A 258,325-nucleotide genomic window follows, 5' to 3' on the forward strand; every position below is an offset into this window, starting at 1 on the left:
GTTTTCGGAAAAACTGAGGTTACAGCTTTTGATTCAGTCTAAACCATAAATGTAAGGCCCTTAGTTTGGTTTAGGTTTCTTTTGCAAGATAAAATAACCTTGGGGTTCACTTAGCAAGTTACACCTCAGGTCCCTGACTATAACGTGGAAGTTACATGTATGCTTTGTAAAAATAAAAGGTGAATCCTATGACTCTTAGAGGGAAGAAATGATTCTAGGCAAGGAATCAACTCCTCATTATACATTACACCTCCTGCTGGTAACAGTTACCAACCAAAATCCACCAAAGAAATATAAGAGTATTTCTGGGTTATTTTATTCCTGCAAAATAGTATCTATTCCAGCACTTATGATCACTGTTTTGGTGAAAAATCTTGGGGGAAAATAGCTGACATTTTGAATAGGAAATGGCCAAAATAAAACTGGGTGGAGACAAGGTTTATCTTTGATTAAGTTCCATTTAGGGGTGCTTTCTGAAATAAAGAAAAGTGAATTCAGGATGTCACAGGTCTTGCATAGGTAAGCTACTTGGAGGTCAGGGGCTACGTGGTAGCCAGGGTTTATTAGTGAAATAGTGCAGAGCAGATAAACTTGTTGGAAGAATCACTGAATACAGTTTCAAAAAGGCTTTAACAAAGAAAATGTAATGTTGCGCTTGTTAAGACAAAGCTTCAGGACACTAGGAAGGACAGGAAGGGTGAGAGGGAGACTCTAAGGGGTAGAATGCAGCTTAATGAGTATTATTTTCCCATACCCATTAAAGGGGAAAAAACCCCACCATAACAGAATAAAACCACAGTCACAATAAGCTAATTGCTTTGAAAACAGGCATTTGCTTCTTAACGTCCTTAACTTAAAAAATTTGTATGTAAGGGATAGCAAATATTTGACTTACGGCATGACGTTCACTGAAAAAAAAAAGCAAAAATAACGGAAGGGCTTTTAGTAAGGCTCCATTATTAAAATTACATTACGTTCAACAGCAATGTAGTGAGTAGTATGTGACTTCTTCCCCTTTCTTTCCACCTGGCTTCTAGAAAGTGTATCAACATCACCCGCCACAGGATGAGCAGAGGCCTCACAGTGTCACAGAACAGGGGCTGTTGTAGGAAGCAAAGTACCAGAGGTTTGGGATCCACTGTGACCCCAGGCGAGTCACTGCCCTCGCTGGGTTTCATTTGTCTCTCTTCTTAAGCTAAAGATCTGATGTTCAACCTTCTCAAAACTGCTTTAGATGAAGGTCTACGGCATCTGAAAATGACTGGTGATCTTTAACTTCTCTTTTTGGAGGAAGCAATTAGCTTAATAATTAACGTGAAAAATGAACTTTTGAAAAAATTTCAAATTTATATAAAACCCTCATCTCTTAATATGAAATCATAAAATGCTTACATACTGCAATAGCTACTTCTGGCAGTAGTATACTGGGCCATACAATTACTCATCAGCTCTTTGGGGAGTTGACTAATCACTATAAAGAGCATTTCTTGAAAAAAGCAGAATCCGGCCGAGTCTCCCTACACTGCAGTGGTTTGTTTCTCTCTCTACCCAACGAGCCATGGTTGGCCAACTCAGAGCTGTCTTTGCTGATCCCCATCTATCTACCATCTTATTTTCCTGCTCTAGTACCATGGATGGTTGTTAAATCATTTTCATTCCATGACTTATTTTACCTTATGCTAGTGCCCTGAAGAGTATGCAGAATCTATGAAGCAGTACTCTTTGAGAAAAACCTAAAATTATCTTTTAATTACTTTAAATCATCTTAATGATTACTTGAGGATAAACATTCTCACTCTTATCCATAAAGTATCTCATCCCTTTTTCTTTCACTTCATGCACTGATTTTGACTTTAATTCAGCATCTTGTTAGAGATTCTTCAGATTTTTTAGATAGCAAGTTCTGGGCATATATTTGATATGAAGCAAATTTTATGAGTAACAGCAGTTTTCATTTAAAAATGCATATAGGGCTTCCCTGGTGGCACAGTGGTTGAGAGTCCGCCTGCTGATGCAGGAGACACGGGTTCGTGCCCCGGTTCGGGAAGATCCCACATGCCGCAGAGCGGCTGGGCCCGTGAGCCATGGCCGCTGAGCCTGAGCGTCCGGAGCCTGTGCTCCGCAACGGGAGAGGCCACAAGAGTTAGAGGCCCGCGTACCGCTAAAAAAAAAAAAAAAAAAAAAAGCATATAAATGTGCATTTGTTGTCAGCTGTAACTTAAATAATGATAAATCCTCTGCAAATATGAAGTGTTAATAGATTAAGGAATGCTTTTCTGTGTTTTTCTTAACTGCATTTTGATCCAAATTTACAAATGCAAAAACTAAGACTCAGAAAGAATAAATGACTTCTTCAAGGTCACACAGCTGAAACATAAAGGGCAGAACTTGGACAAACACCGAGGTCTTCTGCTCCCTTTCATGCTATAACATGCCCCTATGATTACGAACATTTAATTATTAACTTTTGAAATGTTTTTCGAATTTTGAAAATATAAAAAAACTTTTTTTTTACTTCTACCTCTACAGTTGTATAGTGTATCTCTGTTAAAACTAATAAAGTTTTGTTTTATGAATGGGCCCTCTTGCTTAAGTTTGCTTAGAAGTGAAAATAATACTGCTTATTTCCTGGAGAAGATACCTTCAAGAGCAAACAATACAGCTTCAACTTTATATGCCCCCCACAGTACTAAGTAGTGCTGGGCACATAGTAGATGTCTGATAAATACCTGCTGATCTCATATGAATAAATACAGTAGAGTTCATTAAAAAGGCAATAACTAGGATTATTAAAAAATAGAGCAAAAAAAATAAAGCAGTATTCAGTGCTAAGTAGTGATAAAGATGGGCTTCTTTTCTGAGTTTATAAGATGGTTTCGGTCAGAATTTTCAATTCTGTATGCTTTAAAAATTAACTGATACTTATGAAGTTCAAAGTATTTCTAGGTATTGAACTATTATAAACTGCCAGCTTTGTACAGTTTACACCGTTAATCAATACTGGAGAGCATAATATTATGTGACGTTATGAATTACAGTACAGGGGATCCCAGGTTAACAGAAGTCACTTATTTGAATCAATACAGGAAAATGATTACCTACTACTACACTTAAAATTGCATATGTTAAATCGTAAGTGTTTGACATAATTTGTATTTGCTTATAACTAACTAAATGCCACCACTGGTGTCTTCCTAGGTTGCAGGGTCTATACAACACATAATAAATGAGACTGAGGGAAAGGCTGTCTATTGCAGTCGAGTCCAGATGCTGTTACTTCAAAGTTCTGTCATTTCTACAAGATAAAGGGATGCATCACAGCCAGTGATTTTACAAGAGGTTTGACAAGGAAGTCACTGGATCAGTGGCTGGATTTTTACCAATACACAAAAAGATTACATGTATTCTGTTTTAGTGGTTATTTCATGTTACTGAAAGTTTTTTGAACTTAGCCAGTTAATGGGCTAACACTGCCAAAAATGAATCCACAGTTCCTTCACTTAAAAGTTCAACATACTGGCTACTTAAAATTAGTATTTACCAGCCTAAGTACACAGGGCAGATACTGGCTACAATTTTAATTCATAAAAATAAATTATTTATTTTCATTTTTATAGCTAAGAAAAAAAAGGTAATTAAAAATACTTAGAGCTGTGAAAAATGTAAAGGCAACAAAAGAACCCAAATCATAATGTAGCTGGAAAAAGAAATTATAATTCTCAATGCTTAAACTAACACCAAAACATGTGTATTTTAACCCTAAAATGGTGTCTACAGAAAACCAAAACATCACAGTAATATATTGTGTGGGGAAGGTGGGAGAAACAGGCAGACCCACATTTTTGACGTCTTGAGCTCTGATAACCAACAAATGACTGACTGTACCTATCTCTACCTAGTTTGGGCATAGCGTACAGAGTTTAAGTAGGCCTATTATAGACATTTAGTACTCCCATAAAAATTCTTCTCCCTGACACCCAGATAAGACCCAGACAGTGGTCCAGTCACTTGGACCAAAAAGGCTCATTTGTAAGATATTTCATATATATTCCATGAAATATTGGAACGGAGGCAGAGTAAGAAATATTTCTCTTTGAAAATACACATTTGAATGTGACCATGAAAGATAATGGTATAGACTTTTTTTTCTTAGCTCTTCAAGTGATACTTAATACAGAAGGGAAAGTCCTGCTACCTTGCTGAGTTAAAAAAAAAAAAAAAAAGACAAACCCATAATATGGCCGTATTTCTTCTCCATAAAAATAAATTTTATCCAATTTGCCTATATTTTCTTTGTAGGAACTTGTAAAATGCTCTATTGTCAGAACTGGGACTATCTCCACCGCCCCTCCCCCCCCCCCTCCCCCCGCAGAAATCACTTGTTTTTATGTCATGGGAGGAGGAAAAGGAAAATAAATATAAGCTATTGCAAGCAACTGAAAACTGGCACTTAGTAAAAGTTGTGCACAAAGGAGAGAAATGATTCCTTAAAGCTCAACCAGATACTTAACCTCACTATGCACTGGTTAAGTTAGGATAGATGGAAGAAACTGCAAAAAGCACCCATTTTACTCCAAATCCGTATCTTAAATAATGCTTTAGAAGGTTAAGAAATAAAAAACTAAACACACACACACACACACACACACACACACACACACACACACACACACCCCCAAATCATCTACTCCAACATGCTTGCTTCTATACAACTTAATATAGTATAGTCTTATTATATTACGGCTTATTATGCAGATTTGAATATTCTAAGTCAAACCATATTTCATATTTTCCAACAAATTAGGTATACAGAATAAAAGCGTCATAAAATATAACCTCTGTGGCAGGTGTTGGTCCTGCCCTCCAATACCAGTAGTATGAAGAAGGCCCTCTGTAGTTACAAATGTATTTGAAAAACTACAAACATGACAATTTAACCAAACTTATAATACTTTTCCCACAAGTAGGAAAAAGATATTAAAGCTGTACTCTTTGGGACCCAGATATCATCAGCAAAAAATGAAAATGCAAGAAGCCTATTTTTCTATTTAGAAGAAAACTGCAATGTCAAATGAAATGAGACATGTGGGGTCTTCTATGTAGTTCTTACACATTGGCTATGAAAGTATTTCCCTGCAAAGAGAAGAGTCTTGTGTCGTTATGAAATGATGGGGAGTGCAGAGGGAAGGTGGGATATAGGTAATCGACCTGGATAACAGTATGCACCTTGGATGTTAGCAAAAGCGAAGCTAATAGCTTATAAAAAACACATGAATTATATAAAATAAAATGATTTTCATATACATCTTAATTTAAAATAATTAATGCATCAAATCCCTGTTTAAGACTTTAACCTGAATAGCAAATTTAAGAGTCCAGACTAGTTACTGTTACCGTGGCTCTTCCCCACATGTAACACACACACTATCAAAAATAATTTAAAAACCTTCACATTCTTAAATCTAAATTAGTGAGATATTTCTCCAGAAATCTTCCAAATAAATAGCTTTAAAAAAGAAAGAATTTAAAAGCTGTTAACTTTAAAAAAAAATCTGTTAAATAAATTATTGATAATTCTTTACCCTACCACAGAAAACAAATCAAAACACTACCAACAACAAAATGAAATTCAAGCCCTGACAAGAGACCCTTTCCAGTTCAAGGTCTCTTTTTAAGGTTCTACCCTCCTTCTTCCTCTCCCCACCAGGTCCAAAATGGTTATTGCTGAGTGGGTGTGGCACAGTGAAAATGCAGCATCAGGTTCATTTTGTTCTTCAGGCAGTGTTCCCTACGGTACATGCAAACTGCTTCAGCGGGGGCGTGCGGAAGCTCCAGGCTCCCGTACCCCGAGACCGGTCTCCGAAAGGAAGAGTGACCACAACCGCAGCTCCGTCACACAAAGAAACGTGCGTGGCCATTTCTGTTCAATTTAAGGATCTTCCCAAGACGTTGTTTGGCTGTTGCCATTCCTTTTTTTGGACGTTTACCTGTAACATACAGAACACCAACAACAGCATAAATAACAATGAAAATTATAGGTGACAGCACCGGGAAGATTTAAACGAGGGCGACATGGTAGGCAAAGGCTTTTCGGTGTTTTGAATGAGCAGGGTCACACTTCTGGAATTCCACTGCTTAAAACTCTTCCACCTCATCATGTGAGAGGGAAGGGCCAACCTCCTTCACTAAGACTTGGGAGACCTCCCACGCTCTGATCCCTGCCTATCTCTTCAGCACGAGCTCTTACCCCATCCTGCCTCAAACTGTGCTTCAGCAATGAAACTGAGGGCAGTTTCATACATAACCCCGTGCCGTTTCTCCCTGTTGTCCTGTGGGTCACACTGTCTCCTCTGCCTTCGGTGCTGTCTACCCTGTCCCTTCCCCCACCTCAGCATGGCTAACCCACTGTCAGCCTCTCCAGGATCTACCTCCCCCTCCAGGAAGCCCCTCCTGCTCCTCAGGGTTGACTGAGGTATCCTGCTTCTCTGTCCCCATAGGAACCTGTGCACGCTCTGCTATTGCTGCGCTGTCTGTGACGCAGCAGGCTGTGAGCAACGTGAGGGTACAGACGATGTCTATCTAAACTGCTACTGTCACCAACATACACAGTCAGAAATGGACTTAACCCGCACGCATGCAGCAGTTACCTTTTGTTGCCTGGTTGCTGATAGGTGGTGGATTTGATGCAGGTCTCTTGGTGGGGTGAAGGGGCACTGAAAAGGAAGTTTCACCAACAGGCCTTTCTGGGCTTGCACTGCCATTACTTATCTGGCATGCCCCTGACATCAAGCTTGAACTCTGCATATACTTTCCATTCTGAGGGCTTGAGCCACTGCTGTCCACAGAATTCCTACTTTGTACCTTCTGACTGATTTCTGATGAAACTTCCTTTCTGATGCATTTCTGGCCTCTACTTAGATCCTAAAAAAGAAGGAAGGAAATAAGGTCGAATTTTTAGGGTTCCTTTAAGATAAGTACAGTATTTAACCTCTCTATGCACTAACAATTCAAGGGAGAGAAGAAATAGATTACTGAACTTGGGTTTTCTTAACATGTAGTAGCCTCAGAAAACCACCCCTCCTGAGGGCCATCTCATTCCAAAACCTAGAATTGCTGAAGGATTCAAGTCTTGAAGATGCCTCATAATTTAAGTCGAGGAGAAGAAAACATAGATAGATAGACAGACAGACAGATAGATAGATAGATAGATAGATAGACAGATGACTGGTGGGTCTTGAAATCAAAACAGAGAGGGTCCTGACCAGAATTAAAAAGAGAAGGAAAGGTAAACTCGAAAAGAGCATGCTGCAGATGTGATGTCTCACGAAGCTAGTTTTAAGTGTGTGTGTGTGTATATTAAAATGAATTTCTGATTCTGTAACAGTCAAGTAAGTTTTAAAAACAGCATTCAACACAGACTTGCTTTAAAATAGTCTCACAAATACTGTTGAGCATGAAGAAACAGCTGTTCGATTTGACATACCTTTCTAATACCTCGCTAGATTACAGTCAATAGAAATTCAATCTTCTCTAAGGTGATCTTGCTAATCATCTGCCCCTACTTCTTTATTTTCAGACAATTATAAAAACAACCATTAGATTTAAATAATAGCTTACTTTTAATACTAAATCCTATAATGCTAATGAGTTATAAATTTTATAACCAGTGAGGCACTATAAAATCATACACTGAATAAGTGAATTCTTAATAGTTCAGGGATTTCTTAGCTGACCTTTGACCCTGGAGCATATCCTTCCCTGAAGAGAACTTGTACTTGCCTTGAAAAAATAACTCGGTTCTTTTTCTTACTATAACTGTAATTGATAAGTATTTAGAAAATACAGATAAGCCAAACGAAGAACATAAAAACTACCCATATTTCTGCTACTCAGGGAATGCTTGGGGTTGGGGAGGCTTGAGGACTCCGCTCTGCCCCATGAGAATTCTGATTCTTTCTTCGGCTGTCATTTTCCAAGGTCTGCAGCAAAAGGTCATACTGCTTTCCTTGTATGGTGCTACTGGTAAAGTTTTGGTTTTTTTAAAAGGTATTTTGGGTTCGTTTTGTTTGGTATAAGCATTCATACACCAGGGTCCTAAAACATCAAGTGCCTTCTCTTAGAGCAGGGACTCTTAATCTGGAGTCAACGAATGGTCTGGGGTGAGGGTGGGCACAGACCATGAGAAAATGTAAGCACAAGTCATATTTATGATGGACATTTTTCTGGAAAGAGAATCCGTAACTGTCATCAAATTCTCAAAGAAATTTAGTATCTAAAAATATCTGACAGGGACTTCCCTGGTGGTCCAGTGGTAAAGAACCCGCCTTACAATGCAGGGGACGTGGGTTCGATCCCTGGTCAGGGCACTAAGATCCCACAGGCCACGGGGTAACTAAGCCTGTGTGCCACAACTACAGAGCCCACATGCCCTGGAGTCTGCGCGCCACAACTAGAGAGAGAAAACCCACACGCCACAAATAGAGAGAAGCTGCGCGCCTCAACAAAGATCCCGTGCGCCGCAACTAAGACCCGACACAGCCAAAAATAAATAAAATAACATTAAAAAAAAAAATCTGACAAACAACGTCAGAAACTAAAAGGATCCTTGTGGTACTTTTTTTTTCCTTTCATGTTTCATTCTAGCCAGACATAACCTAAAGGTGTTGGCAGCCAGGAGTTTTTAACTGTTTTCTTAAATAAACTGTTCTTTTCCAGATCACATTCTATCCATAAGCCTTTCATCAGTCATTATATCAGAATCCCTAAAAATGGAGAGCTGTTCAAATGTGCGTTTAATGGTCATTTTTAAGCTCTCCAGGTCTAGTGGTTGATTACTGGTTGCAGCTTAAAAAAAGAAAGCCAAAACGGAGCCAATGACAATCTATTTGAACGCTTCAAACCTTGAATATACCTGACGATTAAATCTGGAAGTTGTATCAAATTGTTTAATCCAGGAAGAACTCCTCAAGTCTTGATCTTCAGTCTTGACGTGATACCCTAAAGAGAAGCTTTCATTAAACGATCTTCGCACAAACTGGATCATAAAGAACAAAGTTAGCCTGCTACTTAAAATTGAAAGTAAATTTATATTGACATTTTATTTTGAAATGAATATACTAACTCTTTATTCCTATACTTTCACCACACTCTTTTCCCTCTCAAAAACAAAACAGTCACCGTCTCTCAATCTAACATGTTAATTCTTTCAATTCTCCCAATGACTGTCTTTCTATGGCAGGAGTTTGTGCCAGATGCTGGAGGACCTAGGTCAAATTCTATGGCCATCTGCTGTAGATGTAAAACCAAGTGCAATAATACTTTCTCTAAAAGTAATGTATTTTCCCATATAGAATAAAGGCATATGTTTGCCTGCATTTGGCAGCGTTTCCGTAGAAGCTTTCTTTTCAAGGGACAAAGAGATTACAGGGAGACAGAATGGTATAGCGGAAAGACAGACAAACCCAGATTTGAATTTAACTTCTTCCATTATCCATGCATCTTAAGGCAAGTTACTTAACCTCTTTAAACCTCAGTTTCCTCTTATACAATAAGCAAAGATTTTGAGATCAAACCGTCTAGTCCTGGGTTCAAATTCCAACCTCTGAACAGCTATGTAAGTATGGGCAAGTGAAGTCCACTAAGTCTTTTTTCCTTTACCTGTTAAAGCTACATTACATACACCCAAAATGTTGTTTCGAGAATTAAGTGAAATCAATGTCAAGCTCCTGGTACTTAGTTAACACAGTTAGGTGGGAATGAACACAATGTCTACAACAGACTTCAGTTTTAATGTGGTACCATCTTCTCTCCAATCCTCCTCAGATTTTTAGGGAAATAAAATTTTTCACCAAAGGCAGACAGAAGAAAACACTGTGTGGCATCACTGATACTGCCACCGAGTCTTGTCTCTTTCCTAATGCTTCCTTTTCAAGTAGGAGAGAACATCCTCAAGCAGTAACAGTTCAAAGCTTGCTTCCACAAAAGGAAAAAGAGTTGATTGTTCAAACTTAGCACGTCAATTAAGACACCAAAACATTCCCTCCACTCTGACCCGACTTATAAAAGGGAAACAATACTGTCTTGTGACAGCCAGTGAACACAACTCTTAATCCATTAATTTACATTTTGAGTTCTTATACTTGCATCTTACATTTGTCAACATTATGTATTCTTTTGCCAATAGGCTTAACACCATTTCCAACTAAAGATGTGCAATAAACAGTTCTTATTCATAATCTCTAACCTCAACTAGGATGACAGGGCTACTAAGGTGGGGCTTATATGTTATTTTTCAGAGACTTATAGTTTATGTTTCTTACCACTTTCCACTGGCTTATCACAGCGATACAGCTGCCTAACCTCATGGTTACTGCTGCGGCAGCTGCTGGGATCCTGGAGAGAGTGTCTTTCACCACCGCAGTCTGTGCTTTGTATCTGCCTTTGTAAACACGTGGAATAGTGCAACCCTGCCATAGACAGCATGCCCTGAATAGCTTCTTCCTCTGTGCTCGTCGAGGTAGGACACTCCCTAAAGGGCGAATCAGCAAAAAAGAACCTCTTTAATTCTAATAAAATTTTTGGTAAAATTTAAAACAAAACAAAAACCCCAACAAAACAAAGCAACAAACGTTCTCCTATCATTTATATCACAATATAATAAGACTACCATCATCAGCATGCCCACCTTTTAACTGGAATTTCGCTCCTAGACGGCTTCTGGCTCTTTTGAAGGAAGCTCCTCATCAAATTAGATTCTTCCTTAAAGTTTGATGTAATTTCTTGTTTCTTTTCATCACCTGAACTTTCAGACTCTTCAGTGGTAAAATTATTTTTCTGAGATAATTAAATGGAGGCAAATCTATATAAGAAATCTGAACAGGTCTGTACAAACTAACCAGAAACACTTTATCCGTCTAGGGAAAGTGAGAATCTTAATTATCATGGAATTATTTCTGTATTTCATATGAAAAAGTGAAAATGTCTAATAACTACAGTAACATAATTCCTTAGTTAAAAAAAACCCACATAGTACAGGTTTTCTTTAAGGCAAAATGAAATATAACCTATGAGAGAAATACGAGAAACATGAGAAGAGTATCTCCCTCCACCCTTTCCAAAATCAGACAAAAGCTATGTCGATCAGATGTAAATAGTCACATGATGGGACGTGTGTGTATAATTACCACTGCAGAGAAGGCCCTGTGCCACAAAGGTCAGAGAGACAGGCTTTGGGAAAGCTGTCATTCACTTTCCTCCTAGGTAAAGGAAAGTGGGTGTTCATCTTTTTGTCACATAACTTTAAGTTAAGGGTTCCAGGCGTACCAGTGCGGTGCAATCAGGTCCAGAGTCTTCTGAATCAGAAATATCAGAATATTCTGATGATCGATTCCTGAGTTCTGATTTCACACTTGTTAAAAACCCTGAGAAGGAAAATGATGAGAGAAAAACAGAGTCATTAGAATTTGAATAAAGTGCCACCCAAAGCCCGTCCAGCTCTGTGAGATGCCTCACCCGCTCCTGCTCTGTCCTTTTCTCACTGCTCTCATTGTCTTCATTCCATTCCTCCCCCATGGACTATCTCCCTAACTGACCAAGATACAGATTAACGTGTATTCTTAAAACATCTGGGGTATTTGTTGAATATGGTGATATAATCCTTATATGGGTGGGTTGACTGTTTTATATTTCTTTCCAGAAAAAAACCTCTAACACTAAAATTAGCTTGCAAGATGCTTTTCACTTTCCGTTGTGCATTATTTCTCTCAACAGAAAACAAAACAAAACAAACTCTCCTAAACCTAAGACACGTTCAGGTAGACAGTGAATCCAACAAGCTTGAAGCAGGCTCCAGCCCTGCCTCTCTCTTGCCGGTCGCACTCCTCAACAACTGTTGGATGAATTCCATTGATTAGCTGCCTCTCCCCGCCGGCAGGAGAACAAAGGCGGAGTCGGCAACTACAGCAATACCAAACTTACCCAGAATTAGCAGGACTGAGGTATCCAACATGGATTAAATAATGTTAATCACCTGGAACATTTACTTATCAAGTACTAAAATATTTAACTCCTTTTTAAGATAGAAGGGTATATGGAGGCCCTGAAAAATGTTGAGAAAATGAAGACTTCATTCAAAGAAGAAAGATCTCGAGGAGGAGGAGGTGTTACTGTTCATCACACTGATGATAACCAATTAATAACCAAGTAGAGGCCTTCTTGTCAACAGGCAATCAAATAAAACAATACGCGGACTGCTAATAGCTTCAGATCAGCCAGTTATATATGTCTCCTAATTCTGAAAACCATATGTATGTTAGCTAAAATTATCTCAGAAATAGGATTAAACTTGCAACTTTATTATTTTACTATTTGGAGTAGAGGCCCGTAAGATGCATGAGCTTCATGTGACTCTTGTAAAAACTGTTACTAGGTGAGGGTGTCACTGGACGGCGACATCCTCGTCACTAATACCACCGTCCCTGGACGCCACCCCTCACTTGGTGGTCACATCTGGCATTTCTCTGATGGGGAGACGACTCAGAAATGCTCCAGGCTTCTCAAAAGAGTATCAGGGACACAGAAATTGTAATCCTACTACTGATTTAAGCACTTTAAAATTAGCAAGTTACTTTACATATTATTAGCACATTGGTAACGAGCAGACCTTTAAAATGACCATTAAAACAAACATACTGTTAAGTGGTTTCTGAGATGCTTCATTCTCCACCCCCTCTATTCCTGAGCTCTCTTCCATCTTCACTTTTGCCTTTTTTGTCCTTCTCTTATCCTCTTCATTTTCACTGTCTGCTGTATAAAGACTCTGATCTGTAAAGGGTTGTCTCTCATCCCTGTATACAGTGGGAAAAACAATCGAGTCAGGAAACAGTGCAACCATGTAGCCAAACGGTACCCCTCCTTAATTTACAGAGAAAATAGAGAACTAAGACACTTTCCCCATATTTCAGGCAGCTGTGCAACGGTCTGGACCAGGGATTAAATGAACAGAGGGAATCCACTGGAAACTAATCTGTTGGATACTTTGATCTACTTCACATACTTAATTATCCTTCCATTTGTCAGCAGTAACCGGAGATCATTATCTTTCGCTCTCCATTCAGGTACGGTGGAAGATGGCTGGAGATGTTTGTTGAATTTTCCATTCAGTTTAGAGCTCAAAATGTCCTTAAAGTATAAAAACAGAACTTACTTAACCTCCGCCCTCAAATATACCAGCTTGACAAGTAAAGAACTGTATACCACCCACCCCCTCCCCCACCCCCCCCTCCCCAAGCCCTGCACGCTGAACAGCGCTGGGCGGCCTCCGAGGCTAGCGCGTTTGCAGTGGTGTGGCACGAAAACTAAATGGTTCCTAAAACCAAAGCATGAACCCGGTTCACCCTTCTGTAGGGCCAGTTAACTATAAAACACATTCTATAACGCAGAATATGAAATCTCTATCAAGTGAATTCGGACATTTCACTCTGCAGAGAGCTGAAAACCTGAAGAGCTGGAGAAGTCCTGCCTTCACGTGTCTGAATTCTCTTTGCCTGGCTTCTCCCTGCAGAAGTGCCAGCTGCTGGGTCCTTCCCAGTCACCCTGTCTTTGGCCTAATCTCTAGTCTTCCCACCAGGCACTCCCAGCAATTTACATGTCACCACCCTGCTATCACCGGGAACAAAGGCCACCGGGCGACATAAAGGCACAACAGTAGCTGGTTTTCAATACATAAAGAATATTTCCTTTTCGTGGCAGTAGTTTTCTTTAATAATAAATAGAACCTTTTATAATAAGCTAAATCTTCTCCTAGAGGGCTATGGGTTTAAGGCGGTTTAGAACAACAAAAGCTTAAAACAGTATAACTATAATTATACAAAATTTAAAATATTTAAGGAAGTTTTCATTTCTATATAGCTTCTTTAAATATGTTAATGAAGAGATACTGCTATCTTATTCATTTTAAATTATCCTCTACTTAAGATGTAAAATCATGGATGACATGGACCTCACCACACGTCATTAGCATGTTTTACAAAGGCCCTACGTTGAGCTCATGACTGCCCCACTGCTTCTCCCCTTTGTCCATTAGGCCATCACTTCTCAAACTGCAGTCATGGGTTTCACAGACTCCCAGCCTAACAGTTATCCATGCTGCTGCTGCTGGGCCAGGAAAAGGCCCTCTGCACTTGCTCTTCCCTCTGCCTGCAGTACCCTTCCTCCAGTCTGTGTATCCATCTGACTTCTTCTGCTATGTAAGTGGCATTCAAATGCACCCACCTGAGAGGCTCTCTGACCACCTTAGCTAAAGCAGCCAGCCACCCGAGCCCTTTTATTCTCTGGCTCTACTGCTCTCTTTCTTCGTAACATTTGTTATCTGAAATTATATTATTTTAATATCTGCCTCTGACTTCAATCCTTCCAACTTGAGCTAGGATGGAAGCTACACCAGGGCAGGGACCTAGGTTATGCTCACTCTGGTATCTTCTCCAGAGCCTAGAAGAGCAAGCGGCACTTGGTAAGCACTCAGTAAACATGTCGGCAAACAGATGAGATCTGTTCGTCCTACTTCTACACTGAAGCATATCCCTGTCACGAGCAGAAGCGCTGCTGACCCCTACAGCACTAAGCAAAGATCAGACAACAAGAACGGCCAGACTGTTCTCTTTCTATAGTCCTTCTGAAGGCCTTTCAGAAACGACCAAGTCTCCCGTGTGACCATGGAACGGCAGCTTGCCTCTTCCCAGGGACACATCTCCAGTCTTCTGAGCACCTCCCTCGTGTGGAGCTCCAGGATGTCTAGGTTAGAAGGAGTTCGGACATTATGATCTCGAAGTTTCCGCATCCTTCGTCGGGAATGGTATGGGGAAGCTGCTTCATTTGAGGATCGTGAAACTGGACATACAGTAGGAATTCCCTGAGATTTAACTGGTTTGCCGTTTTCCTCCTTTAAGAATGAAATTCAGGGTATTTTTATGACAAGGCCACAAACATAACCTGACTCATCAGCCATAAACATATTCTAGAAAACAAAACACATTCAGTTTAATCATATAAACAAAAAACACCAGATGATAAAGCTTGAACTTCTTTGATGAGACCTTTTCCCCTTCTCTCCCCCACGTGATATACTGTGAACATATTTCCTTGCTTTTCAATGTCACTTTAGAGGTTGTGCCGCATTCTACTGTAGAGATATGGCATCATCTATTGACTAATATTAATGGCAATTATTTAGGCTGCTTCCAGTTCTTCCCTAGGATGAAATTCTTTCACACACATAATTGCAAAATTCTTTCACACACACACAATAGATGCTTTTTAACCAAAGTCACACATCTCTATGTAGCTTTAAAAATTAAAACTCTATAAGCGTATCATGAAAAGCACAGTCTACTCGTCCCCATCTGATTCGCTTTCTCCAGAGGTAACAACTTGCAAGTTTTTAAGCATTGTAGTAACATACACAGAATTTTGGACCACATAATATATGTATATGTAATTTATACGTAACGTATATGTAATTTACCATTTTAAAGAGTAAAATGCCACAGTTCAGTGGCGTTAGGTGCATTTCACATTGTTGTCTAACCATCACCACTATCCATCTCCAGAACTTTTTAATCCTCTCAAACTCTTAAATAATAGCTCCCGGGCTTCCCTGGTGGCACAGTGGTTGCGAGTCTGCCTGCCAATACAGGGGACACGGGTTCGTGCCCCGGTCCGGGAAGATCCCACATGCCGCGGAGCGTCTGGGCCCATGAGGCATGGCTGCTGAGCCTGTGCTCCGCAGCGGGAGAGGCCACAACAGTGAGAGGCCCGTGTACCGCAAAAAAGAAAAAAAAAATTAATAATAATAACTCCACTCCTCCTTAGCCCCAGCCCCAGGCAACTACCATTCTACTTTCTCTATGAATCTGACTACGCTAGGAACTACATGTAAATGGGATCACACAATATTTCTCCCTTTGTGACTGGCTTATTTCACTTAACACAGTAACTTCAAGGTTCATCCATGTTGTAGCATGTGTCAGAATTTCCTTCTTTTGTAATGCTGAATAATATTCCACTGTATGTATATAACACATTTTGTTCATCCATTCATCTGTGATGGGCGTCTGGGTTGCTTCCACGTTTTCGATGCTGTGAATAATGCTGCTATGAACGTGTGTGTGCTCCCTGCTTTCAATTCTTTGGGGTATATACCCAGCACTTCCAACTCTTGTAGCTGCTTTTTTTGTTGTTGTTGTTTCAGTTATTTCCCTCCAAATGTCTAATGAACATGTTTAAACTGTTATTTCTTGGTTGTTCAGCTTCAGACATTATTGAATCCCTACTATATAAGATAAAGTCTTAATCTTTGCACACCTCTCCTAAAGGCACACACACTTTCTCTTCCTTCAGTATTCAGTATTTAAATTGGACTCAATGAAAATTATTTACAACCCAGTGCCATGTAACATACTATTATTACCTTTACTTTCTTTTACATCCTTTGACTTTCCCTTGAGTTTATAATTGCCTCATCTCCATCTGTTTTGCTTCCTATGTATTTATCACTAATTGATACCCAAATTCCCACTAGAAGAATGCAAACACTCAAACACATTAAGTAATTTATCAATCCTTATATTTTTCTTTGGAGACAGGAAGGCCTGATAAAGCACAGGATGCCCAGGTAAATGTGAATTTCAGATCAACAACTGATATGGAGCCTTTCATTCTCCTGCTCCATCCTGGACTAGCTGCACTCTGGGCCTGCACATGATACCAAAGGCCATTCCCGACCTGCTCCCATTCTACCACATAAAGCTGCCACCCCCACCCCCCCATCTCCGGCTGTCACTCCCTACCCTTTTCCCCTCCTCTATTTTCTTCAGAGCACTCCTTTACTCCTGAGTCATTAAAATATTTACGGCCAGCCTCTTCCTACTAAGCTCCATGCAGGCAGGGCCTTTGATTCCTGATGGGACACAGCACATAGTAGGTACTCAGTATTTGCTGGAAGAATGAATTCCAGGGCTCCTCCTTTTTCGGTTTACTCTCTCCCAGAACATCCTCTAAGAGTCTTCTGAGAAAGGGAACATGGAGGTAACCTGTTGGAGACCTTGCCTCTCTGACATCTTTACCATCATAGTTGACTTATAGCGTGGCTGAACGCAGACCTGTAGGTTGGCATCCCTCCTATCCCAGAATGTTAAAGAGTCTGCCTTATTGCCTTCTAGTCTGTAATGTTACTGTTGAGAAATCTGATATTCTTCTCATTCCCATTTCTTTGTATATGACCCATACTTCCTTCTTTGATGCTTTTTAGGATATACTTCATGACATGTATTCTAAAATGTGACCAAATGTGCCTTTGAATAGGCCTTTTTTCACTCACTGTACCAGGCATTCTGTAGAGTTCTCAATTTGGGAAGGTGTGTCCTTGAATTCTAAAACATTTTCTTTGATTATTCTTCTGATAATCTTGTTTTCTGTGTTATCTCTCTCTGGAACTCACATTATTTTGACAGTGATTGTGTAAAACAACCTGATTTTTCTGTCCTATTTCTGTCTTTTTTTTTTTTTTTTTAAACTTTGGGAGAGATTTTTCCAACTTTATCTTCCAACCATTCTACTAAATTTTGTTTCTATTTTATTTCTAATTTCCAAGAGCTCCTTTTCTTTTTTCTTTGAATGTTCCTTTGTTAAAGCTTCCTGTTCTTTTTTCATGGAGGTACTATTTACTCTTTTCTCTCTTCAGGGTATCAGTTATGGTTGGGTTTTGGGCTAGAGACTTATTTGCTTATTGATTGTTTCCTCTGAATACTTTTTTTTCCCCCTTTTTATCCTTATTTTTGGTCTTTGTCTTAAAAAATTTTCTTGGCTTTCTATGCATTTTCAAAGGGAAGCATTAAAAAGCTATGGTTTCAAGAAATGGTGCTAAGAAAACTAGATAAAAATATGGGGAAAAATAATGCCTTAATTTACCTTACGCTATGTATAAAATTTCAAGATTGGCCATTTACCTAAATGTAAAAGCTTCTAGAAAAAAAAGAAAGTATCTTCAAGACCTTGAGTGGGCAAAGATTTCTTAGAGAGGACACACAAAAAGGTTCTATTTATAAAAGAAAAAGATTTTATAAATTGGACTCCTTCAAAATTAAAAATTTCTGCTCATAAAAAGACACCATTTTTCATACGGACAATATCTCAAGGGAAAAAAAGTAAAAAAAAAAAAAAAAGACACCATGAAGACAATGAAAAGGTAAGCCATAGGCTGTGGGTAAATATTTACTATTATATATATGTATATATCTCATATATAATATATATCATCTGTACATACATGAATGAATGCATGCCAAAGGACAAAGAACTTGTGTCCAGGATATACAATAAACTCCTAAAAATCAATAATAAAAACAACATAATTTTTTAAATGGGCAAAAACTTCAAACAGATACTTCATAAGGGAAGATATACAGACAGCCATGCACACAAGAAGGTGTTCAACATCATCAGTCTTCAGGAAAATGTAAACTAACACCACAATGAAACAATTTTCATATTCTCTGCAATAGCAAAAATTAAAAAGACTGAAAACACCAAATACTTACTGGCAAGGATATGGAACAACTACAACTCCTGTGCATTACTGGTGAGAGTGTAAAATGGTACAAACACTTTGGAAAACTGTCTGGCAGATTCTCATAAAGTTAAAAATTCATTTACCCTATGACTTAACAACTCTACTCCCAGGTATTTATCCAAGAAAAATGAAAACATATATCTACCACAAGACACACAGGTTGCTTATAATAGTTTTACTCATAATGGCCAAATCTGCATATAACCCAAATATTCATCAACAGAAGAATGGAAAACAAACTGTGGTATATTCATTTAACCGAATACTACTCAGCAATGAAAAAGAACTACTGACACGTGCAACGTGAATGAATCTCAAAAGCCTTATGTTTAAAGAAGCCAGACACAAAAACACTATATGCTGTATGACTGCCTTTATCTGAAATTCAAAAATAGGCAAAATTAATCTATGATAAAGCAGGACAGGTCCGAACAGTGGTAGCTATGATAGTCCAAGACTGAATAGAAGGGGGCAAGAAATGACCTTCTGGGGTGATGCAGATGATTTTTAGCTCAACTGGGGTAAGGGTTACACAGGTATATACTTTTGCCAAAACTCGAATTGTACTTTCATGACCTGTGCGTTTCACTGTATGTAAAAAGGAAAAAGCTAATTGGGAGCTCTGTGTGAGTGGGGCTTTATCAACTGATGGGTTTCACTATAGGAATCTGGGTTGTTCCATCTGAAGGTTTCAAATTGTCAACATCAGCGGATCTTCTTCTTGGCCTGGGAGGTACAGGCCAGACTGCCAGTGTTTTGGGGAGCCACGTGGAAGAAGAATCATTCACTATGTAGATTGTCACTTAATCCTCTTGTTTTCAGTATGGTACCCATCTCCCTCAGCTGGGTTCAGTGGCCAAAGTCGTCTCAAGTTCAACCTCTAAAAAATTAAATCTCTGGTTTTTTGCATGTGTTAAGGCAGGGATCTGGAGGTCAATTTATTTCTTAAATAGACCTTTAATCAATCCTGCTTTCAACCCCACCTCCACTCTCATATTCAGAGGGTCCTAGTTTCCCTGACTGCTGAACTTTTTGAAGGTTTTACTGTACAAATAAGATCTGCTCTGGTCTTCTCCCATTGCCCACACAGGTTTCAGCTCTCTCTGGTCTGCTAAGTCAGTTACCGCTTGAACATTTGCTTTCCAGCTTCCAAAATTTTGTTGGAGTCTTCATCTCTATTATTCTCTTTGTCTTCAGGGGATATTGCTTTTTATTCTTTTACTATCATTTTGGTTCCAAGAGGTGATAGTGGTAAACAGGTATGGTCATGTACAAAGTTTAATTGGATTCCTCTTATTTACTTTATTAAAATAATGCTAAGTCAAGGGATATGCCAGTTAGAAAGCATGAACTATTTACACTTCCAACCAGCAGCACAAAAATAAAGAATTTTATCTTTGCCAATCTGATAAATGATCATTTGAAATCATAAATTATGTGGCAAAATGTACTTGAATACTTTTTCGCATACTGAGAATATTTTTCATCTTTTTATTGGATTGGACATTTCTATGTCTTCTTTGGTGAAATACCCGTTTATATTTTCTTTGTACATTTTTCTACTGCCATTTTGCTTCCTTCTGTACTCCCTACCCTCCAATTAAAAAAACAAAAACCCCAAAACAACAAAAAAACACTTTGTTGACTATTTTTGTCCAATTATTCTTCCAAGTATATTTTACCATTTTCAATTTGTGATACTAATTTGGAATCGACATATTTCAGAAATGACACTCCCACTTATTCAACTATAGTTTTATTTCTCTTAGTAAAGATTTATAGTTTTTTCATACAGACCTACACCTTTCTTATTGAGTTTATTCTTAGTTTTGGTTGTTATTATATATGATATTTATATATGTATCCATTTACATATATATTCAAGATTAAATATGTGACTTTTGATTTTAAAAATCCATTTATATGCAGCTCTTCAAAAACAGAAAATAATTTCCTACCATATCTGAACATATTGAGAATTACATGAAATACTCTATCCAAGGATATTAAACCCAACATTTTAATATTTCTTAGACGTACACCTCTTTTCATTCCCCCAAACACAGCCCTAATCTGAGCTGTGTCAATTAGCCGCCATTCCTCCACTTAATTTCCTTTCAGTTCAAGCTGGATACTAACAGAACCACCTTCCTCAAGAATTCCTTTAACTAAAACCCCCTTTCTTTAATACCTAGAATAGCTCTAATTAATAAATTAAAACACCTAATCTAAGACTTCATGGGCTTTTATCAAAGGGCATTTACCTAAACAAGTTGCTGTAATATTTTCACTCAAGTGGATCTCCTTGCCCCACCTTACTTGTGTCATCCCTCTTTCCAATTCAGTTTCACCCAGCTCTTACTCATCTTACCTTTTCTCTTTCTTTCATTTCTTAACATGTATTCATCTCTGCATTGCAGAAATGAAGGAGATCTGAAAGTTTTGTTTATGCTGTATTTTTTTTTTTATTTTTGGAGTAACATGAAGAACCTGAAGTAACCCGGTAACTGCTTCCTTATTACTTCACTATGATACAATACTCCAGATTTCTCCGTAGGACTTTGGGAGCCTGAAAACCTGAGACTCCTTCCAAGACACAGTGCATTCTATTTCTTCTAAGAGTGTCAGGGCTTTCCAATGTTTGCAGTGTGGTGGTAGATCCAAGTGCTTCTCAAAGCAGAGAGTAACCAGGCATTTAGATGATAGTTTCTACTCTTACCTCTATTGCTCGAATCACTTTAGAAAGTTCTTTAATAAGATGTCCAGGTCTAACATTGTCTGGAATTTCAAAGGCATGTTCAGATACAAGCTGTATTTGGATTAACAAAGATAAGACAACCAAAGTTACTTACATTTTAAGATGTAAAAACTAATTTACTAAATCAATTTTCAGGTTCTCTAGATTTTACAGACAAGGTCAAATACCCACAAGTCAGGTCTCAGAGCTCATGTGGTTGGTTTCATATCTTCTAAGGAGATCCTTATTAACTCATAAAGTCCTCTTACCTTGAGTTAAAAATGGACTTGTCTTACTGTAAATTTTGTTCTATATGGACTCTACACCTCAAAGCCTACTGTAATTCTAACTACTACTATAATTAGTAGAGAAACTAACTAAATTTAATTCATAATACGTAAGGATCTGTAAGGGGGAACACAGGCACTAAAATAGTCCTAGTTTCTCATGAGAAATCTAATACGCCAAGTTTTTTTCTTTTCACATTGAAAGCGAAATAGGGAAAAGATCCCATTCACAGGAAAGAGGAATTAATTGGTGAGTTACCATATCTACTGAACTGCAAACTGCTGTCATTACTTATTATGTCTATTTCCAAATATTAATCTGTATATCTAAGAAAGTTTTGACCTTTTAGGCACACTTAACATACTAATTGTTACTTCTGCTTTACATCCTCTCCTTGGTTTAGCATAATTTGTTAAAACAAACTAATGACATCAAGATACAGTTGAGTACTTTACGAGTGTTGACTCATAAATCCTTTCAACGACACTCTGACAGAGATACTATTAGGACTCTCACTTTACAGTTGAGGGCCTCAAGCACAGGTTAGCGGTTTATTAGCAGCATTGCTAAGGCTTGAATCCAAGCCTCTGACTCCAGAGTTCACGCTCTAAGCCACTATGCTAAGCTACCTCTCATCTTAGAGCAAGGTGGACAGTTAACTGCAAACATCATGCTTTTAAAAGTGCACTTCAAATGCAATGAATTAACAGTATGTATTATTTGATGAGTTTTACTGTGCATCAAAATCACCTACAAAGTCTGTTAAAAACAGAGGTTCAGATCCTATCCCAGATCAATTAAATCAGAATCTCTCGGGAAAGAAGCAGGGAGTTTATTTTTAAAAAACTCTAGAGGCAATTTTGATAAACAGACAAGTTTGAGAACAACTTGTCTACAGCCTTCAGAAGGAAAAGAATGACATGGTTTTTGCAACATACCCTTTATTTTGTTTTTATCTTTTTATATACTATATACTTTTGTAATCTGTTTATGCCTTTACTTGTCATTTAGATGATGACATCTTTGACATTGGAAGACATGATTTTTATTTTCCTGAATGCTTCCACAGTGCCCTTACTCTTAATGGATATGCAGCAATGATAATAACGTGAAAGGGAGCATAAAATTATTGGGAGGGTAACCTATTAATTACTGTCTCCCAATATCTTTTAAGAGGGGGATTTTTATTTCAGGTAGACATTTGAGAAATTAGCATGGGAATGTATTTTCATCAGCTCAACTATTTATCATTTATTAAAACATTGTATGTAAAGTTCCAGGAAGGAAATGAAGATTAGAAAGTCCCTGTTTTTCAAGAGCTTATAAACTTAGACAAGAGGACATGGACACATTACTTTATGGACATTACTTTTAAGCCCACTGGCACAAGAGATATGCTACGGACGCATAAGGAAAGGACATACTGCTTCCAAATGGAGACCTGGGATGACCTCTTAGAGGTGGTGGGATTCAAATGCAAACTAGACCACATTTTAGGGAAAAATGGAAGTCTCCTGCTTGAACCCTGACCTCTCTTTTCCTTCGTTCTTACGTAAGACTAGCAGAGGCATAACAGCATAGGCTTTGCAAACGCAGAGACTGAGCTTTAATCCTAGCTCCACCAGTTGTCTTGGGCAAGTTCTTAAGCTCTGAACCTCAGCTTCCCCATATGTAAAATGGGGATACCAAGAGTACCCCAACCTCATATAGTTGTTTTGAAGAGTAAATGAGTTTATGGATATAACAACTAAGCACAGTGGTTAGCACACTATGTGAGCTCAAAGTTATATATTATTATTCTATATCTACATGTTCATTTCTTAGTCAATATCCTAGATATACTCAACTTTACTTTCTTTTTGAGGTTAAAAGAAATACCAAGGTACTTCATTCTCATAAATATAAACATAAACCAGCACATTTGTATATACTGTCCAATAAAGTGCAGGTTGTACTTAAAGCATGATTTCCATTCCTTCTACTACTCCAAAATAACATAAGGACTCTGTTTTCCTGACCTTGCCATGTAAAAATTAACAATTAATTCACCAAAGACAACTACTTACTTCTTTTTTCATCCATAATTTTAAAGCAGTATGCAGCGCTTTCACTCCCTGTACTAGGTAAGTCTGAGGCTGGAAACCATCTTCTCTCAGTTCTGTGGCAATGAAGTTGAGGGGGAAAGGAGTTAGTGCTCTGCGACAAAGGGATTAACTTTAGGTTTTGAGTAACCACCAAAGAGCAAACAAGTTAATGGAGAAATAATAAACAATCAGTTGAAAAGGTGAGAAAGAAAAAGAAACAGTATTACATTAAATGTAGTTGTACTAAATGCTCCAGTTAAAAGAAAGCTCACACACGTAAGGCTGAGTGAACGACAGGCCACAAGAGGATCAGCAGGAATCTACTCACAACAAGTCTAAGAATGGACACAATTAAACTAGTTTAGTGAGCGACACGGTGATAAAACTGAAGAAAAGGATTTCACAAAAGTCAGGATGGTGGTTCTCTCTTGAAGGGAAGGAGGAGGGTGCAATGGGAAAAATAACTGGGCCTCTCTAAGGTAGCAGCAAGGCTGTTTTTGCTTACTTTGGGTAGAGCTGACCTGAGTGACAGCTGTGCAGTTCTTTCAACTGTACGAGAGAGTATGTGTATGCAGTGTGTGACCTGCACAACTGACTATGGGCATGACATACTACGTTATTGTAAAGGCAAATACACATACACACATACAAATGTCTCTTTTGGGCTTTAAAACCAAATTGATTATCTAAAACTCATGCAAAATATATTAGATGTGGTCTTAAATTCAGGTAAGGTGAAACAAAAGCAAAAGATCTCACTTCTGCTCAGTGTTTAATTTACTTACATGAACCCAAAATTGGTTCACTGTTTTATTATTACTAACACTAAACACAGTTAAGAGTTTCATATAATCCACACTTATTTAACCCATCATATAAACCTTATTAACAGCCTGAGCTGGAAGATAACAGGCCATAGTAGAAAGTTAAAGGGTCAGGAATAAAAAAACAACATAATGCGGGGTAACAAGACCACCATTCCTGCTTCCAGGATGAATCCTAAGACAATGGCAATTGGTATAGTGGTCATCTGGCTCTAGCCTTAGTGGGACTGGACTGACTCACTAATATTGCCAGGTAGCCTGTACTGATACAGATGACAAAATGGAAACATTTTAAAACCTCACCTACAAATATCCTTTTACAGTAATCGGGGTTTTTTTTAGGTTTTTAATGTACAGGTTCATGTTTTCAGTGAGACCTCAATATTTCTGAACTCTCAATGGTCTAAAACAAAGGTTAAATCGTTATTTTAAGACTGAACAATTTGCTGTGTGTGTGTGTGTACGTGTATGTGTTAGTGAGAAGAGAAAGATGGAAAAAGTGCTCTGAATTTTCTGAATATTGAATTGCCAATCTCTTACCTGGAGAGTTCAGTAATTGGGTTTTATTTCCAGAAAATAAGGACATTTGTAAGTGTTTTTATAAGTGTTCCTATTTTCCCAGGCTTCTACTCGAATAGGGGACTATGAAATTTACTGTCCAGTATTTTACTGAAAATCATATATTGCAACTCTATGGATCTACTATGACATCCCTGAAGCCAAGAAAAATACCCGAGAGCACTATTCCTCCCCATCCACGGGATCCCACCTCCATCCTGTACAGCTGCACCACTGTCAAGACACCTACCTCTACACAGTGCTACAAGGTGTGAGACGGGGTTCTACTGCTCTTTCCTTCCAAAGAAAGTGAGCTTTCCCCAGCCCCCCTTTTAAGGAAAGAAACCATAAATGATTTTTATCATTTAATTCCGTGCATGCCATCCTGGGAAATAAGTTATTGGTAGCTTTTTTTCCTTTTACCTTTTCTTCTTGTGTAACATTTAAATGGGGAAGACCCCCAAATGTTTAGACTAGACTTTATTGTTTAATCTGCTTATATCTCTTCTTCTGGGAGTTAATTATAATAGTAACACTGGGACTTCCCTGGTGGTGCAGTGGTTAAGAATCCACCTGCCAGTGCAGGAGACACGGGTTCGAGCCCTGGTCTGGGAAGATCCCACATGCCGTGGAACAACTAAGCCCGTGTGCCACAACTACTGAGCCTGTGCTCTAGAGCCCACGGGCCACAACTACTGAGCCCGCATGCCACAACTACTGAAGCCCCCGTGCCTAGAGCCCGTGCTCCACAACAAGAGAAGCCACCGCAATGAGAGCCCGCGCACCGCAACAAAGAGTAGCCCTCACTTGCCGCAACTAGAGAAAGCCCGCGTGCAGCAACGAGACCCAACGCAGCCAATAAATAAATAAATTAAATAATTAAAAAAATATAGTAGCACTACTGGCAAACTGACTAGGAAAGTTAGACAACACAAAAACCAGATGGACTGTATTTTCATGGGCATAAGTGCACAAAAAGCAAAAAATAGATAAAAGTGGAAGTTACAGTGAGTCTCCAACTTGACTGCTCAAAGATTATTAAACCAGTAATAAAACATCAAAATCTGAAATTCCACATAAAAGAGGTGGTACCTTGCAAGTTTAAAGGGATATATTTCCCACCTCCCTTGAAAAGAACCATTTTTCTTCAACTATAGATGCATAGCCTGACACTAGCTGGTTTGTGCCAACAGGTGCCTTATACTAGCCACATAATGGTCATAATGGTAATGGCACAGACACCACCTGATTCACTCAGGACATGAAAATTATTCCCTCGATTTTTTAAAAGCAAATGTTTGGGAACAAATACTAGGTAACAGTCCCTTGGCTTCAACTGCATTTTTGTTAGTGAGGCACTTTTATGTGCCTGATACTGTGTGCAGATGACTAAAGTCCCAGTGAAAGGAACATTTTTCAATATTACCTATGTGGTTCTGATGCAGCTCTTCATATATCTGATTTTTATGCCTAAGGACTAGAGATTTTCTAATTTGCTAAAAAGGTTCTGAACAGAGGAAAATAATGCATTTAAAAAACAAAATAGGGGGCTTCCCTGGTGGTGTGGTGGTTGAGAGTCCGCCTGCCGATGCAGGGGACACGGGTTCGTGCCCCGGTCCGGGAAGATCCCACGTGCTGCGGAGCGGCTGGGCGCGTGAGCCATGGCTGCTGAGCCTGCGCGTCCGGAGCCTGTGCTCCGCAACAGGAGGGGCCACAACAGGGAGAGGCCCGCATACCACCAAAAAAAAACAAAAACAAAAAACAAAATAGGGACAATAGCCACACCACATTTTAAAAAGAACCTCTCTTTCTATGAGTGGCTTTTAGTGAGTTTAGAAGTAGCATGCATCATATGAAACAACAAAATCTACAGATTATTTATTACCTTTTAGGGTCTCCAGCAAGTTTTTGGCTACAAACCAACATATGGCTTCAAAGAAAGGGAATTTGAAAAGATCTGGTGTTTTTAGCCTTTTTTCCATCTCATAACACCTAAATAAATAAGAGTTGAAGAAATTTAATATTAATATTAGCATTTCAAAGTTAAATGCAGACAATCAACTTAACTAAAATAAGCAGCCCACGACGTATAAGACCAATCGAGTAGTGCACATCGCTCAACACCACCACCACACGTGGGTAAGACTGAGCTGTGATCTTACTCAGGTCCGCCCTTAACAGATTTGACAGGATACTGAAGAATTTACAGTGGGCTTCAAAAAGATCACCCCTTGGGATCTGTAGCCTAGTTTTAACAGAAGGAATTTTACAAGGGTTCCACTATAATAAACAGAACGATGTGTTTAGAAACCGGCTGCCTGTGCTGGACAGCACTGCAACACCCTCTCACGGCATTTTCTTTAGGCTCTACTAAGCATTCAAGCTCAGGACCACACTTGGCAAGGGTCAAGGTGAGAAGACCTGTGAGAAACCACAGCTCGCCACAGGGTGAGTCTTCCGTGGGAGTCTTTGCAGCAGTCCACACAGCCAGGAGCCGTCTTTCCCCAGGGACAGCTCAGGTATAAAGAAACAAGATTCGTACTTGGCAAGTGTGGGAGCTGTCCTAGCTTAAAGCTGCATACCCCCCATAAGAGCCAGAATCTCTTGTAATAACTCCACAGATGCATGGCTTCCGGGGCTCCCCAGGGGCAGGCCAAGTTATAACAGTCACACTCAGGAAAGCCCAAAGACATGGCTTCCTACTAGGTATTTCTAGTTCTGCCAGTACTGATGCGGTTTATCAATCAGGAATCATTTTACCATAAGCAATGTTGCCTTGTAACAGTCTTCTCTCATTAGGCTACCAGGGGAAGTTATTACCCGAAGGTCAAATTCTCATGCAGAAGGGGAAATAGCTGTTAATCCTTTACCACAGCAAAATTAAAGCAGGTGTTTTGACAACGATCCTAACTTAGGGTTGCTCTGCCCCAGCAGCATATGTCACACCTGAGTCTGACTGGTTTTAGTTCAATTCCCTCACTGTAAAAATAGCCAAAGGAGAGCCTATCCATTTCTACAAAAGTCTGAAATTTGGGGAGATACCTAATCTCAAATTGAATAAACTATTCTTTTTGTTTTAGATTAGAAAAGCATCAAGGTGTTCTCCTGTCAAAATCTTAAGACAATACTTTTGTTAAAAGTTCCTAATAATTTCTCAGGGCCTATCTCCATGAGATCTCAATTAAGTATGTTGCTGAATTTTTTTTTTTTGACTTTTAGAACTAAGTCCTATTTAAGAAAGGACAAAAGATCCTTTAAATACTGATGACACAAACCTGAGCTGCATGCCAATGTTAAGGTTGTGCAGAAAGTTCCCCCCAAAAGCCATACAGTCCTGAGAAGTGAGCACAGCATGAATCCACCCTGAAATGGTTAAAAGTATATAAATCAGTGATTTTTCAATATTCAAACCACACAAATGTGATATATACCTATTTTAAGAAACACAAAATATCAAAATCAGTTTACCTCATACTTCAGTGCTAGAGAAGCTAATGCCTATTACCATCTAGAGGTTCAATGATTCAAATATGTATTAAATGCCTATTATATGCCAGCCTCTGTGCTGTGTTTAAGATAAATGGATTGACCCAATTAGACAAAATTACGGTGCAGGATAGGTGAAGGTTTCTGTGGTTGTTGCTGTTTCAGTTTTTTAGCTTAAAAACACAATCTACTTTATATTAAAGATTTTACTCTGAGACAAGTCAAATCTGGTTAGAGTGAGGCAAGCGCGTTTTCATTAAATGAACAACGGGACTGGCTGGACGCTTTGCCTCCCTAGTGTCATCCTGAAACAAGTGTCCTTAGGGACCAAGCAGAGGAGGATCAATGGAACTCAACCTGGGACATTCCTCTAAGAAAGAAAAAGTAGATCACCCACATTTCATTAGGCAGGGTTATGGTCCTATAAATATAAATGCTGGCAATCAAAATGATATTTTCCCACAAAGTCAAAATGTTTTCCCATAAAAATGTTTTCAAAGTGAGGCTCATTTCTGAGATGATGCTAAACTTTTGAAAGAAAGGTCCGTAGACTGAACATAAAGACTTCATATAAACATAAATCAATATACACACATACGTTTGCATGTAAAAGTTGACTGTTAAAATAGACAGATCCCATTTTCCTTATACTTTTCATATTCTGATCCCTCATTGTGCTGTAACACAATATCAAAAAACTCCTCCCAAGACTGGCTTTCAAGTGGTGACCACGTGTGTGCTCAAAGGCCTTGAGCTTGACCCTGAAATCACAAATTTGAAGTCTCTGCTGGCTTCAAATTCTGTAGATCAGTGGTCCTCAATGGAGGCAGTACCACCTGTAGAGTGTGATCTAGACAGTTTGGTGGGCTTTTTTTTGTCACAGTGATCAGGAGGCACTACTGTCATTTTGCGAGCGGGAGCCAGGGATGCAACATGCAGGACAGTTCCACACAGTAAGAAATTGTCCTCCATTAGTCAGGACTTTCAAATTTCTGCTGGGCATTCAGATAGGTGCAAAATCTGTTATTAACTGTCTGAGCCCAGAAACTATAACTCCGTTCATATGAAACAAGGATGTTTTGCATGGTTTTGGCACAATTTTCTAGGAATATAACTAGGTAGCCTGTAAACTGAAGGAAGTGTATCAGTTGCCAACTACCTTGGGGGGGAAAAAAAAATCACACTATCTACGGCAGCAGTTCTTCAAATGTGGTCCCCAGACCAGCAGCACCAGCCTTAGCTGGGAACTTGTTAGAAATGCATATTCTCAGGTCCACCCCAGAGCTACTGAATCAGAACCGCTGGGGTTAAGGCCCAGCACTCTGCGTTTTAATAAGCCCTCCAGGTGATTCTGATGGTCAATGAAGTTTGAGAACCATTAATCCACACCAGAGCTACAGACTTTGAACTACCAATTACACGCCTGTACTGGTTAGCTGGCCTGTGCATCATCCTGACTTCTAATGCTGCTGTGCCTGAGCAGGGACATTGTAAAATGGTGTATTATTATAAATTACTTTTAATTTCCTCTTTATATTCTAATTAGGTCATTACATCAATGGGGGGGAATTACTGGTGCAGGAGGTTATATTAATGATAAATGTGAATTCAAGATTTTTGAAGTGGGCATAACAAAATATCTGTCATAAGAGGGAGCTTTGGGGGGCTTTAAGGGAGGGGCTTTAAGGGAGGAGCTTAGCCCATTCACAGTGAAAATACTGATACGTATCTAGATTTATAAATTCTGGTAGTTCCAGGCATTGATTCATTCATTTGCTCAACACATACTTCTTATTCTATACTCCAGAGGCAAGGTAAGAAAGCAGGGCCTGTAACAGATCCTTGCAAACTGTGTAGCCATTAAGGTCACCCAAATCAGAAGAACACAATTCTCAAAACCACTGACCTGGAGAGTCCATACCCTGCATTTAGTCACGTCTCAAAATGACAGACCTGATACCTATACTTGAGGCTATAGCTAAGGCTGGTACTCAATCCCTTCCTAGGGTCCCTCAAAACAGACTCATTGCCTCCTAACTGCCCCAGGACAGCTGCCCAGATTCTTACAGCAGGCTTGGGCCTTTGACATCAATGTAGAGCTGACCAGTTAAAATTAAAGGGAATTTCATCAAAATTTTATGCAAAGGACATTATCAAGAAAATGAAAAGACAACCCACAGAATGGGAGAAAATATTGCAAATCATATATCTGATAAGGGTCTAGTGTACAGAATATATAAAGAATGCTTACAGCTCAACAATAAAAAGACAACCCAACATAAAAATGGGCAAAGCATTTAAATAGACATTTCTCCAGAGAAGATATACAAATGGCCAATAAGAGAAATGCTCAGCATCATTACTCATTAAGGAAATGCAAATTAAAACCACAATGAGATACAAGTACTTCACACCCACTAGAATGACAAAAATAAAAAAAGATAACTACAGTGTTGGTGAGGATGTAGAGAAATCGGAACACCTGTACATTGCTGGTGGGAATGTAAAATGGTGCAGCCACTAGGAAAAGTTTGGCAGTTCCTCAAAAAGTTAAACATCATTAAACCATATGACCCAGCAATTCCACTACTAGGTATATATAACCAAGGGAAATGAAAACAAACCTGCACACAAAAACTTTCACACAAATGTTCAAAGCAGCACTATTCGTAAGAGCCAAAAAGTGGAAACAACCCAAATGTCCATCAGCTGATGAAGGGATAAATGAAATGTGGTACATCCATGCAATGGAATATTATTTGGCCACAAAAGGCAATGAAACACTGACATGGGCTACAACATGGATGAGCCTAGTAAACATGATGCTAACTAAAAGAAGCTAGATACAAAAGGCCACGTATTATATATGAAATGCCCCAAACAGGCAGATCCGCAGAGACTGAAAGCACACTAGTGGTTGCTAGGGGCTCAGAGGGGGGGCAATGTGGAGTGACTGCTAATTGGCATGGGGTTTCTTTTTGAAGTGATGAAATGTTCTGGAATTAGATAGGGGTAGGGTTGCACAGCCCTGTTAATCTACTAAAAACCATTGAATTGTACACTTTAAAAGGGTGAGGATTATGGTAGATGAATTTTTCTAAATAAAAATAAAAGTGAAGGCAAATGACATAAAACACAATGCCAAAACGAGTCCTGACTACAAGAGAAGCCCTCTAAGGCACAAAGAAGTGAAAAGTCCAAGATCAGAATCATCGCTCGGGCTATGCGAAACTACTTTCCAAACACATTAAAGTCAGAGATTTCAATCAAAAGCTGACTCCATGTGATGAGTATCCACTATGGGGAGCGGGATGGGATTAAAACCTTACCTGTAGGAACAAATAAGGTATGTCCCTGCTTTACCACACATTTGTAGCATTTATCCACCTTATCTCCAAAGAACACTTCACTCTGGGTCACAGATGAACTCCAAGATTCATAGAGTGCCAAATTGTCATCTGTTGGCTTTATCAAATAAAAAACCTTCTCGCCCTAGGAGGAAGTAATCACACTATTTTTGAAAAAGGAAATGCCATTCTAGGATGGCCTATATTGATGTAATTTCCCAATACAATGTTCTAAATTAAATTAGATAATTATCAGATTTTTTTAAGGCTCAAAAAGACATATTTCACATACCTGATCTATAGCTATTGCCCTTAATAAGCATCTTCAAAGGAGCTAAGGCTCCCGTCTCAAATACGACAAGGGGTCAATAAAGCAGGGATGGAGAAATAGTTACGAGAGAGGAGGGTAAAGCATCACAAACATCCTACTGATCTCATTTTCAAGGTAGAGAAGTAAATACATGTTAATAGGCCCCAGGTTACAGAGGGTCATCTCTGCAAACTTTGCCCTTTCTCCTAAGACATATAATAATACAATTATTTTTAAAGATCTGTGAATAAACTTTCTTTAATGAACTAACCCTTTGCTTTCTCACGGAGGAAAGGAAGAGGAGCTCAAGGGCACAGCATCAAACATAGTCCAGAGCATTGCTGATGCACAGGCATGTGATACTGACGAAGATTTGGCTCTAGATCAGCACTGCCCGAAAGAACCTTCTGTGACGATGGAAATGCTCTATATCTGTGCTACCCAATATAGCAGTTATGAGCCCTATGTGGCTACTGAGCACCTGAAATGGGGTAGTGCAAATGCGGAACTGAATTTTAAATTATATTTAATTATTTAAATGTAGCCACATGTGCCGAGTGGCTACTGTACGGAATAGCACAGTTCTAGATAAAGCAAGGTGAATATAAGCTCCTGAGGAGAATTCGTATTTGTATGGGCATTCCTGACTTATCCAACTAGCTGGCTTTAGCCTCACCTTAAGGTCAGAAGCAATTATTACTATAATTTTGCTCCTTCTCAGGTATTAGATTCAGGGATTAACTGCTAACTGACTAGGGGGAAGAAGAAACAAAAAGAGACAAAAGGCTAAAAGAGATTAATTTATCAGATGGGGGCAAAAAAAGGGAATCTATATAAATTAAGAATTCATGGCTCCTCCATTACTTGGGATTAAAAAAAGAAAATCATAATGCTTCTTTAAGTATTTAAAATGATAGCTCCCACTGAAAAAGTACAAAACACTTCCCTCTTTACAAACGTCATTTATAGCAAATGAATATACCCATGGAAAAATAAGACTGTACGTTTTTGTGATTAAGTGAACAAAGAAATACCCCAAGCTTACCCAGAGGACATGGTACCAAACTGAAGTCCCACCAAAGTCAATGTGGAAATCTGTGTAGCTGTCTTGAACTCCCATTAAGCAGTATTTCTGAACAAACGGCTTGGGAAAGACTGAATCATCAGGCCAATAATTTTCCACCCAGGAAAGTTTTCTGGCTATATCAGGAACCTCCACCAATTCAGACATCCTTTAAAAAAACAAACACACACATACACACACACCCACATCATGCAAATTAAAACTTCTTAAAATTTCATCTCCCATTTCAACCCAAACCAAGAAATTAACTGGAACTCACAGCTAACAGCAATACTTAAAGTCTGAGGGTACCAAAGCAAAATTTACAACATAGCTATATCACTGGACCACTTTAGAAGTCACAGTTATGTTTTTTACTAAAAGAAATTCATCATTTAACTACATTTTAGCTAACACTCAGAAGGCTAAACCAAAACGTCCAGAACTACTCACTTTGTATCTGAAAATTCAAGGCTGATCACATTTAACACTTTTGGTCTGTTAGGATTCATGAAGTATTTAACATAATTGTGAAGTGTCATTTTGCTGTCTGCCTGCCTTGCCACATCAATGACATCTATCACTTTGTCACCACCTGCAGAGAAAAATTATGGTCTCATTATTGCGCTTAAGAATTTCATCAATAGACGCCCTACACAAAAATATTTTAAAGACTATATTTACTTGTATGATAATTAAGCCATCTATAAAAACTATATAGCCTAGACAAAGATTCTTCCTATACTTTTTAAGTCCAACTGGAACTTTTGAACAAAGGGATGACTTTTGAAAGAAAGAATAAAGCAATTAAGACAGAGCTGCATAATCAACACTGAGTGTAAAAAGTTATATGTTTACAAAGCTTTCTACACACCAATGATTTCTTGTGCAGCTCACGACAAAAATGCATATTACATTGGTAGGTAACAACTGTGCCGCATTCCTCATGCATAAAATCAGGGGACTGACTTTTCCCTTTCACTTCTTTAACACCTAAGATTCTGAGTCCATCATTTCGGGAAACCAATCGGTCATTGGGGAATTAGTGAACAAATTAACCAGGACAAACAATTTCTGCTTGCCTGGTAGTGTCTTCTCTTCTAATATTCTGCTTCAAGAAAAAAATGAGTGGTTAGGAAGCAAAAACCAGTTCATATTAGGGCCTGTGAAATGCGTTCTGAATTGGGATTAATTTACAATTTTCCTATAAAATCATGAGGTATTGCTTGCTCAACACTGCATCACCCTAAAAAGCATAATTAGTTTTACAATGTCCTGTAGGATAAGGTGAAATTCAAAATATGGCAATACTTAATCTGAAATAGGAAACAAGTGACATTTTCTTACTTGAATGTAACTTTATATAAGTTAAGAAAGTATTGTTAAATAGACTATTTTATACTTACGAGGCAAAACAATTCTGTTAACTGAAGCATTCTGCAGTACTAAAAAGTTAGCTATCAAGTACTATGAACGTTTTTCCTACACTTATATTACACTAGCCATTTACTTTACAGTGCTATCCATGTAAACAGGTTTAGGTGAAACCTCAGCCTCATCCTCTAATTTATCAAATAATTCAAAACCAGCTGAATGTGAAGTCAGACAATTTAACTGGACTTCCTCAGTGAAACAATTATCAACGTCAACCAATGGATCAATAAAGGGACAAGTTCTCAGATACTTCATGCTCAGGAGATAACATACTCTAAAGAATAGACAGTTTGAGTCAAGATAGATTTGAGATCTAATCCTCAAATAATCTCTGTTTTGTTGACAAGGAATGAGACCTACATAGAGTCAGCTTTATCTCTAAATACCCTGATGCGAATGAAAAAAGTGACTGAAAATGTCAACAATATTGCAACAGGTGAAGGGTCTTCCACCTTGTTTCTTATACCTTTCCGGGCCTCAATATAAAAAATTAGGTCCAGGCATCGTTAAATGGCAGTATCACCAAGTCATTAATATAAAAACAAGTTTGAAAGTGAGCTCCTCTTTTTCACAGCCTTTCTCTAGCCAGCAGGAGGTCACTAAAGCAGGATCCAGAGATCTTGTACCTGAATGCTGCTACAGAGGCCTAGAACCACCCCGATTTCCCAAAGTCTTCTTCCTCAGTCTGCAGCTACCCCTCCATAATAACTGTTCCTAAGCAAGTATCAGGAAATTTTTTTTTTTTTTTGCGTTACGCGGGCCTCTCTCTGCTGTGGCCTCTCCCGTTGCGGAGCACAGGCTCCGGACGCGCAGGCTCAGCGGCCATGGCTCACGGGCCCTGCTGCTCTGCGGCATGTGGGATCCTCCCGGACCGGGGCACGAACCCGTGTCCCCTGCATCGGCAGGCGGACTCTCAACCACTGCGCCACCAGGGAAGCCCGTATCAGTAAATTTGATGACAACAACAACAACAAAAGCAGTAGGATGAGGCGGAGTAAATAAAAATATGCAAAATGTTTTTTTTGTCTTTCTGAATGTAAGTCTGCTGAGAAAAAAATAGTTTTCAACATAGGTAATACTGAATTTCACTTTTCCTGACCCAGAAACGGAAGTAAAGTAACATCTCTTCATTCAACTTTTAGTATTTTTAGGATAATACCAATTTCACTTTTACCATGTTTTCCCAAGTAATTAAAGGAATCAAGTTCGTACCTACATAACGTTCCACGTCCATAACAGAAAAAGTAGGTGGAGGGAGCCTGAGTCCTAGATCATCTAATTTGGGGACCATAATAGGGACTTCAAATCCATGTTTCTCCAGGTATCTTTGTGTCAGCTGGCTGCCATGCATCTTTACAATGATTTCATCGGCACTAAGGAAAGCATAAGAGTAACATGTCATCTCTGTTGATAAGTTCAGTTAAGAAAGATAATCTGGTAATGGGTTAATTCATATACTATATTATTATCTACATCAGTGGTTCTCAACCTATCATACCTAATTCTCCTTTTTATAACAAATGTTTTATAAAGCCCCTTTTAGTATTCTAAAGTAAAAGTCATAGATAATTACTTCAATCTACATATAATTGGAAAAATATATATGTATTATATAAAATGCCTTAACTATAACAAGAGAAAAAACAAATTAGTTTCCAGCAAAATACGTATTTCAATATGTAAATGTTCAGGTAAACAACACTAGAAAATATAACAGAATAATAGGATGCTTACAATCGATTGTAACGAGTGGTTGGATTTAAAAGTAACAAGATCAGAAGCCACTCAACACAAGCTGCATAGAAAACCAGAAGAGCAAAAGGGAGGGGGTACAGTAGAATAAAAGCTGGTTAGGATAAGTAAAAACAGACCAGATTTTATCTGGCTATAAAAGTCTACACAAATATTTGTTAGGCATTGCAAAGTCTCACCGGACACAGAACAATTCACGTTGTCCTGCACACTGGGGGATGACTAGCATCTGTGGTCCCTACTCTTTGAGACAATGTCCAAATGCCCCAACTGAGAACTCCTGGTTTCAAAGATCTGCTATCACCAGTATTTAATAAATTTTAACACGCAGTCACCTTAAGCCACTAAAAAGGGTTGCTGAACCTCCAGCTGCCCTCTTTGATGATTAACACATTCTAGGCATTACACTTAAGTGTGGTTTGTCCCTTTTCACTATCCCCTATCTAACCACAAATCAAAGATCTCTTTAAATGGGGATATTCTAGATTTTATCTTCCAACTGCTCACAGAATGCAGCTGCTATACATTCAAAGTTAAGTGCAACACTTGCATCATAGGTTAAACACAACAGTTTCCATTTATACAGTCAGATCTTAACAGTCTTGATGTCATCTGTAGCCTAGGTGTCAAGGAGAAGACAGGAGAAACTGGGTCTGTGAATTACTGAGCTCAGGTCTTCCCACCTTCTCAATAACAGAAGGTCAGTTTAAGGCCTAAAAAAATCAAGACAGACTTTTCTTGGATAGTCTTGTAAGTGGAGGGCTCAGAGCTCCTTCACCTGACTCACTGAGTTCTGTACTGCCTTTTATTTTCCCCATAAGCATCCACAAGTGTTCCTTCTTCCCCAACCTCTGAGAATTTAACAATTCCTTAAACTCCAACCTAAGGGAGAATCTTAAGTCACTTGTACTCCTCCATCTTAAATGTCTGGTGCTTTACCTCCCCCCATTGATCAAAAATATGTAGATACAAGTGCTTAAAAATACAGGCACATCATTACTTACAAGAGGAAAAAACTGGACACAAACTAAACATACACCATAGTGGGATGGTTAAGTAAATTACGGGATATATATACATACACACAACACACACACACACACAACTGCATACTACACAGCAGTTAAGGAGTGAGGTAAATTTGTGTATACATACAGAAAGATACCTATTAAACATAACAGTAAAAAAAAGCAAGTTGCACAACATATGCATAATGTAACCCCATTTTATTTTTTAAAATTAGATGTATATATACATCCATACACCTATACATATAAATGTTTTAAAAGTTATCATTTATGTAAAAAAGGGTCTCAAAAGACTTTGTCTTAAAGTGGGGGGGGTCGGGGTAGATAGTTGGAGTTCACTTTATTTTATACACTTCTATATTAATCACATTAAGTATGTATAATTTAGTTAATTATTGTCACCCTGCCACGGTTTTAAATGATGTGGAGGTTTATGGAGTTACATTAAATAAAACCAAAGACCTTTAACTAGTGGTGAGTACAGTGTGGACACTTGTGACCGCCTCTGGAACCTGCTCACATCTGTGTTTAATACTTCGGCCGAGAAGCCACGGGAATCACTGGGCCAGGACTTTTAACACTACACTTTTGGGTTACAAACCTATTTTAAAAAACGAAAGCTAAGGCTCCTCTCCCTGAAAAATTCACATTCACATGTCAACATGTCAACTGTTTACACAATTTTAGGAAACTCACAAGCCTCTCTGAAGCCAGCCCATAGAGCCTGGCTGAAAACTCTGGCCCTGGGCTCCAAATCAATCAATGAAAATAAACAGACATTTCTCCAATGACTTTGAAACTCATAAAGGAGAATATCTGAGAATAAGGCCTTTAATATCACAAAAATCACATGGCGATCACTGTGTTTCATTTTTTTTTTTTCTGCCAGTACGTGAGGGAGCCAACAGTAGCTGCTTATCATTTATGTTTCTGTTTAAGGGAGGGGAACGGCCAGGTATCCTAAAGACTATGACAAAATAGGAAGAGTTTTATAGTTACATGATCTGAAATAATTCCATAATAGGCTGCAGGTGATATTGTGATTGAAATTTAAATTGTGCTTCCCCTTTTTAACAAGCCTGGATATGATCTCGTGTAAAAAGCCTATTAAGCATTATCACTTTAAATAGATGTCAGGCAGCGAGTAGGAAATGATCTAAATTAGCATGGTTAAATGCTGTATAATGCTTTTGACATTTGTTCTTTGAGCCACAGATAACTCAAATACTTTCCATTATCTTTAAAAAAAAAAAAAAAGCCTAGTCCTGTTGCCACCAGAGGCTAAGCAATGGTTGTGGGGACTTCTGGCAGACGTAGGGTGGAGGCAGATAGGAAAAATAACATAAGAAAAAAGCAGAGTATGAAAACAGGTGTAAAAGAGGTGAAGGAGAAAGAGAAGCAGCAGCTGCACAACATAAGGAACGAAGCACGGGAATAAGTGCCTTAGATCAGTGTCTTTCAAACTTTTTGGACTGAGACCTACAGTTAAATACATTTTTACCCAGTAATCCAGTACACATGCACATAACAAAGTTTCCATGAAACTATGCTTATTTACTCCTATTACTTGCAATGTACCAATATTTTTATTGTTTTATTTTCAAAAAGTAAAAAACTGATTAAGAATAATAATGGCTTGCAACCTGAAGTATGAACACGCTACTTTAGATAATGTCACCTTATTGGGTAACATTCTTAAATGTTCTTTGGTCATAACAGGTTTCCTACCTTGGGAAGACTCGAGAACGTAATTCCTTCACAAAAGTTCTAGTTCCAGCCTGCACTGGTTTGGAACCATCATCAATTTCTGTGTAGTCGTGCCTGTGCCAGTTCCTCCTCTTTTTCACTGGATTTTTAGAAGATTAAAAAAAGAAAGCATTTTGTAACTGGTGGTACTACGTACTTTCTATAATCAATTATAGTCTATATAATCAGAAACAACAATGGTCGAGTACAATAATACTCACATTTTTTAATACATTTCTAAGGCTGAAGAAGTAAAATTTAATGCTGCAATTATAGGCAATTAACTGTGGGTTTTAAAAATTCTTTTTATTTCAAAAATGATTTTAAAATTAAATCAACAAATTCAAATTAGCAGATTGAGCCTTTTATAATATCCACATTTACACATATAAAATCTCACAATTATTTAAAATCATGATTTTCACCAGAACATTAGGTCACGATACGATTTTTATGGATCATCCACATCATCCCCTCAGGACAGGGCCTTTGATCCCACAGCAGAAATCTATTTCAACAGCACAGTTCCCTTCTCTGTTATGTCAGGATTTATTCCCAAAATAAGCATGGTTACACTGACACAGAGAATAGCAGGTGACTGCGTCAGAGCAAAAAGAGGACAATTAAGATGACAGAATAAATAACCTCTGGTCAGATCTAACACTCAGGTCCCGTGATTCTACAGCTCTGGGAGGCTACAATCTTTTTTTTTTTTTTAATTTATTTTTCATTTATTTATTTTTGGCTGCATTGGGTCTTTGTTGCTGTGTGTGGGCTTTCTCTAGCTGCAGCGAGCGGGGGCCACTCTTCGTTGCGGTGTGCAGGCTTCTCATTGCGGTGGTTTCTCCTGTTGCAGGGCACGGGCTCTAGGTGCGCAGGCTTCAGTAGTTGTGGCTTGAGGGCTCTAGAGCGCAGGCTCAGTAGTTGTGGCGCATAGGCTTAGTTGCTCCGCGGCATGTGGGATCCTCCGGGACCAGGGCTCGAACCCGTGTCCCCCGTACTGGCAGGCAGATTCTTAACCACTGCACCACCAGGGAAGCCCCGGAGGCTACAATCTTGAATAAGCACAGCAACCAAAATCAGGACACTTGGCTTTGACTCCTAGTTTAGTCATAACTTGCTCTGCAACCTCGGGCAAATCTCTTTAACGTGTCTGGGTCCAGTTTCCTCAATGTGGAAATGAAGGGAATGAGTACAGTTTTTCAGACTGTGTTGAGGAACCCTTAATAAAAGGGAAGATGGAGAAGAGGTTGAGGTAGGAGCTCTGGACCTCATTCCTCTTTCCCCCAGAGGGGCACCACCTACATGTCTTTTGTGTGGTATCAATGTAAGATTTCAGTTTTACTGTTTTTTTTTCTTTTAAGTTTGAAAATCACTTTTAAGCCTAAAACCTCCATGATTCTGGGAAATGTACTGATGTCTATAACTTACTTAGAATGAATCAAAAAATAAGGTGGATAGACAGTGGGATCGTTACACAGACAGATATGAGATAAAGCAAGTAATATAAAATGTTAATAGTGGAATCTAGATGGTGGGTTTAGAGGTACTCGCTGTAAAATTCTTTCAACTTTTCCTGTATGTTTGAAGATTTTCATAATAAAACCTTGGGGGAAGGACACAACTCTATGAGTCTAAGTTATTTCAAATCCTTCACCTTACAAAGATCATAATAATAAAATAATGCTGGATCCTCATATGGATAAGAAGTCACACTAAATAATCAATAGGGGTGGAAATCAGGCTTATTCATATCTAAGAGTCTAAAACAAGATTCTCAAGTAATTTATGGCGTCAGACCCCCAAGATGGAAGAGAGTAAATCCCGTTTTTTAAAAATGTCACGGAAAAACTGACAATCATTAAGCAACCTTCCTAGAAAATACCATTAAGGTGTCCTTTGTGTGTTACTATTTTTTTTTTCTCACTTAAAATCAATTCTAAAATTCAAGGGTATTTCATTCCAGGCTTTTTTTTTCCTACAAATATATAGATACATAACCCCATTTTATTTTCAACTGGGATCATAATGTTTATCCTGCTTACCTTCCTTATCGTGGGCATTTTCTCCTTATTAAATATTCAAGAACAATTTAAAGGCAGCCTAGAATTTTAAGATGTAAATGTAGGCGCATCTTTAAATAAAGATGAAATTAATATTTATATACATAAATCTGTTTCTTGCTATATATTGCAAACCTGCCTCCAGAAAAGTGGTAACTCACTCACATTCTTACCAATATATATGAGCAGCCTATTTGAAAAGCCCCAGGTCAACAGTGGGAGGGAGGGAGGGAAAAAGAGGGAGAAAGAACAGACTGCCTACTTGAAAATAAACAATGATGTTACACTGTTTTAATTTTCATTTTGGCGGAACAGATTAGAATTCAAACAGATTTGGGCTTGGACAGCTATGGGTTCAAACTCCAGCTCTGCCAAACAGCTACATGAGAGACCTAGTAAGATAATTTTTCTCACATCAAGGTGTTACAAATATCAAAGGAGATAACATAGGTCTAGTTTTTCTTAGCATAGTGCCTGGGGCAACCAATATGCTGCCAATTACTTCTCTTTTCTTTTAAATGTGCTGACTTGCAGGATTTTAACAGAAGGCTACACTGTCCTGTTGGGCCAACATCCTTAACACATAAAAGCAGTCGCTGCAAGAGCTGACTGAATTTCTTAAAGGAAGGAGGCCAGTGAAAGAACATTTTAATAGTGGTCATAGGGAATGGACAGAGAATTTTGAGTTTAGAGTGCATGTGCCTGAGGAGCACTGAGAATATGTGTTTAAGTATCGGGCTGGTTTTTTTGACACTGGACCTCGAACAGAGTTCTTAATTCCCATTAAGAAGGTAAAGTCTAAATTCACCATATTTATGGATATTAGACTGTCTCAATGGTATCTGTAGTAAGGATTCCTGGGGATCTCTCAAAGAAACAGGAAATCGTCGGTGGCAAGCAGAAGAGGCTTAAGACCAAAAGGTATGACCCAAATTAGGGGCGAGGGTGAGGGGTGAGGAGCAGTGGAGCCTTAAATCAAGATAAAACAGATTCCTGGATCTTGGGCATTTTCCTAAAGGGTACTTAGAGTTGGACTTTTGCCCAGAAGACAGCCAATGCCTGATCTTATGTTATTCAAGAAGAGAAGCATATGTAGGGGCAAGTAACAGTCAAGTTTCCCTCTGAAGTGCTGTTATTCAAAGTGCAGGTCATGATCCATTATGGGTTGTGAAATCAATTTAGTGAGCATGACAAGCTTTTAAAAAAATTAAATCATATAGGAAAAAAGAAAATAGAGTGCATTACATTTAGTAGTGTTTTCTTTTTTTTAATTTTTTTTTTTTACGTGGACCACTTTTAAAGTTTTTATTGAATTTGTTACAATATTGCTTCTGTTTATGCTTTGGTTTTTTGGTTGTGAGGCATGTGGGATCTTAGCTCCCCGACCAGGGATCGAACCCACACCCCCTGCATTGGAAGGTGAAGTCTTAACCACTGGACCGCCAGGGAAGTCCCTGCAACAGTGTTTTAAACACACATTATTCTGATTCATAGTAACCCCTTTAACATTTCATGGAAATTAAATTCAAATTATTTCATTTTGGGGTTATTTACTTAAATTCTAAATTCTGTTTCCCTTCTTGACATAACAACCCAGTATTATTTATTTCCTCAAAGAATTACACTTGGTCAATAATTACTTCAAGTTATATACTACATACTTCAGTGCTACACAAAATAAGAACCTTTAAAAACATTTATATTAACAAATTAGTCAATTACACGTGTAACAATTCTACCAATTTGCTAACCTCAAATTTTATACTGCGTAACTAACAAAAAGGATAATCTGTATTTTACAAAAAAATATTTTAATACATTCATAGAGCTTAATTTGTTAGATCTCTTAGAAAGAAACTGATAAATTATTAATATTTCTAACAAAACAGATAAGCAGTCAGTTGCTCCTAAGTCTCTTTTGAAAAGATCACTTGCCCATAACCTCAGGACAAAATTTCTATTTTAAAAAAATATTAGGAAAAAGGCTGCATTCAAAATAAAGAGGTTGTATAGGCTACCTACATCTGACCCAAGCGTGTATCAAGGTATGTTCGGGAAAAGCTCAGTTCTAAAATGACTAAGTCTACAGTTTTTCTCTTTAATTTTATGAACACAAAAAAGCTAGCATGCAGTCTAAATTTTTAAGAAAAGAAATAGTTACAATCCAAAGTCTTTAAAATCTCTACTCTCATATTTGTACAACAATTAATATTCCCATCTATTCCTCTAAAGCATCTGTAAAAGGCTAACAATAATATCGTTTTGTATGTGTTGTTGGTGTACTCCAGAGGACACGTGAGCTTCCCTGCCCATGCCCTCACGCCTCAAGAAGAGTGCAGGCAAAGACTTGGTCTGGCCTCTGCCTTCTGTGGGACGGGGACTGTGGGGAAGTTGCTTCCATCACAGAGGATAGCTGGGCAGGACTCTAGGCCATACGCAACAGCATGACCTAATTCGGACAACAGGAGTAGTACTTTAGCGTATCGGTGCCCTAATTTTCTCCTAGAAGTATAATGCACGTGTGTGCATTCAAGTCTTATCCTATACTGTTCACTGTCGCAAATAGTACTGGAAGATTTTTTCTTCTTCTTCCAGTTTTACTGAGATATAATTGACACACAGCCCTGAATAAGTTTAAGTTATACAGCATAACAATCTGACTGACACACATCATGAAATGATGACCACAGTAAGTTTAGTGAACATCCATCATTTCGTGTAGATACAATAAGTGAAATAGGAAAAAAAAATTTTTTCCTGTGATGAGAACTCTTAGGAGCCACTTTCTTAACAACTTTCATAAAGAACATACAGCAGTGTTAATCGTATTTAACATGTTGTACATCCCTAGTACTTATTTATCTTATAACTGGAAGTTTGTACCTTTTGACCATCTTCATCAAATCCTCTCCCCCATCCCTGCTTCTGGTAACCATAAATCTGACCTCGTTTTCTATGAGTCTGTTTATTTGTCTTTGAAACATAAATGACCAACAACACTGTGTTAGTTCCTAGCACACAACATACTGATTCAATATTTCTATACACTTCAGAATGATCACTACGATAAGTCTAGTTACCATTCTTTTTTTTTGTAATTTATAGAGATAAAAACAGCCAGAATCAGAAAAATTTTACTTTATTGCACTTCGCAAATTGAAAGCTTTGAAAATATGTATTTGAGTTTGGGGGCTTTGCACTGGCAATTAAGAAGGATAGTATTTTTTTCACTTAATGTTTTGACTTGTTAAATAAGTTATTTAATAATTCAAAGAAAAACTGTATTCTCAACATCTTCAGAAAAATCTTCCTTATAGTTCTTGGTGGGTATAATATAACTAGTCAGAGTATCATTAAAGTATTGTCATGTACATATTAAGTTCTAAAGTTCAATTTTTATTTAAGCTTCTAGTACTTACTCAAGGAGGAACCATGTAGAACTGCACAGTTGGGACAGTGATATAGGTCAATGTCAACAGCATGATGTTCTTCTACTCCAACACAGCTAAGATAAAGAAAAATAAAGCCAATGTGTAAATAAGGTGAAGATTTTCACTTAACTATAACAGATTGGTTAGAATTTAGCTGAGAAATGTACAACCTCACCAATAAACTTTGTAAAGTACAGAAACACATGCAAGAATAAATTTAATTCTCTTCCTTACATACTTGCTGAATAATTGTGGGGTTGAATATGTGGGAAGTGATTCACTACTAGCAGCAGTAGAGACAGCAGAAGTAACATAATTATAAACCATAAAACCCTCAAACCATTATGTAAATACTACCTGTTATGGACTAAATGTTTGTGTCCCTCCAAAATTCACATGCTGAAGCTGTACACTCCTGTGTGACTGTATTTGTAGATAGGGCCTCTAAGAAGGAAGTAATTAAGGTTAAATGAGGTCCTAAGGATTGGAGCCTTAATCCAATAGGATTAGTGTCCCTACATGAAGAGACACCACAGAGCTCACATACCCTCTCTCTCTCCTCTCTTCTCTCTTCCTCTCCTTCTCTCCTCCCTGAGCAGACTAAAACACCACTTAACTTTAAAATATGACTGTCATCAGCAGAGGTGATTAGTAAATTTGGGTAACATCACTGACATGGTGAGAGCACTGAGTCTTAACAGTTCTGCTTTAGGTCTCATATCCCTAATTAACCAGTTAAATTAGTTTGAGGCACTGTATCTGGAATACTCCATATCATGGAGTATACAGCAGCAGCACTTAAATAAAAATAAAGTTTAAGGGGACCACCTAAGAACTGATAAAACTACATAGTGACATCTTGAAAACAGGAGTAGTTCACCAACGAAAGACCACAGCAGCTTTGCTCACTTCCCAAGTAACTTATTAGGGTAAAAATTTATACATGTTTGGACTCCCAAAAAGTTTCAGAACAAAAACACAACCACAACTAGGACTTGAAAAAGAACCAAAGCAGACCTAACACAGAATTTTGGGGCATCAGTTGACAGGTGTAACAGTGGAAGAGAAAATTAGTGAAATGGATGACAGGCTTATCATTCAGAATGTAGCAGAGAGAATAAGATGGTGGGAAATACAAACAAGACTGTAAGAACCACGAAGGATAAAATGAAAAAATGTATAACATACATTTAACCACAGCCTCAGAAGGTAAAGAGAGAATAGGGGTAGAAGCAATATTATGAGCTAACAGTTAAAAATTTGCAGAAATAATGAAAGACACTGATCTCCAGATTTAAGAAACCCAACATATCCCAAGCAGGATGAATAAAAAGTCTACATCTAATCACATCATAGTAAAACTGCAGAAAAACAAAGTCAGAAAATTTCAAAGCCATAAGAAGAAAAAAGCACAGATTACTTGCAAGGATGAGAGACTTCTCAAAGCAATAATGGAAACTGGAACACATTAGAATATCTTACATGTGCTTAAAGAAAATATCTGCTAACCTAAAATATTGACCAAGCATTCAACATTCAGTTAAAATGTGTTTCGGGGAGGGGGGGGGGGGGTAAGTAATTGTACAACCAAAAACTGAGAGTTCACCTCCAGCCAATCAACAGTAAAGAAAATGCCAACAGATGTACTTCTGGCAGAAGGAAGATGATCACAGAGAGGTCTGGGATGCAAGAAAAAACGGAAAAGCTAAGAAAAGTAGAGTAATAAATATGTGGGTAAACTTATACAAACACTGACTACATAAAACAAATAATGTCATGTGAGGTTTAAATATATATACAAAGAGCTAAAACACATGACAATAGCAGCATTTGAGTCAGGAGAGGACAAATGGAGTTACAGGGTCCCGAGGCACTTATACGAGAAGGAAAGAGAAGGTAATGATTACTGTTAGACTTCAATAATAATGAGTTGAGGACCCCTATTATAATTTCTTGGGAGACAACTAAAAGAACAGAAACAGAGAGCATAGCTCCCAAACTAGTTGGGGGCAGAGGGTGATCAAAAAGAGGAGGGGAGGAAAAAGAGAAAAAAAACCAAAAAGACTAAAATAAGGTATAAATTCAAATATATCAGTAATTATATTGTATGCAAATGGACTAAATGCTTAAGTTAAAAGACAGATTATATGGCTGGACTTAAACAATACAAGTTGCTGGTTATAAGAGACATAAAACAAGGATACATTAAGACTGAAAGTAATAGGATGGGCAAATAAATACCACAAAAATAGTGATCAAAAGAAAGTACAGCTATATTAAGCAACACAGAATCTAAAGCAAAAAATATGAGATAAACATGTTCACTTCATAATGACAAAAATTTCAATTCACCAGGAGGACAAAACAGTAGTGGAGATTTTGACAATTCTCTCAGTATCTGATAGAATAAACAGGTAAAACAAAAATCTATGAAATATACAAGATTTGAACTGCAGGATTAAAAAAATATGGCCTAAAGAACATTTATAGAATCCTACACCCAACATCCATAGAACACACATTTCTTCTGAAGCACACATGGACCATTCATAACAAGTGATCATACACTGGGCCACAATCAAATTTGAAGGTCTGAAATCAGAAATTCTCTGGCCACAGTTCAAGATAGAAAGCAATGACAAAAAGTTAACTAGAAAATCTTCATGTGTTTAGAAATTAAGAAATAATATTCTAAATAACCTGAGTCAAAAGATAAATCATAATAAAGGCTAAAATTAATGAATTAATAAACATCTACCTCAAAAAAGTTACAGAAAGAATGGCAAAATAAACCTTAAAAATACAGACAGAAGGAAAACCAAAAGAACAGAACTGATGACGCGGAAAACAAACATACAATAGAGCACTGAAGCCAAAAACCGATTCCTTGAAAAGACTTGTAAACCTCTAGAAAGCTCAAGAAAAATTAGATAAAACATAAGTAAACAATGGTAGGAATGAAAAGAGAGAGAAAACTATAGATTCTATACATGCTAAATGCAAAAGAGGGTATTATGAACAATTTTATGCTAAAAGATTAAAAAATATAGATAAGTCAGGCAAACCTGGGTCACAAAGAAAAAAAATATTTGAATAGTCCTAAAATTGTTACTTATATTAAAAATTATCCCCCCCTTCAAAAAAAAAAAAAAAACCCCAGGCCCAGATGGCCTCACAAGCAAGTTCTAGCAAATATTAAAGGAATAAATAATTCCAATATTATATAAAATTTGCACCAGCAAGTAGGAAAAAAAGACTTACTTTCTAACTCATTTTATGATAGCATGACCTTGATACTAAAACTTGGAAAGGATGATACAAGAAAGGAAAATTATAAGTCACTCTCATTTATGAGCAAAGATGCAAATAGCAAGTTTGGTCTATCTCTGGAATGCAAGGTGGTTTTAACACTAAAAAATTTAATCTATGAAGTTTGCTACATTAACAGATTAAAATAAAAAACCATATGACCATTTAAAAAGAAGCAGGACAAGTATTTGATAAAATTCAACATTTATTTATGATTAAAAAGCAAACAAAACCCCTTAGAAAATTAAGACTACAAGGATACTTCCAAAATCTGGTAAAGGGTACTTATAAAACTATGCAAATAACATGAGAGCAGTCTCTTTGAGATAAGAGCAAGACAAGAATGCCTGATGCTACCACATCTAATGAAACTTATCCTGGTGCAGTAAAATAAGAAAAAGAACTAAAAGGTATAGAGATTGGAAAAGCAAAAGCAAAGCTGCTACTGCAAATGCTGTGGTTACACATGTAGAAAATGAATCTGTGGATAAATTACAAAAATCAATAAAAAGAAAGGTGGCAAGATACAATACCAGCACATAAAAAGTAATTGTACATCCATATACCAACATTATAAAGCTAAAAAATGAAATAAAACACCATGCACAACTGCAGAAAAAATGTCAAGTATGCTGGAATTTAACAAAAACTATGCAAAGACCCCTTTAAGGAGAATTATAACACATTATTAAGAGACTTTAAAGAAGACCTAAATAAATGGAGATATACATCATGATCATGGATTTGAAGTGTAATATGTAAAGATATTAATTCTCCTCAAATTGATTTATAGATTCAATCTAATCCCAGTCAAAATCTGTAGAACTTGACAGGCTGATTGTAAAACTGATATGGAAACATAAAGAGCCAAGGATACACAAGGCATTCTTGGGGGGGGCGGGGGGAAAGAAAAAAGCAAACTCTCTACCAGGTATCAAGACATATTTTAAAGTTGTAGGAATGAAGGTAATACAAAACTGATGCAAGAGCCCCCAAACAGACCCAGGCATATGTGGACACTTGTACAGCAAGGACAGACTTTTCTGTAGGAGGTCCTGAGACACCATTTATGTATCTGTATGGGGAAAAAATGAAATTAGACACCTATCTCACAACATAAAAATTTATTCCAAAATAGATTAGAAACACACATGAAAACACACGTAAGAGGAAAACTACAAAGGTTGTATAACATAAAATCAAAATATCTTTATGACTTTGTGGTAGGAAGTGTTGTCTTAATCAAAACATAAAATGTACTATCCATAAGGGGAAAAACTGGTAACTTTAATTATACTAAAATATATAGTTCATTAAACTATAAAGAATGAAAGGATAAGCCAGAGTGGGAGAAGACTTTACAATAGAGATAACCACCAAAGGAATTATACCCACAGTATAATAAACTCCTACAAATCAATAGGAAAGGGGAGGGGAGAAGGGGGGAGGGGAGGGAAGGGGAGGGGAGAAGAGGGGAGGGGAGGGGAGAGGAGGGGAGGGGAGGGAAAGGAAAGGAGGAAAGAAAGAAGGAAAGAAAGAACCCAGTAAAAAAAAAATGAACAAAAGATGTAACTAGGCACACAATAAAAGGAAATACAAGTGACTGATACACACATGAAAATATACGTAACCTCATAAATAACTGGAGGAATGCAAACTAAAACCACAATATGCTCACCATATTGACTAAAACTAAAAAGTCTACTGATAACCAAATGTTGAAGATGATGTGGAGCAATGGAAACTCATATACCACTGGCTGGAGTAAATTTGGCACAGCCATTATGGAAAACAATTTTGTAAAAGAACTGAAGAATCCTATATTCTATGACCAAGCGATTCCTCTTTTAGGTACATGTACCTTAGAGAAACTCATGCACGTGTGCACAAGGACACTATACAGGAAAGGTTACAGAATCATTATTTCTAATAGTCCATTAACAGTAAAATGTATAAACTACAGTATATTCTCACAATGGAATTCTGCATAATAAAAATGAAAGAACTATAGACCCATGCAATAACTGAATGAATTATATGAATGTCAATATTATGTTAAAAAAAAAGACAAGAATATATACAATGTATTCTATTTATTCATAAAGTTTAAAGCCAGGCAAAGCTGAAGTACAGTGTTTAGGGATTAAACTATAAAGAAAAGCAGAGATAGATCGTAACAGTAGGATCACAGATTCCTCTAGGGAGTTGTGATCTGGAAAGGATTGCGGGAAGGTGTCTGGATCCTGGGTGGTTGTTATTACAAGGGTATATGTTTTATAATCATTCATTAAGTTATATATTTATGTTTTAGACACTTTTCTGTGTTCTTTCACATTAAAATACTTTTAAGGATAAAATTCTATCTACAATAATATAAAAAGATTAAGCAAACAAAAACCTTGAATTAATCTAACAACTGAAGCAAAATATCAAAAACAATGTATCTTAAAGATCTGTGGATACCCCAAAATAAACCTGTTCTCATTTGAGGACTCCAGTACAATTGCTTCCATAAAGTCTTTGGGAGTCTGAGTAGAGTATGATGCCATCAAGACAAAAAAAAAAAAAAAAAAAAAGTCAAAACCAGTTGTCAAAAATAACATATTTCCATTTGAATATTCAATCCGTGTAACTGAATCAAGTACTTGCAATTTATTTCTATAGAACAGAAATTTCTTTGGTTTTATCTGTCCAATTTAGATATACTTCATTTATTTCCACAGAAAGCAAAGGTGAATATGCTAACTGTTTATTTAGAAAGTTTTTTTAACTGAAAAACTATCAATTTCCAATCCAATAAAATAAACCTTATGCAAAATTTTTTACTTATTTATGTACAACCTACTGGGTCCAATCATTGGATAGTGTATTCACACTTCCCAATTTCAAAACTTACTTACAAAGCTACAGTAATCAAGACAGTATGGTACTGATATACAGATCAATGGAACAGAATTGAGAGTCCAGAAATAAACCCTTACCATTTAGGATCAACTGATTTTCAACAAGGGGTGCCAAGATCATCCAATAGGGAATAGTCTTTTCAACAACAGTACTGAGACAAATACATGCAAAAGAATGCAGTTGGACCCCCACCACACACCATATATAAAAATTAACTCAAATGGATCATATATGTAAATGTAAGACCTAAAATTATAAAACTTCTCAAATAAAGCATAGGAGTAAATCTTCATGGCCTTGAATCAGAAAATGGTTTCTTAGATCCAGCACCAAAAGCACGAGGGACAAAAGAAAAATAGATGAATTGGATGTCACCACTACAATCTGAAGGCTTCTGTTTTCTCAGCTTAGTTTAGTGCGAGATAATCAGCCGAGTCTGGAAAGTGGTAGAGCAGTGTGAGGAAAGGAAATACAAAATAGTTGATCTGAGGAATGAAGACCAAGAAACAGTAACACTGCTAGGTAGCACTGAGCTCTGTGATAATGAATTCCAAGTGAAATCATCTCTGCACAGCTGTGTGATTGTTTTCGTTTTCTTAGCAATGTTCAACCATGTGGTGCAGGCCCAGAGGAGGAGCTTGGGTCCATCGAGAGTTGGGGTTTTGCAGGCAAAGACTAGAAAGGGAGTTGAGGATATTTACCAGGGAGATAATATAATGATGAACCATGAAAGCGAAACTGGACAAAAGGGGCATGAATACAGAAAAAGGTAGTGAAAGATGGTGAGATGGTCTTAGGGGGTCTCAATATGTTCTCAGCACTGACTCAGTGGAAAGCCTTGAACAACCGATCTGTAAGAGGCAGAGATGATGCTCAAAGAGTGGGATGTTCAGAATTTAAAGTTTCTGAAGTAGTGTAGTCTATGACAGTGATAAGGTACAAGTGTAATAACAGCAGGTTGCTAAAATGGAGCAAAGAAAAGGGTCACTGGAGGTAAGTGAGAAGGTATCTCTACATTCAGTGAAACAATTCCAAACCACACTTCCCTGATTTTGGTGCTACTCCGACCAGAACAGAAACTCAAGACCACAGAAGCCAACTTGACACTTCTAGAAACTCGTGGTTTGTCTCGTCATACCTTGACTATGGCCACATTCCTTATGCTTAAAAAGTGATGGTTACACCAAAAGAATTATTGAGAAAAAATTGTTGGATATATCCTGGAAAACCTAAACCAGCATACATCATGAACTAACGTATGAATATCTAAGATACATATATAAGGGTGATTCCCATAAAGCTTAGGGAAGAAAGAGAAGACAGGGACATTCCAATTAATTAAGGACACTTCAGCAAAACTTGGCTAATGATCCTCAAAGACCCACGGTTCCTCTCTCCAGCTTCTGCTCTTCACTTCCACACTCACCCTCTATACTCTCTTTTACTAAAATGTCAGTGATATCTTCAGGTTTTGACCATTTCTAATCAACTGGCAAAACATTTATAGCTTACATTTATCAAAATTTTTCAGAACTTAATGGTAAATTTGGTAAATTAATAAAAAACAGTACATCTGATAAATCAGTAAATCTTAAAAACAATCCTTTATATTAATCATTAATCCTTTATATTAAAATATAATTTTAAAAATCAAATTAAACATAAAAATTAAATGCCCCTAGACCAAGAAGGTTATTTCAGATCTTTGGACGGCACTAAAAGGAACTACTACATACATTTCAGTTTCTCTCTCAAAGGGAGGGATAACTTCTCCCATCCCTCAGCCCCCGTTAAAAGAATTCTAGAGTCACTGTAGCTTTAACAGATATGTTAAGAGCAAATGCAGTAGGACACATAAAATGCAGAACTCTGAAAGCAAACTTTCTAAGAATAACTTTCAAATCCCCTTTAGTCTCTCACTCCATTTAGTTCTCTTATAAAACTTTCCTTCATATACAAATCGTTCCATTTTTTCCTAATGGCAAAATGTTCAATGTTTATTAGACCATTGGGAGTGTGTGTGTGTATATGTGGGGGGGGGGCGTTTCCTATAGGGGTGACAATCTGACCTTTTCTGAATAGCTTCCATCTATAGAAGAACAGCCTCCTTGCCATTTGGTGAGTGTGACAGTGACAACTTTAGCACTTTCTATTGTCTTAATCTTCTGAAATTGTTGCTTAGCTGGCTTCTTTTTTTTTTTTTTTGACACTTAACGAGAACAGAATTGAATTAATGACTAACCAGAATTCCCTGGGATCTGCCAAACATTCTCTTTTTTCCGCTTGGATAATGCTCCCATTTATATTCCCTCCTCTTGGTGTTAGAAGAGTAGGTGGCCAAATTCTTTAAGATCTTCCTGCCAGTGGACTTCATTAGATATTCCTCTTGCTTCAAATGTTCTCCCCATTCCACACCAAGGAACCTTACACTACCTAGGCTTCAAAGCTCAACACAAATTCCTCCTCCTTGGTGAAACATCACTGGATCACCCCATATAAAGTCCTGCAACATTTTATTCACACACATTTCCACTCACTGATGTCTAATATTGAGCTATTTTACACACCCTATTTCCTGAGTTGAGCTCAAGACTTCTCTCAGGACCACTTACAGTGCCCTCTCAACATGATGATCCCAGTAAATTTCTGTTGATTATTAACTGTGCTGAAAACTTATTTTAAAATTGACCCGTTGTGGTAAAGTTATAAGCAGCTTAAAAAAAAAAAAGTGTTCTGCTTGAATTTTTTAAGAATTTGGTATGGGAACTAAAGGCAACACAGTTGGCAAAAAAGGGAAAGATCTTTCAATGTATGAATTAGTAGATTTCTCATCTTTCCTTAGACGGTAGTAGGATGTAGCAATGAAATTCATTCATTTAAAATTGTGCTTCAGTGCAAGTTTTCGCCTGTGTTTCAAAAGTTCATCTTTCTACCCAAAGGCGATTTTTATGACTTCTTCATAGAGGACTGAGTCATCCATTGTGCAACCCTCAAAGCCTCACACTAATACCATCAAAGAGGATGCGGAGTGGCCTTTGAGATGCATTAACACCAGGAATATAGAGGGTGGTTTATAACCTGCTCTTCATATTTCCTTTCATATCATAACTCTGGGGTCAGCTGAGGCCTTGGGACAACTGTAAGTCAGGCAAGGACTGCCCAGTCTAGTTTCACGCCACCAGAAAAACAGGTGTCAACTGGCTCCAGTGGGATGCATAGATTTTTGGTTTGGGGACTTCCCTGGTGGTGCAGTCAGTGGTTAGGAATCCGCCTGCCAATGCAGGGGACACAGGTTCGAGCCCTGGTCCAGGAAGATCCCACATGCCACGGAGCAACTAAGCCCGTGTGCCACAACTATTGAGCCTGTGCTCTAGAGCCCGCAAACTACAACTACTGAGCCCGCGTGCCACAACTACTGAAGCCCATGTGCCTGGAGCCTGTGCTCCGCAACAAGAGAAGCCACCGCAATGAGAAGTCCACGCACCGCAATGAAGAGTAGCCCCTGCTCGCCGCAACTACAGAAAGCCCGCGTGCAGCAACAAAGACCCAATGCAGCCAAAAATAGGTAAGTAAAATAAATAAATTAAAAAAAAAAAAAAGAAAGACTTGGTTTGATTTCTAGCTCCAGTAGTTTTGACTTTGAGCAACTTCCTTAATTCCTCTGAGCAGGAGTTCTCCTAGGATTAAAAAGGACAATGTATGTAAATTTATAAAGCATATGGCTTAGCATATAGTAAGAAATAGTAGAGTAAATATTATTAAGTAATGAATAGTAACCATTAATATTATTATGCTTCTATTAGGTACCAATCATAGCTTATACAGCTCTGGGCTTATTACCTATGAGGTTGGAGCCCACGCAGGAAATCTGGCTTTATGACTAGGCTTAATATTTTTTTCTTCAGTGATGCCTCTTCAGAACACAATTAGACACTCAAATGGCCATTCTTTAAGGGAAAAAGAAGAGAATTCCTTTTCAATTTTTAATTCCTTTTTGATGGTTGAGTTCTCTGGAGTCAGTCTACCTATGTTAAAATCCTGGGCTACTACCTATATGTGCCTTTGGGTAACTTTCTCTGTCTGTTTTTGGTCTCATCTGAAAGGATGGAGATAATGACAGTATCTCCCTCAAAGTTAAGAAAATTAATTAAGTTAACAAACATAAAACGTTCAGAATTGAAACTGCAGAACAATTGTTTTGGTGGTCCAAAAATCTTACTTTGCTAACCGGTATTAGCTTAATAGGTTGATATTCCTGCTAGAAGTACTAGGATGCCAACAGGCATTTCCACTTTTAAATTGCATTTTATGCAGTGTTTTAACCCTAAGATACTCTATTATCAATTATCAGCTAAAGCAAAAATTTATAATTTGCACATATGAAATATTTTCACTGACAATCAACCTGGTAGTTTTTTATTAAACCTGTGGTTTAATAAAAAAAAAACCCAACTTCTGTTATTCTCTTGCTGACATGTAAAACTCTTTTCAAAAAATTAAGTGCTTTTCTTTACAAGTTGGGTATAGCATTGAAGATTTTATTTTTTGACACATTAAAGCTATTTACTGGCATATAATATGCTTAACTATATTTAATAAGGATTTTGAATGAAGTGCATACTCTGAACCAAATTCCTTTGGTTCATAATAATCTCAGAAAATTAGAGTTTTTCTACCTCTAATAGCCAGCTCATGCTTCCAACTGTCCTAGGGCTTCCTGAATTATTTCCAACCAGCTGACTCAGAACATCTATGTTAATAAGGGTGAGGGAGGACGACAATATAAAAAGGAACTGAACAAAGAACATGAAAGGAAAATAAGAGGGACTGAAGAACCAAGAGGTAAGCTCACTGATACAAAATGTACCCCTTAAAAAAGCTGAAAATCCTGTTGACATGCTTCTAATAAAATTTGTGCCAAGATGAATGTGTGAAACATATACATCAAATATAATTTACATGCTGAACATTATACTACTTGCCTCTAGAGCACAGAAAACATGCTTGTTCTTGTCACTGTCTATCTGACACCTGAGTACACAGGGTAGGCAATGTAAATGGTAAATGGATTAAAGTATCTTTACAAATAAGCATAAACAAACTATTATCTCAGGAAGGTAATAATTTCTACTAGGATGCCCTAAAGAAAGAAAAGCTGCTTTAAATTTCTGAAATATACAAAAAGCTAAGTAGATTTGCTTTTCACCACCTTGTGGTCGTTCCACTAGCTCTTCAATCTCTCAAACTAATACTCTCTTACTCCTCTTTAGGAATCTACTTTCTGCCGGTGCGGCTATGCCTGAAGTATGCCAACAGTGACTAAGGAACGCTATAGTGCAAGTGGTGCCCAGCACATCTGCTGTTTCATGAAGACGGACTACATTTCTACTTATAAGCAGTGAAACAGCAAATAAATGCCAACCCAAAATGAATATTATGTGAGAATTTAATAAGAACTTTGTAAATCATCTTAGGGGAGAAAAATCTTGCCATGATGATAAAGGATAAACAGTAGCAATCACATAAACGTTTGCTTGGAAATGTTAAGTTAATAAAGGAAGGAATTAAAAACTGTGCCATCATTATGTACATTACCGCCTTCTTTTTTTTTTTTTTTTTGGCTGTGTTGGGTCTTCGTTGCTGTGCGCGAGCTTTCTCTAGTTGCGGTGAGCGGGGGCTACTCTTCATTGTGGTGCATGTCCTTTTCATTGTTGTGGCTTCTCCTGTGGAGCACGAGCTGTAGGCGCGTGGGCTCAGTGGTTGTGGCTCGTGGGCTCTAGAGCGCAGGCTCAGCGGCCATGGCTCACGGGCCCAGCCGCTCCGCGGCATGTGGGATCTTCCCGGACAAGGGCTCGAACCCGTGTCCCCTGTATTGGCAGGCAGATTCTTAACCACTGCACCACCAGGTAAGTCCCCGCTCACAGAATATTTACAGACGGAAAGCAGAAATTCCAAGCACATTAGGGAGGCTACTATCCTGGCTGTAAATACCCTATTATACCCAAAATTAAATATGAATTTTGCAAATATAAAGGGGTAGAAAATGGACGTGAGGAGGAAAAAATAAATAATGGGTGACTTTTTCTTTCGAGATCTCAGTTTGAAATATCCTTTTTTTTTTTTTTTTTTTTTTTTTTTTTTTTTTGCGGTACGCGGGCCTCTTACTGTTGTGGCCTCTCCCGTTGCGGGGCACAGGCTCTGAACGCGCAGGCTCAGCGGCGCAGCCGCTTCGCGGCATGTGGGATCTTCCCGGACCGGGGCACGAACCCATGTCCCCTGCATCGGCAGGCGGACTCTCAAACTACTGTGCCACCAGGGAAGCCCCTAAAATATCCATACTTTTTGCCAATGTAAAAGGATACATTATTCCTGAATGTTCAAGTTTAGTTGCAGGTATATAATCCCATTGTGCAAAAAAGATCTCTGTTCATTACAGATTTATATATTATGCCCATTTATTCTGTTCTCCTTTCTTGTAGCTTCTAAGTGTCCTTATGTTAGCTTGATTTTCCAAGTAGGGTATCTACTAAAAGAATATATAGATTAAATAGATAAGTAGAAATAGATTTTTTAAAAGATAAACCAATAGCCATCATGTATTTTCATTTCAACCCAGCTGACCGTTTTAATTCCCATTGTGAGCATGGCAAGGAAAGCTATATTTTCCAGGGTCTAATGACACCTACAGAAGATTTAATATATGCATGGTTAAGAGATCACACCCTGGGATAAAAGACAACAGGAAGTCATAAACTTCTATATTGAGGACACTTAGTGATGAGTCAACTACAAAGGACAGGAGTCAACTCAAGCCGATCTAGTTGCCTAATAACCTTTCTCCTCTTGTAAACAGTCTTCAGTGCCCAAACCTAAGGGGAGAGACTACATTCTGAGTGAAGCCAAGAGAAAGGATTCATCTTAGAGAACTTTCTGTTGGGACAAAAACTAAGGTTTCTAAGGGGGACTACTTAACACCCTTAGCAGGCTTCTTCATTCTCAATGAAGGATGAGTTAAGAGTAGAGGTTTGGATCATGGAAAGCCTGACATAATCCTTAACAAACATCCCTACATGAAGATTTCAAAGAACTTCAACAAAATTACAAATCAGAAGTACCCATCAAAAGCAAAACGGGTAGGGGCTTCCCTGGTGGCGTAGTGGTTGAGAGTCTGCCTGCTGATGCAGCAGACACGGGTTCGTGCCCCGGTCCAGGAAGATCCCACATGCCGTGGAGCGGCTGGGCTCATGAGCCATGGCCGCTGAGCCTGCGCGTCCGGAGCCTGTGCTCCGCAACAGAAGAGGCCCACGTACCGCAAAAAAAAAAAAAAAAAAAAAAAAGCAAAACGGGTAGTGCTGAGTTGTCCAGAAAAGGTCAACAGCAAACACTGGACCATCCTATTTCAAAACATACAGTAAGGGCAAAGTGTTAAGTGTGTAATACGTAGGGGTTTTTACCTATTAGATCCATTCAGAAGATAACATCATTATAGGTTCCTCAAGGTTCACTTTGTAATTCTTCTTTATTTCCACTAGAGGTCAGATGACAAATGATTGGCAAATACAAGAAAAATACAGGTAGTCCTTGCTTTGCATGGTAGTGTGGGAGCATAAAAATAATTATGCAAGTTGAAACTATGCAAAGCTATCTTCGTAATCAATGGGAAAATTACAGTTGTCCCCTGAGCTTCAAAAATGTTTGTTAAAACATTTAAAACTCTCTTACTGTTGGTTATAATGTATGGAGAAATGAAAAATTCCTAAAACATTTACTTAGTACACTGTAATTTAAACCATTATGCTCTTAAGGTTGCCCTCACTAAGTGCTCCTGGCTGCATATCAAGAATCTCTCAAATGGTGGCAGTGTCAACATTCCTACCATCAGTTACTCATTTTATTATTTCATTTATGCTCAATTTAAATTTCACTTCCAGAAACATCACTGTTTGTTCTTTGCTGGACTTTCATCTTTATTGACCACTTCCCTCTTGTGATTACCCAGCTCTGTAGTACGTCACGTTTATGAATGGGAAACAAGGAAGCAGTACAACAACACCCTTTCCTGTCTGTGTGTGAGCTGAAGAACAGATGCCCAGCTGTTGTGGACACACTGACTTGCTGACCTGCATACTGAAGAGCTAGCAGCAAAATCTATACTTTATTTGCACAGTTACTATATCATGATGATCAAAATTTGAATCGTGTCATGGCGGACTAGTATTTAACTAAACCATGGCGATAGAGCGATATAATGAGAAATATATATTTGGTCTTCATCCCTGGCTCCTGGCGCAAGAGCACCTAAAACCCTGGTAAGTTCCCGAGTGACGGAAGAGTGTCTTTTGTTATTCATAACAAGCCCCTTTCAACCACACCTGAGTTTATGCTAATACGGTGGCTCTGGGTGGGTCCCTGGATAGCTTCAGTGTGGCTGAGTTTACCAGAGGAGCCAACCAGGATTAGAGAGTGAGAACTTTCAGCCCCACCCCCCAACCTCCAAGAAGGGGAGAGAAGCTGGGAATTAAGTTAATCACCAATGGTCAATGCTTTAATCAATCGTGCCTACACAGTGGAGCCTCCATAAGAACTCTACCCAAAGGGGTTCAGAGTGCTTTGGTGTTGGTGAGTGCATTCACGTGCCAGAATAGCGGTGCATCCCAAACTCCAAAGGGACAGACGCATGTGGGACCCTTCAGGACCTCACCCTATGTACCTCTTCATCTGGCTCTTCATTTATAACCTTTATAATATCCTTCCTAATAAACTGGTAATAGCAAGTAAAGTCTTCCCTGGGTTCTGTGAGCCACTAGAGCAAACTATCAAACCTAAAGAGGGGGTCGTGGAAACCCCCAATTTGTAGCCAAGTCAGACAGAAATTTATGTAACCCAGGAATCCAGCATTTGCAATTGGTGTCTGAAGTAGGGGGGCAGATTTGTTGGACTGAGCCCTTAACCTGTGGGGTCTACACTAACTCCAGGTTATTACTGTCAGAGTTGAATTAAACTGTAGGATACCCAGTTGGTGTCTGTAGAGAACTGGAGAACTGCTGGGTGTAGAAAACCCACACATTTGGTATCAGAAGTGTTATAAGTAGAGAAACAGTTTTCCTTTGTAGGGTGACCGAAATCTGTGAGAATCAGAAAGGACAAAGTGCGGACTGCGTACACAGCGTTCTCTAAAAGAGCATTTCTTAAACTATCCCACAGGAGTTAAGGGTACACACACAAAGATTCCATAGTCAAATAAGCCTGGGAGATGCTGGGCTAAGATCAAATCACTTTACTTACCAGCAAGACTTCTTGGAGAATTCAACAAATTGATGTGCACTTTGCACTTACCAGATGGGGATCTAGATGGGGGCTACTACTTCCCACCTTAGGAATGTGTTATAGAAGTTAATTTTCAGACTCACCAGCTGTGAAGAATTTACTATAAATGTAATGTTTTATAACTATAATTGTTACAATTTAAATTCACAAACTTTTTTTTAATTTACAATTTTACAACTGGTACAAAGTACCAGCACATTAAGTGTTTTGTGAAACCACTCCCTTAACAACAAAGGATACCCAATTAGTGACAGCATTACCAAGCGTTTACAGCACACATTATCGGAAAGCACCTGAGCAAAAAGAGTCAATAATCGATAACACACTAAAACGTTTTAAAACTATCGTTTCAAACTGAAGAGAAACTTACCAAGATGTTTGTCCCAGATTTCCCTTATCACAATATAATCAACAAATATGTATAGGGCACCTTCTAGGCTCAAGCCTAAAGACTGTGTACCCTTACTTTAAAGAGCTGACAATTTTGTCAAAATACACAATCTCCATAAGAAGCAAGATACACCATATCTCTATGCCAGCATCTGATTTTCTTCTGGGCAAAATCACCTATGAGCCAGGACTACCCTTCCCCACAGAGCTTCTGTCCTAAGGTAAGAATTCAAAGCTACTATCTAGCACCATGAGCTCTCTGACTTCAAAAATTATAACCTTGCCTGTCAAAACTATTTAAAGGATATTTGCCAAGTCCCTTTTGCATAGCTTGACTCCTTTCCTGGCTAGGCCCCATCCTACTGTCACCAATGTATCAGAATGACAGAATGGGCAATTTAAGAAGACCTCTTATCAGATTCCCCATCAAAATTCTGAAGTTTTTCTCTAGTTAAGAAAACACAGAAAATTAGAAGCAGCAGTGGGGACTGGTTAAAGTAGATAAGAGACAGCAGGAAAAAGATATAGCAAGGAAGGAGATGAAACACTATCAATGAATTGCTCCCACTGGCCTGGAGCAATTTAGTGCACAGATGAGATGGTCCAACACATGCCAACAGCTCACGGGGCATAGAGAATAACTAAGGTCCACGATGTTTAGACATTAAATGATACAGTATTCTATCAAGAAGAGCATAATATATTGTTGTTAAAATCCTTCCAAAAATAGTTAACACATAAAGGATTTTATCTTCTGGGCTTCCCTGGTGGCGCAGTGGTTGAGAATCTGCCTGCCAATGCAGAGGACACGGGTTCGAGCCCTGGTCTGGGAGGATCCCACATGCCGCAGAGAAACTGAGCCCGTGAGCCACAACTACTGAGCTGCGCGTCTGGAGCCTGTGCTCCGCAACAAGAGAGGCCGCGACAGTGAGAGGCCCGCGCACCGCGATGAAGAGTGGCCCCCACTCCCCGCAACTAGAGAAAGCCCTCGCACAGAAACGAAGACCCAACACAGCCAAAAATAAAATTAATTAATTAATTTTTTTTTAAAAAAAGGAATTTTATCTTCTGAGTAACTTTTCTGGGATACTCAGCCACATTTCACAAGTAGAATCTTTCAGTTACAGGAAAATCTTACTTAAGTAGACCATAACATTCCCCGAAGATGGCAATGCTGTTGCTAGTTTTTTATATGCTAATTAATCTGTAAAATGTTAACACTTCATTGCAGTTGTTCCCAGGCTAAAAGGTTACTTACTACTATGAAATGCTTCTAGCATTTTAAAAAGTAGGGATTCAAAAGGAATAAAGGAAGGAAGAAATCAATTAAAACAGCTTCAAATTAAAACCCTATCACACATAAACTCCAAGTCAAGGCATCTTTTCAAGGTTGTACCAGAAAACTATTCAATGAAGTAAGCAAGCAGCTTTCATATTCTACTTTGACAGTCATGGTCCCAAAGCATCTGCATACAGACATAAGTAAATAAAAACACACTTATTATATAGGCATTAATACATGAACATGACCATCATGTAAAAAATCTATCTGCTATTTAACAAGTGGAATCCAAACTCTACTTTCAAATCCAATTGTCTTATGATCTCTCACTTATGGTCACTCTTCACATTAACAATTTTCTACCCATTTAGGTTGGAGTGACCCAGAAGCAGACCCTGACACACGAATCTGAGGGGGTGTCCATATTGGGAGGTGGTCTCTGGAAGCACTGGTAGGGGAGCGGAAAAGGGGGACAGGGAAGGAGAGGAAGCCATAGCGGGCACCTTCACGAGCATTTGCCCCTTTGGGGACATCTGGAAGACTACGCAGAAGGGGCTTCAGGGTGGTCCCAGCAGTGGAAGAGGAAGCTAGGTATTTATCCACTGTCTCCTAATCGACAAAGGTTGAGGGCTATCCAGAGGCATTTACTCCTCAGAATTTCCAGCCTGCTTCAAGTACAAGCTGCTGAGCACCTGTAGTCAGAAAAAGCCCTCAGGTCAAGTCTCAAGTGTTTCAACAAGAAGTATTCCAGAGATGGAGACACAGACAGAACCAGAGATAGAGATGGAAACATAGAAACCCAGGGGAGAGTGATGGGGCTTCTGCAGAGCCTGCTACCTGTGCAGCATTTTAGTCTACCCAAGCTAATATGCAGACATACTGACATGTGTTCACTCTTTGTACACATACGCTCATCTTAACACTCACTGTGTTCTTCACCCTTCTGTCCCTTATTCCTCCATCCTCTCTGGGATGAATAATGAACAAGTATATACATAAAATACATATAAATAAAGTTATTAGAGGTAAATAGGTATAGACTAAGTAAATAAAATTACTAATTAATAAGTAATATTTAATACTTAATTCCTGAACAAAGATTAAGGACAAAATAGTCCAGCTTGATGAGGAAATCCACAACTGATTTGTATACGTGGGAAACCATCACTGGAACTCAGCAATTCCCCAGAGGGAGAAATAATCATTCCTACCAACTTACTATATATCAGTTCCAGAGACAGACATAAAAGTGATGGGTTTTAAAGACAAATTTTGTCCCACCTGTGAGAGCAGCCTCAACTCTGGGTTCACCTACCACGAATCCCTTGTGAGACTGGATCACTGTGTAGAAACTGGACCAGGGGAGCAGATGGAAAGAGGGCAATCGTCTTTTAGACAAAAGAGATTAAAATATTTTAGCTATTTTAAGTTCCACAGAGAAAGCAGCACTTCAGGAACTATTTTTAAATGAAGAAGGAAATCATGGTGATGACCAGGGAATTTCCAGAGAAATTATTTTTGCTGAAGAGGAGAGTGTTACGCTAAATTACATTTATGTACCTGTGGTGAGGGGTGGGGGGAGGGTTAGAGGGAGGGTAAACTCTGAGAAATGGGGTGGGTCTTAGAATGAGGAAAGAAAACAAATGAAGCTAGGATAGGTAGAAGAGATTAGGTCATGAAGAGACAGCTAGAAGGCAATGTAAAGCATGGGCGGTGAAAGCAGGGAAAAGGCATATTAGCAGGTGGAGGTGCAGGCCGTAATATTAGTTTCTTCTCCGTTTAGTATGCCACAATATTGTACATGGGCAAAATACGCACTTGACACTACCTGCTTTCCTTCCTCAAGAGATGAACTTTATGCTGTAAAATGAACCCAAATGCCTTCTATGGCTCAACCATTCACTCAATCAAAGCACTATCCAGACACTGGAAATACAGCAATGATAAAATCAATAAATCAAGTGTCTGTACTCTTGAAGCTTACATTTTATTGGAGGGATACAGACACGTAGGAGGCTAGTATAGCCCAAGCGAGCAGTGGCAGGAGATGATGCCGGATAGAGAGTGTGGGGACCATCTGCAGGGTCTTTCAGGCCACAGGAAGGCTTCTGCTCTGAGTGGGATTCTTTAGAGGGTTTCAAGCAGAAGAGTCACAGGGTCTGACATTTTAAAAGCACTACTGTTTTCTGTGCCGGCAGAAGGAGGGGCATTAGTTAGGGGGCTACTGCAATAATCTCAGTTTCTATAGGGAAGGGATGTGAAAGTGATGAGAAGCGGTGAGATTCTGAAGGTAAGCCAATAAAGGATTTTAATTAATCCCTTATTAATAAAGGATTTTGCTGAAAATGTAATGCAGATTATGAGAGAAGAAGCAAGGGTGACTCCAAAGATTCTGGCCCGAAGGAGTTGCCATTGACTGAGATGGAGAGATGGGGTGAGTAGAGCTGATTAGGAAGGGAGCTCTGGAGTCCGACTTTAGATACACTAGAGGATAGGATGCCTACTATTCATCCAAGTAGAGATATTAAGTTGGCAACTACATATTTAAGACTAGAGCTGAGGGAAGAGGTCTACAAAGGAGATAAAAATTGAGGGATCATCCACATACAGACGAAAGCTCAAGTGGTGGGACCAGATAAACGCCACCCTGTGGTACTCCAGTGACGAAAGATCAGGGAGATAAGAAGGAACTGCAGTGAGCAGTGAGGGGGAGGAGGGAAGAGTGAAGCAGCAGGAAAATCAGTAGAGGGATTTCCTAGAAGCCAACTAAGGTGAAACTCATTGGTAACTTTGATAAGAACTCTTCCAATGGAGTAGTAAAGATGAAAGCCCCATTGGACTGGGTTCAGAGAGAATGGGACCTCAATTAGATAAAGAGAGGAGGGAAGAAAAACGGCTGGAGGCATTAAATATGGACAATTCTTCTGATGAATTTTGCTATAAGGGGAGAAAAGAAATGAGGTTGCAGCTGAAGGAGGAATATAAGGTCAAGGACTTTTTTTTTACATGAAGTTATATATTATTTGCACACTAACGAGAAAAACAATGATATTGTGAGAGAGGGGGTAATGCCGAAGTCATGTCCTTGAATAGGGGAAAGGAGATGGGATCTAATACACCTAAGGATAATTTCCAATGACTTAGCAGTTTCCTTTTCTTCCTGAAATTACATTTCCAGAAATTTCCTAATTCTGAAAAGAGATCTCTCCATACTAAAGCAAACTTTGGCTCACATATAAATGACTGAATCCAAGATGTGTAGCACTGACACTTCAAAAACAATGACTAGAATAAAAAATGTCTAAAGGGGAAAAAATGTCATTTATTTGAAGACTATATGCTATTTTGACAAAATAGATATGCTACTTTTCATCATTTAAGGATCCCTTCTTTCTGTGGGTGTGTACAAACCTTCTAGTTACTTTTTATTGATCTAGTTCAAGGTCTACCAGAGTGTAGAGCTATGCATACCTGGAGGAGCAGACTTCAAGCAGGCTTGAACACTGTTAGAAAGATGGCACACAAGAGAAGAAGCTGATCCACAAGTCATCCAATCTTGCCATAAATACTGAGGAATATGCTGAGGTTGTGAGCAGTTACTCACACCTGCTGGGCAGGCAAGGTCACCATTAAAATAGGGAGGAACCCAGAGGACCCCAGCACCGTCAACAACGTGAGAATGGTTGAACCTGATGGGATCCAGTTCCCAGATGGCATCATCATTGGCAACAGGGCACCTTTATGAGAACTGGAGGCCGGGGAAGCTTGTCCTGCCAATGGGACAAATTCTGCTGGGCCTCCTGCTTTATAGAGCCATTCTCATTTGGTTAAGATCTTCAACTCTCTACTTCCATTAAAGAAACCTGTATCCTTTCCCGTCTCTGTATTACCCTTTTATCAATCACCATCACCCTCCTGACAATCTTACACATAAACATTTTAGATGATGAATACTCTTTATCTCAATAAATATCTTTTCTCACAAATATTAAAGTATGTAGTGAGCAGTGCAAACATATGATTTAACAGAGACCACTGTTTAGGACAAAATTAAATTTAAAAAACCAAAATCCATTTAAAGTTGTTTTAAAGAAAAATATTAAATAAATATTACAAGTGCAACACAGATATGGCACAAACCATGACGGTGGTCAATAAAAGCTTGAAATGTGACAGTGGTAATGAAACCAAAAATCACTGATGTGGTGAAGAAAGAAGAAAAGTCATGCATATCTTAAAATCACTTGATCTTAAAGTCCTAAGAAAGCCTGTACCACAGTCTTCCTCGCTCCTGGCCAAAGAAACAAAAGAACCTTTCAAAGCACTGGAACTGTTGAATGAATCATGCAGCAGCCCTGGGGCCAGGATAAGACTCAAAACAAACCATCCTGCAACTGGCAGGAGGTAAGTGGGTAGATTCCCTGGGTAACACTCCTGAAGGGACAGGCAGCCCCAACGAAGTGATTCTGAGGGAAAGAGGTGTGTGAAAGATCTTTGGAGCTTTCAGAGGATAATCATTTCCAACAACGGGTTCAAGAAATGAGAAAACAAGTTCAGATCAGGGATTCTGATCTCTCCTCCCACAAAGGGAGAGGCAAGAATAGGAAAATAAGGCAAGCAGAGCCCAGTGCTGACTACTTGGCATTTGGATGGTTGGAAAAGCAGGCGTGAGGAAAGAAGTCCCTGACTCGAATAGAAGGGACTCTGCTCTCCCAGTAACCATGGCATCTAAGGAAATGTTGATCCTCTGATATGCAGAAAATAAGGACAGGCCAGCAAAAAAAGGAAAGTGACTTCAAGAACCAGACACACAGAAAGCCAGCCTTAAAATAGGAAGAATGTAAGAGAGGAATATGAGTCAGACCTGTGAAAAGTTAAATTAAGTAAAAAGACTAGAATTCCTCTAATCTGCAGACAGCTTATATCCCAAGGTTCCTTCATAAAGTAGTAAAGTCAAAAAAGACTGATCACATGTCGACAGTGTGGCGTGCGTGACAGGTGAGGCACTGTAGGAGGAGGTGACAGAGAAGAAGAAAGCCCCAGGAACCCACAAACCCAGGCTCTGGGAGAGAATGCTCCCCCGTGGTCGGTCACCACAGAAAGCTTCCGAAGTCATTGGTGGGAACCGGCCAGAAAGCCTCTGCCTCGAGGGTACCTTTTGCCCCATACTTCATCACTTAATGGCTCAGTCAGGATGCTTTCCAAACTGCTTCATTGTTCCGACTTTTGTTCATGTGTTTTGTTTTGTTTTAATAATCTGTGGGGTTCCTGGGCAGTGTGAATATCTCCAGGTCTTCCAGACAGATTCCAGGACCATTTTCTTTTCTTTTCTATATTTATTAATATTAAAGTATCCATAGGACACTGTATAAATCAAAAGGACCACAGTGGACTACATTCCAATTTCTTTGTCAAATAGGACCACTCATCTGACAACAGCTTTTGCGCATTAAAAAACACCAAATTGGGGCTTCCCTGGTGGCGCAGTGATTGAGAGTTCGCCTGCCAATGCAGGGGACATGGGTTCGTGCCCCGGTCTGGGAAGATCCCACATGCCGCGGAGCGACTGGGCCCGTGAGCCATGGCTGCTGGGCCTGCGCGTCCAGAGCCTGTGCTCCACAACGGGAGAGGCCACAACAGTGAGAGGCCCGCGTACCGAAAAACAAACAAACAAACAAAAAACACCAAATTACCTACAATGGTATAGCTTCCTCCAGCTTTTTCAGTTTCATAATTTATTGCATGATAACAGACTGTTATGATTACTAACTGATAAATAGAAGTCAATATTATGCTTGAATTTCTGTGTTTTGTGCTCAAGTAAAACACTTCCAGTTTACAAAGGAAGAGTTCAGCACTTCTCCACAAAGCATTCGGAAAGAGTTTTATTTCCCCCTCCCCAAAATAAAATACAAATTGGATATGTCATTGTAGTTCCTCTAACAATGATTTTTTCATGTATTAGAATCACCAGATGAATGCAACTTACATACTGGTAAAGAAGTATCTTACGTTTGCATAGTGCTACGTTTAAGTTCATCAAACTTATATTTCAGTACCAGCGTTCCTTATGCTTCCTGTCTTTGATCAACAGTCCCTTTAGAAAATAAACTGTAAATAGGACTACAGCTAAAAACAATTTCAAAATGTATAATGTAGGAACTTACCTTAAGAATACATAAATGCTCATCAACAATAAAGATACAGGGCTTCTCTGGTGGCACAGTGGTTGAGAGTCCGCCTGCCGATGCAGGGGACACGGGTTCGTGCCCCAGTCCGGGAAGATCCCACATGCCGCAGAGCGGCTGGGCCCGTGAGCCATGGCCGCTGAGCCTGTGCATCCAGAGCCTGTGCTCCGCAACGGGAGAGGCCACAACAGTGAGAGGCCCGCGTACCACAAAAACAAACAAACAAAAAAAAACAATAAAGATACACACACACACACACACACACACACACACACACACATATACATATACACATTGCAGCATTGTTAAGTAAATACAAGAAAAAGAGAGAGAGGGAGAGAGAGAGAGAGAGAGAGAAGAGAAACCAGATGAAGAATTCCTCAACAGAGAACCAGGTAAATTATGGTAAATCCACAGAATGGAATTCTACACAGCCATTAAAAAGAATGAGATACCTGTATATGCTGATGTGAAAAGCTCTCCCAGACCTCCAGAATATTTTAATAAATGAAAAAGAGCAAGGTACAAAACCATGTATACCGTATGAACCATATGAACCCTTCATATACGGATGGAAATTCAAAATTGTTAATGGTGTTTACCACTGGGGAAAGAGGACTGTAGGAAGGAGACAAGAGATTTTCACTTTTCACTTTTTTATCCTTCTACATTGCTTGAATTTCTCACCAGATTTTGGGGGGTTTCTTTTTGTTTTTTAATTACAAGTTATGTGGTCACAGGAGACATGGACCTTTTTTAAAATTCATCATTTTACTTCATATTGCTTAAAGCTAATAAATATTATACACTGAATTTTTCCTTTAATATTCAATAGAGGATGCTAATGAGCCAATGAATTTCAAAACTAGTGATGAATGGAAAGAATCAAGCTTTTTTGTTTGTTTTTAGGGAATTCCCCCATCTTATTATCATTATTTTTTAAATTTATTTATTTTATTTTTGGCTGCGTTGAGTCTTTGTTGCTGCACACGGGCTTTCTCTAGTTGTGGCGACCCTGCTCTTCGCCGTGGTGCGCGAGCTTCTCATTGCAGTGGCTTCTCTTGTTGCAGAGCACGGGCTCCAGGCACGCGGGCTTCAGCAGTTGTGGCACGTAGGCTCAGTAGTTTTGGCGCACCTGTTTAGTTGCTCTGTGGCATGTGAGATCTTCCTGGACCAGGGCTCAAACCCATGTCCTCTGCATTGGCAAGAGGATTCTTAATCACTGTGCCACCAGGGAAGCCCAAATCAAGCGTTTAAATCTACCTCTCCTATACAAATGGTAACCAAAGGAGTAGATGAAGGAAAGTTTTCTCTTTATAGAAGTATTCCAGCTAACAAATGAAGAAGAAATTTTAAAATTAAAATAGCATTTTGCAACTGCTAATGAATGAATGAATGGATACTGGCATTGATCAATGGCAGCAAACATGACAAAAAGAGAAACAACCAGACATTTCATGCCTCCTGATAGAAGACTACACCACCCACTCACAAAATATTCTTGGCGGGAAAAACCTGAATCTGATCAAGCTTGTCTAGCTCCAACTACCAATTTACAGGAAAGAGAGGAACATGTTGAAAGATACTGCAAGGATGTAATAAGCAAAATCCAGAAAGTGGAAAACTTTAGAGGATAAACAACCACTTTCTGCAACAAATAAATTGCAAAGGAAAAAAGAGAAACGAGGAAAATCTACAGATCAGGGTTTTCCAACAGCAGCACTACTGACATTTAGGATCAGATAATTCTCTCTTGTACGAGCTGCCCTGTGCAGGATGTTTAGCAGCATCCCTGCCCTCTACCTACGACATGCCGGGAACAACCCCACCCCATCCCCCTGCCAAATTAAAAATGTCTCTAGCCATTGCCAAGTGTACCCTGGGAGGCGAAATCCCATCCAGTTGAGAACCACTGCTACAGATTAAGAGACACATCAACTAATCATAATGTGTGGACCTTATTTGGACCTTGATTCAAACTACAATACCAAAATTTACTGTATTTACCATTTACTATACCAAAACAGTAAAAAATATTATGACATTTATGATACAACTGAAAATTCGAATACTGATGATATTACACAATTTTCAGTTATTTTTAGTTGTTTTAAAGGTATTGTAGTTTTTCTTAAAAGAGGCCTTATCTTAATAGATATACATGCTGAAATAGTCACAGATATAATGACACATCACCAGTTCACTTCAGAATAACACCAAGAGCAAGGGAAATGGGGGCAGGGTTAGATGAAACAAGATTGGTCATGAATGAATTGATAATCACTAAGGTGGAGTGATGGTTATCTAGAAGCTTATTATACTACCCTATTTATTTCTGTTTATGTTTGAAAGTTTCTCCAAAAAACCCACAAAAATTGAAATTAAAGTCAAAACCATCATGGTGGCTAGCAACATTCAGATGAATGACAAACCAACCCAGTAAGTGAATCTTCTTTTTTTTTAACATCTTTATTGGAGTATAACTGTTTTACAATAGTGTGTTAGTTTCTGCTTTATAGCAAAGTGAATCAGCTATACATATACGTATATTCCCATATCTCCTCCCTCTTGCATCTCCCTCCCACCCTCCCTATCCCACCCCTCTAGGTGGTCACAAAGCACCGAGCTGCTCTCCCTGTGCTATGTGGCTTCTTCCCACTAGCTAGCTATTTTACATTTGGTAGTGCATATATGTCCATGCCAGTAAGTGAATCTTAACATTCAACTAGTTTCCATTAACCATCCCATGTATGCTTGCTCAAACACATGCAGGGGCTCTCAGAATATATAAACAGATGATTCTAAAAAAAAAAAAAAAAAAAAAAGAAAGAAAGAAAGAAGGAAGGAAAATGGCCCTCAGCCCCATGAAAAATTGTTCAAACTCACTTGTAATTAGAGATATGCAGATCAAAACATGGATACCATTTGTCACCTATCAGATTGGCAAAGGTTAAAAACATGACAACACATCCTGATGACAAAAATGTGGAGAAAGCTGCACTTTCCTACACTGCTGGTGGGAATGAAAGCTAGTCCAACCATTCTGGAGGGAAATCTGGTAATCCTGACAAAACAATGCACTTAATCTTCTGACCAAGAAATCCCACTTCTAGCAATCTAACCTGAAGATATACCTCCATTAATATGAAAATACATATGCACAAGGTTATTCATTACAGCATTGTTTGTAACTATAAAATATGATAAACAACCTAAATGCCCATACACAAGAAAATGGATGAATAAAACAGGGTACATGAACACAAAGGAGTACCATACAGCTGCTCAAAAGAATAAAGAAGAGCTCTAGGAACTGACATGGAGTGATTTCCAGTGTACACCGTTAAGTAAAAAAAAGCAAAGTGAAGAGTATTTATCATATGCTACACAGTGTAAAAACAGTAGATATAAGAAAATACACAAGGATCTGCACATTTGTGGGAAAACGAACAAAAAACTCCACACAGAAAGGATAAACCAGAAACTAAAGAGAGTGATTACTCGTGGGGATCGGGGAGATGGGGGACCGCGACGGGTAGGAGGAGTGAAGAGGGCAAGACACTTCTGAGTATTCCTTTTCATGTAACTTCTGGCTTCTCAGAACCACAGTAATGTTCCACATACCCCAAATATAAACCAACAATTAAAACCAACCAGGACAGAGGAAGAATCCAAAATGCAACGTAAACAGTAACAAATAAACCTGAACTATATTACAAATAAATAACACACTAAAGTAGAAGAAAAGAAGTAAGTTAACTTTAGAAAACGGTTTTCTGCCTAGATACTATAAGGCTAAAAACAAAACAAAAAAACCCCTACACACAAACACTGTAATCTATCTAGCAAGCTGGGTTTCTCAGAAGGGTATGGGTTAGCAATTTGAGAACTACTTTATGTATACAGTAGGATTGAACAAATAAATATATTGTAGATAATGAGAGCTGCATTTCTGTTAGTCAACAAAGTCATAAGTAAGGAAAGGGGGAAGTTTAAAATGAACGCTGTGGTGTTAGATTAGAATCAAAGGTATCACTATAAAGTTTTATGGTTTTAATACAAATAGACATAAACACAAATACAGGTGTGTGTGCATGTGCGTGATTAGAGTATTTCCTAGCTCTGTCCACTGAGAACGACTAGAAGCAATGAGCCTACAGAGTGCCAGACCCTGGTTTCTAACAACGATTCTCCAATAAAAGGAACCAGGGCTCACACAAATACATACAAAAATCATATGTCGGACTTCCCTGGTGGTGTAGTGGTTAAGAATCTGCCTGCCAATGCAGGAGACACGGGTCCAAGCCCTGGTCTGGGAAGATCCCACATGCCATGGAGCAACTAAGCCCGTGCGCCACAACTACTGAGCCTGCGCTCTAGAGCCCACGAGCCACAACTACTGAAGTCCACCTGCCTAGAGCCTGTGCTCCGCAACAAGAGAAGCCACCACAAAGAGAAGCCTGCCACTGCAACGAAGAGTAGCCCGGCTCGCCGCAACTGGAGAAAGCCCACGCACAGCAACAAAGATCCAACACAGCCAAAAATAAATAAATTAATTAATTAATTTTTAAAAATCATGTTACCATTTATTCACACCATAATTAAAGGGAAAAGTATAATATTAATATTAATGGAAAAGTAAGAAGGCAATCACTACATTAATAAAATGTAACTTCCAAAAAGAATTAGATGCTTCGTAGCAGCTTCAACATCAGCACTGACCAACTGTTCAAAAACTGTGCAAATTATTGTGGGGTTTCAACTGCTCAAACCAACCAAAGCTTGCTTTATAATCAAATTCCTTTACTTACTCCTGTTCTGTTCTTATTCTTGAGCCCCACCATGTCAGATCATCAAATATAAAGGCATTCATCCCCTTTAGGTGATCAGTAAACTCAATTTCATACCTAAGAACGCAGGATATGACAGCATACCAAGCAGAAATCTGCCCCAAACTTATGGTTTAAAAATTTTTAAAGCTTGATGAGAGAACTGTATGTTAGTGCCACTAAGCATTCTGAGATAAGACTCCATTTCACAACATATTTTAGTTCAAATAGCAAAATTGAGTATATATGTAGAATACTATTATAAGTGAAACATATGAAGAAAATACTCATATATTCTCCTATGATAAACTGTCACATCAAAAAAAGATGTTGAGAAACTCAATAAATGGACTTTTTTTTTTTTTTTTTTTTTTTTTTTGCGGTTCGCGGGCCACTCACTGTTGTGGCCTCTCCCGTTGCGGAGCACAGGCTCCGGACGCGCAGGCTCAGAGTCCATGGCTCATGGGCCCAGCCGCTCCGCGGCATGTGGGATCTTCCCGGACCGGGGCACGAACCCGTGTCTCCTGCATCGGCAGGCGGACTCTCAACCACTGCGCCACCAGGGAAGCCCATAAATGGACTTTTTGTCTCTTACAGGGAGATACATATTCACCTATTAAGTTTATAATACTAAAAGACTTGATCATTAAGCGGAAACATAGATAAAACAAATTTTAAAAATAATTCCCATCCTTAACATTAAAAAAAATCAAAATACGCTCCAATAAGAAATCCATTATAATAAGGATGAAACAGTTAATTATAAAACTTTTCAAATACTGATTTCATACTCTGTTCCCAAGGCAGTTATGATCATTTTAAACATATTTACGCCAAAGAAAATAATTTTAATAAAGGAAAAAAAGGAAGATGTTTACAGATGCATTTCTCTGGAGCTCTGGCACATCTGTTTTACCTGCATCACACCCCTCCCCCACCCCCACCCCACGATAGAGACAGAGATCAGGTCTGGCTCTATGACCTTCTAGCTCTGCAGCCCTGGGAAAGTTACCGACCTCTCAACCCTCAGATTCCTCATCTGTAAAATGGAGATGATAACAACACTTACCCAGCAAGGTTACAGTGAGAGTTACATGAGTTAATTAATACAGCTAACGCAGTTAGAACAGTGCCTAGGACTTGGTAAAGCATTCAATAAGTGTTCGGCTGAGTACCTGGGACTCTAAGAGTGAGTAGCTGAGAAACTCCTATCCAATAGCATTATTCTAGGTAAAATGCTGCCATCCCCGTAAACCAGGCTCTTCGTTCATTCAAACTTCAGGAATGAAAATTAATATAGGACATTTGTAAATTACCAAAACCACTCAAGCATTTAAAATCATCCCTCACCTGGATTATCACAATAGCTTTCTTACTCACCTGCCTGTCACCTTTGCCTCCCCCTCCAATATTTTCTCCATGTAGCAGCCAGAGTGAACCTTTTAAAGGTTAAGCCAGATCGTTTATTCCTCCACTCAAAATATTTGACTATTTGCTCTGAGTGAAATCCGAAATTTTCTAGTGTTCAAATGGCTCCTTCGCAAAGCCTTCCATAATCACACCGTATGATAGTCTTATACCACCCCCAGTCCTCTCTCTTCTCCTAACTCAATTTTTCTTCACAGCGCTTAGCATTCTTTTTTCATGTATATTTACTCATCTGTCCCACCTCCCCACCATCCCCACCTCCACAGAATGTAAGTTACAGCATAGCAAGGACTTTGCTTTGTTCATTGCTATATTCCTAGCACCAAGAACAGCGCCAGGCATACTGCAAACTGGGCCAAAGCCAACATCATACTCGATAAAACACAAGAGGCAGTCCCTTGTGTCCGGAAAAAGAAATGAAATAAAATTACAAAATACTATGTGTCAGCTACTAAAGTGGCAAATTTTTAATTTTTTAAACTTTTTATTTTAATGTTTGAAGTGTTATAAAGCTTTAAAAAAATCTTCAGTGCCCATACAGCTCAGTGAACTTTTCCATCTGTATACACTCATGTAACAACAACCCATGACCAAGATATAGAACATTTCCTGCACCTCAGAAGCTCCCTTGAGCCTCCTCTCAGTAAATACCCCCAGAGAGGTGAGTATCAATACTAGTCTGACTTCTACCCAATTATGCCTGTACTTGAACTTCATATAAGTAGAATCAAACAGTATATGCTTTCATGTCGGTCTTCTTTTGTTCAACCTTATATCCGTGGGATTCACCCACATTGTTGCATACATCAGTAGTGCATTCCTTCTTTATGGCTAAGTAGCATTCCATTTTATGATTATACCACAATTTATATAATCGACTACTGATGACAGTTAAGTTGCTCCAGTTTGGGGATAATAGGAATAGTGCTGCCATGAATGGGCTTCTGGGTTCATGGGTCTGTCTTTTGGTATCTGCAGAATGGCAACATTTTTGTTTGTTTGGGTTTTTTTGGGGAGGGCTGGGGGGAGGGAGATAATGGTTAATAATACCTTAGTGAGAACCCAGGGAAACGCAAGTAGGCAGTAGGTGAGCGTATAAACTGAAATAACCTTTCTGAAAGACATTCTGGCAATAGGCACAAGAAGCCTAAAAATATCTATGCCCTGTGACTAATAATTCTACTTCAAGGAAATTTCTTATTGAGTATTTACATGGGCCAGATCTTCTTCTAAGTGTTTTACATGTGTTAACTCATTTGATTTATTCTAAGGAAACGATTAGAGATGCTCAACAATGGTTTATTCAGAAGGATGTCAATCAACCATCCATCATTAGGAAATAGAAGAAAAACTAGTAAACAAAGTAAAAAACTAACAAGAGGAGAATGATTTTGAAATGTATTGTACTTCCATGAAATGAAACTCTATGCAGCCACCGAAAATGTTTCTCAAAGATCATTAAAGATATAGGAAAGGGCTTCCCTGGTGGCGCAGTGGTTGAGAGTCCGCCTGCCGATGCAGGGGACACGGGTTCGTGCCCCGGTCCGGGAAGATCCTACATGCTGCGGAGCGGCTGGGTCCGTGAGCCATGGCCGCTGAGCCAGCCTGTGCTCCGCAACAGGAGAGGCCACAACAGTAAGATGCCCGCGTACCACAAAAAACAAAACAAAACAAAAGATATAGGAGAAAGTATACATTAATGAACGTTAGGTAACAGTAGAATACATAAAATAAATTCCTAGTTTTGTTTTATTTTTAAAAAGACATACGTATACCTTAAATGTTAAAATACTGGTAATCACTGGAAGACATGGGTAATTTCATATTCTTGATTCTCTTCTGTACCTCCCAATTTTTCTACAATATGTTACTTTTGCCAATCAAAATGAATATATGACTAACAAGACTAATAAATAAAGGTGTTTACATTATAATGGGGAGACAAAAGACATTATAATACAACTGAATTAGGGCAATGATGCCGTCTTGCATAGGATGATATAAAAGCTCTACGGAAAGACATCTATCCTAGAGATTAGTAGGGGGTAGGGCATTGTCAAGAAAGACCTCCATTGTCTTACTTCCACCAAGGACCCAGAGAGGAAAAACTCCATCTCTAGGTTGGAAGGAACCTTCCCAGGAAAATCCTGTTAATTCCTCAGCTTGCTGCCCCTAGGGTATCAATTATATGTTGTACCCTGGGCACATGTTCTTCTCCCCTCTCACTTACCGAAAAGGCTTAGGCAGACTGAGGGATTGGAATTCCTGAACACCAAGGATGCAGTCAAAGTTCAAAAGCCTCAAACCTGGAGGAAGCTGGTTCCATCTGCCCTCATGCCTGGCTAAAAAGCATCAAGGGAGGATCTTCCTTCCCACTAAGGATAAATTAGGGCAAAAACTTTTCGGATTTCCAGATGTCAGAAACTCCAGGCAGAGTTAACCCAAATTTATACCAAAATCTACTGACTCCTTGAGTTTAAAAAATTCTTCTACTCGAAAAAAATAAAAGCACCAAGAAGTTATACAGGAAAGACAATTCTCTGTATCCACCCTCCTACCCTCTCTTTCTCTTCTGCAGACGGACCATCCCTGGAAACCAAAGGAAAGCTGAGCATGGGGGTTAAAGCTGTACTTTGGTACTTTAGGGCCAATTCTCACATAAACAAATGACAGTTGTTTAATAATTAATACCTAAGGAACATTTTGCTGTGTTCAACAAAGCATTCATTTTGTGGTACAATAAACAAAGTAAATATTCATTACAGGAAAAACATATGGACCCCAAATTACCAATGTTTCATTAAGAATTAAACTTGCTAATAAACATGGCAGGGCATTATCACGAAATTTTCTAACTTTTGACATCTGAATCACATTAACTTATCAAGGATTGCTGGTCAAAAAAGCCCTGGGTTCAAAAAGCACTTTTCAAAGTCACTTCCACAGATACAAAGTCACACAAATCTATGTGACAAAGGAGACCATACTTGTTTTGGCCCTGCTCTCCCTCCTTCACACACACACTCTTTATTCTCCCTTCAACTTCTCCTATTTACGAATTTGTATTTAAATGTATTAACAAAATTCTCCATAAACTACCTGCAGCTTTTCATGGTTATAGTGTTAATTAAATTAAGATAAATGAAATTGTAGTCACAAATATATTAACCTATCAAATCTCTACATTGTACCATGGGACAAATTTCTTATGCAGCTAAAATAGTTCTTTGAAAAAAATAAGAATTTACATAATCACCAGGGATTTGGGTTTTATTCTATATGTAACCTAGATTTTTGGATAATCTCTATTCTGGTTCCTATGATGGGAAAAAAGATGTAGAAATAGAATTGGCAAGACTTGGTATCTTCATATTTCAATTTTACATACAATCAAAATATAGGCGAAACATCGGTTTCAAGTAATAAAAAAAGAACTTTAGATAATTTATTCTTAATTACAAAGCGGCATATTTGCAATAACATTCCCAGCATATACCAGACTATTGAAAGATTATCTGATATACAAAATAAGGATGCTGTCCTTCTTTTACAGTGACAATTTGTTGTGTTTTTTCCCCCTCTGTTGTTGTGCTGTCAGAACTGTGCAACCTGAAAACTGATTAAAACTAGCTGTAGTTGAAAATTAAATAAAACCAACTGTACCTAGCACTAAACACTGACAAGAACGCTGTAATTTAACTGGTTTTCTCTCTCAGGTCCAGTAGAGGGAGACTAAGACATCTGGCCTGGTCGTGTAGCGTTTCTGCAAAATTGGGGAGGGGGGGGAGCGGAGGCTGTATTTAAATGTCCTGCTGTCAATCAAAGGACACTTCCTACAATCACAGTCACCATATCTGCTCTTACCCGCGAGCGTACTCTCACCCAGATACGACACGAAACGGTGCTCGGGAAACCTGCATCACCTAAAAGTGACCGCAGGCTTTGCCACAAGACCCAAATAAGGACTTTGGGAGCCCAACCTCAACTAGTTTCTTTGTTTAAATGCCTGCGAATCCCTCCCACGCCGGAGTCAAGAGGCTGTGGCGCCGCCCTTTATTAGCCTCACACTTTGATTACAAAACACACGAGTCGGCGGCTCGGCGGCGGAGGCGGCCCAAGCTCTCACAAACGTCAAACCCGAAACACAGGCGGCGGCCGAGGCAGAGGGCGACACTCGCCGCCCCCGCCACCCGACCCGAAATCCCCACCGTCCGGCGAAAGTTGGCCCGCACCAGGCCCCCGGGCACTGGCCCCGGGCCGCCCGGGTGTCGCCGGCCCCTCGGGCGACGGGAAATTTCACTCTTTGTAAAGTTTGGGCTGCGGCGTGGGGGCGACGCGGGGGGTTGGGGACGAGAGGCTGTCCCTTCGGGCCCCGCTGCCCACTCCATCCGCTCCACCCCCGCCAGGACGGGTTGCGCCGGGGTGGCGGGTGGAGGCCACGACCCGAGCCGCCCCGCCGCCCCGCCCGGGACCCCCGGCCCGAACTTCCGACTGGCATCTTTCAAGTCCCCGAGAGTGCCTCATCTGTTGCTCTGTTTACTCCGCGGAGCCCCGCCGGGCTGGCGCTACCGACGCCCCCGTCTCAGCGCCCCGCAGCCGAGGAAGTTTGATAAAGACCGGGGAAGAGGGCGCGACCGCGACCCGCTGGCGGAGGCGAGGGGAAGGAGGGCAATTTCTGGAGACCCCGGGCCGTGGCCAGCCGGTCGCCGCCCGGAAGGAAGGCGCGGCGGCCGGCCGGGCACGGCGGCCGGCCGGGCGGCGACTCCGGGCCGGCAGCCCCGGGCGGGCGGGGCGGCGGCGGGCTGCGGGTGCGGCGAGGGGCGGCGGGCCGGGCCGGCGCTCCGCCCGCCGCCTCCGCCGGCGCCTACCCCGGCCGCGTCCCCTCGCCCCGGTCTCCTCCTGCCAACTTCTCGGCTGGTCCTCTTTGTTCCCGTTTGTTGTGGCGACTCTTCGCCCGGCCGGGCGATCCCACCAGCCCCCGTAGCCCGCCCGGCGCCCGGCGAGCCCGGGGCCCCGCGCGCCCCGCTGCCCGGGCCGGGGGATCGGCGCCGGGGCCCCTCGGCGCTCGGCGCGGCGGCCGGGCGGAGGGCGGCGCGGGCGGCCGGAGCGGCGAAGGCGGCGGTTGGCCGGTGGCCGGCGGCGGCGGCGGGGCTAGAAGGGGCTTATTTACCTGCCGTGGAACCAGTCCTTGCAGATATCGCACTCGATCATGAAGCGGTTCACGTCGTACGGCTGCCGGCACACACAGTACACCGGCGGGGGCGGTGGGGGCGCCGAGGCCCGGCCCGGAGCCGCTACCGACACGGTTGCCGCGGCGGCTCCAGCTGCTGCTCCCGCGGCCACCGCCGCCGCCGCTCCGGCCATCTTTAAAAAACACACACACGCTCGCTCGCTGCTCCGCTCGCCGACTGGAGCGAGCGCAGCCGCCAGCCAGCGCCGCCTCCTGCAGCAGCCGGAGCAGCAGCCGCGGCGGCGGCGGCGGCGACGGCGGCGGCGGTGCCTCAGTGCGCGCGCGCGAGGCCACAGCCGGGCGCTGGGTGACGGGGAGGGGGCCGCGGACGGCGGGCGGCGGCGCGCGCACGACGCGCGAGGTCCCGGCCCGGCTCCTTCCGGCGCTCCGCGCGGGGCCGTGCGTCTCGCGCACGTCGTCCTGCCGCCGGCGCGCGCGCCGCGTTCCTCTCGCGTCAGCCCGGCGGAGGGACAGGCTGAAGGGCACGCGGGGCGGGGGAGGCGGAGGGAGGCAGAGGCTCCCTGAGGACACGCGCGGTGGCGCGGCGAGCGCGGCCCCGGGAGGAGGACAGCGGGCGCGTGCGAACAGCCGGCTCCGGCGTTTCTGAGTGAACGCAAAGGCCGGGGAAGTTCCTGCGCAGTGAAAAGCGGCGCACGCTGCGTCTGTGCTCTGGCTCTCCGAACCGAGGAAATTAGAGCCCCACCAGGGCCACCTCCCGACCGGGGGAGAATCTTAAATCAATTAGCAGCCGCCCCGCGACCTCCGTGGGTCCGAGCCTAGGATTAACAGCACAGCGAGCAGGTTATGCCCTGCTGTGGGGCAGGAGTGTGCTGGGGAGTCATTCAAACTTCCAAAACGTCCCACCCGAATTCCCACCGACCGGCCAGGAAATTAGTGTTGATGGAACCACTGGTGGGTGAAGGAGGTTGTACCCAAGAGGAATTCATTTAATGGCTGTGAGCCGAGAGGGACCAGCCTTGAAATGTGGGTGGAGGAAGGACCGGAGAGGAACCCGGCATGTTTATAAACCACGCGACTTAGATGCGAATATTTTCAAGTTCCCAGTTTGGAAGATAAGGATAAAATTCTAAATGACAGTGACACCTCGGAAAGGGACTACTACAAAAACCAGATAATACGGTACTTGGCACATAATTAGGCCACTAATAAAATATATTTGAATGAAAGATGAGATTGATAAGAATAAAAAGAGCTAACACATATCGAATAAAAATAGATTGCCTTGTTATAACTACGCGAATTGGAAGGGATGTTAAGAATTATGGAATCACAGAACATTGTAAATCAACTATACTTCAATAAAATTATATATATATATACATGCATATATATAGGAATTATGGAATCAGATATTTGTAGCTAAATTTCGCAAGCATTTCTGTCGTTGGTAAAATCCCTATAGCTCTCGTCTCATTCAGTCCGAGGCAGAGAACTACTGATCTAGTCTAGCCTTTTTTTTTCTTTTTTTTAACTTACTTATTTTTTTTTGGCCGCGTTGGGTCTTCGTTGCTGTGCGAGGGCTTTCTCTAGTTGCGGCGAGCAGGGGCTACTCTTTCGCTGCGGTGCGCGGGCTTCTCACTGCTGTGGCTTTTCTTTGTTGTGGAGCATGGGCTCTAGGCGTGCGGGCTTCGGTAGTTGTGGCACATGGGCTCAGTAGTTGTGGTTTGCAGGCTCAGTAGTTGTGGCGCACGGGCTTAGTTGCTCCGCGGCATGTGGGATCTTCCCGGACCAGGGCTCGAACCCGTGTCTCCTGCATTGGCAGGCGGATTCTTAACCACTGCGCCACCAGGGAAGTCCCTAGTCTAGCCTTTTTATAATTGAGGAAAGTAATTAACTTGCCTAAAATCTCAGATCTGGGCTTGAGCTAAAGTTTTTAAGTGTCTTGGTTCTACAACCAGTCCTTTTTCTACCACACCATTGCTTGTCACATATTTTGCAGGAAAAGAAACACCTAGAAGTTAGAGTTGACCACAGAGGGAATGAGTTCGAAACATATTTCTACTGGTGAAAAAAGAAAAGTTACTGTAACTCTGGCATATGTTTAGAGGCATCCTGGATTCAGGTAGTGAAAAGAGCCTTACATTCAGACCCTGCTTTGTAGAAGCTGTGTGACCTTGGGCAAGTCACTCCATTTCTCTTGAATTAGATCCTTGAAGATCTCCTCAAAGAAAAATTATAGATAATAATATATTCCTTAACTACCTCACAGAGGCTTTATCATATGCAGAAGAGAGCATGTATTTTTAAAAGTACACTGTAGAGGATGTGTGTTGTCATGGAAGTGCAGGCAGTGAAAGCTATCATGTTGGAGTTGGGGTGAGAAGGGTATCCACACAGGGACATGCCCTGGTAGGGGGTGTTCTCAATGCTGGAAGGGCCGCCTGACCCTGGGATATCACCATGGGTGGAGTGAGGAAGGTGGTCAAGCAGAGGAGGAGGCAGCAGTGGTGATGGGAGATTGGCTATGAACAAGAGGATTGATCCAGTAAGTAAATATATTAAGGAAAATGGGAGCCAATTTCTCACTGTTGAGGAAGAGATTACAAACATAGAAAGAAAACTAGAATGAATCTTTCGGTAGTGAACTGGTAATGGAGGTATCAATCTATTTCTATTTATAGAAATAAATATAGGTGTATAAGTACATGCACACTCTGTCCACTGAGAGGGTCTGGGGCACAACAAAATGATGAGTATATCTAGCCCAGATCTTGCCTTCTAAACACCATTCTCTTCATTTTTCTTCTTGGGAAAACGGCTGATTCCAGGACTGGAGAAGAGAAGTACAGGATGAGACTAGAGCCCCTAGTTGTGCCAGAAAAAAAGGGCATGTGCAAAGAATAATGGGGCATGTCAAAAGGACACAGGCCAACTTGTGTCCCAAATCTGGGACAAAATAAAAAATAATTATGTATTTAGACACACTGAATAACATAGGAAACCATACAGATGTAAATAACACAAACTGAAAGTTTGAAAAGGATTGGAATATTTGCAAAGTATCTCCCCATCAAATTCTTACTAATTACAAAGACAATTAAAGTAACTTTACAGTGGAGAAGTCTGGCAAGCACCATCTTAATCAAGCGATCAAGGGCCATCAGTAATGGGACAAATCAGAATCATGCACCACCTAATAGGATCCAGTGAGCATACTAGCATCACTTCTGTGTATTTTTGCCTGGTCCACTTAGTTGAGTCTCCAGTTTGGAAACACAGCTAGTTTCAAAGGCACATCAAAAAATCAGCAAGAATAAGAACACTATAAGGCATACAAATCTGTAAGGAAAGGTTAGAAAATTGTAAACACAAAGATTTGACCTGGAGAAGAAAAGAATGAAGGCTAGAACTCTGAATAATGCCAAAATTTTAGTGACAATCTCCATGCCTAGTAATTAAGAGCATGTGTTTGAATTCCACAATCTACTATCTCTGTGACAACTTACTGTTGGGTTTTAGTTTTCTCATTTTAAGGGGTGATAAGAATATCTACCTCACACAGTTAGGTGCATTAAATGAGATAACAAAATGCAGGTCACAATTCTTAGTACATAGTAACCCATATAGCTACTAGCTATAATTATGAGTAATTATTTTACTTGTTTATTAATAATAATAAGACCGAAGAGCACCCAGAAAGTTACGAGGGAAGGCTAGGAGAGTATTATTACAAAAAAGGGGGAAGAGAATTTCAGAAAGAAAATATCCTGAGGGAGGGATACATTAGGAGATTGGGACTGACATATACACACTACTATATATAAAATAGATAACTAATAAGAACCTACTGTATAGCACAGGGAACTCTACTCAATACTCTGTTATGGCCTATATGGGAAAAGAATCTAAAAAGAGAGTGGGGGGGCTTCCCTGGCGGCGCAGTGGTTGAGAGTCCGCCTGCCGATGCAGGGGACACGGGTTCGTGCCCCAGACCGGGAAGATCCCACATGCCGCGGAGCGGCTGGGCCCGTGAGCCATGGCCGCTGAGCCTGCACGTCCCGCAACAGGAGAGGCCACAACAGTGAGAGGCGCGCGTACCACAAAATAAATAAATAAGTAATAAAATAAAAAGATAGTGGGTATATGTATTTGTATAACTGATTCACTTTGCTGTACACCTGAAACTAACACAACAATGTAAATCAACTATACTCCAATAAAAAATTAAAAAAAGAAAATCTTGAGGAGAGACACCCAGCTCCATGTCAGCATTGGTTGGCAACGACTGTGGAGATACCTCTCTGCCTTTCTCCTTTGCAGGTACCTACCATACATCTTCCTTAATTTTCATATCAAATTGAAGTCACTCTGTGGATTGTTTTTAACACTCCACTTGTCCATAAACCCTCATTTCTTTAAAAAGAAATGTTTGCTCCAGCCTAACAACTCTGCTTCCCACTACTACCAATACTGGTCTATCTCCATGACCATGTCTGCTATTCCCTTCCTCAGTATTCCCTCTCCTTCCTTTTTCTTCAAAACACTGTTCATGACTTCCCCAATGCAGGGAACACGGGTTCGAGCCCTGGTCCGGGAAGATCCCACATGCCGCGGAGCAACTAAGCCCGTGTGCCACAACTACTGAGCCGGGGCACTAGAGCCTGCGAGCCACAACTACTGAGCCCATGCTCCACAACTACTGAAGCCTGCGTGCCTAGAGCCTGTGCTCTGCAACAAGAGAAGCCACCGCAATGAGAAGCCCGTGCACCTCAGTGAAGAGCAGCCCCCCTTGCCGCAACTAGAGAAAGCCCGCGCACAGCAACGAAGACCCAACGCAGCCAAAAATAAATAAATAAAAATTTAAAAAAATAAAGAAAGGAACATGGTAGAATCAGAGCACTGGGAAGGTGGGTTTTGAACAGTGTTTTCTTTTTTGTTTGTTTTTTTAATTAATTAATTTTAATTTTTGGCTGCGTTGGGTCTTCGTGGCTGCACGTGGGCTTTCTCTAGTTGTGGTGAGCAGGGGCTACTCCTCATTGCAGTGCGCAGGCTTCTCATTGCCGTGGCTTCTTGTTGCAGAGCACGGGCTGTAGATGCGTGGGCTTCAGTAGCTGTGGCACACGGTCTCAGTAGTTGTGGCTCACGGGGCTCTAGAGCGCAGGCTCAGTAGTTGTGGTGCATGGGTTTAGTTGCTCCGTGGCAAGTGGGATCTTCCCGGACTAGGGCTTGAACCAGTGCCCCCTGCACTGGCAGGCGGATTCTTTTTTTCTTCTTCTTTTTTTAACATCTTTACTGGAGTATAATTGCTTTACAGTGGTGTGTTAGTTTCTGCTTTATAACAGTGAATCAGCTATACATATACATATATCCCCATATCTCCTCCCTCTTGTGTCTCCCTCCCTCCCACGCTCCCTTTCCCACCCCTCTAGGTTGTCACAAAGCACCAAGCTATGTCTCTGTGCTATGCGGCTGCTTCCCACTAGCTATTTATTTTACATTTGGTAGTATATATAAGTCCATGCCACTCTCTCACTTCGTCCCAGCTTCCCCTTCCCCTTCCCCATGTCCTCAAGTCCATTCTCTATGTCTGCATCTTTATTCCTGTCCTGGCAGGCAGATTCTTAACCACTGTGCCACCAGGGAAGCCCATAACATGTTCCTTTCTATAAGTAAAATTTAATTTGCTATTACTTGTGTGCTCCTCAGGTCTTCAGTCAGTGCCTATACTTTTCTTTTCCTAGAGGATATTTACTTTTCTTCTTACAGATTCAGAAACAGAAGGCGCTTGTTTCCGAAACGCTATCCATACTTGAAGAAAAAACAGAATCATTAGAAAAAAATGTTAACAAAAGAAAGGAAATGGTAGAGTATTTAGCTGTAGATCTGGTCATTTCTTTGGTGAAGAAAGTTATAGACTTTTGGCCTATGCAATGCAATTTGAGGATCCTGAAAGAAATTACCCACCCCAAGTGGTTTTCTTTATCGGTCTGCCAGGGTGCGTAAAATTCCCACTTTTACAGTCATCCCTTCAAGGTTGGGTAGAGGGTCCTGAGCAAATACAGATATACCAAGTGTGAGAGGTATCCCACTGATGGTGATTTCTGTGGAACACTAACACCCACACTAAGAAATATTCTGGGGGTGTGATGAATTGGGAGATTGGGATTGACATGTATACACTGATGTGTATAAAATGGGTGACTAATAAGAACCTGCTATATAAACAAATAAATAAAATTTTAAAATTAAAAAAAAAAAGAAATATTCTGGGGACTGAAGGTTTCCATAGTCAAGTAAGTTTGGACAAGGCTACATACTGTGACTTCTGCAGTTAAAAGAAAAAAAAAAGAAAAGAAAATCTGGAGCCTGTGTAATTTTGACTCTGCATCTCCCAAAATCATTTGACCTCTTAATGTGTTGAAGTTTTCTTTCCTCATAATAACTATTAATGTCCCACAGGATGAACGTATTCTGGGAACGCTACCTTGAACCACTGACATGTCCTAAATGATAGTGGTTTGCTCTTGTGTAGCACTTTATGCTACTTGATCCCCACAATAGCCTGTTCATCAGATTAACTAGAGTAAGCAGGGAACAGCCTGCTTCAAGTTGTAGGAGAAGATAGAAAATTTGATTTTACAGAGCTGAAGGGAAGAGGAAATGTCTGGTTAGAAAACATCACCTGGACTTCTCTGGTGGCGCAGTGGTTAAGAATCCGCCTGCCAATGCAGGGGATGTGGGTTCGAGCCCTGGTCCGGGAAGATCCCACATGCCGCGGAGCAACCAAGCCCGTGCGCCACAGCTACTGAGCCTGCGCTCTAGAGCCCAAGAGGCACAACTACTGAGCCCTCCTACCGCAACTACTGAAGCCCGCGCACCTAGAGCCCGTGCTCCGCAACAAGAGAAGCCACCGCAATGAGAAGCCCGCGCACCACAACGAAGAGTAGCCCCTGCTCTCCGCAAGTAGAGAAAAAAACCCGTGCGCAGTAACGAAGACCCAACACAGCCAAAAATAAATAAATAAAATAAATAAATTTAAAAAGAAGAAAAAGAAAACATCACCCAAGGAGACTAGATCTTGAAGAGGAAGTGCATGGTTGGTGCTGGGAGGAAGGACCGCAGGGTCCCAGGAGAGAAGGCAGGACCCCAGCACACAAAGCTCGGTAGCTGTGTTGACAGCCTGATTTTCTTTGCTTCTGCCCCAGGAGCTGGGGAAAATTCTAAACTGATGGCCCAGTTTAAGAAGTTATTAAAGGAAACTGTCAACATGTTGAACGTATTCAATCAACATGCAAATTTAAGAATAAAACAGTGATGAGAAAGTGGTATAAATGAAGGCAAAGCAGATGTGACATTAGTAAGGAAAACGAATCAAAAATGTAGCCTGACATTACATACCTTCTGAAGGGATACAGTATAAAGTACACAGCTTCACGTATGAAGTATTCTTTTTTTTTTTTTTTTTTTTTGCGGTACGCGGGCCTCTCACTGTTGTGGCCTCTCCCGTTGCGGAGCACAGGCTCCGGACGCACAGGCTCAGCGGCCATGGCTCACGGGCCCAGCCACTCCGCGGCATGTGGGATCCTCCCGGACTGGGGCACGAACCCGTGCCCCCTGCATCGGCAGGCGGACTCCTAACCACTGCGCCACCAGGGAAGCCCTATGAAGTATTCTTGCTAAAAATGTTTAACCTGAATGTAATTAAGCCATTAGACTTAACTTCCGGTTTACGGGAAATTCAGGAGATAGCGCAGCAAGTTGCAAGATACCACAGGGAATTAAGACCCATCCAATATGTGAAACCCTCCACAAGACAACTGGCTTAGTCTCTTTAATAAGGTGTAATTAAGAAAATGGGAAGGGAAGGGCTTCCCTGGTGCCTCAGTGGTTAAGAATCCGCCTGCCAATGCAGGGGACATGGGTTCGAGCCCTGGTCTGGGAAGATCCCACATGCCGCGGAGCAACTAAGCCCGTGCTGCACAGCTACTGAGCCTGCGCTCTAGAACCCACGTACCACAACTACTGAGCCTGCGCTCCACAACTACTGAAGCCCGTGCGCCTAGAACCCGTATTAAAAAAAAAAAAAGGAAAAAGGGATGGGGAACAGGAGAGAGGAGGAACACTGTTTTAGATAAAAGTCTTAAGAAAATAACCAAATATAAATAGATAGGTAGATAGATGATGGATGATAGATAGATAAAAGACATATTACTCAGCCATAAGAAAGAATGAAATAATGCCATTGCAGCAACATGGATGGACCTAGAGATTATTATACTAAGTGAAGTAAGCCAGACAGAGAAAGACAAATATCATATGATATCGCTTTATATGTGGAATCTAAAAAAAAAAAGATACAGATGAACTTACTTACAAAACAGAAATAGACAACAGGCATAGAAAACAAACTTATGGTTATCAAAGGAGAAGGGATAAATTAGGAGGTTGGGATTAATAGATACACACTACTGTATATAAAATAGATAACCAACAAGGACTTACTGTATAGATCAGGGAACTATCCTCAGTATTTTGTAATAACCTATAAGGGAAAAGAATCTGAGAAAAAATATATATATACATATATCTGAATCACTTTGCTGTACACCTGCTGTTCACAACATTGTAAACCAACTATACTTCAATAAAAAGAAAAGAAAATAACTAAATATAATTTATGAACTTTGATCCTGATTCAAAAAAATCTAGAAAATACAGTTTGGGGGATAATTGGGGACATCTTAATATAACGTGGGTATTAGATGACATTAAGTATACATTAATTTTCTTTGCTGTGTTACAGTATTGTGGTTTTGTAAAAGAATGTCCTTATTTTTAGGAGACACATGCTAAGGCTTGAAAGGTAAAGCATTATGATGTCAGCATTTGCTTCGAAAGGCTCAGCAAAAAGAAAAAAAAAGAGGAAAAGAAAGATGGAGATGAATGAAGCAAATACAATAATATTAACAGTTGCTGAATCTAGGTAATGACGTGTATATGAGTGTTCATGGTACTAGCCTTTCAGCTTTTCTGTATTTTTGTAATTTTCCATAAGTTTAAAAGTCTAACCTTTCCTGAGTCTGTTCTGAAGTTAAATAAATGATATTTTTGTAGTGGATAATACCTTCTAGAGTTACACCTGTCTTTCATAAATCAAAGTGCTATGCGATTATTATTTTGTTTAAGCTTCACAACCCAAAGGGTTATGAAATAAGAGGTAGAATTTGACCCTTCTGAAGAGGAATAGGGAGGGGCACTTTTTACAGAGAAAGTTTCCTAAATGCCCCTAATGCTGTGTCCCCACCACTCCACCCCTTGTCTAATGAGATGATGTTACTCACGGGCGTGTGCCCCACGTGTTGATAACCACTCTGTTAGACTAGTCTCCATACAAAAACCTCCACCCGTGGGACTCCCCCGGTGGTGCAGTGGATAAGACTCTGCGCTCCCAATGCAGGGGGCCCGGGTTCGATCCCTGATTGGAGAACTAGATCCCACATGCATGCCACAACCGAGTTTGCATGCTGCAACTAAGGAGCCCACATGCCACAACTAAGGAGCCCGTGAGCCACAAATAAAGAGCCCGCCTTCTGCAACTAAGACCCGGTACAACCAAATAAATAAATAAATATTTTTTTTAAAAAAGAAAAGCTCCACCTGTGCCCCACTCTAACCATGAGGAAAAACATCAGGCAAATTCCAATAAAGAAGCATTTTACAAAATACCTGAGAAGTACTCCCCAAAACTGTCAAGGTCATGAAAAACAAGAAAAGCCTGAGAAACTGTCTCAGCCAAGAGGAGCCTAAGGAAACATGACAATTAAATGTAATGTAGTGTGCTAGATGGGATCCTGGAAAAGAAAAAGGACATTAGGTTAAAACTAAAAAAATATGAATAAACCATGAGCTTTAGTTAATTATGATGCATCAATATCAGTTTGTTAATTGTAGCAAATGTATTGGACAAGTGGAGGATGTTAATAATAGGGGAAACTTGGTACCTGCGTATGGGAATTCTATATTATCTTCTCAATTTTTCTGTAAATTTAAAACTGTTCTTTCAGGGGCCTAGAGCTTAGAGCTATCCCATAATCACAAATGCTTTGGATTTGTTATTATTTTGGTCTATCAAAAAGTTCTTGTGGGGCTTCCCTAGTGGCGCAGTGGTTGAGAGTCCGCCTGCCGATGCAGGGGACACGGGTTCGTGCCCCGGTCCGGGAAGATCCTACATGCTGCGGAGCGGCTGGGCGTGAGCCATGGCCACTGAGCCTGCACGTCCGGAGCCTGTGCTCCACAACGGGAGAGGCCACAACAGTGAGAAGCCCGCGTACCGCAAAAAAAAAAAAAAAAAGCTCTTGTGTACATTACCTACAAAATCTCCATGTTTCAATTACCAACACATTTACTAAAAAATAGTTACAGAGGACACTAGATCATGGTTTCCCATTCTGAGTTCTTTGGTACTTCGATGCAGTTGGAGATGATGCACCTGGTGGGGTGAGCAACATGTTATTAACAATGATTCAGTCTGGAAATTTACGCATGTCTGGGTCTGTGTGTATTGTGTACTTGTTATTAGCCCGAGAGGTTGGCAAAATTTTTAAGTATGTATTCATCCATTCATTTATTATTGAGTGTCTACTCCATACATCTGGTAGTTGCTAAGAACACAAGAATAAAAGACACAGCCCCTGTCCTCAGTGGGCTCTCACCATAAAAGAGATAAACAAGTAAATATAAAATTCTAACATAATATGCCAGGAGTTTTGATGGAGAAAAACACAAAGAGCTGTGGCAGCACATAGGAAGGACATCTAACCTGGACCGGGGTTGATCAGGGAATGTTTAGTCCAAAAGGACAGACAAATATTGAAATAAATTCTATGTCCTTCACCATCCTTATTTATGAAATAGTAAAAATTTTACTTTCCAAGCAGTATAAAGAAGTTTCACTCCCACCTCAAATAGAAGTGGTAGGGGTGTGTGTGTGTGTGTGTGTGTGTGTGTGTGTGTGTGGGTGGGTGTGTATATATATATATATATATATATATATATACACATGTTTTTGGTTTTTCAGGTTATAAGAAGCAAACCAAATAATCAAGGTAGTACTTACTAGTAATGAGGCTGGGGTGTGTATCTTTAAAGGGGACTGAATGAGAGGCAGTGGCAAAAATTTCTTGTATAACAACAACACCAAACACTTACTAAGCATTCAAGGTGGTGTGTTTAGCAATACTATAAGTATAAAGAAAAATTTAATAAATAGAAAAATTTGATAAATAGATAATTATGGACACGTTCTTCTTTTCTTTTTTGGCCATGCCACACGGCTTGCAGGATCTTAGTTCCCCAACCAGGGATTGAACCCGCACCCTCCGCAGTGAAAGCACCAAATCCTAACCACTGGACCACCAGGGAATTCCCCAGTGGACAACTTCTTAATAAATTTTGTTTGCATCCTTATTTCAGGGGTGATTCCTCCTTGTTTCTGATTGATGCAGTTAGCAGTCACTCCTAATGATCAATAAACAAATATTTTTAAAATGCAAAGAATCTCTTTCAAATTGAACCCAAATGACAAGTCATTCTTTTTTTTTTTTTTTTTTTTTTTGCGGTACGTGGGCCTCTCGCTGTTGTGGCCTCTCCCGTCGCGGAGCACAGGCTCAGAGGCAATGGCTCACGGGCCTAGCCGCTCCGCGGCATGTGGGATCCTCCCAGACCGGGGCACGAACCCATGTCCCCTGCATTGGCAGGTGGACTCCCAACCACTGTGCCACCAGCGAAGCCCGACAAGTAATTCTTTTGTGACCTGAAAATTGCAGCATGAATATATATGTAATAAGTTTGGATATTGTTCTTTGTCTTTGAATTCTTCATATATGACTTATAAATCTTTTGCCTATGGATAACTAATTTACAACCTATTAAGTCTGTAGATTTAATTAAATTGTGAGTCCTGCCTCTTAATTTTATTGCCTCACATATTTATTCTTTTATAGGTTGTAATTAAGAAATTAACATTAAAACCAAAATGGGTTTTAAGTTTAAGTTTTGTTTTTTAATTGCACAAAAGCTACAAAATACTACTAAATAACTTTCTTCATAGTATTAGAGATAGAGTTTAGAATTCCCAGCTATCTTTTCCTTAAGTACTTAAAAATAGGAATTAATGTATAGTCAGCCTGAATATTCAGGGCCAGTCATGGGAAAGAAGCTTATATTCTCTTATGTTTGAGGAAAAAATAGCTTTAAAGATGATTTTTAACAAAAATACTAAAAAGAATTACCTTAGAAAAGAATTACCTGCAGAAACAAAAGTAAGTTTGGTTAATAAGATTTTACTGAGGTCTGTTTCATATAAGGCAGTATATTGGATGCCATGAAGAAAATGAAAGAAATGTATAAATGGTTCCTGTTTTAAGAAACTTATAATTTACAAGAGTAAAAAAATAGTGAGCAAAGAGTTAATCATGTGGTACACAGGCAGCCCTGAAAATCCAAGATTTTCAAAGGACGTGGTGAAAAGAACATTCAGTCAAGAACAAACACAGAATTTCAGCACAGATTTGTATAAAAGCTGTGAGGAAGACCAAAGCCTAGGATGAGCTGGGCCTTGCCAAAAGAAATTCAGGACAACTAAAAGGACTCTTTAATCTATATTTAGAGTGAGAAAAAGAACAAGGAAGGTGTAGGCATGATGGTAGGGGCGGATGGCGTAATATTGACAGATGATAAAGCAAAATTCTCAACATCTTAACATCAACATTAATTTTCATCTCTTATCAGAAGATGTCTTTGGAGCTAGAAAATAGTCTCTGCCAAAAAAAAAAAAAAATGGTATGTGAAACTATGTATGGATTTGACCCACTTGTTTGTAGCAGCATGGGAAGATTAGAAAGGTTCTCTATTTGAAACTAGATTTAGCTTATTGAGTGGGCCAGAGGGAAGTATCAAAGTACAGGAGAGGCGGAGGCAGGTGGTTCTAGAGACACAGATCCAGGTGCAGATGCACGACGGATCAGTTTATCCACCGGAAATGGGAAAACCAGATGACAATGCAAAGAAAGCTGTTGGTGGTAGGACCAGAAAGACAAGGTAGCAGAGAATGGAATCTAGAGCTAGTATTTATATACATATAAAACAACCTTAATGAGAGTAGTATTTTGATCCTTGGACTTTTCTAATGTGGAAAATAGGACAATTGCTAAGGCTACGCTGCTAGCAAGAGGAACAGGTGAGATTTGACCCCAGGTCCATATGACTTCACAGTCTCTTTCCTCTGTATGCTGAAGATAGCCCCATAACATGGAATCCGAAGGATAATAAACTTAAAAATCAAAGGCACCCATTGGCATCAAGGAAGTCTGTGAACAGCTATGAGGGCTCCTGTCTTGGGACTGGAGTTTAGGAGTTGGGTGACCTTCTCTGGGCAAAGAGACTGGCAGGAAGAAAGTTAGGTAGTAGGCCTATGTGATCTTGGATATATCAAAAGAATGACCTGTCACAGGGACTACGACAGAGGCCAGGAATTAGAAATACAATTCAAGGAAGGATGACTTGTTGCTGAGCTGCTTAAGTACTTCCTGCTAAGATGCACATGCAACTGGTAGAATGGTAAAGGGAAATCCCAGGATTGTAACTGAGCAGAAGGCCAGGAGAGCAATCTGTCAGATGAGAAAGGAGGACAGAAGGACAGGAAGACAAGAGGAAGGTTTCCAGGGACTAAAAAATAATGAAACTGACAGGTTGCTTGAAATGATCTTTTTAACATTAGAACAAAAAACTGATGACAGACATAGTTGCTCATTGGGGCCAATTAAAATTAATGAGTAAGCACTTAGAAAATAAGCAAATTAAAATAGAAGTTTATTTATTTATTTTTAATTTATTTTTTTGGCTGCTCTACACAGCTTGTAGGATACTAGTTCCCCGACCAGCAACTGCACCCGGGACCTCAGCAGTGAAAGCACGGAATCCCAACCACTGGACCGCAGGGGAATTACCAAGTTGATTTTAACTTTAGGACAAACTAAAGTTGTAAGAGAAAGGAAACAATCAGAGTACACTATGGGGTTCTATAGTGAATCCTATTTAAACTCTGATTATTGATTTTTTTTTTTTTTTTTTTGCAGTACGCGGGCCTCTCACTGTTGTGGCCTCTCCCGTTGTGAAGCAACAGGCTCCAGACGTCCAGGCTCAGTGGCCATGGCTCACGGGCCCAGCTGCTCCGCGGCATGTGGGATCTTCCCAGACCGGGGCACGAACCCGTGTCCCCTGCATCGGCAGGCAGACTCTCAACCACTGTGCCACCAGGGAAGCCCCTGATTATTGATTTTTTTAAATTGTAATATAACTGTATTTAGAAGATGGAAAGAACAGAAGAGGGGGAGGATGGATTGAAAGAGTTAAATCCTCAATAACAATAACAGGAAGTCAATAGGTAATGTCCAAAATTGATAAATAGTCATATAAGTATTTTATTTAGAAATATGGAGTTAAATAACAGAAAAGTGGTTAAAAGAGTTCACAGTAGTTGCCAGTAGAGGATGGGCCTGGATGGCATGGAGGTGGGGAGCAAAGGTAGAGCAATGACAGCAGAGGACTGCTTTTTTCACTGTAAGTCATTTCGTACTATTTGATTTATCACTTACATCCTTGTATTATTATGAAAAATTGCTAACTTTTTAAAAGCAGGTGGGATTTGATTGACTGAAAAAGGGAAAGGGGAACCACACCCAAACTAATTGTGGATCTTCCCAAGAAAGCTTCAGAGAAGCTTCAAGCTCTAGTCAATATAGTTAAAGACAAGGAGTGAGCCATGGGACAGTCATCAGATAACTCATTAAAGAACTTTTGAACCACCTGGAACAGGTGTACCCTCCCCTTTCCTCCTCAGAAACAGGGTTGCTGGCGGCAGCAGCTTTGCCCTAGGCCAATAGTTGTCAGACTGCTGGGCTTGTTTTCAGGCTTGTGAAAACCCAGGTTGCTGAGCCTCACCCCCAGAGTTTCAGTAGGTCTAGGGTGGGGCAGAGAATTTGCATTTCTAACAAGTTCCCAGGTGATGTTTAGGCTGCTGCTGGTCTGGTACCACACTGAGAACCCCTGATCTAGGCAGAAGCTAGAACTTCTCTCTAAAGAAAGTGGGCAGCATGCCTAAGGAGGGCTCCTAATAAGGGTACTGAGAGCTGAGAGAGAAATGCAGCAGAGCTTAGGTAACTCCAGGCCTCCACAACAGACGCCAGGAAAAAGAAGGAAGAGAAGAAGGAGTAAAAGATAAGGACAGAAATACACTGAGCTGCTATTTTCCCAGAATAAAGCCCTTCTTCCTTTGATAATTGAGAAGTCCCCCAACCTGCGGGCCTGATACTCACAGACCTGATCTGAATGCCTGTAAACACTCCCTGGCCCACCTACCTAAAACTCACACAGTAAGGGCTCCCGTTCAAGGAAGAGCCATGTGGATAAATTACAGAAAAAGCCCAAACCAGCTCATACTAATAATGAGAAATGTGTATTATAAATGTGAAGGGACAAAAAGGCATGTGAGGAAAATCAACGGCGTAGAAGAGAAGGACTAATGTGGAAAACAAACACACAAAGAAACAACAACTCACCCTAGAGGAAGCATAATTCAGGAACACAAGAGAAATACACCTTTTTCTTAATTCTAATGAGTAGCCTCAGAGAAAGTTGAGAGCAAATTTCAAGAAAAAAGAGTAAGCTGCTATGAAACAGGAGCCTTCACAGCCCCTTCAGAATTCCTCACGGAGTTGGAGGAACCTAAAAATTATGACTATTAGAGTAAAAGAAAAAAAGTGAAGGAATGAAATAATAAATGAACAAAGCTAAAGGCCAAATTAGTGATCTGGAAGATAAACCTAAGGACATCTCCCAGAACATAATGCAAAAAAGACAAGCAAATAGGAGATATGTGAGGGAAATTGAGACACAGAAGATGAAGAAAGTCCAATATTTATCAAATGGAAGTTCTGCAAGGAAAGAAAACAAAGAGGGGGGAAAAATCAAAGAAACAATGAGGAGAAAATCCCCTAAGCTTAGGAATGAAATGAATTATTTCAGATTAAAAGGGCCCACTGAATGCCAAAGCAAAGCAGTTATAATGAGAGCCACAGGGAGGTGTCCTTGGTGAAAATCCAGAATAAAATTCAGATTAAAATTTATGTATGTATGTATTTATATTCAAAGTTTCTAGAAAGAGAAAGCATGTTACCTGCCAAGGAATAAGAATCAGTCTGACTTCAGACTTATCAACATGGCTAGATGCCTGAATGTCTTCTAAGTGGGTCCAGCTTCATAACTTGTAGGGCTCAGAGAAAATGAAAATGTGACATTCCATAAAAAATTATGAAGAATTTCAAGATGGTGTCAGCAGAGACTTAAACCAAACAAGGGCCCTTTTAAGCACAGAGCCTCATTAATCTGTGCTTCCTTTATTTCAGGCCATTCTCGGCTTCCAATGCTTGTTGTATTTCATGCCACTCTCTTTCTTGGGGTGGACAGGTCTCATGCCAGTGAAGGCAGCCCTGCTTCCAGGTTCTGAGAAGCAAAGACTTTGAACCTAAAATCCTATACTCAGCCAAACTGTCAATTAAGTAGAAGTACAAACAGATGTTTTTGGACTTGTAAGAATTTAGAAACTTTGACACCTACCCTATGTGAAAAAAGTATCTGAGTAGTTTTCAAAAACAAACAAACAAAAAACAAAAACAAAAACCCCAGAGCTTCCAGAAAAACAAATCAAGGACTCCAAGGACTCCACTCCTCTACAGTGGCTTGAAATACCAGAAACAGTGTTAGCTGAGAATGACCTAGAAGTAAAGGAAGTTTAAAAAATAGGGGATACATTAGGCATTGATGCATAAATAATTTTTCTTTAAGCTTCAAAGATTTAATGACATTGGATTACATTCCTTCCCTGCCAATCATTGTTGGTTCAGTGATGAATAATATTTAAATAATTATAATATTGTAATGGTTTTTTAAATGATTTTTATTTTTAGAATCAATCTATAGTCAAAACACAGAAAACGTTACCTATGGTCACAGAATGTAAATATTTTAAATCTTGATAATGTAAATGAAGAAGTCTAATAAAGAAATGAGAGGCAGATGAGAAAAGAAAGGAAATGAAAGTGTGCAAATTTCTTCATCTATCAGCAGAGAGTCAATAGGATCTGCCTGAATTTGATAAACCCAGAAATAAAGGTTTTAGTATTTTATGTGAAGTTGTAAGATATCCCACAGAAGAACTAAAGAACTGAAACAACATATCTAATAAAAACGGGTTACAGAAAGTAGGCAGCATTATAGATGTGTTAAATTCTTCATTTGCACAGCAAGGAATTAGTAGATACTTTCTACATTGATAAATCAGGAAAGAAAGTCATAAAGAAATTATCTGGGGTTCTATAATAACCACCATAAAACGTAAAACAGAAAATCTTTACGATGGGGGCTTCTAAGGAGTGAGTCTGAGGGATCCATTTGGGGAAGGGAATGTGATGTTTATTTTCCATCTTATACTTTTATTTTATACTTTTCTGGATCGTTCTAATTTTGCTATGTGCATGCATTGTTTCTATAATTACAAGTCAGTTAAGCAAAAAAAGAAGGCAACGAGAGAGAGAGGGATCAGTAGCAGCCATTACGGCTTGAATTTATCTTTCTTTCCTGGTTACTAGACTGGTAGATCACGGGAACTCACTACACCATGTCCCACTCCCTCTTCTAGGAGCCAGGGGTGCAGCAGTGAACTTTAAAATTAAAACAAAACAAGTAACTGTCCTCATGGAACTTGCATCCTAGTGTAGGAAGCTGACATCCTAGGTGATAAGGTCTAAATAAACTTCAATTAAGGAAAGGCCAAGGGGATAACTGGGTGGTAGTTTTAGATTGAGGGAAGGCCTCATGAGAAAGTGACTAAATGACTAAGACGTGAAAGTGATGAGGGACTGGTCATCTGGCTACCTGGGGAAAGCATTCCAGACAGAAGAGCTAGTACAAAGGTCCTGGGGCAGGAATACACCCTGTAAGTTCCAGGAACAGCAAGGAGACCAGAGTGGCTGGAGTGGAGAAAGCAAAAGGGAGTGTAGTGGGGGCAAGAATATGAGAGAGGAAAGGGGATAGGAGCTAATACACCGTCAAAATTTCCTTCCAACTATATGGCGCATTTATAATTCTATAAACTGCATTATCAAGCATATTCTTGACAGGCAAGAACTATCACTTCAACTAAGCATTGATGAGAACCAAATCACCTGTGTACAAATTTATATGCCTGATGAGTGAAAGAATTTTCCAGACTAGCTTCTGGCTCCATACATTTAAAAACCTAGTTTCTCCTCCTTTATTCACATGTTTCATATCAAATTACTAACTCTAACCCTGCATCTTCCTGACATGAAACATGGTGAATCAACACAGTGGGCAGTGGGAGTGTACCTGGTTCACAGTCGTGTGATGAAGCTGGTTCATTGTGGCTCACAGGAGTACATTGGTAGGGTTTCAGGAATTTGGTGAGTCAGTTGTTAAACAGAGACATTATTAAAAATTAAATAATATAAACTTCCAATTAAATAAATAATAAAACCAAAGATAATAAATACTCAAAACTCATCATATTCCAATTATCTCACTACGTTTTACCATTACTATGCTCTTAAGGTTGTTTACATCTATTGAATCTGTATGATGCAAATACTACCTAATGGTGTATACTCTTCCCAACTCCACTTACAGTGATGTCAATTGACAGCTTGAAATGGGCCACGGTGGGAGTATTTACACCATAGAAATCGGCAAACTTTACAAATCCAGTTGCTAAACATTTACTAGTACACCACCACCTGGTAGCCATTCCTACCCCAGGACAGCTAGCCAGATCTGACTACAACCTATGTGCCTATGTTCCACAAAAACAAAAAACGAAACCCCAACTCAAATTTCCCTTAGCTGTGGCCACTCTCCCATCACTCAACAGGAGGAGAAGTGTGATGGAGAAGAAGTCAGAGTGGAAAGAGGCAGTGGTTTCAACCAACTGCAGTTAAAATATCTTTTGCAAATTTTTAAAAAACAAGATTATGTGAACACTTTGCTAGGGCACCTCCTCAGGCATTGGAGGAAGCTCCAAAAAGTTAAGGGCCCTGAAATGTAAACTCCATTAGCTTCATGGTAAATCTGCCTCTGCTCCAGAACTTTCTAGATGTTTCTACTGTCAACAATGGCTCCTGCCCAGGGCCAAATTTAGGGCTGGAGGCAAGTGGGGTGTGGGGACATCGAGAGCCCTGGCACCAGACACTTTCTCCATGCTCTTTTCTAGGACTGCCCAGTGGCTCTCGTGCACATACTCTGGAAGTACTTTGCATTTCCCCTGCACTCTTTCTATCTGAAAGAAACTGCCCTTGTGGCATGTATTTCTTATGCTTAGTTGCCACATCTGTATTAATTTGCTATGACTGCTGCAACAAAATGCCATAGACTGGGAACTGTAAACAGTGGAAATCATTTTCTCATGGTTCTGGAGGCTAGAAGTCCAAGATCAAGGTGTTGGCAGGACTATTTTCTTCTGAGGCCTCTTTCCTTGGCTTGAAGACAAACATCCTCTTGCCTCTTCACATGGCTGTCCCTCTGTGCTCTCATGCTCCTGGTGCCTCTCTCTGTGTCCAATATTTCCTCTTCTTATAAGGACACCAGTAAGACTGGATTAGGACAGACTCCAAAGACCTCATTTGAACTTAATCGTCTCTTTAAAGATTTTATCTTTAAATACAGTCACATTCTGAGGTACTGGGGGTTAGGACTTCAACAGCTGAATTGGAGGGGGAACACAATTCATCCCATAATACTATCCTCCCTGGAGACACTAAGCCTCAGAGTCTTATCCTAGAATTAATAATAAAAAGACTGCTAAAGGACCTGACTTATCAAGAAGGAAAATACAGCAGGAAGCATTTCAAAATCTATCACACTGTTACAGAATTATTCAATAGAGATCCATAGAGAATAGGGTCAGAACTAGGGCCAGTGTCTGGAAGCTACAGGGAAGCAGGTTTTAGTTTTGTGTGAAAGTGCTGTGCAGAAGTGGTTCTGCCTGGTACCCAAAGAGCTCTCCATCACCTGATGCACTCAAATAGAACTCAGTTGTCAGAGAGAGGTGCCCGAGCAGAAGCTGGAAAACTAGTCAGAGGGTATTCACACATCAGATAAGGTTTTGAATTAGATGACCTTCAAAACCCTACTAACCCCATATTCCCCAATTTTTTTCACAACCAAGATGGCAAACACAGCACTAGATTTAGCAAATCTCTTATTTAAAAAATGTAGAATAGGTTATAATTTAAAACATACTTCATAACTTAGAATTATGGCTAAGTAATTTTAAGTCATTTTCCTTTAACATTTTATCTGGGAAAGATCTGAAATGATTGAAAAGCAAAACAGAAACAAAATTTCCCAAGCTCCAAGATTTGAAATTCAAGAAAAAGATTCCAGATCTCAGCATGAAACGATCCAAAATAGGCAATATAATTTTCACATCTCTTGGAAAAATACTGAGTCATATTGTCCACCCACATCTTACAAAAATAACAGAAGTCCAATGATTCAAGCAAGATACACTCTGCCATTGTCTGAAGGAAACATTTGAGTCATTCAGGAAAATGAGAAGCAAAGTACTGTCAGTGACAAAAGTTTAAATTCCATGTCCCAAGGAAAATTTTGGAGTGAGGAATTCTTTCCAGCTTCAAACATGCCTTTTCCTCGTACCCTGGGATACCCGAGGGCCAGAAATCGCCCTCTGCCACGAGAACAACACAGAGCACTTGTTGAACAGGCAGAGCACGGCCAGGAGTCCAGTGAGCAGTGACTAAGACTCGATCAACGGTCCCCAGGGAGAAGGTTAAACATCCTGGATGAAGGGTGCAAAAGTCTTGCTAGAGACCCTCACGACCCACAGGGCAGCTGGAGGCCACACCTCATCCACCCTCTGAACTCCCTTCCTCTCCCAGACTTCCTCTGTCTTTTTCTGAACTCAGAAGCCGCAGCCTAGCCCTCCACCCATGTCTGTATAACCCCTGCCCTCCCTCTTGCCAAGCCTGTTCGGTGCCTTATCCCCCTTCCTTGCTTGTACATCCTTGCTCTCCTGTTCTCCATTAACCCTTTTCTCTCCCTTCCTGCAAGCCCAGGTTTCCTTGAGCACTGCCTAGCAGAGGGTCTGATGGCAGTAACTGTCCAAGAAGTGTCTGACCTGGAGAAAATGACAACAAAGCCAGAGGAATTCTAAACAAGCTGTCACTCCTCTAGGAACTGATCTAGCCATCTCCTTCTTCCATGAGAACTTGGGTGCCTCTCTTTCCTCATTATCCATCATTATCCAATCCCTGGTATTCTGTTTGCATCATAAGGACTTCACTGAAATGCCTCCCTCACCCCCAGTCAAATGAATAAAAAAGAGTCTTTACCAGGCCCTATGAATTCTTTAAAAATGTTTCTCTCACTGACCCTCTCTCTCCCATCCCCTCCTTCCTTCCTACCACACACCTGGATTCTGGCAGTCCCAGCCCCAGAATTTCTCCAAAGCTTTAGCTTCTCACTCCTCCAGTTCAGCTTGAGGCATCTTCCTAAAGTACCTCACTGATCCACACTGGCCTGCTCATGAAACTTCAGTGGATCCCCATCATCCCCTAAATGAATGAATGAATGAATATATATATGTCATATATATTCATATATGTATAAATATATGAATATATATATGTCGATATATATATATATATCTTGACAAAGCCAAAAATCTGTAAGGTAGGCCGGCAGGCTGGAGACCCAGGAAAGAGTTGATGTTGCAGCTCAAGCCTGAAGGCAGTCTGCTGGCAGAATTCCCTCTTCCTTGGGAGAGACTGGTCTTTTTCTTAAGGTCGTCAACTGATTATGTCAGGCCCACCACCCGCATTATGGAGAGCAATCTGCTTTCTCAAAGTCTACCCATTTAAACATTAATCCCATCCAGAAAATACTGCCTTAATACTGTCAGCTTGTGCTGCTATCTCAAATATCATAGACTGGGGCTTCCCTGGTGGCGCAGTGGTTGAGAGTCCGCCTGCCGATGCAGGGGACACGGGTTCGTGCCCCAGTCCGGGAAGATCCCACATGCCGCGAGTGGCTGGGCCCGTGCGCCATGGCCGCTGAGCCTGCGCGTCCGGAGCCCGTGCTCTGCAACAGGAGAGGCCACAACAGTGAGAGGCCCGTATACCACAAAAAAATAAAAAATAAAAAATCATAGACTGGGTAGCTTAAACAACAGACATTTACATCTCACAGTTCTGGAGGCTGGGAAGCCCAAGATCAAGGTTCTTGCCAATTCAGTTTCTGGTGAAAGCCTACTTTCTGGTTTGCAGATGGATGCCTTATTGCTGTAGTCTCATATGGCAGAGAGAGAGAAATCACCTCTCTCACATCTCTTCTGATAAGGGCACTAATCCCATCAGGAGGGCTCCACCTTCATGATGTAATCACCTCCCAAAGGCCCCACCTCCATATACCATCACATTGGGGATTAGGGCTTCAACACATGAATTTGGAGGGACACAAACATTCAGCCCATTGCAAATGCCTTCACAGAAACATCTAGAAATATCTGGGTGTTGTGGCCTAGCCACGTTGACACATGAAATTAACCACCATTAACCATCTCCAAACTCTGAGGTTGGCTTCCTCAACTCAAGACACCACTGAGCTCCACTTGGGTCTTCCTCCCTTTACTGCAAATGGAAACTCTCCAGGTAGTGATCTGGGGGAAATTCATGATGCTCCTCATTTGTTTCTATTCTTTCAGGTATTATTGTCTTGCACTGCCTGTTGTACCATGGCTGAAAAATATTGCTTCATATATTTTGCCTGGTTTTTAAATTGTTTTAGATGAGAAGGTAAATCTGATCTATGTTGCTCCATTATGGCTAGAAGCAGAAGTCTATCTCTGCATCATGCTATGAAGAGGGCTTTGTTCATCTACATGATCAATAATAGTGTAAAATAGCATTTTTGTTTTCTGATTTTAAAATGAGTCTGTTTACCACAGAAAACTTTGTCACTACAGAAAAATACAAAGAAAAAAACCAGTTCACACATAATCTCTTACATTTTGCTGTATAATCCTCCTCTCTTTATGAATACGTTTATGACTATTATTATTATCATTAGCTCGGTAAACACTTTTTAAAAAAATTAAATGTATTTATTTATTTTTGGCTGCGTTGGGTCTTTGTTGCTGCACACTGGCTTTCTCTAGTTGTGGCGAGTGGGGGCTACTCTTCCTTGCAGTGCTCGGGCTTCTCGTTGCGGTGGCTTCTCTTGTTGTGGAACACGGGCTCTAGGTGCACAGGCTTCAGTAGTTGTGGCACGAGGGCTCAGTAGTTGTGGCGCACAGACTCTAGAGAGCAGGCTCAGGAGTTGTGGTGCACAGGCTTAGTTGCTCCGAGGCACGTGGGATCTGCCTGGACCAGGGATCGAACCCATGTCCCCTGCATTGGCAGGCAGATTCTTAATCACTGTGCCACCAGGAAGTCCCTCGGTAAACACTTTTGAATGAAACCAGTGAAAGGGCCAGGGACCATGCACAAATTCTCAGAGAATCCCTTTACTCCTCGCAGGGGAAGCAAATCACTGCAAGTAGGTAGATAGAGCTGCTGAACGAGGAGGTCCCTTCTTGGGGAGATTGAAGAGTTTGGACAAAAGGAATTAGAACATAGAGGCCAAACCTGATCAGCTTTTGAGGTGTGAGTTGCCCTAAGTTGGCAGGCCCCAAAGCCCCTCTTTCCAGAACAAAGATACTTTCCCTCCAGGAGAGGAAAGTAGAGAGGGTGTCTTGTGGCATGCCAGGGAGTCTAGTCTGAAACGTTGGATGCCGGATAAAAGGAGGGCAGAATAGATCTGAAAGGGCACAGGTGCTCAGCCCTGCTGAGGCGACGCCCTCTACACCCTGCTGGAGAAAGGGTCACCCCGAGTTTCCTGACTTCACAGATAAAATGCCCTCATCCCCTCCTCCTCCTGCCCTGCTCACACCAGGTGGACCACGAATATTGGTTGGAATCGTGAAATATATGATTAAGAAGGTCTCTGAGAAGCCAAGTCTTTTTCTGGAAAGCTCTGTCTCTCCAAGATGGCTTCACCTTAGCGTCTCATTAGTGCTGCCCACACTGGATCTGCGGTGTCCTGCACTCACTCCACAGGGACAGGGGGTCTAATTAATTGGTTCACAGACGCTGAAGTTTTTATCACCCTTCGCTTTTCAATTGTCTGACCCTCAACCATTGTTTAGGGGACCAGGCCGGCGACCTTTGACTCCTGCCATTGACCTCTGACCTCTCAATTGCTTTAGGTGGCTCTCTGTCTGGGAGCAATGGGGGAGGCTGGGGAGGGGAGAGGCAAGTTCAAGTGTCTACCAAGCCTAAGTAGAAGAAACTCTGGATGAGAATCCAACAGAAAGCACTGAAATAGATAGCAACAGAGTACAGGGAGAGCGTCAGAAAACCAGATCCTTTTCCGTGCATTAAACACCAGTGACCCTGAGGCTGGAGACAGCCAAGCAGCCTCAGCTCAGATAAGCTCATCACACCCAGAAAGCCATCTTCCATGGTAACCATGGTTCAGTTCTCATTGACAGGGCTTAAGCAAGAGCCCCCATTTCCCCTCTTTCTCATCTCGGTCCCGGAAGGCAGGCAGGACGTTATGGGAGATGAGAGCACAGGCTCAGAGCGTTACACACCAGAGTCTGCACCTCCAGCCCCCAACCAACACCAGTGAGACCTTGGGGGAGACTCCCACGTACATGGTGGGGCTGAGTTTAAGAGCACCTGCCTCACGAGGCTGTTGTGAAGAGTCAATGAGGTAGGAGTATAAATTGTTTAGAATGTCCCTGGGACACAGCAAATCCCAGTAAATCTGAACTGTTATTCTTTTATTTTCCAGAATTTCTCTTTGCATGTTCCTTTAATTATTTGGTTTTATTTAAAGAAATTATGAGGGTAAAGGTGTAGATTGTTACAAAAAGTTGAAGACATGATGAAACAAACGTTTCTGGTAAAAAAGAAAAAAAAGGGAACAGGGACACTTGGGGAAAGAGAAATATATTTAATGGGAAAGACACACAAATGCCCTCTTAAAGACTGAAAAAACGTTGATATTTGGGAACATTAAAATGTACTATGTACAACTTGTTCACAGAATGCTTTATATAATAACTATAAGAGCATGGCTTACCTAAGCATGAACTGTAAACTTATCAGTTGACTTTATTGTTATATGTTTTGAATTCTTTTTGTGAATGAAACTCCAAAATGTCAAAGGAAACTGACTTGTCAGTTTTTGACTATTTATGAGAATCAGACAAAATCTAGGAACTAGGGGTTGGGATAGGGGTCATCCTCACAGTAAAACAAAGCAAGTCATTATGTTCTCTGCACACCGTGTCCTCCACTGTGTCAAAAAAGATACAGAAAGCTCTGGTTTCCAGAAAAGGAGCTGAGAATAAAACGAACCCAGATTCACAGAGAACATCTTTTTATCCTCCCCAGTGCTCTAATCAGTCTTGTTTTGTGTGCTGCCACTAACGTCAATTTCTGCTTTTTCTTTGTTTCCTTTTTATCACCGTCAAGGATTTTGGAAGAATGTCGTTTCATCCAAACTAAAATGAATTGACTTATCTTTTCCATGCTAGATTATTTCTGGAACAAATACATGTAATTTGTTTGTTCACTCAATAAATATTAAGGCCCCCCCACAGTGTGCCAGGTACTGTGGTCATGGGTGTAAATACAGACATGGCCCCTGCCCCTGAGGAGCTCACAGGCTGGGGAGGAGAGAGACTTGTCCAGAAGTAAGTGCAGTGCAGGGTTACAGGAGCAGTGTCAGGTGCTCGGAGGGGGCCCTGGGGGACAGTGCCCGTCCAAAGGGAGAGGAGGCTAAGTCCGCCCATGGGTGGGAGGGTTAGGAAAGCTTTGGGGGGGATGCATTTGAAGACTCCTTTTCAGGTACACTTTCCAAATGGACTTCCTCCTTCATATTCTGCAGTACTCGGGGGGTCTCTGGAGTCATCGGGGGCCACTACTTGCAAAGGCCTCATGGAAGCACGGTGGGAATATTTTTAGTCTCAAAATTAGCTGACATCATCAGTGTTACTCGTGAAGAGATGACTGACAGAGAGCTCAGCCTAGCCTATGTTTCCTCACTCAGTCAGTTTCTGTTCAATGCCTACTGTGTGCCTGGAGGTTAGTTTTCCTGATGGCCTTCACGGAGCTCCCCCAGTTCAACCCAGAAGTCATTCTTATCAAGGACAATGATCCTTATATCTAGAGGTCCTTTGGGCACCTCACATTTAACTTTAAAGAGCTTCTTTGCTTTTTATAAATGCTCATAGCATCTTATCAGGGGACCCCTTCCAAGATTCCCTGCAGAGTGTCAGTGTTGTTTTTCTTCCAGACATTCTTTTCTTTTTATCTTTTCCTGGAGATGGTATCTACCCGAGCTGCTTTTATGGGGATAACAAAAGGTCACGGCTGAGAGATGAGTATCCTCTCAGCAGTAATATCTTAAGTCTTAGTATAAGGAAGGGTGTGAAAGGAACAGGAGTCTGGGTGGAAGCGGGGTGAGCAGATGGACTGTGGCAAAGTCTTAGGGGGGAGCAAGCCACAAACCTTGGGCTCCTTGGGTCTCAGGAGCAAGGGGCCAGCGCAGAGAGGGTGGGGAAGGGCTGCCAGACCCTGTCACTGCCCCACCTGCTTCCCCCTCTGTGTGAACACCAGGTCCTAAAGATAGAGCCCTCCTCTAACTTCTAGAAGAATTTATCCTCTGGACTACCTTCCCCAGATTTAGGGACAAATAGATGTAGGTGACCTTGAACAAGGAGGGCAATTCCTGGAAAGGGACTCAACTCGAGAGCGAGCAGCCACCTGCTCCCAGCAGCACCCGCAGAACCCACTACTGAGGGGTGTGGTTACATAATAAGTGACTAATCGTTACCCCCTACTTCTCACTTTGTGTCTACACTGGATGATAAACATGTTGTAGGAAAGACTTGCCCTTCCAACTTTAAGTGTCCCTTAATCACCACGCCATGCCTCTTGAAGGCCTCCCCAGACAGGATTACCACATGGGCCTGCAATGACCGTACTCAATCCTTCATGCTACAGGGATGCCAGCCACAATAAACGGGCATGCAGAGGACTGCATCCTGATTTGGGATTCCTTGTCTTCCGATCAGGAAGCTGCGGGTCAAGAGTGCCTCTCAGAAACTCAACCTCCTGTTGACTCAGAGTGCGACACTGGGCTCTAGCCTCAGCATCACCTGGGAACTCGATAGAAAAGCAAATTCTCAGCACAGCCCAGACTTATGCATCCGAAGCTCCAGGGGTGGGACTGGTGACGAGGGTCCTAACAAGCCCTATTGTGACTCAGGTCCACTCTTCGGGAACATGGCTATAGTTACGTAGCCTACAAGGGCCCACACCTGGCTGGGGAAGACAAGGACAAGCACAGGAAGGACAGAGTATCAAGGGCAGGGTGTCCATCCAAGGACTCACCCTGGCCCAGGAAACAGGGGAAGGAGCCAGGCAGGCCTGATGCCACCTGAGATGAGGTGTGACAAAGGGGGATGAGCATCTCTGTGGGTGCCCCGCCTCCTGCTGTGTTCTAAAGGTCTCCAGGCTGGGCTGTCGTTTCCTTATTGCAGTTGAAGGGAGGTGCCCTGGGTGCTACTTCCTTGGCTGAGAAAAAACAAACTTCTGCCCAAGCCACTCCCCTCTGTGGGAAGCAGAAGTGACACAGAGCCATAGACCAGAGGAAGGGGGCTGACTGGGGTCCTCTGGAGACACCAAGACTTTCTGGTTTACTTTGACAGCATAACCCCCGCCATCCTAGGAAAACAGAAGTGGCTCCCTCAGGAAGCTGGTTCCATTTCTGTAACTGCTCACGAAGCAAGAATTTCCTGAAACCTGTACGTGTTCCGGACTCGGAAGACAGAGCTCTGTCTGATAGGTTCACGGAGCCCAGTTAAGAGAGAGCGGACTCACTCACCTGAACAAGCAGCAGATGGACCGGCCTGTATCGGAGGAGGAAGACACAGGAAGACTGAGGAGCCAGGCTGGAAGGAAGGAAAGGCCCTGAGGCCAGGAGGGGAGGAAAGGAGAGGAGAGAGTTGGGGGCATGAAAGTGCAGGACCAGAAGCCGGGAGCCTGGGAGGCCAGGGAGGAAACAAGCCCTGCTAGAGCAGAGAATCCTGCAAGACGAGCTGGGCAAGGGGTCAAGCCAGCCTGGGAGCCCCCTCCATAGGGTTGCCAGATAAAATACAGGATGTTTGGTTCCATTAGAATTTCAGATAAACAAAGAATAATTTTTAGTATAAGTATGTCCCAAATATTGCAAGACATTTTTGTTCTAAAATATTATCTGTCGTTTATATATTTTATAATTCCTCATTTGCTCCTCAGTAGTATCTTATGAGGCAGTTCTAGCATCACCATCATTCCCATTTTACAGACGAGAAAACTGAGTCACGGAGGTGCCCTCGGCCACACAACTAGCGAGTCTGTTTCCACAGTCTGTGCTCTTAACTTCTAGGCTACCTTGCAGAGTTTGGAGTCCCTCTGACCTTGATTCAAAGTCTGGCCCTGCCACCTACTAGGTGATGACCTAGTAACAGTGACCTCTGGCAAGTCACTGAACCTTGCTGAGCCTCAGTTTCCTCAGATAGTTGCTGCCTCACAGGATTTTGTGCGAATTAAGTGAGGTAATTGAACAAAAGGGAAGTGCTCAATAAATGGTATTTTAATGAGGAGGAAGAGGAAGAGGAGGATGGTGGTGATGCTGAGCCTTGAAACCCAGAAAGGGGAGTCACTTATGATGCTACAGAAAATGAGGAACCACGGGCAGGCTCTGGGGTGGTAGCAGAACCTGCCATTTCTTCGGCCATCTCACGCCGCCTCTTCCCTAATACCTGGTCTGCTCAGTTCCCTAACTTGTCTCCCTGTCCCAACCTATAGGCACTGAGCTGCCCCATCCCTTGTGCGTCAGAAGCTTCCTGTCCGGAGCTCCCAGGAGCCTCGGAGCCCAGAGTCCCTCGTTGCTGGTGGCAGGGCTTCGCTGCCTGCACTTCCAGCTCACGTTCCTGACTGGAAGCAGTGCAGGCTTTTTCCCCTTATCTGTCAGTCCCTCAGTTCTCTGTCCAGATGTTCCTACATCCCAGTTCTTGCTGCCATCAGGGGAAAAAATCCAACAGATGGAGCATTTTGCGCCCATCACCAACCACATATGACAAACGGTTTCCCCTCTCTGTTATGGAACTCAGCCTAATTCAGACTGCCAGTGCGCATGCTCTGAACTCCTTTAATCTACATATCTTCTGAGTAAGATCCAGAGAGAAAATATCTGGTGATTGGGTTCAGTTTTAATCATTTCCTGCCTTCTCAGGACAAGTCAGGTCTCGAGTTTTGCTCTGGGCCCCTCAGCTTCCCACTGAAGCAGCCCCCCCTCCTCCAGGTCTCCTTAGCAACGGGGCATCCCTGACCGACCAACCTCACATTCTCACACCTGGGCTGGGCGTCTGAGGTGCTGGGGACCCAGCCCTCAACAAACAGTGCCTTCTGCTAGGACTGTGACTGTTTACATGTTTCTGCCTTATGATTTTTTTTTTTTTTTTACCATCAGTGCTTCATGTAGCTATCAATCCTAGTAAATAAACTTTAAAAATGTCAGTTCTGTCATTGGAACACTCTGCCTCCCAGGACTAAAAGAGCCACCATCAGCCCTGCCCTTCTATAGCCCTGACTGGCTCTCATTCTGATCTGTGGGACTCTTTTGTTCCAGGTTGTGTTTTAAGCAGTGTGGATTACAGCAGAGAAAAAGAGAGAAAAGATTCCTTCCTTCATGGGGCAAATAATATTTTGGACCCAGATTCCAACCATGTGGTCACTCCCAGTCTCTAACTCACTTTCTTGTCTTGACCTTCTGGACCCTGGCCCCTGTCTCCAGACTGCCCACCAGGCTCTGGTTCTGCCCGCGCCTACCTGCCAACTGTGACGGGCATCTCCAGATCTCGCCTGTTCCCGTGCCCCTCACCCATGTGGCCCTTGTAAGTCTCTAGCTTTTCTCAGACCCTCCCAGCCCTAGTGCTGACTCCTACCCTGAAGACCCTCAGCCGCCCACCCTGCAACACTGACAGCACCGGAATCTGGCCATCTGGCCCTCAGAAACTGTCCCCGGCTCCACGCCAAGCTACACTACAGACCGGCCCTCGGTTCCCTAGGAAACCACAGGCTGAACTGGCTGCTAAGTCAACGGAGGGTTTTGACCGTGTGGTTGGCCACCTGGGCAGAAGCCTTGCTGGTTGCTTGCTTACCTGGCACTTGCCCTTCCTGAACTCTGGAGCCCAGCCCTATCTGAGTCACCTGGGCCTTGGAAACCTGTTCCTTTGGAGTCATCTACAACTTGGAAACCCAGTCCTGCTGGATCACAGGCACCTTGGATATGTGATGAGTGCCCTGCCTTCATTAAATCTTTGGGCCTCTGAAATATTTTGTCTTGTTCCTGGTGTTCCTCCTGGATGTCCTAGGCCTGTGAGAGCTGGACTCCAAGAACCGGCCACCCTGTCCCTAGAAACTAAGTCTCTAGGTCGGCAGAGTCTTGGTTACTCTCCTAGATCAGCAAAACCCCGCAGCCGAGTCCTGCCTTCACTCGCCCCTCCACTCACTCATCCACTTATCCAGGCAACAAACGTTTACAGAGCATGTGCTTTGGAGCCACATAATGTGCTAGTTGCCCAACAAGGAATGGCAAGACATGCTTCCTGGGCTAGAGGAGCTCACAGCCCAGTGGAAGGTGTCAAAGTAGATCTAATCCATTTCAACGACGTGACTGGTGTCACCGTGGGATGGAGCAAGTTCCAGATACCAGGGGAGCACCTGGGAAGGACATCTAACTCATGCCCAGGGGGTCAGGGACTGTCTTCCTCAGCAAGTGGCACAGGGTCTAAGCTGAAGCCTGAACGGCGGCAAGAGCTGGTGAACAGGTTCAAGTGGGGATGGCAGATCTCACGTGTGAAAACCCACAGGGAGAGCAACTCAAAATGGGAAATTGAAAACATCAACATGACTGGGGCAGCTGGAGAGGGAGGCAGAACCTGCCCATAAAGGAACTGGTTGGTACTGTGAAGGTGATGGGGAGCCGCTGAGGGAGTTTAAGTGGTACCCACCCCACCTGCTCTACCCTTAAGGACCAACAGTTACACTCTGGGAAGCTCGCTCTGCCATCTGATGGAGAACGAATGAGAGCGAAGGCAAGGTTGTGGGCAGGAAGAGGTGACTGGAAGGATTCCAAGCATGTGATGATAACAGCCTGCACCAAGGGAGCAGTAAAAAGTACTGGGGATGTAAGAGCAATGGGACTTAGTGGTTTTGACTGGACATGAAGTGTGAGGGGAAGGGAGGGGTTTGGAATGATGCCCAGGAGGTCAGGATGATGGACGATGGGAGCGTGCCAGAACCGCTCATCAAGGGATAGAGGAGGAATGAGAAACGAGGTCCTGAATAGGAAAAGAAGTGCTGACTTAAGGTGGCCACGGGACCTCGAGTGAGGGAGCTGTGTCTCCAGGAGCCATCTTGGCCAAAGACAGAGGTCTGAGAGGCGGCGTGCCGAGTAACTGAAGCCACGCGCACTGCTGAGTGAGAAGAGCCGAAGGCTGACGGGGGAATTTACGTAGTCTTGGAACTTCCCTGGCGGTCCAGTGGTTAAGACTCCGCACTTCCACTGCAGGAGGTGTGGGTTCAATCCCTGGTTGGGGAACTAAGATCTCACATGCTGCCTAGCCAAAAATAAATTTTAAAAATAAATAAAATGATGAAGAAAGAAAAAATATTATTTAAAAAAGAAATTTGCATAGTCTCAAAGTGTCTTCCATACATGACACTTCCATTAACTATGACAAAAAAGTAACTTTACAATGGAGAAACCTGCCAGCCACCACCTTCACCCAATGATCAAAACGAACATCGCCACTAACGTGGCAAATAGACAACATGGGCCTCCCAACATGATGCACTGAGAAGGAAACAACATCATTTCTGTTACATTCCAGCCCAATATGCATAATGAGGGATCAACAGACAAATCCTTATCGCAGGACATTCTACAAAATAACTGGCCTGTGCTCTTCAAAAATGTCAAGGTTCTGAAAGACAAAGAGAGGCTAAGGAACTGTTCTGGATTAAAGGAGAGTAAGTAACAAACACAATAACTAAAGAATTCAGTGTACGATCCTAGATTAGGTCCTGTAGCAGGAAATATAAAGGTTTTTTTTTTTTTCTTTTCCTACACTTGCTTTGTGATAATTAGCAAAATTTGAAATAAAGTTTATAGTCAATCTAGACATTAGTACTATATCAGTGTTTTTGTAACTTTGATCTGACTCGTATCACTGTACTGTGTAAGAGAAAGCCCTTTTAAGGAAATATCAATAGATGTATTTAGAGCTAAAGGAGAATTATGTCTACAGCTTACTCTCTATGGTTCAGGAAAAAAATATAGATAGATAGATAGATAGATAATAGATAGATAGAGAAAGAAAGATAATAGATGGTCCGCAGATAGATAATGATACAGCAAATGTGATAAAATGTTAACTGTTAACATTGGGGGAATCTGGGTACAGGTACACTGGAATTCTTTGTGGCATTGTTTTCAACTTTTCTGTAAGTCTGAAATTATTTTGAGGTGTGTATTAAACGCTGGACATTTATTAAGTGGAGTTGAAACTGACTTGTGAGTTATTCCTCCAAAACTTTCAACTCCTATCTATACCCCTTCCCTTCCTTTGCAATGTAACTAAGCCTTCAAATAGCATTTTTTTAAATTGTGGTAAAAAAAATGTATAACATTAAACTTACCATCTTAACCATTTTTAAAGTGCACAGTTCAGCAGTGCTAAGTATTTTTACATTGTTACGCAACAGCTTTCTGTAAGTCTGAAAGTATTTTTAAATAAAAGCTAAAAAAAAAAGAAAAGAAAAGAAAAGAAAAAGGCATAAGAAGAGGAGCCCTGGGAGGAGACAGAAAGAATAGGCACAGAGGAAGGAAGAAAACAGGAGACAGTGATGTGATGACAGCCAGGGAGGAGAGTGTCAGGTTGCTGAGCAGGAGTCTGTGGGGAGACGAACAAGACAAACAAACCACAACCCCGTGAGTTTGCTCTGGAAAAGAGCTCCACTCTCCTTCCACAGGCGCTAACGGTGGGGAGGGAAGCCTAGAATATTCTTTGAAACCACTGACCCCATGAAAGAAAAGTTGGCTTCAGAATGTCTGCCAGTGTTTCATGTGGCTGAAGGTGGAGATCCCGGGGTGCAAGGGTGTCTTGAGGGTAAGTATAGGGGGGCTCACCCCCCAGGCATCCACCCTCACTCTCGCCGGAAAGGGAACACTGAGTCAAAAGGGAACTGAAATTGCCCAGCGTAGAGTTACTTTCATGGGCCTTTGGTGACCTCAGAGACAGAACTTTGGGATGGGCCTTGTGACTAAAAGAAGCTCACGTACAGGAGGAGATTCCGGGTAGGGAGCAAGGAGGCTCCAGCAGGAGACAGCGGCCAGGAAGAGAGGGTGCTGGGAAGAGATTCCACAGTGCCAGTGGCCGGTGGGTCCCAGGTACGTGGGGCGGATGCTCCGTGTTCTCTGCTTTCTCTTCTATGCTGTAATTCCCCGGAAGCATCTATAGACTTGAATTAATGTCTCTTTCAACCAGTGGAACCGAGTGAGTGATGTCCTTGGATGTGAAGGCAATGGGCGTGTTCCTATCTAGGGATAATGCAAGTCAGAGAGAGCTTGGACAGCCCGTAGGAGCAGAAGCAGGGCTGAGATAGCCACAGGAAGGGGAGTGGGAAGAGTTAGAGAGAAAGTTGCAAGAGTTTAAAAACATACAGGTACCATATGGCCCCTGAGGTGGGGCAATCCTCAGAAACACTAGGGGTCACACTTATATGTGTTACTTATACCTACATGCTGAACTTTCTTTGTTAAAGTAAAGAGTGACCGGGACTTCCCTGGCGGTCCAGTGGTTAGGACTCTGTGCTCTCACTGCTGTGGCCCCGGGTTCAGTCCCTGGTTAGGGGACTAAGATCCCACAAGCTGCGTGATGCGGCAAAAAAAAAAAAAAAAAAAAGTAAAGGGTGACCTCAGGGAGCCAAAAGAATTAGCGATACTCAGGCCACAGAAGAATTGAAACTTGTTATTGGGGCTGTCCATGACCTTGGCAGGAACAGATTCCGTGGAGAGATGTGGCACAAACCCGCTCACAGGGAACCAGGAGAGCACAGGTGGGGAGAAAGGAGAGGCCGCTGGTGTAGACAGCTTGTTCAAGGTTCTTGGCTATGAAAGGAGGAAAGACATGGGTAGCGGGAGTCGTCTGCCCAGAGGTGGAAAGGCTTCTGGTTTGTTTTAAGATGGGAACGACTTCAGAATATTTAATTGATGGTGAGGGGGAAAAACCAGTAAAGAGAAAGAGATGGAAGATTTAGGGGAGAAAGCAAACAAGAGCAGTGAGATTTGGTTGGTTCTAGGGCGCTGCACGTTGGAAAGAACCCCAAACCCTATGAGATAGGCGCTTGGCCCAGACACTGGTCAGAGTGATGTTCCAAAGTCCCAATGTCATCATTTTTACTTTGAGCCTTGGGAACTGATTGGCAGAATCATTAAGACCAGGCCTTTCTACTCTACCATAACCCCCTAAGTGGTGGGGACCCTGTGATGAGTGGGTGACACTGAAGCAGACTAACATTTCCTCACAGCCTGCTAAGCGTTACATACTTGAATACATTTAATTCTCCCAGCAGCCCTAAGAGGAGGCGTGATTATCGCCATTTCACAGATGAGCAGATTGAGGCTCAGAGAGATTGAGAACCAGCAGCAAATGGCAGAGGAGGGAAACAAGCCTGGATCTTATTCTGAAGTCCATTTTCTCTTCACTCTAGCCCTTAGGAAATATACTCTAGGCCCCTGAGTCAAGAAAATTATGTCTGATTACCTACAGAATCATAAAAGCATGAGCAAGCTTTTTTCCTGAGGCCTCCCTGAATTTTCAGAATTATGGAAATGCATCCATCTCCCAAACTACAGAGATCTGAGCATACATTATCTGTCCAGTTCGCCCCTCTTGAAACCCAGAAACTTTGCACCATGGCTCCTAAGTTTCTCCCCGGGCCATGGAGCATTAGAGCTGCTGAGATCCACAGAAACATAACAAAGCAGATAAGAGAGGAGTTCATCTGGCTTGGGCTCCTCTCCTGCCTCAGCTCTGGTTGCTCCCGTTCACCTCTGAGGCACCTCCAAGAAACCCCAGGACTTCATGGAACAGTTTAACAACCACAGCTACTGGTCATAAGGTCTAACTTTTTTTTTTTTTATGAAGATACTGACGCTCAAAGAAGTAAAGTGATCTGCCTAGGGTCACACAAAGAGTTAAGTGAATTATAAATCCCAATAAGCTGTTTATATCACAGCTTCTATATCCAGCTTTCTCTGACTGAGACTTCTAGTTGCCTACCCAACAGCAATGTTCCTTCTCCCCCTTGGGATAACAGAACCCCAACTATTCTGAGTAGCACAAGAACTAATTTTCCCAATCTTCCTCCAACTTGGTTTGGCCATTAAGTTCTAGCCAATGAGTTGTAAGCAAAAGTATAGTATGGTTCTTCCAGGAAGTCTCTTTGTCCTGCTGCTTGGAAGTCAGATGTGATGGCTGGAGCTCCAGCAGTCAATTTGGGCCATGAGGATGAGGCACATTGTCTAGGGAGGGCAGACAGTGCTGGAAAGAGCCTGGGTCCCTGAAGACAGTGAAGCTGACATAATGCAACTAGACTATGTATATGAGAAGCCATTTAATATATTTTGGTTAAGTCCCTGTTGTTGTGCTGAATCTAAACTAATTGATACAAATCAGGAAGAGTTTCAATAGTTTTCCCTAAGCCCTAAGATCAATTCCCAACTGTATGGCCCAGATGCATATCTGGATCCTGAGAAGGTATAACCAGCAGCCTTCTACTCACTCTCAAAGCCTCTGTGTGCTCTGTTTCCTGAGGCAGGAGGCCAGCCTAGCTGCATTACTAGTCTTTGGAGGACCAGGTCCTCTGAGCCACCAATACAGGCTCATCAAGAATTTGTAAGTCTATGTCTGGGCTCTATTTCCAGAACTCCCAAAGCCCAACCACTTCCTGAGTCTTCAAGCTGCTGTTTTCCCTTAACCTCAGAAAACCCCTGAGGTTGTGTGATTATGAAACCCAAACGGGGGTCAACGAAAATCACAAGAAGTCAGGAAAAGAGACTAATTAACCTCGTCCATAGAAACTCAGTAAAAGTACACTTAGTAGCCGTGAGTGAGGCAAAATAAATCTGTAAATATAAAGAGGTTAGAGTCCAACAGTGATAGAAATAGCTAGAATGGGATTCTCAAGACTTCAGTAAAGTTTTCCATCGAAGCAACCAATTCAACCGTGTTAGAAGAGAACAGAATGTAGGAAATTTCCACGTACTTCCCAGTGACGAGAAGCATCTTAAGAAATGCAGCCCTGTCTGAGCTTAGCAGGTCCCTCAGCTGTGCAAGCACTACACCATCACTGGAGTTCTAGCCCCAGTGCTGGGAGTGAAGTGGGGAGTTTTTACCCGTTAGGGAGCTTGATCTCTGGGACAGTGTGGTTCTCGTGCACGTTCTTTGGGCTTCATCCTCTTTCTTCAACTCTTCCCCTCGGAGTTATTCTGTCCACAAGCCCTCACCTTCCCAGTTTCTACTGGGGAGTTCCTGATACTGTATCAGTTCACAGCTCCAGCCGCTCACCCAGGCTCTGGTCTCATTTCAAGGCACCCTCACCCTCAGTATCTCACTGACAACCTGCCTGGATCAGAAATGGCTCTCCTTCCCAATTTCTTCTCTGAATATACAACCACCAGGCTTGATTTCACATTCAGAATTATTTTCAGCCTCCTGTCCTTTCCCCCCCAACATTCAGTCAGGCAGCAAGTCTTGTGGTTCCTCTGAAGACATCCTAAATGCCTTCACTTCTCCTCCCACACTCCCCGGCCCTGGGCTGGGGCGCCTTCCCCCGCACTGCCCCACACGGCACGTCTGCCATTTCACACCTTCAGCACCTTCCTTCCTCTAATCTGCCCCACATGCGGTGCACAGGCATCACTGCCACTGCTGATGTTTCATCCCTTGCACCTCTGCAGTAAGACGGGCTCACGCGGGTCGAAGGTCTTCCTCTCCTCCTGGGGGCAGACAGAAGGGCCCACGAAGGCTACAGCAGCCTGGTGTCCCGGGAGCGAGTGGGGAGACAGGCTTGGGTTCTCCGGCACCGACTGGCTGCGTTGCTTTCTCCATAGAATTGGCCTAAGTGCCATGGCTCAACCTCCTTCCCGCAGCAGAGCCTTTGCTTTTACAAAATGCCAGGGCCAATGGTCATTCCAAAGCATTCCATTTTCGTTTTTGACAGTTTTCATTGTTGCAAAGTTTTTTGTTATTTTGACCCCAAATTGCTCTTACTCTAATTTTGCCTGCTGGCTCTTGTCCTGCCCCTGGGCTGTCTCTGCTTTGCTATGGAGTTACACAAATCAACCTGATCCCTCTTTCACACTGAGGCTTTTCATACTCGAAGACATTTCTCCCGTGCTTTTCTCCTGCCTAAATGCTTTCAGCTCCTCCAGCTACTTCCTAAATGACTTGGTTTCCAGGTCTTTCATCATCTCCCAAATTCATTCATTTATCCAATAAATAATTATCGTGCACCTACTTTGTGCCGGATCTTGCTGGGTGATGGGATATAATGTTGAAAAGGAAAGACTTGATCTATTTTCATGAAGCTTATTTCAATCTAGGGAATGCTTGAGTTTATTCTTGTTTCTCTTAAAATGTGATACCCGTACTGAAGGTAATAAACTTTGTCCCTAGGACCAGTAACATGTACAATGGGGCTGCTATGTCCCCTGTTACCTTCCTGCAACTTGAATTTCATACTCAATGGAAGTAGACAAGCACTGGACCTGGGGTCCAATTCCCTCTCTGTCACTTAAGGATATAAGCCTCTTTGAAACTTTGATTTTCTATGCATAAAATAGGGGTAAAAAATACCTTGGCTATCTCTCTGCATCATTCTGAGGAAAACATGCACATACACCCAGTTTTCAGCAGACTGGGATAGAGATTAGATTGCTTTTAGATCACGACTCCAAATCACAGTAATTCTGAGGCTCCAGGTGAATGCAGGCCCTCAGCCCCACCCCTGCAGAGTCTCCCCTGGGTCTTTCAGGGAGTCCTCAAAAGGGTCCCCCAATTAGTCCCTGTCATTAGCATGTCCTTCTTCTGCCCTGGCTTCTCTGGTTGAGGTCCATGACACCCAAACCACCAGTAGAGCCTGGGGGCCACCAGAGGATGAGAGTGATGGCTATTCTTCATCACGATTTTATTCCATTTAATATATCTATTCCACCAGTTTAATGGCACAGTGCCCATGGGGAGCCTACCAGGCTCCAGGCCGGGATGGAGAGGTGCTGCCATGCCCCAGAGCCTCACACCCTGATGACCCAGCCATGCTGATTCTATTCGTAGGTGGAGAAAATGCACCTCCCACTCGTCCACTCTGCATCTCCTGCAAGCACCTTTCAGCAAATACCCCCTCCCCCTCAAAAAGCCCAATTAATGAAAACACCAATTTCCACAGGACTGAGTTTAGGAATCTCCAGTCGTTTGCACACCCTGGATTCAGAGCTGGCTCAGCTTGACGAATGATTAACAGGCTCAAACCGGAACTGTGAACCTCTGCACTCAGATGACACGAATGGTGGCTTGCCAGCTTCCCTTAGGACAACGAGGTGCACCTGCTCATCTGGGTGGCCTTCGTGAAACAAAAAGAGCCTCTGCCCCAAAGCTGAATTGAAACATCCACTCAGAAAACAGGAAGACTGCTAACCTCCCTCCCAGCACCTGGGCTGTCCTGTGGCCGAAGCCACCTGGCCACACTGGAGCAGGATGCCAATGGGAAAAAAGCAAAGGGCGGGGAGCCTGGAAAGTAATGCTGACAGCGATGGGGCAGAGATAGTACAGCATGTGGGGAACACAGAGGTTCAGAGAAAATCAGGCAAATGAAAAAACAAAGCTGTTATCAACTCCAGAGGAAGACAAGGGTTGTAGGAGAAGTGGGTGTGGTCCTGCAGCACTGCCTGGCTCAGCAGCTAACAGCATTTGTCTCGTCCTAATAATGTGAACACTAATCATCTCATCAGTGTTGTGATATAGGGACACGGTGGGGGCAGGTGACTCCTCAGCTACCACGGTTAGAAGCCAACAGGTCGGGGGTTTCCCTGGTGGCACAGTGGTTCAGACCCGCCTGCCAATGCAGGGGACATGGGTTTGAGCCCTGGTCCGGGAAGATCCTGCATGCCACGGAGCAACTAAGCCCGTGCGCCACAACTACTGAGCCTGCACTCTAGAGCCCTCAAGCCACAACTACCGAGCCCCCGTGCCACAACTACTGAAGCCTGCACGCCTAGAGCCCGTGCTCCGCAATAAGGGAAGCCACAACAATGAGAAGCCCGTGCACCGCAACGAAGAGTAGCCCCCGCTCGCCACAACTAGAGAAAACCTGCGCGCAGCAATGAAGACCCAATGCAGCCAAAAGTAAAAACCAACAAATAAATTAATTAAAAAAAAAAAGACGTCAACAGGTCATGTCCAAAACTGAAAAACCAAGGAATAGTAATAGAAGCATATTATTTAGAACAACAGAGGTAAACACCAGGATAAAGGCTATAGAGAGCAGCTGCCTCTGGAGAGAGCTGGGGGCAAAGGATGAGAGCGATGGCTATTTTCCATCGCAATTTTAATATAGCTATTCCATTTCACATTTTAAACTATGTCCATGCGTCATTCTGTTGGAGAGAGAGGAGACCATTTTATATAGAACAGATCCTCTTAGCTTCTATAAACAAGGTTTCAAAAATCTCAGAGCTCTGTTGCAGCTGAGCAGCCATCGGATATGCGGCCGCATGTATTACTTAACAGGCCGTGCAACAAAGTACTACAAACTGAGCAGCTTAACCAACAGACATTTATTGTCTCATGGCTCTGGAGGCCAGAAGGCTGAGGTCAAGGTGTTGGCAGGGTTAGTTCCTTCTGAGGCTGTGAGGGAGAATCTGCGCCAGGCCTCTCTCCTAGCTCTGATGATTTGCTGGCAATCTTCGGCCTGCCTTGGCTTGTAGACACGTCACCCATCTCTGCCTTCACATTCACAAGGCATGTGTTCACATGTTCACTCCCTCTGTGTGTATCTGTGTCCAAATCTCCCCTTTTCATAAGGTTTTGTGTTTTGTTTTTTTGGGTTTTCTGTGGCCACGCCACATGCCTTGTGGGATCTTAGTTCTCTGACCAGGGATTGAACCTGGGCCCTCGGCAGTGAGAGCGTGGAGTCCTAACCACTGGACCGCCAGGGAATTCCCACCTGGTTCTTTTTTTTTTTAACATCTTTATTGGAGTATAATTGCTTTACAATGGTGTGTTAGTTTCTGCTGTATAACAAAGTGAAGCAGCTATACGTATACATATATCCCTATATCTCCTCCCTCTTGCGTCTCCCTCCCACCCTCCCTATCCCACCACATTCTAATTTAGTGAATTACACCTGCTATGAACCTATTTCCAAATAAGGTCATGCTCTGAGGTAGTGGAGGCTAGGACCTCAACATATACAGGTGGGGGGCACAATTCAACCCATGACACTGTGTTAGAACTGGGATGTGTCATTGCTATACTTTGACACAAATTGGCCACTGTCAACGGACATCTTAGTGTGGAAGCCTTCCTGTGATGCCTCCACACTTGCCACCTGCTGCTCCCAATTCAACTCAGCAAAGGCCCATCCCTCTTCATTGCTCCCTGAACACACACCTCGAAAAGGCACTCTTGGGACTTCCCTGGTGGTCCTGGGTAAGACTGTGTACTCCTAATGCAGGGGGCCTTGGTTCAATCCCTGCTCAGGGAATTAGATCCCACATGCCACAACTAAAAGACCCTGCATGCTGCAATTAAGACCCAGCGCAGCCAAAATTAAATAGATATTTTAAAAAAATAAAATAAAGGGCACTCTTGCTTCCTGCCAACGCAATACCAGTCACTGTGCTGTCCCACTGTGTCATTTGTCCCAGTTTCCCTCACCCATCCCTGCTCAGCCACCAGATCCTTACCTGTTCTCCCCTTCCCTCTGATTCGCCAGCTCCTTTTCCCCTCACCTGGACTCAGACCAGGATGTCCCTGATTCCCCACAACAAGAACGTGTAAACTGAATCCTCAGCACAAAAGAACAAAACACATCCATCCCCACGTGTCTGAGTTACACAGCCATGAGCAGGAGTCCTTAACGGCCACTTACTAGTTGAGTGACCACTTATTAGTTGGGTAACACTGGGCGACTTAAGTTCCCTGCAGCTGTATCCCTACCGGTAAAGTGGGAACATTAATAGTAACCTACTTCCTGGGGCAGATGATATAAAGCATGCAAAGCCCATCTGTTATTATTTTTACAATTACCACGTGTTACTCCTTTATACCTTCTTCCATCCTATCGTGTTAAGAGCAAAGCCTGGCTGTGCTTGACCTCCCACCAGCCTTTGATTAAAGAGAGGCCCTCGTTGAAGCCCTGCTGTGCGCCTCAGTTAGCAGTGCTTCTGCAGCTCCTGCCACCTCCCCATCCTGTCCTGCTAACACCCCAGGGACAGCTCAGCCCGACTGCTGTCCTCCTGGGTTGCCCAGGGCACATTTGTCTGTAGGACAGTCCTCAACACACTTGCCTCAGGTAACTGAGGGGCCTTCAGGACACTCCCCAGCCCAAAAGCAGCACTTTTAAAACACTTCTTAAAAAGTAAATGATTCAGGGCTTCCCTGGTGGCACAGTGGTTAAGAATCCGCCTGCCAATGCAAGGGACACAGGTTCAAGCCCTGGTCCAGGAGATCCCACATGCCATGGAGCAATTAAGCCCATGTGCCACAACTACTGAGCCTGCGCTCTAGAGCTTGCGAGCCACAACTACTGAGCCCGTGTGCCACAACTACTGAGCCTGTGCTCTAGAGCCCACGTGCCACAACTACTGAAGACGGTGCACCTAGAGCCCATGCTCCGCAACAAGAGAAGCCACTGTAATGAGAAGCCCGTGCACAGCAACAAAGACCCAACGCAGCCCAAAATAAATAAATTTTTTTAAAAAGTAAATGATTCAGTAAATGATGTTGACTCACTCTGTGCAATTTTAAGACAAAGTCAAGTTACATTATCCATGTCATTTGACTCCCTCAGGCCTCAAAGCACCCAGCTGAGTGCTGGAGAGCATGTTTGTGAGAAACTTCTCCAGTTGGGAAGGAAGGACAGATCAAGTCTGGGAGCAAATCTCTGTGGGAAGACATGCTGTGTAGTTTGTCTTGGAGCATCCTGGTCAGGAATTCCACTCCCAGCACCATTTGGAGATGGCTCTCACTAGAAAACAGCAAAACCCTAAACATTCCTAAAAGAATTCATCAAGGTCTGCTGCCTGTGATTCCTGTAGAACTTGCCCCAGCAATAGAACTTTTAAGTTTCTTATTTGTAATAACAACAGTGATGAGAAGAATAGCTCACCTTTCATCCTGGGCTGACTGTGGTCCAGCCACTGTTGTGTTTTGCGTAGTATGATTCATTTGATTCGCCCAATTAACTTTTAGTGAGGAGGTCCTCAGGAAGAGGGCTCCGTCCTGTAGCTGCCTGACCCTTAAGCCTTCAAGTTCACTGTATAAAGTGAGGATAATACCCATCTAATAGCGTTGTGAGGATTAAATGAAGCCACGTAGGTAGAAAGCACTTTAGCCCAAGATTTTCCATTGTAATTTCATAGATACAAAGAACTGAATGCTACATTTGAAAAATATGTACTGTATTAATTTTTAAAAACAGGAAACGGAAATTTTTGAGATCCATTCTAGAGTATTTCAACGGGCCCTTCAATACGTCTGTCCCGGTGGAGGTGAACTTGGAGTGCTGTTTGATCTCTGGATCCCAGTAGCCAGTCTCTGCTAAGCCTGGCGTCACCCCACATCAAAGGAGACAATGCGAAGTCAGAGCAGCCGAAACGCGGCCCACACTTCAAAGGGAGTTCCTCTTCCGGAAGTTGTTAGAGCCTTTCAAGGAGGGTAAACAGCAATACATCTCAGGGGACTCCCGGCGAGCTACAGCTACATCCAACCGTCTTCCTCGCTGGGACGCGGCCCTTACCGGGGCCCAATCGGTACACCAGAGAATGAAGACGCCGCTCGGTGTAGAAGATGTTGGTCCCGTGCCTTCCTAACTTCCCTGCACATAAACGAGCAGCCAGGAAGCCCCATCACAGGGCGGGCCATGACGGGGGTGCCCCATCTTCCTTCCTGCCCGCTGTCAAGTCCGCACCGACAGCTCTGATTCCTGGGCTTCCGTCCTTTGGCTTACATATTGGAGCGCTGTGTTTAAAAACCACCAACAGAAGTAAAATACTCCTCTTTGGGCCGGGGGTGGGTGGGAGGGTGGGGGCTGAGGCATGGGGATGCTGGTGAAGGAGAAGCCTAAAACGATCTGCCTTCTCCTGAACAGGTGCCCTGGGTCCAGCATTTGAAGCCCCCCTCCCGGCCCCCCTGCCGCGGGCCCTTGGCTAAGCCGGCGGTAGATGCGCGCGGGTCATCACACCCATCCCCACCTGTCTGTGGCCCCGTTTTTAGCGAGAGGCAGGCTGAGGCCTACTGGGGAGCTTCCCGGCGCTCCCTTTTACAGCTAGGGGGGCGGCCGAGTGGCGCTGGACCCTCCTGTGAGCCCCAGGGTACCCGGGTAGACTCGCTCGGCGCGAGTACTCCCCCGGCCCTCCGCAAGACCCCGAAGCATCCCCCTTAACCCCCGGGCACGTTCACATACTCTTCACACCCTGTTCACTCCCCCGCCAGCTGGCACCTTCCAGACGCCTGAGAAACCTTCCGTCCCGCACGCTCGCATCCCCCAGGCCCCCCGCACAGCCCCTCAACCCCAGCGCGCTCACACCCTTCTCGCCCCCTGCGTACAGCCCCGACCTCCGCGCGCTCGCGTCCCCGGACCCCCGCACGGTCACACCTCCTACCCAGGCGCGCCTCCCGAGGGCGCACCCCCGGCCCCCTCGGACCCCCGGCCGAGCAGGCGCCGGGCGGGGGCCGGATGCGCAGACGTGCCGCACGTGCGCCGCGCGGTGATTGGCAGCGCCGGCCCCGCCCGCGCCCCCCACCCCCACCCCCCAAGCTGTCCGCCCGGCTTGTGGAGGGGAGTCCAGAGCCCGGGGCCTGCCGGGGCGGGCAGACCGGGCTGCGGGGTTCGCCGCCCGGGGAGGCCGGGGAACAATGTGGCCTGATGGGAAGTGTGTGTGGCGGGGAGGGGGGAGCCGCTAGAAAGCGCCCCTAACAGCACCCGTGTTCTCTAGCTTGGTGGTGTTGGACTAGATGCTGTTCCTGCCGAGTGAAAACACTTTCTGTAAGTGATGAAAGAAACGTCCCCCTTTATTCGGTTATTGACTGGGGCCCAGTGCATTTAAACCCCAGAGATCTTCAGTCCACTGAGGAGGGGAAGAGTTAGGAAGGTGCCTGAGCATTTTGATGCAGCTAGTGCTGGCCTGAGGAAGTGACGGCGGAGGCACAGCTCGCATGGCCCTGAGGGTGATGCTCCGCCTCTGAGTGGAGGACCAGAAAGATGTCCTTTAAGGGACCGGTGGTGGCTGGGTTTAGCTGGGGAACGTTTCCCAAAGGAGGCGACTTGAGCAGAGGCTGTAGATCCCGGGCCTAAGACTAGAATTGCGGCCCGGGACATACTGAGCGCGCGGAGGAAGAGGGCGCTCCCGGGGACTGATGGGGACAGGGGGAGGCGAAGGCGCAAGCAGCCCTGAGTGGTTCTTGGCGGTGAACCGCAGAGGAGCTGTCTTTCCTCATCCCCGCAGCAGTCAGCCAATGAAAGATAGGCGCAGGGGGTCCCCAACCAATGGAAATCTGCCGCCTGCGGAGGAATTGCCACTGGAAACATTGATGGAAACCTGGCCCAGCGCTTTCTCTTGGGGGCTGCTTTCCCAGAAGCCCAGGACAGGTGTGTATCAAGGACCAAAATACCAGGAGCGAGTTCACTTATTCAGCCATTCAGATTAGAGCGCCTGCTGTTTGTAAGGCACACGCCGTGGCCGGTGGAGGGGGCAAAGGAAGAAAGGGAGGAGGGCAGAGGGACGGAAACACGCTTCCAGTCCTGAGCGTCTCGGAAGCTGGTGAAGGGTTTCTCCCGCTTTTCTATGTCCCGCGTTATTTTCCCTACTATAAACGTTAGCAACTTGTGACTGTGTAGTGCTTTAGTTTCCAAATTGCTTTCACAGGCGTGATCTTACTTGGTAATCCCTAGAACCTAAAAGACAGGTATTATTACTCATATTTTACTAGCGAGAGAAGTGGCGCTCAGATCAATTGAATCATATACCCAAAGTGTCACAGCTGTTAGTGATAGCGTTGGGCCTAGAACTCAGGTGTCCTGACTGCAAATCCAGGGCTCTTTAAATTTATCAAAGGAAGGAAACCAGGCCTGCTTTATGATCCTGGTGCCCAGGGCACACCCAGCAATTAAAATGAAATCCAGAAGGACTGGGTTAATTTTTTTTTTTTTTTACTTTAGTCATTGCTCTTTAAAAAAAAATAAATTTATTTATTTATTTTTGGCGGCGTTGGGTCTTCATTGCTGCACGCTGGCTTTCTCTAGTTGCGGCGAGAGGGGGCTACTCTTCGTTGCAGTGCACAGGCTTCTCCTTGCGGTGGCTTCTCTTGTTATGGAGCATGGGCTGTAAGTGCATGGGCTTCAGTAGTTGTGGCGCATGGGCTCAGTAGTTGTGGCTCACGGGCTCTAGAGCGCAGGCTCAGTAGTTGTGGTGCACGGGCTTAGTTGCTCCGCGGCATGTGGGATCTTCCCCAACCAGGGCTCGAACCCGTGCCCCCTGCATTGGCAGGCGGATTCTTAACCACTGTGCCACCAGGGAAGTCCCCATTGCTGTGCCACCAGGGAAGTCCCCATTGCTCTTTCAACTTGCCCCTTAAAACACAGGTTAGCTCTGCTGTTATACACCTACGTGCGTAGAAGAGATTCCAGTGACTCACTGCCAGGAAAGCCAGTACCATAGGTAAAAGCAAAATGAGGAGAATGAGGATGGGTTACCAGCTGTGGACTTCCTCCTCACCCACAACCCTCAGGCCAATGGGAGACCTGAGGCCCTCTCTGTCTTCTCTCATATTGGTCTCCATCTGGAGATACTGCTTCCTGTCCCATGGGCTAGGCTTTGCCTGCCTAAAATAGGCTACACTCAAAGGAACCTCTGAGGCCTCCACCTCAGCCACCGCCATCACCCCACCCCTCCCCTGGCCACAATGACATTGGGGATTTGGGGGGCGGTGTTTGCGCTTTTTTGGCTCTAAGGCATGTGGGATCTTAGTTCCCCAACCAGGGGTCAAACCCAAGCCCCTTGCATTGGGAGTGCAGAGTCCTAACCACTGGACCACCAGGGAAGCCCCTGCTGAGATTTTTTTAAATGCACATCACTGAGCACATCTCTGGATTGTGATTCAAGAGGTCCTGGATGTGTGTTATTTGTTTTGTTTTCTTTTAAGTACTCTGAAGTGATTCAGATAACCAGCTAGATTGGGAACCCACAGATATAGAAAGACTTCCATCAGAAAATTTGAGATAACCCAAGTGTGAAATTGGCAGGTTATTGGTTAGATGAGGAACCTGTTATTCAGATGTTCATACTGCCTAAGCATGTGCAGGGTGACAACTCCATTCATGAGAGAACCCAAAGGGGAACTAAAACCCCTCAAAGAAGGAAAATTCTGTGTTGAGTAATCTAAGACCTTAGAGGAATGTAAGGCTAGGGAACTGAGAATGGGTGTTACCTTACTTTGACTAAAATAAAATTTTAAAGTCCGTACTCTAAATAGAGGTAAGGTCAGTGACTCACATCTTACATAACTTCAATTCTGATCAATGGGCACTGTTTACTTTATTTCTATTTATCATGCCTTACCCTCTAGACCAGCACTGTTCAATACAGTAGCCACCAGTCACATATGGCTATTGAGGGGCTAGAGGCCTCCCCAGCAGACAACCTGCTGAAAGCTTGACCGGTTGAGAGGAGACCGGTCAGCTAGACAGGCTCCCAATCCCGAGGGCCTCTATGCCAGGGGTTCTTAGACATGGTAGAGTTCAGGGGCTCTAATCACGCAGGGACTTTTGCAGAGTTGGGTGTGAGCACATTTTCTGCATGAGAAGTGTATCGTTTTCTGGTGCTGCTGTAACAGATTGGCACAAACTTAGAGGCTTAAAATGGCACTAATTTATTATCTTGCAGTTCTGTAAGTCTGAAGTCTGATATGGGCTCAAGAGACTAAAGTCCAGATGGCAGGGCTGTGATCCCTGCTGGGGGCCCTAGAAGACGATTGTTTCCTTGCCTTTTCTAGCTTCTGAGGGCTATTGAGTTCCTTAGCTCATGGTCCTCTGTATATTCAAAACCAACCGGGACTTCCCTGATGGCGCAGTGGTTAAGAATCCGCCTGCCAATGCAGGGGACACGGGTTCGGGCCCTGGTCCGGGAGGATCCCACATGACACGGAGCAAATAAGCCTGTGAGCCTCAACTCCTGAGCCTGCGAGCCACAACTACTGAGCCCACGTGCCACGACTACTGAAGGCCGCGCGCCTAGAGCCCGGGCTCCGCAACAAGAGAAGCCACCACAATGAGAAGCCCAGCACCACAACGAAGAGTAGCCCCCGCTCGCCACAACTAGAGAAAGCCTGTGCGCAGCAACAAAGACTCAACGCAACCAAAAATAAATTAAAACAAAAAACAAAACAAACAAAAAAACAAACTAACAATGGCTTCCTGTTGCATTTAGAGCAATATCTAAGCTCCTCTCCTTGGTCATAAAGACCCAGCCTACTTCTCTGCCTCATCGGATATCATTCTCCCCAGGGCTCACTGACTGTCCTGCTTTTCACATGTGCCTGGCTTGTGCCCACTTCTAGGCATTGGCATTTGCCTTTTCCTCTGTTTGGAAGGTTTTCCCTCCAGATCTTTACAGTCATTCATGTCTCAGCTCAAACATAACCTCCTTTTTTCCTTGAGTATCAGTTAGAATGTTGTTGGTCAAAAGAAACAAGAAACCCTAATTGGCTTAAACATCGAAGGGGATGTAGTGGCTTGTGGAACTAAAAAGTCAGGGCCCTGGATCTGTGTCTCTGTGATTCTCTGATGTTCCCCTCTTCAGTGGGTCAGCTCTGTCCTCATGATGACCTCCTGTACGTTAGCAAAATGGCTGCAGCAAGCCCTGGCCTCACGTCCATATCCCACCTCATCCAGAAAGAGAGTTTCTTGTTCTCCAACACTCAAAGGAAAGTACTGCACTTCACCTAACCCATCACTTAACCCAGGAGACTCGCACATGCTGATTCGCATATCCCTGAACCAGTCGCTGCTGAAAGGACCCAGATTAGACTTAGGCAGCTAAGGCCCCATCCCACCCAAATCTCTAGGCTGCCATGTATTTGGGAGATGCTGATGGGTGCTGGGGAGGCCACCAGCAGTGTCCCCCAGAGCACTTTACCACCTCAGGGCTGGGCAAACTTTGTCTGTAAAGGGCCAAAGAGTAGATCATTAGGCTTTGTGTATCTCCTAAGGGTTTATTTTGTTTTATAATCCTTTAAAAATATAAAAATCATTCTTGGCTCATGGGCCTTACAAAAAGTAGGCCAAGGGGTGGATTTGCCCAAGGGTCGTAGTTTGCCAAGCCCCTGAACCAGCCCATGATGATGCTTGTGGTGTCTAAATTTACTTTGTTAATTTGTTTCCCATGACTACAACATAACCTCTGTGAGAACACGAACTGTACCTACCTTCTCAGCACCTAAAATAGTGATGGGCACATAGCAGATGCTCAGTAAGTGCTCACTGGATGGATGCCGAAGAAAAGTTCATGGCAGAGCACGTCAGGACCCAGTGCCTAGCTCTGACCTGGGTTCTTCTGCCCTCCCTGTCTGGGGGACACAGCTGCCCCCATACTGACCAATGGAGGAGTGGGCAGGGCTGCCACTGGCTCACAAGGTGTCTTTACACAAATCAGGAAAAGATAACGCTTTCTGGCTGGTGCAGCCCAGCACCCAGGACCATGGTGAGTGAGTGACAACTGGACTCCAGCCCCCACTTGCCCCCTTGGAGGGTGCCCTTGGGTAAGGTGCATCTTGCATGGTTGCGTAAAGCAGCTCTGGGGCGGAGTTCTAAGATCTCACCTTTTACTGTTCCCACCCTTGATGGCAAAATCCTCTGCTCTCTGCTTTTACTCTCTTTTCTTTCACCAACTCCCAATGCCCTCTTCTTCCAGTTTTCTTCAATAAAATGACTACAATTTGCATGTATTGAACTGAAATTCTCAGTTGGTACTTGGAAGTGTATCCAAGCGTATAGAATGTGGCATACGGGGAATTATCGCTGAGGAGGGATTTCTGCCCTGTGGATTTTCTACACCCCATGAAAGACAGTGGGAAACGAGGAAAAGGACCAACCAAAGTTGCCAAGGAAATAGGGAAGCTGCCATAAACATACAGAGTAATACATTGAGGGTTCTTCTCTCTGGAAAGACAAAGGCTAAGAAGGAATAATATCTGTTTGATCATGGATGTTACGGTTAGTGGTCATGAACTCATTCACCCAATCCTGAACTACAACCAGGGGGCTCTGCTTAAAGCCTGAGAGAATGATGTTTAGGAATAATAGAAGAAAATCAGACTTCACTCGGTGGGTGGTAAGCTCATGGAACTTATTACCCCAAGCAGGAGTCAGACTGGAAATTAAAATGCCCAGTACGCTGTGGAACACTTTGTTGTTGACAGACCATAATGACTTAGGAAGGGGAATGAGGATGCCTTGAGATATTGGGATGTGCTCTTGGAGGTTGCAGACAGGGAGCACAACTGCCTGTTCACAGCCCTTCCCATCATGCCCTTGGCAGAGACAGAGCTCTGAGCGAGGCAAGACCCAGAGCTGAGACTGCCCCTGCACGCCCTGGGCAGTCTGGAAGATTGCCTTGCTGAGGGGAGGGGATCTCATAGATGAAGTTCCCCACTTGGGTTTCCTTAGGCCAGCTACAATCTTTTGCTGAGAATCCAGGGGTCACTGAGACAATAAAATGATGTTTGTGGAAACTTTACATTAATGTCTATTCTGCCCAATGGGAACTCACCTGCTGTCATTACAATAGCTAACAAATATTATGCACTATGTGCTATTATAAGCACATAATCACTTAATCCTTCTAACAACCCTGTAGGATGGGTCGCATTATGTCATCATCCTATTTGACAGATGGAAAAACTGAGGCAGAGGGAAATAACTTTTCCAAGGTCTCATAGCTAATAAGTGATCCAGGATTGAAACTCAGGCTGGCTGACTCTGGAGTACACACATAACACTTCCCCACTAAACTGGGGTTCAGGCCACTCCTGCACTTCTGCTGGGGAGACACCTCTCAGCTCCAGTCAGGTGCCGCCAGGAAGGAATGCAGACCCATTTTATCCATTTATTCAAGAAAAGTTATGAAAGTCAACACTGAGGTCTAGATCAAACAAATCCAGCTAAATCCCCCGAACTCATCTGGCTCCTGACTTCTGCTCTGTCCACACTAGCTCTCCAGCAATATGCCTTCGGACAGGTTGCTGTGATCCATGTCCATGGACACAAGTCACTAGGCGTGGGCTCTGAGCAGAGCAGGACATGCGTACAGAAGAACCTCAGGGGGGCAAAGGCTGCCGGGCTGGGGTGCTTCTGGGGTCTGTCCCCAAAGGAGCCGGCTTGCTGGTCCTGTCACTCAGCAGTGATTAGTAATCTCTCGGGTTCCTTGCAGTTCCAGGACTCAAACAATCTATGAATGTCATCACAGAAAGGAACGTGTAAGGCTCTAAGGCAGAGAGTTGTTTGATGTGTGGGAAGATAGGCTCTGTGGAGTATAACCTGATCACCCATCCTAAGCCCATCAACCACACAGAACGTGCAGAACCCAAGGCTACGTGGTGTGGTGTGGGCTGAGAAAACTGGCAGGACAGAAGGCAGGGCAAGGAGCCTGTGGCATCAAGTGGAGCCTTCCTACAGGGTCACCCCATAAGGCTGGGCAGGTCGTGCACTGCGCCTCGAGTGCACAGGGAAGATCGGGGGCCTCTTTCTAGTTTGCACAAAGGCACCGTTCACTAAGCTGAGCACTCATGGGGCTGTGTCCCCCCAGAGGAGGGACCTTTTCTAATTCACATCGAGTTCCCATATATAGCAGGGGACCCTGAAGAAGTCTGGGGTGCTGCTGTACTCTTCCACACACCCCCACTATATTCTATTTCTTTCTTTCCATCTTTTCTACTATTGAGAGTGCAGGTAGAATTTGGGGGTCCAGGAATTCTACCCTGGTTCGCCCACCCCTCCCTTCCTGCGGGGCTCCTGGGGACTGGGGCACACACATGGGATAAAGGCAAATAGCACAGAGCCTGACACACCATCGGGGGGCAGGGACACCAGGATCCAAAGCTCTGACTCCCCTGCCCCCGACACAAGCCCTGGGAGGAAGACGAGGGAGGGCCAGGAGGCCAGGCTGCCAGAGGACCTTGGTTGTTTCCTCATTCCATCCCGAGCTGGAAAAGCCAGTGAGGAGAGCAAGGTCACCCAGCCCCCGGGAGCAGGGAGTGGGAGAGACGCGGCACATGACCCCTTATGGCACAGGAGCCCCACCCCCTCATGAGTCTGGCTGAGCCAGTGCCCTGGATCCTGACCAAACAGATTATGGCTTCCCCGGAGGGAAGCCAGCAGGGGCGGAGGCTCTCCCTGTGCAGGAACAAAGTCTCACGGAGTCCTCACAGTTTCCCTTTTCACAGATGAGGAAGCTGAAACGCTCGCTAAATAAGGATAAGGAATTTGGTCAAGAGCACGTAACCAGGAAGGTGCAGAGCTGGGCTTTGAACCTGAGGGGGACGCTGTGGCGTTTGCCCAGGTTCCCCTTCGGGACGGAGGACAGCTCCCAGCCAGTCGCTCCCCAGGAATGGCCCTGCCTCAACGGAGCTGCCTCATGCAATGTCCAACAGGGGCCCCTTCCCGGGGGCGGCCCAAGGCCAGCTCACCCGTGCGGGGCTGGAGGTTTGGGATGACGCTGGGGCAGAGCGTGGGGCTTTGGCTGCAGCTGTGCTGCACTTGGACATCTTCTGCCCTCGCTGGCTCACAGCTGCTGCTGCTGGGAACACTCGCCAGGAAACACTCTGCACGCGTCTCCCTCTTAGAGGTGGCTTTGGGGACATCCCACCTAAGACACCTGCACGCCCACATCTATGAAACGCTGCCTCCCCACCTCAAGCTTGCCAGGATGAAAGAACCAGGAGTCCAAACAGGGGAGGCTGAGGCAACCCAGAGACGAACAACAGCGGGAGGCCACTCCCCCACCCCACCCCACCCCCGCCAGGCTGGAGGGACAGGAGAAAGGGGCAGTGATATCCGAGCCCAGGGATCACCCAGTGGAAGCTCTAAACACAGTTGGTCATACTGGGTCTGTCTGGGAGAAACAGAAGCTGCTACAGGGGACACCCCTGAAGGTGGGAGTGGGTGGGTAAGACCCTGGTTTCTCCCTTCTTTCCAGCTTGAATTTTACGATTATGGACAACTTACGCACACAGGGAGTTTAAACCTAGGTTGAAATTTGCACATATTTGGGTAATATTAAAAATTTAACATTTTAAGTCTGTTCTGGATTGATGATCATTTTTTCTTTTCAAAGGGAAACATTACTGTAGAACGATATGCCAGGGGGAGGACCCCAGACCATCGCCAGCCCCGGCCCCAGTGCCAGCCAAGCCCTTCACACCCTTAAAGGTCCAGAGTTTCTATTGCTTTTATCCTTTCTGGATTGGGGGTGGGTAGCCTTAAACAGCCCTGAGAGCCGGAGGATTTTAGGGCCAGAAGGGTTCCTAGAGGCTTCCTTGTTCACTCATTCTACCCCAAGCCCAGAGCCCTTTAGCGAAGCTTGGACAACCCATCCCATGGAGGGGGCCCCACAGCTTTGGGGGACTATTAGTCCTGGGGATTGGAGACACATTGGGGCTTTTTAATCTCAACCTAGATGAGTGCTTCTCTCTCTCTCTGTGTATGTGTGTGCATGTGTGTGTGTGGGTGCGTGTGTGTGTGTAGTCTCCACCTTTGTAGTTCACAGGAGAATGGTTGTCTGGGCACATCTTTTAAATATACAGGAATCATTGGCATTGGTAATAGATTGTGAATATATTTGATTTGTATTCCAATGGAAGGGAAAGCTCCAGGGAGGGAAACAAGATCTAGTGGAGAGCTGAGGATGGGGGAGCCTGGCCCAGCTCCTGGCTCCAAGGAGGCCAGGCCCAGCCCTGGAGACTAGCTCTTATCAGCCGGCTGGGGACCTGGGCAGAGGCACATCTGCTTCTGTTTATTCTTCCTCTTTATCTTAATGGGTCCCCCCACCTATCGCTCCCTGGAATATCCCTCACCACCACTTGGATACTCAGGTACCTCTCCCTGCCCTGGGCAAAGACCCAGGGAGGGAGGGGATGGGGGAGGACAGGCCAGATATTTGGTGTCTGGGTTAAGGCTCCTTACTAAACGCCACCCCAGGCTTAACTGGACGCTAAGGTGAAGGTGGCAAAGAAGGAAAAGAGTAAAAGGCCAAAGACCTTCCTCCTGGAAAGGAAACTGGCGGGTTTCTAGGAGCAACCTTAGCTCTAAGAGAAATGTAATTACATTTAAATTTCGGGTTACACCTAAGCTAATAACTATAACTGGAAATTCCTGTGGGAGCAGGAAGTTTTCTCTCATTAAGAGATAATAGAGAGTCACTCGCCCTTGAACCCAGAACAGTCAGTTTCAAGCCCGGAGGACTTTACTTAGGTAGGGCCTCTACCAGCCCACAGGGCACCTTTGTGCAAATTAGAAAAAGGGGCCCCTTCTTGCAGGTGTCACAGCCCTCGACTGGGCGAGTCACCTCTCCCAACTTCCTCAGCATCCTGGGCCAACGAGAACCAGGACACAGCTACATAGTCACAGCAGCTCCCCCTCCTGCCCCTATCTATCCCTTCCATTAACCTGTACAGCTTAAGTGCTGAACAGACCACCCCAGCAACAGAGAAAAATTCTGCAGCTATGAGAAGCTTGGAAGGCTTTTACGCTAACTTGGTCCAAAGTCCCTGCTCCAATTCATTCCATGATAAGGCTTCTGGTTGGGTTGCTAATCACATTCCAGGCCTGGCCCAGGTTATCCTAAACTGTGATTACTGGCAACTTAGAATTAATGAGGAAGTTACCAAATTTCTCAAGGATTTCTTTCTTTAAATTTTACGTAATGCCTATCATCTTAAAGCATGGGGTTTTTGTTTTGTTTAGTTATAGACATAATGAAGTTCACTTCTTTTAAAGCAGTTTCTCTTTTTGTAGCAAAATTGGCAATATGGCATGGTGGTTCCAAGCTCGATGTTGGAGTCAGAATGAGCTGAGTTCCGATTTTAACTCCTCCACTTGCTAGCTGAATGGTCCTGTGCAATTAACCTCTCCACACCCTGGTTTCCTCATCTGTAAAAGGGGGATACATAAGTGTATTGACCACAAAGAATTAGTACGTGAATTGAATGAGGTGATGCATGGAAAACACTTGCAGGGTGCCTGCACACAGTACCTAATAAACATTAGCTATTATTAAGCTTATTTTAAATGGTAAGGAAAGTGACACCTTATTTATGGGTAATTGAGAAGGATGGGCTTGTTTCCTGTCCCTTGAACAAATGGCCAATCCCAAGTCTCAGGCAGGAAAAGTGAGCCTAGGGCATCACATCGTGCCAGAAGACAAGGAAGTATTCAAAGACATAGGAGCTAGCTGGAAAGGATTCTTACTGGCCAAATTTGAAACAATTTGAGCATCAAAATAAATAATGACTACAGTTGGTAACACAATGAATAAAACAAAATCCACACGTTCACAGTGATATTCAAAATAAAAGAGAGAGGGAGGGAAATACCAGCCAATAAAAATGGAAGGAATGATAGAATTGGAAAACAGTACTTTGCAGGCCCCAGTAAAATAAGTGATTTAGGCAAAGATTAACAATGGAACCATTGGATGAAAGGTTATCGGAGAGTAAGATAGCCTCATTGGGTTAAAATAACACCTACAAAAAAAAAAAAAAAACACCTACAGATGACTTACAAATTACCAAGTGGAAGATTCTTCTTTACAATGGAGAGATCTGGTAGTCACCATCTTAACCGAGCAATCAAACTGAGCATCATTAATAGTGCAACAATTATGCACCTTCTGATGTGATATAATCCAAAATGCCAAAGTGATTAACATACTTCTAACCAAGCCTCATGACCTACATTCCAGTTTACAGAAAATACAGGGATAGAGGAACAGTGAAATTATACCAAGAGAAATCAAAAAGGCAAATTCACAGTGTGGAACATACTCTAAGACAACTGACCTGTGACAAAGGCTCTCTCATTGACCAGACTTCAGTCAGGTTCCTTTGAACCCTCTTTCCACTAGGCCTTGACCTTGGTCCCCACCCTGTCTTGGGCCTACCCAACCCAATCTTAGCAGAGTGCTGCTAAATCATCCCTCCACCCTCGCTATCTGATCACCCTTAATATCTGATCCAGTTCGTCCTCTTCTACCCACGACAATGTCTAAGGACTTAACCTATCTTTAACAAGATTCCCCCTGCCCTGCTCCACCACGTCTCCTATTGGTACATCTCCATCCACTGACTCCCTCACCTGCTCTTTGTCTGTAAATCCCCACCTGTCCTTGTTGAATTTGGAGTCGAGCTCCCTCTCTCTCCCCTGTTGCAATAATCTTGAATCAAGTCTTCTTTATAGTCTGAGAATCTTTTTTCTTTAACACCTGGATACTTCAAAGAATTAATGTCTTTTTTTTTTTTTTTTTTTTTTTGCAGTACGCGGGCCTCTCACTGTTGTGGCCTCTCCCACTGTGGAGCACAGGCTCCGGACGCGCAGGCCCAGCAGCCATGGCTCACGGGCCCAGCCGCTCCGCGGCATGTGGGATCCTCCCGGACCGGGACACGAACCCGTGTCCCGTGCATCGGCAGGCAGACTCCCAACCACTGTGCCACCAGGGAAGCCCTAATGTCATTTTTTAAAAGGGTGGATTACTACAGAATAAAAGAAATTAGAGAAATTAAAATAATTTAATTACATTCTTTTAATTAAATAGAATTAAAAGAAGTTAGATAGCAATCAAATGAATATCAGATACTTTGGATGGATCCTGACCAAAAAAGAAAAAAAAAATCTGCAAAAGTTATTTTGAGGACAATTGGATCCTTTTGATTATGGATTGGAAATTATAGAATTATTCTTAATTTTCTTAGGTGTGGTAATGGTATTGATTATAAGGAGAATGTCCTTACTCCTATGAAATACCTGCATTTTGGTAACTCCTGTACTTAGAGGTTGTATTAGTTTTCTAGAACTGCTATAACAAATTACCACAAACTGGGTGGTTTACAACAACAGACATGTATCCTCTCTCAGTTCTGGAGGCTAGAAGTCTCAAATCAAGGTATCAGCTGGACCATGCTCTGTCTGAAGGCCCTAGGGGAAGATCCGTCCTTGCTTCTTCTTACTACCTTCTGGTAGTTGCTGGCAATCCTTGGTGTTCCTTGGCTTATGACAGCATTAACTGCATCTCTGCCTTCATGGTCACTTGTCCTTCCCTGTGTGTCTCTCTGTGACTTCAATCTCTCTCTCCCCTTACAAGCACATCAGTTATTGGGTTTAGGGCCCACCCTAACCCAATATTCTCTCATCTTAACTTGATTACATCTGCAAAGACCCTATTTATAATAAGGTCACATTCACTGGTACCAAGATGTTAGGACTTCAGCCTCTCTTTGGGGGGAATATAATTCAACCCACAACAAGAACAAAATGTCAGGATGTCTGAAATTTACTTTCAGATGTCTCAGCAAAAGATTTTATAGTTAGAGAAAGAGAGAAAGGGAAAAAACCCCCAAATGTCATGAAATGTTAATAATTGTAGAATCTAGGTGGAAGGTATAGGGTGAGCATTGTAGTCTTTCAACTTTTCTGTAAGTTTGAAATTTTCAAAATAAAAAGTTGAAGGAAAAACAGATTCCTAGGAATTCCCCCATCCACAATCCTGTTCTGTTTCATATATCTGAGGCAGATCCAGGAATATACTTTTAATAAAGGTTCCCTCTTTTTGGGGGGAGGCGGGGCACACCACCTGGCATGTGAGATCTTAGTTTCCCAACCAGGAATTGAACCTGCGCCCCCTGCATTGGAAGCATGGAGTCTTAACCACTGGACAGCCAGGGAAGTCCCAGCGTTCCCATTTTTAATAAGCACTTGAAGGTGATTCTAATGCACTGCTAGGGTTGAAATGTACTAGTTGATGTCATAAACTCACATGGATATTATTTATATCCCCTGCCACCTTTTACTCTGTTTCCTTTTGAGAACATAAATTTATGTAAAATTAAATCAACCAACACAGCATGCACATACATTCATACAAAGATGGTGAATATTTTAGTGAACACTGATTAATGTAACAATGTCTAACAATTTATTATTAGATATGTATTTCACAATAGAGAAATATATCCAAAGTAAATTTATTTCCCTTGAACATCAATAGGCTTCAGCTAGGATTTTTTTGATCCCTCTCTCTGCTCTTATCTCTCTTCTGGATATATGCCTTTTTAAAAAACAAAGTGTCTTGGGCTTCCCTGGTGGCGCAGTGGTTGAGAGTCCCCCTGCTGATGCAGGGGACGCGGGTTCATGCCCCGGTCCGGGAAGATCCCACATGACGCGGAGCGGCTCGGCCCGTGAGCCATGGCCGCTAAGCCTGCGCATCCGGAGCCTGTGCCCCGCAACGGGAGAGGTCACAGCAGTGAGAGGCCCGCATATTGCAAAAAAAAAAAAAAAAAAGTGTCTTTACTCATATTTTAGTGGGGTTTTGGGAGGAAGCTGAAGCTTATACACATGTTCAATCTGCTATGTTTAATGGGGAGTCCTCAGAACCCACAGTTTTCAACCCCAGTTTTATTGAAGTCAGCTTCCTCATGTAAACTAGCCCCAATTTCAAAATGGAAGTCAAGGAGAAATGTGACTCAGTTCACACAGTTTGAAGACCACTTTCCAAAAATGCTTTTGGCCTGTGTGGTTAAGTCTGAATGATCAGTCTGAGTATAATTGTCCGACCATCATGTGTGGACTGTGTATATGCAGCCCAAACCCATAGCCCCAGCCTTGTCCTTTCTGATGAAACACCAGTGCCCACAAACAGAAGGTTCCTCTTCTCTCACCATGGAATAAACAGGAAGGTCTCTTGGGACTGTGGTCTTAGGACTATAGCTCTGCCCCTAATTTCTGCAGACCCTTTACCAAGAACTGAGTCATTGCAACACCACGCTCAGCCAGCTGTCTCAGCACAAGAAAAGCTTTGCTGTGGTATGAGGTTTTGTGGGCTGCAAACTACATCTAGGTCAGCAAATTAAACTCCACAGGGTGGTTACCAAGTCCAGCTTCATCTAGCTAAAGGGCTGTCTGATTTCACCCTTGGATACAAGGCCCATCTGCGTGTGTTTAACGTACAACACTTCAGGCCTAAACCCCTCGATGACACATGCCTAAACTCAGAATCCTATTTACTCCACCAGGGCTCTGGGGTATGTGAGAGTAACAATACTCCATCCCAGCAGATACATTGAGATTTGTGTGTGTGTGTGTTGGGACAAAGTGGGGAAGTGGCGCTGTATTTCTTTGTTCCTCAGTTTCACTCACTGTTTCTTTCCTGCCACTTGTGTTTCTTTCCTGCCATGTTGACCCAATCATGAGCCTTTTTTCTCAGTTCCCTTTCATGGAAGTTTTTCAGAATGATTTCACAACAGATGGCCAACTGGTCTACTACCTAGATAGAGCTTTACAAAGAGAGTATCTAGATGGGGTAGGGTGTGTCACCTTGGTTCAGGAACTGGGTTGCAGATTTATAGTGGATAAAGTCTGCAGAGATTAAATCTTGTTAAAAATTCAAAACAAGCCAGCAAATACTTATGTGAAGGCCTGATGCTATCTGGGGCTCTGGAATACAGAAAAGAAAACCAGAGTGGCTGTCTTCCAGGAGCTCTTTAACTATGAAGGTAGGATTAACATTCTAGTGGATAGCTACATTTTTCACTACCTAGCACCCATGCATGCTTTTCCTGATAATAATACCCCAAGTTCACTCTGAGAAGAACCCCTCCTCCATCCTTAGTCTGTGTGCTTTCAATGCCTGGTTCTAGAGCTGAGGTATAGACTTAAGGCCAGGCCACAGTGACTGGTTTAGAGATGGGCATGAAGCCTAATAAAAGCCAATGATATACATGAGATGTTTGCTGATACTGTTTGGGGAAAGGTATGAGATACTTTTTGCTAGGATTACCACCAATAAGGATGATGTGAACCTGGAGCTGCCAAAAGCCACACGATGGAGCCTAAGAATGAGGCCAACACAGCAAAAGACAGATCAGAATGAAACAGAGAAACTGACTTCCTTGGTCAAGCCATTCTTGATGTTCCATATATTCCTAGACTTTTCTGCTAATTGTCCCAGTAGTTATTTTTATTTGTTTAAGCTAGTTAGATGGGGATTTCTTTAAGATGCCACTAAAATGCTCTGTGTTGCAACTAAAAGGTTGAATAGTGTCCCCCCCAAAATTCACATCCACCCAGAATTTCAGAATGTGACCTTATTTGAAAATATGGTCTTTGAAGATGTAATTAGCTAAGGATGTTAAGTCGAAATCATCTTGGATATAGGGTATGCCCCAAATCTAATGACTGGTATCCTTACAAGATGAGGCAAAGACTAAGAAAGACACAGAGACACAGAGAAGAAAGCCATGTGAGAGAGACAGGGGTTGGAGTCATGCTACTAAAGGCTTAGGAATGCCTGGTGCCACCAGAAGCTAGGAAGGGGCAGGGAAGTGTCCTCTGACAGAGCATTCAGAGGGAGCATGGTCCTTCTGACAGCTTGATTTTGAACTTCTAGCCTCTAACTGTAAAATTTCCATTGTTTTAAGCCAGGTTGTGTCCTTTGTTACAGCAGCCCTAGGAAACGAAAATACTGCAATATGTGAAATAATTCAATAATTCAATAATTTATTGGCACCTAATATGTGTCCAAAGAGGTTTTAGCATAAAATTCAGAGAAAAGTGATATGGAGACTGTAGAGGGATATTTGAGCTGGGACATCATGAAGCCTGAAGAACTGTCTGCCCCAACTACCTGCCCCACCATGGGTGCCTCTGGAAGTTCCTGGAGAAACTAGAATTTATGGTCTCTGAACTCCTCTTTCTGGCCTTCTGGCAGGCCATTCTCCTAACATATGGACTTCTTCAGCAAGAAAATGAGCTCTGTTGGATAGAATTGAAAATATTTCTCCTAGCTTGTTCTTTGTCTTTGTTTAGAGTGATTTTGGCCCAGTAGAATTTTTGTTTATTGGTCAAATTTTTAAATTTCTTTATGGCTAATTTTTTCCCCCCAATTCCCCTGTGTTTTCATCAAGTGTGCTGTACTGTGGAGTAAGTTATTTCTTTTCCAATTTTTTTCTTCTTGTGGTAAAATACACGTAACATACAATTTATTATCTTTCTTTCTTTTTTTTTTTTTGGCTGCATCGTGCAGCTTGTGGGATCTTAGTTCCCCAACCAGTGATCGAACCCAGGCCCCCAGCAGTGGAAGTATGGAGCCCTAACCACTGGACCACCAGGGAATTCCCTTAATCATTTTTAAATATATAGTTCATGGTATTAAGTACATTCGTATTTTTATGTAACCATCAACACCATCCATCTCCAGACCTCTCTTCATCTTACAAAACTTTAATTATACCCATTGAACAATAACTCCCCATTTCACCCTTCACCCAGCCCCTGGCAACCACCATTCTACTTTTTGTCTCTATGATTTTGACTAAGTAAAACGTAGCTTTCTTTTATCTTTACTGTGTGTCCCTTCACTGTACTTCCATCACCTTTATTGGGTGTTCCCAAAAAATAGCAACAGTCATAATAGTACCATTTGTTGTGTCCAGGCATTGTACCCAGGGCTTAAGTACAACGGCTCTAATCTTTCCAGTATCTCTACAAGGCAGGTAGTATTCTGCCCATTTTACAGAGGAGGAAAGTGTGGTCCAAAGAAGTTACACAAATTGCCCCAGTTAAGGGTCTCACAGCTCTTAATTGGAAAAGGAAAAAGTTGTGTTCACATTTGTCCAAGCCAAAGCCACAGCTCCTCCTACAATACCATTCAGAAGCCTTCTGTCTATGCCCTCAGACTACAGACTGCTGATCTTGTCTCTCAAATGTTGATTATTCTATACAAATAGAGGGAGAGATATACCATGTTCTTGGATTGGAAGAATCAACATTGTGAAAATGACTCTACTACCCAAAGCAATCTACAGATTCAATGCAATCCCTATCAAACTACCACTGGCATTTTTCACAGAACTAGAACAAAAAATTTCACAATTTGTATGGAAACACAAAAGACCCCGAATAGCCAAAGCAATCTTGAGAACGAAAAATGGAGCTGGAGGAATCAGGCTCCCTGACTTCAGACTATACTACAAAGCTACAGTAATCAAGACAGTATGGTACTGGCACAAAAACATAAATATAGATCAATGGAACAGGATAGAAAGCCCAGAGATAAACCCACGCACATATGGTCACCTTACCTTTGATAAAGGAGGCAAGAATATACAGTGGAGAAAAGACAGCCTCTTCAATAAGTGGTGCTGGGGAAACTGGACAGCTACATGTAAAAGTATGAAATTAGAACACTCCCTAACATCATACACAAAAATAAACTCAAAATGGATTAAAGACCTAAATGTAAGGCCAGAAACTATCAAACTCTTAGAGGAAAACATAGGCAGAACACTCAATGACATAAATCACAGCAAGATCCTTTTTGACCCACCTCCTAGAGAAATGGAAATAAAAACAAAAATAAACAAATGGGACCTAATGGAACTTAAAAGCTTTTGCACAGCAAAGGAAACCATAAACAAGACGAAATGGGAGAAAATATTTGCAAATGAAGCAATTGACAAAGGATTAATCTCCAAAATTTATAAGCAGCTCATGCAGCTCAATAACAAAAAAACAAACAACCCAATCCAAAAATGGGCAGAAGACCTAAATAGACATTTCTGCAAAGAAGATATACAGATTGCCAACAAACACATGAAAGAATGCTCAACATCAGTAATCATTAGAGAAATGCAAATCAAAACTACAATGAGATATCATCTTACACTGGTCAGAATGTCCATCATCAAAAAATCTAGAAACAATAAATGCTGGAGAGGGTGTGGAGAAAAGGGAACCCTCTTGCACTGTTGGTGGGAATGTAAATTGATACAGCCACTATGGAGAACAGTATGGTGGTTCCTTAAAAAACTACAAATAGAACTACCATACGACCCAGCAATCCCACTACTGGGCATATACCCTGAGAAAACCATAATTCAAAAAGAGTCATGGGCTTCCCTGGTGGCGCAGTGGTTGAGAGTCCGCCTGCCGATGCAGGAGACACGGGTTCGCGCCCCGGTCCGGGAAGATCCCACATGCCGCGGAGGGGCTAGGCCCGTGAGCTATGGCCGCTGAGCCTGCGCGTCCGGAGCCTGTGCTCCGCAACAGGAGAGGCCACAACAGTGAGAGGCCCGCGTACCGCAAAAAAAAAAAAAAAAAAAGAGTCATGTACCAAAATGTTCATTGCAGCTCTATTTACAATAGCCAGGACATGGAAGCAACCTAAGTGTCCATCAACAGATGAATAGATAAAGAAGATGTGGCACATATATACAATGGAACATTACTCAGCCATAAAAAGAAATGAAACTGAGTTATTTGTAATGAGGTGGATGGACCTAGAGTCTGTCATACAGAGTGAAGTAAGTCAGAAAGAGAAAAACAAATGCTGTATGCTAACACATGTATATGGAATCTAAGGGAAAAAAAAAAAAGGTCATGAAGAACCTAGGGGTAAGATGGGAATGAAGACACAGACCTACTAGAGCATAGACTTGAGGATATGGGGAGGGGGAAGGGTAAGCTGTGACAAAGTGAGAGAGTGGCATGGACATATATACACTACCAAACGTAAAATAGCTAGCTAGTGGGAAGTAGCCGCATAGCACAGGGAGATAAGCTAGGTGGTTTGTGACCACCTAGAGGGGTGGGATAGGGAGGGTGGGAGGGAGGGAGACGCAAGAGGGAAGAGATATGGGAACATATGTATATGTATAACTGATTCACTTTGTTATAAAGCAGAAACTAACACGCCATTGTAAAGCAATTATACTCCAATAAAAATGTTATAAAAAAAAGTTAATTATTCCTAGTTTGACCCTCATAGGAAAAACTTATTTTCAATTATTGCATATAACTTTTTCACCTTGTGTCCTAGTTACAAAACATAGCTCTATTAATATCACGGGAGAACAAAAGGAAATAGTTATTAAAAAGCAAATTCTATTCCCCTTGGTCAAATTCCAAAGTATAAGACAAGTATAGCCCCAGTGGCTCCCATGCTCTGGTCCCCCCTCCACTTTCTGCTCTCTCTCAGGTGGGTGACCTCCAGCTGCCATCTGGTTTTGTCCTAACTACAGGAAAGCACAAGAGAGTTTGAACTTTGCCCCATTTGAACTCTTTTTCCTGTGTGAGAGCTGTGCTTCATTTAAGGAAGTGCAAACAATGGTGAATGATACTTGTATGTTTGCTAGGGCTGCCCTAATGATGTGGCTTACATGACAGAAATGTTTCATACTTCTGGTGACTAGACATTTGAGGTGAAGGTGTGAGCAGGGTTAGTTTCTTTTGAGGCCTCTTCCCTTAGATTGTAGATAGCTGTCTTCTCCTTGTGCCTTCATATCGTGTATTAGTCTGCGTGGGCTGCCATAACAAAATACCATAGACTGTGTGGCTTAAACGACAGATATTTGTTTTCTCACAGCTCTGGAGGCCAGAGTCCAAGATGAAGGTGCTGGCCTGGTCGGGCTCTGGTGAGAGTTCCCTTCTTGGCTCAGAGGCAGTCACCTTCTCACTGTCTCCTCACATGGTGGAGAGGGTTCTAGGGGTCTCTTTCTCTCCTTACAAAAGGGTACTAATCCTGTCGTGAGGACCTGTCTTAGCTCAGGCTGCTATAACAAAATACCATAAACTGGGTGGCTTATAAACAACAGTTTATTCCTCATAGTTCTAGAGGCTGGAAGTCTAAGCTCAGAGTGCCAGCATTGGTCATGTTCTGCTGAGGGCCTTCTTCCAGGTTGCAGATTACTGACTTCTTGCATCCTCATGTGGCAAAGAGCAGAGCACAGGAAGCAAGCTCCCTTGTGACTCTTGGAAGGGCACTAATCCCATTCACGAGAGCTCCACCCCTATGACCTCATCTTATGCTTATTAGCACAGAAGCCAAACCAAAATCAGCAGTCCCCTGCCCTAAGCTTTCTCACCACCAGGATCTGCTTGTGGTAGCCAATGGCAACTCTTCTAGCTATTTTCTCTGATACTTATCTCCATGTTTAAGAATACTGTGCTTCTACTGCTATTTCTTTTGTTTTGTTTTCCTTTTTGGCCGCGCCACATGGCTTGCAGGATCTTAGTTCCACGACCAGGGATTGAACCCCGGGCCAAGGCAGTGAATGCACTGAGTCCTAACCACTGGACTGCCAGGGAATTCTCTACTGTTGTTTCTTAATTTATCATGTTTAGACATTCTCCACCGACTCTGGTAGGTGAGTACCTAACTCTCTCATGTACAGCCATCACTTCCCCTCCCCCATCATCCCAACATAGCACAACTTTGGAAGAATAAATAGTTGGTATTTACATTATAATGACTATACAAGTATCATTCACTGCTGAGCCAAGTGAATATTATTTATCTCTGTTCTCAGGCAGGCTTCAGTATTCCTAAAGTTAATGATGGCCTCGTTTTTTTAATTCATTTTATGTTCTATGACTCATCATTAGTGTTCTCTAAAAGCTTTAACATCTCTGCCAAAGGCCTTCCCATGATATTTTCCATATGGTCAAGCACATCAGCTCCATTTCTTCTTTCCCAGAGCCTCTCAGGAGGCCTCCTTCCTCCTGCACCCAAGCTGACTGGGCTCTGGCTTAATGCTCTGCTGTTAGTCCTAGGACTTTGCTCACACCTCAGTGATGGATACCCTAGTCCCTATGTTGAGGATCCCACCTCTCTCTCTCTCCCTCTCTCTCCTCCCTCACTTTAAAAAAATTTTTATTTCCTCCTTGTAATGAAGGAGGAAGTGTCTATTAGTGTCCTAATAAAATTCACTTGAGAGTGTACTCAGATAATTTTGTGATTGGGTGAAAAACTAGGCATTGCTTAGAGCACATCCTTTCTGAGTTTTCTGATTTTGATTCTATGGGGGCTCTGTGCATTTCATTGCCTTTGAGCTATTTCACAACTCTGTAAATTGTAGGTAATTGATAGCAATGCAAAATAATTCTTATCTAGAGATATACAAATAAATAACCCACAGTCCCTCTCCCCACCCCATACAAGGCTCCCTACAAAAGGCAGTTTCATATCCGTTTATAAATTCATTTCAAAATTCCTTTTTTCCATATAAATTTGTGCTTCCTTGACATCTTTAAAATGATTGTAACATCTTACTGTTTCCCTCATTAATAATGAGGTAAGATATTTTACATACGTTCATTTTATATTTGTGAGAGTCATGATTTTACCTTTAAAAAAAATATTCCTTTAATAGAAGTGTATTTTTAAAGTCACTGAAGTCTGAAAATATCTTTATTCTTCTTTCACACTTGAGTGATAGATGGGTTGGGTATAAAATTATAGGTAAAATACCCAATGCCACAACTATACCCCAATTAAAAAAAAAATCCAATGCCACTTTGACTCCTGTTTCTTTGCATATAACTAGTTTCCAACACTCCCCCTCCATCCTATTTGTTTGTTTGTTTGTTTGCTTCTTTATCCATGGGATTCAGAAATGTCATAATAATATGCTCTGGTGAGGGTCTTTTTCACTCATTCTGCCATGCACTTCAGTGGATCTTTACATCTAGAGACACTTGCCCTTCAGGTCTAGAAATAAATTTATATATGATTTTCTCTTCCTGGAACTCCTTATATTTGGATGTTGAATGCCTAAATAGATCTTCTAGCTCTCTCATCTTCCTCACCATTCTCATTATTGTATTAATTTGTTTCTCTACCTATTAATGAGGTTGAGTAGCTTCCATATTTAATTGTCCACTTAGCTTCTCAATTATTCTTTTTCTATTAAATAGAATTTTGATGTAAAACAATTGAATATAAACCGATAGCTCGTCAGTATATCACTACATTTCAAAGGATGACAATTTTGAGGAAGATTGATTTATATCACCTAGGTAAAATTGGTGCCTTGTCTTTTTTTTTTTTTGGCTGCGTTGGGTCTTCGTTGCTGCATGCGGGCTTTCTCTGGTTGTGGCGAGCGGGGGCTACTCTTTGTTGCGGTGCGCGGGCTTCTCACTGTGGTGGCTTCTCTTTTTGTGGAGCACAGGCTTTAGGCTCGCGGGCTTCAGTAGTTGCAGCACGCAGTCTCAGTAATTGTGGCTCGTGGGCTCTAGAGCACAGGCTCAGTAGTTGTGGTACATGGGCTTATTTGCTCTGCGGCATGTGGGATCTTCCCGGACCAGGGCTCAAACCCGTGTCCCCTGCATTGGCAGGCGGAGTCTCAACCACTGCGCCACCAGGGAAGTCCCACCTTACTTGTGTTGCTAGCCACAGAATTTCCAACATTTTATACACAATCTGGCATATAATAGTTGCTAAATATATCTTTGTTGAATAAACCCTCAACTTATAGATTCCTACTAAATCCTAATCTAGTTCTTCCTCCAGGGTTAAATAGTAAATAATCTTTTTTAACTTTTCATTCTGGAAAAATAAAAATAATATTTTTCAAGTATTTGCTATTTGTCCTGTTCTAAGCTCTTTAGGTGTGGTGATTAATTTAATCCTTACAACAATCCAATGAGATAGGTATTATTACTATCTGCATTTTGAAGGTAAAGAAATTTATCTGAAAGCTTCATTAGCTGAGCTGATATTTGGCTCCAAAGATTATACTTTTAACCATCATATTAGATGCCTCTTTGGTTGGCTCAGCTCACAATCCAATTCTGATCTATTTATAGTAGCTGTCAGGCACACATTGTTGAGAAGAATTCTGGGGCAGCATTTAGGTTGCATGGAAAAAATAATCTGCCTTGATTGATTAATGATGTCTGCCACAGGCCCAGGAATGGCGAGTCAGGGTTGTTTTTTTTTTTTAAACACTGCTTACTCATTCCTTGGAGAAAGAGATTATCTTTGGGGTTATACATAGCTCTAGTGCTTTTGAAATTAGGGCATGTTGACATCCAAAGTGTTTAAAGGCTGCTTTGTTTCTTTGCTGTAGCAGGAGAATATTTTAACTGCCTGTTTATAATTTATCTGAGAGAAGCACTGGTAATTAGGCATCTGATCACTCCTCTGATTCCCTTGCTTCTTCCTTTTCCTGTGATAACAGAAAGTCAGGAAAATAATCACATTGCCTCATGATACCAGTGGGCCATATAAAAAGCCCCGTGATGTTGTTTTTCCAATCACTGGTTTTCTTGACAGCCAGCATTTAAACCATTCCAAACACCCCTCCCGTCAATCGTTAGAAATGACCTTAGGATTGGTCTCTTTACTAACCTTCCTACTACGTCCCAAACAGTTTTACAACTTGGCTTCAGCTGCAGGGCAGTCCAGCTTTTAAAGGAATTATATCCCTTTCCCAGAATAGCCATTAAACAGAACTTAACACAGTTTTAAGGGAGGTATAAAGTGACTTTTTCCCATCCTTCCCCACTTTTCAAAGTGCACTTTTACACTCAGAACCAGCATCTATTTGTCTAGGACAGTTTATAAGGTGTTCACTATTCACTTTCTCATCCTTTAACAATTTTTTTTTCAGCTAAATAATATACATTTATTGAGAATTCCTGGGATGGCTGTTATTTCCTCTTAACTACAGGGCAGGGAACCAAGCAGAGAAAAAAAAATCACCAAGAAAGCCCACGGCCCTGATTCCTCTGGCTGAGCAAAGGGAAGAGGAAAGTTGCTCCAGGGGGCAGTGCTCACGAAGGCAACAGCATTTTGCAGGAGGCCTGCGGAGGAAGTCCCATGACACCGGGGGTGGGTGGAGGCTGCTTCTCCCCCGGTGGCTCCTCTATTTCAGTTTCTTGAAGGGGCTCTTCTGGCCCTTGATGACGCCTTTCTCTTGGAAGTTCCACAGGGCCATCAACAGAAAGCCAAGTGTGGGCCCGGGTTGTAATAAGCATCTTGGAGATGGTGGGGCTGCTCAGACCTTGCCCACTTTGCGACGGACAGGGCTCCCACTGAGGGGGATGCTATGCGCCAAGCGTCCCCCATCAGGGCGAAGAAGGAAGACCTCGGGCTGCCTCCCAGACAGATGCTGCAGGTCAGCAGACCCCCACAGAGCCTCCGGAGGGACCCTTCCCACTTCAGCTATCCAGTCCGCGGCCCTCCTGTAAGGCGGACAGCCTGCTGCACCCGGGAAGGAGGGGCATCTCGTCTTCCTGTTGACACGGCACCTCCTGGGACGGTGCTCACATGTAAGACAAGAAGCTTCCACCACCCCTCTGCCATCTGCTGTATCCCATGATCTACGATGTTCAAGCTCAGCCCCAGAGAGCCCCCTCCAGCACGCATCCCACAGACCTGCCCCGATCTTGGCATGCACAGCAAACCCACAGCCAAATGGGCCCGATCTGAACACATCTTCAAGGCCCGGACCCTCGCTGGGTGTTCCTTTTCTGCTGTTATTTATTTGTAATGTTGTTAATGTGAAATCACATATGTATAGTTTAAAAACAATACTAAAGCCAATCCCCTAGTACTCATAACCCAGGTTAAGAAATATAACATTAGTAAAGCTTTGGGGCTTGTGTTAGTTTCCCATGGCTGCCGTAACACATGATCACAAACTGAGTGGCTTAAAACAAGGGAAGTTTATTCTCTCACAGTTCTGGGGGCTAGAAGTCTGCAGTCAAGGTGTCTGAAGGCTCCTGAGGAAAGTCTGTGCCTTTTCCTGCTTCTGGTGGCTCCCAGCAATCCTTGGCTTGTAGCTGCAGCACTCCAATCTCTGCTTCCATGGTCACTGGCCTTCTTCCCTCTACTTTCTCTTATAAAGACACCAGTCATCGGATTAGGACCCACTCTAATCCAGTCAGTATGACCCATCTTAACTTGATTAAGTCTGCAAAGATGCTCTTTCCAAATAAAGTCACATTCACAGGCAATGGGGGTGAGGACTTGAACATATTTTGGGGGGACACAATTCAATGTCCTACAGAGCCCTTGCTGTGTTCTCCTCCATCATATTCCTTCCCCAAAGAGGTAACCACTTGGCTGATTTTTGCATTAATCTTTTTTTTTTTAACCTTTAAAATAGTTCGTCACCTAAATCTGTATACCTAACACAAAAATTGTTGAGTTTTGAAACGCTGAGTTTTAAGCACAAGTCTAGCTGAATAAGGTAAGGGCAGTACTGCCGTTTCTGGATGAAGGCTCCCACGATGAGATGCTCCAAAAAGAGTCTTCAGCTCAGAAAGTGTTCAGAGCCCCGCTGGGGGAGAGTGTGTAGTTTGGAAAACTCAGCACTCACCAGAATTAGGGCACTTGTGTGGACAAGAGACTGGGCCCCTGGCAGGAAGATGGCTGGGTAAGTGGGCTGCATCCTGAGTGCTGGTAAGCTCACACGGGATGGTGGGGAGCCCCTAGGATGGCTCCCATGATCCCTCCCTCGCCTTCACTCCCACTTCCAGAGGGACTGGGGCTGATGCTCCTGTACACTCTAGGGATTCCATGGCTTCTCGCTTTCCCACCGGCCCCCTGTGACTCCGCCTTTCAGCTCTGCCACTTCACCCTCCTCCTGGGTTTGTATATTATCGCTTAAATCCCTCTGCTGTAGTTTGAGTGGAGTTTCATTAGGGAAAAGATGCATGTGTTCAATGTACCGTCTCCACCTTGAGAGCTTTCTCTTGGTCTCACTTTTCTACTGAGCTGTGTTTTAGGATTTCCTCCTTCGTTCACTCAATCTGATGTCTGCAAGGCTGGGCTGTCAGGAGGGACAGAGCTGACAGTAGTTGAGCTGACAGTAGTTGGGGAGACAGACAAGGAAATCGGTCGTTATGACGCAGCAGTAGTGCTTAAAATATGGTTCCTGGACCACCTATGCAAGCATCTCCCTGACGTTTCGTCAAAATGCTGAGACCTGAAGGTCGGGCCCAGGGAGGATAAAGACTCCAGACGGGGGAGCAGCCGTCAGCTATTTGAGGCTGGTTGGAGCCAAGGCTGGGGAAGCCCACCCAGAAAAAGTGTGAGGGGCCATGCACTGGCCAAGGACTGAGTGGGGAGAACAGCAGTACCTGTGGGCTGAGCACAGGGGGAGACTGAGAAGAAGAGGTGGGAAGATGGCGTGTATGTTGACGGCTGTCATAAAGGTTCCAAAATCCAGGTTTTCAAAAGTAGCACAGAAACCAGTCCTGTGTGATCCCCTTACATGAGGTACCTAGGGTCGTCAAATTCAGAGAAACAGAAGGCAGAATGGTGCTTACCAGGGGCGGGGGGAGGCGGGGCGGCGGGAAGCAGAGTTTAACAAGTATAGACTTTTAGTTTTGCAAAAAGTCTGAAGACTGGTTGCACAACAATGTGCATATATTCAACACCGCTGGACTGCACGCTTAAAACTGGTTAAGATGATCAATTTTATGTTATGTGTTTGGGTTTTTTTTTTTTACCACAACAAAAAATAATTTAAAAAGAAAAGAAAAAGTAACACAGAAAGCAGGGCCTGTTTCTAACCTTCAAAAGTTCCTTGATTGGACTTCCCTGGTGGCGCAGTGGATAAGAATCCGCCTGCCAATGCAGGGGACACGGGTTCAATCCCTGGTCTGGGAATATCCCACATGCCACGGAGCAATTAAGCCCATGCGCCACAACTACTGAGCCTGTGCTCTAGAGCCCACAAGACACAACTACTGAAGCCTGCGTGCCACAACTACTGAAACCTGTGTGCCTAGGGCCCGTGCTCCGCAACAAGAGAAGCCAGAGAAGCCCACACACCGCAACAAAGAGTAGCCCCCGCTCGATGCAACTAGAGAAAGCCCGCACGCAGCAGCGAAGACTCAACACAGCCAAAAAAAAAAAAAAAAAGTTCCTTGATTCTTTACCCTTTTGTGATCAGGCTGACTCAGCAGACCAGCGTTCCCCAAATGACGACAAAGCTCCAGTGTCTGCTCATCGCCACTGGGGCGTGAGGGACTTTGTCTCCCCTACTTATCCAAGAGCACCCCCGGACACCGCATGCCAGGAGACGCAATCTAAGTAAAGGCTTGAGCCGGAAGCCAGGTCTCAGCATCTCCTCCAACCGTGTTGCCCCCTTCCTGTCCAGCACCCCCAGCTAATCAACCAAAGCTCCGTCTTGTGTGGCAGTTCCTGAGGTTTGCCTGTCACCAAAAGCTTCTGCTTTGTCTCCAAGGGCTCCAGTGTCCACTTTGGGTTCTGTGGTTTAGCCTCTGGAAATTCAAATGGATTCTGGCTGAATTCTGTCACAAGATGGACTCTACACCCTGCCTCCTTGGTGCTCTGAGTAGGCCAGGTTGGGGGCATGATGGGTTATCAGGCTAGTAGGAGGGGAACGTAACTTGAGAGGCCCAGTGCATGTGGGGCCTCGAGATGGGGTCCAGCTACAGGGCCTGGCTCTGGGGAGCAGCACAGAAAGGTCTAGAGCTTCATTCAAGAAGTCACAGACTCTAATATAGTAAAATAATTAGAGCCAACACTTAGCACCAACAATGTGCCGGGCATCCTTCCAAGACCTTAATATTGATATGTGTGCGCGAACTCAATGAATTCTCCCAGTGAACTTATGAGGTCAGTTCTACAGCCGACTTTACTGCTGTAGAAACAAGAGCACAGGGACAGGGTCTCTCTTTGCTGCATCTGCTGTGAGAATGAAAGCAATCAGGCAGTCGACGGTCCAGAAAATGTAGACATCACTCAGAGGGATGCACAGGTGTCACGAAGGGCCCCACAGGAGGCTGCAGAGGGATTTGAATCACATCAGGGTCAAACTCAGTCTCCTTGGAAGGAAAAAGAAGAGGCTCTGGGTGGACAAATGGTGGGGAAATAGGAAGGAACTGGCTGTGGTTTGCACTGTCGGTTGTCACGTACAGAATGTAATGGAGGGTGTTACCCCGGCTTCCGTTCCAAGATGAGATCTGTGTGCTTCCCCATCACCGTTGTCATTCAAGAGGACAGGTCTCTGGTTGAAATCTGGAATTTCTTGTATGAGAAATATATCAGCAGCGTTTGAAAGTATTTGAACCAGGCGTTGCTTGTTCAGTGTCTCAAGCCCAGAAAGAGGAGTTAATTCTTAAAGGAAAAGACATTGAACTTGTATCAAATTCAGGTTGTTACTTTGATCCTGCAAGCCACAACGGTTAGAAGGAAACCCGGACACTTCTGGATGGTATATGAACAAGTCTCTGAAAAAGGAACAGTTCAGCAGGCTGATGGAGATCTACGAGTTGTCTGGCTATGGAAAATAACTAGATGGCGGATCATTCTTAAGACCTATTTCTAATACGTTTGGTGTTTTTTTTTTTTTTGCGGTACGCGGGCCTCTCACTGTTGTGGCCTCTCCCGTTGTGGAGCACAGGCTCCGGACGTGCAGGCTCAGCGGCCATGGCTCACGGGCCCAGCCGCTCAGCGGCATGTGGGATCTTCCCGGACTGGGGCATGAACCCGCGTCCCCTGCATCGGCAACTGGACTCAACCACTGCGCCACCAGGCAAGCCCCCTATTTCTAATATTTTAAAGATGTAGTAAAGGCCCTCTATTGAAGGATCAAAAGGACGGGGAGGTTGAACTACTTGCCCAAGGTAACCCTGTCAATGCAAGGCAGAGCCAGATCTAAACCCAATCAGGCAGACTCCCGAATTGGCACCCTTATCCACCCTGCCACCTCTCTCCCAGCTGCTCGTCTTCAGGTGGCAAATCAGACAGACAGCCCCTCAGTGGGGAAGCCAGAAGAGTCCAGAGCCCGGCTGGGGTCCGTCATGGTTCCAGATAATCCGATGGTGTAGAGAAGGGTTCAGCCAGCCAGTGGGTTGGGTCAGAGAGTTCCAACCCCAGAAGGGGCTGGGCTAGAGCTAGGCAGGGAACAGGGCAGGTTGCAGTCCCAGCAAAGGGCACCTGGGCCCCTTTGGCTCTGAGCCATTTCCCTGTTTCTGGGCTGGGACCCCAATGGGCCAACTTGAGAAGTATAAAAACTGTGACAGCAGGGCTATGACACAGACATGTAGAATTTGCTCTGTGGCCCCGAACCTGTCTCATAGCAGCAAACATAGCAACACAGGCAACCTGGTTGGCACCTGGCTTCTGGGCCGAAGAGGGTGACTTAATGACAAGGTCTCATGGGTTGATGGAGATCAAGGAGAAAAGGGACAACGTGCTGGCGAGAGCACCAGTGGGTTCAGGATGGGAAAGGCAAGCAACACAGGGCAGGCATAGGTGGAGTCATCACCAGGGGCTGCAGCAAAGCCCCCAAAGTTTTAAAAGCCTTCAGGTTTCTGTGAACTATTGGGGCCTACAGATAAGACATTGCTTGAGTCTTGTAAGTGCTGGTCTCACAGCTCCTTTCCCATCGCACCTCAGCTGTTCCTCACCATGCCAAGCACCATGCCTAAGGCCTGGCCTCAGGGCCTTTGTACTTGCCACCCTCAACCTATAACACTCTTCCCCAGATATCGTCACTCCCCGCAGGCCTGTGCTCCAAGGAGGCTGATCAGGGAGGCCGTCCCTACAAAGAGCACCTCCCTTCCCTGCCCGCCCATCCTTTACTATCCCCTTGCCGTACGGACTGTGTTTTCCAAAGGTGCCGCAGCAATCTCTCCTACGCCACGTGTTCTTTCTCTGGCCCCTGGAATCTGGGGTCCCTGTCGCTGCTCTAACCAACAGAATACGACAGAAGTGACGCTGAGCCAGTCCCAGGCACTTCACAGCTCCAGCAGCCTCTGCTTCCTGCTTCGTGGAACACTTACCCTTGGAGCGCTCCTTCCAGAGCCCAGCTGCCAGGCTGAGAAGCTTGTGGGTAGGCCACAGGCAGATGTGCTGGTCAGCAGCCTCCCGAGCTCCTAGCCAGAGGTCAACATCCACGGCAGCCAAACGTGTGAGGCACCTCGATGTCCGACCCAGCTGGTCCTTCGGATGACTCGAGGCCCGGCCGGCATCTGGTTGCATCACTTGTGAGACCCCCAGCAAGACCCACCCGTATGGGCCCAGTCCACCAAAGAACCATGAGAGAGAATACAAAATTGTTGTTTTAGGCCACGGAGTTTCAGGGTGGTTTTTTTCCACAGCAGTAGTCATCTGGAGGATGCACCCTGCTTAACTAGTTTTCACAGCACCTATGCACTGCCTGATAGTATATAAGCTATTTGTTTATTGTCTTTTTCTCCCTCTTGTTTTTGTTTACTACTGTACTCTTAACACTTGAGAGTAGTGCCTGGCATGTAGTAGCTCAATAAATATTTTCTAAGTAGATGAATGAATCCAAAGACATTTTCCCCCAAATCACAAAGCAATAATCAACGTGATTCTATTAGTTCTCAAGAGGCTTAACACTGGGTCATCCTGAGCATAGGTTAGGGCATCAGATGTGGTTGTATTTATTCACTCAACAGCCATTTATTGAGCTTCTATTACGTGCTAGGCCCTAGAAATAAATCAGCGAACCAAAGCAAAAATTCCTGCCCTCATTCTAGTGGGGGAGCAGGCAATAATATAAATAAGGAAAGTATACCATATATTAGAAGAGGATAAGTTGCAAGGAAGAAAAATAAAGCAGAGAAGAGGGAGAGAGAGTCCTGGGGTCTGGCCGGAATGTTAAGTAAGGTGGCCCAGTGTATTGGTTTGCTAGGGCTGCCACAGCAAAGCACCACAAACTGGGAGGCTTAGACAACAGAAATGTATTGTCTCACAGTCCTGGAGGCTAGAAACCAAATAAGAGAGACAGATTCTCTGCAAGTATTTTGCAGTTTAGAATAATGTAATATGGTTTTAAGTTAATAAAACAAAAACTGAAAAATGAGACAGTACAGTAACAGAATGAGATGAAAAGGGAGGTTGCAGAGCTAAGGAAATAAATTGAAAATACTATGATTATAGATATAATAAATAAATTAGAAAAGAAAAAAATAATCATGGCTGAAAATCAAATTAACAGCATGGAGGAGAGACTTAAGATAAAAGAAGTCGAGGGAAAAGACACAGAGATTGAAGCAATTAGAAAGAATGTGATAGATATAGAAATCAAAGATGTTCTAACTTAAGGACAATTGATGTCCCTTGTGTACAGATCTCAACGAAAGGAACTTAAAATTATTCAGAGATATAATATAGATTTATTATAAATTTATAAATATACATTTCTCTGACTTGAATGAAAACTTAAATATGAATATTGAAAAGATCATGTATATGTCAGGAAATTTTGTTTTAGTATAACCAACATTGACATACCTGTTTAAGATTCTGAGTGTCAAGATTTAAAGGAAAAAAATTGTTCAGGGAATTCCCTGGTGGTCCAGTGGTTAGGACTCCACAGTCTTACTGTCCAGGGCCAGGGTTCGATCCCTGGTTGGAGAACTAAGATCCCAAAAGCCGAGCAGCACAGTCAAAAACAAGAAAAAAATTGTTCAAACGTTCTGGTAGAAGGAAAAATTAAAAACAGATCACTTCTAAAGGAGGGAAAAAATCAAGCTGGTCTCAGACTCCCCTTACAGCAACATTCAATGCCAAAGGACACAGAGTTGATCTAAAAAGAACTGAGAGGAAAAAGTGTGACCTAAGAATGTCACATTCAATCATAGAAGCAACAGGCCGACACTCTCAAACATGAAATAATTCAGAAACTATAGTCACTTCTTAAAAAAAAAAAAAGTATTGATGATAAAATCTATCCAAGAGATGAGTCAAAATAAAGAATTCTAGAATAGGGACATCACATAGTGGAATAGATGATAGGCACTGAATCCACTTAAAGAGAGAAACAGGACTAAAGGGAAAAGCAGTATACACAAAAACTGGGAGTGAGGAGAGGGGAAAAGGAAGGCAACGAAACAGTATTAATCACTTGATCTCTTCTAGTTTGGAGTAAATCAATTCTATTTAAAACTGAAATGTGATTTCAAAAACTAGTGAATTCAACCTCTAATGGTTATCATAATTCATAATTTTTTTTAGGCTTAGAAGATTATTTTAGGAATTAACATCTCTTGCAGTGAAGAAACATTTATCTTAAGTTGAACAATTTCTTCTGTTTCACTTTCTTCTTTAAATTCAAAAAAATTAAATAGACTTTCGATTTAAACCAGTATATATGGTAGAGTGCAGTAGCTTCCTAATTCTTCAGCTCTCCCTGCATCCATGCCCTTTCCCTGTAACTTTAGAGTTCTCCTCAGTTGAACTTTAGAGTTCTCCTAGTGAACTCTAAAGTGCCCTAGTGATGTCTGGGTTGGCCCTGTGTATCAGTCAGGTTCCAATCAGAGAAGCACACCTGGCATGAGTGGAGGAAGGGTGCAAATGTTTTCCTGTGCCCGATAATAAATATTCTAGGCTCCAGGAGCCACGTAGTTTCTGTCACACCTACACAACCTGGTCATTGAGCAGCCATAGATAATATGTAAATGAACAGGTGTGTCTGTGTTCCAATTAAACTTTATTTACAAAAACAGGTGGCAGGCTGGATTTGAGCCATGAGCCGTATGTAGTTTGCCAACTGCTGGGTTAATATGTAAGGAATTTACAGTGGAATGAGACCTTACATTTGGGGAAGTGAAGGTCCAGGAGGGAAGCTGGAAGATCATAGATAACGTCACCTATCAGTCAATCTGAAACCCAAGCACATCCAACCACCAAAGGGGAAGTGCAGAGGGAAAGTTCTTGGGGACATCAATGGGGCAAGCCATGGCTCTGAGTGGCTGCTGCTTCTCTGAGTTGCTGCCCAGTGACTAGTGGTGGACCTGAGGCCAACAGGATCAGCAGTTAGGTAGAAGAGCTGAAAGGGGTGGAAGAGGCAAGGACAAGACAGAACCGACCAGCACTTCTCTGTGTCTGTCATTGCATCTATCTGACTATGGTGACCTTCAGAGAGTAATGTCTGGTGCTTCATTCCTGCCTTTCAAACCTCATGTAAATTCCTCTTTGGGCTAGCTCTACAGGTACAGGGATTCTGGGAAATGTAGTTCCAATTGAGCCTATTTGACACAATACAAACCACCACAGTCCATCCCTTGTCAACTTCACATCCATACATACTTCTTTGAATCACATTTAACCTCCAAATAAACACAATAGCAAAATCATGCATTCACCTAACGTGATACAGTGATCTTTTATACAACCAAAACACATTAGCCCTCTTTCCAAAGGAGAGTACAAAGCACATAGTCTCTTTACCCATCTCTGGGTGATGTTCATTCCTCTTCTAGCTCATTCCCTCTCTGAGATCCTATAACTTCAATACTTAAATATAAAGTTGCCTTATTAGCACATCTCACTTAGATGGTAAGGGAATAAGAGGGAAAAAAGGAAATAAAAAAATTACACAGTCTAAGTTAAAGTAATGCAGTTCTGCTTGTCATGATTTCTATTTTTGGAGAGGAGCTACCTTTAAGGTTATACTTCTTAATAGTTTTGTTCATCCTGGATTTACCACCTTCGTCTTTTTCTTTTTTTTTTTTTTTTTTAATATTTATTTACTTATTTATTTGGTTGCACCAGGTCTTGGTTGTGGCAGGCAGGGTCCTTAGTTATGGCATGTGAACTCTTAGTTGCAGCATGCATGTGGGATCTAGTTCCCTGACCAGGGAGCAAACCCGGGCCCCCTACGTTGGGAGCACAGAGTCCCAACCACTGCGCCACCAGGGAAGTCCCTTTTTCTCCCTTAAGAAAGGGGAATAGGGAATTCCCTGGTGGTCCAGTGGGTAGGACTCCTCACTTTCATTGCTGAGGGCATGGGTTTGATCCCTCATTGGGGAACTAAGATCCCACAAGCCCTGTGGCGAGGCCAAAAATTTAAAAAACAAACAAACAAATAAATGTCAAACAAACAAAAAAAATTAGATATTCAAATACATTCACATTAAAGTAAGAAGAAATACTTATAACTACTACAGTCCTCATTTGTGTAACTTGTCACATGATGTAGCTGGTATTTAAAACTTCCTTCTCCTCTACCAATTCCATATCCCCTTTGTCTTCAGCAAGAATCTCAGCTGGTTCTTGCCTGACAAGGTGACCCAAACTTTCATTACTGAAGGTACTGTGACATCAATAATCCTACCTGGGGCTTCCCTGGTGGCGCAGTGGTTGAGAGTCCGCCTGCCGATGCAGGGCACACAGGTTCGTGCCCTGGTCCGGGAAGATCCCACATGCCGTGGAGCGGCTGGGCCCGTGAGCCATGGCCGCTGGGCCTGCGCGTCCGGAGCCTGTGCTCCGCAACGGGAGAGACCACAACAGTGAGAGGCCTGCGTACAGAAAAATAAAAATAAAAATAAAAAAAATAATCCTACCTGAATTGCTCTGTAATTTTCCATGAACTTTAATCACAGGACATAGTAGTTCTAAGAGGCGCCCCTGGGATCTTCTGCTTCCCAGACCTCCTCCTCACCCACATTGTGAAGTGGCCTTTCCACAATTCTATCAAGCCAGCTCCTTCCAGATAATGGGGGATATGCTCAGATCAATGAATTCCATGAGTAGGAGCCAACTGTCTCACTTCATTTGCAGTGAAATGAATTTCTAGTCAGAGCTGTTGCTGTGTGGAATAACTTAATGGTGGATAAGGCCCTCTGTAAGTCCACAGGTGGTAGTTTTGGCGAAGCATTGTGGGCAGGAAAGGCATATCTATAACCAGAGTAAGCATTCTAGTAAGAACAAAACTCTGCCCCTTCCTTGGTGAAAGTGGCCCAATGTAACCAATCTGTCACCAGGTAACTATCTGATCACCCTGGAGAATAGTGCCATATCAGGTCCTCTGTGTTGGTCTCTGGTGCTGGCAGACTGGGCACTTGGCTGTGGTTACAGCCAGATCAGCCTTGGTGAGTGGAAGTCCATGTTGACGACCCATGCATAAACTTTATCCCTGACATTGGGCAGTGGCTGGACTGGCTGGGGAAGGAGGCTGACTGACATCCACAGAATGACATTCTGTCCACCTGATTATTAAAATCCTCCTCTGCTGAGTCCACCCTTTCATTTCCATTCAGAGAAACCTATTTGCCTACCTGTTCTCCAGACCTCCTTGTCATCAATTTTCCAATCATGGTTCTTCCAAGTCCCTGACCGTCCAGCCAAACCAGTAGCCACAGCCCACGAATCGATGTAAACCCATACCTCTAGCCATTGCTCCTTCCAGGCAAAACAAACAACCAGATGAACTGCTCAAGTTCTGCCCACTGGGAAGATTTTCCTCCATCACTGTCCTCCAGATCTCTCCACAGTGGGATTGTAGCGCTGCATCTGTCTACTACGTGTGGCAAGGTTATCAGTGAGGGTGATTTCGCCTGCAAGGAACACAATATCCAACTAAAAGTGGCTTATATGATAAGGGACACATTCCAAGAACAACATCCAGGGGCAGAAAATGCAATGTCAACAACAAAATGTTACACTTTTTAAGAGTAAGTAAAACTGTCTCCAAAGCAGGGCGTCTTCCCTGAGCAAATACCACTTGGAGAGCAAATTCAAAAACAAAACTGGGTCTCGGCAAGAAAGAAGGTAGGAGGGCTGTGAATGGATATGAACCGTGAACAGGGTCTGCTCAGAAAGGTTAGCTCCTGTTCTATCTGGTTGGTTTGTTGTTTTTTCCTTTGTACTTGTCTATAAGGCTTGAACTTCTTGTTTTATTATGGTAAAAACACATGACATAAAATTTATCACTTTAACAACATTTAAGTGTACGGTTCGGTAGTATTTATGCACATTGTTGTATAGTAAATCTCTAGGACATTTTCACCTCTCAGAAATGAAATTCTGTACCCATTAAACAACTCCCTTTTCCCCCCTCCCCCGGAAACCACCCTTCTACTTTCCAAGAGTTGGACTACTTTGTGTACCTCGTGTAAGTGGAATCATAAGGTATTTGTCCTTTTGTGTCTGGCTTATTTCACTTAGCATAATGTCCTTAAGGTTCGTCCACCTAGGAGTATATGGCAGGATTTCCTTCTTTTTTAAGGCTGAATAATACTCCATTGTGTGTGTGTGTACCAATCACATTTTCTTTACCCATTCATGCATCAATGGACACTTAGGTTGCTTCCACCTCTTGGCTATGGTGAAAAACACCTGGGTATACAAATATCCCTTTGAGATCATGTTTTCAATTATTTTGGATATATGCCCGGAAGTGGTATTTCTGGATCATATAATAATTCTATTTTCCATTTTTTGAGGCAACTCTATACTGTTTTCCATGGTGGCTATACCATTTTACATTCCTACTAAGAGTGCACCAGGTTTCCAATTTCTCCATATCCTCACCAACACTTGGGGGGTTTTTTGGGTTATTTGTTTGGTTCGTTCGATTTGATTGTGGCCATCCTAATGGTCGTGAGGTGATATCTCATTGTGGTTTGATTCGCATTCCCCTGATGATTAATGATGTTGAACATCTTTTCATGTGCTTGTTGGCTATTTTCATGTCTTCTTTGGAGGAATGTCTATTCAAGTCCTTTGCCCATTTGTTAATCAGGTTTTTTGGTAGTGAGTTGTAGGAGTTCTTTATGTATTCTGGATATTAATCCCTTATCAGATATATAGTTTGCGAATATTCTCTCCCCTTCTGTACGTTTCCTTTTCACCCTGTATCAATTTCCTTTGGACTTGAAGTTTTTATAATTGAATATATCATCTTAAGGGAAAACTAAGAAGCTGTCACAGATCAAAGGGGACTAAAGAGACAGGACAACGAACTATTATGCTCTTTCTTGATTGGGTTCTAGAACAGGAAAAAGACATTAGTGGAAAAACTGGTGAAATCCTAATAAAATCTACATTTGAGTTAATAGTAGTATATCAATGTTAACCTCTTAGTTTTGACAAATCCACCATGGTTATATAAGACATTAACATTAGGGGAAGCTGGATGAAGAGTATATGAGAACTCTCTATACTATCTTCGCAAATTTTCTGTAAATCTAAAACTACCCCCCCAAATATGTATATATTTACATAAAATTATAAGTCATTATCTAAAATAAAATAAGATGGGATAAGCACTTACCCTTAAGGTTGATAAGAAGATTAAATGAGCTGGTGTCAGTAAAACATTCACACAGGGCACATAGCTAAAAGGTCAATAAATGCAGGTTATTATAATAGTTATTACATTACCTCTAAATTCCCTTCTACCTCTTGGATTCTGTGAACACTGCTACTTGGTGGCAGTGTACATACACACAACTTCCGTTTGGGGAAAATAAAGTTTCAACACAGTTCCACTTGCTGGTTTCCTACTAAATATAACATATAGCAGTTCTGTTTAATCCACTCCATTTTCTTCTTTTAAGACCATGAGAAAGATTGCCAGACTAACACACAAGTTCTGAGAATGTGAAAAGCTCTTTGAAAAAACTTTAGTAGATTCTACCCATCTTTTTCATCTTCTGCAGGCATTATCCCTCTACCCCAGCCCCCTTTTCTTTTTCTTCCTTTCTCCCCTCCGTCCATCTGTCCTTTCCTCCCTCCCTTTCTTTCTTTCTGTCTTTTATTTTCAAACTCCTTAGAGCTGGAGGGCAACGTCTTCCTTTCCCAAAGAAAAGCTCTCTAAACCTGCAGTTCCCAGTCTTTTTAATGTCACAGATCAAGTTAACTTTTTAAAAAAGGGAAAGGGCTGCGGGTAATTTACAGTTTTCAATTTGTTATTTAACTTATAAGGGAGTTTTTGTTTCCAAATCACTGTTACTATCACCAATATTTCATTAAAATGCCAGCAAAGGAAAGGGCAGTTTAACATCCAAAATGTAAGAGCAGCAGAATCTCAAAATAAAGTGTCCTTCCAAAAAATCATAGTTGCCAGCTTACTCTGTTATGTCAAAAATTTTAAAATAACAGAATATCCTAAAAAGAGTCAAACACAAAGAAACACCAACGTCAAATGTTATCTTAAGATACCACACTGGGGCTTCCCTGGTGGCGCAGTGGTTGAGAGTCCGCCTGCCAATGCACGGGACACGGGTTCGTGCCCCGGTCTGGGAAGATCCCACGTGTCGCAGAGTGGCTGGGCCCGTGAGCCATGGCCGCTGAGCCTGTGCGTCCGGAGCCTGTGCTCCGCAACAGGAGAGGCCACAACAGTGAGAGGCCTGTGTACCGCATAAAAAAAAAAAAAAAAAAAAAAAGGATACCACACTGCATTTTCATTTTTAGATTGTGAACATTGCATACAAGTAAAAGAGAATATATAATGTGCATATACTATACAGTTTAAAGAGTAGTAATAAAATACACAGCCATGAACCCACCACTAGTAGAAAATACAGAATATTCCTAACACTTTGGAAGGCCCTGGGTGGCCCCCTCTTCCTCTCCTGTTTCCAGAGAATACCACCTCCTTAGTACTTAGTAATCGTTTCCTATCTTTTCTTTATATTTTACTAGCTACATCTCTATCCCTGAACAAGGCATTGATTAGTTTTGCCTGGCTTTACTGCTTCTATGAAAGGAATCATATTGTGTGTGACTTGCTTTTTTTCCACTCAAAATCATGGTTTTTCTTGATATAAGTTGGGCATCTATATCCTGCAGAGTTTTACAGAGGAGCTGGGAAGTCCAATTCACTTACACAGTGGTCATGGCTGACAATCCCGTTTCGCCCGTGCACGTGGACAGAGGGAGCCAGGCTCCCAACACCCTCAGTGTGTGTGCTCTTTGGGGTAAGCCAGGGGCTTCTATGGGCCAGACAGGCCAGGGTCCCTAATGTGGGCTGCAGGGGCTGGACATCGGCTGGTCACTTCACTCAAGTGGCACAACTCTAGGCTCTGATCACCACCCAGCGCTCAGAAAATCCTCCGCAAAGGTGCTGAGAGCAGGCAAATTTCACAGCCCACCCAAGTATGGGCTGGTCTTGGAAACCACGCTCTGTCTGTTAATAACCTACTAGGTTAACATCCCTGCACCCCATCTCCTTCACCGCAGGTAAGGAGAGGCCCAGGAAACTTTCCTCAGACCTCTGGATCTCTCTCAGAAAAGATCCTGAAGATACCAGCCCCTAGTGACGCAAACTCTCATGCCCTACACAAGACCAAAAGAGTCAAAAGTTTGCATCTTAATAAAATAAGCAGGTGACTTGTATGCACATTCAAGTTTGAGAAGCACTGGCCTAGATCCTTCATTGTGTGTGTGTTTTTAAGTGAACATTTTTATTGAAGTACAACACACATAAAAGAGTGCTAAGTCTGGGAAAAGAATCTGAAAAAGAATAGATATATGTACATGTATAATTGAATCACTTTGCTGTACACCTGAAACTAACACAACATTGTAAATCAACTATACTCCAATATGAAATAAAAAGTAAAAAAAAAATAGGTGAGGGAGATTAAGAGGTACAAACTTCCAGGTGCAAAATAAATGAGTCGTGGGTATGAAATGTACAGGGTGGGGAATACAGTCAAAAGCTTTGTAACATGTTTGTATGGTGATCGATGGTAACTAGACTTATCATGGTGATCATTTTGAAACGTATAGAAATATTGAATCACTATGTTGTGTGACAGGAACTAACATAGTGTTGTAGGTCAACTGTACTTCAAAAACAAACAAACCAACGCATAGAAAAAGAGATCAGATTTGTGGCTACCAGTGGCAGGGGATGGGGGGAGGGGGGATTGGTTAAAGGCAGTCAAAAGGTATAAAATTTCAGTTATAAGATAAATAAAAATGAGGGATGAAATGTATAACATGATAAATATAATTAACACTGCTGTATGTTATATCTGAAAGTTGCTAAGAGTGTAAATCCTAAGAGTTCTCATCACATGGAAAAAATTTTTTTCTATTTCTTTAATTTTGTATCCATATGAGATGACGGGTGTTCACTAAACTTATTGTGAAATCATTTCATGATGTGTGTCAGTCAAATCACTATGCTGTACACAAACTTCTACTTGCTGTATGTCAATTATATCTCAACAAAACTGGAAGAAAAAACATGCTAAGTCATAGGAGTATCATTGGATGAACTATCTATCACAAAGTGAATCCACTGGTGTACCCAGCACCCAGGTCAAGAAACAACGTTGCCAGCACCTTGAAGCCCTCTTTCCCACATACCCTCCATAACCAAACCCCTGCTCACCAAAGGTAACTAGAACTCCAGTTACTAATAGCATAGGTTAATATGGTCCATATGTGTTCTCCATATAAGTGGAATCATCTTGTATGTATTCTTTTGCGTCTGGCTTCTTTTGTTCAACATTATGTTGGCGAGATTCTAAATCCTTCACTAGGAACCCCAGCTCTCCGCTGTGTACTTACACATTGTATACTGGTGGCTCTCCAGGTTCCTGCATCTCTCATCTCCAGAAAACTGTCATAATGTGAAATAAAACCCCTTTATTCAAATAAATATTTACTGAGCATCCAGACTCTGCCAGGGATTGTGTTAGGGGCTGAACCCCAAAGTGTGTTGCCAAACTGAGACCTCTGTTTCAACGGGGCACCTTGCCTGAGTAGTTTGGGGGAATGTGGAAGATTCACACTGGTATGTGACTTCAAACTTTGAAAGAAATTTATTACCTGCCCTAAAAAACACCCCAAACTACAGCTTAGCACACAGTTACCAAGTAGCAGTGGGGCTTCTCACTTAGGTCTTTTGAACGCATCATAAAATCTAGGTCCCATACGTTTCTGGCCCAGTTATTTCTACTTTTCTTCAAATGTGATTTGGCTAATACTGCGATTCTCCCAGCTCAAAGTTCTAACTCTTTCAAAAAACTTTTGGCACTTGTGCTTCGGGGCCTTCAGAAATAAATTATGTGCAGATACTCACCCCTGGTTTCCCTGGGGACATTTGTGGTTCTTAAATCCTCTTTTCTAATTAGTTCACCCCAAGCATTGCTGAGACCAACAGTCAGTCACCTTCTGTCTGGGCGCCTGTTTTCTCATCTGCAAAAAGAAGGAAGTGTACTACATCAGAGGTGTTTAATCGAAATCCGTGGATTTGCTAGGGAATCCACTAATCCCTGGAAATGACATGGAACATTGTGAATGGGTGTGTGTTTGGTGGAAGAGAGTCCGGAATACATCAACTGCCCCCACACCAAATTAAACACCATCATGTGGTCCCCAGGAACCATTTTAGCATTTAATATTCTGCAGTCATGTGGCTCCTTGTGTCAACAGAAGGGCTTGATGTTTGCTTAGTGTCTGGCTCCAGCTGAATCTCAAAAAGAAAAGATGGCCTTGCTTTTTAGCTTCTGTAGATTTTTCTGCCTTAACAGAAAGGATACTGTAAAATTGCAGGGCCACGCAATAGCATCTCTCTCTGATCTCTACAGGTGAGATAACATCAAGGGTCCGTTCCTTTAAAATAGCCTGGGCCCGAATTGAGTCCCTTTTTTAATATGACCTCATTCTGGGTCCTATTGTATGTAGCTGGCTTGTTTCCTAAACGCTGTTATCTACTGTAACCCTCGGAACCCACTGGTAGGTCTGGCTCTCATAACCAAATAGATGTGACGTACCAAGATACTCTCTGATGAGTTCAACAACCCCATTTTCTGTACCCAGAGAAAGGGCTCTGCAGCAGCCCCGCATGGAAAAGGGCACCTTGGTTTGCCTGCCCAGGCCGGAGCTGGCCTGTCACCTGAGCAAGGGGGTGAAACAGAACACTTCCTTTCTCTCCAAGGCCAGAGCTCCTTATTTCACACATAATAAGATTAGGTTACACGTTCCCTCTGTGTGGCTGGTTCCCCTAGCAGTGCCCTAGCAACAATTTAAGCCCAAAGTTTTCATTACAAACTGGCTCGGTCAGTATAAGGGACCGTCCTGTATTCGTTACATGGAGCAAGACATGCGGACTTGTAAACAGCGTTCTTTTTTTTTTTTTTTGCGGTACGCGGGCCTCTCACTGTCGTGGCCTCTCCCGTCGCGGAGCACGGGCTCCGGACGCGCAGGCTCAGCGGCCGTGACTCACGCGCCCAGCTGCTCCGCGGCATGTGGGATCCTCCCGGACCGGGGCACGAACCCGTGTCCCCTGCATTGGCAGGCGGACTCTCAACCACTGCGCCACCAGGGAAGCCCTAAACAGTGTTCTTAATCGTTATATTGCTTTCACTGCCGACAAAAGAGGTGATTTCAGAGCTCATCCTCTTCCTACAAATATCCTTTCCTGCTCACAGTTACGTAAAGAAGTAGAGCCACATTTTCAATCCCTGCTGCTCCAAGTGTGGGCCCTGGACCAGTAGCATCAGGCTCACATGGGGGCTCGTTAGAAATGCGAGATTCTTGGCCCTACCCCAGACCTACTGGACCAGAATCGGCATTTTAACCAGCTCTCCAGATGATCCCTAATCATGGGCATTTTAAAATTTGAGAAGCACTCCCGAGGAATCACCCAACACCGCACTAATACTATGTTTGTGACCTTCCAGCAAATAACGATCAATAAACGGGAGCTTTCTTCCTTCTCCCTCTTAAAACCCAGAGGACCACCTGGGATGCTCTGAGGAAGAAGGGGGAGTAAGAAAAAGCCCAGAAGAGGAGAAACTTGAAGAGAGAATGAAAAAGAGGAAAAGCAAAGAGAGAAGGGGAGATGTGTGGTGTGGCGGGCAGCGTGAGGGTCCAGGGTCTTTGCATTCCCTCCACGGGGGCTCCACACCCGAAGCTGGCTGATCCCACCTTCATAGCCCTCTCCAGTCACATGCTGCCTCCTGTGTTTACCTGTTTAATAGTTTTAAAACTTGGCTCACTTTTCAACTCTGATTACTTTTGAGAAGACAGTTCACGTCTTGGGGTTTATGTGCTTGTCATGTTTTTTTCTAATACACATTAAAATAGATTCATGGCTATTAACATTCCATTAAATGTTGTTCGTAAGCCCTCCAGATGATCCCTAGTGATGTGGGAGACACGTGGGACACCTGCCCCAGGGGAATGATCGTCCCAGTGGTACAGGAGGTCCCTTAGAGCTGGTACAAAGTGTATGAGGTTGGTCCTACGTACTCATGCTTTTAAACTGCACTGCGGGACATGAGGTGTTATTCAGGCTAAAGCAGCAGATCATACTCTTCCAGGGCCACTCATCTAGAACCTGCTAAATTCTTAAGGGTATGGGCAAGAGCTTGGGATAAAGCCCACAGAGTAACAAGCAAATGTTCACTCAGTACTCCAGGTAACTCAAGGTACCTTAGGTTTACTAAACCCTGTCAACTGGGCTCAGAGCACGGATCTGAAATAAGTAAGAAGCCCTTGTTGGGCTGTTGCTTGGCCTGACAGAGGCTGGGAATTTCTGGTCTCCTATAAGATATCACCACCCCTTTCCTTCACTCTGTCTGCACAGAGTTTTCAGCAATTTATAGAACACGCTCTTCCCTGCGTCTTTTGAGAAGAGGGAGATGCAAAACAAGCCAAAGAAATTACAATGTGAACACACTGAGGTGCTTCTTGTTAAAAGAAATATACAGAAACCAAAAATTCCAATAGAAAACAATAAATAACGAAGAGGTCAGAAACACACACTAGAAAAGAAGGTAGCAATCATTTTAATGTGAGAGTTAACAGCAGTTTTCAGGAATTTAACAGGTATACATACATCGAGGTGACAGTGTCTTTTCCACCTCCACTGAGAACATGACATAAAAGGAATAGACTCAAATCATAGCAAGAGTGCAAAGCAACTTTGACTTGTTGGGGCTATTAGACTCTGATCCAAACTAACAAAGGAAATAATGGGCTCGCCTCGGAAGATCTTTTTTAAAGGATAGTTAAAAAAATATTCCCCCGGTTCTATTGTGGGTTAGGTGAGCTTCTGACTGGATGTCAGGGGTGAGTCTATGGATCCTTTCAATCCAGTTATAAAAAGCTCCTAGGACCTCAGTCCCAGGCCCTTCTAGTGGTACAATTAATTCTATCGCATTCAATATTGCTTGTGATAAGTGAACCATCAATGGACTCTGAGCCTTTCTGTTATTCATGTTTCTGTGCTTTCAAGAAAAGGGATCTTCTTACAGAGCCTTCTGTAAACAGACTTTCTACAAATTGTATACAGTATATTAACTGCACCATAGGAGAAGGGAGAAACAAGCTTTACTGTAAAACTGAGAACCTTCTGTAAATCGGTTGAAAAACTAGATGGAAGAGCCCACCCAAGGTAAAAGGATGAATTAGTCTCATACACAGTACAGAAAGTCAGTGTGGCTGGCAGGTTCCCAGTGCACGTAAAGCTGTGAGCACAGTGCCTCGCTCTGAGGACGCAGGCAATACGTGGATGCTCTTAAAATATCACTATCGGCCTTGTATGGATACTGCTATTGGCTTAACCTCTGCTTGTACACAGGGGCCGGGGCACCAGGGATCAATGTTTCATCTCGTGCTCACCAGTCTCTTCATCTCTGCCCAGGAGCCCACAGTGGTTCGCATCTAAGCTCCAGACCAGCGGCCAAGTTCGCCCTGGCTGTCGTCTCCCTGCACCTGGGTCAGGCAGCCTCCTCCCTCCCTCTCCTCCAAACAGCATCAGCTCCTTCTTGCTTAGGCCTTTCCCACTCCTCCAAGAGCAATGAGATGAAAACAAATGGGTTGGGCTTCCCTGGTGGCGCAGTGGTTGGGAGTCCACCTGCCGATGCAGGGGACACGGGTTCGTGCCCGGTCTGGGAAGATCCCACATGCCGTGGAGTGGCTGGGCCCGTGAGCCATGGCCACTGAGCCTGCGCGTCCGGAGCCTGTACTCCGCAACGGGAGAGGCCACAACAGTGAGAGGCCCGCGTACCGCAAAAAAAAAAAAAAAAAAAAAAAAGCGTTGAAAATCATTCGTATCAATTGGATCCAAAATCCAGGTTAAAGATGGCTACGGAGGACGTGAAGGAGCCCAAAGCCCAGCCCCTTCTCCTCATACCTCTATTCCCTCCAACGTCCTCTGCAAAGTCACCAACAGTCCGTGGCCCACACAGTTCATGAGCACGGAGGAGCTTGCCCTGCCTCCACGAAACTCTTCAAGCGAGCAAGTATCTGGAACTTCACGGCAATTATCAGATATCTGAGTTACTAGAATATATTATATATGTTTTAAGAACCATTTAAGATGGAGGTCTGATTTTACTGCTTTTGGTCAAAGGCCAGAGTAAGATTACAGAGCAAGGAACAGCACAATGCAATCCTCAGTTAGAGCCGGAGTGAATAACATTTCAGAGGAAATTTCAAAGGAGGAATGATTTCTGGGTCAATTTAACTGTAGAGTCTAAAATAACTTCAGCAGCCGACTCAAAAGATAAACTCTAAAAGTGCTGTGTGTGTCTGTGTCAGAGAGGAGGAAACGGACCTTTTCTGAGCTATATCTCAAGTGCATACTGCTTAGAATTATCCCCAAGAACATTCTGGTGAAAGGATGGACTGGAAGAGTCTCGATGTGTCATTCATCAGTCAAGGCTGCCGAGTGGGAAATGGGTCCCGGAAAAGGCTTGTCTCGGTTTGGGAAAGATAAAGCTGGCTGGGGAGGGATGCATTTTGCTCAAGTCTAGTCATTGCCAACACAGTGTCCACTGTGGCCTGCCTGTGGGGCAGCTGACGCCCCAGCTGTAGAGACATGCACTGATGAGAACCTGGCTTCTTCCTTCTGCTTATTCTGCCTTGTGCCCTTGCATGGGTTGAACTGTGTCCCTCTCACCCCCCAAAAGACATGTTGGGGGCTTCCCTGGTGGCGCAGTGGTTGAGAGTCCGCCTGCCAATGCAGGGGACACGGGTTCGTGCCCCAGTCCGGGAAGATCCCACGTGCCGCGGAGCGGCTGGACCCATGAGCCATGGCCGCTGAGCCTGCGCGTGCGGAGCCTGTGCTCCGCAACAGGAGAGCCCACAGCAGTGAGAGGCCCGCGTACCGCAAAAAAAAAAAAAAACCCTTAAAAAAAAAAAAAGACATGTTGGGTTCCTAACCCCTGCTCCCTGTGAACATGGCCTTATTTGGAAACAGGGTCTTTGCAGAGGCCAAGTTAAAATGCGGTCACATTCAGTTAGGGGGGTGCCCTTGGGAATAGGGAAAACAGAGTTGGAGACAGACACACAGATGGAGGATCACATGATGAGAGGCGGGGAAAGGGCCACGTGACAGCAGAGGCAGAGATTGGAGGGGTGCATCTGTAAGCCAGGAACCCCAAGGATTGCCAGCTATAGAAGGCAAGGAAGGATCCTTCCCTAGAGCCTCAGAGAGAGCCTGGCTCCGCTGACACCTTGATTTGAAACTTCTAAGCCTTCAGAATTACGAGGGAATAAATTTCTGTGATTTTAAGCCCGCCGGTTTGTGGAACCTTGTACAGCAGCCCTAGGAAACTAACACATCCCCAAAGTGCTCTGGCCTCTCCTCCAGGTAAAACCCTCATCCCTCCTCATCCACGTGGGTACACATGCCTGGGACCCCACGGAGTCCACAGTCACAGCTCTCCACATGGAGCTCCCCAAACAAACACAGACATACTTTGTATGTAACTACCGAATTGCAGATGTCTTAGACTTTTTTTTCTTTTTTCTTTTTTTTTTTGGCTGCGTTGGGTCTTTGTTGTTGCGCACGGGCTTTCTCTAGCTGCGGCGAGCGGGGGCTACTCTGTTGCGGTGCGCAGGCTTCTCACTGCAGTGGCTTCCCCTGCTGTGGAGCACGGGCTCTAGAACGCGGGCTCAGTAGTTGTGGTGCATGGGCCCAGCTGCTCTGTGGCATGTGGCATCTTCCCAGACCAGGGTTTGAACCCTTGTCCTCTGCATTGGCAGGCAGATTCTCAACCACTGCACCACCAGGGAAGCCCTTAGACTTTTTTTTAAACTTTTATTATGGGAAAATTTTTTTTCACATTCACAAAAATAGAGCAGTATAATAAACTCCACGTGCCCATCCTACAGCCTCAACAATTACCCATATTTTGTCCATTTTATTTCATCCAACTCCCACCCAAGTTTATTTTGCATGGAAGGATGTCTGGGGCATTTTAAAGCAAACTCAAGGCATCATTCCAGGTCATGTGTAAATGCTTTAGTCTAAACTACTTCAGACGCATTTTTTTTTTTGGTTATCTTTGAGTACTGTGTACTTTATTAGCTATGTAAGAGGAATGAATAGCATTTTATGTCTGGGTCCTCTGTTTCTTTTCTATTTTTTTCAGTTCAGTGATTTCTAATATATTCACAAAGTTGTACAACCATCACTACGATCCAGTTTTAGAACATTTTCATCGCCCCAAAAAAGAAACCCTGTACCAGTGAGCAGTCACTCCTTACTCCCGTACCCCCCAGCCCCAGACAACTACTAAGCTACTTTATACCTCTATAGATTTGCCTATTGTGAACATTTCATATAAATGGAATCATCACACACATAGTCTCTCGTGTCTGACTTATTTCACTTGGCATAATGCTTACAAGATGCATCTATGTTAGAGCATGTACCAATACTTCATTCCTTTTTCTGGCTGAGTAATATTCCATTGCATGGATATACTGTATTTTGTTTATCCATTCACTAGTTGATGAAAATTTGGGTTGCTTCCAATTTTGGGCTATTATGAATAATGGTGCAATGAACACTTGTGTACAAGTTTTTGCGTGGACATATGTTTGTATTTCTCTTGCTAATTTACCTAAGAGTAGAATTGCTGGATTACATGGTAACTCTATTTTAACATTTTAAGGAACCACCTAACTGTTTTCCAAAGTGGCTACACCATTTACAAACCTACCAGCAATGGATGAGGGTTCCAGTTTCTCCATAAATTCTCCAACATTTGTTATTGTCATTTAAAAAAAATATATTATAGCCATCCTAGTGAGTATGAAGTGGTAGGTATCTCATTGTGGTTTTGATTTGCATTTCTCCAATAACTAATGATGTTAAACTTTTTCAGGTGCTCAGTATAACTTCTTTGGAGAAATATCTCTTCAGATTCGCCTATTTTTTAAAATACTTATTTATTTTTGGCTGTGTTGGGTCTTCACTGCTGTGCGCGGGCTTGCTCTAGTTGCGGCGAGCGGGGGCTACTCTTCGCTGCAGTGTGCGGGCTTCTCATTGTGGTGGCTTCTCTTGTTGCAGAACACGGGCTCTAGGCGCGCGGGCTTCAGTAGTTGTGGTTCGCGGGCTCTAGAGCGCAGGCTCAGTAGTTGTGGCTCACGGGCTTAGTTGCTCTGCGGCATGTGGGATCTTCTTGGATCAGGGCTCGAACCCATGTCCCCTGCACTGGTAGGAGGACCCCTAACCACTGCGCCACCAGGGAAGCCCTCTTTGCCTATTTTTTAATTGGGTTATTTTTCCTTTTACTGTTGAGTTGTCAGAGCTCTTTATATATTCTGGATGTAATTTCCTTATTAGATTTATGATTTGCAAGTATGGTCTCCCATTCCATGAGCTTTTTCATTTTCTCAATGGTGTCCTTTGAAACACAAAAGTTTTCAATTTGATGAAGTCCAATTTGTTTATTTTTTTCTTTTGTTGCTTCTCCTTTATCTAAGAAACCACTGCCTGACTCAAAGATTTACTCCTACGTTTTCTTCTAAGGGTTTTATGGTTTCGCTCTTACATTTAGGTGACAATCTCTTTCTTAATTGAAATATAGTTGATTTACAATACTGTATTAATTTCAGGTGTACAGCAAAGTGATTCAGTTATCTATATTTTTTCAGATTATTTTCCATTATAGGTTATTACAAGATATTGAATATAGTTCCGTGTACTATACAGTAAATCCTCGTTGCTTATGTTTTACATATAATAGTTCATCTCTGTTAATCCCATGTTCCTAATTTATCCCTCCCACCTCCCTTTCTCCTTTGATAAACATAAATTTGTTTTCTATGCCTGTGAGTCTACTTCTGTTTTGTAAATAAGTTCATTTGCATCATTTTTTAATATTCCACATATAAGTGATATCATATGATGTTTGTCTTTCTCTGTCTGACTTACTTCACTTAGTAAGATATTCTCTAGGTCCATCCATGTTGCTATAAATGGCATTATTTCATTCTTTTTTATGGTTGAGTAACAGTCCATTGTTTATACATACCACATCTTCTTAAACCAATTGTCTGTTCACAGACACTTAGGTTGTTTCCATGTCTTGGCTACTGTAAATAGTGCTCCTATGAACACTGGGGTACTTGTATCTTTTCAAATTAGAGTTTTCATCTTTTCCAGATATATGCCCAGGAGTGGGACTGCTGGATCATATGGTAGCTCTATTTTTTTTTTTTTTTTTTTTTTGTGGTATGCAGGCCTCTCACTGTTGTGGCCTCTCCCATTGCAGAGCACAGGCTCCGGACGCGCAGGCTCAGCGGCCATGGCTCATGGGCCCAGCCGCTCCGTGGCATGTGGGATCTTCCCGGACTGGGGCACGAACCCATGTCCCGAACCCATCTCCCCTACATCGGCAGGCGGACTCTCAACCACTGCACCACCAGGGAAGCCATATTTTTGTTTTTTTAAGGAAACTCCATCCTGTTTTCCATAGTGGCTGCACTACTTTACAGCGATCTATTCTGAGTTATTTTTTGTATATGATGTGAGGTAGGGGTCCAAATTTATTCTCTTGCATATGGGTATAGACATTACACTTTAATTCTATTTCTTATTAACTTGTTCTATGATACTGTACATCAGTTTTCCATAAAACATCTTTTAGATGATTTTCTTCAGACTACAGCCTAGAATGATAAAAAAGAAAACTCTCATGAAGAAATATTTTAAATGAGGAAGTGGTTAGCCCTTCCTGCATTGCCTGTAATCTATAATTCATTTCCCCAATTTTAGACTTTTTCCCTTTTCTTATAACATGCCATAATGCAATCTAGCACTTGCTTGACTCAGTCATAACTGTACAAATTAGTTCTGCCCTAAACCTCAACTGTTCAATTTAAAAAATTCAATATATGTATATGTATAACTGATTTACTTTGCTGTACAGCAGAAACTAATACAACATTGTCAGCCATACACCAATAAAAATTAATTTAAAATATTTTAAAACAAAAATTCAATATAATTAAGACTTTGGGTATAAACAATGTGCCAGTCAGTTCTGGTAAATCAGAGATAAAAAAACAGGTACTCTGCCCTCAGATAATTACAGCCTAGACAGGGAGAGGAACAGCATGTACACAAATAATAACACGGGGTGAGCACGATCACAGGAGGGAAATAGTGTCCGTATGGGCGGGTTGGGAAGACACAATGAAGGGAGGGGACTAGAGCAAAGTCTTAGAACTAGGCCCAGACAGGGGGTGCCAACATCTGATACCAGCTGGATAATGACCTTGTTGAGCCGAGACCAGACACCTCATCTACACTGACTGTTCCCCACTCATCCCCAGCAGATCATATCGCTACAGAGACGTGGACCCAGGAGAGCCAGACTTTCTCATTTTTTTTCAAGAGAAATTAGGAAAAAATCTGATTTTATGTGTAATTCCTCATTTTTAAAAGTCATTAAGTAATTTGAATTTTAAAAACTCTACACTGGGTTCCTAAAAAAGCTAAACATAGAATTACCATATGACTCAGCTATTCTATCCCTAGGTATATACCCAGAAAAACTGAAAACAGGGACTCAGACAGACATTTTTATGCCAGTGTTCACTGCAGCATTATTCACAATAGCTAAAAGGTAGAAACAACCTAAGTGTCCATCAACAGACAAACAGATAAAAATGTGGTACAGCCACACCGTGGGATGTTAATCAGCTATAAAAAGGAGTGAAGTATTGGTACTTAATATAACACGGATGAACCTTGAAAATGTTATACTAAGTGAAATAAACCAGACATAAAAGCACAAATATTATATGATTCCACTTATATGAAATATCTAGAAGAGGCAGATTCATAGACAGAAAGTAGATAAGAGGTTACCACGGGCTGGGGAGTTATTGCTTAATGGCTATAGAGTTTCTGTTTGGGGTGATGAAAACATTTTAGAAAAAGACAGTGGTGATGGTTGCACAACACTGTGAATGTAATTTATGCCACTGAATTGTACACTTAAAAATGGTTGAGATGGGGACTTCCCTGGTGGCGCAGTGGTTAAGAATCCGCCTGCCAATGCCGGGGACATGGGTTCAAGCCCTGGTCCGGGAAGATCCCACATGCCACGGAGCAACTAAGCCCGTGCACCACAACTACTGAGCCTGCACTCTAGAGCCCGTGAGCCACAACTATGAAGCCCGCACGCCTAGAGCCCATGCTCCACAACAAGAGAAGCCACCACAATGAGAAGCCTGCACACCGCAACAAAGAGTAGCCCCTGCTCACCACAACTAGAGAAAGCCTGCGCGCAGCAACAAAAACCCAACGCAGCCAAATAAATAAATAAATTTATAAAAAATAAAATAAAATGAGCTTGGTAGATTTAAAAAAAAAAAAAGAAATTCAGAGGGGAGATAACACCTGGTCATGGGAATCTCTAAAGGATTCATGAAGGTAATGGAACTTGAGCTGAGCTTTGAAAGACAGGTAAGAAGGCGAGGCTGCTCCAGAAGAAGTAGCTTGAGTCAAGGTTTAGAGGAAGAACAACAGAGGGTATATTTTAGTATGGAGTCCAGGCCAAGTAGAGAGGTAGCTGGAAAGGTAGGAGGGGACTGGGGACAGGATGCCATGATTGCTAAATCAAGAATTTTCCATTTAATTTTGAGCAGAAGAACGAAGTTCTCGAAGTTGTCCCTGAGATTGATTAGCTAGGCATTGGTGTACAAAATATATTGAAAAGAGGAGACAGAGGCCCCTAAACAGCCAGGTGAGAGACAAGGAAGGTCTGGACCTGACTAGTGGCCACAGGATGGGAATGAAGGAGCGAGTGGGGACAGGAAGGGGGCTCCTTGGAGAGTAATGCATAGAAGCCGATGGTTGCAAGTGGAGAGGGAGGGTCAGAATGGGGCAGAAGGTGGTGGCGCATTATTTAGGGTATAGAGGATTTTCAATTCATTTAACAGTGAAGATGAAGAGAGAGGGTTGTATGTTGAGGGGAAAGGTTTTGCGGCATCATTTTGATTCGTGGTTTTTGTCTGTGTTTTTAGGTTAGGAGAGACTGAAGGACTAGAAAGAATTGGTGCCCTGTGGGAGACTGGAGATTAGAGAAAGAAAGAAGAGTGAAGTGATGGGGCAGAAGAAGATAAGAGGGAGAAGGGTGGAGAGACCTGGCACAAGGTCAGGATGATGTAGACAGAAGTGAAGGGGGAAAGGGTGGGAGAAAGTAAAGAGACAATTTTTTAAAATATATATACATTTAACTTTTTGCATTTTGGATGAATAAACATATTTTTTTGAATTTCATTTCATTTATTTTTATACAGCAGGTTCTTATTAGTTATCTATTTTATACATATTAGTGTATATATGTCCATCCCAATCTCCCAATTCATCCCATCACCACTACCACCACCTCCGCCTTCCCCACTTGGTGTCCATACGTTTGTTCTGTACATCTGTGTCTGTATTTCTGCCCTGCAAACTGGTTCACCTGTACCATTTTTCTAGGTTCCACATATATGCGTTAATATACAATATTTGTTTTTCTCTTTCTGACTTACATCACTCTGTATGACAGTCTCTAGATCCATCCATGTCTACAAATGACCCAATTTCGTTCCTTTTTATGGCTGAGTAATATTCCATTGTATATATGTACCACATCTTCTTTATCTATTCGAAGAGACAATTTTTTAGTGGAGAAGAAGGAAGATGGCTCCACACTTATCAGTAAGATAAGAAATGAAGTCATCTGCTTCAGGAGACAGGCCAGGAGTGATTCTGATGGTTCAACAAGGGCATGTCTACTGCAGAAGGTGACACAGGGAGCCACGAGAGGAGGAATTAAATGATTGCCGAGTGTCACTGGGGCCCAGATGCTGCACACATGTGCAGCAAACTCACCTGGTGGGCCAGCCATCAATGCCTGGCACTCTAAGGGGGAGAGAGGGAAAAGCTATGGCATTGAGAGGGTGGTTCTAAGTATGCTTAAGATTTGTGTAATAAAAATCCAAGGAGTGAGGCATTCTTGGACCATAGGAAGCACATTTTTGAAATGGTCAACTAAGGGGTTTTCTGAGCTTTGCAAAGAAACAAGAGAAGGCAACCTAGACTGGGAGAATGAGAGATCCAGGGCCTGAAGGTCATGGTGAGTGGAGGTGGGAAAGACAGAAAGAGGTTGTGGTCCTAAAATGTTTTGAAAATTGTTGTAAACTCTTAGACCAAATAGGTTAATATGTAGTGACATTAGTGGTTCATGTTGAGGAAGACTTTCAAGGCTGTGTCCAGGCTCAGTTGGACTCAGTGCCTTGGCCGTAAATTAGTGATGTCTGTCAAAGGCAAGGGAAAGGAGAGGAGAGCCAGGATCATAGCCTGTCAATCCTGTGAAACGTGGTCAGAGAGATTTTTGAGCTGAAAAGGCTGGATGAGGAACAGTCCCACGTGATTACAAAGTGCAATAAGCCTAATGTCGTCATGGGTGACTGCAGCGTCCTGAAAAAGGAGGCACTAGAGTAGGAAGTCTAGAAAACGAGAAGGGTGGGATGTTTGGGTGGTCAGTAACATGGACATTCAATTCCTTGGCAGTGATGGCAGTAAACAGGGTGGGACACTATCAGTCCAGCACTGAACTCACTAGGGAAGAGAGAGAACTTCTTGAAGTCGGTAGATGGACATGGTGACGACAGGTGGTATAATCAGGGAATCCAGCACATAGCAGGCGCTTACTAACTACTTGTGGAATGAAGGGAAGTGTCTCTAGGGGGCAAGGAGTATACCATTCCCTTCTCCTGCCCTACAAGCCAAGGAGCTGACAAGAAAAGGAGCCACTTGTTGGGAAATGACACAATCAGGAGAAAGGCAGGTGGGCGCCAGCAGGAATGGGTCTGGGAAGGTGGGGACAGAGCCGGAGGAGCTGAGCCCTGAGGGACCGCAGAGGGCAGGCTGCTCCCAGGACTCAGAATAAATTCCAGATGATACAGGCACTGCTCTAGGGAAGAGCATGTGGATAATTCAAGGAAACCCATTCCCGCTTTAATAAAACAATTCAGAGCACAGGTCTTCCTGAGGGTGGCTTCATCTCATCTCTTACGTGAGAGAAGCTTCCTGAAAAGAGAGCAGTGTGATAGAAACCAAACATAGGACTTCCCTGGTGGCGCAGTGGTTAAGAATCCGCCTGCCAATGCAGGGGACACGGGTTAGAGCCCTGGTCCGGGAAGATCCCACATGCCGCAGAATAACTAAGCCCCTGCGTCACAACTACTGAGCCTGCGCCCTAGAGCCCACGAGCCACAACTACTGAAGCCCACATGCCTAGAGCCCGTGCTCCACAACAAGAGAAGCCACCGCAGTGAGAAGCCCGCGCACTGCAACAAAGAGTAGCCCCCGCTCGCCGCAACTAGAGAAAGCCCACGCATAGCAACAAAGACCCAATGCAGCCAAAATAAATAAATAATAAGTAAATTTATTTTTAAAAACCAAAAGAAATCAAACATAGCTCAGGGGTCTAGACCCAGCTATGCTAACCAAGCCTATGCCCTTTGGAATAAATGCCGAATGACCTCATTCATTTATTCATTCATTCACTCACAGTGCCGCAGTGTCCTCACTTTACAGTGGGCCTAAATCTCTGTCCTACCCATTTCATGACATTGATCTGATGATAAAAATGAAAGCGACTTCAAAACACTTCACCTTTAAGTGCCCCAAGTTGCCTCACTGAAATGAATTTTAGATAACTATCCCTTGTGCTTTAAAATATTGTGTAATGTGTTGGAAATAAATGGGTCATCTGCCAGGGCTTAGAATTAGCTGTGACCCAGAGACCCGGTCATGTTCATTACAAGCACTGATCCGACAAAAGTGAAGTGTTTTTCACACCCAACCTCCTCCTGTTTCCTATCCTCACGCAGGGTATAATCCACACAGCCCCCAGTGCTTCATCTTGTCCAGCTCTTTTTGGAAATAAAAGCCCTTGGATATTTTGTTACTAAAGGTGCATTCTCTTCAGAGTGTGTATGCCATGCAGCCACAAGGAAGGGAAAATAGAAAACGTCTAGGGCTGCCCTGGTGGTGCAGTGGTTGAGAATCCGCCTGTCAGTGCAGGGGACACGGGTTCAATCCCTGGTCCGGGAAGATCCCGCATGCCACAGAGCAACTAAGCCCGTGTGCCACAACTACTGAGCCTGTGCTCTAGAGCCCGCACGCCACAACTACTGAAGTCCATGTGCCTAGAGCCCGTACTCCGCCACAAGAGAAGCCACCGCAATGAGAAGCATGTGCACCGCAACGAAGAGTAGCCCCCGCTCACCACAACCAGAGAAAGCCCGCGAGCAGCAACGATGACCCAACGCAGCCAGAAACAATAAATAAATAAAATAAAATAATAAAATTAATAATTAAAAAAAAAAACTCTAAAAGAATAAATTATCATTCTCGTCCAGACAGTGCTATGTCATTCTAGACAAGCCACCGAAACTAGCTGTGTCTGGATGGCCATAAGGTGTCGTGGAACAAGTCTGGTGATAGACACACGCAGAGCTGGAAGCGAGGAGCTCCCGCTGTGAAGAAGGAACAGGGACACTTCAGTTTTAACTCGAGTGGATCCAAGAAAATCAGTGCTGGGAAAGTGGGAAAGAGGAAAGTGACTTGCTACAAAAGTGAAGTGGGACACACAGCAAGAGCCTTGCATCGAGGAGAGAATGAGAGCTCGGCTGAAGGAGATCCTGAGACCCAGGGTCTGTCTCGGGTCGACCAGACGAAGAAGGATGCTTTTTTTTTTTTTTTTTTTTTTTGCGGTACGCGGGCCTCTCACTGTTGTGGCCTCTCCCGTTGCAAAGCACAGGCTCCGGACACGCAGGCTCAGCGGCCATGGCTCACGGGCCCAGCCACTCAGCGGCATGTGGGATCTTCCCGGACCGGGGCACGAACCCATGTCCCCTGCATTGGCAGGCGGACTCTCAACCACTGCGCCACCAGGGAAGCCCAGAAGGATGCATTTTCAAGCATTGCGTGGCATTAGGATGATTTTTCAACTAGTGGTTCTGCTGCGGGTCAAAGGGGAACAAAGGTGGTGAACTCTGGGCCTGGGTCCACACTGGAGGATTGGTGTTGAGAACGCTGGGCTATTCTCTCCATTAGGACTAGGATAGGGGAGGACCAGCCAAGAGATGTGGATGCACCTGGTTGAAAAACTATCCTGAGAAGGAAAAATCCAACAGCTGTGATTTCATAAATACATATAATTCTTACTGAGCAAGGGGACAGAGAAAAGAATGAAGAGAAGAGAGTGGGACAAAGCAAGAGAACAGAATGCCCATCCAATTGGAGAGGGGCAGGACATCACAATGAGAACTACTGTAGGGTCAACGTAGGAGCACTGTTCAGCTCAGTGGGGCAAGGTGGCCCCGATTTTAGATAGGCCCCTAAACTACCCCCTCTTCCAAATATCAGGATTCCTCTTCTTCTCCAAATTTCCCTAGGGCTTAGTGCAGACAGGAGCAGGAAACCCTCCAGGAAGGAACAGTCCAGAACAGGCACCCTCTCCTCACGGGCACGGCCTCCAGCATCACGGGCCTCCCCTCCGCTCCCAGCCCAGCGAGACTGGGGAGGACACAGAATCGGAGTCGGGGAGGAAGCCGCGGGAGGCCTGACTCACCCTATGCTCGGCCGCTTGGACCACGAGTGGGCAGGCCTGCGTGCGATGAATCACTGAGAGCCTGACTGCTATTCTGAGTGCTGCCAAGGACACGGATGCTCTTGTTGGCACCCTGGCACCCTTCACAGTTTCTCTCCCTCCCTGTCTGGCTGCCAGGAGACGAGTGCTATAGGAACTGAGTATTTTCATTTTTTTAAAGCCCAAGACAGACTATCTAATGCTTTCTATTCTTCCTGCATCCCTTCTCAGTTCCTGGAAATCACCGGTAGGAGACTAGGACAGAGAGCCACCTCCGTCCAAGCCCAGCTGAGGCGGCCTTGCTGAGAAGCCATTCCAGGGAGGAGCAGGGGAGGGCAGGGCATACCTTGTAGAATTTCCCAAATGAATCACCTGGCTATTTATTTTGACTGAAAGTGCCCGAGAAGTATGTAAATTTAAGTTCTAAATTCTACAAGGAAAAATCAGACTGGTACCTACAGCTCTATATAACTGCACAGCACTTGGATTAATTTCTTCATCTTTCTAGCTCCCATGCAGCCTATGATGACTTACATCCATGCAAGCCATGTAAAGAGTTAAGTGCTGTACAGACTATACCAAACTCACCAAATGCTACGGGACTCAGTTACCAGGAATTTAAATAAGAAAGAGTCTGTGTAATATCCCCGTACTACTCTGTATTAAATTATAAGATCCACAGGGAAAAGTCAGTCGTCCTTCATCCTCTCACCACTGCCTGTGTCACAGACCTTTGGGGATGGGCTTTTGGAAAAGCAAAGCTCATGCTTCAGGAAGATGAGAAATGTAGGATATCCCCCAACAAATATTTATTGGATATGAGGGAGGGCATCGTGGGTGTTACAGAGATGAAGGAGGCATCCTCAAGGAGAGTAAATCTCATAGGAGAGATAAGATATGTACACAAATCATTTTACACAAGCACAAAGTAACTAAACATAGAGTTACCATATGATCTAGCAATCCTACTCCTGGGCATATATCCGGAAAAAATGAAAACTAACTCGAAAAGATACATGCAGCACCCCAATGTTCACCGCAGCAGTATTTACAATAGCCAAGACATGGAAGCAACCTGAATGTCCATGGACAGATGAATGGATAAAGAAGATATGGTGTATTGGGAATTCCCTGGTGGTCCAGTGTTTAGGACTCTGCGCTTCCATTTCAGGGGGCATGGGTTCAATCCCTAGTCAGGGAACTAAGATCCCACAAGCCATGAGGCATGGCCAAAAAAAAAAGATATGGTGTGTATATATACAATGGAATATGACTCAGCCATAAAAAAAGAATGAAATAATGCCATCTGCAGCAACATGGGTGGACCCAGAGAGTATCTTACTGAGTGAAGTCAGACAGAGAAAGACAAACATCATATGGTATCACTTATATGTGGAATCTTAAAAAATGATACAAATGAACTTATTTACAAAACAGAAACAGACTCACAGACTTAGAGAAGGAACTTATGGTTACCAAAGGGGACGGGTGGGGGGAGGGGATAGTTTGGGAGTTTGGGATTGACATGCATGCACTGCTATAATTAAAATGGATAACCAACAAGGACCTACTGTATAACACAGAGAACTCTGCTCAATATTATGTAAGAACCTAAATGGGAAAAGAATTTGAAAAAGAATAGATACATGTATATGTATAACTGAATCACTTTGCTGTACACCTGAAACTATCACAACATTGTTAACCAACTATACTCCAATATAAAATAAAAAGTTAAAAAAAAAAAACAGAAATAGACTCAGACATAGAAAACAAACTTATGCTTACCAAAGGGGATAGTGATTGGTGGAGGGAGGGGAGAGATAAATTAGGAGTATGGGATTAACATATACACACTACTATATATAAACTAGATAAACAACAAGGACCTACTGTACAGCACAAGGAACTATATTCAATACCTTATAATAACCTATAATGGAAAAGAACCTGATAAAGTGTATGTGTGTGTATGTGTGTGTGTGTACATATGTATATAACGGAATCACATTTCTGTACACATGAAACATTGCAAATCACCTATACTTCAATAAAATAAAGAAGTAAGTAAAAAGTAAGCACAAAGTCCTACAGGATATGAGGAAGGAGAATTATCTGGTTTGATGAAAGTCAGGCAAGATTCATGAACTGTGCCTTGGAGAACAATACAGTTCCCGAAAGGGAAGACACAGGGGTAATGCCAAAGGTGCAGAAAACTGTCTCAGTTTTCAACAAGGATGTAGGGAGACAGAGCTGGAGAGGCACACTCGGCTTGGACGTGCAGCACCTTAACGACAAGCTTGCAAGCTCAGCTTGACCCAGCGGATGTGCAGATCTCACTGAAGATCCTCAACAGGGTGAGAGTCAGGATCGAATCAGAGTCTCCAGAAGCTCAGTCTGGAAGCTGCCGTCAGGATGGATCAAAAGGGAGAGAAATCACAGAACTACTGTTCTGGTCCAGGTAGGAGTAATGAAGGCATGAAAGATGGTGGTAACAATGGGGATGGGAAAGGAAACATGTGTACAACGTTACAGAGGTGAGTAAACAGAGCCTGAATTTTCACTGGATGTGAGGAAATGAGAGAGAGAGAGAGAGAGAGACGTCAAAATGACTCTGGAAGGGCTTCCCCCATGGCACAGTGGTTAAGAATCCACCTGCCAATGCAGAGGACACGGGTTCAAACACTGGTCCAGGAAGATCCCACATGCCACGGAGCAACTAAGCCCATGCGCCACAACTACTGAGCCTGCGTGCTGCAACTACTGAAGCCCACGTGCCTAGAGCCCATTCCGCAACAAGGGAAGCCACCGCAATGAGAAGCCTGCATACTGCAACGAAGAGTAGCCCCTGCTCGCCGCAACTAGAGAAAGCCCGTGCACAGCAACAAAGACCCAACGCAGGGCCGCCCCCACCCAAAAAAAAAAAAAAAAAAAGACTCTGGGAAACTAGGAACCACCAGAGATAGATGTGCTTTTTCCACTAGAGAAGATGAATTTATAAGCCAGAGTGGCTGAGGAAGTGACAGTGCCATTAAAAGGCCTATGGAGGGCTTCCCTGGTGGTGCAGTGGTTGAGAGTCCGCCTGCCCATGCAGGGTACACGGGTTCATGCCCCGGTACAGGAAGATCCCACGTGCCGTGGAGCGGCTGGGCCCGTGAGCCACGGCCGCTGAGCCTGCATGTCTGGAGCCTGTGCTCCACAACAGAAGAGGCCGCAACAGTGAGAGGCCCGCATACCGCAAAAAAAAAAAAAAAAAAAAAAAAAAAGGCCTATGGGTATGAGGAGGAGGAAGATTTGGGGGATGGTTCCCCCTTGCGAGGGCTAAGAGGCCATGTAGATGCTCAGAACACAGTCAAAAATACTTATGAGAGAGATCAAGGTGAAGAGAGAAATCTGGGGGTCATCTGCATGGGGGTGACAGTGGGAACTGTGGGACACAGCAAAGAAAAGCATTCTGAAGGTAGAACCAAAGGAAGACCTACATTTAGAGAATGGAAAAAACAGAAACAAAATGAGGCAAAGCAAAAAGGATAAGTATTTACTGAGTCCCAACCACATGCCTGTGCTCAGAGATTTGAATATACTGTCATCTGTGAAGCACTTTTCCCATTTTACAGATGAGGAAACTGAATCTCAGGTAACCCACCAATCAACCCAGATGCCACATCAGAAACCCAAGAATCATTCTCTCCAAATCCACCTCCACGTCTCACAGTCAATTGCAAAATGCCTTTTGTTTTTTTTTATAAATTTATTTTATTTATTTTTGGCTGTGTTGGGTCTTCATCGCTGCACGCGGATTTTCTCTACTTGCAGCGTGCAGGGGCTATTCTTTGCTGCGGTCGCAGGCTTCTCATTGCCATGGCTTCTCCTGCTGTGGAGCATGGGCTCTAGGTGCGCAGGCTCAGTAGTTGTGGTGCACAGGCTTAGTTGCTCCATGGCATGTGGGATCTTCCCGGACCGGGGCTCAAACCCGTGTACCCTGCATTGGCAAGTGGACTCTTAACCATTGTGCCACCAGGGAAGCCCACAGCATGCCTTATTAAGTTTACCTTTGAGGGCTTCCCTGGTGGCACAGTGGTTGAGGGTCCGCCTGCCAATGCAGGGGACACGGGTTCGTGCCCTGGTCCGGGAGGATCCCACATGCTGCGGAGAGGCTGGGCCCGTGAGCCATGGCTGCTGAGCCTGCGCGTCTGGAGTCTGTGCTCCACAGCGGGAGAGGCCACAGCAGTGAGAGGCCTGCGTACCGCAAAAAAAAATTTACCTTTGAATCTTCCTTGATTCTACTCTTTTCCTCCATCCTTACTCTAGGCCCTCAATTCTCCCCTGCTTACACAATAACCTCCTGTCTCCAGGTCTCCCTGTTCATGGTCTCACCCATCACTAGTCCATCTCTTTCCCTACTGCCCAAGTGGTCTAACACACAAATCCAGTCCTCACAAAACCTTCAGAAGCTTGCAAGGCCCTTGATGAGACGGCTCTGCTAACTCCAGGATCACCTCTGGCCCTTCACTTGCAAGCACTCCATCCCCAGCCTCGCAGACCTACCTGTGGTTCACAGAATCCAGCCACATTCCCTTCTCTGCACATGTTTCCTTTCTTCCAAGACCATCTCCTACAGTTCAAGAGCAATTCAGGCATCATAACCTCAGGTTGTACTAATCTTCCCAAGGACCCGTTTTCTGTACTCCTCACTGCTCTGAGCATACCCACATCACAGCACTTATCACACTGCAAGATTTAACCCATACGACAGTCTCTCTCACTGTATTAGCAGCAGTTTGGGGGCAAGGATTTGCTTTTATTCACTGGTCTCTAACACTCAACATTTCCTGGTAGAATTAATAAAACAGTCAATTCAAACCCGAGTCTGATTCTAAGGTTCACATTCCTTCCACTATGCTGTAAAGTTAGAGTAGAAAGAGAAACTGGATAGTGTAGGATGACAAAAAGGCAAGAGGCTCTTTGTTAACCCACAGCTAACATACTTACTGGTGAAAGACTGGATGTTTTCCTCCTAAGATTAGAAGCAAGACAAGGATGGCTACTCTCACCACTTCTATTCAATACTGTACTGGATGTTCTAACCAGGGAAATTAGGCAAGAAAAAGAAATAAAAGGCATCCAGATTGGAAAGGAAAAACTAAAACCATCTCTATTCCCAGATGATGTGATCTTGTATATGAAAAATCCTAGCAATTCACAAAGTAATTATTGGAACAAAAAAAAAGAAGTTCAGCTAGGTTGCAGGATATAAGGTCAATATACAAAAATCAATCGTATCTCTATATACTAGCAATGAACAAAATGAACTGAAATTAAGCAAACAATTCCATTTACAACAGCAACAACAACAACAAAAACAACCCTTAAGAATAACTGTAACAGAAAAAGTACAATATTTGTATAGTGAAAACTATGAAACATCACTGGAAGAAATTAAGGAAGACCAGGACTTCCCTGGTGGCACAGTGATTAAGAATCTGCCTGCCGATGCAGGGGACACGGGTTCGAGCCCTGGTCCGTGAAGATCCCACATGCCACGGAGCAACTAAGCCTATGCACCACAACTACTGAGCCTGCACTCTAGAGCCCGCAAGCCACAACTACTGAGCCCACGTGCCACAGCTACTGAAGCCCGCGTGCCTAGAGCCCGTGCACCACAATAAGAGAAGCCACCTCAATGAGAAACCCACACAATGAAGAGTAGCGCCCGCTCGCCACAACTAGAGAAAGCCCGTGCAGCAACAAAGACCCAACAGAGCCAAAAATAAATAAATTTATTTAAAAAAAAGAAATTAAGGAAGACCTAAATAAATGGAAAGACATCCTATATTCATGGACTGGAAGACTTAATATTATTAGATGGCAATACTCTCCACCTAACTGATCTACTGCAACGAAGAGCAGCCCCCGCTCACCACAACTAGAGAGAGCCCATGAGCAGCAACGAAGACCCAACACAGCCAAAATAAATAAAATCAATAAATAATTTTTTAAAAAAGACAATTCAATGGGGAAAGAATAGTCTTGCCAACAAATGATGCAGCGGGATAATGATAGCCACATGCAAAAGAATAAAACTTGGACTCTATCTAATACTACATACAAAAATTAACTCAAAATGGATCATATGCCTAAATGTAAGAGCTAAAATAATGAAAGTCTTAGAAGAAAACTTACGAGTAAATCTTCATGACCTTGGACTAGACAAAGATAGCTTATGTATGACACCAAAATCAGAAGTGACAAAAGAAAAAACAGGTAAATTAGACCTCATCAAAATTTTAAAAATTTGTGTTTCTAAGGATACCAGCAAGAAAGTGAAAAGACAATCCACAGGATAGGAAAAATATATTAAATCATATATCTGATAAGGGACTTATATCTATAATATGTAAAGAACTCTCACAACACAACAATAAAATGACAAATAACCCAATTTTTAATGGGCAAAGGAGACACATCTCCAGGAAGACAAACAAATGGCCAATAAGCACATGAAAAGATGCCCAACATGATCAGTCATTAGAGAGAACCGCAAATCAAACCACAGTAAGACACCACTTCAAATCTATTAGGATGACTAAAATTTTAAAAAGACGGACAATAACAAGTGCTGGTGACGACGTGGAGAAATTGGAACTTTCGCAGATTGCTGGTGGGATTGTAAAATTGTGCAGCCACTTCAGAAAGTAGTTCAGTAAAACAGATAGCTAGTGGGAAGCAGCTGCATAGCACAGGGAGATCAGCTCCGAGCTTTGTGACCAACTAGAAGGGTGGGATAGGGAGGGTGGGAGGGAGGGAGACGCAAGAGGGAGGAGGTATGGGGACATATGTATAACTGATTCACTTTGTTATAAAGCAGAAACTAACACACCATTGTAAAGCAATTATACTCCAATAAAAAACGTTAAAAAAATAAATAAATAAAGTTGTTTGGCAGTTCCATATGTTAATTATAGTTACCATATGACCCAGCAATTCCACACCCAGGAGACCCAAAAACATACATCCACATAAAAACTTACATACAAATGCTCCTAGCAGCATTATTCATAATAGCCAAAAAGTGGGAATAACCCAAATGGCCATCAACTGATGAGTGAATAAACAAAATGTGGTGTCTGCACATAATTCAGTCATAGAAAGGAATGAACATGCGACAACAGACATGAGCCTTTGTCTCAATTGTACCTGTGAGATTTTTAACTTATGGAAGTGACTGAGTGACGACAAGGAGAGGTCAGTGCCACTGGAAGATTTTTATTACTCACGGTGCCTGAAAGGCAAGCACACCACACCCACCGGGCCCTCCAGGGAAGCTTCAGTTTGGGTCAGGAGGAGGAAGGAGCCAGGGAAAGCCTGAGCCAGAGCCTTTATTGTGTTTTCTGCAGGAAAGGCAAAGCAGGGCAGGGTAAAGAGTTTAGGACTGACTAGTCTGAATAATTCTGGCAGGCTTTGGGAAGGGCCGTCTCTTAGTTGTTTGGCACCTGGCCCTCGTTTGACTTAGGGCAGGGGAGAGATTAGCTTGGTGTGTGAGAGTTTGATAAAGGACGTGGTTGGTTCCCGGTTGGTTCGGGGTGTGGGCTCTGGACTGGATCGTTTGCGTACGAAAAGTGTGCTACAGGGTGAGCCCTTTCCTATCTCTCAGAGCCGGCTAGTCCTGGGAGGGGCAGCGAGCCCACAAATGCCAGAGCATCAAGAATACAGAGAATAAGATGATACAATGAAGACAGCTGGCCTTCTGATGAATGGACGCCAAACAGACAAATACAGGATCTAAGAAAACCCAGTTAGAACAGCCTAGAAAACATCACGCTAAGTGAAAGAAGCCAATCACAAAAGACCCTGTATTCCATTTATACGAAATGTCCAGAATAGGTAAATCCACAGATACAGAATGTAAATCACTAGTTGCCAGAAGCCGGGGAGAGAGGAGAATGCAGAGTGACTGCTAAGAGGTACGGGGTTTCTTTTGGGGGTGATGAAAATGTTCTAAAATTAGATAAACCCGTGACTATCCCTAAAACCACTGTACACTTTAAATGGGTGACATATATGTGTAAATGATATTTCAATAAAGTTGTTATTTAAAAAAAAATACAAAGAAAGAGCGGTGTTCAATACTTTCACAAACAAGACATCAGAGGGGAATTTCCTGGTGGTCCAGTGGTTAGGACTCTGCACTTTCACTGCAGGGGGCCCGGCTTCGATCCCTGGTCCGGGAACTAAGATCCCACAAGCCACACAGCATGGTAAAAAAAAAAAAAAAGACATCAGTGGAAGAGAGGTGTCACTACTACTTACCCTCAGATCTCTGGTCTCCCCGATTTTCTAGCTAGAGATGAGGCTTCATGCAAGATCTCAACATTAATCCAGGAAAGAAAGTCCTTTTTGATATATGAGCAGGAGAATAACACCACAAAAATACTGTTTAACAGGATTATTCTGAGAGTTGAGCATGGCACAGACTGGAGCAGGGAAGCCTAGAAGAGGGACACCAAAAATAAGACCATTGAGAATAATTCAGGCAGAGGAAAATGGCTTAGAAATCAACAAGAAACATGAGCTAGAAAAGCAAGTGAGAAAGAATCAGCAACACCTGGAGGCTGAGGACAAAGGAGAGAGAAAAAGATGTATCCACAAGTATCCTTAAGGCTGGGGGCCTGGGGAAGATGGCGTTACCACAGACAGTTAAAGACAACCCAGAAAATGTGAGAATTACGGCACAGTGGAGACTCCGGGCCCAGTAATGCGAGAGAGCTACTTAACGAATAAGGATCAAAATGTGCCTTGATGCCTAAGTTTACTCAAAAATGCTTCAAGCAGCTTATTAAACAAAGACTAGGAAAGTTATGTGGGAAGTGGGTTTGCAGGGACTGGGGTGAGAAAATGAACTCTATTACACTGGGCTGCCAGCAGGACATCCTGGTGACCGCAAGGCAATTTAAGATTGGAAAATGAGTAACAAGTTGGGGCTAGAGAGAAAAAATTGGTAGTCATTGGGAGGTTTTAGAAAAATATGAAACAGCGAACTGTGTAAAAGAAGTACTGGAACTGGACAGAGAAAAATTAAACACTAACTAAGTTCTACCACCTACCTGCCAGGCACTGTATGAGAGGATTTTTCAAAATGATTAGAAGGTAGTCCTGACTTTCTAGAGTTTTGTGGACGAGTGATGACAAAGCTAAAAATAGAGTATGAACGAGAGCGTCTGGAACACAGAAGATGAAACAATTTTGTCTAGAGAGTTTTCTTACGACTGAGGATTAGGAGGAAAAGGAGATATCAAAATGGAGACAAAAGTGGAATTCAAAGAATAAGAAGGTAGTTAACGACATCAAAAGTAAAGAACAGAGACGGCCAGCTTTGATCAGAAAGCAATGCTTGGGGGAATAGCTTCAATAAAAATTTAAGATTAGAAGCATAAAAAGCTGAAAGGGAAAGAGGGAAGTTGTCTCCAAATATATCAAGAGAAAATATATATCTGTGTTACTTTGGAAGAATTAGGACAAATGGAAGACACTGTAAGATTTTCACTCAGGGGGCTTCCCTGATGGCGCAATGGTTAAGAATCCACCTGCCAATGCAGGGGACACGGGTTCGAGCCCTGGTCGGGGAAGATCCCACATGCTGCGGAGCAACTAAGCCCGTGCGCCACAACTACTGAGCCTGCGCTCTAGAGCCCGCGAGCCACAACTACTGAGCCCACGTGCCACAACTACTGAAGCCCGCGCGCCCGGAGCCTGTGCTCCGCAACAAGAGAAGCCACCGCAATGAGAAGCCCGCACACCGGAACGAAGAGTAGCCCCTCCTCGCCACAACTAGAGAAAGCGCGTGCGCAGCAACGAAGACCCAATGCAGCCAAAAATAAAAACAAATAAAATAAATGAATTTTTAAAAAAACCAAAGATTTTCACTCAGTAGAGCACATCTAACGAGAGCCTCACAGGGAGAGCATGGCTGAGGTGCGCATGGGAAGACCATCCATTTGGAGAACAGGTTACTATTCATAGTAGGGGGATGGCAGAAGCAAGGTGTGGAAGGGAAGGTTCAAGGTCTCAGCTGAGAGGCCTGGAGGATTGAAAGACGAGGAAAAAAAAGATGGAGAGAAACTAATCAAAAGGAATGGAATTTCGAGTGAAGTTAAGGCATCAATTCCTGTGCAAAACAGAGAAATGCCCAAGTGGAGAAACTCCAGATAATCCTGATCTTTCAGTAAAACGGGTGGGGCATCACCAGTGGTAACAGAAGGCTGCCAGGTGGGGGGACCGAGAACTTCTGAGAGAATAACTAGCCAGGAGGGTTTCAAAACCAACGGATGTAAAGTCATGATGAAATGAAGCACATGTGGCTTTCTGGTGCTGACAGGTGCAGCGGGCAGGGTCTTTGGAACTTTGTCTCCCCCTGCTGAGTCAAGAGGCATGAACGGCTGAGTTCTTTCCCAATAGGAAAGAACTGTTTCTTTTGGCGCGCGGCGGTGGGGGGGGGGGGGGGGATTAGAGAGAGGAAAACATAAACATTGATTTTTAAAAATCACCTTATAAGTTAGATCCTGCAGCATTAAATGAGCTGCTATGTGAAAAACAAACAGCAGAAAGATGTGGGAAGGGGGCCAGCACTGGGTCATCCCTGTGGCCACGCTTGCTAGTCTTTTGGGGACTTCCCTGGCCGTCCAGTGGTTAAGACTCCATGTTTCCATTGCAGGGGGCACGGGTTCAATCCCTGGTTGGGGGACTAAGATCCACACGGTGCGGGGGGTGAAAAAAAAAAACCTTTGCTAGTCTTTTCTCTAAAAGGTTCTTCTCTTAAGTAACCCATCCCTTTATCCAGACGCTGCTTCAACAGCCTCAAAGTGATTGCAGAGATAGGGACCTTTCCCTCAGCCAGGACACAGGCTTGTTTTGAATTTCAAAAGTTCTGTTAAATTATCTTCTCTCCAAGACCTTGTTCACAGAATCATTTTTACGTGAACCCACCTAGTAGAGCCAACAAGGATGAAACCTATCTCACGACTGGGGGCATTTGGGGAAGGGTATCTCTTCAGCCTCTATTTTAGTCACTGCTCCTTCATCCCCCAGTTCCACCCTCCTGGCTCCAGAGCCGTCTCTCTTTATTTTGTAACCCCATTCACATCTTAATCCCATGCAACAAAGGCAAGTTATGTATACGATTCCTTAGGTATCGTTTTTTTTAATGAAGTCCACAGCAAGAGTTAGGTTCCTGAAACTTTCTATGGTGAGCCTAGGAAAACAAACAAAATGCTAAATACATACGCAAATGTGCACATGCACACACACAATCTAGGACTATGGTATACTGATGTCACTCTTCAGGGCCTGATAATAACTATTAAACAAGGTGAAGGCCTTTGAAGTACTTGGATGAAAGGTTTTACCTAAATACAATTATCCCATTACAATCCAGATCAACATTCCCATCCAACAGCGTGGCCTTTTTATCAGTATTTCACTGATGATGAAGTTATGACAACATCCTTGTGATTAAATGGGATTTTAAATGGTTTCAAATGATTTTGCTACTTGTTATCTAATTTCTGAAAGGGCAAAAGGGAAAAATAAGTTATTTCTTTAATCAGAGGGCAATGGCAGGCAATAAAAAGCTGACTAATAGCATTTTAGATATAAGACCGTCATTCAAAGTTAATTAAACATTCATTAGAAGGAAGGGTAAGGGAATTCCTGGCAGTTCAGTGGTTAGGACTTGGTGCTTTCACTGCTGGGGCCTGGGTTCAATCCCTGGTCAGGGAACTAAGATCCCACAAGCCTTGAGGCGTCGCCAAAAAAAAAAAAAAAAAAAAAGACGGGTAAGAGCAGGGACCTTGGTCAAGAGGAAAGAGGCAGAGCTGGCTCAGGTGGGCATGGGATATCAGCACCTCCACCAACTCCAGGGCCGGGGGAGGACAGAAGACGTCACAATGCAAGAGTCTGTCAGGTGGCAGATCTTCCTAAGCCTCAGGCAGAAGGACCAGGAAAGAGGGAAGAGATCCTCCTTAAAAAGGCAAACCTGGAGCGGAAGGCGCTGCAGAGAGGGGCCCTGGGGGGCTCTGAGGGGCACTCAGTCCAGCAGCAGGTGCGAGCTGGAGGCAGTTTTAAGACAAAGCTTCGGACGTCCCTGGGGCACCTGCCAATGCGGGGGACATGGGTTCCAGCCCTCGTCCGGGAAGATCCCACATGCCGCGGAGCAACTAAGCCCGTGCACCACCACTCCTGAGCCTGTGCTCTAGAGCCCGCAAGCCACAACTACTTAGCCCACGCTCCACAACTACTGAAGCCCGTGCGCCACAACTACTGAAGCCCGCGTGCCTAGAGCCCGTGCTCTGCAACAAGAGAAGCCACCGCAATGAGAAGCCTGCACACCGCAACGAAAAGTAGCCCCCGCTCGACGCAACTAGAGAAAAGCCCGCACGCAGCAACGAAGACCCAATGCAGCCAAAAATAAATAAATAATGTTTTTTCTTTTTAAAAGCCAAAGCTTCGCAGCGTCTGGCAGCCCTGCTCACCTGCAGGACTCTGGCACTCGGAATTCGAGAGCCTTGCACAGCATGTACCTTGGAAGGAAGCCCAAGATAAGATTAAAGTCAAATGAGAAGAGGCCGAGTAGCATCACGGAAAAAAACACTGAAGTCAGAAGACCTGGGTTTTGATTCAGTCCTGCTGTCATGTACTAGATGTGTGACCCTGGGCAAACCCATGAGCTTCTCAGAGCCTCAGTTCTCAAATCTAAGGACCACAACCACGGGTCCTCCTACCTTACAAATGCAGTGGGGATAAAAGAGAGTAGTGGATGGGAGGGCACTTTTAAAAGTCATGTACCAGGAATTCCCTGGTGGTCCAGTGGTTAGGACTCTGGGCTTCCACTGCAGGGGGCCCAGATTTGATCCCTGATCAGGGAACTAAGATCCCACAAGCCGTGCGGCACGACCAAAAAAATAAAAAATAAAATAAAGAAAATCAGGCCAGGGGACTTCCCTGGTGATCCAGTGGTTAAGACACCATGCTTCCATTGCAGGGGGCACGGGTTTGATTCCTGGTCTGGGAACTAAGACCCCGCATGCCATGCAGTGCAGCCAAATAAATAAATAATAAAATAAACTTGTTTAAAAAAAGAAAAGAAAATGAGGCCAGGAAGATGAGAAGCTTAAAAAAAATAGCAAGTTGTGTACACACATGAAGCGTTGGTGGCTCAGGCACAGAACTCCCTTTCAAATATTAGTCTTGATGTACATGTACATATGTATATATTTATATGTGTGTGTATAGTTAAATGTAACACATAATTACATATATATATATATATATATATATATATATATATATAGTCACCTAGAATTACCTGTAACACATATATAACCATTTAAGTGATTTGTATTATCTGTGTTCACATATATAAATTTCATACTGAATCTGATTTTATTCTGGGTATATGCTGGAACAAACCTGGTCACCAGAGGGACTTCTCTGGGTAGCACAGTGGTTAAGAATCTTCCTACTAATGCAGGGGACACAGGTTCGAGCCCTGGTCCAGGAAGATCCCACATGCCGTGGAGCAACTAAGCCCGCGAGCCACAACTACTGAGCCTGCGCTCTAGAGCCCGCGAGCCACAACTACTGAGCCCGCGTGCCACAACTACTGAAGCCCGCATGCCTAGAGCCCGTGCTCCGCAACAAGAGAAGCCACGGCAATGAGAAGCCCGTGCATCACAACGAAGAGTAGCCCCCGCTCACAGCAACCTAGTGAAAGCCCGTACGCAGCAACGAATACCCAATGCAGCCAAAAATAAATAAATAAGTAAATAAATAAAAACTTGGTCACTAGAAATGGTCAGGGCATTTAAGGAAAAGCAAAAGGAAGATGTGCCTGAAAGTACAGAGGCCACAAGGGAAGATAAACCAGCTGTCTTGATTGATGGTTGCTGCGACCTTGGACATGGAGTTGACTCTTTCACGCTCACAATTTAACTGAGGAAACAACTTAACCAGAAACAACCAGAGAACAAAATAAGGCAGTAAAATCACTCGGCCTGGGCAGACTGCACGGTCTATGTAATGACTCTAGAATTTTAAGGAAAGGAAAGAGCATTAGAAGTGGGGTAATCAGGAAAAGCTCCATGGAGATGAACATATACACTCTACTATATATAAAACAGATAACCAACAAAGACCTACTATATAGCACAGGGAATTCTACTCAATATTTTGTAATAACCTATAAGGGAAAAGAATCTGCAGAAAAAATATATATATACATATGTGTAACTGAATCACTTTGCTGTACACCTGAAACTAACACAACATTGTAAATCAACTAAACTTCAATTAAGAAAAAAAAAGCAAAGTCCCATGGAGGTAGGACATCAGGAGCTCAGAGGGACAGACAGAACTGGAAGGAAGAGGATGGGCCAGGTGAAAACACGCAGCAGGAATAAAGACAGCAGCCTGAACAACATGGGGTTTCTTCTGTAGCAGCAAGCTCGCCCTTCACTGTGGCTTAGTTCCCCAGGAGAGCTGATACGGCTACTGAAGAGCCTGAGGAGAGGACAATGCATTCTCTGCCCCACGGCCTGGCCTGATAACCTGGCCATTTACTGTGGGAGGCAGTGTCATGTTGTAAAGCAAGGGGAAGAGCCACATGCAGGGTCAGGGAGCCACACTCCACTCGGCCCCCCTCCACTCCTTTTCCTTCCACCTCTTCCAACACGATCAACATTTACGCAGCACCAACCATGCAAGGAACTAGGCACTGGAGAAAAAGACCAATAATCAGGGCTTCCCTGGTGGGGCAGTGGTTAAGAATCCGCCTGCCACTGCAGGAGACACGGGTCCGAGCCCTGGTCCGGGAAGATCCCACATGCCGCGGAGCAACTAAGCCTGTGCGCCACAACTACTGAGCCTGCGCTCTAGAGCCTGCAAGCCACAACTACTGAGCCCACGTGCCACAATTACCTAAGCCCGCGCGCCCAGAGCCCATGCACCGCAACGAAGAGCAGCCCCCGCTCGCCGCAACTAGAGAAAGCCCGCGCACAGCAATAAAGACCCAATGCAGCCAAAAAAAAAAAAAAGACCAATAATCACCTTGGGGAGTTAGATATAAAAACAGGTTAGACTGAAGCAGCTAAGGACCAAATAAGTAATATTGCTATTGCTACCAAAAAAAGGCGAGACGATGCAGGGCCAGTAAGGCTGTGGCTGGAAAATGGTTTCTTGGACTAGATGGTGCTTGTCCAAGTCTTGAGGAAAAAATTAAGATTCAGAAAGTAGAGAGTTAAGAAGGGGTATTACAGACCAGAAGTGTGAATCAACACTAGAAGGTAAGCACTACGGTGTGAATATATTAATACTTAACACTACTGAACTGTATACTTAAAATGGTTAAGACGGTACATTTTATGTTACATGTATTTTATCACAATTAAACATTTTTTTCATTTAAGAAACCAAAAAAAAGAGAAAACAAACCAAAACACAGGTGCTTCCAAAAAAAATGTAAACTGATATGAATACACACTGCCATTTGTAGTCAATAAGCTAACCAGTCTGATTTTGTAGAAAGTTCGTGTGGAGAGACATCAGGAGATTCGGTAAAGAAACAAACTGAGGGACTTCCCTGTTTGTCCAGTGGGTAAGACTCCATGCTCACAATGCAGGGGGCCCGGGTTTGATCCCTGGTTGGGGAACTAGATCTCGCATGCCGCAACTAAGACCTGGTGCAGCCTAAATAAATAAAGAAAGAAAGAAACAGACAAGGTGGATTGTGGGAAACCTCAGGCTAACAGATGGCACTCGATTCTCTCAACCAAGGTTTCTAACTCTGTGGTCTAAGGACGGGCTTCAAGTTTTGGCCTGTGAACACCCTGTAATAAACCTTGAAAGTTTGTTCACAGGTGCATTTTGATCTGGGGAGAGGGCAAATGGCTGTCAGCTTCTCAAAAGGGTTTATGACTTAGAAAATTTGAAAACCATTCATAAAGCCAATTGGCAGTGTGGTCTGGGTGGGGATGGGACAGGGGTTGAGGTTACATAAGTTGAGCTCACTTCCCTTGAGACTTGCAGTTAACTAAACACCAGATAGTATTATATAAATGGATGCCCTATCTCTCTTTAGTACTTAACAGAGCTATTGTTAGGTATTAAGAACAGCTCATCTGGGAAAGCTGGTGACCCCTATTGGAAACTAGCAGAGGGTGAGCAGAGAAGAGAACCCAGTAAAAGATAGGAAATAAGAAGATTCAATACATTAAAATGTCATAGAAGCCAAAGAAAAAAAGTCCTGGAGAAGATGAAGTGGTTACCGGAGTCAAGTATAAGAGGAGGATTAAGAAAGATAAGGAATGAGGAAAAAAAGATATCTAAGTTCTATGACCTTCAGTTGCACGGTTTCTGGAGAGCGATGCAAAAAAGGTCAGAGGTTAAGGGTAACATATCCAAACTAGGAGACCGGGAGAGCAAAGGAAAGTGCTATAATTATGACGTGATAATTATGTCAGAACATCAGGCATAAACCAGGAGTGTCCTGGACAAATAGACATACAGTTAGTTACCTAGTTGAGGAGGAAGTTTGTAGCACAGCCAGGAGGGCAGCAGATACCATCTGTTAACTCAAAGGATTTGGTTGTGAAAAGGAAAATAGGACGTAAGTCAGAAGAACTAGTAGGGATAAGAAAAGGCTTTATCAGTTACCTATGTGGGAGGAGGGAGGACTTCTGATGTTGTAAAGGAAAGGGAAGGAGTGGTGGACAAGAGCATCCTGTACCCTCCATCTTGCTGAACTTCACGACGCACACGGGGGCCCTCAGACATTTCTTGTGTGAATGTTGACTGGGACACCAGCCCTCCAGGAAGCGGCAAAGACTAGAATAAGCAGGAGTGGAGAGGGGCCTTTCTCCCTTTGAAACTATATGGAAGGAGAAAAGAAAACACCATATGACAAGAAAAGGCAGGCCAGAGTGCTGTATTTCAACCTAGTGAGTATCGGAGGATTGAGGTGTCGGAGAAGAATGCTTTTCCAAACTGGCCTTCACTATGGCCTTTTCTTCAAGGGAAAAAAAAATAAGAAAGTTAACTCTTAGGAGTTCTTTAAAGCTAACACGTAAGAAAGAGAACAATAGGAAATATATCCATAGTGCAAGATATAATTTCATTCAGTGCTGAGCAGTTGTTTTATTTATAATTTCATTTCAGGTACAACTTGGGGGCTACAGAGAGGTCAGAGGAACACCTGTCCAGCTAATTTTAAACTTGAGAAAGAAAACAATGGTTGGTGTCAGGATACGAAGATGTGACCACACTGATTACGTAGGGGGAGAGGAAACGCTCAGCCAAATGTCAGACAGGGGCTAAATCATCAAAACGGGGTTCATCTAGAGACGATTCTTAAATTACAACTAGGCAGCTCATCCAAACTCAGCACAGTCTTACACAAAGGGGAAGGGAAGGCTTTCACAGAATGTAGTAGAAATAGACCTGTACAATCTGGCAACACCGTAGGGTCAGTGAATAGTCACCAGGGAACACTCAGTAGCAGGAAATTGCAAGGCATGAGTCACATTCTACAGCGCGGAGCTCACGGTATATATAAAATAACCAGGTGGACAGATATTTATTATAAAAGTCAGTTTATTTTCCCTTTCTGTGTTTCATATTTTCCCTTTTTGTCAGTAATGAGCAATTAACTGATTGGAAATCTGCTTGATTAAATAACATTAACAAGTTCATAAACGCACCGCATTTCAGAGTATAAAGCAAGAGGTTGAAAAATATTCCCTAACCCAATGCAAATTAGGCAGCCCTCCCTCAAAATTGCACAGTTTTCACCTGTTAACTTCCATAATTTAAAATATATATACAGTATGACCTTAAAATATTCATAATTAGTATAGAATTCACAGCCTTGAAGACATATATTCTACAAACTTCTAAAGAATAGATACCTAGATACACCTCAGGCCCTAGTAATCCATTAATGTGATTCAAGGTCACATACTTAACACTTACAGGGCCAAAAGGTCTTTCTTTTTTCTCTAATTCTAGTCTTCTGCTGAGGTAATGCAAGGAACCCAGCTGCGACAGAGATCAATCCTCTGAAAATAGTGCTAAGCAGATTAGCTTCCTAGTGGATCCTAAAGTTCCCAGAGAACCAATCTGGGGTTGAGTACTTCAGTTGTAAATTACACACTGGCATGTTCACAATCGAGGTACCTTATGGTCCTTGAAAGGAAGACTAAAGACTTCCAGGAGCCAAAGGGAATTCTGAATGAAGACGGAGGAGAACAAGTTGACAATCCCTTGAAGATATTTCTGCTTCTGGAGCTGAACGACTTTAGAGCAGATACAGAGTGACTGAGCCAATCAGCATGTAGTGTGATTTCTCCCACCATCGTTAACAAAGGGATTCTCTGTCCAAGCAGGCTTACGCTGGACCCAGCTAGAGTGCTTTATCCGGATTTGATGCTTCAGAGACGAGGCACGCTCTGCAAACTCATGACCAAAGCAAAATGCAACGATCCTTTCTATTCGTGGAGCACGTCACTGATACAAACCATGCCTGACTGCCTTGTGGTCACTCGGCTTTCCAGACTGGAGAACTTGGGTCCAAGTCCAATACAGCATTTACGGTTAAAGGGATAAACCTCCACAGGCCAAAAAAGACACTGGCAGATTCATAGGCCATTCAGTACATTCATGAAACAACAGCGATAAAAATCATTAACAATGATTCCTGTAGTGTAGAAAAACAGCCCAGCCTTCACTCTGGTCAGCATCTCCGGCGGCTGACACTGTTGAAAGAGGCTTGACGATCTGAGGTTATGCTGGAGCTCTTAAGACAACCCCAAAATAAGGTGAATGAAAAGAAATAGTCCTGATGTGTCTCCTATTATTCTTGTTCTTTTGTGGGCACCAGTCACCCACTCAATATGCGAGCTTCTCGTCTTTGCATAAGATAGCATATTTCCCTCACTATTAATGGTGAAATAAATAGAATTGTGCAACTTGTCTGTGAAGAGAAAAAAGCATTGAACATGCAGTGACAAGTTAATTAATTCTGTTAGAGCATCATGTTTTGAACATAATAATGAATTTGGACAATTACATTCTTTTTGACTTCGTACAAGGACAACTCAATCTTTAATGAATTAGAAAATGATTTTGAAAATTACAGTTAATATTACAAAATACTTAATGTTACATTACAGTCTCCAAAAAAAGAACTAAGGTACACAGATTAAATAACTCATAGGTAGGGCAGAAAATTGATACTGGAGCTCAGATTTAAACAGTGTTTCTTCTAACAGATTCCGTTTTCTTTCTATTACATTTCTAGTATGATCACACCAACAGGTTCATCAGGAGATACTTCCCTCTACTCAGAAGTAGATGACCGAGTTATACGGCCCAGTCTGTAGAAGCTGGAGAGCACTCAGGCAGAAGAAAGCATCCTTTGTGATAGCAGAGTACATAAGCCTTAAGGCAGCTCCAGGGGATTCCAGGTGCTGAGCTATCCCAAAGGCTCCTTGGATAGGCTGGAGGACAGCATCTAGACTTGGGCAATGGAGGCTGCCTCCAATTAGGATGCCCTAGATTTAGGGACAGGATACTGAATGCATCCCCTGGTGGACGAAGCCATCACCAGACTCTCAAGTAGACCTGTCTTGAGCACCGTCTCAATATGTGATAAGAGTATGTCACATGCTTATTCAAAAGAGAGCAATGTTTTAAAAGCACAAGGCCTTATTCTGTGTTGGCTGTTTCCCAGAAAGTACAGAGTTCCAGCCAAGAATGTCGAAGGCACAACAGATATTTTCTCAAGAGACTCGAGGTTCATTTTAGAACTTGCACACCACAGTGTTAATTACAGCAATGCTTCTTTTTTAACCCTATGTGGCTTGGCATACACATTTCCTTCAGAATTCCCAAATTATATTTAGCAGACAGAGAGTACTCTGGAAGAGTACCCTGATTAATGGTTGGGGGTATAAATCTCTCTTCATTTTTTCTGGAATTATAAATGACAATACTCATTAGACTCAGGTCAAGGGCAAACTAACAGCCCTTTCCTTCCTTGAAAAATGAATGTGTCTTTCAGAATAATAAAATGTTACTTTTCACAAAAGAATCTTTAAAAGTGGTCAGCAATTTTGTTGGTTTAAGAAGTGATTTAACCATAAAAAGAAATGAACTACTGATACATGCAACAACATGGATGAATCTCAAAATAATTATGCTGAAGGAAAGAAGCAGACAAAAATACATAGTGTATGATTCCATGTATATAAAACTCAAGAAAACGCAAGTTGATCTATAGCAACAGAAAGTGCATCAGTAGTTACCTGGAGAGAGGTGGGATGGTGGAGAGGCAAGAGACAGCGATTACACAGGGGCCATGAAGAAACTTTTGGGAGTGATGGATACACTTACTGTCCTGATCGGGATGATGGGTTCACAGACACGCATGCACATATGTTAAACTGTACGAAATTTTACTTGTTAAATATATGCAATTTATTTTAAGTCAATTATTCCTCAACCAAAAAAAACTACTTTGCGTGTAAAAAAAGTGATTTAAGTAAATGCTTTGAACTAATTTAATTTAAAAACTACTAGTTTAAAAAAAACAAAAAGGGCACACACTTACCATAAGAATGAAAAAGTAGAAAACCCACATCCATCCTAGGTTGTCCTGGATCAAAGACACTAAATACTAAAAGGGAGAAAAAGAAATCACAATATAATCCTTTATAAAATAATAAACTGAAGTAGCTAAAAAGTAGATTAGGGCTTCCCTGGTGGCGCAGTGGTTAAGAATCCGCCTGCCAATGCAGGGGACGCGGGTTCGAGCCCTGGTCCGGGAAGATCCCACATGCCGCAGAGCAACTAGGCCCGTGCGCCACAACTACTGAGTCTGTGCTCTGGAGCCCACGAGCCACAACTACTGAAGCCCGTGCGCCTGGAGCCCATGCTCCACAACAGGAGAAGCCACTGCGATGAGAAGCCCGTGCTTCAAAAAGTACTACTGCAACAAAGAGTAGCCCCTGCTCACCGCAACTAGGGAAAGCCCACGCGCAGCAACGAAGACCCAATGCAGCCAAAAATAATAAATAATAAAATAAATAATTTTTTTTAAAAAAGTAGATTAAACATATCTCTTCTAGAAAATAAAAAGGAGTTAGGATTTGTATAATGTTTTGCAGTTTGCAGAGCTCTTGCATATACATGCTCCTATTTAAGCTTTATTGACACCCTTCATTTGGTAAGCTGGCACAGTCCAAAATCTGTGTAACAGAAGGCACAAGTTCAGGAGGTATATTTTTTTTCACTTTTCTATTAAGAGAGGATGATGGGGACTTCCCTGGTGGCGCAGTGGTTAAGAAACCACCTGCCAATGCAAGGGACACGGGTTTGAGCCCTGGTCCGGGAAGATCCCACAAGCCATGGAGCAACTAAGCCCATGTGCCACAACTACTGAGCCTGCGCTCTAGAGCCCGTGAGCCACAACTACTGAGCCCGCGCACCTAGAGCCCATGCTCCACAACAAGAGAAGCCACCTCAGTGAGAAGCCCATGCACTGCAACAAAGAGTAGCCCCCACTCGCCACAACTAGAGGAAGCCTGTGTGCAGCAACGAAGACCCAACACAGCCAAAAATAAATAAAATAAAATAAATAAATTTATAAAAAAAAAATTAAGAGAGGATGATGAACAGCCTCAAGTCACTTCCACTTAATCAGTCCTTCTTCCAGTGAATGGTACTATAATTGATGCTTTTAAAAATAGTTCGTCTCTGCAACTTCCCTGGTGGTCCAGTGGCTAAGACTCCACGCACCCAATGTAGGGGGCCTGGGTTCGATCCCTGGTCAGGGAACTAGATTCCACATGCCACAACTAAGAGTTCGCATGCTGCAACTAAGACCCGATGCAGCCAAATAAATAAATAAAAAAATTTTTTTTAAGTTTGTCTTTTAAGTATACCACTCATTTTTCAATTACACTATTTGCTCATAGGATTACTGTATGACTTTGACACTCTACAGCACATTCTTTTATTTTCAATTAATAAAAGGTATCCAATAGTTTTTAACCCATGCTCTTTTAAAAAATAAATACATGTAACATAAAGCTTGCCATTTTAACCATCTTTCAGTGTACAACTCAGCAGCATCAAATACATTCATGATGTTGCACAACCATCACCACTACCTATTTTCAAAATTTTTCATCACCCCTAACAGAAACTCTGCACCCGTTAACTCTCTGCAAGAACTCTCCATGGCCCCTCTCCTCAGCCCCTGATAAACTCTAATCTGCTTTCTGTCTCTATGAATTTACCATTCAAGATATTTCATGTTAAGTAGAATCACACAATATTTTTGTGTCTGGCTTATTTCACTTAGCATAATGTTGTTAAGGTTCATTCATGTTGTAGCATGTATCAGAACTCCATTCCTTTTTATGGCTAAATAATATCCCATTGCATAGATATACCACATTTTGTTTATCCATTCATCTATCAACGGACACTTGAGTTGTTTCCACCTTTTGGCTACTATGAATAACGCTGTGGTGAACATCGGTAAACAAATATCTGAATCCGTTTTCAATTCTTTGGGGTACAACATACCTAGGAGTGGAATTGCTGGGTCATATGGTAATTCTATGTTTAACTTTTTGAGGAACCACCATAGTGTTTTCTACAGTAGCTGCACGATTTTACATTCCCACCAGCACTGTATGTGAATTTCTCCACATCCTCACCAACACCTGTTACTCTGTTTTGTTTTAACTACAGCCATTAGGTGTCAAGTGGTAGCTCATGTTTTTGCTTTGCATCTCCCTAAGGATGCTGAGAATCTTTTCAGGTGCTTACTGACCACTGGTGTATATCTGTCATGAGGCGTCGTCCCTATGTTTCCTTCTAAGGGCTTTATTAAGTCCCTATTAAGTCATGGAGTTTGGGATTTCATACCTCAAGCAATAGAAAATCATTCAAAAATCAACATGGCGGGGGAATGAGTAAAGCTAGCTATGCTTTGGTCCTGGTCCTGCTTCCCAAACCATGAAAGTCAACCTAATGCTGACCCATGTTCACAGATAGGGATCGTAACACTGGCAGGCATTCTAAATAAAAAGAAACTCCTTGAAATGCTAATTACAATCTACCCATTTGATTAATGAAGAAAACATTAGTTGGGAAGGAAAACTTAAAATACAGTAATTTCAGAAAAGGATGCCCAATACCCCTTATATGAAGACATCTGAACAGGTGGCCAATAGCATTTTTTTTAGTTCCTACTCCAGGACAAATTTCTCCTACCTTTGCTAAGTTTGTTTTTCCTTTAGTCTCAGAATCAAATATGCTAACACACTGATCCTATAAATCACTCATTCTACAATCATTCCACAAATATCTGAATGTCTACTGTGTGCCAGGCACCGTTCCTGGTACCGTTCCTGGTACCAGGGCTACAGTAGAACACAAAACAAATAAAATGCTGCCCTCGTGAAGCTCACCTTACAGTGGGAGACACAGACATTAACAAATAAATGTGTAATATATGGCTGGGTGGAGACCAGCACTAAGATGGTTTATCTCCCTCAGTATTTGCTCTTGCATTAACCACTAGCAATCGGATACCACTGATCCACTCCCATTAAGCAGCAATCTTCAAGGCCATTTAATGACCTCAATGTCAAAACTACAAGCCTTTTTCCTTCCATTCTCTTTCTCCTGACCTCTCTACCTCTATGATCTGAGTAACACACCTCCTCAAATTCTGGCTTCCTGTTTCTGTGACCATTGGGCATCCTCTGAGGGTTTGCCTATATTTTCTTTCCCCATTAAACATCACATCACTTCCACGGTTTCAACCATTTTATCCATGCAGTTGATTCTCAAATCCACATTTTGCAAAATCCACATTCTGCAATGACCTAGAGTAGTATACCCTAGGCGAGGCATGACTCATGACTGTCCCAGAGAAGGGATGCCTTTCTGAAGCTGAATGTAAGCAAAAAGGATCGATTTGAATAGTTCTGATTACCTAGAGTAGGCCAATCTTAGCCCAGAAGATCTCAAACTTCAGAGTGCGTAAGAATCGCCAGGAAGGCTTGCTGAAATACAGATCCCCAGGCTCTCACTCAGCAAGTCTACAGTAAGCTTAGTGTTCAGTACTTTAATGAACCCCCAGATGATTCTGGCATAAGACATTTATGAACCGCCTTCTGAGACACAGTTGTAGGAAGCAGAGTAAGCGACTCAGGGCAGCTGCAGAGTCCATGGCAATTTCTGGCAGGGATCCATGGGAAGAATGTGTGTACGTGTGTGTGTCTGGTAGGGGGACAGAGGTAGGGCCTGCATGTCAGGTGTGGGGTAATGAGAAGCATGTGTCTCATGGCCTCCTTGGAGTGCCAAGTTCAGGCTGGAAGAAAGGGGTGGCGGGCTGGGACTGGAGAATCTGTCTTATGAGGTGTTAGCTTCTTTTCAGACAGGAAGAATCTGGAGGTAAAAGTGGAAAGAAGGAACTGATAAATGTAGAGCAACCTTCCACATTAGGTCACATCAGCTGGACCTCAAAGACTAAAAACACAAGGCTTTCAGTACAGTGCACTACAGCACAAGAGTGCCACCCTACTGTGGCCCAGAGGGTGGGGTAAACTCTTCCACCGCTGAAGAACTGCTGAGCACTCCATGTCAAGCCCTCCCCTGCTCTCTCACCTGGCCTACCGCAGCTCCAATGCTCCCGGTTCCATCAACTATTCCTGTGACGGTCGCCAAAGCCTCAGTGCTGCCTTGGATCAGCTCCTGACGACCCAGGTCCGCAGAAATAGCAGAGCTAATCATATTAGAAGGTCCACCAATAAAAAATCCTGAAGTCATAAACAGAACAGGTTCTTATTAAGACACTATTTGTAACAACACTAGGAATCTACTGAATAAAGCAAACTCTTAATCCCAATACTCCAATCAGTATGTTGGAGAGAAACAAAAAGAGGGGAAAAAAATAACCAATAAAAATGGAAACTCCCCCAGATAGTAACATCTTCAAACTAGTTAGCATCCACTTTTCTCTAGAAAATAGAGTGAACACACAGCTTTCTAATCCTGTGAAGTGCGCATGCATTGACAACTAACTGCACTAGCTTGTCAAATTCTCTTATGGTAGAGGTGCAGCGCAGAGCATCTGACTGCCCAAATTCAACCAAACGTATTGAAAAAAAAGAGAGGAGAAAAAGCGATTTCAGCGGTGTAGGGGGTTCCATCGACCACTGCTCGCGGTGAGGCTGTCCAAGGACTGAGCGGGAGTTGGCCCATGTGACTCTGTCCATGAGGCTGCATCAGTCCCACGTGCCTCACAGAGCAGGAGCAGCTCCCACTATCCTATGATCTCAAGTTGAAAAATAAGAATTCTTCTATAACACGGTCGCTAATTGCACCGAATTGTTTCACCTGGGGCTCAAGTGAAGAAATTCTGACCAATTCCAACACAGGAGGAAAAACTAGCTATACTGGACCTTTTGAAGGCTGGTGAATTGGTTTCCAATGCGGCATCTTCCTAAGCCACTTCCGCAAGTAACATGAGCGGGCGGGGCAGCAATCAAAAATCTTAGGAAACCTCTGTCAAAAGGGACTGCCTCTGTCACGACAGGACTGAGGAGGTCACACGAGAGCAGAGAAGTAGGATCTGAAGGAGGCATCTTTCCTTTTTACCTTCTGAGTTCTCTATAATTGTGGTTTTAGCATTACTCAAATTGAAGGAGAAATCAGTTTCCTTTTTTCCTTTTTCCTTACAGAGAAACAGTACAGTGAAATGGAGCTTATGCCATACCTGTGACAGCCATCAGAAGCGCATTGATGGACTTATCATTTGGAGAACCTGTGAGGAGACACACAGACACAGAACAACGATCTGAGGAGCGCATTACGTGTGCCTCCACCCAACAGTACACACAGATCTGCGCCTGGATCTCCGTGACCTCACAGATCGCTCCCAGGGATACAAGCGCATACAGCTCCATCACCACCTCCCCCAGCTTTTATTTGTAATGTCTGCTTCTTGCTGGTGCTCAAGCTAATGTGACTTCTAAAAGCTTACAGGAAAACTCTGCTTCTATCTCAGCAGCATCTTAAGGGACATATACCAAACCTAATTACCATCTTTCCTCTTTTGAAATCTTGTCCCTTTTATTGTTTTATTGGCTCTAATGCTGCCACTCTGGAGCCTACCCTTGAACAAAGCATATACACTCCCAAGCAAGCTTTTAAACAAACCAACAAAGCAGAAGAGATGCCAGTTTCCTCCCCAACACAAATAAAACTATGTGATACTTTTAGCGGCATTTACAGGACAATACAAAGGTCCAATATTATGCCTTTGTGGCTGGTCTCAACTATCCCCCCAGGGTTGATCACTGACTCAAGGCAAATAAATGCCTTAGTCCTAAGAGATGAGGAAAACAGTTTAATTGCAAGGGAATACTCACGACTATATCCAACGAGGGAGCCGACGGCCAGAAGCAGACTGAGCGCTAACACCGGGGCTCTCTTCTGTAGCACATCAGAGATGAAGCCTTGCAGAGTTCCACCTTCAAGCACGAAGAGTGCAACCCAATCAACATGTCTAATTTAGCTCAGTTACCTGACTCTTGCTTACCACATACCCTCCACCTGCGATCAGGATCCTAACACTGGTCCATCCAAAAAGAGAGCTGGCTCTCCTAAAACATTTCCTCCATAATTTCCTTTCAGAAAGGTTACCTGACTATTAACTGCCATGATGGCTGATGGGGACGGGACACCACAAATAAGGGAAAATCATCAAAACTACCCCACTGTTCCTTGCTGTTTTTGCTTCTCCAACCAGCTGTGAAGGCTTTTCCTGCTTTTTATTTTAAAAGATAATTAATTAAGGACTGTGCTTCATCGGCTATTAGTAGTAGTGAACATAAATATTCACTAAAATTAAGTGCAGCAATCATGGTTTGGTAATAACTAATAGGTCAAGATGTTTAAAAGAAGTGATGTGGATCCTTGAAGCAACGCAGTCACATTTAGATGCATTCCTACTTGGAGTCTAGGGGCAATGGGACACCTGGTACACCCTCATCAGAAGTACGTGCAGGTCTAAAGGCAGCAACCTCACCTTGGCTCTGGATCTAAGAACAAGGGCACCCAAGTTCAAATACAGCAACAGTATATCACCTAAGGATACACTGTGCTTTCATGCGCTCAGGGCAGTTTAGGCTTCCCACACTTCTAAATGTAAACATTACAGAAAGGATATTAAGGTTCTGCCACAGCCATGTAAGCAGTACCCACTAGCATGCAACCTGTACATCTGTCTGATTTGAAAGTTTCCTACTTCCTTGTTTACACTTCCAGTTAGAACAAAAGGTCACTGTTAAAATCTGTTGTGGGGCTTCCCTGGTGGCGCAGTGGTTGAGAGTCCGCCTGCCAATGCTAGGCGACACGGGTTCGTGCCCTGATCTGGGAGGATCCCACATGCCGCGGAGCGGCTGGGCCCGTGAGCCATGGCCGCTGAGCCTGTGCGTCCGGAGCCTGTGCTCCGCAACGGGAGAGGCCACAACGGTGAGAGGCCCGCGTACCGCAAAAAAACAAACAAACAAAAAAATCTGCTGTGTACAATGAAGCAACTGCAAAACAAAAAAATTAATCCCTGCTATTATTCCTACCTTTATGATCTGACAATCAATACACTAAGCTAGTATGTTTCCCTTCTTTGGCTGCGGTGTGGTATATAAAATGAACACATTCACATCCTAACTTGAATGTCTGACATACAATTTGCTTTACAGCTAAGCTATCGCTGAAAGTGTACAAAAGGGTTACACTTAAAGGGATCAGAGAGAGACATCCCTGCACTTCCCAAGACAAAAGAACTGATCCATCAACAAAGGACTGGGAAAAAGAGCCCTGTAAATCGCAGGGCTGCCACAGGCCAGGGCTTCTTTTCTGAGGACTTTTTTTTTTTTAAGAGTTTGGCTATTTACTCGTAGGACAGTTTAGGAAAAATAGCTGTGGAATAAGTAATAAAACTTTAAATGATGCCAGATTTCATAACCCAGTAAAATATGACTAGTGACTAATTCTTATTACAGAAAAAGATGTATCACTGGCCTTACCTATAATTCCTCCAACATCGTACCAAATGGACAGCTTGTCGGCTTCAGCCTCCTTCCATCCGAAGTTATTACTCAGATAAAAGGGCAACCAGAAGAAGAAGGAGTAATTCACTAACTTCAAGCAGGCGTAGGCCAGTGAATACTATAGGGAAAAACATCCAACTACCAGTAAGGAACAAACGGCACAACATAACTACCATGTAAATGTAATTAAACAACAAAACAAAACAAAGGAGTATGGGGCGAATAGTACCTGATTTTCAAATTCAACGTTTCTACAAATTCCTATTTGCCTGACTTTACCCAGTCTCCCTCTTCTCTTCATCCCCCCTTAGCGTCTAGAAAGGCAGTACAGTAGGCCTTGGGATAAAAAACACATAGGACTACTCCTTAATTGTCCCCCCACTTTCTTCTTTCAGTTCTCTGGTAGAAGCAAACCAGTGTTTTGAACCTGCAAGGCAGGGCACATACTCATATTTCTTTATATGGATAAAGATAAAAGGTATTCATGCCACTGACTAGCACTAACCATACGCAAACGAATCCAGTAACATCACAGCCTTTATTGCAAGCAGCCAGACTTTTTCGGCTCTACTTCCTGTGAAGTTAACATTATGGACAATGCAAAGCAATGGGACTGGACTACGGTTCCAAGGTCTTAAGAAAAGCATCAACATGAAAACTACTTTCACGCTGTAGTTTCCACAAGCTTTGAGTCAAAAGTGAAAGAACAGGATCGTCATGGGTCTTGTGGCTCTAGGTTGAGGAATGAAAGTTACAGCTGCCTTAAGATGGCAGCGGGGCTGAGAATCCTATATTCAACACATTATTACCAGGAAATCCTGATATTTAGCATCAAAGGAAAAAGGGGGAGGAACAGAGAGACTGACTTCAAAGGGTGTCTGGCTAGTATATTCTTTTCCCTGGAGCTGCCAGTTATTCCCTAGGTATCACTTGTTTTAAAGCAGCTTCCCAGGCAGGGCAGCAGCCACCCCCTAGAGAGCCAAATCCCAATCATGAGTGCATTTTGTCCAGACAGCCTGCCACAAAGACAAAGGAATTAAGTTAACTGGATTTCCTTTACACCCTGCCCGTGGCAGGGAACAATAGCTTGTGAAACACAAAGCAATAGCAAAAGAGGGCCACGTTTAGTCACAACAAATCTAAGTTCTGTCTCAGAAATTAACCTATTACCAGCAGAACATTTTAATAACTACTTTAAAAAATACTGATCATTAGCATAAGAACAGGCCCAAAGGAACTTGCATTTCCCTTGTATTACACATCATCTTTTGGTTGAAGACTTGTGGGAACTTACACTTAAATTTTAACTCACGCTTAAACTATCTTGTTTGTAAATGTCAGTTCTCTTAGCTTGGGGGCAGGTAGAAGGGAACTGGAAAGTATGAAATAGGACAACCTGCAGACTCTGAATTTACTGACGGGTTGCGTTCATAAAGCACCATTACACAATAAAATAAAAAAGGTGCTTATTCACAATACAATAACCCAGTGTTACAGACTCCAGGGAGGACTGGTAGGCTTTCTGTCCATAGGAAGGGGAACTGAGACACGAGGACGGGCTGAGTGACTTACCCCAGGCCTAGTTAATGGGTAAGCTGGCAACATAACCTAGGCCTCTTAACTTCCACTCCTATGCTAGAGCGCCCGAAACACCAAGACAGAAAAACTGCAGCAGAAGGGCTTCAGTTCAGACATTAGGAAAAAACCTAACTGTAAAGGTTGCGGAAACACTGGAATGCATTACCAGGAAATGCTGTGGAGTATTCTGCTCTGGACCTTTAACAGAAGGGAAAACTTTTTTTCCCCTAGAATAGTAAGGATATAGGCAAATCAAACAGACCTAACGAACCACTCAAACCTCTCTTGGGCTATTTATAATTCTATAAGACTTCAACAGGCCAAAAGGTATATATTTTAAAATATCAATTTTGCCTTCTTACTCGAAGGCTAGACCACGGTCAGCAAATTCCAGCTCACGGGCCAAATACGGCCAGGCCCATTTGTTCCGTATCGTCCATGGACTCCTTTCCTCTACTGAGTTGAGCGATTGTGGCAGAGACTGTATGGTGCCCCCAAAGCTGAAAACATTTACTAACTGGCTCTGTACAGAAAAGGTTTTGCCAAACCCTGCATTAGATTTCAGATAAAACTTCAAGTGGTGCCAATACAGAAACAAGCTGAGGGCCAATATTCACTATTCCTCTGAACATATATTCCTAAAATAAAGTCTCAGAGAGAAGCGAAATACTTCAAGATGCTTTATCCCAGGCAGAGTTACTATCCCGGCTATAACATCTCACTGGCTGTGGTAAGGAGATTTGAACAGGCTTTACCGCTATAACTCCGGGAAGGCAACAAGCCTGGTAAAAGCTTATCGCCTTGACATGGGTAATAGTCTTGTCTTCTTGGATTGAATAATTAGGCTCAGCTTCATCTTCATTTTCAGCACCACTAATCAATGGCCTGTGTGAGTCGTCTTCAAAATTTTCTTCGGCCTCAATACCTGGGAGACCTACAACAAGAGTGACATCCATGTTTACAGAGGGCCCTCCAGGTGCCCAGCACTGGGCTAAGTGCTTTGCATGCATCATTACTTACGGGGTCCATGTTATCTTTATTTCCATTTTACAGAAGAAGCTACTAAGGTTCAGAGTCCAAGGTCAATTAAGGTCACACAGCTAATGAGCCACAAACGCAGGCCTCTAATTCTCCTTGACCTGGCTTCAAAGCAAAGCTTTTTCAGCTACATCACAGTATCTCTCTTACATAATACCAAAAACACCATTCATTACGTGCTCTTAAACTGACATGTCTCTTTAGTATACTCAAAAGATAGAAGAATCATACATCTATCTGCTTCTGTGGTTTCACTTGTACATGTTCTGTATTTAACCACAGATAAGTATCACACTAAATTATTTTTATGAAGGAAAAGAAATCTGTCTCAAGAAGTGAAATTCGAAATACATCCATGCTAATTTCTAGCCAGCATCTCCATTATAAAACCCATTTGCAAATGATGAGTTTTCCCTGAATCTATAAAAAGGTGAGCCTCACTGCCTCAAACATTTGCAGCTGTGCCAGGAGAGGCCGCAGCGTCAACAGGATACAAACAGCAATACTGCTCCTTGCATTCACTGAAAGGAGCTCACAGTTCTCCTAGGAAGAAAGAGATAGGCTGTTCTGGCCACAGGTTTCTCTTTGCCTATAATAGTAAGACGTTCTGAGTAGAAGAGCAGCTTCTCACCAATTTCTTCGGGTGATACCAAGAGTCCAAAGAAGATGATGATCCCACCAGCAAACTGCACAGCCGCCGTCACCAGAAAGGCATACTGGAGGGGGAAGGGAAAGGTGTTCCTGACGCATCTGAGATGCTCATTAAAGGCACATTCATTAGAGGCACACGGGGGGAGGACAGGGCGACTGGAAAGGAAATGAGCGCTGAGCGCCTAGCCTGTGCCAGGCACTGAGCTAAGTGTTTTACTTGTGTTTTCTCACAAGTTTTTCCCAGTGACTCTATGGGACTCAGAGAGGATAATTGAGGTCCACGGGACACTGAGTGGTACTATTACGATCATGAAATCAGAACTAGCTCCAAAAGTAATAATCCTTACACTACTCGGCCTCCTACAAAAGACAGTATCTGCCCTCAAAGATATTTTCCAGTTGAGAGGATTAAACAGTACACAAAATAATAGTATAAGGCAGCATGTAGCTGATAAATGAGAAGGCCCAGTCCTAATAGGAAACAAACAGAGGAACTGAATTCAGAAGAAGGAAACAGCTAAAGAGGTTGAAGGAGGGAGACAATGCTTTAGGGAGCAGCTGAAAATCATAGCAACTGACCACCTTTCCTGGCACGGCTGAGGCAAAGGCACCAGGTGGGAGGGAGATGGAAAGCCTTCTGCATGGTGGGAGCTGAGGGCTTCTGCTGGGGGTAACAGGGAAGAACACTGACTTGGAAAGGTGCTATCCAGATGAAAGACTCAAGAGCCAGGCTGCATCGCTGAATATTATTTTATTTAAGAGTGGAGCCTGATGCAGAGAGACAGGTGACAAAATTAGTTTTGCCAGAAGTCAAATCTGGGAGCAGCACGTAGGGCGAACTGAAATTCCCATCTGAGCCAATTAGTACAATCCAGGTGTGAAGCTAAGAAACCTGGGAAAAGGTGAATGTGAACACAGGAAGGACTTCCCACTGGCCCTAACTAGACCAGAATTCTTCAGGGACCAAACACTTGGTGAGCAGCTTAAAAATGTATCTGCTGCTTTTCAAAAGAGCAATTTACTTTTAATTATTAGGGTTTTGAACAGGCAATAGGTTGACAATGATTCAAGTAACAAAAAGTAGAAGATGTATAGTTAAACCCTCCCTCCCATCCCTTCTCCCAGCCATTCAATTCTCATTTTTCCACATATAAGCACTGTTATTTCATTTTTACTTTGCAGAGATTGTTTTGGAAACATACAAGCCAATACAATAGATACTCTTTAATTCTTCCTCCATTTCACACAAATGGCAGCATTCAACACACACGGTTATGCACCCTTGCTTTCTTCACTTAACACACCATTGAGCTGTTTCCCTGTCAGGACATTAGGGCTGCATAATTCTATTTCACAGCTGCACAGCATTCCACTGAATAGGAGTTCCTTAGTGCAACTATTTCCCTTTTGGTTGACATGTTACCAATCTTTTGCTATTACAAATAATGTTGAAGTAAATAACCTTGTAGATGTATCTCTCTGTACATGCTGAAGTATATTCACCAATGGGATTAATTCACAGATGTGGAACTGCTTGGTGAAAGCCATTATAATTTTGATAGACCATACTGACCCCAAGAGGGGTTATTTACTCTCCCATCTGCAATGCCTGTTTTGTCACATCCTCATAAACATGTTACCAAGCTTTGGGGTTTTTACCAATATAATAAGTATACAGTGTCGTTTCTTTTCTTTTTTTTTTTACAGTGTAGTTTTAATTTGCATTTCTCTGCCGACTACACCTAAACTCCATAAGGGTAGAGATTTTTGTCTCTTGGTCAGGGCTCTATTCTTTACTGCCTTGGGGCACTTAGAGGAGCTTAAAAATATTTACTGAATGAAGGAATAAATTCTGAGTGAAGTGGAATACCCTGCCGTATGTTTACAAGCCATTTCTATTTCCTTTTCATGAACTACAGAGTCAAATCCTTTACCTTTCTTTCTGTGTGTTGGTCTTTTTCTTATCAATTTGTGGGCTTTCTTTATATATTAAGGAAATTAGCTCTTTATCTGTAACATGAGTTGCAAATACTTTTCCCCAACCGATATGTCTTTAGATTTGGTTGTTTTTCCATGACTAATTTTTTAACGTGTTTGAATTTACCAAGAGTTTGTCCACTCTTAATACAAACCTTGCCCCACCCAGACATAGCTCTAGGTCATTTTAAATGGTCACAGGATTATTTCCTAAAATAGAAAATATATTTATATACTCAAGAAAAAGCTAGAAAGAAACACCTACCTCATAACCATACTGCAGAACGGAAGAAGCTAGACATGCTCCCAAAATATTGCCCACTGAGGCACAGGCACTCCAGAGACCAAAAACAACTCCTCGTCTATGATGGGAACAGTGCAAAACAGAAGACAATAGAATCAGAAGGGATTTTATGTGCAGTTCAAATACAAAATGGCCAAAATAGTGCAGGTTCGCATTACAAAGAATCAATATTCTACTTTAACGTTTTTTTAAAGTACACCCAAATGGCAAAATATCAGGTAGGTCTCTTCTAACTCTAAGATTTTATTATAAGTTCAATTTGGGGCTCACTGAAAAACACCATTAAGAGAATTTAAAAAGACAAGCCACAAATTGGGAGAAACTATTTGGATATCATTTATCTGACAGAAGACTTGTCACTGGAATATAAAGAACTCTCAAAACTCAATAAGGTGAAAAATAGACAATGCAATAAAATGTTAAAGAGTATAAATCTACAATAATCTCAAATACAAAGTTTCTGAAAAAGGGGCAAAAGATTTTAATAAATACTTCACACACAAAAAAAATAAGATGCGGAATTCCCTGGTGGCGCAGTGGTTAAGAATCCGCCTGCCAATGCAGGGGACACGGTTTGAGCCCTGGTCCGGGAAGATCCTACATGCCATGGAGCAACTAAGCCCGTGCGCCACGACTACTGAGCCAGCGCTCTAGAGCCCACAAGCCACAACTACTGAGCCCACGTGCCACAACTACTGAAGCCTGTGTGCCTAGAGCCCATGCTCCGCTACAAGAGAAGCCACCGCAATTAGAAGCCCGTGCACTGCAACGAAGAGTAGTCCCGCTCACCACAACTAGAAAAAGCCTGAGTGCAGCAACAAAGACCCAATGCAGCCATAAAATAAATTAAATAAATAAATAAATTTATATTAAGAAAAAAAAGAATCCGCCTGCCAATGCAGGGGATACGGGTTCAATCCCTGGTCCAGGAAGATCCCACATGCCACGGAGCAACTAAGCCCGTGTGCCACAACTGCCTGTGCTCTAGAGCCCGCACGCCACAACTACTGAGCCCGTGCGCCCTAGCGCCCGTGTGCCGCAACTACTGAGCCTGTGTGCTGCAACAAGTGATGCCCACGCGCGTAAAGTCCATGCTCCGCAACAAGAGAAGCCACTGCAATGAGAAGTCCATGAACCGCAACCAAGAATAGCCCCCGCTCACTGCAACTAGAGAAAGCCTGCGCGCAACGAAGACCCAACACAGCCAAAAAATTAAAAAAATTAAAAATAAATAAGATGCAAATAAGCACATGAAAAGATGCTCAACATCATCAGACATTAGGGAAATGCAAATTAAAACCACAAGGAGGTATCACTACACACCTACTAGAATAGCTAAAATCAAAACACACTGAGCATACCAAGTGTTGACAAGGATGTATAGCACCTAGAATCCTTATACTCTGCTGGTGGGAATGTAAAATGGTTCAACCACTTTAAAAGAAATTGCCAGTTTCTTAAAAAGATAAACACACCCCTATCATATGATCCAGCCATCCTACTCCAAGGTATGTATCCAAGGGAAGTGAAAGCATATGTCCATTCAAGGATTCATCAACAAATATTCACAGTAGCTTTACTAGTAAAAGCCGAAAACTAAAAGCCTGAATGTTCACCAATAGGTGAACAGATAAATTGTGATATAATGGATGACTCCTCAGCTATAAAGAGGAATGCAGACATGAATTAACCTCAACGTTACTGTGCCGAGTGGAAGAACACAGTCAAGAAGACGTACTGCGTGATTCCATTTATATAAAATTTTAGAAAATTCAGATTAAAGTGACAGAAAGCAAATCAGTGGTTGACTGGAGACGGCAGTGGGAGGGAGGAATTACCAAGGGGCATGAGGAAACTTTGGGAGTGATGGATATGTCATGATCTTAATTGTGATGATACTTCTACAGGTGCATGCATGCCAAAACTCATCCAACTGTACCCTTTGAACATGTGCAGCATATTGTATACCTCAATAAGGCCATCACAAAAAAAATGGATATGTGGATGAAGAGTCTATGGAAGGGAAACTAGCTATTACAACAGTCCTGGAGAAAAACAACCAGCTCTGGACATAGGCAATGGCAGTAGGGCTGCTGAAAAAAGAAAAAGACAAAAAAAAAAAAAGCAGTTAAGAAAAATTAATTTTTTTAACGTTTAAATTTGTGTATTAGGACTTCCCTGGTAGTGTAGTGGTTAAGAACCCACCTGCCAATGCAGGGGACACGGGTTTGAGACCTGGTCCGGGAAGATCCCACATGTCACAGAGCAACTAAGCCCGTGCACCACAACTACTGAGCCTGCGCTCTAGAGCCCGCAAGCCACAACTGTTGAGCCCATGTGCCACAACTACTGAAGCCCGTACACCTAGAGCCCGTGCTCCGCAATGAGAAGCCACCGCAATGAGAAGCCAGTGCACCACAACGAAGAGTAGCCCCCCGCTCGCCACAACTAGAGAAAGCCCGCGCGCAGCAACAAAGACCCAACACAGCCAAAAAATAAATCAATAAATAAATAAATAAATTTATTTTTTAAAAAATGTATGTGTTACATTTTTAAAACTAATATTAAAAAATAAATTTGTGGGCTTCCCTGGTGGCGCAGTGGTTGAGAGTCCGCCTGCCGATGCAGGGGACACGAGTTCGTGCTCCGGTCCGAGAAGATCCCACATGCCGCGGAGCGGCTGGGCCCGTGAGCCATGGTCACTAAGCCTGCGCGTCCAGAGCCTCTGCTCCGCAACGGGAGAGGCCACAACAGTGAGAGGCCCGTGTACCGCAAAACAAACAAACAAACAACAACAAAAAAAAAATTTGTATTTTATTCTACTTAATACATATCAATAACACACGGTGTTAGGTCTAGGTTCTTCAGCTCTTTCAACGTTTTTATAACCTCACTGAGACAGAAGGAATCTTAGAAATGAACAGGTAGACAACATTTAACAGTGAAAAATAAAGTCTTTTCAGAAGTCCCAGCTCTGCCACTTCCAGCTGGGTGATCTCCAGCAAGTCCCAGCCCAGGCTCAGGGCTCTCATCTGGAAAGCGCTGTGCTCCTCAAAGGAATGAGTGCAGTGACAGAGTTGACAGTTTGGGCCTGCAAGGGTGTACCTACTAGTACTACCTGCCTCAATGTGTTTTAAAAAACTATGACCCCAACAACGGGAGGAGGGACACGATTCAGCCAAGGTAATAGCTTTCCAAGGCAACGTCCTCAGTGGATCACAAACCTACCAAGAGCGTCCTAGAGGGTCTGAATAACACTGGCTGACCAAAGACATGATTTCAGAAGAAACTGGCTGAAAACAACTGTGACTTTAAGTTATCATAGTTTTATTGGTACTTCATGGTTTATTGTTACATTTCACAGGAAGAGTCACTGTGTGTCAGGCAATGCATCATTGATTTCAATTACTAGTGTTATTTGCTTAAAAACAAGCTGTCTTACTTTCGAAAGTAAACTGTAATGGCTTTCTTGAATTTGTGACTGAGCCAGAGAAATAATCAAGGTCAGCCTACCCAGTCACTGCCACCTACCACCAAGTGTCACCCAATTTATAAAAGTTCAGATAAGGATTATCTCAAAATTATACAAGTCAAAGTGATTATCCTTGAAGTGACAGGATTTCAGGTGGTTTTACCTTTACTTCTCTATGTTCATTTATATTATCTAGTTTGGTTACAATAATCAAGTAACCTTTGTATAATTTTCAAAAATCACGCTTGGAAAAAAAAAAAAAAAAAAAAAATCACGCTTGGAAAGAAGTTATGTTAAAAATCTTAATAAAAATAAATAACACACAAGCAGACAGCATCTCCTACTCCAAAAGAAAACTAAAGTATCCCAGGGGAATGAGTACCTCCGAAAATCAATTCTATTAAACCAGTGACACTAGAGTTGGAAAGAACTGGAAATCACTAGCACACTAAACATAATCAGAGCATTCTCATTAAGCGGTGCTGATTCTAACCACAAGGCATTTTACAGGTGAACTTTCACAACAATACAGAGATCATTAGCCAGCAAGCACCTCTACTACTACTATGAGACTGGGGAAGCTGGAAAACCGAGAGGAGTTGGTCAAAGCATGCACTGATCACCGCGGCGGGTGGATACTGCCTGCTGTGCACACTGGTCCCTACGTAAAAGAGTAAACAAACAAAAAACATAGAGCCATCGATGAAATAAATGTGCATCTCACAACACACAAATATTTATCCAGGACAAATGATAGAAATCCAAATTAACAGTATTCCTAAAGGCAGAGTGTCATAAACAGTGATAAACAACAAAGGCAGAGTGCCACAAACAACAATGAACAACAAAGCCAGGTCTCTGGGCAGCTCAATTTATTTTCTATCCTGTAAATTAAGTATGGTTCTTCTTGAGTGGCAGTAGGTGCCCATCCTCAAGCCATGGCCCCCGCCACACACACACAAACTCACATACAACTGATAAGTACTTAAAGGTTTATGGAAAAAATGGCCAACTTAACTAAGCCCCAAAGTTTGGCATTCTTCATCTGCATTTTCCTTTTTTTTTTTTAAAGGGAACTTTATTTTTATTTATTTATTTATTTATTTTTGGCTGCGTTGGGCCTTCATTGCTGCGTGCAGGCTTTCTTTTGTTGTGGCGAGCGGGGACTACTCTTTGATGCAGCACGCAGGCTTCTCGTTGCGGTGGCTTCTCTTGTTGTGGAGCATGGGCTCTAGAGTGCGTGCTTCAGTAGTTGTGACTCGCAGGCTCAGTAGTTGTGGTGCACAGGCTTAGGTACTCCACGGCATGTGGGATCTTCCTGGACCAGGGCTCGAACCTGCGTCACCTGCACTGGCAGGTGGATTCTTAACCACTGCGCCACCAGGGAAGCCCCATCTGCATCTTCTTGAAGCCTTTGCTCTGTGACCTTAGGGCAAGCCCTATGGATAACTTCTGGCCTCAGTTTCCTTATCTTTAAGAAGGTTAAACTAGATCACTGAGTCTCAAAAAAAGGGAAAGCAAAACCCACAGGAAGATACATGATGAGATGGCACGTGAGATTTGTTATTATGGTGTGTTATTTATGTTCTCTAAAGGGAAGATTTAAAAAAAAAAAATCTGAGATGTACGGCCTTAGCCACACTCAATATCTGACCATGGCCAGGAGACTGCTGTGAATGAGTCCCACAGGCAAGACCATATCTAGGGTCCACATTATTTCCAATGTACTTTGACATGAAACCTCCTCTCCCGGCTGCTCTAAACTTTCTAAAATACAGGGAAGACGTGTGTGGTGTCGAAGGGATCAAGTGCATTGACTCTGACAAGTCTTGAACAATCCCATATTAAAACTACTTAAGTAGAGAAATGAAAGGAGGAGGAAGTGGCTTACCCAGCTTTCCCAAACCAGTTGCCCATAACAGCAACGACGCAGGGCCAACCAGTGGACTGCAGCAGGCCATTCACGATCCACAGGCTACAGTATAGCCCCTTGTTGTAGAAATGCAGCCATTCTGTGAGAGTGCCAAAGACAAACACCTTAGAGAAGAAGAAAGAAAAAGACACATGTAACATCCTTGTGGACACCCCGACTAAAGACCCTATGTGAAAGATACAGTCAATGTCTGGGGCCTGAGAGACGTGTGGCCAACTCTTCAGATGCTCTCGCCCAGAGCAGTGCTGAGTGAGACCACTGCCAAACCACCCCCACCAGAGAGGCAGAGATGGCAAAGAGCGTAAAACACAGCGAGGACCATCCTTCCAACTTGCATCTTCAACTCTAAAAGGTTAAGTCCCGATTGTTGGACCTCTTTTTACATTATTTCCCTTTCCTCTTGTTTATGGCAGACAGCTCTGGGGACTACCTGACTTCACATGTTTAAATATCGTTAGAACAGCCCAGGCACATCACGCGGACCAGAAAGCGCCAGGTATTATTAACACCGTGCCTAATAAGTGCATTGGCGTAACTTGTGATTGGCTCAATCATTTGGTGGCATTCATCAAAGGACTGCTTTTTTCCAGGCATTCTGCTCGGCGTGGGCATTTTATTTGTAGTCAGTCTCCTTCGGGAATATTTGGCATGGGTTTCAAACTGGTATGTCTAATACTGTATGATTCCAGTTATATGACATTCTGGAATGAGCAAAGCTATAACGACAGAAAAACAGTCAGTGCCTGCCAGAGGCTGGGGGCAGAAGGAAGGGTGGCAGTTACACAACTATACTCACTTGTCAAAATTCAGGAGTATACACTAAAAAGGGTGAGTTTATTGAGTTTATGTACATACTTCAATTTTTCAAAAAACGTAAAAAAACAAACAAACAAGAAAGTATGTATACAGGTTTAAAAATAGTATGTATATATGTGTGGGTGAGCAGCTTGTGAATAAATAAAGTGCTTCAATCTCTGAAATAGAAAAAAGTTTTTCCCCATACACAAATGGCAGACATTGAAAAACAATAATAGAGTCTAACTAAACTCCATGCTTTCATTCAATCAACAAAAATTTATCACCAGATGCTTGTAAGCAAATAAAGATGAATCAAATATGGATCTTGCCCTCTATAGCACTCAATACACCAGCCACTGTTCCAAATGCCCCACACATAGTAACACACAGAACCCTCACTGCAACCCCAGGTGGAGGTATTCAAAAGGGGACGCTAAAGCACACAGAAACCGTAGCTGGACACTCCCGGGGAAGGACTGAAACCCAGGCGGTGCAGGTCTGGGGAAGTCTGTGGTCTTAATCACCCCACTGCAGGCTCCTAGGGAAAGCAAGACCGACACAGAAACAAGCAGGCTGAGCAGCAGACAAGAGAAGTGCCTTCAAAGAAATCCAGGCACGGGAGCTCAGGACAGGGAAGGATGACTTCCGGGAGTGGGGCTGGTAAAGTAAGGCATAATGAAACAAGAGTCATTTGGCCAATGACTTGAAGGAGACACTGAGTTATACTATCAAGAGCTGAACAGAGCATTCAAGGCAGGAAGAACAGCAGGAACGATAGCCGTGAGGTAGAAGGGAGCAGGATATGTTAGGGCCACAAAAGGTATTGATAGTTTGATGTGGGAGTGCAGAGAGGTGAAGCACAGGACAGACATGACTGTAGAGGCGGGCTGGGACCAGGTTCTCGGGGGCACTGGATGCCAGGCAAGTTATGCTTTGATTTTGCTGGTGACTGAGAATCAAGCAAGGGGCATGATTGAAGTCATACTTTAAGGACATACCTAAGCGAAAAGGCACAGAAGGGATTAGAACACTGAAGATTAATTTTTCTATTCTACTCTATATACAGAAGTGGGGGACTGCTTGGATTGTAAAATACCTGGCTGAGACAACAGTAATAGTAATAAGAATAACACCTTTCAACTTACCACTAATGCAGAGGAGCACATGCCAAAAGACAGAACCCATCGCAAATTAAGCCGATCCCCAACGATACCACTGATGAAAAGGCCCTAAAAATAAAGCATTTTATTTTATACCTCTGGATAACAACACAGCCTGGAAAAAGTGAAATGCATTCCAAAGCAAACAAGGCGAGGCAAACAAAACACAAAAATTAAATCTCATTCTCGTGCCTAGCCTAGCCATCTAAATCACTTTCACTAACATTTCAGGAAATGACAATTGTTTCTGCACACTATACTGTAAATACTTCATGCACCAAGACAGTACAATTCAGTGCAAATTTCCATTCTATTTGATCTCCTAACTGCCTAAGAGACTGAAAAGAAAAGAAAAAAAAAACAAAGAATAATTCTAATAAAACAAGCATACAAATATATTTCCTCTTCTAGAACAGATGAACTCCTAAAAATCAGTTACCTGCTTTCCCAAAGGGATTCCTCTTAGCCATTTGCGTTCTGAATTAAGATGTTACGTGTCCTGCAGAACAGAAGCTTTGGAGGTACATGCACTGCCTGCTTAATCTGATCCTTGGGTTTCATGACATCACGAGGCAAGGAGAGCACGGAGGCAGAGACAATAATCAGTTGAAGAGAGGCACAAATGTTCTGCCTTCTGCTCTCCTCCCACTGAGTGGCAGGAATTAAAATGCCGAGATCATGGCAGCAAGGCAGCCAAAAAGCTAAGGGCAACACACTTTAGGTTTCTTCCACAAATATGTAAAATGAATAAATGTCTTGACTAAATACCTAAATTCAGATACAAGTGTTTCTCATAAGTTGGCTACATTATAAATATAATATAGCTGTATAAATATATCTATATTAGAGAAAATTTAGATGATAAATGGCATAATAAATGTTTCTCCCTCATTACTGTCAAGCTTTCACTACATCAGAAGAGGTACCCGCAAACATTAGAGAAGAGTCTATGTTCTACAGCTCCAATTCACATGGTCTTATACTATACATAGTGGGGGGGGCGGTGGTGAAGAAAATCTCTCAATTATGTTTCAGATTAGGCAACCAATTTATTCTGTATTGCTCCAAAGGTCCACACAATACCTGGCAGTTACAGAAGGAAATGCAGCTCAATATAAAGAGCTATGATCACTGGTTTTTCATGGCATTTATCTTTTATCTCCTAAACCTATTTAATCCTATAGACAACTATTATCATCATAATTCTGTATCATCATAACTCTGTAGGTAAGGGAATTAAGTATCAAAAAAAGGTTAAATTCCATTTTGATACAAAGCTTATCATAGCTAGTTGGTGGTGGTGAGCTAGTGGTTCCATGAGACGACACAGCCTCTTCTAAGGCTGAAGGAGAAGCATCACTGGGAGTGCTCCAGCCAAAGCCAAGCGATCCTATATTGGGATTTTGTACAGAAAAGGCTGGCCTGATCATCAGAAAATCTACAAACAACAAATGCTGGAGAGGGTGTGGAGAAAAGGGAACCCTCTTGCACTGTTGGTAGGAATGTAAATTCCCGCAGCCACTATGGAGAACAGTATGGAGGTTCCTTAAAAAAATAAAAATAGGGCTTTCCTGCTGGCGCAGTGGTTGAAGAGTGCGCCTGCTGATGCAGGGGACACGGGTTCGTGCCCCGGTCCAGGAAGATCCCACGTGCCACAGAGCGGATAGGCCCGTGAGCCATGGCTGCTAGGCCTGTGCGTCCAGAGCCTGTGCTCCGCAACGGGAGAGGCCACATCAGTGAGAGGCCCGGGTACCGCAAAAAAAAAAAAAAAAAAAAAAAAAATAGAACTACCATACGACCCAGCAATCCCACTACTGGGCATGTACCCAGAGAAAACCATAATTCAAAAAGACACATGCACCCCAATGTTCATTACAGCTCTATTTATAATAGCCAGGTCATGGAAGCAACCTAAATGTCCACTGAAAGACAAATGGATAAAGAAGATGTGGTGCATATATACAATGAAATATTACTCAGCCATAAAAAGGAACGAAATTGGGTCGTTTGTAGAGACATGGATGGACCTAGAGACTGTCATACAGAGTGAAGTAAGTTAGAAAGAGAAAAATAAACATTGTATATTAACGCATATATGTGGAATCTAGAAAAATGGTATGGATGAACTGGTCTGCAAGGCAGAAACAGAGACACAGATGTAGAGAACAAACGTATGGACACCAAGGGGGGAAAGCAGGGGGAGAGGGGTGGGATGAACTGGGAGACTAGGATTGACATGTATACACTAATATGTATAAAATAGATAACTAATAAGAACCTGCTGTATAGCACAGGGAACTCCACTGTACAGTAGAAACTAACACAACATTGTAAAACAACTATACCCCAATTAAAAAAAAAAAAAAAAGGCTGGCCTGAGAAGCTAGGCTAAATGATCCAAGATCTGCTCCAACTACGTCTGTAAGTTTCCTCTTCAAAGAAAAGATATTCTAGTAACCGCCCAAATAAACATTTCGAGATTACTTTGGGACTTTCACCCAGCATTTCACATCACCTGCACACTTATACCTAAAAGGCTTTTTTATAACTGGACACTTTTTTTTTTTTTTTTGCGGTACGCGGGCCTCTCACTGTTGTGGCCTCCCCTGTTGCGGAGCACAGGCCCCGGACGCGCAGGCCCAGCGGCCATGGCTCACGGGCCCAGCCGCTCTGCGGCATGTGGGATCCTCCCAGACCGGGGCACGAACCCGCGTCCCCTCCATCGGCAGGCGGACTCTCAACCACTGCGCCACCAGGGAAGCCCCATAACTGGACACATTTTAAAGATAAACAGTAAGATGCTGGGGAGAAAAGGTCAGACTGCTCCCCCGGGGGCACAGCTCCAGCTATGGCCACCACCGCTCTAATTCAGCAGCCACCACAGACACTCCCTAAGGCCAGACAGAGACTCTGGCTGCCCGATTCCAGGATACTCCCTCAGCCAGAGCTGGCCCCGGCTGTCCCGGTTCTGCTCCCAGGACGATGCCACCCTCTCACGGTTCTCCTGCTCCCTCTCAGCCTCCCTGGCCCACCCCTCATCTTCCCCACCTCGAAATACTGGAAACGCCCCAGCCCCGGCTCAGTCTTCCTACCTCCTCCCTGTCCTTATCAACTCTCCTGACCATTTTCATCCAGTCTCATAATTTAAAAAATCATCTACGGGACTTCCCTGGTGGTCCAGTGGTTAAGACTCCACACTCCCAATGCAGGGGGTCCGGGTTCAATCCCTGGTCAGGGAACTAGATCCCGCATGCATGCTGCAACTAAGAGTTCGCATGCCACAACTAAGGAGCCTGCAAGCTGCAAATTAGGAGCCCTCCTGCCGCAACTAAGAAGCCCACGTGCTGCAAGTAAGGAGCCAGTGAGCCACAACTAAGACCCAGCACGACCAAATAAATAAATAAATTTTAAAAAATAAAAATAAAAAATCATCTATATGTGAAGGGCTCTGAAATCTCCACCTACACTCAGGCCTCTGCTCTTCACGAGGTCCTCCCTGGCCGTCCTACATACACGACAAACCCCCTCCTGCCCCCCCACCCAGGCCTGGCTCTTTGCCACAGCACTTACCACCTTCAAATACACTCAGTCATTTACTTATTTACAGCATTTTGTTATCATTTGTCTCCCTTAGCTCCCACTCAAGAAGAGAAGCTTAAAAAAGAATATAAGCTTTATGAAGGAAGGGATTTCTCCTGTGATGCTCACTGATGAATCCCCTATCGACTAGAAAAGTACCTGGCACATGCTCAGCACATGCTAGGTGCTCAAAAAATATGTGTCGAATGGAGGAATAGAGGAATGGGAAGGACACAAAATACAAACTCTCCTCAGTCAGCAAATTCAAAATCCCTTGCCAACTTCATTAGGTTTGGAGTAATTTTACATTTTTCCTCAACGTAAAAGCCTAGAGTTCTGAGACTTACCACAGCATAGGAGAAGAGGAAGATGGTGTCAAGTGTTCCGAGGAAAAGAGTGGCTTCCTCTGCACTGGGAAACAAATGGTTGCTGCTCCAGATCTGCAGTTACACAAGAACTAGTCAGTCCCGCTGGTCCAAAGCACCTACACACACAACTACCACCCACCCCCGCATCACCAGGTGGTGATACTGAAAAGAGCAAATCAGCATTCTGTACATAAGGAAACACATATGCAAAAAAGGTCCACAAGGCCAAAATCATTTGCATAACACTAATATGTTATTTGCTTTTTCCCTTTAACTTTTCCATTGATGGTGCAAAAGCAGTGGTGGGTAAAACTCCTGTGCCTTAGCACGGATCAAGGTGGTTACACAACTGTACTATTATATATATATATTTTTTTAATTTATTTATTTAGTTAGTTAGTTTTGGCTGTGTTGGGTCTTTGTTTCTGTGAGAGGGCTTTCTCCAGTTGCAGCGAGCAGGGGCCACTCTTCATCGCGGTGCGCGGGCCTCTCACTATAGTGGCCTCTCGTTGCGGAGCACAAGCTCCAGACGCGCAGGCTCAGTAGTTGTGGCTCACGGGCCCAGTTGCTCCACGGCATGTGGGATCCTCCCAGACCAGGGCTCGAACCCGTGCCCCCTGCATCGGCAGGCAGACCCCCAACCACTGCACTACCAGGGAAGCCCCACAACTGTACTATTAATCACTGTATTCTTTAACGTTGCATAGTTTAAAAAAAAACAAAGGCAATTTCACTTAAGAATATCCTTGGCACATGCTAGACGTTCAATAAATATTTGTCGAGCAGTAAAAATTATTGATTTTATTAAATCTGGCCCCTGAGTACATTTTTTTAAATATTTCGTGTGATGCAACAGAAAATATGCATACAGCACTTATGCACACCAAAGTATGATGGCTATCTTGAGAAAACTGTCTGAGCTGCAAGCTGGAATGTCCTTTTTACTTGAAAGAGTGACTGACAAACAAACCCTAGTTATTCAGATTTGGGTATTTGGCAGATACTTCCTCAGAAAAGAATGAAATGAGCCTGTCACTTCAGGATCCATTCAAAGTACAAGACAGACAAATGGATCTTAATGCAAGTGTATAAAAAAGTTAATGAATACAGTTTCAGATTCCACATTGTAACTAACCTTTAAGAAATTGCCTCTTGTCAAATTCTCATGTAGTATCAAAGACAAATATCCACAATTAACGAAAAAGGCTATTAAAATACTTCTCCCCTTCCTACTATGTATCTGTGAAAGCCAAATTTTCTTCATATACTTTAAAGGATCAAGCTGCAAGCGACTGAATTCAGAAGCAGACATGAAAACCCACTGTCTTCTACTGAGCCAGACATGAAGAGATTTGCAAAAATGTAAATCAATGCCACTCTCCTTATTAAGTGATTTTTTTCCATTTTGAAAAAGTCATTTTTCACTAAATGTTATTTATGTTAACGTGTTATAGGTTATTTAGTTCATTTATAAATAATTTAAAACCAATGTAGTTTTCTTCAATGTCTTGGTTTTAATTTCTAAAACAGTAAGTCTCCATAAATACAAACCCATAGCTCTTTGGGGTCTGCAGACCTAAATGATTTCTGAGATGGGTTATTATAGAAAATTTGACTTTGGAATATTAAAAAGAAAAATCACAATCGGCAACTTAAAATACACTCTACCTTTTAACAGAAAGTAAAATCCCCAAATTGTAAGAGAATATATAAAGTGTGATCCTAAAGCATTGTGACTCACTTCCATGAGGCTTAACGCCAACAGTCTTGTTACTTTCCCTCACGCACTGCTTTCATGAGCGATAAGAAAGCAGCCCACACGGCTGAGACCCATCAGTATTTCAGTGTGCCAACTTGGGGCCCGAAATATCTCCAATTAGAGTCATTTTGCCACCTTCCTCTCTAACCACAATCTTTGATCCCTGATGCCATCCAGCCTCAACAGGACCCAGAATGAAGCCCTGGGGGGCACACACCAGTGTGAGGAGCTCACATTCAAGCAGCTGCTCCAAGTTTCAGGGGTTTTTTCTTTTTTTTTCTTCTCTTACTAGAAGCCACCAAAATCTCCCTGCAGGTGTGGCTGACACAAAAACTGACAGGTTTCAAAGAGCTTTTTTCTGTTTAAAATTCAGCTGAAATACACTTCTGACTGCCTACTTAACAAGTGTAAACAAACCCCAAAACTAAAAAAAAAAAGCAGGACTAACAAAAAGATCCAGAAAATAGGATAAAAGAGAAAAGGCTAGCAAAGAAAGTTAACATCAATAATACAGCTATACGAACAGGAGAGAAGATGACTGTCTTCAGGAAAACTGTGTGAGTCGCAAGCTGAAAAGTCATTTTTACTCGTAAGAGTGACCGACAGACAAACTCTAGTTATTCAGATTTGGGTATCTGGCAGATATTTCCTCAAAAGAGAATGAAATGAACCTGAAGGTCATCAACAAAGTGACTTTAAGGTGCTCAAATCTCACCCGCTGGCCTGCACATATGCACAATTGCCATGTGAAAGGACCGGCCTGTACGTGTGGAGGCCTTTCTTGTGTTGTCAGGGGAGGGCCTGCATTAAGCTACGACAACCGCTACACACTGGGGCACTTCCAGGAAACACAAAAGGTCACAGTGTGGGTTTCCTAAGTGAGAATGTTTATCACTGAACTATAGCTATGCATGGGGGTGGGGAAACTGACACGAAAGCGCTTCCTGAAGCGGAGCTCGGAGGAAGCTGAAGCTGACTTGTGTTCAGGGGTCAGGTATCTGTTGCTGTGAGAATCTGAGTAAGAGCAGCTGTGGCCGAGGTTGAGCTGGAATGTTGAGGGCACCTTGAATCCTGCTTTCCTCTCTTGGAGAGAAGTTTAGACTCTTACACTATTCCCTACACCCTGGAAGGACTGTGCTGTCTGGAGAGTTATGACTTTTTAACTTAATGGAACAAATTTTTGTTCACAATTTTCAATCAAGTTGTCCTCAAATCTTAGATTCGACCATTTCCTCTTCGTTATCTATAAACAGAGATTTTATATCATGATCTCTTACTATGTCCAATGTTTGCCCATGTCAGTGGGATCCATTATAAAATCTCAAGGTATACAGACTGGGTCTGTTTAATTTTTTTGTAAAGCACCTAAGATAGCTATGCATAAACATGAAAGCTATAATAAGCACTTTTTGAGGATGCTGTTTAGGGCACTTAAGAAATGTTAAAAAACATATATAAACAAAATGTTTTTTAGAGTTGACTCATTTTACGTATATTTCCGGTTCTAAGAACGTTTCCACTTTGGACAAGAAAGTAAGTCTCCAAAGGAAGCTAGAGTTAAGATAGTTACAGACCCAGAAGCACAGAAGGAGTGAAAGGTACATACTGCCCTAGCCACTCTGCTCCCAGCAGCAGGCTTCAGGAAAGAAAAAAACCTGGATTTTAAAGTCTACAGAAGGGAGTGGAAGGTTGGCACTGCTCTCTATGAGGGCAGGTATGGAAATACAAAGACCTCCAAGATAAGTCAGAACCCAACTTCTACATAATCAATCCATCCAAGCTACTGAGTATAGTTCTGAAAGATCAGAATGGTGAAACCTACTTCAATAAGCAGCAATTAGAATAAGTAAGTAAGTAAATATCTTAGCAGGAAAATTAATGCAAGTTCAACACAAGGTAATAATGTGACACGGTCACTGGCAGGAAAGAGTTACCATAGCAGACTTGATATGTACCCTTAACAAGGCCTACTTGAAAGGCTGGCCCCTGGAAACTTGGATCTTGGGAGGGTTCCCATCATTCCCTGCTAAGAGTGGCTCCCTGTACCTAAACTGTCTGTCCAAACAATATGGTTTGTGCTGAACACCTGCTTTCCTTATGGGAATGTGGAATTTTCATATGTGCCAGGCAGAGGGTGCCTACATGACTAGCCCCAGTAAAAACCCTGCCACCAAGTCTCTAATGGGCTTCCCTAGTAGACAACATCTCACCGGAGCTGTCATGACTTGCTGCTGGAAAAATTAAGCACATCCATATTATTGCACTGGAAAGGGACTCTTGGAAGGTTTTGCCTGCTTTCCTCTAGACCTTACGCTATGTGCTTTTCCCTTTGCTGACTCTGCTCGGTATGCTTCACTGTAATAAACCACAGTTTTGAGTCATATGCTGAGTCCTATGAGTCCCCCTAGTGAATCATCAAACCTGGGGGTGGCGCTGGGGATCTCCAACCCAGTCACCTAAAAAACAAAGGCTGTATAACCAGAAATTCAGTGCCTAAATCAAATCCTATTATTCTATATATTGGTCAGCCTGTACCTGAAAGAGCATATTTAGTGCTCTGTGTCACTAAACTACAGCCGAAGGAGCAGGGATGTTTTGCCTCAACATGAGAAATTTAGGGAGACGGATTTTCCTCAAATATTTAACAGGCTGTCCTACAGCACGAATCAACTTAGTATGCACAGCTCAGGATAAAACCTAAGATCAAAATTAAACAGCAGAACACTCTTACCTCACTATAAGAAAGAACTTCCTAATAATGAGAGTTAAATAAAAATGTAATCGTCCACCTAGAAAACAGGGAGTTTCTTCTCCCTGAAGTATTAAATCAGAAGCTAGGTGGTCATCTGTCAATAATGACAAAGAAGGATTCTATACCATTTGAGAGGTTAGGGCATATGATCTCTCTAAGGCCACTTCACCTTGAGGGTCTGTGACGAGTCAGTTAATGATCATTCAGACGTAGTTACCGTGCACACAACACTGGTCAAGGCTCCGTCAAGAAATGTAGCTGTCTAGTCTTAACAGCCTCCCTTTTAAAAGTCCTTGATTAAAAAAAAAAAAAGTCCCTGATAACTTCAATTCCAGAAAAATTGTTCAAGAGCATTTCCACTACAATGTCAGCTCCATGAGGACAGGCTCTTTTCTTTTTTTAATCCTCTAGGCTTTTATTGATTGACTGATTGATTGATTGTATCCTCAGTGCAAGACAGACTGAATAAGCAATTGACTGAATAACTTATTTAAACTTCAGGGTATATTCATATAACCTTCAAATCTCTGTCAATTTTGAATTGGTCCAAATAGGGGAAATAATTTTTAAGAAATAAAAATGTGGGGCTTCCCTGGTGGTGCAGTGGTTAAGAATCCCCCTGCCAATGCAGGGGACACGGGTTCGAGCCCTGGTCCAGGAAGATCCCACATGCCGCGGAGCAACTAAGCCCCTGTGCCACAACTACTGAGCCTGCACTCTAGAGTCCGTGAGCCACAACTACTGGGCCTGTGGGCCACAACTACTGAAGTCCATGTGCCTAGAGCCCGTGCTCCGCAACAAGAGAAATCACTGCAATGAGAAGCCTGCGCACCACAACGAAGAGTAGCCCCCACTCACCGCAACTAGAGAAAGCCCACGTGCAGCAACAAAGACCCAACGCAGCCAAAAATAAATAAATATTTTAAAAAGTGCAAAGCATATTAACATATACCTATAATTCCACATAAGTAGAGCTCAAACAACATAGTAAAGTTTGACAGGTATGGATTTTTGTATTGAGATATGGCATCATAAAGAATAGCATCTCCAGGACTTCCCCGGTGGCGCAGTGCTTAAGAATCCGCCTGCCAATGCAGGGAACACGCATTCGAGTCCTGGTCCGGGAAGATCCCACCTGCTGCGGAGCAACTAAGCCCGTGCACCACAACTACTGAGCCTGCACTCTAGAGCCCATGAGCCACAACTACTGAAGCCGCCGAGCCTAGAGCCCATGCTCCACAACAAGAGAAGCCACCGCAATGAGAAGCCCGTGCACCACAATGAAGAGTAGCCCCCACTTCCCGCAACTAGAGAAAGCCTGCACGCAGCAATGAAGACCCAACACAGCCAAAAACAAATAAATTTATTTAAAAAAAAAGAATAGCATCTCCATTCCAAATAGTCATCAAAGAATTTACTTGGTCCAAAATGAATATAAGAGGGAATTCCCTGGAGGTCCAGTGGTTAGGACTCGGCACTTTCACTGCCAGGGCCTGGATTCGATCCCTGGTCGGGGAACTAAGATCCCGCAAGCCACACGGCACAGCCAAAGAACAAAAACAAAACAAACAAACAAAAATGAATATAAAACTGGATACAGACTCCCTGACTTCAAGTCACTTAAACAAGATAAAAACAAGTGAAATGATTATAAAGTACATAAGTACCTCGACATTAAACTATGTAATATGCAGTGCATATTACAGTGCACAGTTCAGGAGGGGAAAAAAATCAGAAGCTGGGAAAAAAATTTGATAGAAAAAGTGGCATTTTATCTTGACACAAAGGAAAAAGCAAAATTTAGATGGGTGTAAGGAAGGTGAAAGATCATACAAAAGAATACAGGCAAAATCTCAAAGGCAGAAATGAGCATGGTACTTGTGAAACTCAATGAAAAAACCAGCCTAGCCAGAATTGTGTGATTTCAAAACAGTGAGAAATAAGTTGGTTGAAATGGTAAAACAGACCTGAATCAGGGCAAGCTAAGAAATCAGGCAGAATAGTTTGGATTTTATGCCATAGGAAATAGTAAGCCATCCTAAGGATGAATGAAACAAAACAGAACTTAGAAGAATTTATGGGTGGGCGTGGTTCCCTTCTTAAATCCACCCCAGCATTTCGTTCCGCTTACCTCTACCGGCAGTTCAATTGACTTGTTAAAAGCACTTGGGGTCCACTGCTTAGAGATACTGACTTTGACATTGCTAAATGTTTTTCTTGACGCGTGGAGCAACGAGTAACTACAAAAGAGAGAAGAAAGACAGCTGAATGAAAGAAAAACAGATTCAATAAAATCACAGATATATTCCCATTTGTTTTATACAACTTGGAATTCTTCTTTTAAAAAAGAGAAATTCAGAAAGAAAGAGAGAGAGAGGGAAAGAGGGAGGGAAGAAACTGCTTTATGAGAACTATCCACTGAAACACTCTCTGCTAAGCAAAGAAACAATTGACTTGTCTTCTTCAGTATGAGCCCCCATGTTCACTCATAACATGTCTCTGGACCTAGAAGATGGAGATGTGATGGACTGCAACCCCTTTAAATCATGGTTGCAGTTCTGTAAAGGATTTTAAGTCTTTACCAACCACTGGCCATTCATTGCACTAGCCATTCAGTGGCTTTTTACTTGGGGCCTGTCTTTTCCTCATACTGTTGCCTCCCTCAACCCCTCACAAATGGATTTCCCCTAAAGCAAGCATCCAAAATTACCTATCAACTCTTACATAATTAGAAAACCATTTTCCTAGTTTCTGCCTTAAAAATAAAACCACCATCATCATCATTTGCGGTGGTTTCACAAAGATTAATTATAAATAAAATGTATTCAGAAGAAATAATCAAAATAGTTGAGTCACAGGGTTATGAAAAACGTGCCCTTAACACCAAAAAGCCTGGCTGAAGTCATCTATAGACCACTAAAGAGAGCCACTGAAGGCCACTGAGTCAGACATGGACGATTCTTCTGGTCGGGCTCTCACACGAGTGACCGAAGTTCCTCAAAGAGGTCTCCTACCATCTTTACTGCTCAAGGAGGCATAGAGCATTCCCTGAATACACACATCCTTTGTTCGCAAGCTCCTGGTTTTAACAATTAAAGGACTTTATGTTAGAGCAAGGTTTTTCAATCACAGCAGTATTGATATTTTGGGCCCCCCAAATTCTCTATTGTGGGGGGCTGTCCCGTGCACTGCAGGATGTTTAGCAGCATCCCTGGTCCCAACCCACTAGATCCAAGTAGCACCCCTTCCCCCAGCGTGACAACTAAAAATGTCTCCAGACATTGCCAAATATAGGCAAGACAACCCTCGAGAACCACTGTATTAGAGCTATCATAAAGTACTGCAGAAGGACTAGCTGGTCCAGCTCATGATTAGCCCAGGCCAATCACTGCATTAAGCACTTGACATGCAATAAATAGCTCCTGCAAAAGGAAAACAAGGACAAGAACAACAAGAGAAGAGTTTCAGTGGTCCACTTACCTGAAGAAGGTGAGCAGGAACACCACCACATGATGATGGCTGAACTGGGAGAGCAGAGCTCCTCTTTGAAAAATATTTGGCCAGGCCATGTTCCTCCTGACCTTCCTTCTAACCTTGACCTTAAAGTCTGGACAGTGAATGGTTTACATCATTTCTTCTTTCTGGAAAAACAAAGCACATTATTAACATTACTCATAATAGGCATATTATCCAAAAACAGAATTATTTAGACTTACAACCTGTCACTGTATAATCAGGCCTAGAAAAAAAAAATTACGTGGATTAGTTGACACCAAAAAACTAGATTGATAATTATGTTTTATAGCTATTAACTAGTCCTTTAAAAAGAAATCCTTGGGGCTTCCCTGGTGGCGCAGTGGTTAAGAATCCGCCTGCCTATGCAGGGGACACGGGTTCGAGCCCTGGTCGGGGAAGATCTCACATGCCGCAGAGCAACTAAGCCCGTGCTCCACAACTACTGAGCCAGCGCTCCAGAGCCCGCAAGCCACAACTACTGAAGCCCGCGCACCTAGAGCCGGTGCTCCGCAACAAGAGAAACCACCGCAATGAGAAGCCCGTGCACCACAACGAAGAGCAGCCCCCACTCGAAGAGTAGCCCCAGCTCGCCACAACTAGAGAAAGCCTGCGCGCAGCAACAAAGACCCAACACAGCCAATAAATAAATAAATAAATAAATAAATTTATTATAAAAAAAAAAAGAAATCCTTGATGAAAGATTACCTCCTAACAGAACGAACTCTCATACAAACTGATAAGAAAATCACTAATTCTGACTGGAAAATGAGCAACGGAAATGAACAGACAACTCAGAAGAAATGAAATGGCTATTAAACTTATCAAATAAGAGTTCCAATCTCATTAGAACATAAGAAATGCTAATTATGGTAACAAAAAAAGTTTGCATAGTTAAAAAAGACTGTGCTCAATGCAGCTCAAGGTCTAATGATCCTGAACTCTCATACACTTGCTGATGGAAGCGAAAAGTAACACAATTTTATAGGAAGACGATCCGGCCATATGAATTGAGAGCCTTTGACACAAAAATTCAATTTCCAGGGATTTATTCCTAAAGAAATACAAGATGCATTCAGCTCTATACACAAGGGTAGTTTTCACAAAAAGTCGGAAGAGCTCTCTTATATGAAGAAATGAACTTTGTGCCAGTCATAAAGGAACAGGGGAAAGAGACAGGGCCACACCTCTGCCATCTCTTTCCACTTCCTCTCACCTCTCCTCTGTCCTCTCGGAAAGCCACATCCACACTCTGACACCAAGACTAATGAAGCATAAAGTAAGCACCTACACTTAATGTCTCCAGGTATGAGTCTGCAGAAACAACCTAAATATGCAATAAGAGGGGAATAATTAAACAAATTATGGTATATCCAAATGGCTGAATATTTTATCATTTGACATGATGATTAAGACTTTATAATAACATGAGTAAATGGCAAGTGAAACGTGTAGGATATGACTTATAATCAACTGAACTCTACATTTACATAATATTTACAAGTAAACAGGAAATATATAGTTCTCTCTAGGCAGCGGGATTATGGGTAATTTTACTTTTCTATATATTTTCCTAAAAATTCTACAATAAACATGTATATTACTTTTATAATCAGGAGGGAAAACATCCACAGCATTGTAAAAGTCCTATAGTTTATCTGCATATTAGGAAAAAATAAAATTAAATTAACAGGGGCTTCGCTGGTGGTGCAGTGGTTAAGAATCCGCCTGCTAATGCAAGGGACATGGGTTCAAGCCCTGGGAAGATCCCACATGCTGCAGAGCAACTAAGCCCGTGCACCACAACTACTGAGCCCGTGCTCTAGAGCCCGCGTGCCACAACTACTGAGCTCATGTGCCACCACTACTGAAGCCTGGACGCCTAGAGCCCGTGCTCCGCAACAAGAGAAGCCACCACAATGAGAAGCCCATGCACCACAACGAAAAGTAGCTCCCGCTCGCCGCAACTAGAGAAAGCCTGCGTGCAGCAACGACGACCCGACGCAGCCAAAAACAAATAAATTAAAAACAAAAACAGGGCTTCCCTGGTGGTGCAGTGGTTGAGAATCCGCCTGCCGATGCAGGGGACACAGGTTCGTGCCCCGGTCTGGGAAGATGCCGCGGAGCGGCTGGGCCCGTGAGCCATGGCCGTTGAGCCTGCGCATCCGGAGCCTGTGCTCCGCAACGGGAGAGGCCACAACAGTGAGAGGCCCGTGTACCGCAAAAAAAAAAGCTTTAAAAAAAATTAAATTAACAAAATACCTTGTATGATAAACATACTACAATAATAGTCAAGGTAGGAGACAAACTCAAAAGCTTCCAGCACTAAAATTAGTGAATCACAGGACTTTGCCCAAGGCTGTGTTCCCTGTAACTGCTATTTATACTCCTGTTCTCTATCACAATTTATACTACTGACTGGTAGATGAACCCAAAACCTTAAATGCTGAGAGACCCAGATGAAAGGCCATTCTTTTTGTTTGTTTGTTTGTTTGTTTTTGCAGTACACAGGCCTCTCACTGTTGTGGCCTCTCCCGTTGCGGAGCACAGGCTCCGGACGCGCAGGCTCAGCGGCCATGGCTCACAGGCCCAGCCGCTCCGCGGCATGTGGGACCTTCCCGGACTGGGGCATGAATCCATGTCCCCTGCATCGGCAGGCGGACTCTCAACCACTGCGCCACCAGGGAAGCCCTGAAAGGCCATTCTTGAAACTTTTGGATAAAAGATACAAAGTTGAGATGGTTAAAGTTATATAAACATTATAGCTGATTCACTTACTGGCTGTGAGCCCTTGGACACATCAATCTCTCTGAAGCACAGACTGTCATGTGTAAAATGGCCTATCTCTTCTGGGACCAAAATAAACAATGCATGTAAGGTATTAAGATAATTATTTTAGCCACTGATCTGCCCAGGGTTAATCCCACATCAGGAGAATATAGTTAATTTCACATAATCATTCTCCTTGAAAAATGTTAAAACAAAATTATGAGCCAAGTAAGACAACAAATTTCCACTCACAAAATGTAAATAAACTTTCTGTCTGTAATTCCAGGAAGTTACAAACCTGAGAGCTACTAGTGTTACTGCTAAATTTACCTCTATCCCCCAAATTAAACATGACACCCAAGTGAAACAACTCAAAGTTTTAACCATTCTTTATAAATCATAGCTCTTTGACCTGAACACACTCACAACTCAAAACACTGTACTGAATACTTCAGAAAAGGTTGTGGGTTATGAAATTCTATAATTAATTAGGTAAGAGAATAATTCCAAAAATGTATGCTCCAACAGATTGGAATTACTTGCTTTGGCAATAATGGTTGTGGATTTCAGGCCTGTACAGTTACATTAATGGTGCTAAATGACTACCAAGCTGTTTGAGACCATCTGGATTTAGTTTCTAAATAAACCACCTTTTCCTTAGCTACAGTGACAGGGAAGAAAATGCTTAATAAGTTCAATGGGAAAAGAGTTTAAACATTCATCTGATGTTGGCAGAATGCCATTTAAAATGAATACTATTATAACATCTGGTCCTATATAATTATAATCATTAATAATAATACCTTGCATTTATATGTCCTACATCACAGAAGTGATTTCTGATCATCTGTGAGCTCTGGAGCCCTGCAGAAGCACAGAGTTTTTGCCAAGTCCAACTCTATTAAGCACATCCTACTTTTAGACCATTTTCTTTCCGGCTCTGAATACAGACTGAACAAATGTCTAACATTTTTCAAGCGTATGTAAATGCTGTTATAATTAATAAAACCAAAATTCATTTTAAGTGTTTCTGAATAGAAGCTTGTCATTTAGTATTTTCTTAATCCATGGATACTAAATATACAACTGTCATGTGAGAACAAGAATGACCTTAAAAAAAAAAAAAAAAACTTATAAAAAGTAAGATCCCTGCCATCAAAAAGGATGCAGAACCATTGAGCCTTATTCTACTTTTCAAGACTAGTTCATGATCATTAACTCATCTGACTTGTAAGAAGCTTTCTGAGATCCTATAGGATCACCCACACAATATACTTTCCAGGATGAACACTCCATATTGTGTGATGGAGGCTAAATAAAAAGATGGCTTCACACGTGACACGCCCAGGCAGAGGGCAATCTCCCCCTTATAAACACTGCCTTGGAATATAAAACATTCCCCAAATTTCACTTTCCATACATATTTAGAGTCCATTCCAACTCAAAATAGTAAGATTTAAAGCTGTCTTGTAGGGACTTCCCTGGTGGCGCAGTGGTTAAGAATCCGCCTGCCAATGCACGGGACACGGGTTCAATCCCTGGTCCAGGAAGATCCCACATGCTGTGAAGCAACTAGGCCCATGCGCCACAACTACGGAGCCTGCGCTCCAGAGCCCGTGCTCCAGAGCCCGCGAGCCACAACTACTGAAGCCTAGACGCCTAGAGCCCATGCTCCGCAACAAGAGAAGCCACCGCAATGAGAAGCCCACGCACCGCAACAAAGAGTAGCCCCGGCTCACCGCAACTAGAGAGCGCCCATGCACAGCAACGAAGACCCAACGCAGCCCAAAATTAATTAATTATTTAAAAATAATAAATAAATAAAGTTGTCTCGTATTATGAACACTTTGGGGGAAACAGACTGCGGAGTGGAAAGGGGAGAGACTGGCAGAAAGGAGATCACCTGCCACCTCCATTTCATCGGACCCATCCTCACCCGACCCCCACTGTAAAGAAATGCTCTCTGGAAATGGAGAGAAGCAGTTAATCTACTTCTCCATACTATGACCCTGTTCTGCGAGTTCTTGCCTTTCCTACCCTGGCGGACTCCTGCCTGCCCCCAGATAACACTGCTTCCTCTGGGGTCTCTCAGCGAGAAGCAATCTTCCTTTTCACAACCACTCTTCCTCCTTGTGAGACCCCAGCTTCTCCGAAGCTCCTGGGCCTTGCTGCCCACTGCCCTTCACAGCCGTTGTCTCCTGGTCACCTGCTGTCCCCCCTCTGCTCTGTCTCATGTCAACACCCAGATGGGTCCTCTTCCCACCAATCTTTTCCTCTATCCCACAAGCAAAACCCACTCCGTGGTCAAAACCTGGCCCGTGTCATCTACTAAGCAGTAAGTGCATCACCTCCCAAACTGCATTTCAAACATCTTGCTTTGTCTCCTTCCAGAAAACTGCTTACTTCATACTCCCCACTCCAAAGTCATTTTATCTCAGCAAGCTTCCAATTAGGTCACCTCCCCATTTTTTCCCTTCATCCATGACCCTCCTCCTGTCCTCATTCCCTTCTTTCCCAACTTAGAATCTGCACTATCTCCCTTATGGGCCTTTTTTTCCTCGCTTGCCTCTGGCCTCCTCCCCTGGGCCCAAGTGGTTGACTTTCGCCAGAGAAAAATCAAAGGAGCGGGCTGGTTTCACTTTTCAGATTCAAAGCCACAAACCTCAAAGGGCATGCAGCTCTGCCCAGCAAGTCCACACTTGCCTAAGGACCTGCTTTCTCAACATCTAAGATAACCACTTACACTTCTCTCTCTAAACTTCCAAGATCTCTGTCCCCTTCATCTGGTACCATGGCTTTCTGCCTATGATTCCCAGAGCGCCAGCTCTAACTCAGACCCTCCAGGGCTCCCAGCGGCACAGCCAACCAACCACTTGAGAGCCCTCCTTGGAACTAAAAGACAATTTCACAATTCCTCACTTCCTCCCTCCACACCCATTCGTCCCCAGCACTGCCCTCACAAGATGGTACCACCAAGGCAACTAACACTTAGCCCTCATTTCTCCTTTCCTCTCAGCTTCCACATCCAACCCATTACTAAATCCAGTCCTTTTCACCCCAAAATTCAGCCCAAATCCATCCTCTTCTCTCCATCCCCACAGCCACTACCAAGGTCAACCACCCACATCTTCTACCAAGCCTAGTGCAACAGCCTCCGGCAGGGTTTCACTATTTTACATCTAGCACACACACCAGCCCCCTGCTGCCCATCACTCTTCACACATCAGCCAGAAACATATCTTAAAACATAAATCAGCTGTCATTCTTCTGCTTAAAATGCCTTCTTCACTGTTTCCTAAGACTCATATAAAACCACAAGAGTTTTGCCATGGCCTCCAAAACCTGTATGCAGTAGATGCTATACACATACGGTAGAAAGTTCAAAGGGTATATACACGGTGACACCTCCCTCCCTGTTCTCACCTCACCTGGGGTTCCTACCATTGCTTCTGCATTCTTGCAGAATGGTAGAAAGTTCAAAGGGTATATACACGGTGACACCTCCCTCCCTGTTCTCACGTCACCCGGGGCTCCTACCATTGCTTCTGCATTCTTATAGAATGGTAAAAAGTTCAAAGGGTATATACACAGTGACACCTCCCTCCCTGTTCTCATGTCACCAGGGGCTCCTACCATTGCTTCTGCATTCCTGCAGAATCTGCACCTGTGCGTGCATTCCAGGCGTAGCCCCACACTCACACATACACAAACGGGAGCATACAACACACACTATCCTGCACTATTTTTTCTCTTCCCTTATCAGAGGGTGGAGGTCCACCCCATCTGCACCTACAGAGCTGCCGCAGTCCAGTCTCCTGCGTGGGGCTAGCCATTTCCTTCTCCTCTGTGCCCCCCTTGCTCCACCCCCCACCAGCATCACTCCTCCACACGGCTACCATCTCCCTAGCACCCAATCCCTTTCTTGCCCCTGAACACACCAAGCCCTTCCTTGCTTTGGGACTTCGCATTTGCTCTTCTGTTGTCTGACATGCTTTCCTCCTGGTTCTTTGCAAACGGCTTGCTCTTGCCTTTCCCTGGCTCAGCCTCAAGTGTCATCCGCTAGAGTGGCTGCCTGGATCGTCCTATCTAAAATGGGCTCCCTCTGTTACTACCTCTCCCATCTCCATCTGCTTTTTCCCTTCACAGCATTTCTCCCAATCTCATTATCTGCTTTAATTGTTCACATGTTTATTGTTCATCTGTAAGTTCCACATCTGTCTTAACACCACAGCTATAACCCCAGGGCCTAGTAGAGCATTTAGAATGATCAGTAAAGATTTTCTGAATGAATGAATGCTTTGACTGATGGCTGACACTGAATGCTTTCAAAGTGCCAGGCCCTGTGCTAGGTACTTACCATGTGCCATTGCATTTAGTTCTCACCATATCTTACAGATAAAAAAATGGATTTTAGAAAGTAATATCTCTTAGGAGGTGAAAGGAGCATTCAAACCCAGACCTGACCCTAGACCCTACGTTATACTGTGTAAGAGGGAAGGTTAAAAGGTTAAAATATCCCAAGTTGGGTAAAACACAGTAATTAAAAATATCACACATTAAACATGGAAGTATAGATGCAGAATGGAAAAAAAGCACCTTATTAGTAACTGTGGTTCTCGCACACACTTAAATAAGAAAGGCAATTACTTCACTCCCTAGACTTCAGTTTTTATGTTTGCAAAGTAAAATGATTATGTATACTCAGTATAAAGAGGTAGGGAGAAAAGTACTAAATGGATAGTTGAGCTCACCTATTGTGACAGTTGTGCATTCTGTAATTTACACAAGTATCTTTTTTATCCCACATGACCTCATTTGAGGTCGTTTCCCTGTATCATGTAAATCCTTTTATTCGAAACTCAAGTCTTCCTGTAATTTGTCTCTCTTCTTAAATTGTTCCTTACCACAGATGTAAAATACCTAGCACTTTTCTGTAAAATTCTCTCAGGGTTCCCCAAACCACGTTCTTCCTACCTATTCTGAACATATTCCAAAGACAACAGTTTTCAAGATAAAAATCTTTCCCTCTCCTAGACAAAGGACTTATACTCAAGTTAATGGTCATTGCTCTGACATCTCCTAACCACTGGTGAACAAGACAAATCAGAACCTGAGACAATGACTAATACACTGGATCCTGACAGCTAGTGAGCAATAAGACAGTGCACCGACTTTGAGCTTATGAAAGTATCATTTCAGGGTTATTTTCTGATGCAGAGACCAGATATCAAAGATTAATATAAGATTGTCATCTGAAGCCACAACATGGCCCACACAAAGGCATGAAAGTTCCAGTTGGAATTCAAGACCCTCCACTTAACTTCGAGTCTCAATTTCCTCACTGAAAATTAAATGAGACAATTTATCTAAGTACAGCACCTGGGGCTTCCCTCGTGACGCAGTGGTTAAGAATCCGCCTGCCAATGCAGGGGACATGGGTTCGAGCCCTAATCCGGGAAGTTGCTCCGTTGCCGCGGAGCAACTAAGCCCGTGCGCCACAACTCCTGAGCCTGTGCTCTAGAGTCCGTGCTCTGCAACCAGAGAAGCCAATGCAATGAGAAGCCCGCGCACCGCAACGAAGAGTAGCTCCCGCTCGCCGCAACTAGAGAAAAGCCCGCACGCATCAATGAAGACACAACGCAGACAAAAATAATTTTTTAAAAAAGACCCAACGCAGCCAAAAATAAATTAATTTAGTAAGTAAGTACAGTGCCTGGCATACAGCAAACATTCAACAAATGGGAAAAAAAAGAATTCAACCATCAAAACGCTGAAGAAAGAAGGTGGCCATTAAAAATCATATTTTGCTCACCCCAGGAACTCCCTACAATCCTTTCAGTAAGTTATCAGGAGATCGCCTAGTTTCTGGAAACACCAAAAACCCTGTGGACACGTTCCCATAATCCCGTGAGACGTGAGAATAAACAGACCACATTGTGCACACAAGAATACTGAGTTAATGACGAAAAAGCGATCAGATAAATTCCTGACCGAGACCGTGGTAGTTACCAAAAGGCAAAGCCCAGTTATTCCACTAAGACCCTTCTCCCTCTGTGGCCTCACTACATCCTCTCCAAAAGCCTGCCCGCCCTACCTGTGAGGTACCCTTCCACCTGGTCTAGACGACAAACCCTTTTCTTGCACAGGCGCCCCCGCCACCGCGCTGGCGTGGGGCCCGGCCGCCGGCTCTCCCCGGAGGCCCTCCCGACCCTCCCGCTCCCCTCCGCTACGGTACTCGCCGGCCCGCTACGGTACTCCGCCGGTCTCGGAGCACCTGGGCGCCGAGGAGCCAGGCCCAGCGTGGACGGAACGAGGGGTGGCCGGCCTTGCCCGCGGCGCCACACCCACCGGCCGCCACCTTCTGCCTCTCCGCCCCGTCCCCTCGTCGCCTGGAAGCTCCTCGGACCTGCCCTCGCCTGCGGCGCCCCTCACCCCCGCCCCAAGCCGGGTTCCGGCCCTTCTCGGCTCGGGCCCGGCGCGTCGCCGCTCGCGCACCCGAGTCCGCAGTAGCAGTCGCACTCCGGCCGGCCGACAGCTCCTCTCGCTCCGCCACGCCCGCAAGCTTACCACTCCCACCGCCACCTCACCGGCGCCGCCGCGGCCAGGGTTTCCGGGCATTCACGTGACCCGTCGGTACCCGAGGCATGCTGGGAGTTGTAGTCCGACCGCGCGGCTTTACCTGAGGGCCACTGGGCAGGGAGGGGAGGGGGAGGGGAGGGGGAGGGGAGGGGACTGGAAGAGAGGGAGGAGAGGGAGGGGAGGGGAGGGACAAGGGAGGGACAGGGGAGGGGAGGAGGAGAGGGAGTGTCGGCTTCCAGACGCCGCCAGAGGCCTGGGTGGACCCGGCAGCTCCGCGGGGGAAGTGGGGGTCGGAGGGACGGACACCAGCCAGGACTGTTGGGAAAGAAGCAGTGCGGGAGAGAGAAGATATAATCTGGGAAAAAATTATGTATATATAAATCATCTTTTTTTTAAAAAAACCTTTATTCTGCATTTTGTTTTGAGAGAAAGAAACGCGCTGCCAGGTGTGCTACTGACCTGCCAGGAGGGCATAAGCTTTAAATTTTTGTTGAATTAAATACAGTTGCCCATAAGGACAGGGCTATTAGTCTGTCGGTATAATTCACTGTTGTACATCCCACCCCCATCACCCAAACAAATAAATGAGTGTTAAGATCCTGGCAACCTCAAGCAAAAACTGAAGGCCTCCAATAAAGATGTAAAAAAAAAAAAAAAAAAAACTGAAAGCCTTACAACACACGACTCTGAAAAAGGGTCTTTTGCCCTCCCGGGCTCTCTTTCAACTGCTAGGGGGAAAATAAATAAATAAGTCTTTCAACTCGGAAAACCTGTCCACAAAGATAGCAGATTAGAAAACAGTTTTATTATTGAATACGCTTTGAATCAGACTGTAACGCACATCACATGCAACGCGCTAAGAGGTAACAAAGGAAGAAAGGAATCTCCCCCTTACATTGCCAGGCAAACACTACCCACTCCTGGCAAGTTCTCAGATAATCACTACTCCTCAAGTGAGAGCACTCGACTGGACCTTATGTCACAAATATTTCTCCTAACTTTATCATGGTCACTGGGGAGACCACCGGAGTTGGCTTATCCAGAGAACTTCTCACACCTTTAGGACAAACAAACTTTTCACACCTTTAGGACAGGAGATGGTTTTGCAAATTGGAGCAAGGCCCCCACGGAAGTTAGCCTCCCATCCTGCCACAGGAACTGGGAGTTAGGGGCAATAGCTCCCTGGATGTTTGAATTTCAAAAGATGGCTCCCAGGTCCTGGAGGAAACATTCCAGAGTTGTGAGACCGGCAGAGGTTATTTAGCCGTTCTAAAGATATACATATATTCGAAAAGGACAGAAATTTTGAAAGAAAAAGGAGGGGGGGGTCCTCTTCCCTTATTTTCAACAAGGAGAATTAAGTCTCTTATTTTTAATTTGTATTTGCCTTTACACAATGCAGGGGTAGTTTTGTTTCCAGTCATCAGAGGGTGTGGCTGGGGAAATGTGATATTATGGGGAGCAACCATAAATCAACCAGACCAGGCGTTTCACACTTATTGTAAAAAACAAATTGTGGACAATTATTCAACTTTAAAAGAATGAAATTATGACACATGCTACAACATGGATGAACCCTGAAAACATTAAACTAAGTGAGATAAGCCAGGCACAAAAGGACACTTACTGTATGATTCCACTTGTATGAGGTACGTAGGGTAATCAAATTTATCGAGACAGAAAGTAGAATTATGGCTACCAAGGGCTGGGGGGGAGGGGAAATGGGAGTTATTGTTTAACAGGATATAGAGTTTCAGGTGGAGATGATGAAAAAGTTCTGGAGACAGACGGTGGTGATGGCTGCACAACAATGTGAATATATTTAAGACCACTGGATGATACACACAAAAATGGTTAAAATGGTAAACTATATATATTGTGAGATATATGTGTGTATATGCACGTATGTATGTGTGTGTGTATAAGTATATGACCTGCATCACCACCACCCAGGTCAAGAATGCCTTCTTCCCCATAACCCAAGTTCTGCTCTTTGCACTTATAGTCAGCATTGGTGGAGAGGGTCGGGGTAGGGAAAAGCAGCATCTCTCCTTGACGTCCATAACCATTCGGGCATTTTACCATTCGAATTATACTTGCTCTCCAAGTGCGAAGTCTGAGTCAGCTGGGGTTTTTTGGTTTGGGGTTTTTTTTTTCTTTATCAGTCATCATTACCAGAAGAAGAAACATTTTGACACCTAACCTCACGGACGCATCTCACGGGTTTTATTTCCCGACCCGGCCCATACATTTGTTGTGGATCTTGACCTACATTTCATTTTGAAGCCTCATATGCATGACTGTGGCTTTCAGAGCACAGTCTGCAGGGCCTTCCCTGGTAGTCCAGTGGTTAGGACTCCACGCTTCCATTGCTGGGGGCATGGGTTCAATCCCTCATCAGGGAACTAAGATCCCGCATGCTGAATGTGAACTAGGATCCCACATGCTGCATGGCATGGGCAAAAAAATAAATAAAAGAAAAATTTTTTAAAAACACAATAAAGCACGGTATGCAGCAGCAGTATTTGTCTTTTGTCTTCTTGCTCTACCTGCAAACACTGGATTTATCCTCCCCAAAAGAGAGGTTCCTGAAAGTGATGTGTAAATGGAATTTGGGGTAAGATAAATCATTTACAGGTTTTCTGGAGAAATGTTCTTGAGTAGTGAATAAATTGTCCTCTATTTCAGTGCTAGGCCTCAATCCACAGTAAGAAATACATCTTACATCACCCCCAGCACACACATGCCTGTTCACAACTGATCCAAACAGCTCATGCAACAATACCCTTACTCCATGGAATGCATTCTGAATTGGTTTCCTAATCTTTTCTGTAAAAACGCTGGTTACAACCCACTAAATTTGACTTCATGACTCATTAACGGGTCTCGGCCCACAGTTTGAAAACACTACACCAGTTTAATATTTTATCGATTGGGATGTTTCTGTTTTGCATGTTATGCCTATAGCTTAACTGCCTGGTCAGCACATTCCACAGAGTGGAGCTGATCTGGTCCCCATGCTAGAAGCAGTGACTCTTCCAGACTCTGTGGGGAAAAAATAAAAAGGAAAATTCACCTCAGCTCCATGCTTCTCCTGCCAGCATCAGGGACTGACGAACTCCAGGTCTTCCTAGAAATTAACCTTGGTTCTGGGGTACACTTTGTGGGGGGAAGGAAACATTTTTTTTCAGCTCCTTTTTCCCCTGCAAATTCAAAGTTGTTTTCGTTTTTTAATCTTCTCTTTGGATCACCTCCTTTCTCTCAGTGGCTCCTCAGAAAAGGTTATTCAAGTCCACAAAACAGTTAAATGACTCAAAACCCAGATCTGTGTCCTCCTTTAAGTTGCTGTCCTTCAACTAGCCACTCCCACCCCAGCCAAACAGGGGACACCAGGAAAAATTGGGGGTAAGGGCCGCCTAAGAGAATGTGAGCTGAAAGAAATAACAGGGAGGCTCAGTAGGTGTTGGCTGAGGTAGCAGGCTAGTCCTTTTCATTTTGGGTTTGCTGGATAACATGTGATGCTAAGAAGCCGGAGGAAAGGTGACCTAGTGTGGCCTCACCCCGTGCTTTGTACCCAATGGCAGCTCCTCCGGATGGGGAGGGAGGGGGAGGCGGAGGGAGGGAGGGTTGACACTTTCCTTTCACTTTCTCAGGCCACCAAACCTGACACCTGGGGACAGAACTACAGTTCCCACCACGCCTTGAGACAGGAGGAAGAAGGGGTACGGAGGACCAAAAGGAAAACCAGGAGAAAGAGCAAACGTTACCTACTGGCAGAGGTGAGAGAGCCAGACAGGTAAGCAACAGGTGCAGGTTACAGGATGCAGGATGGAGGGTGTTGGAGGGTGGACATCGCTTGTTTCTCCTTGCAGGGTGTGTAGGCGGAGGTGAAGGGGGCTTTTGTGGAAACCCTGAGGACTTACTTGGTGTGTGTGTATGGTGGGGGGGGCATGGAAGTAAGATTTCAGCTCAAATTACAGGGATAAGACACCGGAAGTGGAATGGCTTTCTTTACTTGAAAAGCCCGGGGAAGAGTTGTTTGATTATGTCTCGTGTCTGCTGGATCATTTAGCCATAGTGATTTCAGAGGAGTCCAGGAGAAGTGTAGGATCCTCCGTCTGTTTAAAGCTCGCAGTTTTTACGTACAGATTTTAATTTGTGTGATGATACAGACTTGTCCTTTTCTATGACTTCTGAGAAAGCCAAAAACTAAAACTGGGGGAAATGAAGAAGGGTGTCATAGGCAGGAACAATTTGCAAAACATCAAATTTCGTCATCAAATGAAATAAGGTTTCCTGTATTTTTAAGAGACATCTGACGAGGAGACCCAACACAAGCAAAGAAGGGCCCGGGTATATCTGCCATGAGGGAACATGGTTGCTGCTCCAACTATCTGCTGGGCTGTGGAGTAGGAATCTGCTGTCATGTGGAATGGGAGTCCTGATGTAGCATGAGGGTCCACAGATGGAAACCTCGGGGAGATAGATTTCAACCCCATGTAAGTTAGAGCTGTGCACACAACATAGATTTTTTCAGGAGGTAGTGAGTTCCTCGTGATCTGAGATGCTGTGGATATTTAAGCAGAGATGCTGAAGGGGGGAATAAAGTTTCAGGTGGGTGATTGTGTCGGTCAACACTTCCCAAGGCTAGCTAGTCCTCAAAATCACCTGGGAGTGTGTGCGTGTTTTTAAATCTATTTAGCACACCTAAGATGGGCTCCAGGAATATATAGATAGTTAATTATCTTCCCAGGTAATTCTGATAATCAGTTAGTTTGGGAGACGGGAGACACTGTCATGAGAAACTTTCTTTTCCAGCCTATGGTAGAGTATGGCACAAACATTCAAACCACAGGGTTTTTTTGTCGGTTTCGTTTTGTTTTGTGGCACCTCGAGGCTTGTGGGATCTTAGTTCTCCAACCAGGGATTGAAACCGGGCCCTTGACAGTGAAAGCACAGAGTCCTAACTGCTGGACTGCCAGGGAATTCCCCACAGTTTTCATTCTGAATATTCTCAGAATCATAATTTCCAGGACAAGGAAAATCAGGTGCCAACCGGAAGAAAAGGGCTGTGTGACTCTTCCCGAAACTGACTTGTCTGTCAGGTCTCATTGATGCTTGCGGCTGGTTGCCTTGCCATTTAGTCTTCCAGTAATTTGTCTTCCTCCCGTGTGACATGGAGATAGGCTGACAGCTAGGCATGTCTCCCACCTGATAACTGGCAGGCGAAACACTCCTGCTGGGCCCCGAGGCATGTGGGATCTTAGTTCCCAGACGAGGGATCAAACCCACCACCTCCTGCAGTGGAAGCGCTGGAAGCATGGAGTCTTAACCCCTGGACTGCCAGGGAAGTCCCAGTCAATGCTGTCATCTGAGAGTGTTGACCGTGTACTGGGCCCAGCAGAGAACAGCAGTAGAACCTCTTCATTCCAAGGTCACCCCTAAAGTAATGTTAACTCACCTAGGACAGGTGGGGTTTGTGCGGGCAGCTCCCTCTTACCTGACCAGTAATTAACATCCTTCTCCCACGAGGATGGCAGTGCTAGGAAAACAGTGACCTCACTCTGTCTTGTCCTGTGCTGAATCCCGAGTGCCAAGAATAGTTCCCGGCCCCTGGTAGGTGGTCACTAACACAGGGGTCCCCAATCCCCAGGCTGGGGACCAGTACCCGTCCTGTTAGGTACTGGGCCACACAACAGGAGGTGAGCGGCAGGCGAGTGAGCGAAGCTTCACCTGCCGCTCCCCATCGCTCCCCATCGCTCCCCATCGCCCCCCATTGCCCCCCATCACTCCCCATCGCCCCCCATCGCCCCCATCGCCCCCATCGCTCCCCATGGCTCCCCACTGCTCCCCATCGCCCCCCATCGCCCCCCATTGCTCCCCATTGCTCCCCATCGCTCACGTTGCCTCCTGAACCATCCTAGCCCCCCACCCTGTCCGAGGAAAAATTGTCTTCCACGAAACCAGTCCCTGGTGCCGAAAAGGTTGGGGATGGCTGCACTAAAGAGAGACTGAATTCCTTCTTTTCTTCCTTGATCTGTTCTAGGTGGCAAGAGCCATGCAATTCTCCAGCTCAGCCAGGGTAGCAGATGAGAACTTTGACTATTTGTTCAAGATTATCCTCATCGGGGATTCCAACGTGGGGAAGACGTGTGTGGTGCGGCATTTCACGTCCGGCGTCTACACTGAGGCGCAGCAGAACACCATTGGGGTGGACTTCACTGTGCGTGCCCTGGAGATCAACGGCAAGAAAGTGAAGGTCAGAGGGGGACAGGGGTGGGTCTGCCTCTTGTAGCCATGGTTCCTAACCCCGAAACACATGCCTGAGGAGTGAAAGATTTAAATATAAACTATGAGATCATTAAAATACCAGGGAAAAAAAACCCATGGGAGTATTTATTTTTATCATTGAGGAATAGAGAAATCAGGCTTTAAAGCAAGACAAGAACCCAGAAGCCATAAGGGAAAATATTGCTCCATCTAACTATTTAAAGGTCAAATTAATACTCTTCTATATGATCATATAAAGGTCAAATTTCTACATACTCAAAAATACCATAAACAAAGTCAAAGATGAGTGACAAACTGGAAAGAAACATTTGCAAATATGGAACTGACAGAGAGCTAATTTCTCTGATGTGAAAAGAGCTCTGATAAATATCGAAGAAAAGACCAACAACCAAACACAAAAAGTAGGCACTTCACAGATTAGACAAAACAGCTACTTCACAGATGTTATGTGAACTGGCTCATACATTTATGTGAAAAAGTAAAAGTGCCCATTGTTACTCATGATTAAAGAAATGAAATTAAAATAAGTGAGATAATATCATTTACCCATTTGACCAACCAAAAAAGATCAAAAAGTGTTGGTGAAAATGTAATAAATGGATTTTGTGTGGGATCCTTATTAAACAAACACAATAGTAAAAAGACATTTTGAGGCTTCCCTGGTGGCACAGTGGTTGAGAGTCCGCCTGCCGATGCAGGGGACATGGGTTCGTGCCCCGTTCCGGGAAGATCCCACATGCCGCGGAGCGGCTGGGCCCGTGAGCCATGGCCGCTGAGCCTGCGCGTCCGGAGCCTGTGCTCCGCAACGGGAGAGGCCACAACGGTGAGAGGCCTGCGTACCGCAAAAAAAAAAAAAAGATAAAACATCTGGATGAAGGGATGAGTGTGGTAGGAAGGCAAAAGAACACCAGACCTTAGGACACTGGATCCGCCTCTCCCACTGAAGGGCACCTTAGGTGATGGCCCCCAACCTGAAAACCTTGGGGATTTTACCCTGGGAGCACCTGAAAAAAGACAGATTCCTGGGCCCCACCCCAGACCTCCTGAATTTGGATCTCTAGAAGTGAGACCCAGGGAACGACTTAGGCGAGCAAGTTCCCATCAGGGGTGGGAACTCCTGATGTGGACCCCCTTTCCTGCCCTTCTCCAGATGCAGGTGTGGGACACTGCAGGCCAGGAGCGCTTCCGGACCATCACCCAAAGCTACTATCGCAGTGCCCACGCGGCCATCATTGCCTACGACCTCACCCGGCGGTCCACGTTCGAGTCTGTTCCTCACTGGATTCACGAGATAGAGAAATACGGGGCGGCAAACTTGGTCATCATGCTGATTGGTAGGTCGATTTCAAAGTGTTTCGCTTTCCTTGACTGCCCGCCGCCCCCCATGCTCAGCTTTTTCTGTGTTTCCAGTGGCAGTGGAACAGGAAGCCGTAACAGTGCACGTGGCGGATGGGACCTCAGAAAACATCTGGGCCAGAAATTCCCATCAGGTTCACTTGAGCATGAGAGTGGGGTGGTTTGAACTTGTTAACAATACAGATTCCAGGGCCCCACCCTAGAGTTTCTCACTGCAAAAACCTGAGATGGGGCCAGATACCTAGATGAAGGTACACCCTGGCTGATTCGACACACGTCTGTACAGACCACACAGGAAGTATTCTGTAGTCTGAGCTTCACAGCGTCAGATGGCTCTCAATCCCCGGAAGAGCCGCTCAGATGACTATGACTAACAACACTCTTGAATGACTTATCACACCTGCTAAGATGCTAAGCAAATCTTAACAACAAGCCAACATCAAAATTAACTGCAACTTCAACTATACAAAGTGAACTCACAGCTTGAAATACGTGCCGTCACATTGTGCATTCAGAAACGGGTAATGTGCTGTCACTTCCCTATAGTATTAGCTTTGCAAGCAGTGCCCCTCCTAAGGACACTAATGTTTACCAAGTGGCTGCTTAATTTTGGCAAGTTGGTTTAGGTTCTTGCTACTCAAAGTGTGGTCCACGGACCAGCAGCATCACTGGGGTTTTTGGTTTTAGGTTTCTTTTTCTTTTTTTTTTGTATGAAGACTTATTTTTTCAGAGCAGTTTTTAAGGTTCTCAGCAAAATTGGGAAGGTACGGAGATTTCCCATATGCCCCCTGTACTCACACTTGCATAGCCTCTCCCATATCAACATCTCCTACCAATGTGGTACATTTGTTACAAAGGATGAACCTACATTGACACATCATAGTCATCTGAACTTCACAGTTTACATTATGGCTCATTCTTGGTGTTGTACTTTCTATGGGTTTGGACAAATGTCTAAGGACAAGTATCCACCATGATGATATAGAGAGTATTTTCACTGCCCTAAAAATCCACAGAATCAGCATCACGTTGGGGGTTGTTAAAAGCGCCCCATCTCAGGCCCCATTCCAGACCTACTGAATCTGAATCTTCGTTTTAACAGGATCCTAGAGAGATTCATATGCAAATTAAAGTTTGCAGAGCACAGGTCTAGAGAGCTGCTGTGGGACTGAGCGCTAAACACAGCAATGATTAGTGGATTATTTATCCATGCACAGGCATGTCCTAGCTGTGTGGTAAGTTACCTTCTGAGCCTTAGTTTCCTCATCTACAATATGCAATCAGTATTCACTAGGGTTGTTGTAAAGACGTGACGAGATAATGTGTATACATCGCTTGACAGTGCCTAGCACATAGTAGGTGCTTCATAACGGGTGTGGGATTTGTTTCTAGAAGGTTCATTTGTTTGAGGGAACAAACTCCTCTGTGTTCCTTAAACAATGTGGTGGGGTGCTTATGGTGAGGGTGCAAGTCCCTGGGACCTAGGAAAACCCAGCCCAGCATTCAAGCCCAGCAGAGTGGGAGACACAGTGGAGCCAGGCCACCCATCGCAAGCAGGAAGTTGGGGACCCTCTTCTCAGGGCTGGGCTCTGTGTACCAGCCTCCTCCACCATTGTGTATCTATGTCTTCTCTCAGAGCTGCTTCTTACATTCAGGATACTGTGGGCCTGCAGCACTCTCCCTCTGAACCATCCCTCCTGGGTTCCTCAAAGCATCATCCCCAGCCTGCTCCTGCCACAGAATCCCTCATTCTCTCATACCCTCTAGCTCACATTCTTCAGAAAGGAAATCCAATTGCCCCGTTCCTTTTTTTTTAATACTTAATTTTTAAAAAATATTTATTTATTTATGTATTCGGCTGCACCGGGTCTTAGTTGCAGCACACAGGGTCTTTTAGTTGCGACACGCACGCGGTATCTAGTTCCCTGGCCAGGTGTCCAACCCAGGCCCCCTGCATTGGGAGCACAGAGTCTTAACCACTGGACCATCAGAGAAGTCCCGCTCCATTCCTCTTTCTCATGGCAAAGCCTGGCCCAGGCTGCTGGCCAACCTCACGGTGGCGGGCAGGCCTGGTGTAAGGTGCCCGGCCTGGACCAAGCAGCTGGGCCCCGAGGGGGGAGGCAGTGACAGGAAGCATAGCTGGGCTGCAGACGGTCCACAGAAGAGGTCACTCGCACACATCGTTGGCACATCTAGCCCATCTATTATTACTATTGTGATTCCAAAAAGGACTTGTTATTCTAGAACCATGTTTTCCCTGTCTTTGCTGTTTTAAGTCACAGTCTAGCCCCTATCATACGCATGGCCTTGAAGAGAATGCTGCTTTGTAACTCATTCTGCTTCTTGTAACTTAAGAATCAAAGTCATTCCAAGAGCCTAGACGGGGCTCGTTCCTTCGTGCTGCATCAGATCAAAAGCTCCCTATCCACAGCCAGTTGCCAAAGAAAATGCGCCTCAAACTTAGCCCCTTTTTTCAGAGGGGCTGTGTCTTTTCCCTCATGGCAGAAAACAGGAGAGATTAGTGAGCCTGGGAAGCGTCTTCCACATGGAGGGCGACTTGTCTTTTTGGAGAAGTGTGAGCTGCCTCCTCTCTCTTGTTACTTCTCAGCCAAAGGTCCCCTCTGGGACCAGAAACATTTTTGATTTGATTTCAGATATAAAGAACACTTCTTCAAAAGACAGAGTTCAGGGTTTCCCTGGTGGTGCAGTGGTTAAGAATCTGCCTGCCAATGCAGGGGACACGGGTTTGAGCCCTGGTCCGGGAAGATCCCACATGCTGCGAAGCAACTAAGCCCATGAGCCAGAACTACTGAGCCTGCGCTCTAGAGCCCACGAGCCACAACTACTGAGCCCACGTGCCACAACTACTGAAGCCCGCACGCCTAGAGCCCGTGCTCCGCAACGAAGAGTAGCCCCCGCTCACTGCAACTAGAGAAAGCCCGCATGCAGCAATGAAGACCCAATGCAGCCACAAATAAATAAATAAATTTATTTTTTAAAAAAGAAAAAGGCAGAGTTCAGAGTTATAAAAATAAACACTGACCCCCCAACAGAGCCATATTTCTTCCTCAATAACCACTTCTTCGAAGCACCGAGGAGGACACTGGCCAAGGTTTCTGACACCCTTCACAACAGCTGCCCCTGAAGTGTGATGACCAGGAGGGGTGACAAGATCTGACGACAGGTGACATTTACTAAACTCCACTCTGAGTCTGCCCCTGGGTCCCTTCATTTAATCCTCACAACCATCCTGAGAAGCAGAGACGACCATCCTCGTCTCCCAGCTGAGGAAACCGAGGCCTCTGGAGGTTAAGTATCCTGCCAAGGAGCTCAGCCGAGTCACCTACTGACAGGTGAGGCAGGATTTGAATCAGAGCCCCGGGTGGTTCAGTTCCTGTCCAGCCACTTTCCAGTAGCTGGTCAGGCCGACAGTCGCCCCCTGAAGCTCTGGTTGAGGCAATGTCTCGTCCACTCCAGTGCCTGGACTTTGCAGTCAGACAGATTTGGGTTCAAATCTCCCTCTCTGTCCTTCCTGTCTGAACTTGGTCTCATCCCTCTCTCTAAATTTCTACTTACTCATCTATAAAACTGGTACCTGCCTCAAAGGTTTTGTTGAATTGAAAGGATTAAACAAGGTAACATATAAAGCACTTAGCACAGCGCTGAGACCTCAGTCCAGGGAACGAGGGGCTCAGAGGGCATCCCCCGGAGAGGGGGGACATAGCTGAGCCGGCAGGGAAGGTGGGAACCCCACCAATAGTAGCTCCCAGGGAAGGGAAGCTTGGGTGTGAACCCCTTGCATCTCGCTGAGGGGAACCACGCCATCCTAAACCCGCCGGCGGTTACCCAGGAAGGTGGGTTGGATCCCTCTTCCATTAAATTCACAGGCTTCCCAGGAAACGCTGAAGCAGAAGAACCTTGAAAGCTGCCATGCAAAGCCACCCTGACCAGCCATCCCCTCTGGGCTGTCTTTGGAAGGCCTCACCCGCTTGTCCACCGCCGCCTTCTCCTCCCTTGCTGGCCCCGCCCTTTGATGGCCCCGCCCCCACCAGCATTGTCCTTCCCTCTTCCTCCCACTACTGCAGAAACAGGTGGGGCAGAGTAGGGGAACAAATGCCAAGATGTGGTGGGATTTCCACGAATCTCACAACTTTTGCTTGATATTTACTCCCTCGTCTGTCTGTTGTAACAAATATCTCTGCCCCACTTCTTAACTGGTTCTAGAAATGCCCCCAAAGATGATCAGGACGTGTCCCCAGTGCTCCCGCTTATGACGCATCCAATCCCAAGGGCTGACACCACGGGTCTTCCTGTTTACTGTCGGTGGTCTCCTCGCTTTAATCTGGGATAGCCAACTGTGCTGTTCCCTCACAGAAGTGTCCCTGCCGTTTTACCATATTTTCCATTCTGTCTCCATGGTTCTTCACACAAATGGCTTTCTCTCTCAAAAGTTTCCCCCAGCCCCTAGAGGCCATGTCACCACCATACAAAATCAAAGAGACCATTGTGCGTTGATTTGTCCTGTTCCTTCCCCTCCAGCCATTCACAGGGAACCCAGCTCCTCAGTAATGTCCCTCTGTTTACTTATTTAAAATTTTTTTAAAATTATTTTTGGCTGTATTGGGTCTTCTTGCTGCATGCGGACTTTCTCTAGTTGTGGCGAGCGGGGGCTACTCTTCGTTGCAGTGCGCGGGCTTGTGGCTTCCGTTGTTGCAGAGCATGGGGTCTAGGTGCGTGAGCTTCAGTAGTTGTGGCACACGGGCTCAGTAGTTGCAGCTCGCGGGCTCTAGAGCACAGGCTCAGTAGGTGGGGCGCACGGGCTTAGTTGCTCCACAGCATGTGGGATCTTCCTGGCCCAGGGCTCGAATCCGTGTCCCCTGCATTGGCAGGCGGATTCTTAACCACTGCGCCACCAGGGAAGCCCCGTCCCTCTGTTTAAAACCTTCGGTGTCCCCATCACCCCCAAGATAAGACACAAATTCCTGAACATCACTCACAAGGTGCCCTGCTTTCCGCCTGGAGATGGCTGCTTCTTGTCCTTTTCTCATCCCGCTCTGTTTTGTTTCTAACTTCTTAACTCTTCTTACTCCTTCAGAGTGAGGGTTTGGGAGCCAACCTCCTTTTGTAGGTTATGTGGCTGTTCTGTCTCTTAACATTCTTTGGCGTCTGCTATTTGTCCCCTTAGGATCTCGGGCAAACTTTCCACTTAAACCCCTGTTATATTTAAAGGTCCACAATCTCTCAGCAAAAGCTCTTAGAACCCGGATTCCCTGGTTCTACATCCTCACCAGCACTTGCTATTATCAGATCTTTCCATTTCTTCCATCCTGATAAGTGTGTCGTGATATCACTCACATTTTTTATTTGCAGGTCCCTGTTCACTGTTGAGGTCAAGCACCTTTGCATACACTTGTTAGCTATTTGGATATTCTCTTTTCAATTCTCATGCCCATTTTTCTACCTGTTGTTTGTCTTTTTCTTATTGATCCCTACAAGTACCTTATGTTTTCTGGAAATAATCTATGTTGGTTCGGGTCTTCCAGGAAGATGTCAGGACAGGATCCGATAGACATGCAAGAGATTTATTGGGAGAAATGGCTGTGAGGGATAAAGAGGAAGGCGCAGAAGGAGGCAGGGAGAGTCTTCTATGTCATGCTGACCTGCCCCTGGGAAGGAGAGAAGGGAGGAAGGAGGATGGTGTCCAAGAAAGGTTGATTCAGGCCTGAACCAAAGCTGCCTGATAGAGGAATGGAACCCTGGTCTCTGCAGCAGGGGCCTGCGTTAGTGCCTCCCTGTGCTGGGGCCTCTGCACCAGCTGGCGGAGGACAGTGGGGTAGCAGCTGGGCTGGGGTCACCTATGCTCCCTGAAGTCAGTTCTCTTGAACAGCTCTGAGCCCTTTGTCAATTGCATGTGTTGCAAATACATTTTTCACTTTTATTTATTTATTTTAAATTTTATTATTATTTTTTTAATGTTTTGGCCGCACCATGCGGCATGTGGGATCTTAGTTCCCTGACCAGGAATCGAACCCATGCTCCCTGCATTGGAAGCTTGGAGTCTTAACCACTGGACCAACAGGGAAGTCCCTCATCTTTCACTTTTTTACTCTCAGAGTTCCTCTTCACTCTCTTGATGGTGTATTTTGATGAACAGACATTTTTAATTTTAATATATTTCAATCCATCAAACTTTTCCTTAATGATTATTGCTTCCTGTATCCTATGTAGGAAAATTTACCCTAATTGAAATCACTAACATAGCCTTACATTATCTTTTGAAGCTTGCTTGCTGTATGTTTTTTGTTTCTTTAACATCTTTATTGGAGTATAATTGCTTTACAATGGTGTGTTAGTTTCTGCTGTATAACAAAGTGAATCAGCTATACATATACATATATCCCCATATCTCCTCCCTGTTGCATCTCCCTCCCACCCTCCCTTGCTTGCTGTATTTGTTTGTTTGTTTATAATTTATTATGACTTTTACATTTAGATCTGCAATCTATCCAGCATTGATTATGGTGTACAGTGAGAGGTCTGGGCCAAAACTTGTAACTATTCATGTAAAGATCCAATTGCCTCCGTACTATTGACTAAAAAGGCAATCTTGTCCACTGCTCTGTGGCACCATCTTTCTGTGAAGGGTACATATATTCGTGAGTTTGTTTCTGAGCTTTTTATTCTATTCTACTGGTCTATTTCATGCATTCTTTTGGAGGGCAAAAATATTTTAGATATGACAGTGGTTTGTGGCCTCCAAAGGGCCAGATATACAGTGTATCTGTAGGGTCTGTACACAAATTTTGTAAGGTCTGTACACAAATGTTCACTGAAGCACTATTCATAATAATAAAAAACTAGAATCAACTCAGTTTCCTTCATAAGGGTGGGTAGTTAAAGAAACTGTGGTACATCCATACCATGGAACATGACTCAGCAATAAAAAAGAAACTACTGGGGGCTTCCCTGGTGGCGCAGTGGTTGAAAGTCCGCCTGCCGATGCAGGGGACACGGGTTCGTGCCCCGGTCCGGGAAGATCCCACATGCCGCGGAGCGGCTGGGCCCGTGAGCCATGGCCGCTGAGCCTGCGCGTCTGGAGGCTGTGCTCCGCAACGGGAGAGGCCGCAGCAGTGAGAGGCCCACGTACCGCAAAAAAAAAAAAAAAAAAAAAAAAAACTACTGATACATACATCACTCTGATGGATCTCAAGAGAATTATGCTGAGAAAAGCCAATCTCCAAAGGCTACCTACTGTATGATTCTTTTTTTTAAAATAAATTTATTTATTTATTATTTATTTATTTTTGCTGCGTTGGGTCTTCGTAGCTGCGCGTGGGCTTTCTCTAGTTGCAGGGAGCTAGGGCTACTCTTCATTGCGGTTCGTGGGCCTCTCATTGTGGTTGCTTCTCTTGTTG

General features: G+C 43.1%; 3 protein-coding genes across 11 annotated transcripts in view; 1 reads left to right on the plus strand and 2 right to left on the minus strand.

Moving 5' to 3' along the window:
• Window positions 1-4,204: 4,204 nt before the first annotated feature.
• On the minus strand, window positions 4,205-165,081 carry KDM7A (lysine demethylase 7A; the record flags this gene model as incomplete). Of its 5 annotated transcripts, none has more annotated exons than XM_079930970.1 (23): window positions 4,205-5,987; window positions 6,648-6,921; window positions 8,912-8,997; window positions 10,320-10,528; window positions 10,685-10,833; window positions 11,323-11,420; window positions 12,691-12,845; window positions 13,055-13,179; window positions 14,729-14,938; window positions 21,345-21,434; window positions 23,717-23,808; window positions 27,002-27,108; window positions 28,392-28,479; window positions 31,932-32,094; window positions 33,305-33,491; window positions 33,776-33,917; window positions 35,969-36,129; window positions 39,265-39,382; window positions 44,765-44,850; window positions 158,325-158,508; window positions 159,377-159,546; window positions 161,265-161,328; window positions 165,030-165,081. In XM_079930970.1, the coding sequence occupies 21 exons, from the start codon at window positions 159,456-159,458 to the stop codon at window positions 5,893-5,895; spliced, it is 2,901 nt and encodes a 966-aa protein (XP_079787096.1). In that variant the 3' UTR covers window positions 4,205-5,892. The 5 variants fall into 5 exon arrangements, with proteins under 5 accessions (XP_079787096.1, XP_079787097.1, XP_079787099.1 ...); XM_079930971.1 differs by lacking the exon at window positions 165,030-165,081 and adding an exon at window positions 164,516-164,547; XM_079930973.1 differs by lacking the exons at window positions 159,377-159,546; window positions 161,265-161,328; window positions 165,030-165,081 and adding an exon at window positions 159,268-159,285.
• Window positions 164,948-243,254, minus strand: SLC37A3 (solute carrier family 37 member 3). Of its 4 annotated transcripts, none has more exons than XM_079930976.1 (15): window positions 243,180-243,254; window positions 233,883-234,043; window positions 232,534-232,642; window positions 225,871-225,963; window positions 221,930-222,013; window positions 219,945-220,090; window positions 214,543-214,639; window positions 212,281-212,365; window positions 211,367-211,545; window positions 209,010-209,151; window positions 207,351-207,452; window positions 206,696-206,743; window positions 205,585-205,736; window positions 201,509-201,574; window positions 164,948-165,145 (listed from the first exon to the last, which is right to left on the minus strand). In XM_079930976.1, the coding sequence occupies exons 2-15, from the start codon at window positions 233,969-233,971 to the stop codon at window positions 165,083-165,085; spliced, it is 1,455 nt and encodes a 484-aa protein (XP_079787102.1). In that variant the 5' UTR covers window positions 233,972-234,043; window positions 243,180-243,254; the 3' UTR covers window positions 164,948-165,082. The 4 variants fall into 4 exon arrangements, with proteins under 4 accessions (XP_079787102.1, XP_079787101.1, XP_079787103.1 ...); XM_079930975.1 differs by lacking the exon at window positions 164,948-165,145 and adding an exon at window positions 197,963-199,870; XM_079930977.1 differs by lacking the exon at window positions 164,948-165,145 and adding an exon at window positions 199,885-201,341.
• Window positions 243,255-247,016: 3,762 nt separating this feature from the next.
• The window catches only part of RAB19 (RAB19, member RAS oncogene family), a gene marked incomplete at its 3' end in the record, with an annotated part of 11,837 nt that continues 528 nt past the window's right edge, over window positions 247,017-258,325 (plus strand). Inside the window, exons 1-3 of one of the 2 annotated variants that reach the window (XM_079931923.1) lie at window positions 247,017-247,059; window positions 249,310-249,522; window positions 250,705-250,888. In XM_079931923.1, the coding sequence (XP_079788049.1) occupies window positions 249,322-249,522; window positions 250,705-250,888 (385 nt within the window). In that variant the 5' untranslated portion in view covers window positions 247,017-247,059; window positions 249,310-249,321. Of the gene's footprint in view, window positions 247,060-247,219; window positions 247,763-249,309; window positions 249,523-250,704; window positions 250,889-258,325 lie in introns of those variants that run through there. The other variant, XM_079931922.1, reaches the window with a different exon arrangement.

This window comes from Stenella coeruleoalba, assembly GCF_951394435.1.
Source record: "Stenella coeruleoalba genome assembly, chromosome: 9".
Lineage (NCBI taxonomy): Eukaryota > Metazoa > Chordata > Mammalia > Artiodactyla > Delphinidae > Stenella > Stenella coeruleoalba.

Bases quoted from the DNA above. Each gene is read 5' to 3' on its own strand.
- SLC37A3 (XM_079930975.1), bottom strand. From the start codon at position 233,971: ATGGCCTGGCCAAATATTTTTCAAAGAGGAGCTCTGCTCTCCCAGTTC. The intron at 225,964-232,533 runs GTAAGCGGAACG...GTGTAACTGCAG, and splicing joins CAATTGAACTGCCGGTAGAG to ATCTGGAGCAGCAACCATTT. The intron at 207,453-209,009 runs GTAAGGCCAGTG...TCGTGCTTGAAG, and splicing joins CGATGTTGGAGGAATTATAG to GTGGAACTCTGCAAGGCTTC.